General features: G+C 37.9%; 3 protein-coding genes across 5 annotated transcripts; 1 reads left to right on the top strand and 2 right to left on the bottom strand.

Moving 5' to 3' along the window:
* Positions 1-77,043: 77,043 nt before the first annotated feature.
* Positions 77,044-126,887, bottom strand: FRK (fyn related Src family tyrosine kinase). The gene is made up of 8 exons (XM_050315901.1): positions 126,060-126,887; positions 104,164-104,285; positions 97,432-97,595; positions 96,647-96,815; positions 87,439-87,597; positions 81,900-82,081; positions 79,557-79,722; positions 77,044-77,666 (listed from the first exon to the last, which is right to left on the bottom strand). Exons 1-8 carry the CDS (start codon positions 126,488-126,490, stop codon positions 77,473-77,475), a joined length of 1,587 nt encoding a protein of 528 aa, XP_050171858.1. The 5' UTR covers positions 126,491-126,887; the 3' UTR covers positions 77,044-77,472.
* Positions 126,888-143,450: 16,563 nt separating this feature from the next.
* NT5DC1 (5'-nucleotidase domain containing 1) lies at positions 143,451-281,729 on the top strand. Of its 2 annotated transcripts, XM_050315020.1 has the most exons (12): positions 143,451-143,667; positions 145,064-145,155; positions 146,794-146,865; positions 148,437-148,543; positions 150,198-150,277; positions 154,364-154,445; positions 232,559-232,733; positions 237,708-237,805; positions 261,900-262,018; positions 262,825-262,983; positions 269,074-269,242; positions 281,486-281,729. In XM_050315020.1, exons 1-12 carry the CDS (start codon positions 143,575-143,577, stop codon positions 281,602-281,604), a joined length of 1,365 nt encoding a protein of 454 aa, XP_050170977.1. In that variant the 5' UTR covers positions 143,451-143,574; the 3' UTR covers positions 281,605-281,729. The 2 variants fall into 2 exon arrangements, with proteins under 2 accessions (XP_050170977.1, XP_050170978.1); XM_050315021.1 differs by lacking the exon at positions 146,794-146,865.
* COL10A1 (collagen type X alpha 1 chain) lies at positions 160,733-197,442 on the bottom strand. 2 transcript variants are annotated; one of them, XM_050315018.1, is made up of 3 exons: positions 197,289-197,442; positions 167,255-167,408; positions 160,733-162,884 (listed from the first exon to the last, which is right to left on the bottom strand). In XM_050315018.1, the coding sequence occupies exons 2-3, from the start codon at positions 167,391-167,393 to the stop codon at positions 160,990-160,992; spliced, it is 2,034 nt and encodes a 677-aa protein (XP_050170975.1). In that variant the 5' UTR covers positions 167,394-167,408; positions 197,289-197,442; the 3' UTR covers positions 160,733-160,989. The 2 variants fall into 2 exon arrangements, with proteins under 2 accessions (XP_050170975.1, XP_050170976.1); XM_050315019.1 differs by having other exon boundaries at positions 167,255-167,403.
* Positions 281,730-288,358: the final 6,629 nt, after the last annotated feature.

The following is a 288,358-nucleotide window of genomic DNA, read 5'->3' as shown; positions in this document are numbered from 1 at the left end:
TTGAAGTTGAGTTCCATCTTTATGGTCCAGGCAGTTGTTTCTCCTTGTGAAGAGCTCAGTAAGAGTTTTACTTGTGAAATAAAATTAGATCCAAAATGTCTAATAGTGTATAAAAATGGGAAAGGAACCTTAACTCAAACTTTACAAATAGAGGAGACCAGAGGAGAAAATGGAGTATTTGAATGTGGAACAGAACTGTATTGTAAGGAGAGGGCAAACTATATATATATATCTCTATATGTGTATATATAGAGAGATATATATATAGCTAGCACTTTATATCTTTCATGAACTATTCAGTCCAAAATCAAAACCCTTGCTGTAGCTTTTATATTAAATGCCATGCTATTATCTAGATTAGTACTGCTCATTTACATTTGAGAAGAACACAGGAAAGGCAAATTGAGAATGCACATGGTACAGAAAGTTGGTTGGTGGTCCTTTATCAGCTGAGAAGTGAGTCTAAGCTTCTGCAACAATTAACTGTTCAATCAAGTGAAACCCCTTTCATGTGGTAAAATCCTTATAAATGCAAATCCTAATCATAAAATCAGATAGTAGGAGTGACTGTCCCACAGAGAACTTTAAATACAGCTTTTAATAAATGCTACATCCAAATTTCTAAAACCATAAGTCATCATGGTCTCCCCCTGGTCTGACAAAAAGAAATGGTCAATATCATGAATATTGAAATAGAGATTTATTTCTAAATCTTCACACTCTTGCTCACTTTCTCTCTCCAAAGACTCACAAACAATACAACAAACAATTTTCGTGCTGAAATATTTTTTTAGCTGCTCTAAGTAAAGGAAATTTCTTAAGGCTAAAGGATTCATATATAAACCAAAAAGATGATGTCATACAAGGATTTGAAAAGGAGAGGCTTTCCATTGTCACTGACTGGTACTGGGATCAGGTCTGTGAGTGTGTGGTCCAGTCTTTAGTTACTTTTGGTTATTCTGATAACTAAGCTTCTGACAACTAACCTGTTACAGGGGCTATGAAAACTATTAGTCTTTCTTACGGGTGAGGTCTCAAAGACTTCTCACATCTTGGAGGGATTCCCATCAAGCTATAAAGAATATTTCCATGGCAGATTGGCTCAAATGCCTTGAAGTTAGAAACTACTCAAAGGTAAACAGTGAAAATATATAATTGCTATAGAATTAGAATGTATTTTTAAAAATTTGTTACACACATTTTAAAATAAATCTATTTAAATCTGAGTTTGTGTACAAAACCTTATTTATTTGTTTTTAGACAGCAGTTTAGAAGTGCACCTAGGACTTCATATGTAAACATATGAAGTATGTAAACATATGAAGTAGACTTAGTTTACAGCCTGGAGATCTGTTGGTGTAAATGTCACTTGAAAAATCTAAGAACATAAAAATGGAACAAGGGGAAAGAGTACGAATGGTTTGGAGAAAAAAACAAAAGAAAACAAAAAAAAACCAAAACAAAACACAACAAAACACAAACAAAAAGAAAACCCCAAAACAAAAATGTGGGTTCTTGGATATCAAAGGCATGGGTCCAATATGGGGTTTTTTAGTAACTAGTGATACTTTAAAAAATGACTGCTACTTTATTTCCCTCAGAAGATATTCTCTTCCACACTGCAAATCTGATTAGATTTGGATCAAAGCCTTGAAATTCACCTGCATGCTGTTTCCCAGCCCATCAGCTGCAGACTGCTGGTGGAAGGTTCGACGATCAAACAGCAAAGCCGAGCGCTCATCTCAGAGACACGCAGATTCGTGCGGAGGACACAGGGACACACACGCGGAGGGCACTGACAAACTGCTAGACCTAGACAAGGTTCTGCCTTCAGCAGGTACAAGGCTCACATAAAACACTAAAACATGAGCACAGCCAGCCAAGTCTCCCCCCTCCCTCAGCTGCCAGAGGCTGGAGGTCGGTAGCGCAGGCACAGGTACAGCGCTCATCAGCTGCACGGACACCACTGTCAGACTCCACTGCCCCTGTGCCCCCCGGCACACCTAACCTGATGCTAGCCCCTCTTATCAGCCCGGCAGCTGAACCAGTTCAGCGCTCTCTGCAAACGAGTCCCCCTGTCACAGACACCCACAAATAATCCAAATTCTCAGGTCACTCTCCTTTCCCCTTTACAACAGGGAAATTTGCAGTTGCAAATTTCAGCGTGGCCATCTCCGAAGCTGTGCCTGGAGCTTCTTAACGACCCATCAGCTAGTGTCTGGAGACTTTTGATCTTTGGCATTGCCTCTGTTAACCCTTGCCTACCAGTTTGTGTCACTGTACATTTTTATCATTTGCCCCTTTACTTATTATTTCCTTTAAAATTAATTGGTTTTCCTTGGCCAGATAACCTTAATGAATCAGATGCTCACACTCTCCATGTATTCTTATAGGACCCCCAGCTTCTCGTCCCCAGGGTAACTCGTGAGTTCTGGGATGGGGAGTAGTCCAACAGAGCTCAGTAGAGCCACCTGCCCAGGTCTCCTCTTTTTCTTAGGCTGGACAGAGCTCTGATCATGATACAGTCTCCTTTGGCAGCTTTGGTGTTTGACCCTCGAGACTGGTAATGATCACTGCACCAAAAGACACAGGGCATGATCCCTTAGGCATGGTTACCAATTTTCCTGCCTCTCTTCCTTCTTCCTGTCCCTCTCCGATCACTCTGCCTGAAATTATAAAGCTGGATGCACGAAACCGCATGACACAGCTAAGCATACATCACTGTGAGAGGGATCTGACCAGGGAAAGAATTTTCAGTTCATAAGCAAAGACAGTAGGTTCATTAGTTAAGAGCACTATTACTGTTGTAAGTAAAATAGAATTATCACAATTTCTTATTTTTCTTTTATATTTTGAATAATGATACTGGATTTAAAAATTGGCTGTAATGAAACAGAGTCTAAGATTAGTAGAGTTATCAAAAGAGGTTTGCAGGTCCTGTTTGATTTCAGCTTTTCAGAAATGATAAATTTCAACTGCTAGCAAGTGGTGGCACTTCCTGTGTAGCACCATTTCATTAATAAAGGCTAGTATTTTGGAGTCAGACTTGTCAGAAATCCTGAAGACAAATCTCAGCTCTATTACAGCCATTACTGTTGCATTGAGCAACCCTCTGAGATGGGTTTTAATAAAATCTTTAGATGACACTACAGACTTTTAGGACTCCTCATAGCTGCCAATTTTCAAGGTTAAAGGAACTTTATTTTAATGTTAAGATGTTCAACAAAGGTTTCATTTTTACTCACTGCTTTAATTTAAAACAGCAGTCTTCGTTCATCACTCATTACAGATGATTCTGTTAATATTTTATGACACTTGAAGAATGATGCAGATACTGATTTTTCTTTTTTTTTAAGATTAGTTATATTCCTTTGTCACTTATTACATTTCAATACTGATTTTGTAAGCTTTTTTTTTTTTTTTAAAAAAAATCCATCTTGGCCATCATCTTTCTTTTCTGTCTTCTTTTGTTCAACTGCTATGTTTATTTGCTTTTTCTGAAACAAAACACACGCTTCAAGCTGCTGCCCTGAAAGATAGAGGAAGCAAACCGTATTCCACTTCGTTAGCACTGTAAGTCAAAATCATTTTAACTTCTGTTGAGTTTCCACCTGTGATCCTGGGTGCTGCACCTTATCCTTCCAGGTCCCAGGTCCCTGCAACCTGTATACACCCAGCATTCACAAGTCCCTGTGACCTGATCCCTTTCCAGTGGCTGCACTCAGACCCCCCTACACAAGCACACACACAGGCACACACACAGAGTCCCTCATCCAAGAAAACTGTTAGAAATGGAGTTGAATGAGAAGCCAGCACCAACAGCAGGCACCAGGCACAAGGCATGGCTGGACAAGTGTACCCCTCTGTTAGCTGTTTCCACTAAACAAACCCCTATTACGTCCTGTTCTCTCTATTTTCCCTCATTTTTTCCTTGTGAGTCAACCCTGATCCCTGCTTTCCCTTGCCTTCGGTACCTGCCTGAACATATCATAATTTTTTCCTCAAATGCTTTTTCCCCCACAATGGGCCCATAGTGCCAGTAGTTACATCCACCCTGGTCTGTAGGTAATCTCAGGACAGCCTCTTCTACTGGCTCACAGTGGTGGATGCCACTCCAGACTCACAGGGCTGATGCCTTCCTGTGATACCCTGGAGGGCCAGGGTGTGGGCTTGTGTCTCTGACTGGGTTATTGAGGTTTCCCTGCTTGGCTCCATGCCATTCCTTTATGCATGGAGAGACTGGATTGAGTGTTACCTATGTCTTCAAGACATGCAAGAAAAAAACATGGGAAACTGTGGGGTGGTCAGCCTCACCTCAGTTCCTGTGAATATGGTGCAAATAACTCTGGAAACTAGAGCACATGAAGGATAAGGTAGCAATCAGGAGTAGTCAACACGGACTTATGAAAGGGAAAACTTGCTTAACCTACTTAACAACCTTCTACAATGACGTGAAGAGCTTGGTGGATATGGGGGGAGCAGTTGACGCTGCTTACCTCTATTTTAGTAAGGCTTCCAACACTACATCCTCTAACATCCTCACAGATAAACTAATTAAATATGTCTAAATGGTAGACAGTGTGGTGGACTGAAAACTGAATGGCTGGGCCCAGAAGGTGGTGATCAGAGGCAAAAAGTGTACGTAAATCAGATCTCTATGTAGTGCTATTTAAACACTTCATTAATTATTTATATTGGAGTCAAAAATGTTAGAGGTCCTTTCCAACCTTAACGATTCTGTGGTTGTATGATTTAGATTATGGGGCAGATCACAATGACAGCAAAGCTTACATGTGATACAAAACTGGGAGTTGTGACTGATATGCCGGAGGGTTGTGATGGCATTCAGTAGGACCTCCACAGGCTGGAATATTGGGTAGACAGGAACTTCCTTTCATCAAAGGGAAATGCAAAACACTTGCCTGAGAAGCCAAAATCCCAGGCAACAGTACATATTTAGGGCTGACCAGATAGAAAGCAACTCTTCAGAAAAGGACCTTAGTATCCTGGTGGACACCAAGTCAACCATAAGCCAGCAGTGCAGCCTTATGTCAAAGAAAGCCAAAATCATCCTGGGCTACTTTGGGAAGAGTGTTCTTGCCAGCTGGTTAAGGGAAGGTGGTCCTTCACTTCTGCTGAGCTCTGGTGGATCACACCTGGAGAGCTGGGTTGAGTTGTGTACTCCCCTGGGTTGAGTTGTGTACAAGAAAGACATGGACATACTGAAGTGAGTCCAGCAGAAGGCCACAAAAATGATTAAGGGGCTGGAGCAACTCTTATAGAACAGGAAAGACTGAGAGAACTGGGACTGATCAACCTGGAGGTGCAGAAATTCAGGGTGGACCTTATCGATCTGTATAAACACTTGCTGGGAGGGAAGGAAGAGGAGCCAGACTGTTCTCTGCAGTGTCTGTTGACAGCACAAGAGGAATCGGACACAGACTGCATCTGCACACAAGAAAACTCCTTTATACTGTGAGGGTGGTCAAACACTGGAATCAGTTTCCCAGAGAGACTGCAGATTCTCTCTCCATGGAGATATTCAAAACCCAACTGGGCATGGTTGTCTCTTGAGCAGGGATTAAACTGGATCTCAAGAAGTCCCTTTCAACCTGAAAAACTCTGTGATTCTGTGGGATGAATCTAAGAAAATTGCTACACATCTCAAAATTCCATTTTCATAATCCAGGGGACATACCAGTAATTTTAAATATAGTGATACTTACACAACACATATACAGTACCACCACATTTGGGTGCATTTACAGTACTACTTCAGTGTATTTTAGACTTTCAGTCACTACATATTTCTCTTGTAATCTTCATTATGTGTGTGGATTTGGAGTTGTATATTGGTACAACTTTTAGGAAAAGAATACATGGTTGAAGTGGAGCAAAAACTAAGGAAAGATGACAGATTACTTTTGAGAATTGTAACTTTACCTGACATCCATCCAGAACCACCAAAGCAGGAAAGAAAGAAGCAATCAGGGACACAAAGGAATGAGGAAGGGGGAATACTTACCTAACTGCATCATTCCAGAAACATCCAAAAAATACTCCAAGCTACCACTCTTGATTAAAAAAAAAAAGTCTGGAACAATTAGAGCTTTCATTATGTCATTAGCTAATTTCAACTGATTTTTAAGGATTGATGAGTTCTTTTTTGTAAATCAGTCTGAGTCAGTATGAACTCTGCACCATATGCTGCTTGGTGGAATCATGATAAATGCATGACCACAATATATTAGCAGAAATGTTTCAGCCTAATGGATCTATAATCCATGAACCAGATATCTTTGAGGTATCATGATCTTGGAGAAGTTAGATATTAATGGTACCAAGGGAACTATTATGATCCAGTTTGCTAAAAAGAGCATTCAGTTTAATCAGATTCAGGGCCATTGTACTGTAAAGAGTGACTTACACTTGAGCTAATATGACAGTCAAGCTCTCTTCACGTAAAGTTGACTTGGAAGATTGTGGAGATATATTAAAGGAGACTTTAGGTCTCCTTTATATAGCATGATGTTACACGTATGTATTTTTTAGTTAAAATCACATGTGACAGGAAGATAAAATCTGAGTATCAGCCACTTATAATTTAATTCAATTACTGTTTTGACTTATTTTATTCCATTTCTTACTGCTTTAAGACATGGTTTGGGAAGTACCAACATTTTAGTGAGGCAACATCTTATAAAAACTACTTTAGATTAAAAAAATCATTTAATAACTGATTAGCAAACAGTCTAAGACATGCTTTGTATAAAACCCCTTGCATTACTTCAATAAGAGGCTGATATATGGAAAAGGGCTACAAAACCCAGCAATTATAATCAGGTTAAGAATGATGTTCTCATTTAATTACAAATCTTGATTAGGGTCTTCTATGATAGGTTCTCTTTAATATTAAGATTAAATAATGAGCTCCATAAAAGCTATCCAGTTTGTCTGACCTTTATATAACACTGGGTCAGATACCAGCGTACTGTAAAAGTGCCTTTTATGAGTCTGTTAGCTCAATCTATGTATCGACTATATTTGAATTCCATTAATGCATCTGCTGTCAGAATGAAGTCTAATAAAATAAAAGATGGGTAGAGAATGGTAAAAAGCCAATTTTCTCAGTCTCATGACCTAGAAAAGTATCCTAAGGGAAGTTAGGGAATTTTCAGATATATGCCTATGTCTAGTCAGAGTCCGAGATGCTTGAATTTAACACCAAGTATGGAGATAATGCAGAGAAGTATAATTATTCATCTATAACAGTGCTCTTTATAATTAAAGCCTATTTTTAATCTTCTTAAACTCATCAGTTTAATTTTAAGATTCATAAATTTATACATTTTATGAAACAAAAAAGTTAATACTGTAGTCTGTCCACCGAAAAAAATATCATTGAGTGTTTTATGAGCATTCACAAAATAATATAAAGGAGGGGGAAAGCACTGGAAAAAGACATGCTCTAGTTCTGATGATTTGCACAATCATTTAAATGATGAAGCTTAGCTTGCAAAAAATGAATTTTCAGGTCTCCAGTTTGTAAATACTGGCAACAAAGTTTAAAACAAGTTCACATGAAATTTGCCTGAGAACTGGTAATATTTCGTAACACAGAAATATCAATAACACTGAATTCCAGACATAATTCTGCAGCAAACGCAATGTTTTTAAGTTCAAAATATACTGCAATATTATAATATTATTTTAAACTAAATCTCAAGTTGTTCTTTTCAAATTCTCCTACCGGATTTTCTGGGGATTGAGATTAAGATTGTTCTTGCTCAGTTTCTTAAGATTTTCTGGTCTTGGCTTCTTTCTTCATCAGAAAGAAGCAGTAATTAAAAAGCATATATGAAAATTCTGGCCAGCAAAGGGGAAGGGCAACACAAGTCACTGAGGTGCATTTTCCGTTAAGTATTACTCTGTTCAAAGATGCAATCTGTTCAAAGATGCAATGGTTCTTTTTTCCCCTGATAATTTTCAGCAGAATTTCAAATATTGATTTTAAAGGTGTTCAATGTTTTCTAGTAAAAAATTAGAATTATGAGGCTTTTTCCCTGATAATTATAATTTTAAAAAGAAAAACGTAAATAAGATCATTTTGTTAAGAGATATAAGTCAACTGTAGCAGTAAAAACCTGACATTAAAAGAATGGGATTGAGGAGGTCCTATTGTAGAAAATGAGATAAACCAAGTAATTCTTTTGTTGTACCTAGGACTAAACAGAAAATGACATAAAACACAAACCCAACACTTATGATAACAAGACTGGTGGTAGAAAACAAAAAAATGTTTTTCCCATCAATTTAATATTGGTTCAAAATTACTAAAATATGAAAAATTAAAGTGTTTACATGATGACAACCTGTGCCAGACCTTTGCTTCAGCACACAGTATTCACTGTAACTAAACCTTTTATTTCAAAGCATATTTGTGGTTGTAAAAGTTTGCAGTGCCTATTGCAATTTTAGCCTGTAGTTCTCAATTTTTATGGTCATATTTTATATTTTAGTAGAGATGTGTGCTGGAAATCTGGTTCTACTGTAGAATCCAGGAGGACTTAAAAAAAAAAAAAAATAAAAGATTGTGTAAACATACCTCATACCTGTCTGAATAGTAATGTTGTTCAGGAGTTAAGTAACGTCTTCTGACTTTTGAGTCAGTCCTATTTCAAACTATTCTCTGTCATATTCCCTCAATAGCAATTTTGTTTCATTAAAGAATTTTGATTTTGTCTTGTATAATATTATACCTGGGTATGCATAATCTTACTTCTTCTGTTGAAACTAGTGAGGTTCCCTTCAGGTCTTTCTAATATTTTTGTCCGGCTGAAACCTACGGGACTAATCAAATCAGTAAAGTAGCTCACTCTGGAACCCATGTCAAGCTGAAGATTCAGAGGGAATACTGGGATTGAGTGCCATTTTGAAGACTCTGAACATGAAATTCAAGTTGAGACAAACCTGCCTTTGGAACTTGTTTTCTTCCTCCATAGATTGCGCTCTGAAAAACAAGACTACAAGACTAGCTGCCTATCTTCTAAATGTCTATCATTAGGTGAGATGATGACTCCTTCTAAACGATGAACTGCTTCTCTCCAACCCCTTTCTCTTAAGCCAGGTAACATCTCCTCCACCGAGAGTGCTGACTGCAGTGACTTTCATTTAACTCTCACCAAATCCTTTCCACCAGTCTTGGTTCTGGCCAGGACGAGGTTAAGTTTTGCAGTAGCCAGGAGGGAGCATTGCCAAGACCCAGATGTTCTTCTATAACACCTCATTGCCAGGGGTTGGGGGAAGGGTGTTTCTCCTTGGGAGAAGGGGTTCCTTCTGGTCAAGTAATCGTGTGGAGGGAATGGTAGGGTAATACCAGTTCCAAGCAAGCACTTGTGAATCATTTGCCTATCTTGCACACTTTGTTATTAATATTGTTGCTTTCTTATATCATTCCTGTTTCCAGTAAATTGTTCTTATCTCAACCCATGATTTTCAACTTTTGTGCCTTGAATTCTCCACTTTAGCCCACCACAGGTGTGGGGATGGGGTAGACAGGGGACTGAGTGAATGGCACATGGTTTGGAAATTCTCAGTGCAAGCACTAAAGTGAGGGGTACCATTCCTAAACCACGACACCACTCTGTTCTCCCTAGGAAACTATGTGCCAGCTCAAGACCCATATTCAAGGACTCCAACTTCTAAGTCCTTTTGTGAGACTAGGTTGTAAGCTAGTTCTCTTATAATCATATTTGAAAACTTGGAGTATAATTAGTTCAGAAAAATCCTGGTTTGGGTTTATATTCTTAAAATTTATAACAGTTTTTAAGACTTTTTGACACTCTAGCTGCTTCAGAAAAGCTTAGGCAAGCTTACAGATACTCAACAGTTTAAGAAATTATGCAGATGGATTTAGTGCTACCATGATCCTATTCACAATTTCCAGCTTCAGGACCACTAATTTCATAGGAAAAAGCAATGGCAAAGATGCTACTATACACAAGAGGTCTACTCATATCATGAAGACCCTTTCTGGCTCTCAGCACTACTCTAATTCTATATAGAATTAGTCTTGCACCCTTGTGGCCTGTGTTCAAGACAGTGAAAAGGGACAGTAAAGCTGCATTGTAATTTACCTGGCTCTGATGTATGTGTTCAGATGAAACCTATTTGCCAGAAGTAAACCCAAAGAAAAATGCTACTGTAAAGGAACAATGTATTCAGGATGTTTTTTTCCTAATTTTCGTCCTCTCATTGCTTTGGATTTTCTGTTTGCTTCTATACAATTTACCTATCACAGAGCCAGTATGCATATCATGAAGAATTACTTTTAACACAGATTAGTTCCCATCCCTGTCTTGTACAGTAACTCAGAGGTATGAACTTCTTCCCAGAAAAGATAGGAAGCAGGGAGATACACCCTTGTATTCAGGTGACAGCCTTCAAACTATCTCCTTATGACAAGTGAAGATGACAATGAGTAAGACCTCCTGTGGATCACAATATTATCATAACATCTTACTAGATGACTGAAAGTACAAAGAGATCCTTGAAACTCTGAAGGGGTCAATATTCTCTGTGAGTGAATTGATGAAGTAGGTGCCTTACTGTGACAAAAACATGGGGTGAGCTTTGAGCACAAACTGAATTAGATATCTAGATAATCTGAGAAAAGCCAAATGCTATGATGTTGAAACTCTTATATGTTTTCAAGATTGCAAATAAGATGCAACAGACTCTTTATAATTAGCAATCATAGTGGCACCAGAATCAAGTGCAAAAACTGGAGAATAACTATTTGTTTTAAAACAACCTTGCTTAATCATCCTGTGGTCGCTCAAAGAATGATGAGACCTTTTAGAAAATCATTAGCAGGGCTGTCTTGGCCAGCACCTTAATTAGACTTTCTACGAACTTGGGAATTTTGGTAAAGGTGACATTTGCATCAAAGAATTTTCCCTTTTGTTTTTCAATGTATGATCATTTAAGAGAATACAGATCATTTATGTTGGCATTAAGAGCTTTTCATTCTTCTCCAGGTTCCAGGTATCATTCATGCAAATTAATTCACACAGCGATTAAAAAGCCTATTAATCTCTTTAATATCCAAGAGCCTAGTGACTTAATCATTTTTACCTTTTGTTATGTTATAAGAACTTGCCAGTTTTTTTGCTATTAACCTCCCAATTTTATGGTTTCATCGAGTTAAAGCCATTTTTTCCAGTGAGAAAGAAAAGGGTGACACAGGTAAGTTAAATGATTTCCTTCTTAAGTTATTGATCCTTGAGACCTACTTAAGTTACAACATTCTTTTTTCCTAATTGCTGTAAATTACATTTCTGTCATTACATTTCTAAGAGAGGATCTTCATATAACATAGTAGTTTTATATGAAAATAGTTTATTTTTAAAAATAAATTTCAGGTATTTGAATAGAATGGAAACACATTTCCTTCTTCATATGTTTTTTATGAAAATAAATTATTTTCTTGAAAATTATCAGGGGGAAAAGGAAAAAAAATATATTAGGCATAGATAACATACAGAAAGAAAAAGAAAAGACACAGAAAACACCAGAAAGAAAAATTTCAAAGATCTTTGTCTTCATAGATTTTCTTCTCTGCCTTGTCTTTGTCTATTGCTTTAATACATATGTGAACAGCACAGCTGTGATGCATAGAATAGGTTGTTATAGTCTCTGTAAACAAGGCCTCATTTGTTATAGGGTTTAAATACAGATTTCAGGACTGAATACAGAAATCGAGCACAGATTTTTAAAAATATTGATTCAAACAAAACTTTGTTCTGTCATGGTAGGTGACTGGCTACATTCTCTGAGATATTTTGCAAACATTCTGATCATGAATTCCTAATACTGAAAAAGTTTTCTTTGGTACAGAGAAAGTATTACCTGAAATACATAAAGAAAGGTATAACGGGTCATACATATATTAACTAGTGACATACATATATTAACTAGTGACGTACTGCTTCAATCTAATATAATCTGAGCTTGAAATAACTACCTTTATTGTCACAGGAAGAGTCATTTAAAACTCCATCCCCTGCCCTGTAGTAAGTTTTGACAGATGAAGACTGTTTCTCAAAAATGTTCTTTATAAAAAGTATAGAAAATAAATTTGATATGATGATAAACCTCCTGTCAGTGACCTATAATGCAGCATGCTTTTTCTGTCCTTAGGGCTGCTTAACAGGATTGTTGAACACCTATGATTTCCAGGAAGAGGTTCATTCAACATATCTGGACATTCCAGTTTAACAAAGAAATGATGAGTGATTCATAGCAGTACAGGACATCTCACTTAAATTAAATATCAGGAAAACATAGGGAGGATAGAGCCGAAATTTTTAGCTAGGTTTTTAACTAGGTTTTCTCTGAAGTCATGAAGTTATGGTATCTAAAACAGACTAAGAATTAATATTTGTTCTTTTATACTCCCTTCACAGATATGATATTCTTTTTTCTCTCCCTCTCTCTCTATATATATGTATATATATATATATATAAACAGAGTGATGGTATTTTATTCAGTTACACTAGCACCACTATCTGTACAAGGAAATCAACAGTAGAATATTGGCCTGCAAAAATAGCAGCCCAGATAATTTTGCATAGATTATTGTTTTCTTTTTTTATGTATTTGTTTTGATTGGCTTTTTTTTTTTTTTTTTGAGTGGGGGGATGGTCTTGCATTATCCCATTATTGCCATGTTTGAGTGTTTAACCTCAAGACTTTCCTCATTTCTCCTATTTTCTGCCTACCCTGCCCCCTCTCAAGAGAGATAAACACACATCCTCAGTCATTTGGCAGCTTGAAGAATGGAGACACAGAGGTATAGCAATTTGCCAAGGGTCAAATAAGATACCTGTGGTGGAGCAAAGAATCATATCCAGGTCTCCTTGGAGCCAGATTAATGAGATAAACATTGAACTAGACACCCTCTCTACACATTATCTATTTTCCACTGAGAAGTTTCAAGCAACTTATTTTCAGTGCCAGAATAGTTCTAACATAAAAATAGAAAATCATTCAGCATCAGCAGTATCACTAGGATGCCTAATAATAATACAGAGAAGACAATGTGGATAAGTGCCTTATTTATATAGCTATACATACGTATATACACACACGTATACACACAGAAGAAGAAAAAGAAGACGTGTTCATTCAAAGAAAAAAGGCTTTAGAGAAGTAACTAATGCTTTTGAGACACTAATCCTAATAAAAGTACACATAAAATAAGATTTAGCCCCACGAGTCCAAGAAATATTAATAGATTCCATGTATGTAAATTGAAAAAGAATGCTTGGGGTTTGTTTTGTTTTGTAGGTTTTTTTGACTGCTGAATTCATTTATTCATGTGAGCAAATTCTCTCTCAATCCAATAGCATAAAAAAACCCCAACCAATTTTAGTTTCTGAATTCCAGAGTATATCAAGCTTTCAACAACAATTGCTTTCTCACCCTCCAACAACAATCAGAAGTTTTATGAGGTAAGTGAATGTGGCAGAGGCAAACATTTTGATTTACAGTAATTTCAGTGTTGTTAACCTGTGAAGAATAAGAAAAGAGATTGTTCAAATAAAAAAAAAATTTAAAAATAAAAATAAAAATTAAAATAATTAAAAAAAAAAAGAAAGGTGAGGGGGAAATAAATCAGAAAAGACACTAAAGAAATAAAGGTAAAATTCTATATGTTGTAAAGTCTTCCTAAATCACTAAAGCAAGTGTCATGTTTGATTAAATTAATGGACCATGGTTTTTAAGGTTTCTTTTCCACATGACCCTAAGATTGCAGTGAGATCGTGACCTAAGTCCTCTAGGTTTCTTTAATCATAGACTAAAAAACTGATTCTGAGTCCCTTGAAACTGTTAAAAAGAAGAAAGCTGATTTCTTTGAGCTATAGATCTAGATCAGGATTGTAATGCTAACAGTGATTCTAGTCCACTGTTCGTGATTCCTTACTATTGATAATTTCCATATATGTTGACACAAACATTCTCAAATTTTTCATAACCCATTGAAATATCTGTGACATGATACATATCCCTCTGAAGAAATTAGAGGTGAATGTTAACTTTTTGGTTGTCACCATGGCACTGACATTAAGCCCTTAAGAGACACAGTGAAACAAAAGGAAAGTCGAACTTTCTCATCACCTTTTTTCCTGGAACAATTCAAGAGAGAAAAATGTCACCACAGTTAATAGTGTAAAGCCTCTGAGTGGCCTGAAGCAAAAGCACCTGTCAAAACTGCAATCACAAAAAGAAAGGGTCACCAGAAGGACAAATGTTGTATGTATATAGTTGTACAGCGGTTCTTTGAAAACCAAGTTTGAATATAGTGTACTTCCACTTGCAAATAAATCCAAGGATTTTTTTTTTTTTTTTTTTTAATATGGAACTAAAGAATATCACTATGGATATGAAGTCAGTGGGACTTACACAGTAGGCAAGTTACATTACTGAATGCCCTGCTGTAGTATTGATTTTGTGATCAAACTTGAGTTGAAATTAAGAAAATTTGTTCATGACATTTTAAACTCCAATGGCAAGGAATTAGATTTTTTTTTCCTGCATTTTAATGCCACCCTACCTGATGGATTTACAGTCTTCTATTGTAAAATTGGAAGAACCAAGAAGGCAGTATGCCTTTAGCAATAAGAGAATGTAGAAGACAAAGCTTTCCATTCACAAAACTTCCAAATTCCACTTTGAGTGTTTGTGAATAAAGCAACTCACAAAACGGAAAATGCTGGTTTATCATAGCACTGGAAGGAAACTACACAATGTTTGTTTCTTTCCCTTATCCAGGACTCAGCACTCACACAAACAGCACCAACAGCTTCATCCTGGTTGATCAGGATTAGTGTGACTTATACATCTATTCTTAGTGAGAGATGAAGAACTGAAAAAAGAAGTCATTGCGTAAACTAAGTACTCCTGTTGCTTTGTTTTTTCTCTCCCAGGGAAAGATATATTTGGTTGAAGTGGTGGGTCGATCAGAAACCAACTGCTGTGACAATATTTTTTAAAGACTCGCAGGACCTCAACTGGTTAAGGACTAATGTGAAGTTTTTTCTTTTTTTCTGGGTTTTATAGGCATAAATTGAGAAAGTTTTCACAAGTATTTAATGCAACCATTAGTCCACATTCAAAGTATTGAAATATCCACTTCAGTTGTTGACTAAAATAAATTTATTTTATGGTAAATACTATTTCATGGAAAAGAAATTAATATCTGGATCAGTTCAATACAAGATAAACAAAACAACAACCATAAAATAAAATGATAGAAAATTACATGACATCAAGAATTTACATATGAAACAAACTCAATAGAGAATTTTTTCAGTAAAGGCTAAATCTGCCTTGCCATTTAACCCAGAGCCCAAAACACCTAAGAGGCTGCTGCTACCTTTCCCCAGTGAAGGGCTGCCTGCACTCAGATCCAGCTCTGCTGCTGTGAGGTCTAAACACCAGAACAGACCCGGGACAGATCTAGCAGTGGCCCCAGTCAATATCTACCATCCTGCTCTGCTTCCCCACCTTGGTTACTCACCTCCTTTGACTACTGTCGCATCAGTGAAACCACTGAACTGCTGACCTTGTAAACCCAACCTTCCTATAGCGCTGAGCCTTGTGCCCACGATGTAAACTTAATTAGTGTAACAAAACACTTAGGTGTTAAGAAAATTAAAATGATGGTCTCAGAATTTTCTTTTGCTTTGAGTTTATGTGCAACCTTAACAAAAACCACTTTCTTATGTAATAATATGTGATTGTATTAAATTCACAATTGCTCCTTTTCATTACATTCTTCTTTGCCTAGATACTGTACTGAATTATTCTTCTCCCCTGTAATATGAGATAAAATAATTTTATTCTTGCATCATGCAAACTCTCTTCATAGCATAATTCATTTGAGATAAACTTGTTACTGGAAATTCTTAGAAGCTTTCTTTTCCTAATTAATCTATTTATTTCAAACTTCCCTCTTGCATAGACAATGCATGGAATAAATTTCTTTGCCCAAAAGCTGCCAAGCTGAAATAGCTGACTGTTCTCACGGTTCAGTGCTTTAATCTTAAATTCCATCTGAGAATCTATTACTAGATTATTCAGAAGAAGGTATAAAAAGGTGCAAGGGTTGTAATATATTGTAATATATGCTCCATTTTGTTTTCTGGAAGTCAACAGAATTGTTCTCAGTCTCCAAATTTCAAAATATGTTGAAATTTTATGTCAGAATTTAATTCATATATACGTATATTTAAATTCAAGCACAAAGATAGGTCTTTTCATGATTATTTGGTGGGTCGGTAGTACATAGCTGACTACAAAAATGGATGGAGGAGATCAAGCCATATGAAATAAAAATTGTTTCCATCAAAATTTTTCCATCCATATACTTCAATCATAATGTGGCACATTATATGTATTACAAGCACTTTATGATATTAAAATTAATATATTTAGTTTCACAATTCATTTATCCTCAGTCATGCGATGATAAACTTCACCACTATCCAGATTAACAAATCAGTGCTAATAAGAACAGAGGTCTCAATCCAGTTTACTGGCCTCAACCTCAACATCTGCAGAAAGTTACCACATCTAATTTAATAGGAAAGTGCTTTCTAAAAGGGTAGTATCCAGAGGTTACTTGACACCACTGCTAAATATTCTGTAAATGATAGATGTGTTAATTATACAAAACATCAGTTGTGAAGATTAGGTTTCTTTAGAAACAGCCTGACTATGCAGCCCATAGAGAAGAAATGTGAATGACCTAACAGTGAAATTCCCTGATCTCAGTGGTGGAGTCCAAGTGTAACATCAACCTCTTCTGACCAAATGTACCAGGCACTCCTGGCCGTAGTTGATACTACCAGCGCCAGGAAGTCTGTGATCTAATTATGCCCAGTCGTTGCATTGTGTCACATTTGGCAATCACATCATTCAGTTACAGGTATCAGTCCTGATTGTTTTGTCTGGTCTCTGGCATCAAAGCAAGATTAACTATAGTTTCTTTGTATTGCAGAGAAATTAAATAAACTTCCAGAGAAATTAAATACTTCAGAAGACAGAGAAAGGGACACTAACAATCAGAAATCTCCTTCTTTATTTAAACATTTACATAATTATTTATAAATAATATTTATATATTTATACATTTAAAAGTCTATATTCATCTGGTAGAATCTATGAATAACAACAGACTGAAATAAATAAATAAATGAAAGTAGTTTATTAGCATTTATTAACAAGAGACAGACAATGATTTCTGTGGGAACAGTGAGTTTTCTGTTCCATGGGTACATCTAAAATCTGAGAGGACAGAGTCAAAAAGTGATACGGATTGCACAAAACATCACAGTCTTATAGTCCTCTACCAATATTTGAGGTCAAAATACACATTGTATTTGCATCAGATACCAGGAGGAATTTCAGAAGGGAGATTCCTATCTCCCTATAGTGAGGCAATGACAAATATCCAATGCTATTTCCAGAGCATTCCTGCATCTCTCCTGCCAGTAGGGGTAGAGAAAACCTTTATTAATTACAGCATATAGACAGTTCCCATGCTGACAGCATGCAGATACCTTCTTTCAGAGTTATGGGTGAAGAAGGTAGTTCAGTCCCAGAGATGTGAGAGCCCTGATCTTTAGCCATTCTTTTAAAGTTGAGCATCACAGACTGGGTGCACAAGGACTAGATCCCCAGAAGGCAGCTCCCTGGTGCCTGGAAATCTGTCTGCAATTCTTAATCTAACTAACCCCTTTCCTCCCTTGCCACTGTGAACACCGGCTGATTGAAAGTGAGCAAAAGCAACCACTTCAGAGCAAAGTGCTTTGTAGCAATTTACCCAAAAACGTGTAGAATCCACAGAAAACCAAGTAAAACATAAGCCATTTGTGTATCTTCCTTCTCCTAAAGCTCACTCCTGCTTTGTGTGTTCAGTAATTCCCATTCAGCCCAATTACATACAACTTTTGGCTGAGAATGCTCTGCTGCTACTTCCAAACACTCCCTTCCAGATGCTCCTGTTAGTCACTCCATTGTGACCTCCCTTCTACTGGGAACTTTCTGGAGCAAGAGTTGGTCTTTTCTTCTCTGTATATTCAGCCTCAACTAAGTAAATGTGTAACTCTGCCCTACACCTGAAAAATAGCCTTTTCCAAATTAACTGTCTAGCTGCTAAAGTCTGCCTCAAAATTTTGTGCCTTGGTTTCTTATCTCATTGTAATTTCATTTTCTGCTTATTATCCCTTTAACAGTGTCCTCTGAATTCAATGCCAGTTGGAAGTATTAAATGTGTAAACTATTTTGCCTTTAATAACAATTTAAAAGAAAATAGCCTAATTTTACAATTACTTCTATTACCTCTACATATTTATATAGAGATTATTTCCCTCTTTGTGTAAGGCTGGTTTTCAATTATGCAAGTCTTCCTTATGAAGACTATTTATTATGGAATAATACTATGGAATACAATGGTGAGCTAAAACTAATACATATATGATTTCTTATTTTCTATTCTCAAGGACTGCTTTATGTCCAGTAAGTCACACTGTCAACAAGTATGATCCCAACTAGGAACAAGATGTTCTCCAGGGGGTGAATCAGTCTTATGGATTTTCTTGAATTAATCTTTGTGTTATGGTTTCCAGTTTCTGTTTCAGAACTCAAGGGAACATTTTTTCTTGTTAGGTATTTTTTTCCCACGACAGCCCAGTGGGCAAGGCACTCTTCTATCAATTTAGACTTCTCCATTCAACTGTTGTAGCCTCTAATCTTCAATCCATGTTGAGCTACTGCATTTCTAACAGGAAAGAGGACACATGCAGAGACAAGACAGTCCTTGACATGCCTAACCTGGAATGAAGAGCCCCAGATTCCCATTTCTCCTTCCTCAGATCTGCTGTTTTTCCCAGTCAGAATAGGCACCCCTGGTCTACTATAAAACTCCCAGTCATTTCACCCGGTGAACTGTATCTCTTATTCGCACCAGCTCCATAGATCCATTACATCTCCAGTGTATAATAAGCCCTTGATTCATACCTTTACATTAAAAGTATCCCAAATTTTATGACTCACAATATTAAAATGAGAGGATTATTAAATATTTTAAAATTATATTAAAAATATATATGTATCTTGAACTTCCTCCTTCTTCTTTCTGTTAGTTTGTTCAGGTTCAGCTCTCAGCAATTCCCTTCTAACCTCCTGCTCACCATATTCCCCAGGATCCCGATGTTTGATGCCAAGGATCAGTGACAGCTGAAGCCAAGCCAAAAGTCTTCTGTGACTCTTCTTGCAGAAACCAAATGTTTCTAGCAGGAATATCAAATAGAAACTTCTCACAAGGAACACACACAGCCAGGACTCCAGGAATTGAATAATATAATGTGTCCAAAAAAACCCACAAATTGATCTATAGTAATTTTAAACTTATGCAAATTTAGAATATCTTAAAGGTCTCCAGATGTAACTGTACTTCATCTTACATTAAAAACTCATATAATCATGCACTTTAAAACATATTTCTTTGAAAATAGTCTGTGTTTTTTAGAAAACCCATAGGTCTAATTGCTGTTTCTTTGAGGTATTTTGTGTCAGTACTAGAAGACGTGTATGAGGAATATTACTGGCTACATCTATGCGGTTATAAATTCTTCTGAGATCTTTGTCAATAACAACTAACACAGTTAGCTCTGCAAATTTTTTCTACACCATAAAATAACCCCATTCCCTTCCTCCTCTGGCATTTTTGATTATAAAACTCAATTTCTGTTTAACAGACACTATTAAGTCAGGAAGATTAGTCCAAAGGGGAAAAAAAAAAAAAAAAACACAATAAATATTTTGTCCAAATCCATAGGCTTTTTAAGTGATTATACACAGAGTGGATTAGTGACTTGTAAATATAGTGACTCAGCTGCCTTTCCTATTTCTCCACCACTCTGCATTGTTGTCACATTCCACTGTGACTGAGTCTCATCAGGCACATTGGGTTTAGTAACTGATCTTGTCAAGTAAGCTTCAGTCACGCCTAAGGCTCAGAAGCTTGTTGCAGTCAGCATTCCTTTGGGCTGCTCTGTCAGCAGAAACTGGAAGTAAAGCTCTCACTTAGGTTTTGAATCTGGGGATCTGACTACCTTGAAACACCAACCTGATGCTCAAATGCTGCCAACTCAGAAAATGTTAGTTTTGCTAGTTTGGCTTTCACCTTACACGTATCACTTTTGCTGTGACACCTCTTCTCAGAGGCACTTGAAAGGAAAACTATCACTAAGATACATGTCATTCCCTGAACTGTTGAAGTAAGAAAACAAAAAGAGTAGTATCTGTTTCATTGTGCTAAATTACTTGCAGATCGACTTCAACAGGGAACTGTTTACTGCTGCATTTGACTAGACATTTCAGTAGAGGGATTATGCATTTCTCTTAAAGTGAATGTACAGCTAGCAGTGATCTTGGCAGCTAAATATATGCAAGAAGTGCTTGAAGAGTTTGAAAAATATTTTTAAAAAAGTTAAACATAAAAAGTACTTAATGGACCGTCTTCTCTAATTGGACTTGCAGCCTTTATATTATTCAGCAGGCAGGAGTACCTTCTGGACCAGGTTCTTAATTTCTGAAATGACAGAAGCTACACTGCACATATTGAGGTAAGGGAGGAGTCCCAGAAAAGGGAAGATTCAATCCTTTCCTTTCTGCCTGTTCTCCAGTGATTTATGTGCCTCGAAGCAAGCAGCAAAAGGACCTGATCCTACATAAAAATAGCTTCTGGAAAACTTCAATTCCATTTCTGTGTGTAGATCTATGACACCAAACAGAGTATGTCTCTGCATATTTACTCTTTTGTTTCTTGTCCTTTTGTGTAAATAAATTCATTTGCTTAAAAAATAATTTAATACTATCCTACTGCATGTACCTTGCTGAAATGCTCTTCTTCAAATATGATAAGTGTATGACAATATAAACAGAAGACCAGCTTATTGACAGATAGGCAAGGATTACTAATTGAAAAAACTCTTGTCAATTAGATTCTGTGTTGCAATTTTACTGCTCTAATCCATGTTTACACCCCCGTTAACTGAATTAGGACCAAATTTCAAGAGGTGGCACTAACACAAGAAAAAACATCAGAAGCAGATAACCTCTGAAATGTCAAATAAGATCTTTGTAACACAACTTTATTTCTAACTGAATAAAATAGAGTAGCTGCAGAGAGTAAATTATAAATTAATAATCACAAGTCTTCACAGCACAAACCTGATTCTCTCTGAGATTTGTGTGAACAGAAAAAGCAACATGGCCTACTTTGCCAGTCAAAACATTTTGAATAACAAATACTCCCACATAACTCTTTGGAGATACCATATACTCTATGTGTAAGTTTATTGCCAGGCAGAATCTGAAAAATTAATAATTATTTGCCTTTCTTGAAAGCAAACAAATACAACACATACATACTCACATACACATATGTACTCGAACATGTGTGCATATAAATATATATTAATATCTTACTGAATTATAATTTAGTAATGAGAAAACCTAGACTTCACTGTCTGCTTCTCTGTATTGAGAAACTAATGGGAAATGGACTTGGCAGAGTGTGGGTGAAGGCATTCAAGCACAAGATCATTTAATTCACTCCTTGCAGACAGTCCCACTGTGCTAGGAAAGTTTGGGCTGATTCAGCTGAAACCATGGCAAGTGTCCAAATGACCTGGCACAAATTTTATTCAACCCTCTCATATCCCTACCCATGTTGTCCCTTCTCCGTGGAAGTCAAACTATTTACAGGTGCCTTTTCCCTTTAATGTCTCCTCTGTTGACCTCAGTCTCATGTAGCCCTTGAAGAACTTAGCAGGAAGCTTTCTCCCCTTCATTCTTTCTTTCTTTCTTTCTTTTGTTAGGTTTGGATGAGGAAAGCCCTGCCCACTTCCTTTCACTGATCAAGTCGTGTTTTCATGGGCCTTGGTTGCACCCTCAGACTGGAAGCTATAAAGCATTGAAATTCTCCCAGGCATCAGAAATTAATTCAGGTGGCATTTTTGAGAATACTACACTAAAAGGTTGGCAAATATTTTTCTGAAGAATGGTCTTAGCCACACAGGAAAACAAGCTTCTGCAAAACAGTTAAAATTATTTCACTTAAATATAAAATTATATTAAGCACTTGTAGTTACACTACTGATTATGTAAGGAAATATTTCTAATTTTTTTAAATAATCAGTCAAGGTTTACTGTTTTCCAGGAGGAGCATTCATTTGAATCCAAACATATCGAAAAATCAACTAGTGATTACAAGGTTTTTTAGTTCAGGAAATGTATAACATTATACTAATGATATGAAATTAATACTCATATATTTAGGATTTTTCCTCATGTTTTTAAGTATTCAGAACAAATAATATGTAGGAAAATTAGGATACAGTTGCTAACACATTTGACTGTTACAGTCACTGTCATATCTGTGTGCCAGTCTTTTCAATGTGAGCCCAGGCTCAGCTCCAGACAATCTTATTTATAGCTGTAACTGATCTTTCGTAACACTGTGCACAGAATCATTTTTAGATGCAGTAATATAGCTGAAATGAGAAAAAAATATAGTATTTCAGGTATTTTGGAAATAGTACCAACATACGAATATAGTGGCATTCTCTGACATTTAAGCCTCATGCCTTAGAGATGACCAAGATAAATAACCAGCACCAAAAAGAACTTGTTCTTCATGTCATGAAAAATTCTTTCGTTCAAGTGATGGAGTTTACCCTGTAAATTAAATCTCTAAAGTAATGGAAGAAATAACCCATGACACTGGTGGGGGAAATCAAATTAGAGTCACTAATAACAGGTCAGCACAGTCCAAGCAGAGGTAATAGAAGTGACCACATGAATGATAAGCAGGCCTTCACTAGGCTGTGACATCTGTCTCCCAGAGACTGTGACGAACATTCATCTATGGTGCAAGACATTCATAATTCAGGTACTAGCATGTTTATAGTGCAGTCTGACACTGGTGATGCCAGAGGACACCAGTCATTCTCAACAGAATGCTCTGATTCCCTAATGAAGACCATTAAGACAAGTAAAAATCTCCAAACCAGGTCTTTTTGCTAAATCAATCTGCCAGTGCTCCAGATTATCTTTTTACTTTATTTATTTATTTGTTCAAAAGCATGGAAGATGTTTTCTGAACTAATATAGTCCCCATTCCTCCCAACATTGCAAAGGTAATGTAATTCTACCCTGAAGCAGTAAAATACAAGGAAAGAAAAAGATGGGAAAATGTAAAGAAGAGGTTCTGGTTTGAATTGTAAAACTCCAGTGTATGCTTTCTCTAAAGATGTTAAGATCACTGCAATAGTGATTGGCAAAACAGCAGGGTGAGAAGTTAAGGTAAAATGGAATCTTGAATGTCATACAAAGCACCTCTGAAGTTCACAGCCTTATTTATTTACTAACACTTGAGCATGATTACTGATTTTCTGATGTAAACCTAATAGTGTAACAAATAAAATATGTCCAGAGAAAATACAGGTTTCTATAAAATACAGAGTTAAAGGGTAAAATCATATTCTACAACCTCTTTTCTTTGCATTAAAACAACTTATTAACACACAACACCATTATTAGCAAATATTTTCAGCAGGAATTAAGAATACAGACAGTAGAAGGAAGGAAAGTAGGATGACAGATATCAAAGTGCTTGGCAAAGTAAGCATGTAAGTGAGTAAATATATAAATTAACTTTACAGAATATGAGTCTTTGTTCAGAAAATAAAAGAGGTTGAAATAAATGCTTGTTTACATTATCTACAGGATATATGTGATCTTAACCTTTTAGTCATTATGTTGAAACAAACAGCATATTAAAATGGAAATTTCCCTGGAGTTACTGATTTGCAAAGTGAAATAATGAACTTCATATCTCTCGTTTACTCACACTACTTGTTTCCATTTAAATGGTGATTAGGCTTACTAATGATCATCTGGCAGTATTATTACGTGGCTTAAAAATCCAGAGGTACAACAAGGATAAAATGCTACTAAAAAGGGGAGTCAACATTTTCTGGTGTTGCTATAGAGTTTGACATTTCTAAATAGCATCCAAAAGCACACAAAAGTACCCCTTGTTCCAAGGCTCAGGCAGTCTTCAAGAGAGGAGCGTTGGTCGCTCCATCTCTGCAATACCATTCCTCACTGCTGAAAACCTCCTCCTGTGGACACACTGCATCCCCCTGTGTGCACTGACATCAGTCCAGAAGACATTATAGACTGGTACTGATCAGGTTATACTCCACCAGTGACAACAGGAGTCCTGAAGAAGTGAGGAGCTGAAGACTCACAAAGAAAATGAAAATAAAGCATAGTGTGGAGGGTCAGCAATACACACAAAACCCCCACATTTGCATAAATGATTTCATTAATTAAAGTCCTCTCAAAGCCCAGCTTTTGTATTTACCATAGGCTGGATTTCAGAGCTTGCTAACACACAGATTCCCTTAATTTAATTTTTAAAAAGTTTTAATAATCAATCTAGAAACCGTACATACTTCTTATGTAGTAATATCACTCTCTCAAATAAATATTCTGCCAGAAGTACTGGACTTGCCTTCCAAGAAGGCTAAAGAAAACGTGCATCCCAGATCTCCACAGCTCCTCAGAAATAACTCTTCAGAAGTACAGAACTAATTAAAATAGAGCCCTACTCTGCCTCCAGAGCAAAAGAAAAAGACTGTCTACACATCTGTTTGAAAAAGAAAGTTAGTAAGGCAACTTTCCAGACTTCTACTTGCCCACTACTTCAAGTAAGGAAAATTTCAGGGATGACCAGCTGGAGACTGAGAAGACATAAAGCCAGTTTCTTTTGGAAAGTTCTGGACACCAGAAGAGAAACAGCATCTGTATAAACTGAGGAAAAACTGAGGACCCCATATCTTCTCAAATCTTTTAGGACTCAATTTTCTAAAAGTAACCTTGTAAAAGTGTAATGTAAAAGTAACCCTGTATGGATTTTAACCATAAGAATTGTCCTTGTTAGACAGTCCTTTCCTAGGTCTGAGAAGTAGTGCTCTGCTGCTTCCCAGGAGTTCCAACTTTGCTTCACACTTCACCACCTTTATCAGAGAAATTAAGACCAACCCTTCTGTGAGCTTAAAAGAGAAAAATGGGCAAGATCAGCCCCTCATTCTCCCCTGGGAAGCCTATAGTAGAAGGCAGAAAGAATTTTCATCACAGAAAGATTTCTTTAAGAAAAACAGTAACAGAATTAATTTTTTTTTTTTTTTAACTGAATGAACATTCAGCACTTGAAATTGTCCTGGGAAAAGGTTCCTTAGTACTGTAGCCATTTTACAGTACTTCAAGTCATCATCCTCACCTGACAAGAAACTGAGTGATAGTTATCTAGGAGGACAGACTATGTACTTTGAATCCCTCACACTTAGCTGTCCTTATTATTGAACAGAAATAATCACAGGAGACAAACATTTCATCTCATTTATATTTACTTTCTAATGTTAGCTTAATACCAAGTAAAGAAAAGGAGATAAACAAAAGAGGTGCTCTTGTGAGCTCCTGGTTCACTTGGGGTATGGAGTCAAAGCAGGCATGGTACTAGTCCATAGTCAAGTAGAGATTTGCATGGAAGTCCTGTGGCTGAGCAGAGAAAACTATGTTATAAGGATAGTGTCCCTTCTTGCCTTCACTTCAGAGAAGTGTTTGGCATGCAGATGTCAAATTACCCTAAAATACCAAGTCCTGTTCATTTTTTGAAAATAAAAACCTTGATCACCAATTGACCTTCCGGGAGATGGTAAAGAAAAAAAATACATTATACAAATTAAAAATAGTTGAAAATATCTTCCTCATGTCTCTTTTCCCCCTTACATTCAAACCTAAACCTAAAAACTGAGTAAAAAAGGAAAAGATTCTGGCATCATGTCTAGTTGAGTGTACTTAACTTACACAGGCTTGAGATCAGAATCATTTTTAGTGAAACTTAGCTAATGATTTAATTTAAAAGTCAACCTAATTCAGTTCCCTATTCTTGAAATTGTGAGAAAGAAGCATGCAAAATGTGAGACTTAAGGGACAGAACCTTGATTTATTTCATTAAGGTTTAAATGATGCACAGGGCAAAGAGACAAAGTGACTTGGCAAAAGGGGTCATAAAGTCCTGGAAGAAAATCCCATACTTAAGTAGTGTGGCATATACACAGATGATACCCATACTTTGGACCTTAAAATTTTACAGAAAGTTTTATCTGATCTGACTGTGAGCTAGAGAGCAAAGAAATTACCTGGTTTATTTGTTCATCTTTAGGCACATCTTCTCACTCCTCATGCTGGGCTGCCTCTGGATAGTGATACATCCTTTGGGATGCATTCAGTAAATTCAGTTTAATGTAAAAGGATTTTTAGTATTTTTTTCAGATCAGGAAGGACTCTGAATTACACAATGACAAGCACCATAAAGACTCATCCTTGACTCAAAAAATGGAAGTATGTGGCTAGGAACACCTGAGTCAGGATTCCACTTGTCATATGGAAATAGTTTTAGTTCAGTATGTGTCAGACCATGAAAGTATTCTCTGTGCCCTGTGCCCTTTGCACAGCTCTGATGGATTTCCAGGACTCCCTCAAAGACAGATCCTCATCGCAGAGCAGAAGGTAATAGTGTTGCTGGCTAACTTAGAATTAGGCCATATGCATGACCATGTTGAGGTGTGTGTATATATTTCTGTAAATCTTCATGAAATAACACAAAAGTTTGCCTGTGTAGGTTTATAAAGGTTTATAGAGGTTTACAAAATATACCTATACAAATATATACAGATCAGATACAAGATATACACAGACATTACACTCTTGAAAGCCTGCTCTCCTGCACTAACAGACTACTTCCAATATTACTTTGAATTGCAACACTTCTCTCACCTTCTAAAGACAATTAAGGAGGGAAAAGTTGCACATTAAGTGGCATCATTATGAATTCATTTGCTTGGGGTTTTTTATTAGCACAGAGGATGATGAATTAATTTTGTATTCAAGTAATGCTCATTTCAGTCTCCAATAAGAATTCCATCATAACGCACCATTAGTTAAATGCACCAATGCACCATCACAATAAAAATCTAACAAAAAAAGCATTTATGTGCTTTAAGTAATGTTCTTAAAAAAAAAAAAAAGAACACGCACCCTTTATGTTACTTTAAATAATGAGTCCTTAGAGAAGCTGAATTAGCACTATAAATTAAGAAATGTAGCATTTTAGTAAGAATATATTCTTTAGGTAGCATCAGCTCACAACAGCAACATCCAAGCTCAGTAGTTCTGTCTCCCAATTTAATTGCACAAACAGAGACGAAAAGAAAAGGTGAAAAAAAAAAAAAAAAAAGAAAATCTTTCTCTAGGGCCCACATATATTCCCCCTTGTTCCCAAGAGGGATAAAATGAAAATCATTTATTCTACCTTTACTATTAAAAGAATAAATGACAGCCATCCACCCATGAGTCATTATCAAATTTCATTAGTACACACCTACTTGTGTGCCAAAGCTTTTAATAGAAATATTACATAAGATAACATTGAAGAAAATTTGCAGTCTCTCCAGACGTGAGTTCTCTTTCCAACATAGCCAGCTGGATAACTGTCCTTCAGCTTGTTTCCTGATTATCTGACAATATGTATACAAATCACCCTCTTACCCTTTTAGCTGGTACCTTCTTGTGAAAGAGTTTTAATTCACAGAATTCAATTTTTGTACATAAACATTCTCTAATATATATGAAATGTCACCTACAGTTCCTACTGTTTGTGACAGTGGCACAGGCAAAATGCTGTAGAAATTCATATATATTTATCTTATACATTAATCACACTCGACAGTATTGTGAAGGATATTTTTTATTATTTTCTTGATACTTCACTGTTTTCCCTAAAATTTTGGTCATCAACACCAAAATTTTTGCTCCATTTCAGACTGCACCAGATTAGACAGATAGAAACAATGAATACTTCTCCTGATCCACAATGATTTTGATGGAATTTTGTCAACAAAAAAAGAATCAAGTTTAGCTAAGAGATTCAATGAGCATGAGATTTTTAATTTGACACACATTTTGCTCGCCTACGCACTGATGTAAAATATAACCCTATAACCAACACTGGCAGCACTGAGCACAGAACAGGACCCAGGCTATACACACAGGCTACTTCATGAACTGAAAACACAAGTGAGTTCCATCCTGTAGTTTTCCATACTGTTAAATGAACAGTGTAATTTTAGCCTGAGTCAACCAGTACTATCCTTAAGAATATGCCCAGGGTATTTCTAGAGTTGATCAGACTGGGAACCATTGCTAACAAACCTGTTCACTGTGGAGAGGGACAGGACAGTTCAGCCATATGAATTAAAATTCTGCCATGGTAGGCAGCCTCAGGGCCAGAGAACTATCTGTGATTTATTTGGTCTGTTTAGCTGAGTGTAAATGTAACTACATCATTGCAGCAGTAGCACATACCTTCTAATAAATAGAATTGGTCAGGAATTTCCAGTGAAATTATTCTGTTTTTTTTAATTTAGAAAGTTCTAGTTCATTAAAACTAAGACCTTTTGCAGGAATGATCATATCACTTTCAGCAAAGATAGAACCAAAATTAGAGACAAGAATGAATTAGCAACCAGAAAGGTCAATGCTGATAGGATATTTACTTGGCATGTGAGATAATGAAGTTGAAGTCCCCATTTTGCACTGGCTAGAACAAAGACATGTGTTCTCTTCTTATTTAGCCTGTACATATATTTTGGGCTAACAGCTACTCTGAGACAAAGTATAGGTATTTTTCCATTCTCTATTTTTTAACCTGATAAAGTTTAGGTTTCAGTCCATGGGGAAGACATTTTTTAATTATTTCCCACAAAGTTTTAAATTTAAATTATATCTTCCTTTCTACACATTATCTTCTTTGATATTCACTAAACACCAACTCAATCACCTGTAAGTTTTTCTATAAAAAGCAGGGGTTAGGTACATAATTTTGATATTTAATTTGATCCTGCAATAGGATTTAAGTATAGGTCATAATCAGAAATGATTGACAAGAATGGCAGAATGATATATATGAAAAAATTACACTAAAGGAAATGTAAGCTATATCCAGTTTCTTAAGGACATCAGTCAATATATTTTACCTTAGAAAAGGTGCACGACAAAGGGTATGGTTCTGATCACAGGAGTTACACGATGAGTCTATGGGACATCATTGGCAAAATCTATGAGATACAGACATGGCTACTCTCCTACAATAAAACACCATTTCTGCTGTCTTGGGAGCCATGGAACAGGATGACTTTGGCAGTTCAGGAGTAGCCAATATTGTAACACTGAGCAGACACAAAAATAGATAGCACAATTGAAATGATGCACATGACTCAGTGAGGTTGTACAATGATTTGTGCTACAATGCAGGTAACTTTCCTAAATTTATGATATAGCAAACTGTGGTGGAAAGGTGAAATGTACAGGACAGTCTATATTGCAAAATTAACATGTTAGATTGCTTACTGTATTCTGTTAGGCCCTGTTTATTACCAGAATTTATAGTCACCTAGTTTTTTCTTGATTAGATATAGAATTTATATTTATGCTGACTCAGTTGAATTGCACTGTCAACAGAGATCATGCTATATCTTTGTCCCAAAAAGCTGATGAATTCAAACTCATTCTGATCAGATATGTTGATACTCACAATATCTCTTAGTTGTACATCTACAATTTCCTCATCCTTCTGGAGTACAGGAGATTTAAGTGGTTTCTTCAAAGCAGGTCACAGGTTTACGATACCTCAGCCACCTCCATTTGTCCTGGACAAAGTGTCAGAAGGTTCCTGCTCCACTTGCTGGTATATGAAGGTATGAGATGTGAAAGGAGGTAGTTCTCTTTTTTCCTTTGCATTTACATGTATCTTTATCCTACATCCTTTTTTTCCCCTTTGTTATGTTCTTTTTTTTCTTTTTACTTTTTTTCTGATTTTGGCACACACAAAAGAAAAAAAAAAGAAGCTTGTATCTGTTCTTTTTGTTCTCAGTTTCATGCTCTCAAAATAAAAAAAAGAGGCTGGATTTAATGCTTCTGTATTAGAAGATTTAGCCTGCTTTTCAGCCTGTCACTGAACTGATGAAAGGCAGCACAACTGTACACTTTTCCCCACTGAGCTCAGACAGGTTTTTCACTAGAGTTCAAATCTCCTACCAACAACTCACCACAGTTCCAAAGTATTCTCCTTACATATTCAATCTCTATGTGTGGATCAGCCCATGCCCCTTCTTCCAGGCCATAAATTTGGCAGTTTTAAAGATTTAATAGCAGGGTTGCTGCAGTGACAGCTCTATTTGTGGCATACCTCCCCACCCAGAGTTGATAGAGGTCTGCTGATCAGCCATAAAGTTCAATTCTCCAACTCCTTATCAATCAGCTTTCCTGTGTGACCCACTCCAGGAAAGATTTAAACGAGGTAGTACAGATTCTTCACAATGAATATAATAAGTGGAAGGAAGAGTAAACCTTACATTGTTCTTCTAATACACCATCTCTTTCAGTGGATTGTTTGGCTTTGATATTAGTTCAAAGATGGTACAGAATTTGGAATCTGTGGAAAGGTGCAACAAAATTCTTAAATAAATTTAAACAAGTTCTTTTTTGATAATTCCAATGGCTTCTTTGTCATGGTTTAGGAATAGTACACCCCAGTTCAATACCCACAGCAAGACTCTCCAAACCACATGCCATTTGCTCGCTTCGCTGTTTTTCACTGTCCCAGCCCTTCTGCAGAAGGGTTGGAGAGAAGAATTGAAGGCACAAAAGTTAAGATCACAGTCTGAGGTAAGAACGATTTACTGGAAACAGAAATGAGATAAGAAAACAAACAGTAACAGCAACAACACTGATGACAGAGGGTAAAAAAGGAATGATTCACATGTAAACACCTTGACAATAGACAATACTTGACAACTCCCTCAGCCACACTTAGTCTACCAGAGGGAAACCTTTCTGCGTGAAAGAGACCCCCTTCCCCCAGCCCCAGCAATGATGTGAGGTGGTATAGAATAAACTTTGGGTCCTGGCCATGCCCCCTCCTGGTTACTGCAAATATAACTCTGTTCTGGCCAGAACCAGGACATCTCCCAGTCTTAAAAATGTTCCTGTTCATGCCATGCAGCAAACAACATTCTCTGTCCCTTTCACTTCAAATTAGCCCATAATGGTTTCCACTGTGAAATTCAAAATCATGGGGCTTCTTTCCCAGTCTTGGTTTATGTCTGCTATTTCAGAAAACATGATTTGGAACAGATAGGGAAAGACTTCAGTCTTGCTGAGAAGTGGTTTTCTTTCTCAAGAGCAAAAGAAGTTACCTGGCTTAACCAATATAGATTTTCTTTCTCTCTGTATTAGTACAGACAGGGCATGTTTAATGTAACTTACTGGGCAGGGCTGGCTGGGATCTGTTCTGAAATAACTTCCTGAATAAATGAAATTCCAGAGTCAGAGACTAGTGGAGAAGGACAATCAGTTTCCCAAAAAGAGGCAAGGGACAGTGCAAGAACAAGCTGCAAATCTCTCATCACCTTCATGATAAAGACTGTACCAAACTCTTTGGAAAAGGAAGCAAAGTTGCCTTCCATAGTAGCTACTTCCAGACCTGCCAACCACTGAGCAGTTACAACTGCTAAAGAATACATGGCCATCTATCACAACAAAGATAGATGAGCTGTCAGTGCTAGGAAACACTCACAAACCAAGTTGTATCCAGAAAAAACACGAAGAATTTCAATCAAAACTACTGCATTGCTGACTGTTCTACCTATACTTGCATCTTTCACAACACTTACTGTGAAAATCCTTACACTTAAGAGTATCTCATTCCAGTTTTAAGTGTAATAAAACAATATATTTTGCTGATAAAATTACTGAGAGGAAGCAGAAAGTCAGAGAAGAAAAGTAGAAAATAAAGCAAACTGGAGAATAAACCAAAAGATTCTTATATAACACACTAAATTCAGGTAATTTACCTCTTCATCTTGCCCATTTCACATTCTTGTTTAACTGACTCTGTAACAGTTACAACCTTTGGTCAAGTTCCTGTACACTGTCATGCACTCTTCTCCAAATCAGTCAACAGGTCAAAACTTGGTTTTAGATACAGTTTCTTTAATACCATTAACAATGGCATTTAATACCATTCTGCTCTTGTGAATAAATCTCCACTTTGGAAACAGAAAGGGGCAGAAACTCAAGTCCCAGCTGCTTTCAAAACAGGTCACTCATTTCCCAGGTATTTAAACCAACTGCTGTGCTCTAGCAGTAGTGTTTCTCCAGTTTTCAGTGGGAAACAAAGAAGTGACTTTGAACAATAAACTATAGAATACGAAAGACTAAAGATCCTAGACACTGCGAGACCCCAAAGGCAAATCCTTGGTACATTTTGTTCAGTAGATTGGGCATGTTGATAAATCCCTTTTTCTGGGAATATCAGCCCAACAAATCTCATTAATTTGGGCTCACCAATGATTATTTTATGCATGTTTTTAATTTTATTTATACAATAACAGGTAGATGACTTGTGATTTGCATACATGTTCATGTAAACATTTCCAGCACTGTAGGGCTGTGGTGCAGAAAGATATATGACCTATATGATGTAATGTTAGTTGCATCTTCCTTGCTAACCTGTTCCTCAAAGAAATTTAACACATTAGCCCATGCATCTGAAATTTTAAATCTGCTTTGATTTTTGTGTAGAAGAGAAAAATATGTAAATTAATGTGAGAATGATAGAACAGCAAATTTTTTTATAGGAAGAAACAAAGTGAACTTTGACATAATAATTAGTGTCAATGAACTAACCACAAAATCAATTAGGTTGGAAAAGACCTCTGAGATTGAGTCCAACCCATGACCAAACACCACCATGTCAACTAGACCTTGACACTAAGTGCCATGTCCAGTCATTCCTTAAACACCCCCAGGGACAGTGACTCTATCAACTCCCTGGGCAGCCCATTCCAATATCTAATCATGCTTTCTGTGAAGAATTTTTTCCTCACGTCCAACCTAAACCTCCCCTGGCACAGCTTAACACTTGTATCCTCTTGTCCTATTTGCTAGTTCCCTGGAAGAAGAAGGCCCTTTGAAGAGAGGGTCACTAGAAATGAGCAATTAACCAGTGTTCTCCTCATTGTCATGCACTTTGGTTAATGAACTGTTAAGTACTGTGTCAACTTAGAGGAGATCTTGATTTTATTAATAATCAATCTTTGGAAGTCCCTCATCTCTGTAGTTCTCCTTGAACACAACCTGACACCAATCTTATTTTCCTGACTTCATGAATCATTTCTGGCAGCAGTCCTCAGGTCTTGACCAAGTGATGTGACTGCTCGAGGAGCTGAACAGAATGGAAAAGGAATGCTTAGCAGAAATTGAGACAAATTGAGAATGATCACACTGGAAGGTTTGGGTTTTATCAAAAGGAATGAAAAGTCAAAATAAAGCAGAGCTGTTCTAACTACTTTCCAAACAGAAGAATTCTACATAAGACACTCAGTTCTTTCTGGTAGGACCACAGAGAAGAAATAAGTTTCTGGAAGAAAAAATGCATTCCATGGAGCTTAAAGTATATTTTCATTAATCCAGCAGCATTAATAAAAAAGAAATCATAAAAAATAAACACTTAGTTAAACACCTTCTCCAAGCTTAATTTAAGCCAATTACCCTTTCTTGCACCTTCCTAGTCTTGAGAGCCATGGTTTTGGCCACCCTTTCTAGACAGTCTACTGCTGACTGCTTCGATAAGGTGACTGAAGATTGAAGTGGAGTGTATTGGTTTCTTTCTGCTGCTTTTAATTTCCTAGTGGCTTTGTCCTGTTCCTTCATGCTCCCTACTGTGTTTCCTCCACTCCTCTGTGCATTTTAGTATCACTTCACAGGCAACAGGTCTACAGCAGCGTACTTGCCCCAGTTTGGGTCCACCAACAGGCCAAAGTCCCTTCAAATTGGCAGGCCTCCTTCCAAGTGTGCAGCCTTGTCTGCATATTTCCTCTCTCTTTCTCTCCCTATCTCCTCACATCTCTCCCAATGCATCTCATCACATATCTCCTCATCTGCCTCCTCCCTGTTGGCTGCTGCCCCCTTCTTAAGCATGGTTGAGCAGATGCCCCATGTGCTTTCCTGGTTGGCTGAGTTTCTGGCACATGATGAGGCATATGATTGCTTTATTTCTAAAATAAACAAAATCTTGACAGTCTTTGCATTCGTTTTCTAAAATTTGCTGAGATTTAAAAATGCAGAAAGACTCCAATAATATTAAAATAATCCTATGGGTTAGCCATCAGAATTTGCTCAAAGAATTATGGTGAACATATTCTTTCATTTGGAAATTATAGATAATAACATTAATTTCAGGGATGTCTTAGTTCCCTGCCTGCCTATGAAGTCTACATTTAGATCACTCCTATGAATCAACCTTTTCTATGAGGATAACATAATGTTTTGGTGTGAATAAGTGTTTCCTTAGTTCTGTGCATGTTTAAGCTTTACTACTTTAAACTTATCACATGCAAAAAAAAATTACAGGAAAAAACCCCACCTAAAATAGATATCCTAATGGAAATCAAATAAAATATGTATGGAAAAAAATTAGGTACAGATGAAATTTATGTTCCAAACTCTGCCTCTAATAGTGACCGTCACCTTTTTTTCATAAAAACTTCTCAGATTTAAACCCAAATCCCATCACATTGTACTGGCTCTTAGAACAGCAAGTCAGCTATTTATCACTCTAGCACCCAGAGCTGTAAACCCAGGAATGAGCATCAGCTTGTCAAATTCTCACAAAATATGTCCAGCATTTCTCATCAGTCATAGACACTGAAGGACAAATGCAACAAGAACCACCTGGTCAAAGTGGTTGAGAAGCAGTCAAATTAGTTCAGTTTCCTACATTTCACCTTCTCAGTTAGAAGAGATTTGCATGTTGGCAAGATGAGCTCTCTGTATTGCAGAGGGATCTCTGAGTTGCAGAAGGATCAAAGACATCTTCATATTCAAATATCCTTTACTCTTTTGCTTATAACATCTTCAAGGGAAAGGAAGGAGGAGGCAAATCAGTTCCTTCTCCTAATCTCTCTAACTACATAGAAATCCACACTGAGAAAATCCATGGACAAATGCAATTTTACATGAGTAAAAGTACTATTAATCTGTCATCCATTATCATACTTGGATGATCATTAAGCCAAGCAAGCAAGCTGTTGATGTTTACAATAACTGATACTTCCCAATAATATACACAAACTAATAGGAGCAAAACAACTCTAATCCTGCCTTATTGCCAATGGGGATTAATTTCATCCAAATAAACATGTTTATGAAAATAAAGAAAAATTCCTTCTTCAAACAGCTGGTTAAATTTGCCTTTTTTTTTTTTTAATTCATCCAAAAAGACCAATTAGACTGGGTGCACTAACTGTTCTTCTCCCCCTACTGATGCTTTACTAATTGCTAATGTTGGTGTGTGTAAATACTAATTAAATCTGTTCCGATTTACTCTTTTCAACTGGCATTGAAACTTTAAAGGGAAAAATAGCTTTTTAAATTTATATAGACGGTGTGTGTCCTTTGTGATTTTCACAGCCTGTTCCAGTTAGAAACAAATGAAGATAAATATCAAGAAAAATCTGTTTGGTGCTTCTATAGAACAAATAGCCCCATTTACAAGGTGTTACTGAATACCTTTATCCTTTATTTATTTATATTTTGTCCATTAAATTCTAATCTTTTAGCTCATTTGGTCACTTGCTTATGATTTCCAATGTATCAACCACAGAATAATGACAATGTCATGGTAAATGTTATCTCACCAATCTACCTCAGTGTTAATTGCTAGACATTTGTCGGTGAAGGGTGACAGTAATGACAAGGGAGGTGACAAAGAGAAATGCAATTCAAGTGGAGCTAAAGAAAGTATGAAAATACTTCCTTGGGTTTTATGTCTTTTACTTGACTCAAGTAAGCATTGCTCCTTTAAATCATCATTTTAGACTGCTTTCTTCTGACATTCAGAGGATAATTTAGCAAGCTTGTTTGGTAAGGATGATGACTACAGATGTAATAGTGGGTAGATCAAAACAGAGGGGAAATGAAAGGAACAAGAAGGAGGGGAAAAAACAGCGTTATGCCGTTAAGTTCACAGGGATTAAAGACTAGATTACAAATAAAAACTATGTGATTCATTTTTACTTAGCTGCAATTAAGTGGTGAAAACAGGAAGGAAATTGAAAATGAAGTTTTCTCTGCAGGTTGTTTTATTAGGTTTAAAGCAGTGAAGCTGCATCCCAGAGTTTCTGTGTTCAGCTGTCCCATCACTGCACCTGATCTGTGAGGTTCAGCCTACAGCTAAGAGTGCTGGGAGCTACACAGAGATTGTAGATTCGGCCAGCTCTGAGACAACCTGCTGCTGGGGGCAACACTGGGAATTGATGGGCAGCAACACAGTGAAGTAATGAAATCAAAGGGACTTGTTTTTCACCAGATTCCTCACAGTTATCTGACCTTTTTTCTTCTTTTGGCTTCTTAGATCAGTGTCTGTTTTCAATCTGCAGTCAATCATCAGCATTGTAACTGCAAACTGGGTCTGTGATTGGAGCCGTGCTCCTTGCACCTGTTTAAACCAGAACAGAAGATGGAGACAGCAAAAAGATACATTAACAACTTCTGCTCACAAAAAGTAGAGCAGAATTCTCTTGTTTCTGTCAGGGACTAAGAAAAAATCTCAAACAATTAACAACTATATGGCTTGTTATACAGTTGAGAGTAGTGTGAAGCACTGAAGTGGTTTATAGCTTAAACATTGTTAAAATCACTGAAGGGCTTCTGTTCACTGTAGCAAGTCGAGCAAAGAAGCACCTGCTCACTGAAGCCTGCCCCTCCCTGAATATTCCTACTAATTTGAACTGTGGCAGTAACTTGAGATGATATAAGGGTAGTATTATTGTCCAGTTGCCCTAGGAGAAGAATGTAACCACAAGTGAGAAAGAATGGAATGCTGATGGCTCAGACAATCAAGGTGTAAGCTGATGATGTGCAAAGTAAGCAGCCAGGACCCCACGTCCGGAGCCACAAGCTCAACCAGGAGTTTTACTTTTAAAATATACAAGCTCCAAAAATTCACCCACCAAATGTTTTGAGAGCCTTCTTTTCTTTACTACTTTGAGGAAGCCTAAGGAGAGAACACTACACATGTTTTCTTAGGAGATACGTTCCCTGATAATAAGGGAGAAAATAAGGATCTTGGAAAAAGTTTAAAAGGGTAACATACCACCAAATAAAGCATTTCACAAAGCTATGACTTAGCATATGCTAACCCACACAACCTAGCAAAATGTAATGCACCACTTTTAAGTTACCCAAAAATATTAAGAAAGGAGAAAAGACAGAGGAGAGAACAAGGAGAAATCTAGAGAGAAGAATGAGAGAAAAAAATAGCTACCACCTGAGAGTCCTGTGGAAGTCCAGCTTTCATAAGGTAAGTGGCAGGTCCCAAGAGCAAGATGGAGGTCACATTTTTATGTTGTTATATATGCTGGTTTTATGTGCTCTGGCCCTCTATGGTCAGCCTTCCAAGGCAGGACTTCCAGCTCACTAGCCATTCTGAGGCTCCAGGCCAGAGTGAGGGTGGCACAGGCAAGTAGAAGCTGGGTTAGGACCCCATAGGGTATGGTGTAGGCAGCTCCCAGGCTGCCCTTTTGATTGCCAGCTGCTTCGGGGCTGCCCAATGTGGGCTTCTCTCAGCCTTTCCACACACCCACATCCCCAATCCCCCCCCACGCACAGACTGGAGTTGGTTCCTACCCAATAATATAAATCCAGTGCCTCACACACACACACTGTCTTGAGCTGCAAGCTGGGTGTAGCATTTCCTTGTCCTTACACAAATAACTCTGTTGTGATAACTTCCCTCTGGGGAAGCATCAGGACAATTCCTATGTAGCCTGAAGATATTCATTGCTGCTGATGGGCCATAATGGATTCACCTGTGCTGATGTAACAGGCAGCTGTAACGTCTTAGAAGGTGTCAAAGAGTCATGAAATGTCCCATGATCCAGTATTACACCACCCATTGTAAAACTCCCTTCCCCAGAGGAGGTACCAGAGGTGTTCCCATCTAGCCTAAGCCCAATAAAAGATGGCACAGACTTCACTCAAGATACAGGACTTTCCTTACCATTCTGGGCTACAAAGAGTCGCTTGGACTTCCCCTACCACAGCCTCCTTCCCTCACCATACAGGACCTTGATGAACACAGTCTTCTATCACCACACTGGGTTTCTCTCAATATATTCAGACTGAAACCATCACTTCGATAAGACTGGGAATCTCATCACTGAGAAGACCACCAGACAAGGATCAATAAGATGCCACTGGAATCCACAGAGTGGTGATTTTTTTTACTTAATCTATCTGTCACTCTCTTTCTCTCTTCTGATACTATCTTTCCTACTTCTTTCTATCTCTCTCTACCTCACTTTTACCATTAAATAAAAATGTGCCGTTGACTTTGGCAGATGGAATCATTTGTACCTTCATTCAGGCAGAGGTATCTCTCCAGTACTTTAAAGAACCTGATCATAACAACTAGTTTCTGGTAAGCAGAGCGTTTACTCCAACTCTTTGTTTTAGTGTACTTCCAAAGCAACCCTCTTAAATCACCTTTTCTAACATTAGAAATCAAAATTAAACCAACTAAAGTCCTCATTTTCTGATTGATTATCCCTGTACAGTATTATTAGTGGAATGGAGGTCTTTGATAGTGTTCTTACAGCTACAGATAGTAGGATTGCTTTTTCTATTATATTCAATGAACACTTCAGAGGATTTAGAGGATACCTTTTAGACCAGAACCTGAGATCCCTTTTTCATGTCTTGGATAAAATAAAAAGTTGTTAATATCCAAACTAGGATCCCCATAATAATAATAATAATAATATCTCTATAGTATCACAAGTTTATGTAGTAATTCCCAACCTAGGTCAAAATGCATGCTTGTTCCTGTGGTGGGAGATTGCAACACTTTTCTCAGGGATTAGGCTATATTATACTGCAGTTTTTCCTGTTATTTCGTCAAATCCTAGGTTAGCAGCACATAACATCATGGAATAACAGAATGGTCAGGATTGGAAGGGACCTCTGGAGGCCTGTTAACACAGGCTCATCAAGAGCGAGTTGAAAAATTGGTTTTGAACACCTTCAGCACCCACAACCTCTCTGGACAGCCTGTTCCAGTACTCAGTCAGCCTCAAATTAAATAAGTTTTTCCTTGCATACAGACATAACTTCCAGTGTTTGACTGTCTTGGTCATGACCTCATTTTATGTTTCACCTTGACAAATGCAGCAGAGAGCATTGTGTGGACACAATCACAACCCAGAATTGTCTTGGTTCAAATGTCATATGTAGCACTTGGCAAAACATGCAAGAACAAATAAAAGTGTTAGTGATTTAAAGGAGCAGCATGAGTGATAATGGGTATTATGTCAGTTGTCACAAGTGTTGTTCCCCAGGGTACTGTATTGAGTCCTATTCTGTTATCAATGATCTGGTTGAGGGTATTGAGTGCTCCCTCAGTCAGTTTGCAGAGAACACCAAACTGAGTGGGAGAGTTGATCTGCAGGAGGGCTCTAGAGAGGATTTTGGCAGGCTGGAGTGATGGGCTGAGGGTAGTTGTATGAGTTTCAGGAAGGCAAAGTGCTGGGTCCTACACTCTGGTCACAACAATCCCATGCATTGCTACAGGCTTGTGGAAGAGTGGCTGGAAAGATGCCCAGCAGAAAAGGAGTTAGGGTTGCTGTTCAGCACAAGGCTGGACACGAGCCAGTAGTGTGTCCAGGTGGCCAAGAAAGCCAATGGCATCCTGGCTTCTATCAGAAATAGCGTGACCAGCAGGACCAGGGCAGTGATTGTCCTCCTGTACTTGGCACTGCTGAGGCTGTACCTTGAGTCCTGTGCCCAGTTTTGGGCCCCTCACTACAAGAAAGACACTGAATTCTGGAGTGTGCCCATAGAAGGGCAATGGAGTAGGGGAAGTGTCTGGAGCCCAGGTTTGATGAGGAGTAGCTGAAGGAACTGAGGCTGTTTAATCTGGAGAAAAGGAGTTTCAGGAGAGACCTTATCACTGCCTGCAAGTACCTGAAAAGGAGGTGGGACCAAGGCTGGGGGTTGGTCTTTTCTCCAAAGTGGCAAACAATAGGAACAGCCTCAAGGTGCACCAGAAGAGGTTTAAATTGAATATTAGGAGAAATTTTTTCTCCAAAACGGTAGTCAAGCATTGCAACAGGATGCCTAGGGAAGCACTTGTTTCACCATCCTTAGAGGAATTTAAAAGATGTGTACATGTGTCACTTGGTGGACTTGGCACTGTAGGGTTAATGGTTGGACTCAAAGATCTTAAAGGTTATTTCCAACCTGAAGTATTCTATGATTCTATGATTTTTTAACCATGACCCTTGGCTTATGAATTTAATCCCAACTGGTAGAAAAGGTTCAATTTATTTCTCACTCATCCCTCCAGTAATCCTGAAGTCCATGTTTACTAGGTAATAACTTGCAGAAGCTGTATATGAAATAACATTTTAAATAAGGGAAATCAACTTCACATCATATTCCTGTTTTTTCATTTCCATTTTCACCATCTTCTTCACTCACTGATGAGGAAACTTAATATTAAACATTCTGTTAATGGTTGTCAAATGAATCATGGTTTTCACTGCTAGAGTTATGCTAGAAAGAAGCAACACACTTTAGAGGTAATCAGAGAAGGGCTGAATGAGATAATGTAAAATCACTTATACAGACACTCTGGAGATGGAACTCCGTTTAATATTTAATGTAGTCATTAACCTGAGAGTGGAAGGAAGAGGGTAATGGATGGCCTATTGCTTTTACCTATAGGACAAGTTTCTGAAGCGAACTGTCTCCCCTGGGGCAAGGATCACACATGCCAAAAATCTATAAAGAGAGTCACAGATGAAAGGAGATTGAGCAGGTTCAAAATTCCCATGTGAGCATGGTGAAAACTGCAGGCAGACCAGGTGGTGAAACTTGCCATACTACACACAGCCATGGGCTATCGCCATCCAAATGCTCAATTAATTTATTATGGCAACAGACACACCATGCTGGTCAAGTAACCAACACATCTGCAGAAACTACAGAAAATAATCAATTATTGAAGAAAGCCATCTACAAGTAACATTACTCTGACACTTTCTTATTCTTCTCTTTTTTCTTTCTTTTTTTTTTTTTTAAATTCTGCTTAGATGCCCAGCTGTTAAAGATCACCCCAGAGAGCCAGAAATCTGTTAACTAAATTTAGCTATGAGAAACATGGAGGGAAGGGGAGGAGGGGAGGCAGTGGGGAGTGGGGGAAGTGTTTAGTTTGGTTGGTGGTCTGATTGGGTTTGGATTTTTTTTGTTCTGTTTTAAGAAAAAGACTAAAAAAATGCATTAAACATTTCCAGGTGACCTTCATAATCCTGTAAATATTTTCTGTGTGGCAACAGAACAGCATACAGTATGTTTTTAGGCAGTATAGCCAACTTACATGGTAATCATTGCAATTACAGGGCATGTGACCCATTGTCACAAGGACACCTTGCAGGTATGAATTTACTCCAAAGGCTCAATGGGTTGTAGTGCAATGGATCCTCTCTAGCACCACTTGACATGGCACCGATCCTCCCAAGCATATGGACCACCAAACCCCTTCGCTTAAGAAGAACTGGACAGCATCCAGTATTGAACTGCATTTCCCTGCCTCCATGCTCGTCCACAGAAGCTATCAAGTTCTCTGGAAAAGAGATACTTGGCATGATACTCCATCTATTTCCACAGCTACAGAGATCATTGCCTGTTCTTCTATGTCTCTGAGATGCTCTCGTACATGAATGGTCTCCCTCTTCAAAGGGAGTTTGGGGGATGTTGTTCTTCAGTGTTGCTCTGACTGATAGTCATGCAGTTGGCATATCTGTAGGTCAATATGGACAAGGCATACATCTGACCTAGAGGAGACTGAAACTTCTCAGGAGTGTCAAATCTTTAAAAAAAACAACAACAACAACAAAACCCACAGAAATAGAGGTTTAGGGTGCTAACATTTTATTAACTTTTGCCACAATACCTTATATTGTGCTAAACGCTATGTAATAAAGCTGATTTCTTCCCTAAGGAACTTACTGCTATACAGAACAAATACACAAAATTCAAGATCATCCTTGGTTTCTGCTTATTCGCTATTTTTTGACAAACTGAATTAGTTTGGTAAACATTTTTAAAAACAGAGGCTAGTTTTCTTAAGAACAGTCTCTTCCTAAAGAAGTTTCTCTTCCACAGAATCAAAGACCAAGGTCCCATATTTTGAAATCTCATTTTTTAAGAAATCTAGTTTAAAGAAAATTTATATCCAGAAGTGTGAAGAATGTTAATGAAAGCTTTTGGGAGAAGTAGTAAAACAATTTCTGATATGCCTGAGAATCTGCACAAAGGAAAATGCTAAGGTGGATCTACCCATGCTTTCACGTCTGAATTCTAGCCTGTAGGCAACTCTGAAATGTTCCTATGGCCTTGCTTCACAAAGATTCTGGTACAGCTGGTCATCCACAATTTACTGTTCTTTCAGTTTTTGTGGTTTCCAGACCACAGTGTTTACTGTATTGGGTAATAAGAACAGCATGTTGAGCCATAGTAACAGAAAAACTATAAATCATTTGATAACCTTAAGAAATTTTAGATGAACTCAGACATTTTTATAATGGTTTAGTGAGTCTAAAGTGGAAAATAGCTATATTTCTGTACCTGTAATTTCTGTCCACATATGAAAAATGCTGAAAGGCAGAGTTCAGAGCCAGAGGGAAAGTGGCCTTTACAATGGAAGAATTTTGTATAATAATAATTAAAAATAAATTTAATCACTAAAACGGGCTGTAAGGTCAGCTGCGTTATCCATAATTATGGTAAGCATCAGGGTTATTAAGATGAAATATTGAACTCTTGGTAGCTGGGGGAAGGGTAAGAAGGATATTTTAAAGCATGACAATCAAAGCATATTGCTATGTCTTTTTTTTTTTCTTTTTGAAGTTCCACTTGAAAATGATATTAGCTTTTAATGCTGATAAAGCTGCAAAACTTTACAGCTTACACTGCTCTCGCTATGTTTCTCAATTCATGGTGTGGGTCAAGATACAGTATTGTGTCAGGGAGCTTTTATGGTTTTGGGATAGAGAATAACATGGATGTTTAAAATAAAACAGCAATACAGCATGGTTAACTCTATATTTCATTTTAAAACTAGAAGGAGATTATATACAGACAGATAGGTAGATAATGTTTGCATTTTCTTTTAAGAAACGTTTTAAGAAACTTTTAAGAACCCTGGATTCTACGAAGTGCCATGGGCCTTGATAGGATGCACCCACAAGTGCTGAGGTAGATGTCTGATGACACTGCCTTGATAATCTTTGATCTATCACTGCAACTGGGAGAGGTACCCAAGAACCAAGGGAAAGCAAATGTCACTCCTATCATCAAGAAGGTAAAGAAGAAGGACTCAGGGAAGTACAGGCTAGTCAACCTCACTTCTAGTTGGAGGCCACTAGCAAGCCATGCACCCCAGGTGTCAATCCTGGGTTTAGTACCATTCAGCATCTTCATTCACAGTTTGGATGACAGGCCAGAGTGTACCCTCAGCAAGTCTGATGATGATACAAAACCAGGAGAAGAGGTTATATGCCAGAGGGTCATGCTGCCACCCAGAAGGACCTCAACAGTCTGAAGAAAGGGGTTGACAGGAATCTCATGCAGGAGAATTAAAAAGGCCTGTACCAGGGGACGAACAGCCACAGACTTCAGTACATACTTGGCATAAGCCCGCTGGAAAGCAGCTTGGCAGAAAAGGACCTGGGGATCCTTGGCTGACACCAAGCTGACTATGAGCTGGCAAAGTGTCCTTGCTGCAAAAAGAGATAATAGTGCTGTGGTTTGCATTAGACAAACTATTAGCAATAGGTCAAGAGAGGTGATCCTTCCCTTCTATTCAGTGCTGGTGAGTCCACACCTGGAGTGCTGGGTCCAGTTGTGGGATTCCCAGTACAAGAGGGAAACAGAGCTACTGAAGACTGTCCAGAGAGTGACCATGAAGATAGTGAAAGAACTTCACATATGAGAAAGGTTGAAAGAATTGGGAGTGTTCAGCCTGGAGAAGAGGAGGCTCAGAGAGAACCTTAATAATGTATGGAAAGAGGGTGGAGCCAGGGCATTTCTGTGGTGGTCAGTGACAGAACCAGAGCCAATGGGCACAAACTGAAACAAACATTTTTTTATTATGAGGGTGACTGAGTATTGGCACAGGTTTCCTGTAGAAGTTGTGGCCATACTTGAGGTATGCAAAAGCCATCTGGACACAGTCCTGGGCAACCAGCAGTAAGTGGCCATACTTGAGTGGTTGGACGAGACAGCCTCCAGAGGTCCCTCCCAACCTAAACCATTCTGTGATTCTGATAACAACCACTTTTGGTCCCTATCAGAAAAGGATGCAGGATGCTTTGCTGTCTCTAAAATCACGTTTATGTCCTTTGAATGGATAACATCTTACCCAGTTATGTAAAATACATGCTGGATTTGGTTCTTTATCAGGAATACAAAGTGAGTATGAGGAGGTGAGTATTATTATTTACCTCCAATACTATCAACATGGAATGAAATACCCCTGGCATTACCCTCATACCAACAAAGGAGCCCAGTCACTTCAGGGAGGAGGACTAGCTGCACAAATGCTGAAAATCATGTCTGCAGTGAGTCATCTATGTCAGTGGACATGACAGCAGAGGTTGCTTCAGTGTTCGGTCACCAGTAGCTAGTCTAAGAATGTGTTCTGTAAAATAACCTTTATAATTTTTCATAGCCAAGAGCAGTTGAGTATAGCTGCCTTTAAAAAGCCTAAGTATAATCAGTAACTTATTTGCCTCGAAAATGATTTAGTTTTCTTACCATACTTTTCAAGTCTAGGAGTCCCAGTGCTTAAAATCCAACACTACAAATGTATTTCCTTTCTTCTTACAGTGAAGTTCATGACATGGTATTGATGAAACTTTCATTATTGACATTTATTTACAAAATTTTCAGAGATGTTGGAATGTCTTAATGTCATGAATTGCAGCTCATGTTGCATATCCCAAAAATAAAAGCAGCAACAGAAATTAAAGTATAAAGCTTAAGTAAGGATTATGTTAATAGTAATTATTTTCTTTTGTTTATAATTGAGACAATATAATACAACCAATATTTTATCCAGAAAAGCAAATAATTTCATTAAAATTAATATCTATTTTATCATCAAAAAATTAATAAAGATTGATAACTTTTAATAAATGCAAAGATTCACTCATATTGTTTTTATCGACAGCAACATATGCCATTATTACTCTTACTTACTAGCAAAGGATGAGTCTGATGATCTTATATTAAGATATGAATATTAACAATTAAATTCCTTGCATTCCACAGCAATAGGTTTTCCACAGTATTTCAAGTAAATAACAACACATTCTTCTTCCCAAATAAAACTTGACATTTAGACAAAAAATATTGCATCCTTCTTTTGGCCACTCTTAAACTAAGACATGATGCCTTCAATATAGAAAACAAAAGTATTGGTAGAGAGGATGTTAAATCACCTACATGTGCAAACATAACAACTATGAAAAAAACCCATATAAGCCTTCCACTATTACCTGATCTTTATTTTCCAAGAGCCAATATTAACTCTATAATGTAAATAAGCATGACATATATCATATATAAAAGCATGTCAAAAATAAATACTTTTTTTTTTAATAAAGCATCTCTGAATGGGTGTACATGGCCTAAATAAATTGTGAATAAGCACAAGAAAAACATAATTAAAATATCTTTAATGATGCTCAAAAAAAAAAAAAATCCAGTGGTGCAATCAAAAGACACAAGAAAGAAGAATATTAGATAATGAGCTAAGGATAATCTTAGTAAATTCACTTTTGAAATCACATTTTATATGTGATAGGAAAGAACTTAATGTTCTAATTCTGCTAAGCGCTTAAGTACCTGTGTAATTACTTTGAAGCCAATGGGAGTTGAACATGTGCTTCCTGAAGGCAGCTTTGACAACTTAGAGCCTGTGTGGACACATTCCTGTTGATCTTCTAGAGCACTGCTGAGACAGCAGTTTGATGGAGACTCAGCCTGGAGCAGTTGTCTGGATTTACAGTTTAGCTCTATGGGGAGCACAACCCATGCATGCTTCCTTTATGGGATTTTCCTACACAGATGAGAGATTTTAGGGATAACACTAGACCTCCAAGCCCAGGTATATGACAGACATCTAAGTCCTTATGGTAATTACATACATCTGGGCTTTTCTGTATCTTGCTGTACTTTGCAAATTCCTTCATCATAATAAGAAGTCCAGTGCACACTGTTGTCCACTCCTGACACTGATGCACCAGGAGGCTTAGCCTAGCAATATTAGCAACACAGGGTAAAGATATGAGACAGAGTAGGAGAAAAAAGCAAGAACTAGTTCCTGCACAACCACATGGTGCTGTGCAGATACTCACTTAATCATCTGATCACTTTATCTCTTAAGTGCAAGCACCAGCCTTGCACCTTGTCCTGGGCACACCAGACTATATTCCTGCACAATGGCACTGCTGTGGGAAATCACATCATCTCAACCTTTTGTATCTTGACAACTTCAGACTCATGGCTGCAGCAGGCTACAAATGCCCAAAATCAAAAAGTCAATTTCTTTGCCTTCTGAAACAAAGGGAGACTGCAACAGTCCTAATTCTACAACTAAACTCAATCTTGAATTGATCAGCTGTTAGCCTTTGGAAGACATCTATACCAGATGTGAACAGAACCTGTAGAGCACTAAGTGTATCAGCAAGTCCACTGCTGTGGGGTGTGCAAAACCATCTCCTGCTTGATCTCCTTCTGTGTGTCATCTGGGACATCCTAAACATCAACACAGCCCTAAAGCAGGAAAGCCAATTGCACCAGAGTTCTGATAAAATATTCTGATCCAGTATCTGCTAGGGAGGTTTGAAAGTATTCCTTTATTGTATTCCAAATAAAAAATCACATTACAAGTCTTTTGTGCACAGATAGATTGGTTTTAGAGGGCTAGGGCAAAGGCAAAACCTCTTCATATTTCAGAGTCTGGGTATGTCTTTTCCTGTACTACACTTGCAATGTACTTCATGGATACTGATAGTGTGAGGAAGACTGCATGTTTCATCATGTTGACTAGAGGAAAAGTTTGCTTGACCATGAAAGATAATTGCTTTCGCCTGGTACCCACACAATGAACACTTGTAACCACGACATACAAAGCAGTATTATGCACCCAGAAGACTTGAGGATCCAACAACTGTACCAAACAAACAAAAGACATTTTTATTTCGCATTCTACCTTCACCTTTCTGCTTCACCCTGATGGAAGCTGATTCTGTTCACAATGGGAAGAAGAAAAGACCTTTCCAAGGTCCTAATAAGACTTCTGCCCTATGTTTGCCATTCTGCTATTACTTCATAGCATGTAAAATAATTGGGCCATGACCAGTGCCTGTCTAGAGAATTTTCATATATCACTTCAGTTTCTATTCCCTGATGAGTCAGATGCTGCTGCCTTATCTTAAATCCTTCTTCCATTCTCTTCCAGAATGTGAACCTTACCATCTAGGTGCTGTGGCAGAATTTCCTTTCTGCAGGTTTTCACAGGTATCGATTTAAGCTAACAGATAAATATTATCCACTGTAAAAGAAAATTACTGTTTTCATTACTAAGAAAACACTTTTCTGTTGTCAAAAGAAAGCAGACATTATGTCCTTGCATTAAAAAGCTTTTAGGAAGGAATAGGCATTGAACTCCTGCTTGCAGTCTATTTCTTATGAGACTTTTTGTTCTTTTGAGAATGAAAAAAGCTATACTTTCTTCATACCTACTGAGATTAAATGGAGCCTGTATCTCGAGAATATATTCACATAGGCTGCCTTATTTTAACAAGGCAAACTCAATTTAGCCACAATGCTTTTAAAGGCATGAGATGGGCCTCCATTCCTGGAACCATTTAAAATCATATACACATAGGCTTTCTTGTGGCTTCTCTGGAAGGTGAAGTCAAGAAATACAAAAACAGGGATTGCTCTCCCTTAGCCCTTAGAATAGAAGAGAGTTGTGATTATACCAGTATAGTAAAGAAGAATCTGCCATCATTATCATATAGGTGGGGTTTTTTGTTTGTTTGGGTTTTTTTGGGTTTTTTTTTGAGGGACATTGACAAATTGCTTCTGTCATCTTCATGTTCAAAGTAAGTACTGACATCTAGGCCTTGTTCCTGAATTATGCACTTAAATTCAAGTCTCAGGGAAAATAGGATATTAAGATGACCTTGGGGATGAGACTTGGCCCTAAGAGTGTGTCACATTTTTCCCTCTTCCCTTGCCTCCCTTCACCTAGGAAGTAATTGAGAGCTGCAGTGCATTGTGAACTCTTCCAAGCTTTGCTCCCAGCATCTGCAGAATGGGACAGCCATCTCAGGAGGTGAGGAAGAAGTTCCAGCAATTATATATGATGTTGTCTTGAAGGTTAAGAGGTGGTAAATATTCCTCAGGTTCCACTCTTCTAGGAGATGTGCCTGTAAGTCAAGTTTCTACCATTGAGTAGCTGAAAGCTTTCTTCAGTCTTTTTCACCTTCTTTCAACTTTTCCCCAGATCCAAAGGTAATCCTGTCGATCTTCCAGTGCAACCCTTTAGATGTAAGGTTGTGCCTGTGCTAAGAAAACAGAAAAATAAAAATAAAATTAAGCAAAACACATAAACACCACCACCCCCCAAATTGTATCTACGGCAAAAATTACATGGAAGAAAAGCTGTGTGTTCCCCAGTACCAGATTATTTTGCACAGTCAAGGCACAGCTACAAGTTCCCTCTTAATCATTGTACTGTGAGAGGTGGAAACAGTGGCATTAGGTTAAGATTATCTATTATCATCCTGACCCCCAGATTTATCCCATTCAGCATAGCTGATTTTACATTACAAGCCAAACCTAAGTTAGGTGTCCAGGATGCCTCAGAAACCAGTGTTCAAAGTCCTTCTTCTGGGTTATTCATCTCTGGCAACGAACCTGGAGTAGACTCTAACCTTTAGTTACTGAAAGTTAAAGATGAAGAAAACTCTCCATGCTCTGTTCAAAATTTTCTGATAAAATTCTTATTAACTGAAACAGAGGTCTTGTACTACTTTAATATTATATAGAGTACTCTGGAGCATTAGATCGGTGTACCCAAACTAGAATAAAACCTGCAGTCAAATAAAAGGACAAGGGATCCTTCAAACCCACTTCAATTTGAAGTGAACTATTAACTTCCATTCCTTCTGGGGCCTGATCTGAATTGCCCCAGTTCTTCCATTTACCTCTCTTCCATTTACCAACCTCTGCTGGGATTTTATCACTCATTGACAGTGCTGTATCTGCTTAGACATATGGTTTAAGGATATCACAAAATATGTAGTAATATTCCTTACATCCTTGCAGGACAGTGAGTGGTAGCAGCCTCAAAGAACCAATTCTAATGTAAATCTCCAGAAGAATGTTCCTCAACAGAGTAAAATACAGAATGCAGGCCACATTCAAATGCATTATGGAAAATAACAGAGCAATAGGGTGTGTCAATAAAAACACTTTGGACATTAAAAATTCTGCCATTTCAACAATATTTTGTCATTACACCAAAAGGGGTCAATCTGGTTACTAAGAGCTTGGAAAAAAATCTATTCTCTTTAGTATAATCTTTTGTTAGAGAAGTTAATTAAGATAAAGAATTGCAAACTAACATTTAAGACTAAATTTAAGCCTAGTCTGACAAATTTCACATCATGTGGAAGTTCAGCAAAAATAAGTAGGGAGGACATTGCAGGCACACCACTAATGCTGTTCAGAATGGATATGCAGACCATGCTAAATAGCAAATCAATTTAACATGTTAGAACAGCAGGATAATTAACTACAAATTAATGGCCAGTAAAGAATTAGGCACCCAATAAGCCAACTTCTCAGCTATGCAAATTGGCACAAGTGTAGGACCTGGTCTGCTCTATGCCTCATAAATCATTGCAATTATAGACAGTAAGACTAGAAAGCAGCATCCAAAGGTTGTTCCATTTGACCCCTGCCCAAAGGTGGGACCAGCTGCACTGGTGTCATTCCTTACAAATGCTTGTCCAGCCTGTTTCAAAAACATTCAGGAATATGAAATTCCTACGTTGTCAGCAGCCTGCTTGTATCTTAACCATGAGAATATTTTTTTTCCTTAATGTCTAATATAAGTCTTCCCTGATGTAATGAAGCCCTCCTTGTCCTACAAACATGAATCAAGAAAGAGACTATTGCCTTCCAAGTCATATCCTGTCTTTTCATCTCTTGACTAAACCATCCCAGGTATTCCTGTCTTTCTGCATCAGCCATGATTTATCTGTTTGTTTTTTTTCTCTGTCCTCTGATTTCTCTCACTAAATTCTTAACCACAGAGAAGGATTACTACAATTAGGGATACACAAACCCCACTTCATACCTAAGTCTGAGTTCTGTGAAGGTACTGGCCATTGATTTGCCAGATCAAGCCCTTTGATTCAGAAGGTTGTCTTACATTCTGAACAGAAATAAGTGGATAGATAAATCTGAGGATCTGGACTTCAGCATCTGGTGATAGCTAAGTATTCTTGAACCTCATCCTTCTGTGTTTGAAGATTGAAATTTATCCAATAAGGCCAACTCAATCTGTCAAGGAGAGTGAGCTTAAAAACAGGAATACACATAAAAAGACATAATTCTATTTTTGTCACAAATAAGATAGAAATACTTTTGTGCTCATACTATATTCTGATCTGGTTTGATACTCTTGTTTTTGTGAAGGTGATAGTTTCCTTATTATAAACCTTAAAACTCTTTCAAATAATATGTCATTGCTTGCTGACCCTGATAATGAATTTGAACAGGGTGAATTTAATTTTCCAAAAAGAGACATTTGAATTCTGATCCTTGATATGTGATAGGAATGTATGATCTCTCATAATTGTAATCTGTCATAATGTAATAGAAAGGAAATTAAGATAACTTGTTAATTATACTTATTCAGTAGGACAGTGCTAAACCATTGCCTTTGCAGCATCACTGCAATCACTACTTTCCCTTAAAAATTTATTTATTGGAATTTATTAATTGATCAGCTGAATTCTCTTGTTGCTGGACATAATGAATTTTTCCATGTGTTTTTGCAGTAGATTTTTCTGCACTTCGTACTGATGAAGCAATTCCTTCCTGCTTTAAATAAAGTGATCTACAAAAGAACTACTCTGTTCACATCATTGATCTCAGCAATATATCTTGATAATAAAGTTCCTTCCTTGATATCCAGGCCACTGTGGATTTTTGGGGGGTTAAGAGAGGAAGGAATTGAATGGTACAGCAGTGAATCCCCTGAAAACTTTTCTTCACAAACACCATTTATTGGCTAAGTTTGTTGATCTGATCCTTTTGCTCTACCTCCTTGTTATTGTCCATTTTATTTTAACTTTTCACTCAGTTATCACACAGTTGTACATATATTAAAACACCTTTAATAACTCCCAGCAATCCCCCTGTACTGACTTAAGTAACTTAATATATTGTCCTAACCTTCAGCAATTAAAGCCAAGGTGAATACTTCAAAAGCAACATGTTTCTCCTGGTCCTTAAGCTCAGTCTGACTGTGTTAATCTTTCAACAGAGCGCAGCAGAGTGCCACGTCCCAGCAGTATTAGCTCAGACCATGAAAACAGTGAACATTTACTCAGATTTAGTGCTGTGCTTATTCAGTTCACAGTTCAGAGTGAGATTGTGCAGTACTGGCTCTGTGGAGCATCATTAGGTCATGTATATGTGCTTTGGTTTATTTCTCTTTAGCCAGAGGAGTATCCTCCAGCTCCAGATTCTGTTAATGTATCCCTATACATCTAAACTGTCTTTTTGCAGTTGCCAGGTTCTGATGAAACAAAATTCCTATGTTCATACCCTGGTTCTTTTGGGAAAGAGAACTGGGAGTGTTCCAACTGGGTAAGAAATTGCCCAAGTTAGAAGTTGTCCTCTACATATTTATAGGTTTTCCAGACTGAACAGTGAAGTACTAGGACTGCAGGAGAAATTCTCTCATAAGCATAATTTATTCCTGTGTTCTTTTGACACCAGTCCTAGCTGCACTTTTCATGTTGTTCTCCATTAAGAATGTCCCTCATTGCAAACACCTCAGCACTATCTGTATATACCAGTGTTTTCTTCTGCTATCTTTGCTTGACACACTCTTTGTATATATATCTTATCAAGAATAGCTGTTGCAGCCACATACCCACACACCAAAAAAGAGAGGAAAAACCCCCATTGCCAAGGTTCCTGGGCTTCTGTGTTTGTCTTTTTTTTTTTTTTTTTTTTCTATTTCTTTTTCCCTTATTTTCCTAGGTTTAAGGCAGAAGGAACTGGAGTAATGGAGTTGTCTGAACTGCCATTTGGGGTTCTGACAGTTGGATATCCGTGGCATCCCACTCATATCTTTATTTAAAATTTAATATTTAGTTCCAAATACATGTTCTTAATTTGGAGACTACAAAAAGAGAGAGCCATTGTCTTCCTAATTCATTCAAAATGGTTTTGAACCATCCAATTCTGAATGTTTCAGATCAGTCACTGTACGTGAAGGCTGCAGTATTAATTTGCCTTACTGGTTAGAGTAAAATCTGTTCCTATGATAAAATTTGGCTAATGGACCAATAGAAATAAAAAGAACCAGTTCACTTTCTCTGAATCATCTTGCACCTGTGAATACATTCTGGGGAAAAATAAGATTTTTTTAGAGTGGAAATTCAGAAATTCCTCTGAACATACCCAGACAGACCTTGAGCATAGACAGGTATTTCAGAAACACTTTTAAGATTCAGTGATATTTAACTTGTCAGATCAAGGTTAAAGTTAAAAACTGAAGCTTCTACAGAAGAATGATAAAATTCCAAAGATTATAGGTGAAAAAAAGTGTGTGAAGACAACTTGTTACTATTTCTACCAAGGTAGAAATGTTTTCTGCAAAGCACTGCTGGCTGCAGTAGCCCATCTTCTTTCCAAACCATTTGTGTGTATTTCCACTACTCTGAAGACTGGAGGTTGAGGAGAAAGGGAGAGTGGATGTTTTATTCTATTGCTCTACAAGGGGCATTTTTGGTGTAAATGTATTTAAACTTTTTTGTTTGTTTGTTTGTTTTTTCTTGACTTGTCATGGTAAATACAGAATGCTATTCTGGATTCACTAACTGTAAACTTGAAAAAGAAGTTTACACACAAGTCTCTGTAAAGGTGAGAATTGACCCAGGCAAACACAGTGATGCTTAACTGCTTGTGCCGATTGTGTAAGCCAGTAGCTCACCCATAAGCATGAGGGGGGCAGAGGCAAGGGTTAAAGATCTGTTTCCATACCCAGCTGGTTTGCTTCCACATCTGCTATTCAGGTTGCTTCCAGTATCTAACCAAGCCCAAGGGCCACAAAGGAGAGGAGAAAAGTTTCTTAACTTCTCCAGGACATTCTTACAACTACAGGCTTGTGAACAATCCAAGTTTTCATGTCCTCCCTTGACAACTCCTAGTTTACCCAGCATCACTACATCTTCTTCAAATCCTTTTCGTGAAGAATCTCATGAAGAAAGTATTTCAAAGCTTCAAAACAAACAGAACTCTGAGAACATAGGTTCAAATCCACCTTACTTGAAACTGGGTCTCCACAAGGTAGGAAGAATGCAAGAACCAGGGAAGGGCTGGGATCTTGCAAGAAAAAATCTTCTGGCAGACATCTGAACAATTCTGTCACCTTCCCCAGTGTAGGTATTTCTGCCAAAGAAATGTACTGAAGCACTGAACTATGCCTGGTACTTTTCAGGTGAGAGTTGTTTTTGTTTGCTGTGTGAGCTAGTGGAGATTCATGAATGGCACTGGTGACGAAGCATCTTGTCACCTCTGTTCCCGGACACATTTCAGAGAAGCCAGCATGTATTATCTGGTTTTCATTGCAGAAGCTCTGCAGAAAGAAATAAACATTTGTGAACTTGTTGGCTCCATCATGCGTCCTCCACAGAACACTGCAAGGGGAAAACACTCCTCAGATTGTTCACATCTCTAAGCTTATAAATGAACGCACTTCTATTTTAGAACAAACACTTTGAGTTACAAAAGACTCTGCAATGCCTCTGATAAATACACCTGCACTGCCTGGCTGAGAATGAGAAGACACACCTGTTCTTCATTATAAGAAAATCAATGAGAGTAAACAGACTATCTTTTGGTTTTGTGTTCTACTGTCAAAGCTGAACTAGATTTTTTTTTTAACTTGCCAGTATTTTAGAATAATGATAATTCTAGTTAGCAGATTGAGACGTGGTTGTTACCTTGAGTATCAAGCTTGACTCTGATTCTTTTTCATTACCTTGCTATATTTTTTTCAGGTAAGTCACATAATTTTCTGTCTCAGTTTATCTGCTGTTAGCACATTGTTACAGAGGAATCTAGTTTGAAGATATATGTGGGCAGGTCATGATAGAGATTTAGAAGTTTTGGAAGGAAATCACTGTATGTTTTGTCACAATGTTTCCCAATAAAACCTCTGAATAATTTCAATAATAAATAGACAATATTATTAAAAATATCATGTACTCAATTAAACATTAAATAAATACTTCTTGCAGATTTCTTAAAAAAAGAAGTAGAATCACAGATTCTTTTTGTGAGACATCCTTCAACATTATGTACTTTGATGAAAGAGAAAGTACAGGAGGCCATTATGATACTTGGGAAATGTTGTTTAGAAGGTATATTAGCTGCCATTTCTGCTTTGCATAATATGGTTAACATAGCATCCTAGAGGCAGAACAGTTATTAATTAATGTGTAGATGTAATTAATTAAGTGTGGGATTCATCTAAATAAATGCAAGGTGTCAACAAATGTAGATGTATACATCCAAGTTAGTTCTCCTAGACTCTCTTTATAGTCACAGGAAAGAAAGCATCTTTAGGAAGCAGTCTATCCTAGTCTGAGACAACAAACCAAAGTATATGACATGAAGTACAGTCTAAAACTTCCTTCCCATTTCTCTCCAATAACTATAGAAGGAGCTGCAATGACTAGTCAAAACTCAAACATTGAGACTGTAGTTATGTAAAGACAGGTGAACCGAAATCTTCATCAGAAGTTGGGGCATACATATAGGAACTTGATTCACAGTTCTACCAGAAAACTATCAGGTGATCTTTAATAATTTGCTCCCGTTTCTTCATTTGCATGAAGGTGATAATGAGATGTATTCATTGAGAAGACCATTGTAGTGCCTAAGTGAGGAGAAATGTTTAATCTCAACTAATAATATGATGACTCACCAAGGGGATTGCCATTTTTGTTTGTCTTCTAAAAATCTCTGCTTTAGTTTCAACCAGATGCCAAAGATTAATTACTCATTGCAGTGACTTCTTATCAGGTTACCTCTTCTCACTGGACATTTTCAGTCCAATCATGCCAAATAAACTACCTCTGAATATATTAAAAATTGTTACCCACATAAAAACTACTTATTTTATTTGTGCTTCATAGTATTTCTGTACCAGGTAAGCACTGCTTTTACACAGCATGGCTCCTTTAAGCGTTAACACAGGCATGACAAATAAAGGGCTGGATCTCAAGACAATCTGTAAATGCCAATGGAGGTATAGCATCATTTTTAGCCCCTTCCAACAAAACCCTCACAATTTTATGTTCACTGAGTAACACAATGAGATACAATAAGAGTGGTAGAAGAGGAAAGTAAGAGCCTCTTATATTGCCTTGAGCTAGGCCTGCAGGTGTCTCGTGATCTGAGTGCAAAAATCAAAGCATGGACTTCAGAATATGAATTAATTGGAGCACTAACAGAAATTAAGTTTGCCTCTGCTTAACTACAAGAAAATACTTGAATAAGTATAATTGAGTTTTACTTTATAGACATTTTATGTAGCTCTATTAAAAGTATTATTGTACCAGTAAAACATACTACTGATTCTGATAATACCCTTTCTAAGACAGTCTCGCGGTAAACAGCACCACTCATTTCCGGAGGTAAAAGCTGCCATCCAAAATCTAGAACTGTCTGTATCTGAAAGTGCAAGGCTCCAGAATATTTTGTGTTTTGGCCAAGGGACTGGCTCAGAAAACACATTATACAAACATTGCACTAAAGAGCAATAGTGTCATTCTTAAGCCATCACAAAGGTTTGACTGCTAATAAACCACATAACACTGGAGCAGCCAAGTATCACTCCCAAACTTGAATAGAAGATTGACTGGTTTTCACCTAAGGGAAGTTGCAATGGCTTGAGGAGATAGATTAGTGTTCAAGGAAGAAAAGAAATCATGCTGAGCTGAGATGTGATCCAGCTGAAACCTACACCAAAGCACAAAAGTTCAGGAAACTCTCCAATTTTCATGGGCGGGGGGGGGGGGGGCTTGGGCTTTTTTACTTGGAAAATATCTAGTTTGGAATTAAAAGCTTCTGATAGAAATATACCACTTTTAATTTAGTTCTTGATGGGAAAGTTTTTTGCATTATGTAATTCTGGTCAAAAACAGAGTGGAAGGAAGAACAGAATGCAAATCTACCAGACAGTCACGACTGAACTAGGGCACTCCTCTTAAATATGGTGCTGATTGCTTGACTTTTGATTACATTGTGGACTGAGGGGAAGGTAGCTGGGAAAAACAGAAAAAGTCTCAGTAATCTGGAGTAAAAGCATTTCAGACTCAAGTTTTGCCAGGGAACAATTATTGTATCATGATAAGACAGCAGGATAAAGTTTTCACTGAGTCTGCTGTGCATGCAAACTTCTATCAATAAGTCAAAACCTTTGCTCATTCACACATGAGGACTACCAGCACACTCACTATTTTGGCTAACAGATTTTAATCCTGATAGATGTAGGGACATGGGGGCATTGCACTCTGATGGGGAATGTGCACGTGTATCTCTTGTAGACTCAGATCATCCCACCAGTATGACCTTCTGTAATAGACTGTTTAGTCTTGGGGTAATAATAATGGCCAGTCTTCGCGAGCGAAGATCCGGGGAAGGTCTTTACACCTTCCAGCCTGCGCATTGGATTTTTTAGGTGAGACACAGTGTGCGCGGAACTGAGCCCACCCTTTAATCCTAAGGTTCATCTGCCGGGGCCAAGCGAGCTTGGACGGTGGCAGCGAGGTCCTTAGGACGTAGGTGGGTTGCCTTTAAGGGCTAACGAGCCCCACCTGCCCGGGAGTGGCCCTGACCGGGAATCGAACCCGGGTCTCGGCGGTGACAGCGCCACGCCTTTACCACTAGACCACCAGGGGCTCCAGTCTTGGGGTAATCTTCAACATTTACCCAGAGACAAAGAACAGTTAAAGAACTGCAATCTTTTTGCCTCCTACAGGATGCCCAACATCACAAGGTTTTGACTGTTATACGGGTGCAATTGAAATAATTTTGATAGACATCATATAATTAAATTTTGCTGCATCTTGACCCAAAAAAAATTAGTTTAAGCCTCTTAATGCAGTTTGATTTTTAACAGACCTCACTGTAATTAATTTATTGCCTTTAGTAATTGAGTGCAATTCTTCCTTTTTGCATAGAACTGAAAATATATGTTGAGAAATTTGTGAAAAAGAAAATTGTAACAGATGAAAACCATTTCTTCCGTCTTTATGTGTCATAATGAGCAAATCTTTTGGGGGATGTACCAGCCCGACTTCATTAGACTAAATAGTAAGTCTGTCACACATTTCTCTGTTTCCACAGTTACATTTTAAAATGTACTTGAAGAGATGCTAAATAATAAAAAAACTCATGCAAATACGTGTGGTTTTATTATTATTCTTACTATTGCTGAATAGATTTTATCTGTGCTTACAGTAGAAATAAAATTAGAGCTCCCCTGCCAAGGGAAAAATACAGAAGAATGAAGCAGGAAAACAGCTGCATTTTACTCAGGCATGCAAACAGTAAACTGCACTCCATTTTCACAATACACTCCTCTGAGAGCCCTTTATCATGTTTGTGCTTACATATGCTTGTTTCCATTAGATGTTTCTGGAGATGTGCGATGCTTAACATCCATACATAAAAGGCCATGAAAGCATTAAGAGCAATAAGAGGTTAGTCAGGCAGTTGCAAAACACAAATATCACAGCTTGTGTATCACAGAAATGAAATGGTGAGCACAGTCTAAGTATATGCACTGGGAGTTCAGAATTTGGTTTTTATGCCTTTTACAGATTTTGTGACTTTTAAATGTTAAGACCACACCGAATAGTTCACTTGGTAATGAGAGCTGTGCAGTGGCTGTGGAACAATCTGCAGGAGTTCACATTTCTTTCACAAAAAGCAGTTCTGTGCCTCATTGTCAAAGATGTATTAAGAGATAAGTCAGTCCCCAAAGAAGGCAGTGACATTTTTCCTACATCTTTTAAGGCAATTTGGACAGTTTTCAACATACAGACAGTAAAAATATTGCCACTGACTTCAGCCTGGACAGGGTCCCTTCGGAAAGGGGGATACAAGCCTCTTTATGTCTGGCCTCTTTACCACCTTCTTTTCATACCTTGACCTTGGTAGGAAAACTTCAACTGAATATGAATTCACTGTGTGTTCAGCCAGAATCTGAACTCCATGCTTGGGTCTTTTGGGACCACAGGTGTGCAGCCCAGCTTGCAAAGGGTGGCTCGAGTGCACAGCTGTGGTTTGGGGCTAACATCAGCTCTGTGTTCTGTGTTCATGTCTGCTCTGGGATCAACTGACCAAATAGCTGGCCAAATCTGAGCTCCTTTATACTGGTCCAAAAGGGACCAAGAGATGAGAAAGCCTAGGAAAGGTTAAAAATAAGTAAACAAGAAGCTATCTAACATTGCATATATGATTTAAGCCCAGATGTGCCAGGCAATGTAAATGCAGCTATAATGTTGTGTGTTGTAAGACTTTGGGTTATTTAGTGCTAATCCAGATGTAGTGTATTTTGACACCAACAGTGTTTCTACATATGCAAATGAAGGTTTATTGATGGAGTAATTAGAAATACTACAACTGTAGAAAAACAAAGAAAGCACAAAAGCCCTTTCTCCAGCCATTACAAGGTCACTTTGTCTATCTTTTCCTAGTATATTAGCTGGCATAATAAAAAGCATTGTCTGCATCCACAGACTTTATCTCATTTTGCACATGCACTTTAATCTTCATCTAACAGTAAAATCCTAAAACCAAATTGTACATGAACCTTTATATCCTTGTAAAACAACTTCAAAAGGTTCCCATGTACTTCAAAGCCAAAAAGTTAAAGAGGTACCAAATTCACTACTTTGAGTCCGTTATTGACAAAATACTTACAGAGTCTGGACAAAATAATTTTAAGTTTCCAACATGATAAATCAAAAATTGACTACAAAAAACTCACAAACAGTGAATTCTCCTTCCAAACTAGATAACTGAATGAAGATGTGATTAAGTACAAATGATATCTTAGTTTGTTCATAAGTATTCATGGTTAAAAAGTAAAGAGCAAAATATAAACATAGACTCAGCAACATATTTTCAAAATGTGTGCCCATTTCATTTAATTGTTTAACTTTGTGTTGGTTTGCTTATTTGGGTTTTTAATAGAAAACAAATCATGGTAGAAAATCAGCATATTTCACACTTTCTGTCAAAAAAATCACATCTTTTTTTATATTGCACAATACTTTGTTTCAACATTGATTTCAGTATTTTTCTATTACAGCCTTTAAAAGTTGACAAATGAGACATATCTTGTTAAGGGATAAGTGAAACACTACACTCAGTTTCTTTTTTGTTTTACTTAAACGACCATTTCAGAAGGGTTTTGCTGCATTTTAATGTGGAATTTATTGGTTATTGTTGCTGCATCTTCATGTTAAACTATCCAGATTTGTTGGACAATTTCTAAATCTTTAGTAGTAGTCCTAAAGGTGTTACTTTTTAAAACCAGATTTAATCATATTTCCCAGGGTTTATTGATGGATCTAAAGTAATATAACATTTCATAGTTCAGAGGTTGTATAGGTTAGAGATAATTAATTTGACCACAATATCAGTCTTGGGCTTCCAGTAACATAAAAATATGATTTTTAGGTGTCTAAATATTCTATTCACTGCTTTAACTTTTTTAGGGAAGTTGGAAAATGTCTTACAGACTGCGTGTGTGAATTAAGTTGTTTAAAGGAAGATGGCATTTTATTTCTATAGAGATATTAAGATTTTTCCAGTAGGCCTATAAAATTAAAAGCAGAAGTACTCTCTTTGTTCAGAGAAAATTCCAAAACCACTGGCATAAAAAGAAGTGAAAGATGTTTCTATTTTTAGTGAAATAAAACATTTTAACATCTGAAGAGAATTTATTGTTTCACTTTATTGTTAACAAATTGTATTGACACTGTAAGACAAAATATTTTTATTTAGATGCACTTTTTTAAAAGTCCTCTAAACAGATTAATAAAAAATAGAAAAATAGAAAAATAGAAACACTGAAATTTTTCTAATGTCCTTTTTCATAGTAATATATATTTCAGATTTGTGTCTGTGTGAGGAGAAATTTTGAGTAGTTCTGTTACCTAACTTTCAGGAACAAACAGCAACTAACATCATCTTTTTACAGTGGACAAGGACAAGCAGCACCAAACAGCACTTTGCATAGACAGCCTTTTCAATGTGATAGCTTTTCTACCTTTAACCATTTGGAGCAGAAGGATGTTTAGACTTCCCCTTTACCCTAATAGACCTTGCACAGTATCTTCTTCAGATTATACAAAAAATGTCTTCAAAGTTTGACACAGAGTAATTAAAATATTTTAAATCCTATTGTTACAGGTTGGCCAGACCACTAGCTACAAGTGGAGAAAGAAAGAAGTTACTTGAGAGATGCTCAACTTGAGGAACCTAATAAACTCTTCAGGTTTAACTACAACCTGCTCAGCAAACCTGTGCCTATCAGCAACGAGAAAATGTCATTTTCAAGGGCAGAAGGAAGGACAGCATACTGCAGAGCCGGTTGAGGAATTCCAACAACATTAAAGAGACAAGAAATGGGCAGCAATCATTTCCCTCAGCATGTTTCTTCTCTGTATGCTAGGCACTTCGCTTTGAATGCAAAAGAGCTTAGAGGTGGGACTTCTGGATAGATACCAAGGGTTATAAATAGATAGATATCAAGTCTTAAGATTAGAAGAGTTTTCAGTTAAGCACTTCCTTTGCCTCCAATATATAGCCTTTCATTTATTTTTATTTTTAAGAACCATTCCACTCTATGAAATGAAAATTAGTAACAGCACGAGTGTTGTGGTTTTTCTCAGTAGGATATCTTTATTTATTTTTTTTCACAAAAATAAATATTACAGAGAAAATTAGATACAATAGAATTAAATGTGCATTTATCTGAACAGCTACATACAATTGTATATTTAAACCATATTCTAGATTATAGATAAAAATAAAAATATTAGGAAGTAAAATGAGAGTTTGAAATTAAATATTGAGTTAAAAACAGAAATAATTAAAGATTTATAGACAATTAGACAAGGGAAATTTTTTTCCACCATTATGTAGTTATCTATTGGACTCACTGAACAGTAAAAGCAAATAAATTACAGAAAGTGAATTTTTTTAACATATAGAAAACATTGTGAAAATTGTTCTCTTGCAGCAATTTGCTTTTAGGTTACAAAGTTTAAAAAAACCTAAACCCCCACCCCAAAAAACAAACCCAAAAACCTCAACCCCACAAAAAAACCAAAATCTTTGGCTAAAATAACCAAACCCAGGCATTAATATACTTTTTTCATTTCATATTATATGGATTAATAATTTGCTCAAAACTGAAGCAGCTGAATAGCTACTATAACCTAAACTCCCATCCCCAGCAGTCTGTATGTGGGGATTTGTTTCTCTGAATACAGTTAAAAGACTCTTCTCTGCTCTCTCAGAACTAGAGCAGAAATTCTGTACATAAACCGGTTTCAGTACATTTTAAGCATAAAGGTGCCACACTCTGGGCAAACCTCCTAGGACTTTCTTCTGTTTTATTATTTGGAAACATTTTTTTCCCTCAGTATTGTTAGAAAGCCATATAAACTGAATGGTGTTTTCCAAATACTTTGCAACATACGTATTCACCACAGATATCACACCTCAGTTGTGATTCCTGACGTGCGATATCCCTTTTCATTGTGCCATACAGCACAATTTGTGTTTATGCTTTCTGTTCTCCTGGATTCTCTTGAGAGCTTTGTGTTTTTCCTGGGCTTCCAATATCAAGGAGAGGTATTCATATTACACCTGCTACAGATGAAGAAATACTACATTATACCCATTAATGAACACTGTTTGAAGAATCCCATGTTTAGACAGCAGTACATCTCCCTTTGCCTTAAACATTGTTTTGCAATGAGCCAGAACCTTATGGAAAGTCTCAGGCACAGAAGGACACTGGGCTCAAGGAAAGACAAGCATCTCTGTAATTTAAACTCCAGCAGCTAGTACCACCTTACATGCCAAAGTAAAGCACTTTACAGTGATCAATCAGATCCAAGGCCAGGATCTGGCCCTGAGGAAGGAATAGTTCTGAGAGATGGCAGATGCCATCTGCAATAGTTTCCTTGCCTTAAAAACAGAGAGACACTGCTTTCCCAGCACTTCATGTTTTCATGAAAGCCATCAGCATTAGATACATCAAACTGTATTCACTCCAATCACCCCTGGATAACTTGCTTATTTCCACAGCTTCCAGACTACTTGTCGGAGAAGGTCTGCCAGCCCAGCCTGTTCAATAGCCATCTCTGTGAGTCATAACACAGCAGCTCCAGATGGAAGACAGGGCAAACATCTCCCTCGAGAGATATCACCAACTCAGTTCCCATCAATCAACCAGCAGCTGGGAGCAAAGAATCATTTGTTGCTTTGCCTGGCTTGTTCATGCCAAAGACTCAGCACGTTAGAGCTGTGCCTTTTCTCACATCCAGTCCTTAGGGATGAAAAAGCCTGAAGACTCTCAGACTTCCCACATGGCTACTCAGCCTACCACCTCCAAGCTTCACGCTAAACTTACGAAAGTAAGTTTATTTTGTCTTAGCCCTTCGACTTGGTGTTTTTAATTCAGAGAAGGAAGCTTTCTGGTTTGTCAAGCCAAGCGTGTGGTTTACAGGTGAGATTTTGTCAGTCTCACCTCTGTCCAAGAGAAAGAGGAGCATTACATGTATTATTCTAATGGTAAAGGAGCAAATAATTGGCAAGCCGAAGGCACTTCTGGGTTAACATGTGGGAAGCATGCACACTGAGTAAATGTGACTGACTGCTCATGCCTGTTCTGTGGTTGACAGAAGCAGTAGGGGTTGGCTGGTGAACTGCGATAATGGTGGGAATCCAGCTTTTGCTCTGTAGTAGCAGACGTGGCAGGAGGTGGCTGTTCCTTGAGCCAAGACAAAAATGGAGAGTGAACAGTTGGAGCACTCTAGCAGCAGAGTTTTGGCACGAAGCTGCACAGCAAATGCTACCTCGTGCCAGGGTGACCTGATGCGCGGTGCTCTCAGCCATCACCTGCATGTGTGAACGGCTGCAGAGGCTGATACCTTGGAGGGTATGGAAGAAACAAAACTTCATGGAAAGCCCGAATAGTATCTTCTAATCTGTTACAAACACAAGCAACAAGCACCAGAGAATATTTCTCTGCTCAAAATTTCACAGGCTGGCAGATGCAGCCCTTGGTTTTCTGGGAATTAATATTGCCCCCAATTCCCAAACAAGGGTGTTTGCCTTTACAGGAGATCATGGGCCTGCCTAAGTGGGAACAGCGACCTGGTCTGCAGGGGAATGCCTGACTGCTGTTGTCAGGAAGGACATTCAGTGCCCCAAATTTGCCCCTCCATGCTGTAAACGGGCCTAAAAGTCAGAAATCTCCTTTTAGGGGATTTTTTAAGACATTCATCCATGCACTCAGTAGCACGAGGAAGCTAAAACAGATCTACAGCACACAGCGTATTTCCATTTTCGGGGCCTCTATTTGATGAAAACTTAATGAAAGATACAGTTCTGTTTCTTAATTTTGGCTAACTATGCAAAGGTGTTATTTTCCTGTGCTGCCTTGGCAAAGTGGGCAGGATAACTTTGCATCATTTTAAATGTATTCATCCGTTAAAAATATGCCTGAACTATTATTGGCATTGTATGTCTGGGGAAAATGAATGGTGAGCAGATAAAAAGAAAATCATACACTGCAGGACGGAAAGGAGAAAAAAGTCAATGCAAGAGGGACAAAAACAGTAAAGAAAAAAATTCATCTGGGAAATGAAATCGTACTATATACAAATTATATATAGAAAGAAAGAGAGAAGGAAGTCTGCTTCTGTAGGCTAGCCTTTTGTGAGCATCACTTTTATGCCTAGCTTCTGTAGAGGTAGCAGACCTTGCTTTTGCAGAAAACTGCATTAGGAACAGAAAATTTGAATCACCTATGGAGGAAAAGAGAAAGGCCATGGGGCTAAATCATAGGAGTCAAAGATTTAGAACATTGAACTAAAGGTACAAAGCCAAAAAAATGCAGTGATGAATTCATGAATTCTACATAGTTGCTCCATTCAATATAAGACATTGTTCGCTGCCTCTAGTCCTGGGAGATATTTTATTCACTTGGAAACTTGTCTTTAGTCTGTCCAAAATAGTATTTTAGTTCTAAGATACAGGGATGTCATTAAATAGAGGGCATCTGACATTGCCATAGGGCTTCCCAACTGAAAAAATTCTTTATCAGATGAGGGATTTTGGCATCATTGTATTGTTGCTATCTATCTACTGAAGCTAAATAAAAAAATTATACCACCTTTGCACCTTCTACACTATGGAGTCTCCAGGGAAATCAGGCAGATCACAATCGAGTTAAGATTCCAAACTGTCAGTTAGAAGCAAAAGGAGTTTTCAACATTTTAAGTAGGGCAAGTGGATCACTTCCCAGTTTTAGCCAAAGAAGTGGAATTGCAAAGAAACCCAAACAGACTCTGACTGCGACTCTTTTTCTGATTACCCACAGAAACACTAAGCAGGTCTTTTGTAACCTATTGACAAGACTCTGTAAGATTTTAATATGCCCTCTTCCACTCCCATTTCCCTTTTTCCTGAACTCATAACCACTGGAAACTTGTGTGCAATTCAGTGATAAAGTAGGCTTGTTTGTAGTTTAATAAAAACTCTCTGTTTCCTCAGAGCAGTGTTCTACTTATTCTTAAGCTTTATTCTCCCAACTCACCCATCACAATTCAAAAATGTCATGTTAATATTTTATAGGCAGACTCCTCCCGGCTTCTTCTTAGAAACAGCAGCATCCTTGAATAATTTATACTAGTCTGTTTCTGCTCTACTTTTTTCCTGGACTTCAGTAAGCTTCCATGAAGGAATAGGAGGAGGAATCAAATAAGCAACTGCTAGCATCTGCCTCTGCATCCAGCATTTGTCTTCCATCATCCCCATCCCCCCCCATCAGGAAAGACAGGAAAGGAAATTCTTCTCTCAGAAATGTTAAAGGTTGAATTCAAGTTCAAGCCTAGCAAGGCTTTCCACAGCTATGAGGATCATAGCAGGTAAAGTCTGGTTGAGTACATACCTGCATGTCAATATTGTCTGTAGCATCATAACTGAAAGATGTTTTAGTGAAATTTTGGGGTAAAGAGGGAGTTCAACCATGCAGGGGTCTCCACACAAGGTTTTACATTGCCTCCCAAACTGTTCGGTAATGTAAATTGTTTCTGCCTTTGTGAAACAAGTTCAAAAACAAAGCAAGGCAAAACCCAGCCACATGCATACAAAACTTACAATCACATACCCACCATCTTAAAAAAAAAAAAAAAAAAAAACCACAAAAATTATTAAATATAACCTGCAAAGACTGCAGGGCTCCTGGAGTGTTCCTTCTTTAAGCTGAAACACAGGAGAACAGAAAAGAGCAGAGAAAGTACCAGGGTGAGGGTCAGGCTGGAAACCTCCTACTCTGAAGGAATGAGCTTCTTGGTCACATTTTCCATAAGTACAAAAACTAGAACTATACTATTATTTTGTAGCTTCCTATTCATTGCAGTAGAAACCAGTTGGTAAGTTGCTAGGTGCCAAGAGATGTGGGTCTGCTCCAGCTCTGCCCTGTGACAAATACCCTGGAGATAGAAGTGGCTGTTCCTAGTGCCACGCAGCACGTTGCTGCACTCCCTACAGAGACTGGGTACTGAAGGCTTGCTGATGTCATGCACTGTGTAAACCTCGAAAAAAAGCCTTTTGTAAAGTTTATACCAGTGCTACTACTTACTATGCCAACACAAGGAAAGGCAGTCAAACTGCCTAAGGAACTTGTGCCTTTGAAAAAAATTTGATGGGTTTCTTAGAATTTTTTTCTGGCCAAAATCAACAGAGGATATTTAAATCCCACTAAACTCAAAGAGTGTCACAAGGAGACCAAGTCTCTTAGCCTCATTATCTTGGAAACATCCAACAGAGGACTCCAGGTATTTAACTGTCATACATTCTTGACTGCAGTGCTGGTCTTTAGACAGGAACACTTAATCCCCATAGGCATTCTCTCTCTTTGCTTGTCTTTTAATCTCACCTTCATCCACTTCAGGCAGATAAATTGTTTTCAGTGTTTTACGCTGTAAATCAAAAGTAAGTCTGTGGTTTGTACAAGCCATTCCCAATCCATTAACTGAACCTAGGAGCAGCTCATCTGCAGTAACACAGGGTAATAAACAGCATTGAGCTGAACACCTGCGAGGCACTGAGCTCCGAGTTAGTTGTGATGGGTAAGCTAGCTCAAAATGCCAAGTTATCTTGTGTTGTAAAGTTTTCTCTGTTATAACCGTGCAGAATGAAGTTACACCTTTGCCTGCAAGAGGGAAATACCACAGAGAAGCTTGTTATTTCCGAATTTCAAAAAGCCTCTTTGAAGTACCAGAAGTTTTCTAAGCTGCTTACTTAGCCACAGAAATGTATTCATGTTGAGATTATGCAACTGCAAATTGTAATTTTAGAAGGACAGAAGTTTAATTTTGCTAATATAAAATATAGTAAAGTAAGGGGTCAGAAACAGCATCATTATGATTTAGATATCAGTCACAGGTTAACTCCAAATCAATATTTGACACTTGCACTGTATTTAAATTATATTGTTCTAAATTACCTTAAGAATTCACTGTTGAGAATCTGTGCAATGAGTTATTGCACAGATCAGACTAAAGAAGGACCAAGATAATAATTCATAACTCTAAGTATGTTTTCGACAATGATATTCCAAAATCCATCCTAAATAAATCTTCAGTAATATCTCATTATAACTCATAATTTAGTTATATCAAGAACTAAGGAAATAAAATAGGGTTATTCTCTAATACTCTGGATGTTTTATCTCTGCCCTTAAGAATAATTTCACATGGTAATTGATTGCTGTAGCCACATTTCTTACAGCAAGGGTGATTAAGAAAAACTTCACAAAATTATCTTAGAGTTTTGGGACCTGTAGGAAGATGGGATATGCACTTATCAGACCTCCAGAAACCACAGGTATGTGAAATCTCTTATCATTGTATGAGGCAGAGTTTAGCAAACACACTTCCTTTATGAACATGACAATTGATTACAGGAAAATAACAACCACACTGCATGTTCCTGAAATGGAGCAAATGTGTGCTTTCAGAAGGCAAACGTGCAGTGATACAGCCATGGAGCCCCTGGTGGTCTAGTGGTAAAGGCGCGGCGCTATCACTGGCGAGACCCGGGTTCGATTCCCGGTCAGGGCCACTCCTGGGCAGGTGGGGCTCGTTAGCCCTTAAAGGCAACCCACCTATGTCCTGAGGACCTCGCTGCCACCGTCCAAGCTCGCTTGGCCCCGGCAGATGAACTTTAGGATTAAAGGGTGGGCTCAGTTCCGCGCACACTGTGTCTCACCTAAAAAATCCAATGCGCAGGCTGGAAGGTGGAAAGACCTTCCCCGGATCTTCGCTCGCGAAGACTGGCCATTATTATTACTGCGGTGCCAAGATGAGGAGAGCTGTTGGAAGCTGTTTCATCTTACCAGTGACCCTACCCAGCAATCTGTGGCATTACTGGGCTGTACAGGGCTAATGCTACGAGCAGGATGGGAAATGAGTTTGGCATAGGAGTGCTTCTAGCTTTTATCTAATTTGGTCAGTTTGACATTAAAAAGTTACACTTGCCAAGGTAAATTAAACTTAGCTAGAATTTCTGGGCATTAGTAATGGCTCTTTTAGGACTAGATTTTCTTAAGAGGCAACAAAAATAGCTTTATAAACTTCAAAATGGAAAGGGTAAAATGAAATATCCATACAAACCTGAAGATGTAAATGGATAACTGATCCAAAACCCTATTCATTTATTGCTCTGAATTATCTGCTTCCTTATTCATCTCTTTTATTTACACTCCCTTGAGAAAATCTGCTAACTTACTTAGTCCATTATCTACTTCTGCTGATACAGAAAGTCAACAGCAGTAGGAATGGGTCTTCTGCTACTGCAATCTGAGGATTTACTAAAGATCATGGGAAAGCAGCTGAGTTGGATATGTACACTTTCTAAAACAAAAGGCTTTCTAAAGCCTTTCTCTGCAGAATTTCTGAGACAAGAATATTGGCTTGGTTGTGTGTGAGCTCCAACAGGCACCAGTGGCATTTCAGAAATCAGATGTCTCATTCACACCAAAAGTCAGAATGATCCAAATCAGGAACAGCTGTTTTCACACGCTATAGCCAGATGACAGCAGCTACCGCAGATAGACTGCTGAAGCTGGTTGGGGTATTCCTACACACATCCTCAGCATACGAACAAATACTTTGTCTGTTATTGACAGTGATGAAATTTCCTCTCAGTTTCGTTCTCCAATGTGTTTGCCTTTTAAGGCAAACTGCTCAGGAGCCAGATCCTCCTGTAGTCACAGCACAAATAGAAAAAGAGCTTAACAACCTTCCCTCTGACTCAGCCATTTTTCAGATTTTTGCCTTACTAGCACTTTATATTAGAGTCACACCCTATATCACTGATTTTTCCTCCACTAAAAGTCTAGTCCATTTTCTATTTCTAGTTGCACAGGAAAATGCCAGACAATATTAAGACCCTAACACTGGAAATTTAGGGAGCCATCACAGTCTCTTGTGCCTTACCATCAATGAATTTCTCTTCCCATCATGCCTTTGCTACAGAAAAAGGCCTGTGTTTCTATTTCAGGAAAGGCCATTGTGAAGTCTGTGAAGTAGCAGCTCTCATACCTCATTTCTTCCAAATTTCAGTATCTTATTAATCTGACTATTGTTATATTATTCATTCATAGTTGAGGGTTCCCAAAGATTTGCATTGAGTCATTTCTCATCAGCTCCAAAAGCAGTCTGTCAACTGTAATAGGAGTCTGTATTATTATCATAATCCAATGTGTGTGTGGCAGGAGGACAGTTAAACAAATCAGAGAAGACCTCTGGGCTTATAACTTGTTACTGCACGTCTCTTTTTCCATAAATGATCTGGCAGAGACGATAGAGTGGATGAAAGCCAGCCTGCTAAGGAGACAGCCAATGTTGATGGTACAATGGGAAGAGGAGACAATTATTATCAAAGAGTTGTGATAAGAGTGTGGTTTCAGGTGACATTGTTGACTTTGGAGAATTGGTGACCACATTTGGAAGAGGAGGTAAAAGGAACAATGAAATGCACATTTTTCAGACTTTTGATTTTGATGCAAAGTAACCCAGAGCCAAGGAGTTCTAGTAAAACATGCAAGTTCAGTTTGCATTCTTCTGGCTTCTGAGATGAACGTGGAACTGAGATGCTGGTGATGGCACAGATCAGAGAGGTATTTCTTATAAGAAGCTGCCTCAGAGAAAAAAAACAATCCATCAAATTCATCATGTTCTATTTTTTATCATTTTAAACATTTGGCAGAGTAATGGAGCCCTTTGGAATACGAAAGAGTTTTTCTGTTTGCATATGTAAATAAATAGAGCATAGCCCAAAAACATCCAAGTAAATGTTTTTAAATACCAAGAATGGAAAAAATTAGTGTGAGATAAAAATAATGTTGAAAAACATGAAAACCATCATGACCAAGAACAGAAACCTTCAACATGTTTAGACAGTCTTTTAAGCAGAGAGATATAACTGTCCAGCTAGAGACAGGAAATAAAACTGTTTTGTTATTGCTGCCTATATATTTGAATTCTCTAGTCTATTAAAACACAGAAGTCCAATCAGTATACTCAGATATTTACATCAAAGTAATTAAAGAACAAGAATTCAGAGCAATATGCATTTCTTTCTTGTAATTGTATAAATAGCATAATCAGCTTATTCAGTGCTTTTTTATAAATTCAGCAGCAGCTTTCTGAAATAATTTCTTTGCTCTGAAAGGCTTACCATTTTCTTTGCTAAATACATGAACTTTTGTGAAAGTATGAAAAACTGTTCCTACCTCTTTTATCTTTTTTTTTTTTTTTAGGGTTGTTTCATGAATAATTTTTAAGGCTAATTTTTTTTATTTATTTATTTATTTTATTTTTTTACTTCAGAAAAAAAGCTCTACCTCCCAGCATAAGGTGCAATCACACAGCATCTACAGGATGGACAAGGGTTCAGATCCAGCCAGCACGGGTTTAGGAAGGGCAGGTCCTGTCTGACCAATCTGATCTCCTTTTATGAACAGTTGACCCACCTGGTGGATGAGGGGAAGGCTGTGGATGTGTCTATCTGGACTTCAGCAAAGCCTTTGACACTGTCTCCCATAATATACTCCTGGAAAAGCTGGCAGCCCATGGCTTGGACAGGGCCGGGCCCAGAGAGTGCTGGTGAACGGGGCTGCATCCAGCTCGTGGCCGGTCACCAGTGGTGTCCCCCAGGGATCAGTGTTGAGTCCAGTTCTGTTTAACATCTTTACTGATGATTTAGATGAGGGGATTGAGTCCACCATTAGCAAATTTGCAGATAACACTAAGTTGGGAGGGAGTGTTGATTAGCTGGAAGGCAGGAGGGCTCTGCAGAGGGACCTGGATAGGCTGGAGAGTTGAGCTGATTCCAACGGGATGAGATTCAACAAGGCCAAGTGCCGGGTCCTGCACTTTGGCCACAACAACCCCCTGCAGCACTACAGGCTGGGTACAGAGTGGCTGGAGAGCAGCCAGGCAGAAAGGGACTTCGGGAGAAAGGGACTGGGAGTTTGGATTGACAGCAGGCTGAACATGAGCCAGCAGTGTGCCCAGGTGGCCAAGAAGGCCAATGGCATCCTGGCCTGGATCAAGAACAGTGTGGCCAGCAGGAGCAGGGAAGTGATCCTTCCTCTGTACTCAGCACTGGTGAGGCCACACCTGGAGTGCTGTGTCCAGCTCTGGGCCCCTCAGTTCAGGAAAGACATTGAGGTGCAGAGAAGAGCTACCAGGCTGGTGAAGGGACTTGAACACAAGTCCTGTGAGGAAAGACTGAGGGAGCTGGGGTTGTTTAGCCTGGAGAAGAGAAGGCTCAGTGGAGACCTCATCACTGTCTACAACTACCTGAGAGGAGGTTGTAGCCAGATGGGGATTGGTCTCTTCTCCCAGGCAGCTATCAGTAAGACAAGAGGGCACAGTCTCAAGCTCTGCCAGGGGAGGTTTAGGTTGGATATTAGGAAGAAACTCCTTATAGACAGGGTAATCAGGCATTGAGATGGGCTGCTCAGGGAGATGGTGGATTCTCTACCCCTGGAGGTATTTAAGATGAGATTGGATGTGACACTTAGTGCCATGGTCTAGTAACTGTGGTGGTAGTGGAGCAAGGGTTGGACTTGATGATCTCAGAAGTCCTTTCCAACCTATCTGATTCTATGATTCTATGACAACTAAAGAGTCTTTTAACTCTTTGAGAGGTCTAATACCCCTATAATAATACTGGTAAAGAAATGGGGGAAGGGGGAAGAAATGAAGAAGTTGTGTATCTATCTTAGTTGAAAGATTTTGTTGAAAACAGTGGTGGAAACCAAGCTACCAAGCTACAATCATGTTTTTTAATTCTAGTGATATTTAGATCCAGAAATTGGCTAAAATTCATTTCTAGGATACTGAATGCTTCAAATGTACATTTTCATTTCCTCTACACCAAAACAAGGTCAGACTGAATTCTTCAGTACAATAGAGCTGTGAAGAATAAAATGCCAAAGTATTTTTCAGTGATGTCCCCAGCTTGCTCATACATGTCATCAATTTTTCTCTTTTGCACTAGTCTTTCTTGAGAAGCCTGTAACTGAAAAAATAAATTAAATGGACCTGCTAATAGTAAGCTTGGATAGAACGAGTCTTTTCATAGACCCCAGCTCAGTATTTTGTTTAAGCATACCTAGAGGTCTTCTCGGCAAACTTTTACAGCAGGTGACTGAGACACACACTGGCCCAGATGTTGCTGGAACAGAATGGAAGCCACACAGCTTTCCATGAAAATATACGACACATCTACATCCCTTTGAGCACAGTGGTACAGTTCAAACATGCAGCATTTTTATCTTCTCCAAGATCCATACAGTACAAATATATGACCAGTCGCAATGGCCATAGGGGCACTGAGTGGACATGTTGCTACAGCACTTTTTAAAGGAGTGAAACAGAAGCACATAGGAGAGAGAGCATAAGGTGCAATTGCTCAAATGAGTCACGTGATCCATTTCTACATGCTGATAATTCATTGAGTCTCAACCACAATAGAATAATGCACTCAGGTGGTTCAGTTCCTCATATGCTCTAAGTTACGAATCTTCACAAAGAAAATTGCTGCTCATAGTCAAGTAATTCAGAAAGCAAGTATGAGATACAATGGAGAAAAAAAAAATAAGCAGTACAAGAGATAAAAGGTTCCCTGTTGCCCTATCACATTTAGCATCCCTGCATATGTTCTTGAATGCAGATTAGGTGAGCAAAGTTCTCTAATAGAAGTCAACATATAAACACTTGGGACTCTCTAATACTTACTGTTCAATTACATTGCTCCATAACTTCCTGAAGAATAGAGGGTTTAAGAAAAATAGAGGTTCTTTCTTTCTGGTTGGACATTTTTAAGTTATCATTTGTTAAGACCTCATAAAATGATTTAGTTGTCAAAGAATAACTGAACTACATAAATAAAACATTATATAAAAGACATCTCAGTACAATTTATGTGAAGTGAATTTCACAAGGACCAGTCTATTGTAGAAAATTCAACTTATCTCTTCCTGATTCTTTTATTCTATCTAAACATAGAAATTTATGTCAGTTCAAAAAAAAACTATTACTGTTTCTCATAACTGAATCCATTATTTTCCCTCCATGATCCATCAGGCAAAAACAAGTGCAATAGATAGTACTAGCAGAACCTTGAACATAAAAGGCCTCAAGAATAGAATGAGATATGTTAAACCTATCTCACTGTGCACTTTAACTGGAAATGATAACCTTGAGGTTTAATTTAAATCAAGTCATAGCAAATAATTCTGACTGTAATTGCTATCTGCCATATAAATAAAATTATTGTGAAATGGAATTGGGTTTGGAAAGTATAGTTTTGCTTGTTGCATTGCCTGTCAGCAAATTGGACTCTGGGAAGGTTTATCACTCTTTGCAGCCTTCCCCCACCAGTCTTTGTTAATAATGGATCCATTTTACTGCAAAAAATGTGGATAGAAAGAGCTGAAAACAAATGATTCATTTTCCACATTACTTTTTATTTCCAGAGCTTTACTGGTTCCATTGCATTGGTGATTTTTGTTTCCTTTGTTCCCCTACTAGCCCAAGGAAAAACAAAGACCCAAAATAAGAGCTCATATTAGAGTGGCAGCATTTCCCTTGTATAACAACAGTTTACAGACAAGCAAAATAAGGGAGCAAGTGCAAGTGCATGGATTTAAGCCAGAACAAGGAACCAATGGATCTCAGATCAACATTTGCGGTTTCCAAATTTGGCCTCAACTGGATTGTTGATCATGTCAAAGGTGTTATAGCAGACACCAGACTTTGTCAACGCAACCCAGAGCAAGAGAAAAATGAACAACCTACTATCCTGCCTTTCCTTGCTTTCCACTTTTGCTAAGAAAAGAGAGAGCACTAGTCTCAGGACACACATCAGTGGGGTGGAAATGGTGCTCAGGCTTAGAAGACAAAGAGTGACTACACCTTTTCACCCACAGTACATCTTGGGGAGGCCAAATATGCATAGGCTGTCTCAAAGATGAACACAAAATTAATTTATTTGATGTAGTATTTATAATGAGACACACCAAAGTGAACTTACCTGCTGCTTTCAGGCAGTGCTGCTGCTTGTCTCCCACCCTGGGCCAGCACATAGGAGAGGCAGCTGACAGACCCAAACTCCATTAACCAGCTGTGTCTGTGCAAGCAGGCAAAGAGAAAGCAAAGGGGATGAAGTGGCAGGATGCAGCAGCAGGGGAACAAGCCTGCCAGCAGCAGCCCAGCATGCCAAGCTTTATCACCTGGAGGCCATCACATGCAGGTGCCAGCTCCTCACATGGCTCATCAGGGTGCAGCTCACTGCAGCTTCTGCTCCTTTTAGCCTAAGGTGGCTCGTGAGGCCACACTTGGTAGATGGAGCTTGAAACAGCTAATTTCAGTTTACAACATGTGGGTTATTACACACACCCTTCAGCAAAGGGTCTCACCTCTGCCAGATATCTTTACAGCAGCAAACACAAAGAAGACCACCAAGGGTGCTTCAGAGGAGAAATTAAGGTTTTGGACACTGATTTATCATCTCAAGGATCTCTCTCCTTTGACTATAGAAGAAATTATGGAGACAAAGAATTCAATTTACCTGGGCAAGTAGAATTTTTACTTCCTATATGTTGGTTTAGGAATATACATATTGTGCAGGTGGAATTTCTTCAGAATTACTGGTGTCACTTCAGTGGAGTCCTGCAAAATGCCCTAAGCCTCCACTTGAGGGCAGAGGCCAGCACAGAGCATCTTGGACCAGCTGGTGTAATTTGGCATTCTGAAAACTTTGCTATTTCCCTGTTGTTGAAGTTTGGGTTTTTTTCCTGGCAACAGGTCTCCTGTGAACTGAACATGTCTGTGCTTTTTAAGATTATACCTTTCATCAGCAGTTTTGGGGTTTTTTCATTGGGGAAAGTCTGCTTTTAGTTGCAACATTCTTAATGTTTTAAGTCTGGAAAATCATGTTAGAAATGCTGCTTAAACATCCAGATGCCAGCTTTGACACAGAGATTCTTCCAAATAACAGCATTCCTATTCTTATTAGATAAACCTACTCTGTGGGATTTGCTAACCTTGTACTGTAACAGAATTAAACACAGCTCCCAGCTAGATGAGATACACATGGATTGATGGAGGTTTGACAATCATAAATAACATCTTGTTGAGGCTATGAGCCAGTAGCTAGCATGAGTCTCAAAACAAACATGGACAGAGGACAGCTGGAGACTTTGCCTGAGAATCTCCCATGTCCCTCCATGCCAATTCTTATCAGGATGGGTTTGGCAAAGCCAAATTTCCACTTTTTTCTGAGTGGGTGATTACTTTCCAAACTCACATGGATGCTATGACAGTTAATCAATTATAGCTGTATTATGCTGTACAAATTTGATTACTATAAAGAGGGTTAGCAGGAAGAAACACTGCACAGAAAATGAACAGAGACACAATGCTATAAAGACACTGTAGTGAGATAGAAAGAGGAGAAAAACAATAAATAAGGAAAGGGGATTTGAATAATGAGTACATACGAGATGTGCATGAAAGAAACAAGCAGTGTGCTGCCTTCCAAAACTAGAGGAGGGGAAAAGGAAATTAAAAATTAGAAGCAAGGCAAGCTAGCAAGATGAATAGATCTGAAGTATAAAGAGAAGACAAGAATTTGAAAAAGGTGTAATAAAAGCCACCTGGCCTTTAAAGTAATGAATGTTTTAATTTTTTTATATCCTTTTTGGATATTAGAGGGAAATGGTAGCACACTTATACTGACCTCGCACTATGCTAACACAGTACAGTTTTTAATTCCTGAATTATTTTGTTAAATAATTAACTGATGAATCACAACTAAATAATTATTTCTTGGTTCTGGAAGCCTCAAAACTGAGAACACAAAACTGTCACAGTGTTATCCAATTTTAGCAGAACTGATGTTGTTAATCTGAAAAAGGACCAAAAAAATTTAACGTCTATAACCTTAAAGACAACTAGAAGAAGAACCTGGGCTCCATTTTCCTGTGGAAGAAAATAAAATGGTTAATCTGTTATTTAAATCAACTACATTAAAGTTACATCTGGAGAAGGTAGAAGAATGGATTGCTAGTTCCTCTGCAAATTACCTAGACCTGCCCTGGGCCTTGTCCTGTTGGAGACGGTGTGTGATTTGGTGGAGCAGGACTGGAAAGAGTGTCACTCTAAAAGGCTAAGGCAGTCTTAAGTTCATATTAAAATACCTCTTCCTCCCATACCCCTAAAATGAAGAGCTATAAAATAAATCCTTAGAGTTCAAAGAACAATAGTTTATCAGTTCCATGATACTATTTAACAACCTTAAGAACAAACAGCTTTAGGAATCTAATGTTTATTCTTGTAATAGAGGAACAGTAGACAAACTAAAAAAGATCAGTCTTTACATCCACAAAACAAAATAATTCCTTTTCTCCAGTGAACACCTGTTTATTTTCTGATACAGCAAAAGCATGTGTACCTCAAGTCTAAGCAAGGCAATTAATTTGGATTCTGACATCATCACAGTCACAGGATTACTTTTATTATTTTTTACAGTGAGAAGACTCTGGCAGCACAGATCCTGCTGTGCGGAGCCATCACACTACTTCATGAGAACAACCTGGTAGGAATGAAAAATTTAAGCAAAAGTAAATAATTATTCCAATGAAGAAATGAAAAAAATTACAATAGTTATCGAGCTAGACTCATTTCATTTGTTCATTCTTGCAATCTGTTATTTAAAAATAAATAGAAGACACTTTATTTTTTAAAAAAATTTAAGAGTCTCTGAGGATCAGCGTGGGAATGAAAACATACCAGAACTCCTCAGCACCTCCAAGTAACCTCAAAGCCTGAGATTAGGCTGATTCCACAGCCCCCTGTCATGTATGTTGGCTAGCACCTATCCTTCAGGGCCCACCGAGGGGTTCCTTTCACCGTGGCCTGTGCCTAGGCATAGGAATAGGACTCAGCATCAAAGTAGTCCTCCAGCTGCTTGCTGAGGGCATCGAAGGTGGGTCGCCCATCCACATCCGCGCTCCAGCACCGCAGCATCATCTCGTAGAGCGGCGCTGGGCAGGTCTCTGGCTGAGGAAGCCTGTACCCATCATCCAGCAGCTGGATCACCTGGTGTCCTGGCATACCTGCAAGCCAAAATAAGTTCATCAGACTACTAGGGGTCTACTTAGTGATGCCACATATCTCTGTCTCTTCATCACTAGAATCACCGTAGAATGTTTTGGGTTGGAAGGGACCTTAAAGACCATCTTGTTCCAACCACCCTGCCATGGACAGGGAAACCTTCCACTAGACCAGGTTGCTCACAGCCCCTTCCAGCCTGGCCTTGAAGACTTCCAGGGATGGAGCCTCATCTCTTACTGTTTACCAGCAGTTAAAAACCAGCTCAAATGATTCCCAACCACCTCACCCTGACTACACCATCTGCGAGGAAAATGGGTTTGTCTGGGTGTGAGGCATTTCTTCCACCAGCCAGGTTTGCCAAAATTTTTCTGACATCTATTTCACTTAAACTGTTGCTAAATCTCTCTAGTCTCAATGACTTCAAAATCTCTCAAGAAAACCTGTCCTGCTACTGAATTTTCCTCACATTTAGAAACTTTTTAGTAAAGTCAGCCCTAAGTTTCTTTGAGGGCAGATGTGCCATGACATCCTGTCTGCTCTGCCACCACCAGTAATGGAGAAGAAACCGTTACCCTACCTTTAGATACTAAGACTATTTTTCTGCTCACTTTTAATTTTTTACTCTTTAAATTAAATCTTGAATTGTGTAATCTTTACTTCTTTTCCCTAGGCCTCTGAATAGTGTTTCCTCTGCACATTGTCCACTGCCGTCACAAATCAACACAACCTTTTCTCCTAACTGATTACTGAGAACAAACTGCTGGAAGTAATACCAAGTAAGCAAACTGCCACAGCAAAAGGACATTTTCTACTGTCAAGATATAGGTAAACTATGTCTTTGCAAAGGGATAGCACTGAATGTATTTTCAGACAATACTCAGAACCATGGTGTTACATGTTTATACTAAAATCTTTTATTTGTGTGTGTCTGTCTGTGGATATGCACACACCTGTAGTTTATGTAAGACCTCAGGATTTTTTGCTTTGCTTTTCTTTTTTTATCTTTTCTTCAGAACACTTTCGCAGGAGGTGAGGGTAGGAATCAAAGAGTAAAATCAATTTTGCCTTTTACAGGAAATATCAGTTTGGGACCCTGTGAAGTGTAGTTTATGGTGAACATACCACCCCTCAGGCCTGTTCAGGTGCAACATAACTTTTTTTTGCTTTAGTTCTTCCCTTGTGTTCTTCTCACCAGCACTAAATGAGCCACAGTCAATCATCTCACTAATATCGTATGTTATTGGAGCCACAGTTCCTTGAGCATTTTTCACAGTGCTAGGAACAGTAGCTGCTCTCAGACCATTATATCTACTTTTGATGTTGGTGACATTTTTTTTATTATTTATTTAATTCTTGTGATCCTTTTCTTTATAAAGAATTTTCACCACAATAGTAAAATATGAGCTTGGGGGGAAAACCTCCCTGATTCATTTCTCAGACAGTGTCTTCCTGAAGTGCCTGTTGCCATGCTTTACATACAGCCTATTCTTTCATAAGATATACTAAAATAAAAAATGTAAAAAAGGACAGTATAGAAAATAAAAAAACCTTCTTTTTTTCTTCCCTTTTTCCATATTCCAAGAATTGGCATCTTTGATCTGATGCTGGAGGAAAATAGCCAGCTGGCTTAGGTGCCTGTGCAGTGCAGGTTGACTCCAGCAAGAAGAAGCTTAAACGTATGCTAATCACAGCCCTTGGAAAGCTTCCAGGGAGCCTGGGGAAGCCAAAAGGTCTGACCCACTAAATGGACCTCATCTGAGCAGCTTTCTTTCTCTATTTACAGTTTTAACACTTTAACATTCCCATAGTACAGGCATTCAACCTTTTTTTGTGTGTGTCATTCTGAAAGCAAGAAAAAATTAGACATCATTCTTTAGGTTTAAAGGACTTACCAGCGTAAGGCATCTTTCCATAGGTGATTATTTCAAACAGAAGTATTCCAAATGACCAGACATCTGATTTAATACTGAATCTGTTGTAGCGGATTGCCTCCGGGGCTGTCCATTTTACTGGGAGTTTTGTTTCAGTCCTAGCCTCATATACATTTTCATTTTCTACCTGTCATGGATAAAATGAAGCAAGCCTGATTTCAGATCTGCTTCAGCAAAGCACTTAAGCACCTGACTAAGCTCAGCATGTGCTTAATCTTATCATCTTTTAGCCAAGAACTTGTCTTTCATGGCATTGCAGTACACATTTTCTGAAGTTTCCATCACTGAGTTTGGCTTTGCGTTTGAGAAACGCAGAGGCTTCATCAGAGGCTTTTCTAAAGCATTTATCATTTCAAGCAAGCACACAGCATTGGAGTGGCTCCTGATTAATTACGACTTGCTACTGTGAATTTTGGACCTGGCATGCAAGATTTCAGGAATGCATAGTCTGTCAGGAATGGCAGTGTAAGCATCCTGCTGACACTAGAGACCAAATGGCTTCACGTCATGTCTTCAGTAGACAGAGAAGGCAAGAGCAAGAGCTAACGAATTTCAGAACCTTTCTTCTGTGATTTATTGTGGTGTTGAAGGGCCATTGACTATGATAACAATCACTTAAGCAGATTTCTGGGACCAAAGAATAAACTCTGACTGATTCAAATTAACATATTAGCTTACAGAGAGTCAAATTAATTAATGTAAAGTGAAGATGAAAGACACATAGAAAAACTGTTGACTTGCAAATTTGTAGAATAATGTTCTTCATGGTTTATTGCACAGACATCTAAATTTTGGGAACATTTATTCTCTCTTTAATTCCTACATGTAATTTAGTGTACTTGAGTCACATCCAGGTCTTGGTCAAGTTTTTCAGATGCAAATCCTGGCAAATGTGTACCAGATTTTCCTTGTTTTAATACAAAATCTGTTTCCCAGCTTCAATGCCATATAGTTTTGAAAATACTGGTTGTAGTGATTTTTATCTATATATTAATACAGCATCTTGACCATAATACTAATCTCTAGGAGCAAGAAATTATTTCATTATACTAATTAATGCATATGGAAATACTGATTTCATTTCTCACACCTAATCCTTTGTGATCTTTTTATGTGACCATGTCAGTGCTTTGGCTTAGGAGACAAAATATTCCTAGAAAAATATGCCAAAATGACTCTGTGACTGAGTATTTTAGTAACGTTCAGTTTCAACAAGAAATGTCAACAACTGTAAATTATTACCCTTTCTAGTGGGGACAAAGGAGAAATATCCATTGTGAGCATTGATCATTTAAAAATATGTAATTTTTTCATGTTAAAGAATGTGCAATCCGAACTTATGCATATCTGGAAGGATCAAAATTAAGCAAAAAGCACTTTCAAAGTCCCTTGATGCCATTGTCAAGCCATTATTCTATACTTCAGTATCTAATAAATCCAACTCTGTAACAAACTCCAATTTCAGCTGCTTGAATGGAAAAAAACAAATGAGAAGCAGAGGACTTTTTTTTCTGTTTTTCCTTCTCAGGGTAAGAACATAAATCAATTAGGGAAAGCAAACAAACAAACAAACAAAAAAACACAAGCAAAGACCTCAGAAATTATGGATTACGTACCGAAATCCATAAAATATGGCAAATAAAATCTTTCCAACTCTGATCAAATCATTTTCAGAGGTAGGAAATCTCATTTCTAAACCACAGCTCTTTCCTAGGGAGATATTGGCCAGGGATACTTGTCATTCCCTGCCCCCAAGGGCTAGAGAGAAAAAAAACCCAACACGTTGCAGTGGCAAAGAACTTGAAACTGGATCAGATTTAAAGCTCTGAGAGCTCACTTTATGAACTTTGCTGTTAGCTGTGGAGAGGAATAAGGTACTTTTATGATTACTACCTGCACTTGCAAGCATCATGGAGGCAGTGGAGCAGTGAACAAGGAGAGAATAGCTGCCAATACATTTTTATATGCCTTCCCTTACAGGCTCAGGAATATTATTTTTTCATCATTCTCATGATCTCTCTCCATGTGGCAGACACTAGCATTGTGGATAAAGGTTGTCCTGCAAAGGCTATTGCCTAGGCTTCTTCCTTGGTGACTGAGTGGGAAGCAGACACCAGAATGCTTTCTGTAGACTGGTAAAAAGGTACAGGCCACCTTCTAACTTTGCATAGAATAATGCAGGTAGAGGATACAAGTGAACACTTTAGGGATCCTTTTCTCCCCGGGCTTGCCTTCTGCCTCAACACAGCAATTCAGAGACTGCAGTCAATCCTTTAGTTGGCCTCTTCCACCTTGTTCTCCTACCTTAAAAACTCTTGCAAGTCCAAAGTCTGCCACTTTGTAAACATTGTGTTCACCAACAAGAACGTTCCTGGCTGCCAGATCCCGATGGATATAATTCTGAGATTCAAGGTATGCCATCCCAGAAGCCACCTGAGCAGCCATGTCTACTTGATGCGTCAGGAAGATTTGAGAGCCTCCATCTTCTGTTTAAAAAGAAGATTACAAGAAGAACATAATATTTACAGATACAAATAATTGGAAAACCAACTGGGTCAAATAGCCAATACAAATGAACAAAACTATGCAATACAATGAAGTAATAGCCCATTCAAATGACAGAGGTCAGTGAATGACGCTATTTATTTCACAATAATTGAGTAACAGTGCCTGCCTGCCCCATCTTCTCTAAAAGAGTGGATACGAAATGCAAGAGTTGATCTAGGCCTGGAAGGAGCTTCTGACACAGTCCAAAGAGAAAGCTATTTATCTACTGATAGTAACATAGTATGCACCTTCGTGACAGGTGCATAAAACTGTTCCAAACTGTGAGTAAAAGTTAATGTCAGTACCCACTGGCTGTAACCAAAGCTGACTAAGGATGGAAAAGCACAAAGTTACCGTTGTTCCCTGTTCTCCAATGATTCTTACTAGGAAATATACCATCTGCTGTCAAGTCTAACTCTCATTTTCACTTTCCGGTTCACTTGATGCTTCATGCTGTTATCTCTGTCGTTGCTATTCAACAGTAGGACTCCTTGAGCTGTTTTCAAGCTGCCTGTTTCTCTAGTAGGACTTTCTGAAACGTATCATTCCTACCACTTTAAAATCAGCAAATCTCAGAAATTGAGATTTGCCAATCAAAGATCAGCTGTTCAAAGTAAGTAGTAGCAGAACTTCGAGCAAGAGCAACTTGCCTCCACAAAGGAAGGGAAGAGTCTTGGGCCATGAAAAACTGTGGCCAAAAATTTTAAGACAGGTAACCAAAAAAAGTCATTGGGGTATAACACATGAGAATACAAATTCAGGGCCTTTGTGGAATTTTGGGGACAGTTGACTTCCTCATAGCAAAGAATTTATACCCCAAAGTAATCTAGATAAGCCATAACAGTGTTACATTCAAGCACCACTGTCACCCAAACCCAAATGCTGCAGCACTGAAGCATGAGTGCCTACCTCTGTATCTTCTAATACTCAAAACAGTTTTGACTTTCTGTTTCAGAATCTTAACAATATCAGAAGCTGAATGTTTGCTGCTAGGCTTATTGGCAGTTCTCCTTTCTCATCAGGATGGTGACTTTTACTTGCTGTCTCTGTGTTAGAGAAACAAAATATTCGTAGCTGGCAGTTTTCTGTTGTTTATTTTTAATTAATTTGTAGTGATAGTGTGTCTTAGCATTGTTTTGCATATCCTCCTCCAGTTCTGGCATTTTATCTGACATAACCTTGCAATCCCACTTTATGTAAAGTTAAATATAGTGTGGAATTCCATTGTTTACTAATCTGTTCTGCAATCTCCAGGCTTTGAATTTCCTGCTCATCTCAATGTTCTGAGATGAATAGGTAGGAAAAAAAAATTAAATTATTAAATTTGTCCTGTATATGTATTACCCTACTTCCTTTTTGAGGCTAAACTCATTGTCATGATAATCCAGCACTAAGATTATTTACTTCTATTGTTGACTCAGAACATCTTTTCCTCTCCTACACATATGTTTCATAGTTGCATTAACCTTTAAAAGAAAGAGGGAGAAAAATCAGCGGATGTGAAAATCCATTCAAGCCACAGACTAATATAATGGTCTGAAATTTTGCAAGTCTGATAACTGGCAGGCATCAACATTTACTATTTGCCTTGCTACACAAAGATATAAATCCACAAATCATGCTCGTATTGTATTTAATCAGAAAATACCTAAATATGTTCAGGTAGCTTGCATGAGTAACTGGGGTTTGAAAGCTATCTTATGTGGGCCAGTTTTAAATGTTCCCTTTATGGGAACATGGCTTCTTTATCTGCACGTGTTGTGAACTACCTCCTGGTGAGAGCAGACAAGAATGCAGACAAACTTGAGCACGTTGGTCTGCCGATGCTGCAGGATAGCCTGACACAAGCTTGCTCCAACAGGCAGGGCACAGACATCACTGAAAAAGGGATGACTCATAAGCCTGCTGTTTAATGAGCTGCCTCAGTGCAGAATAGGAGTTAAGAGCTGCTAAACCCTCCCTGTCTTATTCCTTGCAGGACACCCTGGTGCACCATGTTGAAGGACAAAGACAAGATCCACCTCTAAGAGTGGAGTTGCACTTGAAAGACTTTTTCTTCTACTGGGGCCTTTTTTGGGGGTTGCAGACCAGACTGAGCTGACCTGCTGCCTTTATCCTGTGGGCTGAGGGAAAGGAAGAGTCCCTGGCCTCTGCAGTATTTCTTGGATGCTTTATCTCTGTGAGCTGGTTCTGCACTGCAGCTGTTCCGGAGGGAAAGCTTTAGGGAGGAGCCTCAGCTGATCAGGAGCTGCAAACTGTGCACAAAAGTAGAGGATGAAAGCACATATCTCTTTGGGATCTGATGTGTAAATCATGTATAGAGGTCTCATAAAGATTTCTGACTGTACCTCCAAAATGCCAGGCTGGACCAGCCAAAGCACACAACTTCAAGCACAGCACTGTGTTAGTACAACTGTAGAAGGTTCCAAACCAGAGCGAGCTCCTATTTCATTCAGAGCACTGCAGAAGAGATTACAGCTGTATTCATATGGGTATACGTGTGCTTTAGTTCGGTTTTGTTGTTTTTATAGTTCTTCCTCCCTTTAAAAGCACTTTAAAACAAAGTTTAATATAGACTCATAGAATGGTTTGAGTTGGAAGGGACCTTAAAAATCCTCTAGTTCCAATCTCTCTGACATGGGAAGGGATGCCATTCACTAGATCAGGTTGCTCAGGGCCCTGTCCAACCTTGAACACTTCCAGGGATGGGGCACCCACAACTCTGGCCAACCTGTCCCAGTTCCTCACCACTCTCATAGTGAAGAATTTCTAAGAATTGCCTAAACTAAATACAGCCTTTCTCCATGTGGAACCATTCCCCCTTGTCCTATCACTGCACGCCCTTGTAAAAAGTCCCTCTCTCCATCTCTCTTGTAGGTCCCCTTTAGTACTGGAAGGCTGCTAAGTCTTATACATATGTATATGTGTATATAACTTCCACACTCGAAATCAGGCACTACTGCTGAATTTATAAAATCTTCCCATGGACCAGTAAAGAAAATGTAGCGCTTCCATGTCCTTTTTTACTAATATTTTTTGACAAAACTATCACCCTTATATGAAAAAATTATTAGACAAAATAATAAAGAAGTCTTGGGGTCTGCACCCTGTTCTAAGCAATCAATCACAACATCTCACATAGAAAAGACAGAAAAATATTCTCACTGACATATATCTGACAATAAAAATAAATAAATAAATGAATAAATGAATGGAAGATAAATAAATAAATAAATTAATAAAGCAGCATTTTCTCCAGTGAGGGCATTGCCTCCATAATATTTTACAGAACTTCAAGACTGTGTCCCTGACAGAACAAGCTCCAGCTCTATCAGATTTCATAAAAGCACTCATATATTTATGACAATTTCATTCACATCCAATTACAAAGAAAAGTTTTCAGTTGCATTTTTCTCATATTGGTGGCAGCTCAATAACTCTGCATAGCAGTGTTCATCAGGAACTATCCCAAAGTACATTTGCTGGATGCACAGGGAATTCACATGCCTATCATTATTAAGCAGCTGTCATCATGGTGGAATGGGATAGTAACTGTGAATAAAATGTTAGGGATTTTTAAAGTTGGAAAAGCATATCATGCAGTTCTAGGAGGGAAAACTTAACCAGAGAATATCTTTGGACTTTCCTCTGCTCTAGTTTGCCATATTTACCCATACCACTCACAAGACAGAAGCTTTCTGGAAATATTTTCCTGTTCCCTGCAGTGGTTGAGTCTCAAGGGCTGTCCACTCATCAGGAGCTGTCCACTCCATGCCAGCTGATACGGATTACTTCCAGTCACAGAGCTCTATGCAAGCTTCAAATCTCTTTCCTTAATGCTCTCACTAACAGCAGACTTTTCTCTGACCAATACCTATCAAAGCACGTGGATCTCTGCCTCCACCTCTTAGTTCTATATAACTCCCTGTGCATAGACCATCAGAGAAGGAGAGATACCACTAGGCTGGGTTTCATCTGGACATTTTTACTGTTATCCTGAAATGGCAGCTGCCCGAAAACCAACTGACTTTTCACAGTCTCTGATGCAGGGCTACAGAAGTGAGCACTTAGGCAAGGAGCAGGCTGCATACATGTGCTGCACACAGCAAGGGAAGCTGCTGTGCATATGCTGGCAACTGATCCACACACAGGCTGCAGTGTTGATGTGCCCTGGACATGTTGTACTCTGTGCACAAACAGGCCAATTTTCACCTCTGCAATAGCTGTAGCTCATCCTGGCTTTCTCAGAGCTATTTCTCCAGTGCAATAAGTGTTTTCATGCACAGCAATCATTTCCTGATGTGCCAGGCTCTTTCAACCAGGTAAGTGGCAATCTGCACACAAAGGCACCAAAGATGAGAATTGAAAGAAAATTTGTGCCTTGCTACCTCTGGAAAGTAAATGCCTACATAACTGCAGATGATCTGGCCCAAGCTCATGGCAGACCCTCTCTGTGCAGTTCCTGGTGTGGTTGTGTCTCTAGCAGGGATTTCTTTAGCTTTAATTGTCTGTGGACTGAGCCTCATTTAAAAAAACAGTTCTGCAGAGAAGATGGGGGAAGGCATATGTCATGGTAAATACTTTCTGTGGTATTTCACAGGGCTTTGCTTTATGGGCTGGAAACAGAGAAGAAACTAAGCATGACAATCGCAGCAAACATTTTGTCTTCAAGAGATCATTACATTTAGCATCTCACAGACATCTGTTAAACTGAAAATGGGTAACACTAGAATCAAGTATTTCTCAGTAACAGGCGTGAACTTAAAGTGCAATCATTATGCCAGTCTGTTCCAGGCTGTACTGTTTTATTTTTAATTATTATTTGCCTTCAAAAGAGTACTTTGAAGTACTGCTGAGATAAAAACCCTAATGCGATAGTCAAGGGACAAATTCATAGTGAAAAGCTATCCCTGACTAGTAGTAGTTTTCAAAGCTGTTAAGTACATTTTGTGGAAGTGCTTCTATTTCACGTCAAATATGACGACCTATCCTTCTGGATGCTTGTATTTTTATTCCATTAGTGTATGTTCTCATCTACTCATAGAACTGGGTGAAAAAATATGGGTCATTACAAGGCAAGAATCAAACTGTGAATGTGATTCTTTCCTACTTCTCAAATATTTTGGCACACCAAAAATTCATAAACCTCTCTTTCCATTTTTCTCACACCCACACATGATAAATAATGCAGCTTTTACATTAAACTAGGGTGTTGTACTTCTATTTTCTATGTTAGTGTATTTACTAAACTGAAAGCTGTGGCATCCCTAAAATGAATTTATAGTCATTTGCTTACTTTGAAGGTATTCTAGAAGACTTCCAAATCTCATCAGCTCAGTAATAATATAAATTGGGTCCTCCAAGGTACAGACAGCATAAAGCTGTATAAGCTTTGGATGTCTCAAGTTCTTCATTATTTGTGCTTCCCTCAGAAAGTCTTTTGGATCCATTGAACCTGAAACAACAGCATATAACAAAACATAAGCTGAGGTTATTAAAGGCCTTCCTACCAGCCTGGCAGTCTTAAGGGAATAACTGAGATTGTTTTCTGCCTTTGAAAGTACATTAGCATCTCAAATCTTCACAGTTCCCACAGAAAACAGACAGTGCAGCTCAAACAAACAGTTAATGAGTGAAACATGCCAGTTGCGTGGGGACAGAGAACATATGTGTTCCAGACACCAGAAATATAAAGGCTAAAATCAGCTGCCCCTGGGACCTCCCCCAGACAGGAAAAAAAATTGATGCTAGAATGTTAGCGGATATAATTTAAGCAAACAAGAGGTTAATGAAAGGACCAGAAACTGAGGTGAGAGTGTCTAGGGAATGAACATAAAATTTCTGAGAGAAAACTAGTGCTGCAATAAGAATTTGTTGCACCAATCAAAGCCTGAAAGCACTGGAATCACTTTAGCATATACTGAGTAGATGTGTGCATTTATATCTATAAAAATAAATATTTAAAATGTTCATGTAATAACAATCTTACTAGAAATACCAACGTATGCACAGATGTAACATTAATTTTACAATTCCTTAACTTCTGAAGTGTCTTAACAGCAAATTATGCCAACCTTTTACACATTAAATAAGGTCATAACATCTCTAGTTCTATTCACATACACAGTGAGCCAATGTATAAACTATGTCGAAGAAACAATCAGAAATGGCACAGGGAGTCATGGCAAAATTAGCATTAAAGCTCATATGTCCTGAATAAGGGATTTATTAGAAAAACATGCATAAATAAAGAACCAAAGCTTTCTCTATGAATGATTCAGTAGTGATCAGATACAGTCAGATGTCTGAGGAAGTTGGTAAATAATATCCACTTCAAAATGCTTGTACAAACAAATATGAAATTATTCGATTACTCAAATGTCTCTTCCCTCCCAAATCAAAATACTTTAATTAAGAAAATATTACAGTCAAATTGGGGAGGAAAAAATCTATCCAAGTTATTCTGCTCTATGATATGTTTAAAAACAAACTCTTCTTCTGGTGTAAGCAGACTGAGTCATTTAAGAAGCCAAGGCTGCAAGAATAAGTTTTTATTTTTTTTTAACATTAGGTAACCAATAAGGTTCATTTGAGAGTTTGTCTCTGTTCCAAACACAGATGTTTAAGTTAAGTGAAATTCTGGGAGTATGTTAAATAGCTCAGCAATAAAATTTCAACAGAAAATCTGTTCTACAAAAAGAATTGACAAATCAGCCTGGGCCACTTTCACTCAGTAGCTACCTTGAGTGCCACCTCCTGAAAAATGCTCCAACTATTTCCCAAAACATACTAATGATGTGTGATTTCATATCCTTGCATTAATGCAAGAGGAATGACTCAGAAATCCTTCTGACACAGACTCTATGAAAAAAGAGCCACTTGACATTGCAACTTGGGAGAGCAAAGATTACTTCAAGGGACAGGTGCTCCTCTCCTCTGTGTCCTCATACTTCCCTTGGCAATCCCATAGGGTCCAATTTGGCAATACTTAATAGGATGTCATTAGGAGGGATGGTGAAACTTAATGGATTTCATTGCCATCAATAAATGGAGAGCAGCCAATAATATATCTCCTCAACAGGTACAGGCTATACTCATTTCCCTTTGTCACTGTCAGAGGAAAGTCAAGGCCTGCATGAAAAGTAAATGATCTTACTTGGTCTGGATAAAGTAGAAACTATGACAGTCAGAGAGAAAAAAACCAATATCTGTAATGCTTACTCTACGCCTTTTTCCTGTGTTGAGTAGCACACTCTTCACAGATTTATTTGAGCTTTTCACCAATTCTAGATTTTTTTTAAAAAATATCTAAGGTGTTCTTTATAGGGTTTGGACTCACTTTGATACTGATTTAAAACTGTGCCCCATTTGCTTACTCTTTTCAAGATATATGCATTGTCATGGAAATCAACCTAAAATCTACAGAAAACTGCACGGTGTGAAGCATTCTGCCTCCAAAAGCAAATGAATAAGCATGACTAATGATTTAGCATCAGTGCCAAAATTTGACAAGTTGATCCTAAACAGGATAAAGTATTTGCTCACTTAGGGTCTCCCAAGTCATGCAGCCTCTATGGATCATCATACAGGATTTCTTCACACCATAGAATATGACAATCTGATTTGTTCCCATCATCAAAGTTTGACTACAAGGAATTTCTCAGTTTAATCATGCTATAAACTTCTTCTAACAAAGCAACCAAGCAACATGTTTTTCACCTATGACAACTCTCAATAAATTGATCAGGAAAGAAGTATTCTATTAGTTGAATAGCTGCAAATTTTTCTTTACACTGTAAAAGAAAATAATAATAATGATAACAAACTAGTGACAAAGATCCATAAGTATTTCCCACATATTTTAAAGAGCATATGTAACCTTCTGTTTTAGTCAGTTTATATCGTTAAATAGTACAAGTAGCAGACAGTCCCCCAAGCTCCACAGAGCCCTATAGATCCTATACTGTAGTTAATAAAAGGATTGGATGCAAATGAAAAAAATTTAGAAGTGTCTTTATGAGTGTTTTGCCTAAGATTAAGTTTTAGCAGCTGGATAAGAAAGTAAAAACTGCCCCCAAAAGCAAGCAAACGTGTGTTTCAAATTATTTGGATAAAGCCTGTCACAACAGCAGTAAAGATGTTACAATACACCCCTTTGAGGAAGGAAATACATGCCACACAGAGTTTCAAAAAACTGAGGTTTTTTTTGTTTGTAGTTGAATATGTGTGTTTTTAATGAAGCATACGTTTTCAGCTGTAAGTAGTTAACACAGTATGAACAGCAGGTTACTGTAAGTAGAAACCACTTGATCATAAAATAATTAGTTAACAGAAGCCTTTACTGAAACAACTGAAGGCTTCTTTTGTGTAAGACACCAGTTTGGGTGTAGGTTTATAAGTATCTGGAGGAAATACAGCATGGGTAATTTGTTTTTTGAATGAAACATGTTTTTTTAAATGTCAAAGCCATTCTTAAGACCAAAATGTTGGAATCTATTTCTTTGATATGTCCTATGATGACGTGCTGCTTTGACAGGAATCACCTCTAATTTAAGCCTACTTAAAACACGTATATCAGTTCTGATTACCTTCTTCTTGAAAATATTTTGTTCTAGATTTGAAGAAGCTTCACATTATATGATACACATTGATAAGCTGGAAATGAGTTAGAGAGGAAGTCATTTATTTTCCAGATTCCACTGGCCTAAACATAAGTGGCCCTTACATATTCGATAAGCCCCTCAAAAGACACTTTGTTTGCAAACCTTCCCAAATTACTTCAAAGTAACCTTGTACTTCAGGAGAGCCTAGTCTTCTGAATTAGTTTATACAATGAACTTATGTGGAGACTACGTTAAGTGTATAACTGTGATCTGCTGAACAAATTTATGAGTAATAAAGAAATAAAATTAAAAAGAACATGTATTTGGCAACACAAGAGACTAAAAAATCCTATGCACATTAACAGGTGAGTGATACAGGTATCTGGCAGTTCTCAAGCAGCTTTGTCACTATACAGAAGTAAACTTACAGGTTAGAGTGAGGCCATATAGTGAATTAAATGGAATAAAAGAATCTCTTTTTTTTTCCTGGAAAATCGGGGGACTTTCCTGAGTGCAAAGATTTTTAGACTGCATATGCACTAAAGAGATGACATATTGAAGAACTGAAAATAGTATTAAAAACTCTGCTGATGGTACTAGCCCAGGCACTATTTGGGGAAAGCCTCCTGAAAAATAAAAATCATGCTTGGGCAGCTTCCATGCAGAGAGAAGCTTGGGAGATGCTTTACAAGATGATAATGACAAATGTATCTGTCAACTTGAACAGGCGTAAGGAACTTTATCAGATACAATTAATTGGTGATGATAGATGTCTGCTTCACATGCTGACAGTTAGAGAAGCAAGATAGCCCAAACAATAGGTTCTTGGATATCCATCACACTCAGCATAGGATGAAGTGCAAATCCCTGCTGCAATGATTTCCACTTAAATAGAAAAAACAATGTCTCACAGAGGAAATAAAAACAGAAATGTGAAATGATGTGTTCAGGGATCTGCATCAGGCCTGTGCTATGCAGAGCCAAGAACAGAAATAGCACCTGCTGGCTTCCAGACTATTTTCTTATCTATTGATCCCTACACCTCTTTGATAACTTTGAGAACTCAAAAGTCAGAGATGCTCCTTAAGACAAAGATGTTCTTGTGTTTTGTTTTTTCATTCACAAATCCATCACTACGGTTTTGGCTCGTAAAATGTCACAGATGTCTCCAAAACAGAGTCAAACACCAGTGAACAAATAAGAGAATTATCTGAATGAAGGGATCACATTACTAATGCTTTTTGTTTATAGTCACAGTGATCAACAGATTGCAATAAATATAAGGAGAGGTAACGGGAAAGACATGGACTGAACGACATTTGACAGCAAAGGGTGAAATGATCATGTGGAATGTCAGTTGCTGTAATTGTGATGAAGGGACAAAGGGTGGACTGTGTGTAAACTGTTCACTTTTCTTTGATGTTATGATTATGGTATTTTGATTTTGATGTGGAGAACTCTTTTTCTTCATGTGAGTGAAGCTTGTGAAGTTTGTGTGATGAATGTGGACTTGAATGATAATTCTTAAATATGTTATACACAGAGATGAGGTGTAGAATATATTGGGTTTATGTGGCAAGGTTTGGCAGTGAGGGGCTACAGGGATGGCTTCTGTGAGAAGCTGCCAGAAACTTCTCCCATGTTGACAGATCCAATTCCAATTGGCTTCTAGATAGACCTGCTCCTGGTCAAGGCCAAACTCATGAGGTATGGTAGTAGCATCTCTGAGATAACAGATTTAAGATGGGGAAAGGAAACTTGTGGAACACTAGCAACAGCCAGAGAAGAGAGGAGTGTAATACGTGACCCACACTGGAACAATCTATTCCTGAAGGACTGTGCCCTGTGGAAGGGACCCATGCTGGAGCAGTTTGTGAAGAACTGTGGCCCATGGGTAGGACTCAAGTTGGAGAAGGTTGTGGAGAACTCTCTGCTGTGGGAAGGCCCCCATGTTGGAGAAAAAGAGTGTGAGGAGCCCTTCCTCTGAGGAGGAAGGAGAGGTAGAGACTGACCACAACCTCCATTCCCTGTCCTCCTGTACCACTGAGAGGGAGGAGGTAGAGAATTCAAGAGTGAAGTTAAGCCTGGGAAGAAGAGGGGTAGGGGGAAGGTGTTTTGAGATTTTTGGCTTCCTGGTATCCAGACTTTACAATCAATGGAAAGAAAAGGGCTTTTATTGTATGTTATTTACTCATTGTAATGTGCATTTTTAATTTATAATATGATTTATCTGGTATATGTTTATTTCTTCCCACTAATTATTAAAAAAGCTGATACATAGATGCCTAAAACTAGGAAAAATGTAGCTACTATGTTGCACATCAATATTTCTGAAAGAAACAGTTGTGAAGTTTCCAGTTTGTGTGCAATATTTGAAAAATAGGGTCTTGCTCCAAATTGGAATAGAAACAGGTTTCTGAATACCTTAATTACTCTCAAGTCAGGAATCACACATTTGCATCAAGAGAGAACTGGCTCTGGGAAAACCCATCACTGCCATCTCATCAGAATTCTGGGAGATTAGTTTTTCCTAAAAAAACTAATTGGAAGGTTGGAAGGTCATAGAGTCACAAAATCATAGAATTGTTAAGGTTGGAAAAGATCTCTAAGATCATCAAGTCCAATCATTAACCCAACACTGTGATGTTCACCACCAAACCTTGACCCCGAGCACCACACCCACATATCTTTTGAGCACTTCCAGGCATAGTGAGTCCACCAGTTCACCAGACAGCTTGTTCCAATGCTTAACAACCCTTTCCATGAAAAAAATTTTCCCAATATCCAATCTAAACCTCCCCTGGCATGATTGTCCTGTCACTTGTTACCTGGGAGAAGAGACTCCCACCTCACTAAAACCTCCTTTCAGGTAGTTGTAGAGACCAATAAGGTCTCCCCTGAGCCTCCTCTTCTCCAGGCTAAACAACCCCAGCTCTCTCAGCAGCTCCTCGTACAACTTGCTCTCTAGACTCTTCACCAGCTTCATTGCCCTTCTCTGGACACACTCCGGTACCTCTCTTGTAGTGAGAGGCCCAGAACTGAACACAGGATTCAAGGTGCAGCCTCACCAGTGCTGAGTACAGGGGTAAAATCACTTTCCTAGTCCTTCTGGCCACACTATTTCTCATGCAGGGCAGGATGCCGTTGGCAGCCTTAGTTTTAAGCCTTTTAGCAGCAATAACTAGAAACTATTTTAAGTCCAGAAAAAAATGTTTGAGAAATGAGGAAAATACTGTATAACAAGAAACTCTATTTAGCCTTTCTAAAGACAATTGAAAATTGGTTTAACTCACTCTGTATGTACCTGTAAAATGGAAAGAAAAACTAATGTATACAAAGAGGCTTTTATTTTATTACAAGAATACATAACGAGAGTTAGAGAGAAGACATCAGGAAAATTCCGACATGAAATTAGACCCATATTCACAGTGCCTTCATCTTGGGACGAGAACATTCCTAGTTATTATCTAGTCAAGAACAAGCTGTTTTTTGATTACATATAAATACTAATCTCGGCAGAGGAATGATGTGCAATGGTATATAAGAGCAAAGTATTCAGATTATATATGATCTAAAACAAATGTAAAAAACAATGTTTAACAGAAAAACTCAAAGTAACAGAAATCCTTTCTGCCTTTCAGGCCTATAAATCTATGAAATACTGATTGCATTATGCTCTTCTACACTGTTCACTATGTGATTACCCTACTTGATCAACATGTTCCTGCTTAGTAATGAGAGCATTGCTCCGTGTCACAATTTCTCTGGTGGTAAAGCCTTTTTTTACAAACCCTCTCTATGTCAGCCCCCTATCACTTTGAGTGTAACACACTCCTCTTTTTCTGATGAATTCCTTTTCCAGAGGGTCTACACTGCAAAACAGTTTAGTGAAAAGTCTGCAGTTTAAAATATGCCCCCTCCTGCCCCAGCATAAAGACAACCTATTTAGATATTTGAACCAAACAACAGCAGAGGATCATTTTACAGTGTGTAAAATTATGTGAATATTGGAAGCTTCGAACATCAACATATAACACAATGTATTTCTTGATTACTCACGAACCAATATGTTTTCCACATTAATTTATCTTCTTTATATTATAGTGAATGAAATTACCAGACCTACCCTTTGCTGAAATTTTATTAGTACCAAGGTAGACATTTATTACTCAGATTAAGGTGAGGGTATTGGTATTTTTCTTTAATTAGTGAAGTGTTGTTCCTCATGAGGAACAATGAGGACGAGCTGTGGAGAACCAGTGTGCTAACTGATTACAGTAAGGCACTCCAAATGGTGAAAAACACTGTATTAGAAGAAAATAATTCCCTAGAGAAGTACACTACAAGGTTATATGCTTACATTTCACACTGTTTGAACTGTTTTCGTAGAACGAGATAGTTCAGAAAGTACAGTGATAAGAAATTCATTATTAACTATATAATTTATCAAGATGGTTTTGAGAATAAAAGCCTTCATTCTGAGCAACACTATATGCAAAGTACAACTTCCTCATCAGAGCATTAGATCACAAACTCTCTGCTATCCAAGCACCGCATCCAGGTAGGGTTTGTGTCTGCTCTAACTCAATATAACCTACCATGAAATCAATGAGACTACTACTGTTGACCTGAACAGGAGTCAGACTACAGTGAAAAAAACAGAGATAGAAAAGTATTGATTAACTGAGCCCTTTTTCCCAGATGAACTATGATACTATAAAAAGAATCACTGTTGAAGGAGTTTCTTCCACTATACTGTGCTAGTCTGCATGTAATAATGAGTTTGCAGTGAGTCTTATGTTTATTCCACTGAGAAAGAGATTTCAAGATAGTTTCTGTGTTTACTGGGTCACTAGGAAGATGCACCTGTTCACTGAAAAAAGTACTGTCTTTCATATAAATAGCAGAAGGTCTTTAGTCTGAGCAGTTTTTATATTTCCAGTAAGCAGAGAAAAAAAAAAAAAACAAACCAGCTTATTTTCTTTCAGTTTGCAAGCCTCAAAACACGAAGAATATCCTGATACAAGAGAGCTTTAAAACACAGGCTTAAATTCCTCCCTGTTCAGGGAACTATTCAAGCAGGGCTCAAGCATATTACTGTTATTCTGAATCAAAGATCTGAATCTGTTCTGCTTCCTGAACCATGTTCATTAGTGCCCAACACAAGCTTTTTCAATTAACCACAACTCGTGTTATCTCTTTTTAAAAAACACGTATGTCATCCAGGCTAAATTTCTTATCTATGTGGTTCTTGCCATCTACTGGCAGATATTTTATGTTGTCAATTTAAAATGCACAAATTACTTGACATTAATAAAACATAATTAAGAAAAATGCTAAAAGCTGTATTAGTCACAATCTTACACTACATGCAAATATTGGATATTAACGTTGTGTATCAAAAAGTTTGAGAAATTTTATTCAGTCAATACTAAGATTAAAGCACTTCTTAAGTACAAACTTATCATAGTACATATTCTATACTACCAAAGAAATAATATAGCATCTAATCACTAGAAAAATTCTCCAGGTTACAAATCAGTAGTCAATCAGTTACTTCACCTCTAGATAAAATGTAGTTATTCAATTGTAAAATTATCAAATTGTACAATAATTGGGTAATTATCAAATTGTACAAGCAACATTGTACAAGTAGAGGTACAACACTTGTTGGGGTTGCCTTTTTATGCAGTCATCTAGAAACTGAAAACTGTATAAAATTCTAATTCAAAATACCAAATAATATCTGGACCTTGAGCATTACTAATCTTCATGTTTACGTGTGTGGATTTAAGAATGATTGCATATATAGATAGGCTTTCTTTTCAGTAGCATTTAAAAAGTAAAGGAGCACCCTTGCTAGCATTTCACATTATTAGCATTTAAGAGTAATTCACATACCTGGTTTTAATGTTTTGATTGCCACAGGGATGTTGTTATTCCACCGTCCTTCCCATACCTCACCAAACTGACCAGATCCTAATTTTTTCACCAACTTCAGAGATTGTCTGTCTATCTCCCACTGATCAACAGTTTTATATGACAAATCAAAAGTAGCAGGAATTTGAACCTGGTAAAAGAAAATAAATAATACAATAATTGAGACTTTTAATATTTTTTCAAGAGCTCATACAAATAATTTTTAACTATGTCATGTAAATTTGTAACAGAATATAAATCATGTTTCCTTAGAGTACACATACATAATAAAGGGAGCTGAGAACATAAAATATAACTCATATACTGAGTACTATTTTTAGAAATAAGAAATACAATAAAGAAAATATCCTTTCATTAAAAGTAAAAATTCGAACTCATTCCTCTAGCAAGCTTTTTGAACAGTGACGTATTGCTTGCCTGAACCTTGTGGTTTTGTCTCAGTAATTACTTATGGACAGCTAGAGTTATGAAGTTGAAGATTTCATCTCCATATATATTTACAAAAAGGCATTCATAAATCATGATTTGGCATGTTTTCTCCCCCTGCCACTTGATGATTTGTTAAAAATGGCATAGTATTTTATTATTAACTTGTCAGCCTCAAGAATGAAACTGTTACAGTACCCAGAACTTACTGAAAACAAGCAGATCATAAACATTTTGAAATTATAGAAGCAGATATGGAGTCAACACTTTCTGACAGATACCTGATGAGTTAGCTTACAATAAATATTTTCCACCCTTACCTTTAGGCATGGCTTTTTGAGCAACACACAGAGGCCATCACTGTTCTTGCTATAATAGTCAACCAAGTCATTCAGAGTTTTGAAAGTTTTCCTTCTGCTTAGAAAAAAGCCTCCTTCATCCAGCTTTCTGATCCTGTAGTGCTTCACAGATGCACCATCAAAAACTAAAAAGATTTAAATATATTAAGTTTCTGGGAATTATTGCAGTGGTACAATATCATTTATGACCAAATCATCATAAGGTTCCAAAATATATTTATGAGGACTTTAAAATAAATTATTTTAGTTTTGAATAGGACAGTATAAAAAGCCTTTTTCAAGCCAAAGCCCACTGTTTAGATATCTTAATACTATCTATCAGTCTTCAGCCATTCAGGCTGGGAGATTCTTGCTTGCACCCTAAAAACTGAAGTAGAAGTACCTAAATACATCTTCTGTGAGGCAGCTCATGTTTTCCATCTCTGAAGACACCAAAACTAGAAGCATCTTACTCACAGTAATCATTTAATCGATTTTAGTCTTTCCTTTATCAGGGTCAACATTCTGAATAGTAGCTGCTGGGCTGGTAGGCATTGGAAAGGAAACAGATATACTCTTCACACGGCCACAATTCCCCAAAAATCACTCACATCTTCCAAAGGGTTTTTTGAGTTTTGTATGTGTTTGGAATATGTAAAAATCAGGTGAATAATGCTCTGTTTCATGTAGTTGATTAACCTCTTTCCATTGAAATGTGTTTTATTCTGATCTGTTGATTCTTAATCAACAAGACTTTACTCTCCTCACCTCCTGTAGGTTATTTATCTGCATATGATGACACCCAAAATGTCCTTCTGTCTGCCTATTGGAGCACTCTTTAGATGTGTCAGAAAGAAGGTTGGGTCACTGCATGCTGAGGCTAGACCTGGACCAACACCGTATCAGACAGGGACAAAAAATGCAGTCACTCATCTAGTGTGCTATTCAAGGAATGTTAGGCCCACAATTGTCATTTCTGAAGTCTCTGTTATACACAGGCTAGAGCAAAAGCAGTGTATGCAACCCAGGGAGTACATAAGACAATTTATTGTGGCAAGGGCAAAAAAAGTATTTTTGTACCATTGATAAATAAAATAAATATTTTTAAGTACTGCTTATTTCATCTTTGTCTCATCCTTTTTAAATTTTTTGTGTATGTTCTATAACATACAAAATCTATCAGTACAGTAATACACGTATAAAATTTACCAAAAAAAAAAAAAAAAGATATATATAGGGTGAATGCTCAAAAATCTTTTTAGGCTCAGAGGGCAGTTCAGAAGAGCTGAAAAGGTATTTAGTTACTTACATGGGTGTCTTTTAGCAAGACACTCCATTAGTTAGGCAACACTGTCCATTTTCAATGGGCAATTGAGGGTTTATATTGCATACAGAAGGGTAACTGATTTAGCTCCTAACAATGCTACAGCTGTTAGATCTAACATTACCAGTGTTCCACAATAAGTCTAGCTGGTAATGAGGAATCCTGATAAATATAAATCCTATATAAAGCATAACTTAACAAGAAAGATGTTTGAGTAGTAGGGCAAATTTGCTGTGTCTTAAACAAAAGATACATGCATTCACTGCACAGAGATTTACTGATCCTAGGAATTTCAGAGCTCAATGAATGCTACCAAGCTGTAAGATTAAGTGACAGACCAGGATTTGAAAGTGTGGACTGATTTTTTGCTGTGTGTTAGAGCTGGTGTGGGTTCAAGGTGAAGGGACAGAGCCTGCCCAGTTAGGGTTGGGGCCAGTGAGATGGTAAATCAAGCCAAATAGGAGAATGGGATCATCTGATGTGTCTGAGGATCGGCCAGAAGAAGAAACAATGGAGAAGGACTAAATAAGAAGCACTACCTTTTGGAAAAAAAGCAAGAAGCAATAGCTAAATGAAAAAATTGCTATTACTTCTCTCTGGAATTATTATTATAGCTGATATATCCTTGATACTGTAACACTGCATGGATTTTGGCAAACACGTTGGTTATAATAACAGAATAATGCTTATTCGCACAGTTGTATGTAGAAAATTACTGGTTGCATGCAATTAACAAAGCTGATATAAAGAGTAATTTCTCTCACAATTTAAGTGATCAAGTTAAAAAGGAAAAGCTCTTCTTCCTTAAGAACTATCGTGGATAATCAAATATTTTTTGTATTGTACTGTGCGATGTCGTCACAGACCACCAGAGGGCAGAGAGGAGCTGTTCAAAATACTCCACCCTAGGCAGCACTTTTAGGGACCTGAGAATTTACAATCATGAGGACCGGGAACAAGAATATTTGCAAATAAAATCTAGATAATAAAGATAAATACATCACACTTTTCAAATGCCATTTCCTGTTAAATTAACACTCACAAGTAGTATTTTTAATTATAAAATACATGCATATTTTTGTGATGTATCATTTGGAAACTGGGCAGAATGAAGTAAGGAGTAATTTGGTAACAAAAGACTGAAAGATTGCTGACTTCTCTCAAGTTCACAGGAAAATTGATCTGCGCAAATTAATAAATCTTTATGATGCACTGAATAAAAGAACAACAGGATGACTGTTAATTCAGTCTCAGTTGTACATCACAAGTAATCGCAGTTTGACTGCCTGCTTTGTTTATTAGAAGTATTATAAATGTTACTTGTGAAGCACCTAACATTAATAATGCAGGAGTTGTTTTGAAAGATGTGCTCTAATTTCTTAAATGAGATTTCTAAGAAGCCTTTTGATTGACAGCATCCAGGTCAGGCAGTGATGTGTGTGGAGAAGCTGGAGAAAATTTCTGAACTGATAACCATCTCTTCTTGTGATAAGTAGCTGAGATTAGTGCAGTATTCGACAGAACATTGTTTACTTGTATCCCAGGGATAAGTCCAGCCGAGTGTGGCTGCACCACACACTTGCAGCTCTGTGACATGGTGTGGCTCCACTGCCAAGAGGAGAGCACGTCATCCAGGGAAGAGCTAGGCATAACTCCTTCCAGTCATCCCTACATCCATGCCAGACTGCTTATCAGAACAGGATTGTGACTTCAGCTTCACACAGCTTGACAGTAGCTAGGGTTGAAAACTGCAATGGTTTTTTCCTCAACTTGCCCTTTCCAGAAGAACCACAGTTCCCCACTAGATTTCTACATGGTTTCAGTTTAATAGAAGGATTCTCCTCTCCCTGCAATCCATCTTAATATGATGGGACTAAGTAGAAGTAGGCTTTGACACCTAAAGAATGAGAATAAAATAATGTACTACTCTTTCCCCAGGGCAGAAAAATGTATGGTGGCGTCCACAGAGTCGACATCTTCACCCCATGAATCATGGAGACACCAAGGCATCATTACCACCAGCAACAATGTGTCCCCACATCACTCCTGTCAGCAGTGCTGCCCCAGCAGTGGCCATGCACAAGCACAACCTTTGCTCAGTCTCCATGCCCAGGGTGGAAGTGGGGGGAAAGTGACCCCTGAGATCACCCTCATCAGCACAGAACAGGTGCAGAGGCAGATCCAATATCTTTTCCTTACTGTGGCCATGATTTTGCAAGTCCTATGAGTCTGCTGCTTTAAACAATTACCTGCTTTTTCTTATGCTGAAACCCAGTCTGGCTTAGAGGAAACCAAACAATATTTTTTTAGAGCATGGAAAAAAATTTTGAAGAAAACACGAACCATTTACATTGTTATTTAATGCAATAAGTCTTTCAGATACCATTATTCAGTGACGGGCTAAGTAGAGAGCTTCCTGCTATCATTGGCAATGACACTCAATTAAGCTGAGCACATCTAAATTATGGCTTTTAATTAAAAAGAGGCAATGTCTAAGATGGCACCAACGTGTTTAAAATTTAATACATTTCACACCAGATGCTGGAGTCATCAACATAAAAATCAGTTGACAACATGTGCATTTTTAAAATGGGAAAACCTATTTTTAAAATGTCAAACACTTTAAATTTATAGCAACACATCTCAGTGGCCTATCTGGTTTGATGAGCTTTCCATTTAACCATTCACAGATGAGAAAAACCTTTCTGAATGTGACTTTTTATTTTTAATTTAAATAGTTACTTAGTATCTACATCTTACAAATTGAGACTTTTCCCAAGTTAGAGGTGAAAAGTACCATTTTCATGAGAGGTAGGGTTTTTTTCTTTTTTCTTCCTAAGGAGATAATTTGTTTCTCTAATTAATATTAAGTCTCTTATACATTGCCCGTATGAGTATGAAATCAAGCATGAAAGTCATAAAAGCAGTTTATGGGTTCTTGGGTAAAAATCTCTCTTTCTTTTCAATTTCCCTTATTTTTTCAACTTTATTACACTTAAATGTTAGGTTGTATAAAGAATTAAGACATTTAAAGACCTTAATTCTGAAAGCCAAGTTATCACTCTTTTAGCCATTTTAATCTACTCTGAAATGAAACCAAAACAGCAATAGAAGGGAGAGTAAAACCAACCATATCCACAGAGGATGGGACTTTGGGAGTCTATTCCTTCTGCACTGAAAAAACTGGAAACAGAAATTAGGCATATTCCAAAATACCAGGTTTTGACTTCTCCCCTGTCAGTGTATCAGCTACCATGGAGACAGAAGCTATCATTCTGCTTCAACTTGAGTGTCTCATAATTCCTTCTGATGGCACAAAGAGGAGAGATGCAGGAAAACTGCCTTCTCTATAGTATCTGGTGAACTAAACAACCTTCTTTCCAATTAATGCTTTCCACAGCACAAACCTCTTCATCATTGGCTTTAGAATGCGGGAAAGAAATTCACACTGATGGTTTCATATCTTGCTGCTATCAGTCATCATCAAATCTCCTGTTCCTGAATAAGCTTATACAGAAACCTGAAAAATGTCTACCACAGGCTTTTATAATTGAATCAAATATACTAAATCAGATAGAATAAACTTTCTGTCCAAAATTTGTAAGGAAAAAATTAAACAGCAGCATCAAAGGATAATCTCATTCTATCACAAATTCTGGCCTAATATTTATTTTCCTTGTCTTGGATCTTTCTCTGGAGTATCTCATAGTTTAACTAAAGTACTGCTTCCTTCCTGTTAGAGAAGTGGTTAGGATGCAGTATAAATAATTAAGGTTTTGAATCATTCCTAGAAGCCTGTAGTTGGAGAATAATAAAAAGAAATTGCATGTTCACTCCTAGTTGCATAAACAGAAGATATTTCATTGATTTTTAGTAAAAGGTGTCATATAGTCAAGTGCTAGCATTAAAAACATAATACACCCCTATTTGTCCTTCCCTGCATTACACCACACTGTTATTGGTCTAGCCCAGCCCTTGGATGAAGAATGCTTGAAAGAAACTGAAACCATGTAATACATCTGTAACCTGGCACATGAAAAGAAAGCATTTTGCAAGATCTTTGGCTATAATGCAATCCTTGGATGAAAGTGTGCATGCACAGGGGTCAGTTCTGTCACATCTGAGGAGCAATCTGATTCCTCGCTGATGGTAGTTTTCCTTTCAGCACTTTATGTCAAGAACCAACTTCCTTGAGGGCAAACTGAAAATTATGGCGTGAACTCCCCCAGAACTGTAAATACCACATTTATTTCATAAAATTCCCTGTCTTTCACTCCATATTTCTTTGTCTTGGCAATGAAAAGCAATCCTTCCATTACTGCAAGATGTTGCAGGTATATCCCCTTTCCTTATAATTGGGAAAGAGAAACCAAGAATGTGTCAAAAGTTCATTAAGCTGTGTTTCTGCATAACTTTCAGAACATTTGAATGACACAAGTATTCCGGCAAAAGTGGAGTCATTATGAAAGAATCTGGTTATGCACAGGGTGCCTCTCCTTTTACTGACATAATTCTGCATATGAATACTTATGGTTTATTCACAAACATCAAGAGTCTTTGCTGGTGTCTGGAATTAACACAGATAGAGCACATTAGGTAGCTTAGGTGTAGAGCCCTGTCATCTCAGGGACAACATTATTCCCTTGGACTCATAGTTGTATGTCAAGTTTGATTGGAAATGTTCACAGAAAACAACTAATGAACAACAACATTTACTATTTAAAATGGCAAATATCTACAGCATGAAAAAGATGATGTACCTATATGTGCGTGAGTATAATTATTAACAAGTAAGTTAACAGTCCTTATCAGATAATATCTTAGATTCAAATAAAGAACTTAAATAAGTTTCAAAATGCATCATCATCATAAATCTAATTTTTTACTGATGTTTACAACTCATTTCTCCATGAAACATTATTGATTCTAAAGTACAGCTTTGAAGATTTATCATTTTACCCCTGAAAACAAATAAATATAAACCTAAGTGTGAGCTCTAGGAGAAATCTCTTTTTCTTAAACTGCAGATATCTGCCAACATGCTTTTACTTTTATTTTGTGTGCTAATCAGAACAGTAGGGTACAACTGCAATGTAAGTTTTTGTGCTTTGATTGTGAAAATACCATCTATTTTAAGGCAGCTGGCACACTAGAAGTACTAAACATAAAAAAGTTAATTTCTGTTCTGAGCATATTGATAAACAAAGCCTATAAAATATAAACTCAAATTACTCTTGCCAAATTTTCTTTATATATCTCCCAGGAAATAAATATTGTTATAAACTTAATTTCATTTTCATGCCCGCAGTTTATTGTTCTCAAAAATGAAAAAGCCCAGATCACCTGAGAAATTTTTAAAACATTGCTTCAGATGAAAAACTAGAATATACCTGAGAGTGAGTATTCCCCTTTTAGACTTTCGCTTTCTCGGATTAGGAAGGTTCCTGCCTGGTTTCCAGGGTATGACAGTTGTCTCTCGGCATCTGCTCGTTTGGTTTGGCCAAAGAACCATCTGAACAAACAAAAACCATTAATTTTAGCATTCAGTGAAACATACCAGGAAGACAATTTAGTTTTTATAAACATGTTGCATATTTACTATGAGATAATCTGTGCTATGCTAATTAAATATCAATAGTGTGTGTGGGGGTGAAACCAGTCAGAACTACACAACAAATTTATTGCTAGAAAGTATTGCTTACACATTTGAGTGAAATCTGGATTTTACTGCTAATGAAAGATCTTACTGATTTCAAGGCAACAAGCATTCAGAAGTGACAGACTGGTTTTGTCCCAGAAAAAAAATAACAAAGAAATTTTGCCAAGGCCACAGTAGTGGAAACTGATACCAGGTCCATAGATGCCACTTGAACTATGTAGAGGTGTAGGTAGGTGCTAAAATCCTGCATCTTAAAAGCCAGAAGATCTCTGAAACTGCAAAATGCCTCTCAGGTTCCAAGGTGTAAATCACCCTGCAGCCTTCCCCATTCCACTGTCACAAATAAGTTACTGGTAATTTTTCAGCTCTGCTACTGTTTGACAAACAAAACCAGCATGTCCCTCACGTCACTGCAAACATCTGAACACCCATGTTTTGTGAAAATCTACTCCTATTTATGCCTTTTAAAACATATTTTTCCTCTCTCACTAAAACCTGTAGTTTACAAAGGCTTGTTCAAGCAATAGTTTTAGTTTCCTCGTCTGAAGGTAGTAGTTTTGCACTGAGTTTAAATTATATGTAAATAAGACAGAGATGAGTCAGCATTTTCAACTGGGACGGCATTCAGCTTCCTTCCAACAAACATGCAAAGCTTTTTCCAAGATTAGCTCCACCCCTTATTTGAAGCAAATGGTGATAAATAGCTATCATAGCTAAACCTATTATGCAAACTTTAAATATAAATCAGTGTATCACACCACGAGTGAGCTGACTATTCAGTTAACTACTTGCTTTGTCATCAACAGACTACTTTAGTACCTGCAAGGCTTGTAATCATCAAGAGGAATGGTGGAAATGAATGGATGGCACCTTGGCTGAGCAAGCAAGAGAACTGATAAATGGTTTTGTATTAATAAATAGGAATAGGAAGAGGGAAATACAGATGACACTAACCCACACTGAATATGCCTTGTTAATAAAACAAAATGAAAGACAGATATTCTGGACCTTATTCTTGTCCTCTGACTTGAAGATGATTTGGACATATTTGGCAGGAAAGTAATCTCATTAGAAAGCTGGAATGTGTTAGTGGTAATTTTAATTAGTCAAATGTGTTCATTAACTTAACCAATTAATTTAATTAATTCATTATTTAGACTGTAGAAAACTAAGTAATCAATAAATATTCAAATCCTTGACTGAGGTTCTTGTCAAAGGAATAAGAGGACAGAGTACAAGTTCAACTCTATTCCAGTCCTAGAGAAAACCTGTCTGCCCTAAAAGCTGAATTAGAATCTCTCTGAAATTTCTAAATATACCTGCTCTGGCAGTAGCATCTGAAAACTAACAAACTATATGATCTGAAAAAAAAAAAAAAAAAAAATTTTTCTCCTTGAACTGTAAGATATTGCTTAGTAGTGTTCAAAGTGACTGATTCTCACAAGAATGTATAAGAAGAGGTTTCATGGGGTAGGAAGAGAGCATCTTTTCAAAAGAATTTAATTTTGTACCAAACCCAAAAGACCTTCTAATCTATTATTAGCAAAGTTGAATTTTATGGACAGTCAAAATATAGTCTTTACATGATCCAGCATTTGAACATACACTGTAAGTAACTCAAAGTACTAGCTGAAAACATGAGTAAAAAACACGATGTATGCAAGAAGAAGAAATGGTTGGTTTATTTTGGAAATACAAATTAAAATAGTATTATGCTGTGTATGTAAAGTCATGTCTATGATATAAATCATGATTTTAGAAAGTAATACATAAGTACATCGTATTTAGGCACAAGTATCTGTTTCTTTGACTTCAAAACATTTCAAATTACATGCTTATTTTTATTTGGTTGGAAAAACTTCATTAAATCATTATGAAATTGCCATTAAAGTTCATATGGAGGATATATAATATGTAGGTTCTGACTCCACATAAATTAGCAGTTTAAAAAGATCCTAACTTGTAAAATGAGATAATTAGAGAACAGTACTTGAGAAGGTAAGAGTAACTGAAGCAATTATTAGGGAGAGTGAAAAGTGGACATATATTGTGTATTGCCTCATTTGCCTGACTTTATATGATCTGATTACAATATTTCAGAAAAAATAAGGAAAATTACTTTTAATAGCACTTGAATATCTGATTCTTAGTTCAAAGTCATTGAAATAAGTTAACAATAATAATAATACAGTACCAAAAGTAATATTATTGTGAAAAAACAACCCCTTAACTTCAAAGCAAATAATTTAGTTATTCACTTTTTATTTTAACAAAAGCACATCTGAATTTAAAGTACTATTTTCAGCATAATGGAAGTTTAAAATCCCTTCATAAAGTGTGAAGAGCTTATTTCAATTTCTAGCAACTGAACTTATGCTTCAAAAGGCTTAATATTTTACTTCATCCAAAAGTGTGTATCTTAGAGGGAAAAGTGCTCTAAAAATAATAATGAATCAAAGTAATTGCTCACCATGAGTTATTGCTCTGCAGGATAAGAAGGTCAGACCAAAACAACACCCAATCCTTAGGAAATCTATTTGTGTTTTATAGCTCAAAGACAGATGAAGGTTTTGAAACAGAGCATTTGGAAAAACAGAACTAAATATGAAGCACTATCCATTGCAGAAGTTAAGTAACCAGCACTTCAGTGCCTTCCATTGGCACCAGACAGTCCCAGAGAAGTCTGAATTAGCACTTCATACACAGCATCACTGGGAACTTCAGCCTGCAGCCAGATCACTGGGTCACAAATGTCAGTGCAGGATCAGTTGATTACCAGGTGTGGCACAAATGAGTGCATTCAGAATTAGGCATAATTTTCTATTTGTAGCAGGAACTGCTACACTACAGCAATAGTGCTCTTCTGTCAGTGAGATCCAGGAACATGTTTTCTTGGACAACACCCTAACTCCTTTTCCAATATACCATGACGATCTGCTTTTTAGGGATTGTTTCTAGCAGCTTCCTCAAAATCTCTTGTTTCCACCATCATCCATAGCTATCAGAAATTCCTTCATTAAAAACTTCAGGGTAGTTCCAGGTCACATCTCTGCCACCATGTATAGGAGGACAGAAAAGATGACCTTCGTGTTGGTCACAAACACAGTCCTTGTTGCAGGCGATGCTCAGTATTGGAATATCAGTGAGGTTGATTGTGGTTATTGAGAGCATAGGAATCACATCTCTCTTGGCCATCAATTCCACTAGCAGTTTTTGATCACAGGATTATCATCATGGATCACAGCAGGCTTTGTCATGGGATGTTCCCTAACTGTGACAGTCCCACTGCTGAGACCTTCTTCCAGCAAAGGGAAAGATATATCTTCATCTAGCTGAATACTGTTGGTTATACTAGATGGGTGTTGGAAGTCCTCTGCAAGAGATATATTCTTGGTGGAGAAAAGTCACTGAAGAAAAGGAGAACTGAAGAAAAGACCGCTTTGGAATGAAGCTAAACTACTGGACAACAGATAACTTCCTACCTCAGAGACTGTTTTTCATGTTATATAAGTGTTCTGTTTATTCAATTTAGTAACAATGTTATTAGAAAAAAATCCTGCTTTGTATGTAATCTGCAGTTTCAATTATTGTTAGCCCTGTCCCTATTGGGTGATTGTAAACCCTATGCTTATTGGCCCCCAATAGTTAAAATTTATAGCTTTTCCCTGTTTTTCTATCTCCTCTCACCCATATTTGGATGTGTTTAGCTTAACTTCTCCATTTATAGACATCCCCTTGCATGAAACTCCCTAAAATCCTCCCAAATTCCACACATTCCATGCTCTACCACATATAAGCTAGCTCACCCTCTGAAATAAAGAATTGTCCATTTTGTCTTCACTCTGTGTGATTTATGTGCAAAGTGGATTTTTCACAGTCTAATATTAGGAGGTGTTACAGCTCTCACCTCCCATAGATGGGAAATTTTTTTAAGAAACTGAAAGAATAGAATCACAGCATCACAGAATATGCTGAGTTAGAAGTGACCCACAGGGATCATCGAGTTCAGCCCTTAGCCCTGCACAGGACAATTCGTAAGAGTCACAACCATGCCACCTTATGCTCACTCCTGCCTACTCATTCAGTCCAGTTTCAATTGATAGTGTTACCTGGCCCCATCACCACCTTTGCTCAGAAGCCCTCTGTCCTCCAGGGCACAATGCACTGCTGATCTCCATCTCTGTGTCAAAGCCACATTTACCTGCCTCTGCTTTGTGTCTCCCTGAGCTTTGCTACATAAAAATCCACTAAAAATAGTCACTTCTACTTTTGTACTTTTATTCTTATAGTAGGAAGATATGGCAGAAACTTTTAAACTGGAAAGTAAAAGAGAGAGAGAGTAATATGGGCCAAGGGCTATCACATGCCACATAGCAACTGACTTACTAAAGCCAATTACTAAAGCAAAGAAAGAGTTGAAGGAAAAGTTCTCCAATGCTGTACCACTGATAATATTTCCAGTGCCTGGCAACATGCCTGTAAGAGGACAAATGTCCCAGTGGAAAAACCAAAACCCACCAATATCCCCATCCCAGAAAAAAGGAGCTAAACACCAGCTCTGAAGTAACAGCTACAATCCTTGACTTTCTTGGAAATTTCAGCAGATCCCTCACTGCTCTTTTGTTTTCCACACTGAAGACCAACAGAGAAAATTATGTGGAAGTTCTGACTATTTCACCGATTTCCATTAGGGCTCACCAGAGCACAGCTTCCCATTTTATCCTCTACCATTACTTAGATTCAATATTTACAGGAGTAAAATCAGAACTCCACAATGTCATATCTGAAGTTACTGAATTGCATTAATAACTAGCTGTAAATGGGATAACGGGGGATTATTTCAGTTTCTCATTCAAGCTGCAGGACACTGGAGGTAAGATAAGGCTAGAAGCAGAGGTCTGTGACATATTCTCAATTTTGTGAATGTTCAATTAAAAGGGAAAATCCTGAGGGCTGAGTCAGCAGTAAGGTACAGCCAGATATAGAAGTCGTGATCATTACAATAGGAATGAAGAGGGAGGAAAGGGGAGAAAAAATGCTGAGAAACATCTTGGAGCCATAAAAGAATAAATACCAGAAAATCAGTCACATGAAATTTATTTTCAAAAATGAGTGAAGATATTAAATAAGACAGCATGATCCTATCCCTGGATCAGCACTTTGTGGCATTACAGACATCTTGCGTCTTGTTTTTCATAAGTGCTTTCAAATGGGATTTACCTTCTCATGTTAGGGTACATCTCGAGACTGCTAAATGTCAGCAGCTGAGAGGGTTTGTTGAGTTTCCTGTGGTTCTCAACAAGAAGTCTCCATTATAGAACAAATGTCAATGACAAAGAGGTTAGCTGGCCCTCCAGGAGATTCACTGGAGTGTGTTAACTGTGTCTGTAGTACTAGGCTGAGGAGAAGAAGAGGTTTCTTAAGGCTGAGAAGAGCAGAAAATGACTGCAATTAGAGCAAAAGACTTGGGTGAGGACAAAAAAACCCAACACTATATGCTGAAACAACCTATATCCCACTTTCTTCTGAAATGCAAAAAGCTGGTGTAATAGCTAAAACAAATAAAGAAAAGCACAGCAGTACATGAAGTTTACATTTTAAATGTCTCAAAATCTACTGTCATAGAAAGCTGTAACTGCAAAATCAAGAACTCCAAAGTTAGGAGATGACAATATTAATATTGTTTTCAAGGCATCCACTCAACCTTTTTCAGGAAAATCCAGTATGATACCATCTTTAATTACATGGTCATATCCAGTGCTCCTTACAGTGTTAATATGAATGCTGCTCAGTGAATACCCTCTATTTCCTTTTGTCATTGTGTAGATAGAATTTATTTACTGTGCATTGTTTAGCCTCTGGTCTCAATGCCAGTTACAAAATTACATGAATGGTTTATTTCATAACATCCTCTATTATAGTGCTCATGACTGTAATATCCCAATGCTTTACAAACATTCGTTAAATTCTTCTGATTATAAAGTTTTTCTGAAGTGGAGAAACAGCCCAGGCAATAAGAAACTATTACAAACATTTCCAACAAATTTTGGATGTCCAGCTTGAAAACTTCAGGGCCTATCTTTCAGGGAATTTAATAATGTACAGTATGTAGTAATTTATTCAGACAGCAATAGGCACCTACTTCTGTACCACAAGGAGAGATACATGGAAAGCCAAAGAGACAGAGATCCTCCAGGGTCTTATTCAATTACTTTCATCATATGACCATACTGTGCCCTTACTCAGCACATGGAAACCTGAACAGACTTGTGTGCACTGCTCTTCGCTACTGTCATCCGTGCAGGACAAAGGGCTGCTGAAGCAGCTTTTAATACGTGACAGGTTTGCAGTCTGCTGTGGGTAGAAGAGTGCAGCAATAGGGGCAGAAGTTACCAAGGGAACCACCAGTAAGTCCTCTCTATGCTGAGAGGAAAGCTCCAAGAACTTGCTCGGTTTTCGCAAAATATCAAAAGTATAGAATGCAGCTGTCAAATTCTAATGAATATGTTTGGTATCACATATCAAGTGTAACGGTATTTCCAAAGCCTTCATTTGTTTGAAGCAAAGTTTTCTTAGATGGCTAAAAAGCACACACTTTTAGTACAGCAATCTCCCTTTCTAAATATCAGTCTCTCCTACTTCTCCAAAGTACATGCACAGAGGATTTCTTGTATTGTTCTGAGCCATGTTTTTTGCTTTCAGGGAGAGAAAGAGGTAGCCTGTGCCTGGTATGTCCCTGGAAAATTCACACCCAATCAGGTAAAGCCTGGAAAAGGCAACTAAACAAGCTCTTCTGATAGAAAATATTAGGCTGTCTTAATTATAAGACTAATGAAGTAATAGCATTTCTTCAAGACCTGATATTTCAAGAAATTAGGAAACATTACTGCAGAGATGAAAGCCTTCAAGACATAACATAGTTAAGAAACAGATGTGCTTTACAAATGATGAGCTGTGTGCATGAAGGAGGGCGTGGGAGAGGAGTGTTGGATGCTTCACTTTTCCCTTTATAGTCTACAGTGAACCTGATGACAACTTTTGAAAGAAGAAAAAAAAAAGAAACAAAATCTGTAGTCAGGCTTAACCATGAAGATGAACACTTGCAAGTAAGATTCCTTTCAAGAGCATTTTCAAAAGCACAAGCCTTCTAAGATACAGCACAAGAATCTACATAGTGGAAAGTTAGGGATTACTCTAGGGCTTGTAGATTTTCATTGTGTAGAGGCTAGAAAACCTAAGATTGGGTTTCAGGTCCTTTGGAAACAGAGCCCTTCCTACTTACTTCCTTCTACAGGCAAACCTGGAATCATTTTGAATGCTGTCTGTCTCTCATTGTCATTTTTTTATCAGATACTGAACAAGGACAAAATTTAAGAGGAAGGACTTTAAAGCTAATGATAAAGCAATGGATAGGACACACAGGGAGGAAAGGAGAAAACAGGACAGTAAAAATTCAAAGCTGAGAGGACCATACGATATGCATGTGGATGGATGGAGCAAAGAGAGAAAACCAGAAGTAATAGGCAACCATGAGAAAATAAAGACAAGACCAAGCTGAGGACTGCATTGAGTGCTTAAGAGCTATAACCTGATCCTGCCTGAGCTGCTACACTGCTCAGAAAATGATGGGTTTTGTCTTACCCTGCTCCCACAGGGCATGTGCTTTTGGTAGCAATTTCAGCCCTTCTTGGGGAAAGAATTTCACAGAATATCTCTCTTAAACCAGTTTCATAGACTAACTCTCACAGTGAGGATTATGCTATACAGTTCTTTTTCCTTGCCCTTTCTTAGTTCATTACACACTTATTTTGTACTTGTCAAGAGAATACTTTAATATTAATTTTCATCACATATTTATTGTCCAGATATTACCATTTTAAACCTCATTCAACAAAGTACCATCAGCAAAAAGTGAGTCAGGGGAAGTTGTTAAATGTTTGGGTAACAATACCCTTCTCTATCTGCATAAGTAAATTATCTGAAATCCTAACACACTGCAGAAAGTAACTGACTTGGACTTGAAATAAAAAATCATTTTAATTGTATAGTGACACAGCTCAGTCCTGATTACTTATTTACCACAATCAAAATCTAGTTTCCTCCAAGTGAAACTAGAAATTCAGGTTTTCAGGAATGATTAAGTCAGGCAGCACACTTAATCTGTGGCAACTACAATAACTTTGCTTCATATGTAAAGATCTGAGTCATGTATATTACTCAGCTCCTTGTTGTTGAATAACTTATCACAAACTAAAATGAAGACTATCTTGTGTGCATCGTGTGCTGGACTTGGAGCTTCTCAGTCTTTTCACAATGACAGTGGGTAAAATAAGTTTGTTTTTCTTTCCACAGAGGAAAACACAAAACATGTGAATAGTTATGAAAAATTAAAAGTCTCATTTCTATGCTATGTTAGCAGCAGAAATCTACCAAAGCAATGGAGCAGCACTGGTTTATGTTATATACGTTTCTTAAAAATCTGTCTGTATGTTTGAAAGTGGCTGTCTACAGTTTCACCGTATTTTCCATTCTTTGAGATCAACAGTGTGATTTTTCTTTGAATAACCATTATAGTGTGAAATATACAGCTTTGGAAAATAGCACATCCCATTTTGATCTTGGCTTTTGGATAATATTTTGCTAATGTTCTTGTCAGTAGATTACAGCTGACTGGTTGGTGTTTTTCCATATACACTAAATTTATGTTAGACTTGAGAGAAGTTTTACTGGTGAGATGACAGAATTTAAAAGGAGATAAGAGACACAGAAGCAAAAAAAGGGAAAGAAAATTGTTATATTTCTCCATATATTTTCTAAAAAAATATTATGGCTTAATTTTTGAAAGCACTCAATTTTTCAAATTTAAAGATTTTTTTTGTTTCTATTTTCAAATGGAGGTTTCATCAAAACATAAGCCTTTTTTTTCTTTTAATTTTGTTCAGAAATTATTAAGTTATCTGAAAGCAAGATACATCAACCAGTAAGCCTCACCTATTTCAGGGCACATTTTAATTTCATACTAAGCTAAAAGGAAGGGCTCTTGAGAAACCTTGCTGCTCCTTTCTTCCAAGAGAAGGGAGACGCTTTTCCTTTCTCTTTTCCCATTCTAATTTGATAATGAATGTGAGCACCAGAATACAAGTGATACATTCATCCATGTAAAGGGGGATCTTAAGTTAAAATCAGAGAATTTAAATCTATGTTTCTAATATATTATAGTCACTATCTTGCTGCAATATACAGTGTGTATAGATGCTGAAATACAGAGAACATACCACTGTCAAAACAGAGGTAATATCTTGGAAACTGAAGGTCCGTGAGCTACCACCAAAATTAGACAGAGTCTTTGTTACCATTTCTTTTCATCAAGATGGGAAATTGCAGGTTACTGCCAGAAAAAAATCTTTATACTTCCAGACTGAGAAACCAGATTCACCACACTTATACTGCCTAGTGACTACAAAAAAAGACGGTTTCAATGTTACTACTCACTGACAATTCAACTGTAACAATGAATAGTAGCTTACTCCACACTATCCCAATGACTGCAATGTATCCGTAGCAAATGTGAAACACCCACCTACCCTGGAAAACTGACCTGGTGTGTATCTGAGACCCATTTACAAATCACTGGGGGAACCCAGTTGAAGAGACTGAAGATTACTATCTCATGAGAAGAGGACAACAGGTGTCAGAAAGGACTCTGAACCTACAAAGTCTGTTTTAGTCTAAAAAATATCTTTGTTTTGTGTTAGCCCATTGTTTTTGTTAGAAATAATAAGCTGTGTCAAAAAGAAAGGGCTGCCAGGGCTTCATGGCCTTTTACAGTAAATAACTGCTTGGGATTGTTTAGATAAGGGAAAATTCAATAGTGAGTAAGTTGGTTTAAACCCACCACAAAGGTAGGAATTTCCTCTTTCAGTCCAGAACAAATTTACTGTCTCGTAAACGTAAACACAAATATTACTTGCGCATTAGTCTAAAAATCTGTGACATATTGTGTATAAACTTTTCCAGTAATGACTTCAGTAGGTCATAACCGTACTGTCATCTGATTCTGTTGTAAGGGATTACGCATAATACTCCATTAATTTTTCAGTAGTTGATAATAGTTGTAGCTGACTGTGCTGCAAACATGGCAATTGATTTGCTCTGAGTCTGCTGCAGGATGAGAAACCATTGCTCCTTTGGCTACTCTTGCACTCTGCGATGACTGGAAGTGAATATTTCTCCATAGTATTACAAAGCCAACTGCATGGGCTCTGTAAATTAACACAGCCCACCCAATACTAGGTTCACTGCACAATAGGAACAAAAGATAATAAAGCAGCAACCAAATCACAGTCTGATAGATTTAATTTGTGGAAATATCCATAAATTGATCTCATCTTGTGAGTCCCTGCTTCGCTATTGTGTAATTGATTTCAATATTTATATTAATTTTCCACAATATTGGTCATATGCATGCTATATTATTTAATCTGCTCTGAAGTTCCTCTATATGAGAAAATAAACAGTAGATGAAAGTGATAACATATTACTTTTTTGTGGTGTTTTATTTATACAACTCCCTGGTATTTCTCCAATTTAAAAGCCTGAAGTCAATCATCAAAGTTTGTTTCCTCTGGTGATTTTGGTACCTGGATAAGGGTTCCATTGCGTTTAAAGCTTATTATAAAACAACAGCTTGTATTTGGAGTCAGTGAAAGGTTACCATTGTCTTCGGGACTTTAGGTATGAAATACAGCCACATAATCACATCTTTAAAAAATCCAAGCTTAATATGTGTTCTGGAGACCCTATTTCTGCTGCAAATAGTCTTCCAAATAGCATAGTAACATCTTGCATCAATGGTAGTAGTACCTGTATGCATTTGTTAACACAAACATGAAAAAAAATACTGAAATACTGACATAATATACTATAAAAGTGGTAATAACTCTGCTACTCCTAACAATTGAGGAACAAAGTGGAAACCTTGAGGTAGCCTTATTGCTCACACAGTACAGAGAACACAAATAACACAAATTGATTTAACATTAAAGGAAACTCAAATAGACAAGAAAATTTTCAATCATACATTCACTTAAACCATTACAGCTTCCAAAAGTGCTCAATTGATTTTCCTGAGAAAATCATTCCAGAGAAATTATTTTCTTTTCTCATGGGGAAACTCACCTCAGTACAGAAATAATACAGAAACACTCAGGAGCAAAAAAACCCCTTTGCCTGCCCAGGACACTGGTAGCAGAGCAGATCTCTTCATAAGCCAGGCACCTCCTCGTCACTGGCACAGGCAGAAGATCACTAGTGATGATGTGCACACACGCACACATACACACACTCACTCTCTAGATTCACAAGAACATGCACATTTGCAGATCTTCCCTCGAACAAGCAGCACAGCCCATCTCTTCATCCAAACCCCATGCCCTGATCCCAGCACCTCTTACCCACACGCACCTCACACACACCAGCCTCCCCAGCATCTTTTTTCAAGACAAGACCCAGTGGCTGGTTTATGACCCCTACTCACCCTCAGCATCTGGCACCAAGACCCTACCCGCTCCAGCAGCTGACACCACAGGCCAGGGACACCTACACCCCAGCTCTGACTCCAGTTGCTGTTCTAGTAGTCTCACCAGTCCCCCCAGTAGCTGGCACTCAGTCCTTGCAGGTCTCCACATGGGGCAGAGAGCCTACCCCTCACTTTGATCCTTCCTTATCCCTTTTCCCTAAACCTTGCTTCATCACTCAACAGAGCCACATAGACCCTCTGCAACATCCTGAACCCCCAGGTTTACATCCTTATTTGTTGCGTAGTCTGATTTGCCTATCTTTTCTTGATAGCTCACCAGCTAGTGTGATTGAATTTATTTTTGATTATTGTCTTTGTCAACATTAACTGGTCAGGTTTGGTGCCTGTGTGTTTTTCTCCCTCCCTTTCCTTATTGGCAAGGTGCTCAGATAATCCTGAAAAAGAAACATTCCCACACTACACACCCTTCTCTGTCAGTGCAACTAAGCAGGCTTGTCCTCATCACCACTTCCCTCTTCACGTGCCCCATAGGTTTCTCCCTGCATGTTCTGTGTATGATTCCTTTCACTACACACCCTTAGAGGAGCAAAGACTCCTTCTGTATTTCTTTACAGAGACTTCCATTAACTGAAAAGATCAGTACTTTCAAAAGGAAAATTGAGGTTGGTGATTTCTTATAATTTCTGAAATTCGTGTTACGTATTCATTCCCACATGGGAGTCTCAGATTTCTTTTTTATCTTCTTTTGCAGTGAGGTTTGAAAAAGTGTGCTGCAAAATTGTTTGTGCTATAAATACAGAAGAATATTATTAATTAAAACTGAAATATATCTGTATCAGTGAGAGAGCTAGGAAAAAATCCTTACCAATATTACTGCAGATAAATTTATAAGGTAAAATATAATAAAATATTCTGCACAGAAGTAATGAAAATGTCAATTAGTGCAATCCTTTATGGAGTCACCACTCATTTAATTCACTGCTTTGCTCTTCCAGTTTTCATTGTGCCAACATGGAAAAAAAGTATGTATTTCTATGTGGTTTAATAATAATGGCCAGTCTTCGCGAGCGAAGATCCGGGGAAGGTCTTTACACCTTCCAGCCTGCGCATTGGATTTTTTAGGTGAGACACAGTGTGCGCGGAACTGAGCCCACCCTTTAATCCTAAGGTTCATCTGCCGGGGCCAAGCGAGCTTGGACGGTGGCAGTGAGGTCCTCAGGACGTAGGTGGGTTGCCTTTAAGGGCTAACGAGCCCCACCTGCCTGGGAGTGGCCCTGACCGGGAATCGAACCCGGGTCTCCGCGGTGATAGCGCCGCGCCTTTACCACTAGACCACCAGGGGCTCCTTATGTGGTTTAAGTGACAAAGAAAAGGAATACCTTCATGATCAATATTTTGTTTGCTCTTCGTTTGGAGAACTGAAAACTGCAAAGATGTAGATTTCCATCCTAATTTCTTATAACGCAGTTTCTTTACAAAGTTATAATGTGAAAACGTGAATGTCAACAGTTAAGAAAATTCTGATGAAGGATAAAAGTACTAACTAAAGGATTTTAATTTCCTAAAGTTCTAACACAAGAAGGGCCTTCACATAGTACTATTTAAAAATAACTGAAAATTGGTTTTTCCTCTTACATTGAGTAGCAAAATAACATTTTGTCTTTCTTTTAAATATCACCCAGTAAATTATATTATTTCTCCACTATGCATACTTTGCTTACATAATTTGTAAAAACCCAAAACATTGTACAACGGAAAAACATCTAAATCCGGTTAATCATGTTGTCTCTACTAAACTGTTTTAAAATTAAAGTGCAGGTGAATTTTGTTTTGTCTAAACTACGCTACTGGAAGGCTGTTCAATATCATAGTGTTTACAAGATCTGCTGTGGCCTCAGGTTGGAACATAATAGGATATATTATAATATCCTGTAGGGTAGTAACAATTCACACCCCAGGTTTAGTACTGCATCTTTGGTAGGAAACAAAATTAACTGATGGGTAAACCTGTGAGGGTAAAGGCACTGATGCCTGCAGCCCAGCTGACTCTGGTGCATTAGTGCAGATGGGGTAGATAGGTGTGGTCTGTAAAGGACCAGTCCCTGAATGTCATGGGGACCTATGCAGTGCTACCATTTCTTTTTGTGACTATTTATTTTAAGTGTGTCCTTTTTTGCATCACTTGTGACTAAGCAATCCACAACCTAGGAAAAAAAAAATCCAAACACTTGTTTAGGAATATAAAACTTTCTGCAGAGAGGAGAGAGTTTTTTGAGGGATTTGGTTTTTGGTTTTTTTGTCCTAATAGTTTGGTCTTTACCCAGCAATAGAAACAGAGAATTGTGCAGTGTCAGCACTGATGGTTTTGCTAAACAGACTTGAGAATAGGTCTGTAATTAGATACGACGGTTATGTACCCTCTGATACTGCTTATACAACAGTTCCAGCCTATGGTGAAGTACAAAGGTAAGAGACCAAAGAAGGTAGATGGGCTTCTACACTTTTCACAAAATCCTTTCTGAAACACAGAAATGGAGCTAGAGGGGGCTATTGGATTGACCTTGTAGGGCACCTCTTGTGTTTTTATGACTTAATCTCTTCAGTACAGATAGGATCCTATACAAAGAAAGTCTTCTATAACCAACAGTGCTTTTCACATGTTACAAAATAATTCTTCACATAGATACCTGACCTAGATTGTTTAAAATCAGCCCAGCTTTAGGACTTTTTAGCCTGGCTGAACTGTTGGTAACTATTTCTCAGTTCTAAACCTGCTCAGAGATCACTCAGCTCTGCACAGCTCAGTATTGTCCTGTACAAAGTGACATCAAAGACAACTATTGAGGAAACTTTATACAATAGCTGGTGAATGTTTTTGCCAACAACATTGCTCAAAACCAACTAATCTATGCTAGCATGCATCATACTTATTCCTACTGGGTCTGGAAAAAACCAACCAAACAAAAAAACCCCACACACATAAAAAAACCAACACGACCCAACAAAACAAAACAAAACACTAAACAGGACACAGGACTATTGAGTTATTAGGACCAGTATACAGTCTTTCTCTATTTTTATTTTTTTTTCCCTAAAAGGCATTGCAAAGGCCTCTGGGATTTTACCAAGCTGTGGGAAATGCTAACTGGCTATGCTTGCAGCATATGTTTTAAGGATATTATTTCTAGTCTTCACATGATTCATTGCCAAATCTTTCAAAACAGGGTAATAGAAACTAGTATTTAATGATCATAACATATAATGTTTACACTAATTTCAAATAAAGACAAGGTAGGAGGGAATTTCTTAATTTCTCAGAATTTGAATAGATAAAGTTGTATACTTTAGAAAACCACATTGCCAGATAATAGGTGACCTAAATTAGACAAGTTTGCATGAACTGTTCATCTACAATGCCATAATTCCTTCCACCTTTCTGAGCAGAGACACACATTTTCTGAACATGGGTATACACATGGATGTTTAAATACTGTCGGCACTTGACAAAAACTGACATTTCACAGTTCTGTAAACTATGTCCTTTTGTGCTCAGTGTACTCTTTGAATATTTAAGAAAGGAGTAGAAATTAAGTCAAAGTTTGAGATGTGCTTGAAGACAGCACTGGAGTGCTCAACTACAACTGAAGAAGTGATTAAATTCATGGTCTTTTTGCAGTATTCAATTTTTTAAATTCAAAAGAGACACTCTGCCACACCTAGGGTAATTTCAAATATTGAGTTTGGATGCTGTGAACACAAGGTCAAAAAACATCAAAAATATGATCTAGCTTTGCAATACATATCTCATCGAGCAGGGCTGTGCTGCATGATCTTAAAAATATTGCTCTTATAAACTTTATGTTGTGTGTGTACACAAGTATGAACACATAAAAAAACACACATAAAGTATATCAATTGAAAGAAAAGATGCAATTTCACATATAGCCTTTCCAATGTTTTATAATAAATATGTATTTTGGCAATAAAGAGACCTTTTCTACCACAAAATATATATAAGAATAACTTTTGTTCTTAACAGGTTCCAGGAATATGTGAACAACCTACTAGTACTTGTTAGTCTGTTAGCAATGAACAGTTTTTACAAGTTTATTTCAGTACAAAGGTTAATGCTAATTCTGTTGGTGTCCTCAGGAGCTTGTACTGTAACAGAGAGGGGAACTATGAGAGCAAGAGAGAAAGAGCACACAGAAACCACAGTGGATTACATTCAGTTTTCTGAGATATTCAATAGAATCGAAGATTTCACTTTTTAAAAGCCTCCAAACATTTTGACTGTAAATATCACTTTGAAAAATGACCCACATGAACAAACGAAACCTCATAAGCCTGACTGCAAAAAATTTGAAATGAGTCAGCCCAGGGAAGACTTTAATGTTCACATACAGTAGCTTGGATTCAGTTAATGTATGAAATAGTTAAAGCTGAGTCAGTTCACAGAGATGAAGGAATTATGGAAATTGACAAAAATAACCTACAAATCACTTGTGCTTTCAAAGGGTTGTTTAAAAAGCTCATTGAAGAATTGACTGGTGAGGTTTCATTGATTAGGTCTGGGGCTCAGTTTCCACCAGCTGGGAAATACCTACATAAGAAATCTTATAAAAAATCTTATAAGACATAAGAAATGTTTCTAAAACTGATAAAAGTTAAAAGTAATTGCTGTGATCTTATTTGACCTAATCTACTAGGAATTTGTATGGATTTACTTCCCTCACCACAGTAATCTTAATAATGTTGGCATGAACATATGGAATGGGTGATGGTCAATGCATCCTGGCTTGTATCAGAAATACTGTGGCCAGAATGACTAGGACAGTGACTGTCCCCCTGTACGCAGCACCAGTGAGGCCACACCTCTATTCCTTCCGCACCTCTGTTCCTGTGTTCGGTTCTGGGCCCCTCACTACAAATTGGAGCATGTCCAGAGAAGGTCAGTGTAGATGGGGAAGGGTCTGGAGCACAAGGAAGAGAAGTGGTTGAGGGAGCTGGAGTTATTTAGTCTGGAGAAAAGGAGGCTCAAGGGGGACCTTATTTCACTCTACAACTACCTGAAAGGAGGCTGTAGTGGGGTGGGGCTTGGTCTCTTCCAGATAACAAGTGACAGGACAAGAGGATAAGTTGAGCCATGGAAGGCTTAGATTGGATGTTAGAAAAAATTTCTTCAGGGAAAGGGTTGTCAAACATTGGAACAAGCTGTCTGAGGAACTGGTGGACTCACCATGCCTGGAAGTGTTCAAAAGGCGTGCGGATGTGGCACTTGGTGATTAGTGGTGAACACAGCAGTGCTGGATTAACAGTTGAACTCAATGATTTTACAGGTCTCCTTCAACATCAATGATTCATTTTATGGCTGTAAGCTCACTTTCAATAAACAGCCAACAGGTCCATCAGGATGGCAGGCAAGAGTCCCCTCTAAGTACATTCTACCCCTCCTCTAGAAAAAAAGAATTCATGTCACTGCAACAGCGAGGTGTTTTCTTTTATTTTTGCTTCATCGAAATTAACTGTACAGCTGGGGCTTTTTTTTTTTTTGGTCCATAACAATTTGTACTATGTAATTTTCTTGTTTAGTTTAAACAATTGGCAGTAATAAAACAAGGGCAGGTGAATGTGTTACTATGGTTTCTGTTTGTAGTGCAGAACAACAGGCACAGAAAGAGCACAGAGACAGGAAGGTCACATTCTTTGCCAAGGAAATTTATCCTTTGATTTTGATTTTAGTGTTGGTCAAATTGTTCTTTCTGATCATCCTTTGCTGGATGTGCAAGTTAAATTATGTGATTGTATCTCCAATTGTGGTTTTTGTTTTCCTTTTTCTAAATCTTATGTATCTAGAAACAGAAAGAAGAGTATTCCAGATTCATGGGATGCAGCAGATACAACCTCCCTCGAACTACCTTAGAAATGAAAAATCTATCTGGCTCGTGGTTTTGACTGCTACCTGTGATGCAGAGAGAAGAAAACACCAAGTGCTCTTACAGTTGCTAATTTATCATAGCATGGTTTGTGTCTGCTTTTGGTCAGATATTATTTAAAATAATGTTTTTGTGGTACCAGATTTATTTTCTTATGAAGAGAAAGTTCAGTATGTGATTACGGTTGAATGCTTCCACTCCCCGACTGCCTCGTCCCACCTACTGCAGGTGGGACCTGGAGAACGCACCTGTCTCAAGAGGCACTAGGCACAGTTCCTTCACAATCTCCCCACCTGACAGGTTGTTGTTGGTGTAAGGAGTACTGCAGGTGCTAGAAGAGATCAGCAATAAAAAAAATGCTCTACTGGTAAATATAAAAATGAAGGGCCTCGTTTCCCCAGTCGGTCCAACACGGACTTCATGGTAGCAGGTGTGCTCTTTTTGGATGTAATTACTCTTATGTAGCACGTTTGGACTGCAATGCTGTAGCAGGCAGGATCCAAGCCATGGATTTTACCTTACCTATTCACACAGATTGTTACTGATTTCATCCAAGTCATTCACCCAGCAAGGGATAGCTCAAGCCAAAGGAAGGAAGCAAAATGAACTTTTTTTAACAAGATATCATGCACAAATAAGAAGTGTCTGACTTTTGCCATGTCAGTTTTATTATACAATATCAATATATCAGCAAAATTTAATATAAAAAAGTGACCCTGCAATTTTAGCATACAACTTCTACCAGTAACTGTTGATCTAAGAAGAGCAACACAGTAAAGAAATCTCATTCTTCCTCAGTTCAGCTTGAACATTCTGATAGCCATGGATACTTGAAAATTCCCTTTGATATGAATAGTGTTTATGTTTTGTTTTCCCCAGACTGGAGATTTTGCACATCATTTTTGCCCTTTCATCCAGTTATTGATCCACCTTATCAGCACTACCTCAGTCACATTGGGCAGAGTCAAAGACTTCCAGGAAGAAAACCTGTTATCTAAAGAAGTTTCTCACTTTCTTTCTTGCTTTACTTCGTTCTCTTTCTTACCAAGGAAAAATTAAGAAAAAGCTTTTCTCCCTGATAAAAACTCACAGACACTTCAGCAAGGAGACAAACTGGTCTGCTGCAGTGCTTGCTGAGAACAAGCAATGACTTAGCATTATTCTCTGCCAGAATGGACAACACAGATCCAGATGGACTATCTGATCTCTGATTTCTTTATAATAAAGACCATGTCAAAACGTTGATAAAAAGAGAGCCAAAGGATATTTTTTTGTTAAAAATCTTGAAGGTCACAGGCAAAACTGAAATGATTAGTGACTGCTAATTGTGACTGCTCTGCATGCAGCTTTCAAGTATGTATTGGCTAAACTGAGAGTGGTCCTATTGTCTCTCAGTCACTATAGAATATTTCATTCCTTCATCCCTTTTTTCAAGTGAATTTATGGAGAAGCCATTCATGCATTAGAATGTAATTTTGTTAATAGTTTCTACACACACATGCTGAAATCAGCTGCTAAAAAATATGGTCAGTTTGATTTTCTTCACAAGCTTCCTAAGAATTACACCATGAATCAAGTCTGTTTCTCAGAAGAGTATAGCCACTTTGTCTTGGTGAAGATGAAGATGCAGTCTAGAAAAAAAATAAAATTCATATTGTCTCTGCAGATATACAGTAGCTGTCTGGTGCTACAAAATGTGCATTTTATTAGGTCAAGATTGTTGATTTGCCAGCTGTGCCTGGCAAATATTGCAAAGCATAAGCAATACACTGCAAGTATATGGTAAATATGCATCATGCAGGTAAACATGAGATTGTAACTCTTCCATTCTTTGTCAGTTGTGTGCTGGGACCATAAAGGACTGTTATACAGGATGAAAGGGTGCATTAGGAACTTTGTCTGTTTCCACAAATGTCTATATCATGTCCATGAACAACTGGCAAACACCAATGGGAATTAAAATCAAAATGAAAAGATGAAAGAAGATAAACTTTAGTTTGGGTAGAGAATATGATTAAAGCATTGAATTTTAATTAAAGAGACACTAGAACAACTTCTTTTGCTACTTCCAATCTTTACTTTAGGGAAAACAAGGGTTAGTTCTTTAAACCATTATTGCTCTTGCTCTTACTATTTCATTAGGATAACAGAGGTGTGAAATACAGAGGGTGGGTGAAAGGGAATTCTTGGAGAAAACCGTGGCAAGGCAAAAAAATACAAAGCAAAAAAATCCTCACCATGAGGATGAAAAGCTTGACTAGAAATGCTCGACAAAGCAAACACTCTATATTTATTTTGGCCATGTATGAGTTGGGATGACTGGTTCAAATATCCTTTGGAGGCCCTTCCTAACCTGAGTAAGTCTATGGCTGTATGTGTGTGGGCTGACAGCAAACGGTCTTGTATATATATGAAGATTGCTAAAGCCAACTGACTTAGAAAGAAATCTGAGAAAAGACAATATGATTAGCCAGATTAGTCTTGCTGTGAAATTAAAAACTCATTTTTGAGAAATTACTCTGAGCACTGTAAAAGCTCTCCATTTCTTCCTCTCCATTATTGTAACAATCGATAAAGCAGAATGTTTTGCTGTAACTTAGTCTTTATTATTAAAGAGAGAAAAGTATATAACAAGAGTAAAAAAAATTTTTTTTCAGTAACAAGTGAAAAAATAGAGGTTACACAACAATGCACTTTGGAAACTTAACTTTGTATTTGAAGCTATAGGTATAGAAATATAAGAAGGACCTTAAGAGCTGAGGCACTGTTTTATAACTGAGCAAAATTACTTTCTAAGTGTTAACAGCATGAAGAAATCTTAGATGACTTCCAATAAAGCTAGCTCTTGAAAGGGAGCAAAGGCCAAACTGAGCTGAATTAGAGCCTACCACCATTTCTCCAGGATTCAGAAAATGCCTTCCCTGCAGATTAATTTCTGCAATTGGAAGAATTTTTTTGAGCATGACCATTGAAAGTGCTTTCTGTCTGAATACAGAAATATAGAAAGCTGGTCAGACTCTCAAAATTAAAGTCTTCATGTTAGAGATGAATCCTAGAGCTGCCCTAAAATGCCTCTAGCACAAATCCTACAGATGATAAAAGACTAGCATAATCATATCTGAGCCAATTTTCCTAGCCCTTGGCAATACAGTGGGTTGATTAGGTCAGAGATGAAGTTTCAGGTCCAAATGAAATTTAACTGAAAAGCTGCAACATCATCCCTCTAAAGTCAACATTAATTCTGAGACTAATAATGAATGCCTTTTCTGCTTTTTCTTTACCCACTGACAATTTTTACCAAAACATACCTCTGGAACTAAAGTCAGAAGTATTTCAGCAAATTCTGCCTCTGACTGCAACACACAGAAGTAACTGTGAAGCCCAGGCTGACTCAGACCTTACTCATCCTCACTAGGGAGCCAAGTAACTAATTCCTTGTGAGTTCTGCTCTATACCAGATTAAATAAGATTAGGCATGTTTTGAAAGGGCAGAAAAACATGGGATGCATAATTAAACTGTGAAAGTCTAACAACTTCCATTTGTACTCTGTTGCTATATCTACTCTTTTGCCCCTTGCAGTACTTCCTCCAATTAAATTTATCCTGAGGGTAGAGATTTGCATAGAAAGAAGAAGCAAGTAATGTAGAAGACACCATAAGAATCTTATCTGTTAAGAGACTCACCCACCATTTGTAAGAAGACTGAAAGGTGTAAAGGTAGCTAGCTTCCTGTAACTCTGATTAATTGGTAACTTCGCAGCTTGTTAGGCTGTTCAGGTCAGGGGTCAAACAGTTTCACCCTCTGCGTAGCATCTGACACACACTTACTGTTACACGAATAAAAATAATGAACCACCAGAGTAGCACTGATCTTCCCAGATGGTTCTTAAACAAGTGATTAGGGTATATCAGAGAGGGAAATTATTTTAACCAAAATAAAACCCCTCCACGTTCTGCCTTTTGTAATTCATTTTCTTGTTACCACACTGACTTTTCCTTGCACACGCCAACTAGCGCTACCACCACTGGGATCACCGGAGGTTGAGTGGGGCAGGGCACTACTCAGCAAGGGAAAAGGCTGTAACTTCCCATCCCAAACCTATTCAACATAACAGAAAACAGTCTGCAGTGCACATTACGTGGGTTACTCACGGCTCAGCTTCAATGCTCTGGTCAGCAGCTATGTAGTTAGCAGGGATGTAGCCCTCGAGCTTGCGTCCGGGACACACTGACCCCGTTGGCAGGAGGAGCCTGGCATACCACCAGCCCTCGTGGGATGCATTCAGCACTTCCAGCTTATCCCCAACTCGAAAGCTCAAGTCCTCCTCAGTGCGAGCGTCGTAGTCAAACAGTGCCACAAAGGTGCAAATGTTCGCTAGATGCTGGCCAGGTAGTGGAGGTAAAGGTTTCTCTTTTATCTTATTCTCTAGGTCTTTCTGTCCTGCTTGGAAGTCAGGCCTTACCACACCAAGGTTGGCGAAGACTTGTCCCACTTTGTCATCCTGCTCATCTTTTGTCCCCAGGAACAAGCAGGGGATGTAAGGCTCCAAACAGGGGCAGTGCTTCTGGCAAAAGTTTCCCATCCTGGTTCCTTGTTCCTTCCTCTGCTTCTGCTTTTCTTTTGCTTTTCCCAACTGCAAGACCCTTAGACCAGTTTTCGCACCATCAACATTTCACCTTTTCGCAGATTTCTTCTCCCCCTCCTCCTCTGGCACAAAATGAAACAACTCTTGGCACAGCTGGAAGCTTCTCTCCAAATCCCACTGAGTGCTCATTACAGGCAGCTCCCGGTTAGGGAGTGAAACCTGAGCATTCAAGGGCCGGCACACATGTGGAGGAAATTTCTCACTTCCCTTTTGGAACAGGAAAGCAACACAACAGCTGTGCTGGGCTTAGCTCTGAGAACAATGGGAAAGTGTGGAGCCTCTTCTCATGCAGCAAAACAGTAATGTCAGAACACCTAAGCAAGGGAGGCTTCTCTACTCCTGCTGCTTGGGATGGGCGTGTTCTTAGCTCAGGTGGGGTCCGGTCATATGATCAGCAGTGAACATAGGCAAAGTCTGCCTTGGTAATGATTAGCCAAGCTGACCTGCCTGTTTCCTCAGCAGTCTCTGACGTGGACAGCTTGACTAAATATTTCTTTTCGTTTCCTGGTTTCTGCTGGTTTCGGCTCACAGCGGGAAGCCTTTGCTCACCTGAGAGTGGCAGACGCCCTCACCTGGAGTGCACCTGTGGCTCCTGCCTTTGCTCGCACCCGGGTGCATTCCCTGCCAAGTGCCTGCCCTTTACACCAACCCTCTGTTTGTTTTTTTTTACTCAGCTGGATTTGGCACTTCTTTCAAAGAAAAACAAATATACAGTAATAAAGCAGTACAATTAATGCATTCCTTATTCTGCATTTTAAGAAAACAAAGGCACCAGCTAAAAAAAAAATAGCTCTAGGTGGTTGTCTAATTATATCAACCCCATACAGAAATAATGGCTGTCTTCCAGTCACCATGTAAACCAACGAAACTGCATTGACCAGTATACTTCCATTTCTAAAACACCTATAACCTGCCATACAGACCAAGCATGGGTGTCTAGATACCGGTGTGGCAAAGCAGGCTGAAGAGCTGGCTGTCATATCACAGCAGTGCAACCCAAGCTTTACAGCTGCTGGAAATCACCAGAGCCTGCGGAACGTGCGATGCTTGGAGCAGGAGCAAGAAGCACAGGAAATAAGCAGATAGCCTGTCTGCATTTTATAGTGGCATTTCAGTAAGAGGTAAACTCTTACAGATGAGAGTCTATTTACTGCAGTCAATCAAAATTCACACATGGGCCCACGGTATCCTGGTGATTAAAGAAACCTGACTCCCGTAATTTTCTTTTTTTTTTTTTTTTTTAATCAGAATTATAGTGCTATTTTCCTAAACCATTTACACATCTCTGTTTCATTTAGAGTTGCTGACTTCTGTTGCTTTACTTTACTAGAAAGAAAACAACTAAATAATAGAAAAAGAAGTCACTTGCTTTCATCACATCTCTCATTCATTTGAATAAGGAGACCAGCGGCAGAGGCAAAATCCTACTGATGAACTAGGGACTGTGGGATGACTGCAAGAAGTCTCCACTGCAAATGTATTACTATCAGGTGCATCTCCACTGGAGAAGGATGGGGAACTGCTTATATACTCCTCTTCTGGAATGCTGTAAAAGAAATTAAATAAAGGAGGAAGTACCCTACACATTAAGTGATCACTAAATCTCATCATCTGTAGTGAAGTCTTTGGGTCTGATAAAAAATTGGCATGCTGATTTTGCAGGAAAATCATATTTAGTTTCTGAAGCACCACTGGAGAAGATTTTTTTCACCACAGCAATTATTAGTTACACCATAATAAGAACACATATATCCAAGAGATATTTACTTTTCTTATGTGTAATAGACAATATCCAATGGCAGGAAAGTCATATGTTGATAAAAAAGCTATCTTCATTAGTCTTGTTTAAAGAATTATCTACATTTACTGAAAACAGAGAATATTAGAAACTACTGTAAGTAATCTGGGGGTTTTCAGTTTGCATATTTGATTGACTTTCTCTGTAATGTTTTGTGGTTCTGGCAATTTGGGCATTAATCTGGCAAAGATTTGCATACACATTTACTGAACAGAATAGATTGATCATGACAACAGAGCCACTTGCATCATACAGAATCAATCTTCTGCAAAGCTCTGTAAGGATCAAGGCCCACATTTACACTGAGGTACTAAAATACAAACTCATTAGAAATCACACTATATTCTCTGAGACCATTCAGGTAAGTATTTATGACTGTAGAACTGGGCTTAAGCCTACAAATATTTGTATATATGACTACCTTATTTCAAAGAGCTCCAGGAATTAAATTCATCTTCTCTCTAAATTTATGCCGCTGCTCAGCTTTACAAGAGCAGAAAGACTTTTGCTAGAAGTGATAAACAACTATAAACCAGATTGGCTTCACACAGATCTTCAGGACCAGTTCTGTGCATTAAAGAAGTAGACTTTAACAAACACCCACTAAATTCACTAGTCGGATTTAAAACTCTCCTCAAAAAGAGAAAGAAGTGGGGTTACTGAGAACTGATGAGCAGATTCCCTAGCCTGTGTGGGACGGGCCAGTAGGTGGGCTATGGTGGCCACACTGCAGCAGTGCCTCTGCAAGGGTCTTTCTTCCCACCCCGGTGACTTTATTGAAGATTCGCTGCATATCTGAAAATAAAGCAGTACTCTTTATGGTTTAGAGACTATATAATTTTATCACAGGCAAGAAAAAAAAATAGCATGTAATAAAAATGTTCTCACTGGTTTTACTGAAAAAAAAAATAAAGTCTGATAAATCCCATAATCCTGATTTTCATATTCACTGTTTGGAACAAATTAAGGTAATCATGTATATTCAGGGGCTTTTCAATATAAACTATTGTCCAGGTTCTCTGCATTGGTATTACATGTAATTTAATAGGATAATCTTTGCAGCACCTATTTCTTGGCTTAATTTAGTTCTTTTGCCTTGCATCCCACTATATTTTCCTTTTTTTTGCAAAAGGAGGCCAAACAGTTCTGTGTTGCTTATTGGCCTTCTACATCTTTACTTAATTTGCTTGGGGGACTGAGTACCAAAGCAGAAATTATTCAGATAAATAAGCTACTGTGGGTAAAGTGACTGTAAAGACTTAATTAGATATATTGATGAATTTTATTAGTAAAAATGCTTTGAGAAGGACACAAGAGTCTCACCTCATTCTTACAGCCAGCACTAGCTAGTGAGAATGATTAATTTATTATAAGCAAAATGGCACATTTACAGTATGGATACTAAAATTCAGTATTCTGGTTTCTGTGTTGTAAAAAACCACCCATTAATATTGCAAGTAGTTTCTTGCAACACCTTAAAACAAAGATGGATCATTTAAAAGCTGTGTCTGTCAGGACCATATAAACTTAGATTACAGAAAAGGGAACAAATCTATTCAATCAAGCAGTACGTTCCCCCTTAAACTAGGTAATTCCCCACTGCTTTTAATGTATACTTCCTTGTTCCATAAAGAAAAAAAATGCACACTAATGCTATAGTTTTGAGGATGACAGATATCTGAAGTTCCTTTTTATATTCTACACATTGCTTACAAAGTCCAGTAAGCAAAACTCTTGCAAGGAGCCTTATGCCTGCTTAAAGGATTAATTTGCACTTCTCTAAATCCATTAAATCTGATTCTAATTAACTTAGAGTCAATATTCTTTAGGTCTTGTTTATTCTACAGAACAATCATGTTTAAACACGGTAATGAAACATATTTCTCTTAGTAGCCTGAATGGAGAGTGTTAATATTGTTAATAATATGTGTTAATATTATATGTTTTAGTAAGCTTAGTACAAACCTAATCTACAATACTGATATTAATTGAAGGGCTCTTGGAATGAGGTCCTGCTCTGAATGAAGTAAGGTATCAGACTGAGTTGTATTAAATAAGAACAGATAAGATTTGAATCTGTAATATTTCAAAAGTCTTGTTTTGATATATTTTTTTGTGCTCCATGCTTTCAAAAATGTTTTTATATGACTTTTAATTACAGATATTTCTTATGAGTATTGACCTGTATGTGCTCTGTATGTAACTCTTTGTATAAATACATAAAACCTTAGAGTTTTAGAAAAAAAAATTAACCTTTCTTTAACACATAAATAAGCTCATCCATATTTCAGAGACAAGGAATGAACATCACTGAGCATCAGTCTTTGGTACTGATGATACACAATGTTCGGAACAATTCCCTTATGCCATGCAGAGAAGAATTACAGTCTGAACAGTGCTCCGCTGGGGAAAAAAGAATATTGCAAGGCAATATCCACCAACAGTTTTGTAAAGAAATATGGGTCCATTCAAACTGGAAATTGAAAAAGAGAATGTTTTTTCTTAATAAGATGAGATCAAAACAGAAACAAACATTTTCCTTCACAATTGCTTTGAATCTGTAAACAGTAAAAAACTTCATGAAGGAAAATGATAAATAAGGATATAAAATACAAGAATTGTAATTAAGTAATGTATGAGACTGCTGTCTATATCATAACTTTCTGTATTGCATAACCTTTTTCAAGTTAGGAACTATACTGTTGCATTAATGTATGCAAGTTTAAATATTTGGCATTATATACCTCACTTAGAAGAACTTCTTAATATGTTATGATAAAGCAAGTCAAATGTTCTAGCAAAGTAAAATATTCATATAATAGGATCTTTAAAGAAATTAGAAGAAAACTAAAAGCATATTGCTTTGAATCTGTGCTTGGGAAAAAATTTAAACGATTCAAGATTTTAAAGTCATGTAGGTTTTTTTAAGGTAACAAAGTGAAATAAAGCACAGTGAGATTTTTTTATTACAGCTGTCTTTTCAGCTATATCTCTTTTCATTTGCACACTAAAATGGAACACAATACCACCAATTTGTAGCTTTTTTTGTAATCCTTTTAATCAACACTTCCATTTTGTTTCTGTAATTTGCAAATTGTTATTCTTTTCAGTGAAAATAAATTATGTGTGTAATTTTACTCTTGACAAAATTGTTTACTCTTATTGATTAATCACTTTCCTGGTTTTGTCTATTATCTTGAACCATAAATCCACAAAGACACAGAGTTATATTTGATTCTGCATTTTCCAACTTTTGCATTTGTAATGAGAAAACTCTGGCTATTTATTTCCATAAAGCTAATCTAGTAATCCATCTCTACTCTAGAAAGCATTAAAAGTACACTTTCAAGTACTTTGGTGATGAGGGCTGCTTATTTATTAAGGGAATTCAGGGTTGAAACAGGGCTACATCTGACAACAAAATAACAGAGAGGAATAAGGCTCTGTCAAGGACTGACAGAATAGAGACTTTTGCTATTTGTTCAAACAAACGAATCTCACTCTGCTCAAATTTAATGCAAGTTTTGCCATTATTGGCAATGGGACCAGACCTCAGCCATTATTTTTCATTCCCTTATTCTAAGTGATATACAGCCCACACTGTTAAAAATTGCAAGTTAATTTGCTATCTATGAAGCAGCCTCTGAATAAAACCAGAGAGCTATAGCTCTCCAAGGCATGAAAAATTCTTCTAATCAAATCTATCCCTGTGTGGGAAAAAATATGGCAGAAGGATAACAAAGATGGCATGTTATCAGCAAACATGACCTTGCCATTCTTTTAAGAAAATATATTCCAAACCTGACCCTATTATAAATAGTTTTTAAATTTAGAAAGTGTGTGTATTTATGAAGATTTTATGATGGGTCAGGATTATTTCTCACATAACACTATCAAAGTCTGCATGCTATGCCGTGGATGACTTGTGAACATGATTTACCATTATCTTAAGCTGGAATTGCATCAAAAGGAGAAGTCCAAAGAGAGATAGATGGAAAGGGATAGTGTATCAAACAACTGTACTCACTGTTTCAAATGTGAGTGAAAGAGTGGATTTTTTAAAAAAAAATAAAATCATCACTCTCTCTTGACCTTCACTCTGCCTGGGAAAGGCAGTATCTCACAGGAAGCTAAAATTCACAATTAAAATATACTGATACACCATATAAATGAACACATCTTTTTAATTACTTTAAATTGCTAAAATATTACATGCAAAACCAGTAGAAAAAGTCTAGCTATTAATTAGAGAAGAGAAGAGAAGAGAAGAGAAGAGAAGAGAAGAGAAGAGAAGAGAAGAGAAGAGAACAGAACAGAACAGAACAGAACAGAACAGAACAGAACAGAACAGAACAGAACAGTTCAGCTGGAAGTGACCTAAAATTATCATCTGAATGACCACTTCAGGAGTGACCAAAAGTTAAAGCATGTTATAAAGGGCATTGCCCAAATGCCTCTTAAACACTGACAGGCTTGGGACACAGCTACTCTAGGAAGGCCATTCCAGTGTTCGATCACCCTCTCAGTAAAGAAATGCTTCCTAGCATCCAGCTGGATCCTCCCCTGATGCAACTTTGAACCATTCCTACATGCCTTGTTAATAGATCTCAGGGACAAGACATCAGCCCCTCTCCCTCTACTCCATTTTATCTTTATTCTTCCTGCTATATAGATCATATTTAAACAAACCAAACAAACCACATTGCTGGAAATTCCACATACCTAGGATTTTATACGCTAAATCTCTGTAAAGGGGAAGAAAAGGAAAAGGACTGGGTCTATGATCAGTTTGCATGACTATATGAAACCTGTACGCTGTTCATCCACCTTCCTTATTAGGTATCCTTCTCTCCTTGTATATTTTCTAGTTTTCCAACACCTGTTTTCTTTCTGCAGTATCTACCTTTCACAGTGAGGTACTGTACAAAGAACATTACTCAAAATGTAAGATTGTCTTTATAGGCCAGAGAAAAGGGGATTGCAAGTACCCTACAGCAACCTCAGGACGTGCACTTGCATATTCTCCATATGAAAAGGAAAGGATAGGCAGAAAAGGAAACTACAAAACTGGGATTACTTCAGAATTATGTTGGGAAAGAGCAGCCATGTATGTGTTAAACTCTAGAAACTAAAATCTTAAACACCATAGTTTAACCATGGCCAAGGGTATAGCTGTTTTAAAAACCATTATCTTACCTACCCATCTTCAAACACATAGGTATAATCTGAGGGTCAACAAATACCAACCCTTAAATGACTAATTTCTGTATTTGATCCAGTTTAAAAGGTCTTAAAATCACGTTTGGCTTACTCTGAAGTCAGTGACAATATACTCATTGGTTTAACTGAAAACAAGATCACCTTTTTACTCTTAGTTCATGTATCTTTTCTTTTTATCAGATTTTGACTTATATTTGGAATAGTATTAATGTAAAAGTAAAGATGCACTATGTGAAGTTATTTCTTTACTGTGTTTCAGCATCAGTCTGATCCATTTCTGTGTGTGCAAAATCCAAAGTTTCACACATGAAACTGATGCAACTTGTCCTGAAAACATGTATACTCATAATCTTCTTTGTTTCTTTTTGTTTCTGTATTTTTCTCTCCCTCTAGAGATATAGCAAATTTATAGAACATTACCCAACATGCAAGAAACTATCTTTATAAAGATAGGGAAAGGGGATAGGAAGCCAGCAGCTTTAGTGATACTCACTTACAATGGGCACTTATGATACAGATTTCAGTTAATGTAGACAAAATAACTTAATTCTTTATCTGACAAAATTTTTTCAAATTTGTATTCCACAACTTTAAAAGCTCTTAGAATTCCCTCTCTCCCTGTCAGGAGCATGAGGTTCAACACAACATAGGTTAACGCAAACATACTGTTTTCCTAAAAGTAGAAGAGGTGGCTCTGATCTTCTTTGCAGACTTACATAGAAACAGAATTGAGATCTTTAAACAGTTACATCAGCATGATGGAATCTTATTGAGGCTTAGTATATACTTACAGTTTTAGGATCCTCTAGATCACTTCTTTCATATCAAAATCCAGCATACTTTTTTTTTTATCCTTTCATCAGATCACTACTAGGCATCCCTAAGAGGCAGAAGCAGAACAGCAAATATCAAATGCAATTTATATTCAAAATAAGCTCTTACATTGTAGATTTATAAGCATTAATATTAGCTTTTTATTATTGCAGCTACAAGGAATATCACTCTTATTGTCCTTTATATTCAGCAATGAACACATATGGACGAAAGTATTTCTCGAATAGAAGATCAAATGCTTCTTAAGAAAGATGGCTTATTGCTAAAGAAGAAAAAAATTGAGCTCTCTACTCATCATAGTGATAGGATAGAATTTGATCTTGAAAATCCTAACATGGTAATGATTGTAATTAATTAAGTAACTTGTATGTTGCATTAAAAGCAGATTTCTATGTTACATTACAGTGCATAAATTATTTCTGTACTCAGTTCTAGTAAGACCAAAACCAGAGCGATGTGCCCAGTTTTTGATTCTGTATTCCAGAAAATTTGATTATGACCAATTTGATAATGAAAGAGTGATGAATGAATATCATCCAGATCGAGAATGAAAGGTAAGCAGGCTCAAAACCCTTCGGCCTTTAAGGAAGGACCTTAAATAATTAAACAAAAAGAGTACATGGGAAAACATAGTAGCAGCCTTCAAATAGATAGAAGTCTGGTGCATAGTGATGAAGTTCTCACATGTGCTAGGAATAGGACACATCATAAGAAAAAAAGATGCATTAGAGCAACAGAGACTGTTTAGAAATGGAGGGAGGAAAAAAGCTCCATGTTCTGCATGTAAGGACTGCTAGAAGCGGCCTCAGTGTCTCTGTGGTACATTTTTAGAAGTTAGACAATTGACTTTTAAGAAATGTTTGTAGTTGGACTGATCCTGCCCCAGGGCAGCAGATGACCGTCTTTGGTCTTTCCCAGTTCTGATATCTTCAAGTCTGCAGTTTCATAACTGTGGTATTTCCCATCAGCTGTTCAATACCTCTGTTCTTTTGTGCAGACCGTGTGTTGAAATACATCAGATTTTTTTTATTTTTTTTATGCAGTGACTAGCAAGTGTCAGGCTTGAAGTGCAAGCCTGCAACCTACTTGAAAAACTCAGAAATCCTTAGAATGTCTGAATTAGACACATTCAAGTTTTGCTCATGAAGAAATTAAAGCCACAAGCAATTTAAGTTATCTGTCCATGAATATGCCATGAATGAATGGAAATGAGAACCAAGAAATGAGTAGTTCTCCTCTGGATTTTATGTTTAACACTGTAAACATAAAGAAACATATGTCCAAAAGAACAAAAAACACAAACAAACAAAAACAAAAACCAAACAAAAACAACAACAAAAACCCCACTAAACATAGGAGAAATAAGACAATGTCCCATAGATCACAGAAACTGCACAATTTTCTCACTTTAAAATACAAAATGGTCTAGTTTGGAAGTATAACTTCCCCAGAAGTCCATATTTCTAGTACAATTTCTTTTGACTAAATGTAACATCCATCCAGCTCAAAAAGAAAAATCTTTCAAAGTGTCTTTGAACAACTATGAAGAGCTTCAAAATATATATTCACTAAGGGTCCAGCAATAAGTCTTGGCTATTAATCATTCTGACAAAATAATTGATTTTCATTTCCTGCTTTCATGTTGCATGGGAACAGCCTGAGGTAGATTACAAGATCTGAGAGAGATGATAAGGACAATAAGCAGGCTTTTGAGAGATTCTGAGCACCTAGTGGATTACTGTCTGTTTAACCTTTTGATGAACTATTGGGTTTAGTTTTGGGAATCTTGTCTCTTTAACAGCCTGAGTCTCATTTCTATGCTGGTGAGAGAGAATGTAAGGAATATGAGGTGCCAGATGTAATCAGATATCCGACTTCCAGCAAGATTCTATAAATTTTACGTTTGTGATTCCACTGAAAAAGTTGATGTGTCCATATTTTTTACCATATAAAAAGGCTACTAAACAACCCAATAAACAGTAAAGCTTCTGAAATTGCTAGAATTTAATCAAATCAATTTAATCAAATTGCTAGAATCAAATCAAATCAAATCTTAAATCCTGGTCAATAGTTAAGTATATTCATCAGGCTTCTGTACCTAGTAACAAGGTACCCTGTCTGTCACGGAGGGGTGCATCAAAGATTATGTAGTATTTTGCTCAACTTTTAATGGTCTACTAAGGAAAGAGGGAGCGCTAGTGACAGTTCTTCAAAGAAAATATATTCCTGACAGCTTTCATTCTCTCACAGAGAACCAGGTTACCCTTAAAATGAATTATTATTGACAGATCTATGCCTACTAAAGCAACAGTCTTTAATAAGTCATAGGCCTGCTTCTGTATATTCTGAGCTTATTCCTCTGATGGTTCCTAAACAAATGTGTTTCCTTCTTAATGCCCTAAACTTAAAATCAAGGAACTCAATCCATAAATCCTGTTTAAACATGCAAAGAATTCCACTGAAAGTACAATTTCAAGCCAAAACCTAGAAACGTGTTGTACCTGTTTGACTGCCACCTACTACTACTGAGTTTTTCTTTCAAGCTGTGATTGTGGGGTCAGAGATGAAGCTAGCTTTATGCTCCTTAGGCTCTTTCAGTGTAAATAGGCATGGCGTCATTACGCCAAATCAACTGCCTTGTGTTTGAATCTGGTTATCGATCCAGCATTAAGAGAGGAAGCAGAATGGTTGTGGTGCATTGTTAATAAGTGTCTGTATTGTGGGACCTGTGTTGTGGCTTTTCAGGAGTTGTCAAGGGTGGTTGTCTGCTGTGGCAGCACCAAAAGGTTATACATGGGTCTGCCTGAGACAGGAGAAAAGTTAGAGCAACAGCAATATTTGTCTGGGGGCTACCCCAATCTGGGGGGAGCTCTCAGGAGACGTGTACAGAGCTCACTGAGCTGGGCTGACTGGGTGAGCCTGAGATGTGGGCTCTGTCCTCCTGTCAGTCTGGGATGAAAGTAACAGTTTTCAGATGGGGAGTTTGTGCTGTGAAGAGCAAAGATTTATCCCAGCACGGAGAGTGGGCATCAAGTCTCAGTGGGGTTGGAGGTACTCTGTTGGTATAGGATGGGAATGCTGGGTTGTGAGGCATTCTTCTACCTCTGCACTGAACAATTTCACAGGTCAAAAGCTAAATCAAGTGCAAACCTGAGATTTATCTTTTACCAGTGTACTAAAATAAAATATAAAAAAACCCAACCCAACACTTTTTGGTTTGACTAATGCAATTCCATAAGTATTATCATATGTTTTTAAAAACAAACAGGGAAAAATGTTCTGACCTTACTTCTCTGTATGAAGGTGTTCCTTGTCTAAAATGAAAACACTCCATGTTTGTTCAAATTCTTGTCTTATTTTTAGCATACTCTGCCATAGCAATATGAGGGCCTTTTCCCGTCTTTTAACTAAGCTCATAACCTTTGCCAAAATAGACAAATGGCTACAACTGCATAGCTGGGTCAAAACCAACAAAGCCAACTTACACCGTCTCAGGACAATACACACAAAGTTTAAGGAAAGTAAAATAGACTGATGTGCACACAATTCAAAGCTAACTGGGAGGGAAGCTCCAATGTGTTGTACTGCTGCCCTCTTAAGGACAAAAAAAACAAGGAACTGGAATAACTGTCTCACTCAGAGGCCTACAACTTCGGTGTGACAGCTAGGGTGAGGTATTCTGACACAGTTCTCATGTCTTTGTGTGTGTTACTGCACTCTGTTATGCTTCTTTTGCTCTCCTGGGTGTGTTACTGCACTCCTGTGCCGAAAAACTACGTGGTGTTAGGAGCCTGTTCTGCGTGGAAAGCAGGCATCAGGCATGATGTTCTGGGCCCCTCAGTTCAGGAAGGATGTCGAAGTGCTGGAGCAGGTCCAGAGAAGAGCAAACAGGGTGGTGAAGGAACTCAAACACAAGTCCTGTGAGGAGAGGCTGAGGGAGCTGGGGTTGTTTAGCCTGGAGAAGAGGAGGCTCAGGGGAGACCTCATCTCTCTCTCCAACTACCTGAGAGGAGGTTGTAGCCAGGTGGGGGTTGGTCTCTTCTCCCAGGTAACTATCAGTAAGACAAGAGGGCATGGTCCATGCCAGGGGAAGCTTAACTTAGATATTAGGATGAAATTCCTTACAGAGACAGTAATCAGACATTGGAATGGGCTGCTCAGGAAGGTGATGGATTCTCTGTCCCTGGAGGTTTTTAAGATGAGACTGGATGTGGCACTGAGTGCCATGGTCTAGTAACCACGGTGGTATTGGATCAAGGATTGGACTTGATGATCTCAGAGGTCTTTTCCAACCCGGTTGATTCTATAACAGAAACAAAAAGGCCCCTTTGCATGTCCATAAAAGGGTTTTACACATCAGATCTCCAACTTCACATGTGTTTCCTGTAGATTGCTAAACTGTGAAGGCACTGAGGGAGGGCAGCAGCTGCTGTCCACCAGTGTCTGTGCTTCAGGTCCTGTGGGCTGAAGCAGGAATCTCTCTTGGGGAAACCTTGCAGCCCCAGCCTGAGGGATGCTGCAGCTGCAGATGAGCCACACCACAAGCAACTCTACCAATTAGAAATTTCCCCTACTAGGACAGGATTTATGATTTTTTTCCCAATTACCACGTATTTACAACATAAAAGTAATTACTTTGGTGCATAAATTAACCACAGGGAAACCTAAAATAATCTTAGTAAGGACCTGATAGCCCAACAGTTCAACCTCAGTTATGTGGATATCTCTGAGTGGCCCATGGTGCCATCAAACTTGAACAACAGAGCTGAAAGGGTGCTGTTAACACATAAAGGTGGTTCAGTTGTTGCAGATAATTTCTATTAAAGGCAGCTCCTTTCTGAGAAAGGCCCTAGAATGGGATGTCAGTATGTTTAAAAGATTCATCTGAAAGGAAGAACCTGAAAGACAAAACACTTCTAAGACAAAAGAAAAATAAATGAAATGGGGGGGTTGTGTGCTGAAAGAAAACTGCCTAGACTTTCCTGTTACCAGGTTTGTACTACAAATACTGAAGATAAAGGTTATTCTTTCATTTATCTTCTCTTTCTCCAGAACTGAAAACCAATTCTCTTCATCAGTATTTTCTCTATTTCTTGTTGTCAAACTTCTAATTTAATCTTCAGCTTCATGTACCTGAAATTTAACTTGCTGAATCTCTCCCTAGGGGAATATTGTTTCCTACACAAAGTGGTTAAAGATTAAATACGATTAGTACTTTTGTGGTGTAAATTCTATGATAGGTTGTCATTACTGTCAATATAATACAGCATTCACAAAATCTGGATTTTCAAGATTACCTTCAGTTGACAGTGAACACAGTGACCAGAGGGTTTGACCAGATGATCTTCTAACCCAAACCATCCCATGACTCTATCAATGAATGTATGATTTTCAATATCTGTCCAGATATTTATGTGAGGGTAGTGTGAAACACCAGCTGTGGGTGACCTCTAGGACCTACTGAAGTCAATCAAAATTGTGGCCATTGCCTTCAGTGGTGCAGGAATTTGCTCTCTGTTTTCTAAAGTGAGCAGCTTTAGGAAGGTAAATTTTCTTGTGCTCTGCATTCCCAGGCTGCTGCCTCATCTTGATAGTAATGATCCCTGTTGTGTGTGATGTCCCAGATTTATCATTTGGTATGTTCAGATTTCACACATATTAATTTTTATGTATTTAGGCATATATTTCTTTCTTTAACATATATCTAAAACATATATATGTATAATTATGTTTACATAATTTAGGATGGGCATACATATATAATCCCGGGCAGGTGGGGCTCGTTAGCCCTTAAAGGCAACCCATCTACGTCCTAAGGACCTCGCTGCCACCGTCCAAGCTCGCTTGGCCCCGGCAGATGAACCTTAGGATTAAAGGGTGGGCTCAGTTCCGCGCACACTGTGTCTCACCTAAAAAATCCAATGCGCAGGCTGGAAGGTGGAAAGACCTTCCCCGGATCTTCGCTTGCGAAGACTGGCCATTATTATTAGTCTCCTTGACAACGAAGGGGGAAGAGTTGAGGGGGAGCTGGTGTGTGGGGCTGGAAGGAGGTGGGGAAGGGAGGTGTGGCTGGTGTGTGTGGGCCAGTGAGGCGAGGACCGGCGATAAGCTGCAGAGCTGCCTAGTTTGCTTCTTTTCTTCCTGTCGGAGTGGAGTTTGTTGCTGTTCTCTTCTCAGCTGTTGCTGGCTGCAGGCCCTGCTTAACACTAATCCTAATCAGCTGAAGTTCGTGAGTTTTCTTCCATTGGGAGAACTTTCTGTTTTATTGCTGGTTTTTTTTTCTTTCCCTTCCCCCCCCCCCTCCAGTCCCTCTCTCTCTCTCCTTCCCCAGTGTGGGAAGGGAAGGGGAACTGAGTTTTTTTTTGGTTTTTGGTTTGTACCTGGAGAGTACTGTTTTGGGTTTTTTTCCCCATCCCACAGGGCAGTGACTAGGGATTCCATAGCGCCGCCTGGTGATGGGCACTGGACAGTACAAGTTCTGCTTTCTCCAGTGATCCAACAGCGCCACCTGGTGACTACAATAAGACACTACAAGTTTTTGCACCTTCAGTGACCCAACAGCGCCACCTGGTGAATGATACAGGACATTACAAATTTTGCATCTCCAGTGACCCGACGGTGTCCCCTGCTGACGGTGGTTGGAACTGCACCAAAAGGTGCAAAAAAATTGAACTGTTTGATTTTCTTCTTGCCGGTTTATCGGGTTTGTTCTTAAAGGGGATTATTGGTGGGTATAGGAGTATTGCTTAGTTATTTTACTTGTGGTTTTTTTTCCGTGTTCCTGTTAATACACACATACCTTTAATAAAGGGCTGTTATTTTCCCTTTTCCATAATTTGTTTTCCTTCAATCGAAGCCTCTTAATTTTGGATTTATAATTGCTTGGAAAGAGAAGTTTGGGTCTTTTCCTCCTAATCCATCCTCAGCAAAAGACCCTTGTCTCATTTAAACTGGGACAAGTGGGCTAACACAAAACTATGCAATCCATTTCTTTCTTACTGTTAAGTGCCCATCCTGTCCTACTATTAGCATGTGCGAATTTTATTCCAAATTTCCATGTATTTTACTGTGTTACCCACTTTCTAATCTGACACTGAATTTCTCTGTACAATTTTTAAATGCATGTAATAGGTCATGTTATTTAAATTTCTTTCCTCTGTGTCTACCTGAACTTATATAAGTATTTTTTATCTCATTAAACTATTTGAATGTATTTCCAAAAGCATTTCACTCTGTAATACCAAATTATCATTGAGTCACCCAGAAAAAAATCAAAGCATAATTTTATATAATCAAAACTGCTGCTGCAGACTGCCGGTATGGTTATGCACCCCAAAGCAGACACTTACAGCTGTGTATAGGTAAGCAACATGGAAAGATAACTTGTATTAAAAGTTTTAGAACAATTGTTCTCAATTCAAATATGTTTTATATTATTCTATTTATAGCTATAAAAGAATTTTAAAAGAAAATATATTTATTTGATTATATTCAACTAGAGTTTTTTTCATATTTTGCGAATCAAACCAAAGTGTTGATGGTGTCATTGGTCAACAAAGAGAAAAGAATAAGAGAAGAATAAGGAGGTCCTGTCAAGCCCAACTGTTTTAGCATCCTGAGTCCAGCCTTAACAGTACACTATATTCAAGTTCAACCACAGAGAGCAGGACTACATCAATGTAACTCTCATTTATTTGCTTTTCTCCAAACATAGTACTTTCTTTCAGACAGCACTTTCTTACTAATTGCACTATGGCACTACTTACTGAGCAGGTATCTATCAAAAATTCATTTGATTATGTATTCTGAACACAGACTGTACTGTTCTTAGCGTTATTCTTTTTTTGATTACCAAAGCTGTCAATAAATAAAAAAGTAGCTGGTTACTTGTGGGTTTTTGGGTTTTCCACAGCTAAATGTACAACAAAGCATGTTTGCTGTATAGAGTTGCAGGGACTTTGATAATCACAGAATCATAAAATGGTTTGGATTGGAAGGGACCTTAAAGATCATCTGGTTCCAACCACAATGCCATGAGCAGGGATACTACATGCCCTTGTGAAAAGTCCCTCTACAGCTCTTTCATAAGTTCCTTTTAGGTACTGGAAGGCTTCTGTAAGGTCTCTCTGAAGCCTTCTCTTCTCCAGGCCTAACATCCCCATCTTTCTCAGCCTGTCTTCATAGGAGAGGTGCTCCAGCCCTCCAGTCATCTTCATGGCCCTGCACTGGACTTTCTCCAGCAGCTTCACATCCTTCTTTTGTTGAGGGCCCTAGAACTGGACACAGCAAGAGCAGCATAAAAGGGGCAGAATCACCTCCCTCGACCTGCTGGCCACACTTCTTTTGATGCATCCCAAGGCATGGTTGTCTTTCTGGGCTGCCAGCACACATTGCTGGGTCATGTTGAGCTTCTCATCCACCAACACCCCCAAGTCCTTCTCCTCAGGGCTGCCCTCTATCCATTGTTTACCCAGTCTGCTTTTGTTCCCACGATTGCCCCGAAGCAGATGCAGGACCTTGCACTTGGCCTTGTTGAATTTCAAGAGGTTTACACAGTCCTGCCTTCTCACGTATGTCAAAGTCCGTCTGGATGGCATCCCTTCCCTCCACAGTGTCGACGGCACCACTCACCTTGATGCCGTCGCGAACGTGCTGAGGGTGTATAATGAAGTAGTAGTATTGTTTGTCCACTTAAATAAGATAACTGTCTCCGGTGGGGCCCTTGCAGTGGGGCACTGGCCGTCCTGTCATTAACCAAGGCTGACTCCTGCTTTCCGCCTGCGCCCTGCAAAAGCCCTCCCGATGACCCGCGTTCGCGAGGCAGCCGCCCGAAGTCAGAAGAGCGGGAGCCCTCCGTTCCCACGCCCGCTCCCCAGCACACAAAGCCTCGGCGGGAAGCGTGTTTTTCGAATCGGAGTGCTTGGGCACGCCTCCGGCCGCCCGCCCTCTGCGCCCGCCCCTTGCAAACGCCGTGTTCGCGGACGGGCTGCGCCGCAGGTGAGGGCGGCCCCGCCGGGGCGGGGCGAGGGTGTTGTGCGGGCACCGCTCCGCTCAGCCCCGCACCGTCCGTGCCGCAGGAAGCGCCGCCCGAGCTCCTTCCTCCTCTTTCTCCTCCTCCTCCTCCTTCGTCTCCTCCGCCCGCCTGCGGCGGCGCGGCGGCGGCTCGGCGATGCAGCAGTACTTTTCCCTGGCTGACTGCGACGTGGTGGGCTTCGACCTGGACCACACGCTCTGCCGGTACCACCTCCCGCAGAGCGCACGGGTGAGTGCGGGCCGGCGGCACGGCCCGGCCGGGGGGGGAGCCGCGGGAGGGGGACCCCGCTCCGCTCCCCGCCGCCTGCCCAAGCGAAAGGGAAAGTGCCGGTTCCAAGGGCTGCGGGGCCGGGACCCCCGGGGCGGGAGCAGCGAGCCTTGGGCGAGCTGTCTCAAATATCCACGGAGAAACCCAGGGCGATGAGAGAAACCCAAGTGCATCTCTCGCCGGGCCCTTCCTCAGCAGGCCTGTGCCCGAGCGAAGGGGACAGCCATATCTTCCTCCTTGAAAAAGGTGCTTCTTTCCCAGCTGTAGCGGCGCTGAGAATAAAGACAGTACCCGCACCTCCCCGCCACATCCAGAGATGCTGCAGAGTGAGGAGTCCGCAGCACTTTAAACAGGCGATCTTTGAAAACTTTCTGGTGCTTATAATAAAATGCCGAGCTCAGAGGAACTCAGCACCCCTGACTCAACTCTGTTGTCCTTTTCGGAGAGGAACTGTTGTCATGTGCTGTGCCTTCCCGCCCTTGGCACTTCTTTTTTTTTAAACTCCCTAGCGGTACTCTTTCATTGACTCGTCTTCTTTGTTGATGTCAGGACTCTGCCCCGGAGCTACCTTGTGTAATGTATGCTCATGGTAATTTGCCTCCATTCACCTACAGTACATTTTGCACTGCACAGGACTCCTACACGAATTGCAAGATATTTCAGAATTCTATATAGGAACAAATGTTTATGAGCTGCCCCATTTGTTAATAGGCATTGTGCAGTGTATCCTGTGTTGAAAAAGTGCATTGCTTCTCCTTTAGCTCTGAGTGAAATTCCATGGAAAAGCATCTTCCTTACAATAGAAGCAGGAAAATGTATAAGCCTATTTCTAGCTGGGAACTGTACAATTCTAGGCTTACCTTCCATATTCTTTCTGTTATGCCACACAACACCACATCATGTCTTACACAGGCATGTTCTTGATGGTGTATATTCCTTCAAATACTTTTTAAATGTCCCCTAAGGTTAAATATTTATTATTTTGGAAGCTGCTTATTGAATCTCAGTAAGCATGACATTTAAAATTGAAACACAAAAAATATTGGGGAGGGGAAAATAGTGACTAGTCTTTAAGTATTTACCCTCTTGGTTTCCCAACAGTCTTGAAGCACAGGAACCTCAGGGTAGAATATTGCAAACTTAATTGTGCTGGACAAGGTACACCAGACATATACCTTTTCCAGCCATGACAGAAATAATCTCAGGCACTATTTCCCAGTGGAGGCAGTAGGCCAGGACCCCTGGTTTGATTTCACTTAGGAGACGCTAACACGTGTATCTTGCCACTTTCCAAGGAAGCAGTATATTTGATCTCACTTAATCAATATAATTAATGTATGTATTTTTTCATTTGTAGCTAATATATGATAGTTTTGCCCAGTATCTGGTAACGGAGAAGGGGTATGATGAAGACTTGCTGATTCTAGCTCCAGACAGCTTAGACTTCTGGTGAGTACGCTGAAGATAACAGAAACTTTTTTCATAACTTCCTTTATGCTATAACTTTTACAAAGCTTGGAAAACAGCTTCTCTTACTAGGCAGTTGCTGTTAGGAGTGTCAAACCCAACTGATAGATCCAGAATTACAGTTTTAAATACTTGTTCTAACAAGAATTTGTCATGAGATACTTCTAACATGGTGTTTTGAAGAGAGAACTGAGCATCCGAGCTTGCTTTGTCTGTGCTTCTAGCTGTCTGGACACAAACTTTTTAGTCTGACTTACTCTCTTATTTATGTAACTTCTTTGTCTTCTACCTTCTATTTAACTGGTAAATCCAGTAACCATCAGAATTTAGTAATTTTTATCTTGACAGATGTGGTTTTGTTTGTGTAAGGCATAATAATCCCAACAGCCTTCTGAGAAACCAAGGACAGGTGCGCAAATGGGTAGCTCTTTGGTGGCACGTCAGTCACAAAGCTGTGATGCAAAAGACTGAAATGCAGGCTCCTGCTCTGAACTCAGCGGTCTCTGAGCAGGATCTTGAACTCAAATCTTTGGTCTTCAGACTTTCATGGGTTATTGTCTAGGCCATGGTGGTGGGGACTTTACAGCCAGGTAATCACTGGATGTTTTTTAGGAAAAACAGATTTCTTAACTAAATAACACATGTATTCTTGTGTAATGGTTTTTATAATATTTGACTGGACAGTTTCCACTGGGATTGATTACAACTTCCACGAGACAAGCAGTGTATCTATTTCTCACATTTTGAGGCCTGATGCAAGAGATCCTTTGTTAAGATCTAGATATCTTGGTCTCAATTTCTTACTGAAGCAGGAGGTTCATTAATGTGGACCTAAAAGCCCACAGTGCTGGTAGCTGTGTGTCAGTGCTACTTGTCCAGGTGTCATTCACGAAAGGTTGGGATCTTCTTGCTGCCTTCATGTCATATATTCTTTTTTTTTGGGTGTGTTATAACAGAGGATGAAGGTGTAATTACTTTCTCAGTCTCGTTTATTCAATTGTATTCTAACCATTGAACTCTGAACTAATTTTCTAAACAACCTAAGTAAATGTAGATTCAATTATCTGGAATATACAAATTGATTAGGAAGAGTTAGAAACTCTTGATGAGTGTCTCTCCTATGTGTCAACTCTTGCCCTTGTTAGTGCTGGCTAGCATGGCAATGCTTCTTTGGTTATTCAGTTGCCTCATTTAGAGCAATGTTCTACCTCTCCTTCCCACAATAATTGGTGTTATCAGTCTAGTAATACTAACTAGAGGAGTTGCCACCAAAAAAATATTTCTTTAATAGAAGTGACTTAGTTGTATATGTTTGGATCTTAATCCTTGAACCAATCTCTATGAACAGTCACTGAACAGTCACCGAACATGGAATTGGATTTATTCAGTAGAATTTTGCTATGTAAGTGAAATCCAGTCCTCATTGTAATAGTATGTTTATGCTTATATGGAGCATTGTTCAAATATGAAAGTATTTGAAAGGTTGTGACTTGCACAGTTTTGTGTAGCATCATTGCTACAGAAGCACCATAGCTTCTGTAACTGCGTATCACTGATAGATAAGAGGGCATTCCTCTGAAAACATTAATTGTTTCTTCCTTGAAATCAAATTATTCTTAGTTGCAAAGGTTTGGTGTTGGACATTGAAGAAGGAAACTTCCTGAAACTTGCAGAAGATGGAACAGTTTTAAGGTAGTATTTACAGTAAGGTCTATATTACTAAATATAAGTTGTATTGTTAAATTTGCCAAAATATTATCCCTTTTCTAAACACCGTCTTCAATTTTATAAGTGTATATATATGTTTATAAATATTTAAAATACTAATTTCAACATGCATCCATTTATTAGATGTAGAAGTTGAAATAATCTTTGGTAATGTAGTACTCAGTTTCTCTTAATGTTACATATCCAGTCTTTTTGTAATGTTTCCATGCTAGCTAGTAGTAAATAATATCTCATTTTTAAAAAACATCAGAGACTCTGAGGGCACACTTCTTGAAAGTAAATTCACTTTTTTGATGGCTACCAATGTACTCTTTGTCCAGTTCTGGTAAAATCTGGAATAAGGTTTTTCTTTGGATTGTGAGTAACCTCACCTGGAGGCAGTGCTAATGACTAATGCTAATGATAGGAACACTATTATCTTTCTACCATATACATTCAAAATTCTGCAGGCTTACAACGTATAATTTAAATAGCTTGAGATAAATTAAACACAGAAACTGATACATTCACTTTCAGAATTCTGGGGGTTTTCCTCTTTAAAGCTATATTTTGCTTTCAGTTGTCATTTTGGTACATCCTTAGCTCCTCTTTCACTCCTTATTGTTTTGTTCTTAAACACAGTAGACTGCTATTTTGAATCAAATATCTGAAAAGTAAATATACCTAAAGAATATCAGTCCTAGCCCCATTTCTCTGTTATTTTGTTCTAGAATAAAAAAATGTGTAATTTAGTATGCAAGACAGACTCTACTTTTTATTTTTTCTGATAGCATGTGGGAGAAGGAACTTGAAGATGCTAGGGAAAATCAGAGCTCATTAAAAGAAGAAAGAAATACCTTTGAGTCATTGCTGTGTATCCCAAAATTCATTTAATAGCATGAATTTTGGAGTACTAAATGCAGAATTCAAGATTAAACTGTGTACCTTGTTAAAGGCAAGAGTGGTACAGGATTACTTGGCCTGGCATTGCCTGCATTTACTTCAAAATGGGGCCAAATTTGATGGTCAAACTCATTGATTTATAATTCCTAAAAAGGTTTGTGTGTACTTCTATGTTAAAGAGCTGCTTGCAGGGCTCAAACTAGCACTTTTCCATAGTTCTGCCCTGCATTCTCTGAATGTTACAGGGCTTCAGAATGATGTATAGGCTTTCTGCACTGTGCCTTTTTGTGCAGTGTATATTGATAGCTCAGGTATAGAGAGTGTCCTCACACAATTGAAAACATTCGAGCAATACAGAGTGATTGTGTTAGCAGGTGAGGCACAGTAGCTGTGCCCCCAGCCAACCAAACCTTTGTGTAGTAAGGCTTTTATCAAAAACTGTAATGTATATGGTAAAAGCTTAGGTCCTGGGAAATTTCTGAGCTATAAAGAGAGTCAGTTTTGATCAACTTGCAGGCATTGCAGTATTCTGTTGCAGTTACTTTGCAGAGTGTTACTTTGCAGAAGTAGTAATTTAGGTGTTTTCAAACATTTCCTTTTTTTTTTCCTTTTTTTTTCCTTTGGTTTTTTGAACAACTTAATGCATCAAATAGGGCAAGCCATGGTACAAAGAGCATGACATTCGAAGAGATCCTGGAGATATATGGAAGGAGGGAGTGGAAACATTTTAATACAGTCAGTGGAATGGTTTCACGCACAGGTAGGTATACTTTAGCATGTCCTCTTCCTTGAAATTGCTCTGGGCCCTTCAGTGCATCATACTTAGTAGTTACCACAAAACTGTAAAAGTACTAGAGCTGAGAATTAATGGAATATAAATGTAAAGGTAAATATATTAGGGGAAACTTGATTTTTGTGTATTTTTAACTTCTAATTCTAAAGTTCACCTTAAATTTATTTCACCAATGACAAGACAACTTTGCTGATAGTGGAGGCATGTTCTAGTTATAGTAATGGGCGCATTGTCCCGTGTTGAAGTAGACTGACGCTACCAGTATCACAATTTAACCCCAGCCAGCAACTAAGTAACATACAGCTGCTCGCTCACTCCTTCCCTGCCCAGGCCCAGTGGCCAGGAGAATCAGAAAGAATGGTAAACCTTGTCGGTTGAGATAAGAACAGTTTAATAATTCAAATGAAATGTTATAATAATAAATATGCAAATAATACTGCTAATAATTATTGTAATGATAGGGAGAGAGAGAGCAACAGAGCCCAAGGGAGACGAGTGATGTTCAGTACAATTGCTCACCACCTGCTGACTGATATCCTATCTTATTTAGAACACATTTGGCAAATACTAAATTTCTGTTAACTGTTGACTTATCAGTGCTGTTACTGGAGGCCTAGGTGCAGGTGCAAAGAAAAGAGTGGGTCTGGAACCAAAATTTCTCCCCTTACAGTTGAAGTTTCTTGATTTTGAGATAGCAGTCACTTTGAAGGCACTGTGGCTATGATTGCATTTTTACTCTATGTTTCCTCTCTGTTTTACTTTGGTCTTGGCAGTTGTGAGTAGCACACAGGAAGTGCTCAGTTAAGTTGCCTTTTGTTATGTAATGGAGATACTTTCCTTGAGATTTTGCTGACATGATTATTCTAACCTTCAGGTAATCTTTTGCAAAAGGGAGGAAGAGAAAGGTTTCCTTTGGTCATATGGGATATCTGCCTTTCTTTTTCCTTGAAGCACGCACTCAGTCTCTCTCGTGAATGCTAATCCCCATTTTGCTGGCTCATTCATTAATGCACCTCAGAGACAGCACAGACAAGTTCATGAAAAAAAAAAATCACTGGTTAAGTCATTTCACTCCTAGGAGAGAGTTGTTGAACATGACCTTAGTCTGGGGAGACATTTACACTCTCCTTGTATAGTTCTGTTTTGGGTACTCATGTAATAATGTGAACATGGCTCCCGTTGGGCTAAGGTGTTGTCTGCAGCATGTGTGTGCAAAGGACATCACCATCATATGTGAGACCTGTCCAGTTGTCTCTTAAACAACTTCTCAGATGCTTTCTCTGTGTTTCCACTGCTAGGGAAACAGATATTTTGGAAGAGTTGAATGATTATGTCCTGAATCTTAAAACTCAAGGTTCTCCCCTTTTCTTTCAGAAAAGTTCTTTTAGAACCTTAAAATGTATTTTTAAAATCTCAGTGCCTTGATATAGGTAAACAACACTTAGTTGCCAATTTTGAGATTCAGAAGTGATAATAAAGGCTAAAAAAGATTGAGAAACAGATAATGCTCATTACCAGTAAGATCAAAATAGGACCTTATATTATTGTTTAAATGTAGTTGTTATCTGTGATTAAAGCATACAATTTTTAAAAAGTTTTTTTTTAAATTATTTTTTTCCAGCCAAATACTATTTGTATGATAATTATTTTGACCTGCCAGGAGCTCTGTTGTGTGCAAGGGTTGTGGACAGCTTAGATCAGGTAAGAACTGGATTGTTTGAAAATCAAGTATTGCATTATCTTTTTCTCCTACCACCAAACTTCTTGCATGCATTATTAAATGCATACAAATAAGGTATTGAACAACATCAAGGTCTTTAGCTTTTTTCTCATTTCTCTTAGTGTATTAAAGTTGTCTCTGAAGATAATTGTGAGTTATATGGCATGTTCAAAGTAAAAGTACTTCCACCAGAGGGCACAAATAACTAGGATACTAATAGAATACTAGGATACTAATAGTTTCCTCAAGTTTGCCCTGTGACATGCCGAATATAGTTCTTAAAGTCTCCTTTAATTATACTTGATGATACTCAAATTAAATATAATGTAAGTCTTCTGAATGACCCAATTTGCTAATTTGCAAGTTGTTAATAAGCTGAAAACTTCCATTATTTTTAAGCTTGTTTTTGTTCTAAATATATTGATATGTGTACACGGATGTAATTATACCTCTTTGATAGTGTCTTTTTATTTTTTTTCCTCTGCTAAACAATAAGTTAAATTCTCAAGGTGGAAAGTACAATTACTTGAACTTTTTTCAATGCTTTTTAGATAGAGAATGTCCTAAATTCTACCTTTGAAGTTTAATGATTATTGGTTTTTTATGTAAAAGAAGGTTTGAATCTTTAACTTGCAGCCGGAGGTAGGAGAGGGCTCTTCTCACGTAGTAACAACTATATAGGACTGATGTAATCTTCTGGCTAGAGGTACCAACATGCTGCAGGCCTGAAAATTTTCAACACTAAACTTTGTATGCAGAATGAAAGTCAGAGCTGTGAGATGAGTAGCTGGGGTCCCTTTGGATATTAACTGATTTGATGCTTTAACCTTCACTCCAAAATAGCCTGCTGATAGATTGCTGCCTGTGTGCTGCATGAAGAGTTAGCTAAAACTACCTTACCAGGGAAACATGGAGGACAGATGCTCCATAAGACTTAATTTTCTCGCTGATTAGTCTCTTTCCTCTAAGCTGTTCACAGCTTAGAACCCTGTCTCAGTTGTAACATCTGTACTGAATTTATTTTATATTTGATTTAGACTCAGCACAAATCATCTGCTTATTGAGAGAGAAAGTAGGTCTTAGCATGTGTGTTCACATCCAGTTACTAGTTTGCAAGCTGGAGCAGTGACCCGGGGCCAGTGCCATCTTCAACCAGAGAGAATTAAACCTGTGCCATTTCTCCAGAAGGATACCAGAAGTGGATCATGCACCCTCTTTATCAGCTAGGAGTTCTTGAGTATTTTACTGGATGTTGGCCGAGTTTCAACAGGAGGGCTACAGTAATTCCCTGGAAGGTTAGCATCAGCCAGATGAGAGAAATGCAAGGCAGGAGGTGTTCAACCTCTCCAGCCCAGTACTCGTGCCTGCAAAATGCTGCATCCTAAGGGTTTGAAACCATCATATTTTCCTCTTCCACATTTCTAAAAGAAAGCAGGGTCTTCTATCACGGGTGGGGTTCGGCCCCGCGATAGACCCTAGCGCGCATCTTGTATAGGGAAGAGCCCCCAGATAGGTGACTCACAAAATGGCTCTTTATTAACACAAGGTTTCAGTTTATATAGAGGGTACATAGAAGGGTCTCGAACAAGGGTGGGATTCTTGCCAGGGGCACGAATCCGAAGGGTCAGAGATAAGGGAAAATGGAGGGATTGGCCGCAGGGATATGTCCAGCCATATAGGGAGATTTGGGAGTTAGGGAAGGAGGGGTAGGAATGGTGAGGGGGGCACAGATAGGGGAATTCTGCAGGAGTCTGTGGAAGCGGCGTCTTATCGCTGGATCTCAGGCGCTTCCTGCAGTTGCAGCTGTCAGAGCACCTCTAGATCGATTTCTTCCTCCGAGGTTTCTTCGTAGCCTTTCTGTATCTGTCTCCATTCTCTGTAGGCCTCTGCTGGTCCACTCCTGACAGTCTTCTGCTTCCTGTTCTCTGAGACTCTTTAATAAGTGCTATTTCCTTACCTTTCCCAGACAACATTGTAGGATCGGGAAAGCTTTCTACTGGAAGCAGATGAGAGAAATACTAGGTTTGGATAAAGGATGGGTTTAGACATGAGTTGGATACTGGACTGCCCTGCACTGTTTAAAATGTACCTGCTTTTGCTGTTTCCAGAGCCAGAACTCATGTATTTTCAGAAAAAGCAGGGGAGCTTCTTGATGTTTTTGATCTTCACACTGAAAAGCTACACAAAATATTGCTTTGTCTTGATAGTTCAACTAGTGAAATCACATTTGGTAATCACATGAAAATCATGGTGGACTACATGGGCATGCTTACAGTTTCCTCTCTGCTTTTTGGGGAATCAGTCAGTTTTCCTTTGTCTTGTATGCATCGGCTGAAGATTTGCAAGGAATTAGTTTGACAGTTATTTTAGTCTTCTCTGAATTCAAATGTTTTGAAGGAAGTATACCCTCTTTTAAACTAGTATCCATCTGTCCTCAAAACAGCACTCCGAGGAACTGATTTTTTTAAGAGAAACAAGCAAAAAGACAAACACCCAAACTAATGAGTAGGTCAGCTACATGGAGTATGAGGGAAGTAGACAGGTGAATCCATCTGTTTTAAGGTTAGTGATACCATAGGCTAGTTCCGTTGCCACCAGAGAGATGATCCCCAATACCTCCTGTTCACAACTTTGAATAATAAACCTTGGTTAGCAGCTAACTGAAGTCTGATGTATGAAACCTTTTCTCTTTATTAGTTCTCTAATGTATTTCTGTGGCAGTTTTCTATAGGAATGGATTTTAAAAAGTCTGAAAGCCACAGCACTGTATCATTCCTGCTTTTAACCTATAGAACTGGTGATGATAAGCAGACTGCCATAGTGCTTGTTAGTTGTGCTTAAAAGACCTTGTTTGTGTGACTTGCTGGTTGTAAAATTAAGGACAGACTGTTTCTCTGGAAGCCTCCATGGCAGATTAGGCCTGAAATAGCAGTTTACTTCAGTATATATAAACTACATCTTTTTTTTCGGTGATGTTAAGGGTTTATTTGTTGGTTGGTTGTTGTCTGGTTTTTTTTCAGTTTCTGAATGTTTCCCTCTCTAGAAAACGCTTTATTCTTACAAAATGGGTCATTATTCAGGCATCAGTGAGGTCAATACAGAGAGGGCAGCCATGCCCTGAAGTCTAGTAACAGTTGCTTTGAAATTTATTCCAATGCAGGTGTGGAAATCCTGTAATGGCAATGCAGAGTAACTTTCCGTGACGTATAAACTCAAAGAGGATACTACTACTGCTGGGCTACTTTGTAACTCTGAGCACCTCTTAGAGGCTCTGTAGCTAATCCTCTGTAATACTGGATGGCTGTGCAATTCCATCTGTTTAATTCATCACTCTTAAAATTTGTGGAGTTTGATAGTGCTGTGGGGCTTAGCTGGTTGAGAAGCTTTTTCTCTCTCCTGTGAGATGCTGAAGGGGCAGCTGCTCCCTGCTCTGCCTGGAAAGCTTTCTAGGAACAGTGAGAGGCTGTTCTTAAGCACAGATCACCTTCCCATGTCCTTCTGCCAGAGCTGGGGTTTGGCAGTCTTCTGAGTAAAATGCAATGAAGTGCTGCTCAGCCAGGCTTCTGGATGAGTATTTCATATGATGTTTGGGCTGGGGTTGTTGGCAGGAGGGCATTACCTCTAAATTACAGTGAAGGGATTTGCCAGTTCTGAGGGTGGAAGGTGATTTGAGTGCCAAGCTGTAGACAAAGTCAGCTGGCTAATTAAGTTCAGTATAGGCACTTCTTTTTCCCAAATGTCAGTGGCATTGCTCATTTTGTAAGTTGCTGTTCTATCTAATGCCCCCCTTTGCTGTAGTGTTTTAGAGTTCCTCACAAGTATAAATCGTTTCTCCTTTTCCCTTCCTCTCCCCACTATAAGTCTCTTAAGTAGGGAGATAACTTGTCTGCAGTTACCCAGAGTTAAGCTGGGTACTACTGAGTCCTGATGTCCTGAATCCTACTGTCTTAAGACTGTTTTACTCCCTGTAATTTTGTTTATTCATGGCATTCCTGTCACTGTTTCAGTATGAGTGCTTGTAATAGCTGATACTTGATATAATGACTAGGTTCCTTTGACACTTACAGCATGATGGTCAGAAAAAATATGACTTCTGGAAGGACATGGTGGCAGCTATCCAACATAATTATAAAATATCAGCTTTTAAAGGTAAGTGAGTTTGCTGAAGACTCACTGTAATTGCTGGAAATATCACATGTGCTTGCCAGAGCAAAGACATTTGCAAGTAAGCTATGGGCTACTCAACACAGCGTTTACTTTTCAAGTTTACCAGTAGTTGTATAGTAGACACATTTTCCTGGAATAGAGAATCTTTATCATTACTATTTCTATTACATTTAGCTGAAAGTGTTTTGCCATCTTTAATAACATTTGTGATGTGCTATTTCACTCAATTTAGAGGAAAAATGGTTTCTTATCATGATTAATATGGTAATGTGGACATCTTTGAACTGTATTTTGAATCTATTCCTTAATGATCTTGTAATCATGTCTAAAATTAGAAATACAATCAGAAATACATTGGGAAAATTGGGAAAATTCAAGTACTAACTAGTATTTTATGATTTTTCTGTAGCACTCTAGTTTTGACTAGAATTCCTAACATAGTATTCACACAATAGTGAGGTTTTTATTTTGTTATAAATTTCCTAACAGTTACAGAGAACTTTTTTTTTATAATAGCCTTCCTCCACCTAAAGCCAACCTTATAATACTGTAATATAAATTAGAATTGGAAAACATCTTGGATGCCCATCAGCTAGAAATTATTTTCCTTCTTTCACAGACATAACTTCAGAGTTTCTATTAGGCATATACAATACTAAGTCGATAATAAAGGCTAACCATTGAGTGTGCACAGAATTAATTAAAATTATATTTTACAAATTTTTTTTCTGTAAAACGATTTTATGGTCAATTCTGAATTCTGAACTACTATTAGAATTACCTTGGTTGATGCAACATTCATCAGGTATGAATGTAATTTTAGTTCCTTAAATTACTTTTTGCTCACCTAAGGTGTCCTGCTTGCTGTATTCCTTTCAAATGTAATTGACAAAAATGTTTCAGAGACATTTCAAACAAAAATAGTAGTTGATGTCAGGATGGATATTGTAAAAGACAGCAAGATATTCTTAAAGTGTTTTGTTTGTTGTTACTGTGTTTCCATTGAAGCATAGACTGGGATTGGTAGTTACAAATTTGCCTAGGACCTCATTCATACAGGAAATAAATGTGTCCTTTGTTTTCTGCTGTTACGAAGCTAACTGTAATTAGCTCTACATTTTTTTTAACATTTTTGTTAATTCTTTTTTCAAAACATGACTGCCCTTTGTTTTAAATGGTGTGAATCGTGCAGCATTTGGCAAAAAGAATAATTTTTTTAAGTGTTCTTTGGAAACTAATGAGATCCAAAAAAAGTTAAAAGTCTGATCTTTGAAATCACACAAATAACAGCTCGGTTTTATTTATGTGAAAGTATCTACTTGTGTGTACATATGAATGTTTATGCTTGTATCTACCTATCAGGTACCTATTTGTCTATGTAAGCCTGGAATCTGCAAACAGATGTGTGATATGATGCAATCCTTTGTAGCTCCTATCAGAGGCACATGCATAAGCATGTTAAAAATATGGGAAAGTATAGTGACTTACAGGCATGAGTTTTATTGGATAAAGCTCTATAAAGAAATGAAACTGTGCAGATTATATTCACTACTCAAATATTGAAAAATAAGAAAGTGATACATTCTGTCATGCATCGCTTTGAAAGGCTTCATAGTGGTTTTGTTTTCCTTTTAATAGCATGGTCCAGTAGATAAAGCACTGAACAAGGAGTCAGAAGAACCAGAGATAATTTCTTCCTGTATCACTTAGCACTGATATTCTCATGGAGCATTTCTTTTTGCTTCAGGACTCTCTGTGAAATGAGAATAAGCATCTTCTATCACAAGCTTCTGCCAAAGAGATTTTACTTTTCTCAATTGCATGTGTAACATAACTTCTTGAGGAAATACCTAAACCTGGCTCCAAGATCTACATACCAGGAAGCCCCACTGTCTTTCATAGTCCAGACTCTGGCCTGAAAATCACAGGCTTTTAACTTAACTCCACATTTTGTAGAGGGTTTAACCCTTGGGAGAAAAGCAGTGCTCATTAACACTTAGTCAAAGTAAAATTTCAAAAGCAAACTTATTAAGTGGTCAGATGAGGAGACGCAAAGTTCCCAACTTGAAATGGCGTCTTAGTGGTGCCATTGTCAGTGTCAGAGCAGAACGACTGACCATTTTATTTTTTGAAATCTACCAAGTGTTTGCAGTTCACTTTGATTTGTTGTCAGTATGCCCTTGTTTCTCTATGTCCCTTCTCTTTTTCACATGATTTTTTTTGATCATAATCAGGTGTCTGATAGATTTTGCTTTTCATTGTCTTAGCTATGGTAATTGCCTTAGATAATTACCCTATGATATTTTTTTTGGATGGCTCTTTCAGATAGGCATGACTGTGCTGACTCAGCTTGGTGAAATGTATTAACCCACTCTTGTACTTGTAAAGAAGTGAAGAACTGAGGCTTGCAAAAGGAAACTAAGAGGGTTCCAAAATAGTCTTGTGTAATTCAGACATTCCTTTTTGAAAAATAATTTAAAAAATAATAAAAATCTATGAAACAATACTGTCAGAAATGCATGATGTCAGGTAGCAATGAACACAGATATTCATATTTGCAGTGTGGTCATTTCTTACCTAATAATACCTGCAAGAATGCCCTCTGCAATTAATACTCCAAGTTGATTTGAGAATCTGTTTCTTAAATCTTTAATTTATTACTGGAATATTTTGCAACTCTAAGGTGGTTACTGTTATCTTGTATGTGTTGCATTTAGAGCATGTTCCAAAGACATTAGTAAAGAGCAATTTAAAGGAAACTTCTTGAGGCAATGTGTTTTATACTAGTAAGATACGTGGACAGAGGTCCTCAGCATGTTATGGAGACAAAGTTTGCTCTTCAGAGGACTAATGAAAACTTGAAGTACTGTAGAATTGTTTCCTTTTGAAAAGTTTCAGATTTGATGACTTTTTTTGTCAGAAAAGTCAATTGCTTTTTTTAGGCAAATGTTGCCTCATATAACTTCTTAAAGTAGATTCTTTTAAATTTCTTATCTTAAAGGCTACTTTTTCTCTCCTGCATAGTTGTCTTTCCCTATAATTTTCCTGACACTTCTGAAAACTGTAGCATCTGTGGTTATATAGTTAAAATTATGTATTTGTAATATTTTCAATCAGTTCATAAGATTACATTTCATTTGGGAAGTAAAAAGATCATGACTGATATGGCAGCCGACTTCATAAATTGTGCGTAAGAAGGCTTGATGAAATACACACATTTTTGATCACAAATTTATGGTCTTGGCAGAAAGTAATGAATCTAGATGTCTATGATACGTGTGTTTTATCTTTTACACACAACTTCAAATATGAAAAACAAAAAGCAAAGGTGCCCTTCTGGCCAGAAAGAAAGAATCCTCAAAAATTTCTGCAAAACATTAGTAATTCCTAATGTTAATGTAACAGTGATGAGATATCCTTATTTGTCTTAATTGTGAAAACTGCAACAAAGAAGTAAGTAAACTTCTTGCATTTCTCTGCTGTGTTTTCCAGCTAAATACAGAAGTGGTTGTTTGGTTGCTTCATGGTTTTGACAACTTAAGACTTCAGGAATTTCAGTACCTCTTTGGAAGTGATTTTTGTACTATTACAGGCTCTTATGTTTTTATTTTAATCTCATGTTGGATTTTCTTTCCTCTACTGCCCATGATCCAGAAAAGATGAGGCTTCTGGAAGGGCTTTATCTTTAGGTAGATTGCTGATCTTCATGTGGAGAAAATATTAAACTCAAACTGAAAAGTCTTCACAGAATCTACCAAGTTGGAAGGGACCCACAAGGATCATTGAGTCCAACTCCTGGCTCTGCATAGGACCATCCCCAAGAGTCACACCATGTGCCTGAGAAAATGCTTCTTGAACACTGTGAGGCTTGGTACTGTGACCACTTCCCTGGGGAGCTTGTTTCCAGTGCCCAAACACCCTCTGGGTAAAGAACACTTTTCTGATATTCAACCTAAACCTCCCCTAGCATGACTTCAGGCCATGCCCTTTGGTCCTGTCACTGATCACCCCAGAAAAGAGATCTTACAGACCTGAACCCTCTAAACTGAGAATCCAAATCTAAAATCGAAGCATAAGTTGTGCTTGTGCCACAATTTGCTGTATAGTCTCTAGCTTTTCAGTTTTAAGAGTTATTTTCTTAATGATGCAACATCTGAGCGATGATGAAAAGACTTAAAAAAAAAAAATGGGCATATGGTACCAACCTGTAGACTTATTTGAAATCCTACATGTTCAAGGAACAAAGATGTTAAAGGACAAACTCTGATTTGCAGTGGATGGATGATAAGGGTTAGTGAACTGTGCTTTTAAGAATATTGTTTAGGCCCAGTTTCTTGTTAATTAATTGCAGTCACAGTACAGTAATGTAATCACGAGCACCAAACACCTCCCAATAATTTTAAACATGTTCTTTGGTGTGGGTTTCATATGTAAAGTAATTAACCAGAAACCTCACAACTACTAAGTCGTATTTTCCAGCTCCTGTACCTAGTCCCTCTATTTGTTTCTGAAACAAAAGTTCCACATTGGTTGAATGTATGGGCGGCAGCACATGCTCTGTTAAAATACTGGAAAGGGCTGTTGAACTAATGTGAGTGGCTGCACAGGAAAACATTTTTAGTGCAAAAAAGAGATTGTTGTTAAGATATCTGTAATTAATATTTGACCTAAAATATTAAGCTAGAAAAGTGGGAATAGACAATTCAGACTCAAGTGTCTGGAGCTTTATTTTGGCTTGAAAGATAAGTGCTGTGTGGTCGCTATTTATAAATTGTGATACTGTTCTTTGTATTGTTTCCATACAAACATTTGTATGTAGTGTTTATAATAATAGGACGAATTTGCTTGCGTATGTCCCCTTGACTGCTTAAATAAGTAGATGTCATGTTACATTCTTTATTTAAACATTTATTATTTTACTGAAGTATAGCCTAAAACACAGTCTTCCTTATCCAGCAGCACTTAATAAGAGGAGAAAAAAAATTCTTCAAGTTACTTTCTTGGTAGGTCTTTCCAAAGTTTCCAAAACATTATATAGCTTTGCTAATGATGGATCAAGCAAAAGGTATCTTAGCCTTTTTTATTAATCCCATCATATTGTCAAGTACTTATGAAATTGCTGATTTCAAATGTACACAACATAACAAGCTTCAAGTTCTTCTTTCATGGAGAAATAGTAATATCACAAAATTTTTAAACATAGGCCTACATACTGTTAGTGCGGGTGATTAAAAGCTTCTGTTTAAAAAAACAAAGCTAACTAAGCTAACTGTAGTTTTAGGAGTTCATAAGGTTTTGATGTATATGATACTTTTGAAGCACATGAATGGTAACTGGTAATTGGAAGAAATGTGCGACCAAATTATTATGGTTTCATAATTTATAAGCTAAGTTACTTAATGCCATACACTCTTTATGAAGTACCACAACACATTAATGAACTGTGTAATGTTTATGAGACATGAGTGTATGTAGATATGGTAAATATGGTTATGTCTGCTGACTAATTATTGCCATTGTCTGATAAATTTACCAAATAAGTAAAATATATATATTATATTATATATCTATCTATATATAACATATATAGATAGATAGATAGATATATTCCCCACACTTGTTTATTAAAGGAATTAACAGTTCAGGGAATATCAGGGCAAGAGTTATCTCCAATTTTGGAGTGGTAAATCTGTTCTGGTTTTGTAATGTGTTTGCATGCTTGTGAGAATATGTTCTTAATATTTGGATTTTGTGAGAGTTATTTTATAGTACTCTGAATATTCTATTTTTACAGAATATTAGGAGATATAAAAATATTGAACTAGTTTGTTGCAGCAGTGTGCATCAAAGAAAGCTAAGTGGATTTCAAGGTTTCAGTCTGGTTGCTTTTTCGTATTGCAGAAGTCTTATATCTTCCGTAACATGTAATAATTCGTAAATCTGCTTTTCCCCAAGGTACTTATTCATTAATAAGAACAGTGTAACTAAATGAAAACTGTGACATGATGTGCACTGTATTAGAGTTGTTATTCTTAAGTCCTGTTTGATAGCTTAAAGATGAAGCTGGCCACAGAATGTTCCTGAATTATATTATCCAGCTGTTATGATGACTGTGGTGTATTTGAGACCATTTACTTTGAATAAAATACCTTCAGTTAATTCAACTATAGTGAAGTATGATCTAGAATCCTTTATGTGTTATGAGAAGTGATAGTTACAAATTCTGATTTTCCTTTTTAAAACAAAAGAAAAAAAGAGAGGCTAGTGCATTATATTAATTCATAGAATTTTAATGTTGCATTTAGTCAGACAATTGATCATCATTTAAAACAAATTTTTTGTGTCAAATCTCTAAAAACATACAATATTATTCTACTAGGTTTGAACCACTCTCCACCTCCTCACTCCCTCCTCTATTACTGTTGCAATATTGCAGTTGCAACAAAATACTAATGATGAATCAAATCAGCACCCAGTTACAATGGTCTGAAGGAGAGTGTGTCAGGACAGGGTAAATGGGATGTTGTTAGATATGAGCAAACAGGAAACCTGAGAAAGAAGAGTGAACGTAGTCAGAGGAATAGAGACCATTGGATTCTGAATTGGGCAGTTGGAGCCATACTTGGTCGTTCTCCATGAGATCAATGACAGCACTGCCAGAAGCTTGGTCGAGGTATCCTTTCTGGTACTCATCGTAGGTGTACATGATGGGGGAACCATTTTTGTAGAGTGCGACCCAAACATTTGTTCCCTTTGCATGTACATGGTAGGAGAAATAGTACAGTCCAGGGGTCCTGCAGGTGAAGATTCCTGTTCTGGGGTCATAGTGTTGCTGCCTATTGTACAAGATTTTATCAAATTTGATGGGGACTGTTGCCGCAGGGTAAGCTTTTGAGAGGATGACACTGAAAGCAGACACCGGCATCCTGGTAAGAGCTTGGTTTACTCCTCCCTTTATGAAAGATATTCCTGATAACTCCCGAGACTCTCCTGCTTTAACGTAGCCTTCAGGCATCTGTGGGATTACAGCTTGGCCAGGGGGACCAGGAGGCCCTGGGGGGCCTGGCATGCCAGGCTCGCCAGTGCTGCCTTTAGGCCCAGGGGGTCCAGGTGGTCCCATGGGTCCGCTTAAGCCTTTCGTGGAAATACCTGCTGGGCCTGGCAGTCCTGGTGCTCCCGGCTCACCCTTTGCACCCTGGGCTCCTGGCAGACCAGGGGGGCCAATGGGACCTCTGATCCCAGGTATTCCTGACGGCCCTCTGGGGCCTGGCTCTCCATTGATCCCTGGCACTCCCTTGGCTCCTTGTGGACCCATTGGACCAGGCAATCCAGGCAGCCCAGCATGGCCGGTGTCACCTTTTGGACCTGGGAGACCTGGTTGTCCCTTAGGACCAGCAAGACCCTGCTCACCTGGATATCCTGGTTTTCCCTCTGCTCCTGGTAAGCCTCGTTCCCCCTTGGCCCCTGGGAATCCTGGGAGGCCTGCGGGGCCCATGTCACCTTTGGGCCCAGGGAAGCCATTCTCACCAGGCAAACCTTTGAGTCCAGGAGGGCCCATGTTCCCTGGTGGCCCAACCAGCCCTGGTTCTCCTGGCACACCAGCTGGGCCTTGGTCTCCTTTAGGACCTGGAAGGCCAGGAGGACCTTCAGGCCCTCTGTGTCCCTTCATCCCTGGCAATCCTGGCTTTCCAAAACCTGGAAGACCTGGGGATCCAGGCAAGCCTGCAGGTCCAGGATGTCCCTTGGCTCCAGGGATGCCTGCTGCTCCTGGTGGTCCCATTGGCCCAGGCTTGCCAATGCCAGCTTCTCCAGGTTCGCCTGGGAGACCCTGGGGACCAGGGAGACCAGCCGCCCCGGGTGCACCTGGAAAACCTCGGTCACCTTTCAGACCTGGCTGACCTGGAAGACCATTTTCACCAGGTTTCCCTACTCCCATAGGACCAGGGGGGCCCCGGGGTCCCTGTGGGCCTGGAAGACCCCTACTACCCGGGCGGCCTGGAATGCCAAATCCACTTTCTCCCTTTTGTCCGTTTATACCAGGGATACCTGGCTCTCCCTTCTCACCAGGGAGGCCCCTCGGCCCCTGAGCGCCTGGAGGGCCTTGTGGTCCTGGCTTGCCAGGGACAGACAGTCCTGCAGGGCCAGGAGTGCCGGGAGGTCCTTGTGGCCCTCTTGGTCCTGGGAGTCCAACAGGTCCAGGTTCTCCTTTCTCACCATTTAGTCCTCTGTCTCCTCGCTTTCCTGGCAGACCTGGCACACCTGGCTTTCCGACTGCAGAGAATCCAGGTGGTCCTGGGGGGCCAGGGGGGCCTTGGGGACCCGGACTTCCAAACCCTGGCTTTCCTGCAGGACCTGCTTGTCCTCTTGGTCCAGGAGGGCCTGGGGGGCCAGGGGGTCCTTGTTCCCCCCTTACCTGCACACCTGTGAGAGAGAAGAAACCAGATCAAGCAGGGCATCTATAACATATTTGAAGGCATGGAGCACTGTGGTGAAATGCATGAAGGGTTAACTTAACTTGAACTTTGTAGAAGTCAAGTTTCAACTACTGTGTTGGTCACTGAGAACCTGACATTCAGAGCAAAAGTGTTTCAGAGCTCTTACTAGTAACAACTGCAAATGTGTTGGAAATATGAGCTACAAGGCCTCTAAAATTTTTTATTTTTATTTCTTAAATACATTTAGGGTAAATAGAGAGCTTAAAAAATGATGTGCAAGTAGATGCAAACTATTAAATAAGGGGAAAAAAAACCCCCAGGGAACAGGTGTAGCAGGGCACCAGACATTTATCTTCATGAATGAAACCACAGGAAGCTTTCTGTACAGGTGTAGCAGCTTTTCTGAAACTTCTTACTGGTACATTTAGGTAGTGAGATTTTTGTCCCTCCCTGCCCCCTACTTCCAAAAGTGGGCTATGTCTCTGGTTCTTTTGTAAACATGTGAATGTTGTATTTTCAAATACTGTGTGAAAGACTGTCATAAAAATTTCACACAATGGCAAGGTCGCAACTGATAATTTCTTTTACTGCTGTCAGAATTCTGGTACTGGTTTGTTTTTTAATAATACGTCATTTTCTTAGTTATCAAAACAGCAGGTGGAGCCACTTAACCAAATGTCACAAATAGCGAAATAAACAAACGAGCTCAATGCTTAGTTTTCTGTGCGTTTTGGATGAGTCTGCACCTTCACGTTGGCATTAGGATGTTGATTTGTGGGACATTACACACAAGTTTAACATGGGTATTGTAAGACTGCTTTAGAAGTTTGCAGCAACTGGCAGCACTATAGAACAAAATGATGTACATATGATGAACCTTAATTTAACAAGTAATTTTAAAGTAAAAACTGAAGGATACAAAAAGAGCCTGGATTCTGGTTTTTTTATAATGGCAACATATTCTGTTTAATGCTTATTTAGAAAAGATTGATAATTGATCAGCAGTTTTATCAGCTATAATTTGCTTTTCAGTCTCTCACAAAAAGAGCAATGTTTGTGTGTGTATGTATATATTACATGTGTATATATATATGAAAGTTTATCCGATGGCTGTTTGGCTGTCTCTTAGATAATAAATTACATTTTATAATCTGTGGCTAGTCTTGAAACAAAAAGGAGGTGAGGAGGAAACTATTCTTTTACATATTGTATTTTAAAAATAATAGTTGTATGCATATGAAATACATTTGATTTTGGTTTGTTATTAGATCTACAAGGTTACCTTCTTCCTCCATTGTCAGGGAAATTGTTCTTATCAAGAAAGTGCAGAGAGTGCATTTTCTTTTTTGCTGATGCATAAAATCAGCACAAATGCATATCACCTTATTTTGCAAACCTTCCTATCTCATCCTTCTCAAGCCAATAAAAAGCAAGATAGCTGTTAAAATGCTACACACAGAAAGCAAAAAAGGTGCTTTTTTTTTTTTTTTGGTGGCAAATTGCTTCAGATTTTAGCTTCAGGGTGCATCTCTTTCTTGCAATTTACCATGTTTTGTATGAGTTGATATCAGTCCTAGGTTCACAGAGTGGTGGGTACTACCTTTTTCGCATAGGATGCCAAAGGCTTTGTCAGCATTCATGTTGTTATAGAAATTTTCTATCAGGAACTATATTGTTTAAATCTGTACTACATTTAGATTAATATTGTAATTTTAATTGTACTGTCTAAAGACAATGATAATTCTTCTGAGGAAAGGACTGATGAGGACATTAATGAAATGGGATTTTTACCAAGAAAGTTGAAGTATTGGTTGGCTTCTCTTTTATATGTCTCAGCACATACCTAGATGCAAAATTGTTATGCATTCTGTAAGTGCAGTCAAACACTATAAATGTATTGAATTAATTATGTAAACTTTAAAATAACCTGCAATAATGGTTTATTTAAACACTGCTGAATAGTCAGACCTAATTCAGCTATTGTTTTCAGCTTGGACTTTTCAAATATTTCAAGCCAAAGAACTACTGGTTAAAAAATTATGTTCTGGTAATTTTAAAAAATGGTAACACTAAATGCCTAAAGAAAATGGAAGTGTATTCTGACTGACTGGAGAGCTGTCAAGAACAAGAGTTTTAAAACTGTTAAAATAATTTCATCAATTTAAATGAAGATTTAATAGGCTTTGGTTGCCAACAGAAATCTTACAATCTATTAAATGTTGTCCTGAGTCACCAGTTTTGGCCTGTACTAAGATTTCAGTTCCATGATTAGTTGTGATGATCTCTGACAGTCTTCCCTTTTTGAATTCTTCTAAAAACTCTATATAGGATGCTTGTTTTCTTGACTCAAGGATAGCAGTCCTCCGTTTTGATGTTTGTTCACTAAATGAAAATTTGTCAAGTACTTTTGAATGACTGGACTCCCATATCTGTAAATCTGTGGGCTGTTCCTACTTTTGAAGTCTAGTACATAGTCTTTATTACCTTTCCTAAATAGACAGCACTGTACACTTCTCAGATGTTGATATAATTGTTCTCATTCTAAATATGAATTTTGACTCACATTAGATTCTTTGTTAGTATATAAAGTGGAGACTTAGTTCAGGACAATTCCTTTCCCCCTTTTACCCTGTTTCCTGTCTACCCTGATTCTTCCTTAATTTGTTGCTGGTTTCCCCCTTTCCAAATGTTTTCTATAGAGGGGGAAGAAAACCTTTATGAGGAGAAGTAAATGAAGTATGATAGAGGATAACCAAGTAAATGTTGTACTTCACTTAAAAATAGTATAAATATGTAAGTTATTCTGAATAAAGTCATGGAAAAACACTATGAAAAGTTAATGAGGGGAGAGGGAGGAAATGCAGCTTTTAACTCAATGAGAATTCTAGTTAATAAATCCTCAGAGTAACTGTTTATGTACATATACCTAAATTTGATCTGGGACTACTGTTAGGATTCCAGAAAGTCCTTGTGCTGAAAGCAGTGGATGAAACTGTGGCAGTATTTTGGTGCAGCCCAGAAGAAAATGGTGGGGGGGGTGGGGGGGAAAGTTTCCCAGCCATGCTGTTTTCACTTGATTCTTACTGCAGAGATTCTTGAAGCTTAGGGGCTGGAGCTGGTTGGTATGAGACCAGAATCTCTTTGGACTCAGTGTGTGCTGCACATGAGCAGTCAGTCCATAGGATCAAACTAGAGCTATTCTTAAAAGAAGGCAATGTGAATGCAATGCCCTGAGCAGCAACTGTTCTGCTCTCCAGAATTGTTCTGTGTCCTTTCTCTGATGAAGAGAAGCTTATTTGCAAATGGTATTTTCCAAGTCCATCATTCAATTTCCTCATTTCTGCCCAAGTGTGATTATTACAACTAAAGTAGATGGGATACAGCAAATATTATATCTATTCTGAATAGCCTATGCTGTCTATAATAAAATAATGCTGTTCTCAGGGGAGGGGGTAAAGCAGGATGTTTACAAGGAAGATTTAGTTCTCTTAATTTTAGTGATGACGATTCTGAATAGATAGTACTGGTCAGAAGCTTTGATTTCAAGTTTTTAAAAAAGAATTTGACCTAAGCATGGAAAAATAAAACAGAACTCAGTAGTTTCAAACACTAGGTGTAGACACCTATTTAACTTAAAAGGATGGAGAGGATAACCAGAAATAAGATGGCACAATGTATAGCATTGCAGTAATGTATTATCATAACCTGCCACAGGACTGTCTTTGCAATGAAGAGATGTTTTTTTATAATAAAGCTAGAATTGTTATATTGCTATGAGATTATTCTGATCATTATAATATAAGCTTAAATCACTCATTAAAAAAATATGTAGAGATTTGTGTCACATTTTTACTACTATGTATCATTTTATTTTGCCTTTCTAGGCTTCAAACTGGTCTTCATTTGCCCATGTGTATCATATATATATTTAAATTCACACCTAAGGTATGTTTTAAGTAGAAATAACCGGACTAATTATGTAAAAGTTCTTCCTGAATATTGTAGGTGACAGGTCTGTTGCTAGAAACCTGAGTGTTGAATCAAGAAATCTGGAGATGATTAGCCTGTTATATATAATTATGTACGCAATCATGTCATATTACTCTGACTACTGAAGATGAGATCTGGAGCTATTATTTTGTTTCTGCTCTGTATGCCTTTAGTTATTAGATGTGCATCTTTGTCAATAGGAGGCAACTCCAGAGCCACTGCAAATTCCTTCTTCAGTGATAACATTATTTTAATAAACCTAAACTGTTAGTGAAAGTTGAATAGTATAAACAAAGAGCTTTTGTTCAGGTATTGACCCTCTAGGAATAATCGTGATAGTTTATTATGAAAAAATAGTAAACTTACCTTGACTCTTTACATTGAATGGTAGAAACTGTGGCCCCTTGACGCTGGATTGTTTCTGGTATCGCTCAGAAAAATATCCATCACTACCATGGACAATGTTCAGACAAAACAGCAGCAGTAAAGATATTTGTAAATGCATGTCTCCAAATCTGTGCTGTGTTAGAAAGGGTAGAAAAGGTTTGTTGTAAAGAAAAGCTGTTCACTTCTGTTTCTTGTGCATGAATAAATGAGGGGTTTTTAAGTATTAGTATTGAAAGTAACATTATTTTGTGGTTACTTCCATCTGCTCTCACTAGTTGTGAAAAATCCTCTAAGAAAAAAGGAATCAATATTGCTATCACTTTGAATGATAGAGCACTTGTATAGATAGCTTACAGGCAGTAGTCTCACTCTTAGGAAAAGAATAATTTTACATGAATACCTGTCTATTCAAGACAACTATCTGCAGAAATAGTGATAATTTAAACTAGAGCTCCAGAAGTCCAGGAGTTGCATATATCAAAAACTCCTGAAATAAAGAAAGTTTTCAGTGACAATACACAGACACTCTACCATGACCTTACTACCTCTGTCTGATGCTATTGCAAATGCAGGATTAAGTTTTGGGTCCTTCAGCAGCAGTGGTAAAAATCTCACAATGTCTTGCTTGAAACCAGGGTTTTATCTGTAGCCTTCCAAATAGCCCCAGTGGCAGTGAAGATGCTGTCACTGGCCCTTAATTAACAATCCTCTTCACTCCCCAGGCTCAAAGCAGGTATCCTGTAGAAGTTACCTTTCAAACCAAAGAGAATGAAATGAATTCATAACATACCAAAGTGCTGTGGAGCTCCAATGCAAAGTGGTAAGGGAGAGCAGTCAATCCTCCTCTTTTGAGGGTTCTTCTGCCACTGGTGAGTGAGCAGAAGCTGATGATTTCAAGTGTCACCCTTGAGTATTTATATGGTTTTCCCCTTAGTTGGGTGACTGCTGGGCATAAGCTCCTCCCCAAAAATCAGAAAGCAGTAATTATCTGTGTGTGTATAAGTGTGTTTTTTAGGGGTTGGGGGGAGCTATTTTGGGCAGTCATCCTAGATTCTGTAAAGGGTTTTGGTTTTTTTGTTAGATTTTTTCCTTTTTCTTCTTTCCTTGGATTTCTTATTGTTTATGATACTGTATTGCTCATAGCTTTCTTTTTTTTAAAAATCATATGGCCTCTCTGTTTTTAGAATTGATAAAGGTAATTTGGAAAAGGTAATTGGGAAAAGTCATGAACTAGTAAGTATGGTTGGTAATTTGAAGTGTGTCATTTAAATTTCTCTGTAAATGTTTTAAGGGAAGACCTATACATTTTGAACTTCGGTGAGCTGTTACTTTCAGGAGTAACCCTACTAAAGTCTGTGGAGATTACTTATGTGAATAATTGTTCACTGGGATACAAGCAGAGAACTCAAAATCAGTTAAGATGTTACTAAGGGAGTTGTGTGAGAACATGACTACTTTTAAGCAGTTTTTATTTTAGAAGATTTTTATCTTCACACTGTATTTCTAGACTTCTGTTTCGGTGCTGGAGGTACAGTACTACATAGATAATGCATGTAATGTTTTTCTATTATGAAATCTTGAAACGTAAACTTACTTTACACAATGAGATCTTCATTGTTTCCAGTTGTGGTGAATGTACTGAAATCCATACTGCTTAAATTTGCAAGTGTCATATAGGCTGATGTTTGGGAGTTTCAGTGTAGCAAATTTAAACTACTGCTGTTTTTACTGTTGGAGGTTCAAACTTGATAATGGTTTTAGCTGTCAAGAGATTTTGTTAAACCAGTCTTGCTTAAATGGACTGTATCCACAGACTGTGACTTCTTCTTTTGAATAAATCTCACAGATTTTAAATGAATCTTACAGTGTTTCTGCATCACTTTATTAATGTTCAGTACTAAATAGGTAGTAACTTTCAGTCTTTGAATTGTTTGTGACTCTGAAATGTCATTTAAAATTGAAGGACAAAGTAAGAGACAAGAAACAAACTTTTTTGATTTAGGATGAAACTATAGAATTAAATATATAGTGCACTTTGCTTTCAGTAAATATACTTTTATATGAATTATCTGTGTATTAAAACTCCTTTGCCAATTGCAGACTTCTTTTATGTTTATAGATGATATTCAGGCTTGTAGGAGTTATAGGAATGCTAATAAATAACATGTACTACTGTCAGTTCTCATGCAAGGTAGGTGCAGAAAGGGACACCAGTTACCATTCCAACCAAAAGACTGATCTGGTGGCCCTGAACTGTGCGGCTACCCTGTGGAATGGCAGGTTAACATGGGCTGATTTTTACCTGCTTTGTGTCTTTGTTTAATTCCACACTCCTCAACTTTTTTGGCTTTTATGTATTATGGCAAATATCCTAGAACACAAGTTACTGTACTGAAAGAGACCAATGGACCATCAAGTCTGTTCTGCTTACAATTGTGCTAATACCTTTGCTTACTAGAGGACTGGATTAATGTTTTAACTTAGACTGTTGCGATCATTTATTTAATGTATTGTTGAACGGTTCTTTTCTTCTATTCTTCTTCTAGCCATCCTCTAAACAACATTATGTTCTATTTTTGTAATTATACCCTTTTTACTGCAGGGGTCTTCCAACTGAAGCCTGGTTTCTCCCATAACCTTGCATGCCTGATCTGGTCAGTGATTTTCAGGGAATGTGTGCATGTGTCTGAGGTGGCATTTCTACTCCCCATATGTGCATTCAGTTTCTTTTGGTCTTTGGGACAAGGAAGCTCTGTCCTCAAGTTTTTTGTGTAACTTCTCAAGTTGCTTTATTTAAAAAATTAGTCTCTATAAACTCAAATGAGAGTCCAGTGATGACTGGATTGCTATCTTTTGACAGAGGTAGCAAATATATGGGCATAAAGTTTATTTCCTCCTTGAAGAAAAGCAACTACAGACCCTTTTTTGGTTCATATAAATCCAAAAATAGCTTTTGATTTTTTTAAAGCATTTAAATATACAACCCTCAGTGGGAAGTGTGGTCATTGCTAATTTGACAATATTTGGTTAAGAAAGTTAAGAACAGCAGGCAACAGTTTTATGCACACACAGTTTCATGCTAATTTGTCACCTAATTCATAAATACCCCCAAAGTAGGCACACTTATGTTACAAAAGCATCAATAATGTGCACTGATATTTGACCAGCAGCCTCGCTTCCTGCTTGGCTCCTTCTGGGCAGGAAGGTGAATAATGTCTGTGTATCCCTGCATAAATAGGGATGATTGTGGGGTCAAAAGGTATATACAGGCAAACCCGTTGTCCTTGTGATTAACCTGAGCTCCACCCTATTGTGCTATCTTATGCCACTTCTTTGGTTTGAGGTTTTGTTTTTTGTGGGTACAGGAAACTGAGACAGAATTGGAGTTCACTGCTTTTGTGTGTTTTCCTTATTGCTGTGGATATTTCCTATTGGCAGAGCACTAACATGCATTTAGCTCTAAGTGTGCATATGAAAGGTGTGCTTCAGTATATATTTGCACATGCAAAAATACCTGCAATAGATGTACTTGTGTATATCTATTTACAGTAACAGCACATTTCAAACAAGGTTATTTGCAAACCTGTTTTCAAAATACAAACCTTCAGATGCTTTTGTTTTATAGCTATGCATTTAGAAAGTTGTCTTTGCTTACAAATGGAGGTGTCTTTTGCTCCCTCCTCTCCCACCACCATAATAGTCAGGAATAAACTTTAATCCATTCCACTACTGCAGAACTTGCTTTTTAGTTGTGTATTCACTACATCTTTCTATGTGAAGGTAGTCATAGTACATGTTATAGCGATGAGATATAACTGAAGCTGAAGATTAACTGCAATAAAATGATCTATTTTAAATCTCTCTGGATCATATGAATTAGGTACTGAAGTTAAAGCCTCTAATGCCATTGGCAGCAGTCTGCAGTGTTTCATCTTATTTGATGACTGGATATTCAAATTGTTGTTGAATGTTGTTGAAAGCATGCACTTACACATGCTTTCCAAAACTCCTTGTTCCTTTGGTGTCTTACTCCCACAGTGTCAGTGAAAACACATGTAACATGGAAGTGACACCATGACTTGGGAAATGGGAACTGACTTTCACCACAGTCCTGCAAGTTATGCAAAAAGTCACTTGAATGAGTCCCACAATAAGCAACTGCTTATGAGGGAGAAGTGAGGAACATCTTAATTAAACATAAATTATAATATAACAAGCAACCAGTCCTTCTCATGCGCCCCTCAGAAAAAAAAGAAAGCTGAGAAACATAACTCCATAAAAGGTTAGGCTAGGTCCTTGCAGTAGTTGCTTCTAGCACCATCTCTGGTGAATGAATTATCCAGTCTCCAATTTTAAGCTTTCAAAGAAAGGTGCTTAAGAATTTCCACAAGAAGTTTGAAAGCCTGCCATGAAATTAAAGGAATAATGGGGTTTCCTAGTTTGTGGTGTGCTTTATGACACTCTGGAAACTCCTAAATCATTTCAACTCCACGGTTTAAAACTGTCCTCTCTCCTTTTCTGTCACACTACAGTGAAAACTCTTTTTATGCTCCCATGATGGCAGCCAGGTAAGCCCTCAACGGGAGTACAGAGGTGTTCCACTGTACCTGATGGGGAAAACTAATACAGAGAGGTTTCAGCTGCTTACTGCTCTCAGTCAAATGAACCCAAAGGAATTGAAAGAGGGAAAATTTGTTAACTCAGTAGCTGTGGGAAATCTGGGTGGTTGCTTGTTTGTTTGTTTTTCTTGTTTATTTGTTTTGTATATATTATAACATTGTATTTGCATGGAGGGTGCTTTCTGTTCCAACACTAGCTGCTTGGACTGCACAGGACTAGAAAACATCTTGGTGAAGAAAATATTTACCTTGCTAATTGAAAAATAAATAAAATTTCTTTTGAGTTTCAGAATGTATGTCGTCTTTTGTAATTAAGAGGCTTGTTGAGGTAATCTGCAGGGCTGTGCAGTCCTACATATTTTGAGATATAATGAAGAATTCTCTTTAAACAAACAAAGCAAAACAAACTTTGTTACTCCTGCAGTCCTGTGCTAGTCTTTTTATAGATTTAAAGTCCTTATACTTTTAACACTTGTAATTGTGGTTGAATAAATGTCCTCCTTTAAAGTAGCAATGGAAAGATGGTCTGTATTTATTCTGGCACTGCAAAACTGACTGCTGACCAGTTTGTTCTGTTCAGCTCAGGTAACTTGATCACAAGAGCTCTATTTAGTATAGCAGTATATTTAAATAGATGACACCCAGTTAAATATTTGTAGTTGTATTCTGGCTGAGTTAATTTGCAGAGACACAGAATAACCATGCTGAAACCTCAAAAGGAGATGTGTTCCACATAGTTTATAGAGAAAGCTTTGACACTGACATGAATTTCTGGTGATACAATCCTCAAAGTCAGATAGTATTATTGATGAATGCTTTCTATCAACATTGTGTTGTTTATGGCCGCATTCATTATGCTTGTATAAAGCTAGGATAAGCTTTACCCATCTTAGGGAATTTCTGGTAATAGGGTAAAAGATACCAAACAAGTACTGGTGTTAAAAAAGATGTTTTCCAGTACCTTGGGTATGCTGCTGGCCTAGCCTTATTTCTCCCTTGTTTTTATTCCTCCCTCCCTTGCTCCTGAAAGTAAAACCAACAAGTAATGTTCAAATGAATGCATTACTTTGAAACTCATGTCAGATGTGTGGCTTTAACTGAAAGCTGATCAGTTTCAAGACAGTGAAAACACAAAGCTGGTTTTATATAATCACCTTTTCTCCTGCAAATGCTTTTTTGATTAAGTAGTGTGTTTAAATATATAAAGTTTTGTATTTTCACTAGTTCTATATAAAAGTTTAAACATGCAGGTGATTGCAGGACCTGCATCTGGTAGGACTTGCATGGGGAGGAAAAGCAGAAGTATTTAGTTAACTTTCTGCAGAATTTAGGAAAATAAAATTTTAAGGGGCGTTAAACTAGCTGGAGTTGCTAATTTTCAGCCTTTTGACTGAAACTGACTGTACTCCCAGTTGTGTCAATACAATGGTTTATGAAGCTTTTCTGTAAGGATTTGATTTGGATTAAAATGCAGCCAGACATTCCTGGGATTGATGGAAAAAGGGAGGCGTATTTTCTGTGGGTCCATGTAATTTCACTGGTTGTGTTAAATGATTTTTAAACACGTAAAATAGATCATTTGTCTTTAAAAGTTACTGAAAGTGTTCTCTTTATTTTAATAACTTTTTGATGTTCTTGTTTAAAAAGAACATTCAATAAAAACATAAAAATGCTAAATAGTCATATTTTCCCACGGTGAACTATTTTTATGTGTGTTTGGGTTTTTTTTAATTCCTGTTTCTTTTTTTCTCTGATTTTTATTAGATTATTTAATATCTTGTTTTACCTCTGTGCTTGCTGGACTCAAGGTTTCTGTTAGACTTCCCTGGACCACAGTGAATAATGTAGAAACTATGGTAAAATAAGGGTGGGAACCACTCCTACTTTCCCAAAGGTGAAAAAGTTCATGCAGCTTCCTTCAGTATCCCATAATTAGGGGAATCTTCCAAACAGTTGGTGAAAAAATAGGTGTAACTGAGCTGCTTTTTCAAGTGTGCCCACTGGAGCATGTAGTCAGTCTACTGAATAGTCTCATTCATCGGCTGTGCTACCTGCTGTGGTTTGGACAATTGGCACAGAGTTGTTTTTGAAGGACTGTGTTTAAAAACAGGTGCCAACGGTAGAGGGAGGAAAATCCAGACTTTTACAACCAGAACAAATAAAAGTTGTCTGAGTTCACTTTAAAAAGAAGGTATTTGTTTGTTTTATTAAATCTGGCATTTTAAATATTGCTGTTTTGTTTTAATATATTTAAATTGAAAATTAGGAAAATTCTTTTGGTGGGTGCATGTGCATGTGGTGAGTGCAAGTCCTATGGGGAGTAGCTGAGGAAACTGGAGTTGTTTAGCCTGGAGAAAAGGAGGCTCAGGAGGACCTAATACCTCCCTACAACTACCTGAAAAAAAGTTACACTGAAGCAGGTTCCAGTGTCTTCCCAAGTAAAAAGTGATACGAGGAGGAAATGGCCTCAAGTTGAACCAAAGGAGGTTTCAATCAGATATTAGGAAATATTTCTTCACCGAAAGAGTTGTCAAGCATTGGAACAGGCTGCCCAGGGAAGGGGTTGAGTCACCACTCCTGGAGGTATTAAAAAGCTGTATGGACATGGTGCTTAGAGACAGTTTAACAGTGGACTTGGTAGAGCTGAGTTAATGGTTGGACTTGATGATCTTAGAAGTCTTTTGAAACCTAAACAATTCTACGAGTCTGTATAGATTTTTATACTCTCTCACTTATGCAGGATAAGCTTGAGTCATGGAGCCTAGTTGTTCCTGAGGATTATTAACAGGATTAGTTTTCATTTCAATTAGCTGAAATTGATTTTTTTCAAGCATTATAGTATCATAAAGGAGAGTCATAATTACTTGCTTTTAATTAAGTGCTAATGCTGTGGCAGCTTTTATTGTTACAGAAAATGCATCTGGGATACAAAGTTTTATAGGTGACACTTGCCATATTACCTGACTCAAAACACAAGCCTCAACGCCTCCTGCATTTTGTAGGAGAAAAATCACATGGATGTGAAGCGTGATCTTTTTTTATGTACTTTAACTATTAAGCTTTCACGTTCAAAGCTTTGAAAATCGAAAGATAGTTTTATAAAAGTGGCTCATGTGGAGTGGAGCAGATAGATTACTTCCCAAACTACTGATACAAAAAAATATGCAGATACCTTTAAGGATAGGGACTCCTAAACTCATGATACATGACCTGGCCAAACTTCATTCTGTTTCCAATGAGAATGCTTGCTGACCCTGATGTTACTGCAGTAAATGGTGAAAAAAACAAAACTGAAAATTGAACTCCTGCTGGAGGTGATGTTAGTTACTTCTGCACCCATTGATGGTGAGAGATAAGCAAGAATCTACACAGAGTTAATGGATAAGAGCCCAATGTATTTCTACATTATTCTGTATTGCTGCATACAAAAGTGAGATAAGAAATGGGATAAGGAGGGAAAGTAATTTTCTGTGTTACATAGTCCAAATTGTGGTGTGGAGTCTGAATTATATGGTATCATTATGCAACCTCTCCCATGAGGAATTCTTGTAGAACCTCTAGGTTGTCCACCAACAAGCTGTAGATTACAGTTTGAGAGCTAGTATAACTATTTGTCTGCAGAGGAAAAAAATATCATATGAGGATGACTAGGGGAGGGCATTTTAACATCGTAGAATAAGGGTTGCTCTAAATCAGTTTTCAAACAGAAAAAAAGTGCAGAATCTGGGAAGCTATGGCTAAAATGAGTGCTGTTACTTGATATGGTATTTATGCTAGTTTTGTCACGTCATTCAACATTAAATCTGGTAGAGTCAATTCAGTTACTCTATTGCTTTTGCATGGCTTATCCAGTTAGTATCTGGTTATCTACTTCTGCACTGTAAACAAGGCAAAAATCTATATTTTCAATCTCATTCTGCATACTAGCTTTTTTTTATTTTTTAGAGGCATTTCATGTTTTTGCAAAGAGTGAGAAATAAACTTCAGTACTAGATTCAAATGTAGTAGAATCAAAAAGAAGCCTTATATACAGAAGATCTTATCTGCAAATTCAGTAGAAGTTAGAGAGATGAGATTTGAAATTTTATTTTTTTTATTTAATTCCTTTCATTTACCAGGTTGAACTATTTTTATATAAAGCTGAGCATCTTTAAACACTCTCCTTTTTTCAGAACATAAACATAACACTATTTGTCTGTTGAAATATTAGGTCGCCAAGAATTCATGTTAGGTCATTCAGAGAGAGCTTATTGTTTCAGAAAATAGACCTCCTGTGTCTATAGACCTGTGGTGGGATGTATTTGCTTACCTTCGTATTAGTAAGTGAAAGTAAAATTAACATACTGGAATATTTTCCTCCTGGTTCCTTTTTATACCTGTCTAAATCCAGATCTTTTCTGGTATGTTCTGTGTACATAATTTGTATTGGGTTTCAGAATTGGATTCCACCTTTGGCTGTGCTGATGACCGCAGGATGTTTATGTGAACTATGCTAAGTTTATGGCAGACTTCTCCTTCTGAGGCCTTCATACAGTTCTATATCCTTGAGACAATCCTGTTGTTTAGAACAGGGGTCTTTGTTTGGTTGTGGCCCAATAGCTTGCAGGTACTTTAAGGGAAAATTTATTTAGGCTAGTCACATAGGAATTGTCAACACTGCTGGAAAACAAACCTGGCAGGAGCATGAACAGAATTTATTTGACATGTGAAATAATCTCTGGTCAACCTTAAAAACTATTTAGTAATGGTATAGGATAATTTTAATACCTTTAGTAGTTTCTAAAGATCAAAAATGCCAAATAAAGATAAGACAAACTTGCATTGAAGAAGATCTATTTTACAAGCTTAATGGGGATAATGGACATGGTTTTGACATGTTCTTTCTAAAACTGCTTTGGAATATTTAAACTTCTACTGTATCATCTTTCAGTAGCATAGAAAGACTTCACTGTGAAGATTCATTTACTCTAAGAAAACAATCTGAAGTTTCTAGAGAATTTGATTAGAAGCTGTCACAGTGATAGTACCTATGAATCTTCCAGTTAGGGCTCAGTGGTCTCATGGGAACTCAGGATCTTGGTCTTTGTGAATGAAAAGTCAAAAACAATCATAGAGGTAAAGATTCTGTTTCTGTTGAGACTTGGAAAATTCATGAGTAGAGAGCAAGGTAAAATTCCAATATTTTTAAACAATTCTTCTCCAGAAAAGACAGTGCAGGACGCACTACCATCCAGCAGTTCTAATGGAAAAGTGCCTCACACTGTTTGTTCAAAGTCCTGGGAGAAGCCTCTCTCCTAAGTTGTTAAAATGGTGTCCTTAGAGTCCTTCATTCCGAGATTACCTGAAGGACTAATATGACACCTCAGATGTACAGTTGCACATGCTTTTTTGTGTCTAGTAGTTGTGGGAAGTTAGTTTGAATACTTTCGTGCATACAACTGCAAAAAAAGGTGATGATTAAAAAAACTACATTTGGAGTTTGGAGTTATGTTGTAGCCTATATCTGAAATGTCTACTGAAAGGAAACATGTTTTGTCCACAGTTACACTAATGTTTGGTAAAGAACTTCAGTGCTGTCCAAGTCTCAGCAAACAGTTTATGCTCAAGGACTGATAGCACCTAGTTACATTTAGGATGACTGCACAGTGGCCTGTGAGGTAAAATATTTTTGGCAGAGACCTGCACTGGCTTATGCCATTTTTCAAGGATGTATATGCCCCCAAATCTGTATTTAACAGAATATGAATCTATAAACAGGGTCTGAGAATCAGGTTCTGTGGTTTTGCAGTCAAGCTGATGGCTCATCAAAGCTTAACCAGCTCCCTTGCACCTCTAAAGCACAGCACTTTTCTTCTACCTCTACATTTATGTCATATACCTGGAAGGCACATAAGAAGCATCTTAAGTTTCTGTTCTTGTGTTTGGAGGGCAAAGCAGACGTGGTTATATTCTGCTACTGCCTCTTCCAAGAGAAACACAACCTATTTCTTTTGGAGAGTGGTCTGTTAAGCAGCTAAGTAAGTGTAAGATCCTGGGGCTGAAGGTATAGATAAGCTTTTTTGGAGTGTTTAGCTGCCAAACTCTAGTAAGCCTTTATTGTGCAAATGCAATCAGAAATTTGTAATAATTGTATAAAAGTTCATGGCAGTGGCAGATTGGATATTTTGTACATTGCACCATTCCAAACCTATGGAAAGAATGAATGACTGGAAGCTGCTTTGCAAGATGGATGTACAGAACTACTGTAGAGACCTTCTTCCCTAATATTTTTATTAAATAAATATACTAATTAACTAACTAGCTAAAATTGAAAATATCTTTCTGAAGTATAAGAAATTGCAGTTGAAATGATGAAAATTGGGCAACATTTTGTTAGAAAACCTCATCGTGATAAAACCTCACACTTTTCACTAAAGATGAAGCAAACATTCTAACATCAAGTAATTATTTTAATGGTTAAGCTCTTCTCTCTTGTGCTTTTACAATTCAGGGTGTGTTTTGTTTTAAGGAAAACTAATTTCACAGTCTTCACTTTTTATTATTAAAAATGTAGTATTTAATTTCTTGAAAGCCAATTGATCTACAAAAACTGATGTTGAAAGTGCTCTGTATTAACGCTCAATTACTATGAATTAAAATGAAATCTTCACAAGAAAAAAAAAGCCAGGTATACAGATGTTTCATGTGTATACTTTATAGTACTGTAATTTAAAGCATGATCACTTATCATCTCTGTGTTCTCTCTCTCCTTACTGGTAACTGCATTCCTCTGACATCCTCTTGCCAAATAGTTTCTAAGAGTAAGAAACTAGTGTTTTGGAAAAGTTTAAACTCACAACTAAACTAGCTTCAGGTTTTCCATCTCTTCCCAGTGGGATTTCTCCTCTTCTTCATCTCATTCATTCATGAAGTTTGCATTTGGAGAACCTTTTAAAAATGAGTATTGCAACGTTCCTGGCTCTTTTTGAAGAACAGTGTTTTTTCCTTTTGAAGTATAAAAAACAGCAACAAAGTTCACAAAAACTGGTTTTTTTTTTTTTTTTAATTCTGTTTTCCCAAGCTCTGGCATTTGTTTTTGCTAGTCTAGTACAGAATGTTTATTCTGAATTTCAGTTACTGTCATATTAAATACGACTTAGAAATGTTTTCTGTATTCTCTATGTTTTTAAGCTGATTGGACTGTTAGTTTTGTATTCTCCTGTATATATATATATATCTCAAAATAATCTGTAGAGGACTACAAAAATGGTTAGGAATATCAATACACCATTTGGAGGTCATCCCTTGGGGATGCTTTCTGACAGTGGTTGGTCATTACAACATGTAAGTACAGAGAGATGATTCAAGTGTTAAAGCACTGCATATGTGTGTAGGTGATCCCTCTTTGGCTTCACCTCTCAAAGTAATCAGAATATAACTATTAGATAGCACTTTTTTGGTTATTTTGGTGGCTTTTTGGGTTTTTTATCCCCTGCTCTTTTTTATCTCCTGGATATTGTGGCAGGTAGTACGGATTTTCATGATTACACAGACCTTCAGCTTTTCCAGTGCTATCCAAAGAGGTTTGGGCTTGCTGCCTGCCTACAGTGCACAGTGAACTCATGGTGCTCGTGCAATAAACACGACACTCAGTGCAGATCCTTTCTTACAGGCCTTGACATTACTGTGTGCTACAGTCATCTGGAAGTCTGATTTGTCAGACAGGATCTGTAATTCAGAAGATTAGGGATATGTTTTACCTCCCCTTCCAGCCATGAAGGAGCCAGTGTCAAGGGTCACAGTACAGCAGAATGGGTGTCACTCCATGGGCAGGAGTCTTGGCTACTCAGCAATAAATGGTAGAAGCAGAAGTGAAATGAAAAAGAAAATTGACTCTGTTTTGATCAGGTTATGAGAAGGTAAGAAAAGAGAATTTTTAGCTCAATATTCATAAAAATAAACCAACTATATAGATGTTATTAATTTTCTCCAGGCACTGAAGTTCTTAATTCTGAAAAAAAAAAGAGGATTACTTTCTAGTGGAAAATATAACACTGAAAGGTCATTGCAAAGAGTGATGTCTCACATCAGTAAAACTGATTCCTTTAAAAGCTGCTGCCTTGTTAGGCACTACACTCTTTGACTTAAGTTTTGTAGGTGCTTGAAGTACTCACAAAATTACATCCATTTAGGCAGTGAGACACTGAAGCCCATGACCCAGATAGCCTCAATCCTAAGTGATGGAGTCAGCTTCATGCTCTGCATGCCACTCTATAGAGGCAATAAACTGTTGTCCTTAGATGAGGCTGGAGATAAGATTTCAGATGCCTTTCTCCAGTAACTGACTGATGTATTCTGGCACTAAATATACTGTCACTCAGAAATCCATTCTGTCTCATTGTGTCCATTATTTATGTACTTATTGTACGTATTGAGGACTGAATGCTCTGTAACGCCTGCATTTCTCTTTGCATCTGGACATTAGTGTCTGCTGAATATAAATGGCATCCACTTCCTGTAGGTAGAACCAGCCAAAAGGACTAAATCATGCCAGGTGCTGTCCACACTTTGGTCAAACTTTCCTAAAAAGCAGTTGTTAAGTATATTCATTGATGGAGGATAACAAGATCATACAGCTGACCACATTTGTATTATAGTTCATATTTAGAACAGTTAGGCAGGGAATGATAGAGGGGCTAATATTATTCTTTTGGACCTCAACATTATGTTGGGTAGCAGTTTTGTAGTTTTGGCATTTTTTTGGTAGAATATAATTAATATTAAAATAATACATTTTAAGAAAACCCCCTCTTTCCCTTTACTCCTAACATAGCTAACTTTTTTCTCAGCCTGTCAGTTCTTGAAAGTTGCTTTCCAAAGTTTGCAAATGGCAAACCATAAGGAAACAACAAAGGAAACATGTTTTGCTTCCAGGCTATCCTCTTTCCGAGAGCACATCAGGAAGCATTTTCGCTCTTTTTAGAGCTGCAGGATTTCTTCTCCTGAAGACTCTCTGGGCTGGTGAAAGTGGGTATAAAGGGAGAAAATAGTTAGCTTTTAACTAGAAATGTGAATACTGCACATTTCACACATAAAACATGCAAGCAAGGCATTTAGAGTTGAAGGCTTATCTCTGTCTTTCAGTGATTTGTTCTATGCATTTCTTTCTAATTTCATTGAATCATAGAATCAGCCGGGTTGGAAAAGACCTCTTGGATCATCAAGTCCAACCCTTGATCCACTACCACTGCCATTACTAGACCATGGCACTAAGTGCCACATCCAGTCTCATCCTTTAGCTCTGCTGTCTGCTTCTGTGTGTATTTGATGCTTCCTCATAGTATTTACTGTGTTGTATCTATACCATTCAACATGACATGGGTGGGAGAATTTGTTGCTGCTCTTTATATCATCTCTTAGGACTCATGCATTATCAAGCAGGGGTTCCATGGAGCCAAGCAACATAAATAGGATGAGAGTCCTTTTTTGAAAAATGAGGCCCAGACAGCAAAGAAAATACATCTTTGAAACTGGCTAGAACAGAGGCGTTAGGGAGCAAAATACTGCTGCATTCTACAGTATATTCTTACTGCAAAGTGTCTGACAATGTTCACATAGAATCACTGCTTTCAAATGGAAAAATTTCACTAGAACATAATTTGAGTCATAATTTACATCTTTTCAAAAGCACTACATACAAAACTTGATATTTAGTATTAGACCACCAAAGATGCTGATCTGTCCATTGACTCACTTTAAAATGTATTCCTCTAAAAATGCAACCTGAGTCAACAATCCTGAAACTTCTGACAATCACCCCCTACTCTTGGTGAAGACTTTGGATTTTCTAATTTTGTTCTTATAATTTCTGTCATGCTGTCCAAGAGCAGAATTTTCAATCTGCCCCATCATAAATGGCATATTTTTCATTCAGCAGAACTGGAGATCATCTGAGTTTGAGTGCTATCCTGGATATACTGAATCAAAAGTAAGTTTTAAATTTCCCATTCATTTTGCATGTATGCATGCAAAATGAAAAATCTGCATATTGGCTCTTAGCTACGAGAAGCTGCAGAGTGAGTCAGTCTGGTGATGAAAGGTTTCTGCTGTGCTGACAGCCCAAGAATGCTGTCTGCTCAATCAGGTCAGCTTTGGAATTCAGGGTACTTCTCTTTGTTTATGTCTGTGAACTTGAAAGGAACTTCTTCTAGAAGGAAACAAATATGGATATTTTTCTGATATGCCACTTGTTTCAAGTTTCTTCATGTAGTTGCTCAGTCACTTGTTTTTTTCAAATTTATTTGAACTCTGTGAGACTGAAGAGTCTTCTTTCTGTCTCAGAAATCACTAGCAGGTGCTCTCTGGAGCCTTGACATGTGTCTACAGCTTATTCTCCCTTGAGCAAAACATAATTTTAAATATTTTTGGTGACTAAAGCCAAACTGGGTCATTACAATAATTCATTCCGACTGTCATAATACAGTCCAAAGAAGTTTACCCAGTAGCTTCTGTTTCTGCCCAAAGCATATCTTTAATGACATACCATCGTAGCCTTTATTTAGCTGTGGGTTACTATGGTTGCTTCACAAACTGCTCCTGATCCTCAGGAGCAGAATTCCTACTTCACACCACATCGGAGCAGCTCCCTTTGTTATCACATCTTTCAAATATTGGAGTTTCTCTTCTTTTTTCTTTTTTCCTTATTTTTTTTTCTGCATTGGAATATTGTGCAGTACCATTTTAATATGCAGGGACCTGTATGAACTTGTTTTGATTTGAGAGAATCTGAGCACTAGGAACTATCATAGATGGCTACTTCAGACACACGATCTCTCCAATATCTCCAAAGGAGCTTGATTTTTCTTAGTTTCATATTTTGAGAACACTTTCTTTCTTTCTCTCTCTCTCGCTCTGTCATGCTGCTTTAAAAATTAGTTCAGTGGTTCTATTTTCATCTTTTTTTTGTCTAGATCAATTTCATATCCTGTCATCTTCCTGCTTGTTTGGATGTGATATGTATTCTGCCTTTTGTATACAACACGTATGTTCCTATGAATATGTATTTAAGAAGACTAACTGGATAACAGACTTGCACAAATAAAGTTTAAAAATATGCTTTTTTATATAAGACATCTTTTCACAGAATCATAAAATTAACTGGGTTGGAAGAGACCTCCGAGATCATCAAGTCCAACCCTTGATCCAACCCCACTGTGATCACCAGATCATGGCACTCAGTGCCACATCCAGCCTCGTCTTAAAAACCTCTAGGGACAGTGAATCCACCACCTCTCTGGGCAGGCCATTCCAATGCCTGATTGCTCTCTCTGTAAAGAACTTCTTTCTAATATCCAACCTAAACCTCCTCTGGCAGAGCTTAAGCCTGTGCCCTCTTGTCCTACTTATTGCCTGGGAGATTGTGTATATGGAGATGAAAAGTTACCTAGCATCAACTTAATTTCAGTATTTGATTCCAACACCATTTTCAGACCATACATAAAATTGTAAATTAAGTTTTAATTACAAAATATTAATTTGTTTTGGAAAGTAATGGAAAAATTAAAAGTAGTGGAAAAATTAATCCAGATAAAACGATGAAATTGCGTAGAAACTGTATAAGCATTTCTAATCTCTTAATTAAGCTAGTTCCTGACTTAAAAATTTAACTTTTATGCTAATTGACATATATAGAGCTATATATAGTTATAGCAAAGCTGTGTAAAAATTCTATTTAATATGTTTCTCTGCAAATTTGAAAGAAAGAGAAGTATTTTTTCCTTATCAAAGGAGGAACATTCCTTGAACTATTCTCAATACTTTACCCTAAGTGCATCAAAATCTTTGCTTTTTCAAGTGTCTTTCATTTCCTATTTTCCAAAATAGTTTTAAATACTGTAATCATCTTTTGAAAAATATTAATTAATGCTTGTCTAGAGCTCAGTTAACTTGTATGCTATGCATCATAACAACATCCATCTCCTTTGGAAATGATGGGAAGCTGAATGACAGACTGTACTGTTCACCAGAGCAAATGTCTAGACTGGTCCCCTGCATCTGTTGGATCCTAACTTCATCTTTATTGACAAAAGTCCTGCTCTTGACAAAGGTTTTTTTTTTAGGATAGTCTGTTAAATTAGTCTAAAGTGTATCTTTCAAGCTGGAAAATGAATTTAAACAGGAAAGGCTAAAGTAGAAACAAGGTTGTGACAGCAAATATGAATCAACAAAGGAATGCTGTCAAGCTTGGCAGGCCCAGAGCCTGCATGACCTACGTGAAGCACTTCAGAGTGTTTCTGTTGACAGATGCATGACTGAACTTGCATCTGGCAAGTCCTGCTGAGAGACAGCAAAGCAGCTCCTTTCTTTTGACCAGAAGAGTGGATATAAAACCCTTTCCATGTCTTGCCAAATGTACACAAATAAATTTGAGATGCCAGTTTCTATTTGAGTCTGTGGTAGCAGGTTGTACTTTTCCTCTGTCTGTCATTTATTAATTCTTCACGAGTGCTACATTACATCTTCCATTGCTAATGTCTAGTTGACCTGTTAATTTTCTTGTACTTCCATTTGAGTTCTTGGGAGGTTGTCTTTTCTCTGGCAGCTGCAGCTTTACAGAAAGATGCTCATCAGCATATTTCATGCCTCTGGCCAGCTACACAAAGCAAATTCTGCTTTTTTATATTTGATCCTCTGAGCACATTGGACATATCTATACATCTGGCACCAGACTCTTGCAATCCTGCAGAAGCCAGCTGGGCAGGAAGCAGGCCTTGACTGGAAGCTATGTGATTGCCCTAGAGTGGTGCAGCACAATACGTGTATTAGCGAGGGGACATCCATGCTAATGCAGCCTCGTGTGCAGCCAGCCCAGGGTGTGAGCAGAGTCTGTTTTCACCTGCTGTGTCCAACAGATTGTGTAGAACTGCCAGTTCTGGTCACCTAAAAATAAATTTTCAAATTACAGCAAAAAGAAATAGTTATACCATTGCAGAATACAAGGAGAGTGGAAAAAGAATGCTGCTGGAAAGGGAAAAGAAGTTTTTCTTTTACACCAAAGTATTCCATCAAAATGCCAGAGCACACAAAACTGGGATTTGGCAGGAACCTCTTCCACGCAGCAGTTCTCTTTTGGATGCTATGGGGAAAGTGGCTTTGGAGCTGGATGAGTGAGGAGGCTGGAAATCCTATTGTGTGTGCTTATGATTTTGTACAGAGGTTCTTCCTTCTGAACTGCAAAATCTGGTAGTTGGTATGTGGTCAGGTTTGTAACAAATATGCATAACCAGTTATGGTGTATACTGTGAAGCAGTGGATCCAGAGGGAACAGCTTTGGTATCTGTTACAGTGTGTTCCTAGAACTTCACTTGGTATTGAGTGATTTTAAAGAAAGCGAAAGATAAATCCTTCCACACCCATTGGAAAAGCAGATATTTTTCCTTTTTAGCAGGGAACATCTGTTGTAGTTAAACTTATGTATTAAATTCTTCTTTTCTGAGAAATGAGAGCTACTGCAGTTTTTACAAACTGTAAAGACTGAAGAGATGATGAGTCCTTATGTAATAAAGGTCCCCTTCTATATAGCAAATAAATGCATCCTTTGTATTAAGAGAGATTTTACCTTAACCCCATATGTTAAGGTAACATGAAATTGCTGTATCCTTAATCTCTGGTTCACTTAAATTTAAAGGAAAAAAAAATGGGAGAAAAAAGCCCATAACAACAACAACAACAAAAGACCCCACAACCTCATTCCCACAAAGACCTCTAGAGCTGTTGTCTTTCCCCATTTTAAACAGATGTAGTTTGAGTTAGTATTCTGGAAATGTAGATATATCAAAAGCCCAGCTTTACACAGTAGACAGTGTGAAAAGCTCAATATTTGTGTGACATTAGGTAGTATTAGTCTTTGTCTCCTAAAAAGGCTAGTCCAGATAATAGTATAAGAGCCACCTCCTTTAGCTCCAGTGCTGATGCATGCTTTTAATTACTGATTCAGCTGAACAAGTTCTGCTTACAGCACACAAACAACCCCATAGAATTGCACAAACTGCTCACATGGTTCAGAAAACAATTATCTTTGTGGCTAATATGATGGTGCGCTTTTTTTCCCTCAATAAAGAAGGTCAAGAGTCTCAAAAGACAGTTTGATTTATCTTCAGAAGACGTTTGGTGATCTACTGATACAACAAATAATTGGGGGCTGATTTATGGCAGGAGACATGGGCTAGAAGTAGTGTCTGCTATACCAAACAGAGATATTTTAAAAGACAAAATTTGGGACTCAGAACTGAATTTTATGAAAATTATTTTAAAAATAAATCTAAGCTGATTGATCCTGAAGGCTTTTTTACTTTTTCTAGCTGTTGCAGTTAGATACAAAGGTGTAGTTATGTATCAAAAAAAGTGGAGGATCAGAAAACACTTTAAATGTGCCTTGTTTGAGGATCAGTCACAGCTTTGATACTTTTGATGTTTACTACAGCTAGGTGTTTTATACTAGCTCAGCTTAATTGAGCAGATTATAGATTTGCTGTCATTTGCCCAAAGTCAGTATTGATTAAAAAAGAAAAAAAAAAAAAAAAGGAAGCATCCAAATTGTTTAGTACTGCTACAACTAAATATTTAGTTCAGTCTGTAAATTTCTGTTTCATCTAAGCATAATTTTCACCCTGTCATGGCTTAGTTAAAGCTTCCAAATTAGCCTAAGGGAAATGTAAAACACTGATTTACAGTGCTTCTGATGCAATGGTAGAAATGAGCTGTTGTACCTTGAAAAAGCAATGGAAGTAGTTATATGCAAGATTTTCGTTTTGTGTGAATGGAGATAAAATTGATATAGTTGATGAAGTGAACTGTTGAAAAATGTCATTATATTCCTCAGTAATTAAATTCCCTCTGTCCCCCAAAAATGGAAAGAAGTCTCAATAATACTCCATAATGTTTTAAAAATCTGGGTTTCTTTTTAAAAAGCACTTTTCATTCAATAATACTTTTGTTGGAAAAAATTCAGTATGTTTTTCCATTAAACCCTTTTTCTTCTAAATACTGTTGTGAAAGGCTGTGAATTTTGTAGCTTAGTTTCATATTCTCCATTTTCTTTTAGTAAAGCCAAATTAAATTTTGCATGTATGTCTGCATGTGTATGTGTATTTATAGTGAGAGAGAAAAGAGGGCAACGTTCAACCTGTAAAAAGGGGTCAGAAGACTAAGAAATATTTTCCCATCACTAATTTAGCCATTCCTACTTATGGTCAACTAGTAAATTTTTCTTTCCAAACTGGCCTTTGCTGGTTAAACACAACATATTTAGTTTGGCTGCAGGACCTTTGGGCAGACATGTATGAGAGGCAGACAGTGCCAAGTTAGTTGAAAGGTCTACTAAAACATTTGAAAGTGGCCACAGAGGAACAATACTACTTATTTATTTGAACTTTAAGTATTAAAATATGGAAGTACGTTCTGCGGTAGTAGAGAAAGGATACTTTTTCCTAGTTGATAATGCAATATAACATTGGCAGATGGCTGTTGAATACTTGTAGACCTAGAAGAAATCATTATCTTCTTCTCCTCTTCTATAGATTTATTTTGTTTATTTTGCAGTTAAAGAAAGAGTAAAATTCATATTACCACAGAGGATGGAGAAAATGTTGACATTATTAACAGTGGTTTGAGTTTGGCCTAGGAGGATACTGATTTTTCTGAAGCTGGAATGCAGTTGTTTTTATTTTGTTTGCCTGAGGACTGAGTCCAAAAATTATTGCAGGTCAACTGATCTGCAAATAGCTTTTAATGTATAATGCTTAATGCATAAATTGGTGGTTTTTTCATTGCATTTTGAGTTTCAACTTAAATGTTAAAAAATTATGAGATGAAATACAGAAAAGTATGATTTCCAGAAGGCACCTCATAAAAAGAAACAAGGCATTGTGTCTAAAACTGAGTAGCAAGGTTGCCCTCTTTATCCTTCCTTTGCACATCTTTGTCACTGTTATGTACCTTTCACCTCTTGTTAATCTTTTTTCCTTCTGGTTTTCCTAATTTTGTTCAGATTATAGAATTTATTATAGCCTTTTCTTAAAGTCTACATTTGCTTTTCTCATTTCCTATATAATATATATAACATATATAATATTTCTATATGATATCACATAATTATATATGTAATTACTGCATTGTCTGTTTGTGTATGCTGAAGTTAGAAATGGAAACAAAGCCTATCTCCTGTAGTCTATTTGACTACATAGAGCTAAATAAAAATAGCACCTTGTGGGATTTTTTTGTTGAGCACTTTTATGTTTACCCCTACCTTCCATTGGTTTTAATTGTCAAAGGTTTATGTGTAGTGGACAAGAGACATTATATTTTGATGAAAGCAGAAGCATTAACCCTTCTACAGAACTGAAAGAGAAATGTGGTTGTGAGAGATAATAACTGATATAAAATTTTGCTTTAAGTTGGTTCATCATAACAATAAAATGTCTCTGCTTGACTTTTTGGACACCTTATATCTAGTTCCCTATTTTAATAGGACAAAGAAGCTGCACAAAGTATATAGTGAACCAAGATCTCCATGGTTAGTAAGGGCTTTTGCTTATGGCAGCACACCCTAGGCATCATATCAAAGTAGCTTCAGCAGTGTCCAGTAACATTCATATATTCATATTCAACATACAAATTATTCCCTATATTCCTTCACGTTATGCTTCCTCATAGTAAGAGAAACGAGCTACTCATACACAGGTCAGCACAGGAGACAAACACAGGGTTTATCTTCCTGTCTCCAGACTAGAAATTTCTCTTAAAGGAAAAACTTTTTGTAAAGAACAAAAATAATATGTACCTGAGTGCTAAAAGTATTCTAATATTCCTATGTAAAACCAACGGTGTCTCTGAGCAATTCCCACAGAGATGACATTATGGTTACCTTTAATAACTCAACCTACAATTTCATATGTGTTTTACTACAAGAGCTTAAGTGTTCAGTCCAGCACAGAAAAGGTCATCTACATGGGACAGGAGAGACTGTATATAGAAGATTTATTTTTATTTTTAATTATGCCTATTTTTTTGAGCTGTACTAGCCTAGCCCCTAGCAAAGGGGGCTCACAGTTTAAATTGTAGTAGTATAATTTCTTTCACAAAAAAAAAAGAAAAAAAAAAAAATGAATAAGAAAGAAACAGAAGCCAAAGGAGGTAATATCTTCAGCATATGTGGCATTTGCAAGTTACTTTCCACATTTTAAAAGTGTTCCATCTCTTTTTCTTTGTAATATAATGCTGCTTCCTAATTTAATAAGTTTCAAGATAATCTTTGGCCTAGAAATTACTGGAATAAACCTAAGAAAATGGTAACACTAAGACATTTTTGAAAAAGGTAACATCTAAAATACCAAGAGGAGAATTTTCTTCCAGTTTTGACATCTGTGTCTTATTTTTTAAGCAATGGCTTTAAGTAATTTCACAGCTGTTACACAATATTTTTATCAAATCCCTGTTTTTATACCTCCTAAATTGTATCCCCACCATTTCTGCAAGATATGTTCTTCTTTCTTACTTGATAACCCTACTTTTTTCACCCCAAAAGTCTCATAACCATTGGAATCGTTTATATGTGTTTCCATGAACTTGGACGTTTATGTTTTATGTGTAATATGTGCTACTGTAGTATGTTAATTCAAAGTAATTTGGAGGCAGAAGGATGAGCCAGCAGCGTGTGGATAAAGTCCAAATCACAACAATGATTGTCATGCACCTGTTTCTGCGCTTTAACTCTGGGACATGCCATGTTTTGATTACCTTGCATCAAAACAGAAGTATGTGTTTATGTGCTTAGTAGTCTACGGTAAATGTGAAATTATGAGCATAATTATTTAGAGTCTTTGTCTGTATGGGCTAAGTCAGAGTGTTATAGCTGAGCCCATTTAGTGCCCTGCTTGGCCCAAAAGGTCAGATTCTCTACCCTAGCTCTGTCCTCTGCTCACCCTCCTGTGCTCGCCTTATTTCCTTCCACCATATGTGGCTATTGGCAGGTTTTTCTGGGACCTGCTTTAGCTGAGATAGCTAAAACTAATCAAATCTATTTACTGGTTTAGTTTTCTTCCATTAGGGGGTTGTTTCATCAGCACTGGGTTGAAAGAGTGAGCAGGGGAGAAGCAGGTCCATAAATCACTTAGTATGTTCCATAGCCCATGTTTTTAGTTCAGGTCTTTGGCTCTAGCCATGAAGGCTTTTTTACTTTAAACCTGCACCCTGCATACAAAACAGAGCCATTTGTTTCCTTATGTGGTTAGAAGTAAACTGAACTCCTGAAAATGAGTGGTGTTGCAATTTATCTTTTGTAACTTTAAAAGGTTGTTTATATCAGTGCACTCTAGATATTTGAGATCCTTTTGGATTGCCTAATAGTTTGAGGCATCTTGAGTTAAAATGTGATGTTCTGCATGAAATCAAACCAGTCTGGGTTCAGATTTATGATGGCCAATTAGCTTCAAGCAGTTTCATACTGGAAAACAAGACTGGAAAGAAGCATATGTTGTAGGAAGGGCTCCGGTGCCTGGCCGGTCCAGTTTCTCTTTTCCCCTGTACATCCTGGACTACATACAACCACCACAGTAACATCTGAGCAAAGCAGACAGCAGTGTAGACGGGCAGGAGTCTGGGATGTGATCATGTTCCCCCCCCATGCCTACAGGTTCATCAGAAGTACTTGCAGGCAGCTGCAGGTGGACCACACTGGTGGTTTCCACTGAATGCAGCCACAGAGCAGCCGAGCAGCACTGAGGCTGAATTTCTCATGTGTGGCTCCTGCCTCAGCAGGGCAGTAGGACAAGCTGTACCCTTATCCTGCGCTAACGACTACTAACAAAGATGGTCTGTGCTGTTCCAAGGGAAATGGAACATTTGTCATATAATAAACTTTATAGAAGGAGGGTAAAAGAAGAGCATAAAAGTTACAGAAAGAAAATTGTTAGATATTAGCAATAGCTGACAGTAGAAGGAAGCATGTGGCATCAGGAAAGTGTGCAACAGGAAAAGAGGGCAAAGGGGAAAGCTGAAAATGAGTTCCCATTGTTCAAACAGGATAACACCGTACCCCAGCAGCAGGGGAAGGTCAACATCTGTGTATTCACTGGTTTAGTCTGTATTTAAGACAATGATGGCTGTAGATGGTCCTACAAAGAACCTGTCAGAATGCAGTGAGGTACTTTGTCAAGCAAATGTCCCAGCAGCCCGGTGTACTGACCTACAGTAGCCCTGAGAAGATGCCTGGGGAAGAGGAGGAACAGGGTAGACATCCTAAAAGATGAAAAGGTCAAAAGGCAGTTCAATTTGGTTTTAATTTCCTATTTGAATGCTTAAAGATGACAGTACTTCTGTGTCTAAGTACACCTATCACCTTTTTATTTCCTTATAAAAATTTAGTTTCTTACTATGTCTTGATTTTGTTAGGAAGAAAAGCGTTAAAGATAATTTTTAGATAATAAATATTATCTCCCCTGAGCATTTTTCATGTCTTAGATTTTGAACATAAGGACACTTCTTCTACAAGAAAAGCAATCCAGCTTAACTTCAGTATTGTATCTTTTCTGTGGCACCTTTTTGAAAGGAATCTGATACTTGGGAAACTGAAGTGCTAATATACTAATAAGAATTTAATAATCTTATTTTAGTTATGTACATTATACTTAGACAACCTTGACCCAGTGGCTTGTTGCTTCCTTCTTGTTTCTTAAAATGGGTTCTGATTCCTATGTACTGTTCATTTTGAGACCAGAATAAGCTATTGATTTCTGTATTCATCCAGACCCCCATGTAAAAGCACCTGCCAATTGCTATGTGTTATATTTGCACATATACTGCCATCTGCAGAGTGGCCTAGCAGAGGATTATGATGCTCCTTAATACCACCCAGCTGGGTGGCTGTCCTAAAAATAACCAGATAATGCTACTCAAGGTAATGCCTCAAGCACATTGACTGCAACCCTTCCTACTGTACTTCCTTATAAACACCAGCCTATTATCTAAAATACAAATGAGTTACATGATGCTCATTTTGGTTCTGACTGTTTAAAGTTGATCATGGCATGCAGTTGTGCTCTCCGTGACCTATTCTGTCATTAAAGGAGTCCAATATGTACAGTCTTTTTCTTTTCACCTATTTGCCTCATTATGGGGGATGACAGCTTCTATTGTTCAGAGCTTTGATGCTGGGGTAGGGAGCTGTGAGCAGTAGCACTTGTGAAACATCACCCTCCCCAACCACCATCACCCCAGACACCACTGCCACAATCTACATGGCTGATTTTTCCCTGAAAGACCTTAAGTGTGATTTCATATTTATTCTTGACCAGATTCTGTTCACTGATTGATTTCTTTCTTTGATGTAAAGTTAAATTTCATAACATCACCATTGCTGGGCCAGTATGTGTATGTGGTACCTGTGGTGATACAGTCCAGAGACAAGAGTGGAGGACTGTATCATGGCTGATGTGGACCAGCCATGCCACCCAGACTGCAAGAGAGCAGACAATACTGCAAGTTGTAAAATATAAGGTACCACTGTAGTATTTGCTACTGGAATTATTTTTGCAATTTTCCAGGCTATGGTCAGTTTTTCGATAATGTCACTTCTCCTACCCCTCAGTCAAAGCAGGCAAAATGTACTCCAGTGAAAGGAATGTTTAAAATTACATTTTGTCGTTCAAGGGGAATAGTATTTATAAAAGGTTGGAAAGTAACCTTTCCCAGAATTGTGTAGTGAATGAACATTAGTGGACTATTTCAAATGAAAATGAAACGTTAGGGAAGAGTAATTAAGCTTTTGCAAGCTATGGGGAGACAGCAAGGCAGTGAGTGCTTTAAGATTAATAAAAGTTGAGGAAAAATCACTGATCAATCAGTGAGGAAAGCAATCACAGAATCATTTAGATTATCTAAATTGCTTTAGTAAGCATATCCTCTTCCAAATAATTAACAATTAATTGCATTCTTAATCTAGTTTAGATTTGGCACAGTAAGACAAATTTCTCAAACTTTTCATAATCTTGGGGCAGAATCATGAAATACACTTATGCTTTGAACTTGACCCAGAGAATTACTTAATGAAAAAATAAATAGCTCTAATGCTGTTTCTTGGAAAGTACTAAAAATTAAAATTCATCACTTAGAACTGCTGATGTGATTGGTAATAAATTATAAACTTAACTGTGAAGAATTGAATGTGGGACGTTGATATGTGATTTAGAACTTAAAGATATGACCAAGGCCACTGGAAAATGATAGAAACAAGGAAAAGGCTTGAGATCTGCTATTTCCCGTATGCTTGCAGAAAGTCACAAAGTTTGAAAAGAAGCTATAAAAAAATACATGGGCACCAGATAGGAAGCATTTTAAAGAAAAAGTTTGTCATGTAAAAATGATGTCCAAAACCAAAGAATATTTGATAAAATTATGTTAATTTGGTGATTCCTAAATGCAGTTACATATAAGGTTAATTTTATTATGTCAATCCATTCCCTAAATGTATTAGTAAACTCTACTCATTATATCCTCATATAATAGCTTGAAATAAATTGAGAGCATAGCTTGAAGTTGTAATGCACTGTAAATAAGTCAAGGCCTGGCAGAATAGAAAGATAAGTGAAAATCTGAAGTTTTGACTCGTGTGCGCTCATACACATTGGAGATCCTTTAGGCTACAAATGGAAAATATGCTGATTCTTTAAAAATTGTTTTCAGTAACTAACTGAAAAATAAAGGGGAAAATAAATCTCCATCAGCAATGTCTGTGTTTAGGAGAAACAATCTTGTCTAGTACATTTCTCTCTCACTCCATTTTATATTATTAAGGATATTTTCTTTTGATTTGTAATTTAGGCCACAGTTTTTAAAATGCATACTTTTTTTCCTCCAAGCTGCTTTTAAATGGCAGAATTATCAATTTTCATGGCAAGACATGCTAAACTCTTTTACCAACCACAGTATTGAGCCTTTGATTTTAGGAAGTCTGTGTGCTGAATCATGGAGGGATTTCTGGCACATCCATTTTAAAATGAAGAGTGGTCTCTTTGTAATAGCAGCTTAGGTCTTCTGCCCGAATAAAAATTTTCATGTTACATTTGAAAATGTGTTTGGCTGCTTTATATGCAAAAATGTGTTAAAATGTGTTAAAAAGTAAGTGCTTTTGAATTCTTAATGTATTGGAAGACATGCTGTTGAAAGACAATACCAACTTAGGCATAAAGCAAGGACATTTTCTATGGAGTGCTGTCCAGCTTTCTCTGTTTTTAATACTGCTCCAGCCTGGATAAGCATGGGATAAGCATGGGAGCAGGTTTCACAGTCAGTGCACAGATCTTTGCAGGTGATGACTACCTTCAGCAGAGCTCTTGGATACTCTACCTCACAGTTGAGGAGTTCCTAAGAACATGCTGGGATGCAGGATGACTTGATTGAGCGGATCTCCTTAAAGAGATCCGCTACAGAACTTGTATTGTCAGTATGACTGGAAATGCTTGGATAAAAAACTGTTAATTGGCTTTTCTGAAGCACCAATGTTAATATTCAGTCTTGAGCCCTGAATCAGCCCCAGTAAGGTAAGGGACATGCCTGACTTCAGAAGTGCTGTTCATTTTCTTAAAGTGTCTTCAGTGTTTTTATATTGTTATACAGAAGTAGAAACACAAAAAGCAGTGAACATACTGAGCAACACTGAATAATTCCAGTGTCACAAGCTACAAGACTGACCTGGTGAAAGGTGGGGTTTGATATGTGCAGATTTCAGGTGCAGTGTGGAGTTGGAAGGAGTGGATCAGGAAAAGAATTATTTTGGGAGGGAACTTGGATGCCACAAGCTTCCGTGGGAGAGAGTTTGACAGTAGCACCTCGGGGTAGGTGTAGACTTGACATAAAGAAACATTTCTTTACCAAGAATTTAGTCAAGTACTGGAATGAGCTTCTAAAGAGGTGGTCAGTGTCCCAAATCAGTCAGTTTTTAAGAGGCATGTGGACAATGCCCTTAATAACACGCTTTAATTTCTGTTCAGATCTGAAACTATAAAGCAGTTGGACTGGATGATCAATGTAAGTCCCTTCCAGCTGAACTAGTGTAGTGTAGTCTAGTTTATTCTCTTTTTTCCAAAAGGATTGTAAACTGGATGTAGAGGGGGGAAAAGCAAGAGGTTTTGGGAGAACATTAGGAGGGTGGAACTTTCAGAGGCAAAGTATTGGCACTCTGGGATAGGGAAGATTAGATGTGTGAGGAACCGGGACAAAAGAAGTGAAGACAGAGGTTTTAGAGGAGAGGAGTTTGGAGGAGGAAGACTGGAGAGATGGGAGGTTCTGCAGCAAAATGGACCCTGAGTCAACATCAGCTTCTATTGCAAGCATCCATTTCCCTCTCCTAGACATATGCATGGATTTGAAATATATTTGCCCTGACCTCTTGCCTTCATAAAGCCCTATGTTTCAAATTTCAGGGACTTCATTTCTTTAAACAAACACAAAACAGCATTAAGATTTTAATTTTCCTTAAATTTCAAAGTTAACAAACAAACCTAGCATTTGTATTCTGTCCTTGATTGTCTGCCTTCCCTGCTCCTTCTATATAGAAAGTCTGCAGAGCATAATTGAGACTTGTGGCTGTGACAGCTTTTATGTTTTGACAGATGGGTTTTGGGGCATGCTGAGTTATCTGTGTCCTGCTGTGTAAGTTCCTGCACAAGGTTGAGATACCTCCGAGAATCTCTGATAACAAAAGCTGTAGTACAACTGAGTCAAATGTGTTTAAGTAAATACACTAAGAGATATAGTATCTATAGGATACATATATATAATATATAATATATAATATATAATATATAATATATAATATATAATATATAATATATAATATATAATATGTATATATATATACTGTAAAAAATATAGTCATCTGCCAGGCAGTTAGGTGTGAAGTATACTTGTTAATACTGAGCAAGCTAATGAGTTATCACCATGAATTACTTAATTTCAAGTGTGAAGAAGGTGTTTGGCAGATAAGCTCACACTTGCACTTTAAAATATGAGATAAAATATGAACTGTAAGAAGTGGTATTGGTGGCTTCCTATGCCAAACCTGGGCTCTTCCTTATTAATGTATAACAAAGTAACTCTCTGATAAGAGGATTTTTCACTTTATTGAGATGAGTACTCTGAAAATGTTTCAGCTGATTCTAGCTGTGTTCATTGTGTGCAGCTGTAATAGTTGGCATGATGGGAGTCATCTGGAATCTGCATTCAAAGTTAACTTTTGTCCCTTCAAAAGACAGTTTTCAAATCTTAAACTTTTAAGTAAAATAAGGTAAGCACCACAACTGGCTGCTGAGGAGCCTAAGTTCAAAGTAGGATTATGGAGTAAAAATTATTAATTAAATGTTACTGTGTGGACTGTGAAAAATACCTGAAGCATTTCCTCCCCTTTTGCCTAAAAATAGATAAATCCTTTAAAAGGAAATCTTGGAAGGTAGGAAAAAAACACTTTTAAGCAAGGTATCTTTTCAAATCTTGTTTAAAGGAAAAAAAAATTAGAGACAGTTTTCAATGCAGCCTCAGTCTTAAAGATGCTTCCTCCTCAAAAAATGATAATTTTTATAACCCTATTTTTGCACTTTTTTTTATGTAGATACATTTCCAACAAATTAAAACAAGAAGAGCAGACATCAAAACAGATTAAAGAAAATTAAGTATTTGTTTTCAGTCTAATTTTTCAGTGCTTTTGTGCAACTCCCACATTTTTGTAAAGCTCAAGCAATTTTACCTATTGCTATTGTGTTATAAGGCTACTCTGGAATAATTTAAACTGAAGTCTTTTGAACATATAGGAGATATTCATTGTTAGTAATTTGTTAAGTGATCAGGCTAGTAAAAATCTAACATATGATAAATATGGGAGCCAAGTAGTATTTCTTTCAATTGACTTAACAAGTAGGACAAAACCCCTATTCAAAATGCATCCTCTTGGAAATGCGAGTGAATTACGGCAGCAATAGTTTTCTGATTGTGTACATTGCATGAAGGAGTATTGAAAACATTTGAAGGCACAACTAAATCATTCTGCAATTCAAGCACTGAATTTAACATGAGTGGAATATTTAGTGCTGTTTTAGCATTTTGAATGGAATGTCTTTTTCCAGCTAGTGTTTATTACTCAATTATTCAGCACTTGCTAGTATAATCATAAAATATAAGCATATAAGCAAAAATTAGCATATCTTATGAGGCATCTATAATCAACTTTTTTTTTTTTTTTAGAAAACACTGTTGGATTTTTTCCTTTAAAAACACTAATGTTGAGGGAGAGTTGTAGTTCTATGTATTTTAATCATCAATCTAGATCCTTTTCAGTGTCCTTCTAGAGGAATTGGTGTTTGTCCTACCTTTTAGTTGAATGAAAGCTGTCCCTCAACAGAGGGAGTGTCTGCTTGCCAGCTGTCACCAAAAATCCCTGCTTTCTTAACTCAGATGTGCTCCTCTTGCAGCAGGCATGATTCACAGAAGTGTTCAGCAGGCATTTCAAAAGAGTTAGAAAGAGGCAGCCCTCTCATTCAAAAACCCTTTTTTGGTGGCTTTTGGAATTTTTGTAACTTATTGAAAAGCTGAGCTGAATCATATGTTGGCTACTGACTGACGGGTCTGCCTTCTCATTCAGTTCCAGGAGAGAATAATTTTTTGTTTCCCAGTAGAAAATGACTCCATATGAGAGGTGGAAGGGGACTGGGGATTCTACTTGTTTGACCTCTGTGTTCTTATTTTTCTCAGTTAAAGTGGAGCGTGAAATTCATTTGACATGTCTGTCTAATGGGATGGGCTTTTTTGGAGAGTAGAGGACAAATTCCTTGAAGTTCTGTAACCAATAAAAATTGATTCTTAGGAGAAAAAGTTACAGAATTTTCCTATGTTTGTTGCTCTATTCATTTTCTTATAGCAAAACTCAGATTTCAGAAGGGGGAGACAAGCTTCCTGGAAGATCTTACACAAATACCTTCATGTCTTTCATCCATTTTTCTACTTCTTAATGTAAAGGTCAGACAGAAATACCTCTGATTTTTTTCCATATTAAGGAATGAGAGGTGAGTCTAAAGTATCAGTGTTTCCTGGAATCCAAGAGAGCAATCTCAAATCAGTATCTTTTCCTCATTTTCATTACTGCTTCTGAATCTATTAATCCAAGTACTGGAACTGGAAATGCCAGTGTTAGGACATTGCTGCTCTGTAGGCAGTGATCCCATTCATTTCTATGGAATTTTTGGCTATGACTTCAGGAGAGACAAGCTTTTTCCTAAACTGTGGAACTTCTCTGCATTTAAAGCCACAAGGCTGTCACAAGTCACATCTCTTTCCAGATGATCATTAATTTTTTGTCATCATTTGGGGACTGAGTGCTTGACATGCAGAAGGGCAGAACAAAAAATCGTAGTACAAGTGATTGGGATTTCTGTTTATAAATAAGTTTGCAAAAACCAAACAATGTCAAGGAAAGGGGCACTCAGAATTAGTAGGTACATGTGCCACAGAATCTCCCTGCTTCAGGCAACGGGGGGTTCTTGTTGGATGGGGCTAGCAACGGGGGGTTCTTGTTGGATGGGGCTAACAAAATACCAGTATCTTATAGGAATCTGATGGAAGTTCATAAATGTTTATAAAACTCTGGGATACCCTGAGGGGAAGTAGTGCTGACAGTCGTAAGAAAGCCAGTATTAATACATTTGTGTGCAAAGTATATGCAAGTGTGTAAAAAAAAACATATAAAAATACAGTAGTGAGTGAGCCTGATGTATTAAGAGGAAAAAAATGAAACTACATGTTTATGAAGTACAAAGAATATAAGATTGTTTTTCCAGAACTGTAGCCTCAGCTGTTTGCTTCATTTAATTCATGCAGGCCTTTATGATAGATCTTATAATGAGAGTGACATTTCCAGTCCTGTTTTTATTTGGCAGGTCCTTTAACATGTATCTGAACTTTGTTAATGCATTCCCTTTAAATTCACAATTTAGGACTGCAGTATCTATAGTCCAGAGTGGTAAGTGCTGCAGGAGTATTAAGAAAAATAGGAATTAGCATCAGGTCAACTCTTGACTTCCATAAGATGGTTTCTGTATATATGGTCCTGAAGTCAGTCTTTGTTCATTCTGATTTGAGTTGAATGGACTTTTACTTGGTCTTTCACCCAGCACTGCTGGGTAGTTAATATGGCTTGGATAAGGACAGGATAAACCATCATTCCTTTGCAGTAAATCATTGCTTCTTTCCCTCTCCCTTCATGTTTTCCTAGTCCCACTGTCTTATACCAGTTTCTTAGAAATTCCCACCCCTCTTCTACGCAAGATTTGTCATTTCTTGGGAGACTCTTCTATTCCTCTCCAGAATACCAAGGTAGCTGAGAACTGAGAAGCTCGTTGCTTTCAGCTGTTACTGCTTCTCTCCTGGAGGAAGAAGCTGCAGACGAGATCCTCTTCATGCTAAGGAGACTTGGAATAGGTTGCATTGAGTTTCTAGGCAAGCATAATGAATTATGTAATCCTACTGGCACAGCAGCATTATGTGGGAATAGAAAATGCATAGGAAGGATGGAATCTTTGAAGAATTTTATTACCTAAATCTATAATGCAAATTTCAGAAGCATATATTTTAGATTGTTGCTGAAATGTAAAACCAGAGCTCTTTAACACCAGGACATAGTTTGTGCCATTATATAAATTTCAAGGACTTATATTATAAAATGATTTTTAGCTGCTGGTGATTGTTATTGCTGCTCATATTATTTTGTGGGAGTAAGACAACTTGTTCTTTACATTCATGGCAGTAGCCAAACTATTTTCCTGAAACTCTGTACAAATAAATTTTTTTTCAAAAGATAAAGGCATTGATCGTGATGCAGCCATCTGGTGTGGAAAGTCCTGACTCACTGGTAGAAGTTTAGCAGTCACTCAGTTTAGGAGTGGAAATGCTCAACCACCCTAGCTTGTAGGAATGGTGCTTTATCTGCAGATTCATTGTTTTGATGCATTTTGCACAACAAACAAAATCCTTGAACAAATATTTTGAGTTTACAAATCTTATTCTGAATAGAAACCAGACCTGGGTTCTTGTCTTAAATTACTTGTCGTTGTAATACCTGTAATACTAGAGAAGGCTTCCAAAATCAAATCATTGATACAAGCTGACTTTATTGCACTAAATCCTGCACACAGCAAAATGTATTTTAACAATCACAGATACATAACTTCTTAATAAGCTTTTATTTATCGTAAGTCAAATCATGTTTGATTTATGATAATGTCATGAGCATTGTAGTAGTAGCATATTTTGTTTCTCAGCCCACACTCTACTTGACATTTAACCACACATTTTCTTTTTTGTTTTTTTTTTTTATGTGTCACTAGACCTTTTGATCAACATGAAATAGTGCCATAAAACAAACACACACACCCCCTGCCATGTGAATTCAGTGGCATAAAACACACACACAGAGTCACAGTTCAGTTCTAATAGAACATTCTTTCTTTATTCTCAATACCTAATTACTACCCCTATTATAATGAATTTAATGGCTGTTAGCTTTTTTTCTGCAAGAAATATAAAAAGTTGGATTCTGTTCCTCACTGTGAAGTTCTGTGTGTTGTCTGAGTCATACTGGTCTACTTTGGACCTTTGAACTTTACATTCAAAGTGATATGACTGTCAGGGACAAAACAGACTCAATTTGGAGGAAATTAGTTTAATTTGTTACCAGTCAAATTAGAGTAGGATAACAGGAAATAAAACCAAATCTGAGAAGCACATTCCCCCACTCCTCTTCTTCCTGGGCTCAGTTTCACTCACAAATTCTCTACCTCCTCTCCACCGGTGGCACAGAGGGACTGGGAATCTGTGATCAGTTCATCACACATTCTCTGCCACTCCTTCCTCCTCAGAGGGAAGACTCCTCACATTCTTCACCTGCTCCATTGTGAGGTCCCTCCCATGGTAGGCAGTCCTCTATGAACTCCAGTGTGATTCCTTCCTATGGGCTGCAGTTCTTCCTGAACTGCTCCAACGTGGGTCCCTTCCACGAGGTGCAGTCTTTCAAGAACAGGCTGCTCTGGTGTTAGTCCTCCGTGGATACACAAGTCCTGTCAGCAAACTTGCTCCAGCATGGGCTTCTCTCTCCACAGGGCAACAGGAGGAGGCCTGGAGCAGGCCAGGAACGTGCTCTAACATGGGCTTTCCATGGGGTCACAACCTCCTTCAGGCATCCACTTGCTCCAATGTGGGTGTCCTCCAGGGGCTCAGGTGGATATCTGCTCCAGAGTGGACCTCCATGGGCTGCAGAGGGACAGCCTGCTTCACCATGGTCTCACCTTGGGGTGCAGGGGAATCTCTGCTCCAGTGCCTGGAGCACCTCTTAGCCCTCCGTCTTCAATGACCTTGGGATCTTCAGAGCTGTTGCTCTCACATATTCTCACTCCTCTTCTCTGGCTGCAATTTCTGTTGCACAGCAATTTTGCCCTTTCTTAAGTCTGTTATCCCAGAGGCACTGTCACCGTCACTGATGAGCTCAGTCTTGGCCAACAGCGGGTCCGTGCTGGAGCCGGCTGGCATTGGCTCTGTCAGACTCAGGGAAAGCTTCTGGCAGCATCTCAGAGAAGCCACCCCTGTAACACCCGGCTACCAAAACCTCGCTGCTCAAACCAGATAGACACTATAAAATACTTGAGTTGACTTTTGACATGTTTTGTTCTTAGGTAGATTGTTTATTATTCTTTGTTAATTGCACTAAATTGCATGTGACAGCATCCCAGTTTTCAATAACATTAGTATATTTAGAGCTGGGGTGGAGTTTTTCTCCAGCTAAGCATGAGTACATAGGATCCAATTCTACTGTAGTGGAACAAGTAAATAATCACAATGCTTTGGATTTTTAGTTGCTAAGGAGGAGGAACCTGAGGTCAGATGCTTAACTGAAGTAGAAATTTTTCATTGCTTTGTCTTCCTTTTGCCACTGAGCGTGTAAATCTAATGGAGGCAGAGAAGTGATCACTGAAGATGTTACTCTGTTTAAACAGTGTCTTTTTCGTTCAGTCTCACATATTTTCTGTGAATTTTTCTGCATCGTTTTCTGGAGGCAGCAAAATTTCTGTTAAAATTAAATCATCATGGAAAACAAACAGATAGTGGACAAAAAACACTAAGGCTGTATACAATTGATCTAAAATATGTTTTATTTTAAATGGATAGACATTGCCTTCGTAAGAAGGCGTTTTTTCACTTTTTCTGAGTTAGAGTTTATGTGGGGTTTCTTTCCTGTCTTCAAAAGCCTTCTCAATGTTCTCCTTTTTAATGCAACTGTTAATTTTAGGGATGAATACATTTAATCTAAAATATGTTCCTTTGGGAAATTTGAATATGTTCAAATTCTCTTTCATAATTTAGGTTTCATCTTTCCTTAGAGATCATTCTGTTTGCCTTAAGATCTGCCTAAGGAAAAAAAAGCTTTGAATACAATTATATTTGGAAAGGTGAAACTGATAGTATTTCAGTTTTTGCTTTTAGTTTTCCCTAGCCTGGACTGCCAATAAATATTACAGAAACTAAGAATTAAAAACCAGGAAATAAAAACAGGTGCTGGCAAAGTTCCTTACAGTTTTGGCATACAGACTTTGACCTATCTCTTTTGTTTAGAAAGGCATTTGATCATTTCAATTTGCTTTTAAAAAATATTTAAATACAAATTTCAACAGATGTCTAGATGAGATTTAGGGGGTTTTTAACACTGAAAATGAAAAGTGAGCTCAAGCAAAGAATGAAAATCATATTCCACAATTTCTGACAAACAGAATGGTTTATGAGTCTGGTTGTGAACTAAAATCCAAGGATTATAATTTCTACTTTGAATTGCCCTATCAGATAGTCATGAAAACATGTATCATTGGATAATGAAAGCTTTTCATTAATCTGTGAGTCTTATTTCAAGTTATAGGAAGTCTTGACTTTATAATAGGTACAATCTGAGAGAGGGAAGCATTTTCTGGATGATCTTTGAAGTCCCTTCCCACCTAAGCCACTCTTATTTTACTGTGTTGCTATCAATGTGTATTAAGGAGAGTTTCCATTTTTCAGTTGTTGTTCTGAATATTATTCAAGTTGAAGGGCTTTTAAAAAATAAATTAGACAAAGATTTGTTGTTTTCTGAATTTTATGGTTTTTAAAAGCTCATTTTGTTTACTAGATATTGAACTTAAGAATTATCTAATATGTTATAAGTCTAGGAAAATACTGTTTCTTGCAAACATGTGCCTAAATCATCAGCATTGTGCAATCCAAATCATGTTATGTTACTGTGCTTGAATCTGCCACAGCCTCATATGAGCTCTATTTGAAAATGATTTGTCAATGAAAGGTATGCTTAATAGATAATATATCAAGTTACAAATAAAGACCCAGCAATGAAGACTGACTGTCTAAAACAGTGCAAATAGCAGTGTTTGGTTTCTAGGTATATTTTAATCTAGGTTGAGGGGAGGGTTAGTTTCTTTGGCCATATTTAATTTTTTCATGGTGCAAAATCCTGAACTTTCCTACTGAGAGTCTATGATCTGAAAGTTATCAAAGTTTCCTTGAGTCTTAAAACAGTACAGTAAGGGTATATTTTTAATGCTAACTGCAATTTAGGTATTTTGCTTTGTTAGAACTACGTTTGTGGAATTTTATGAATAAATTTCTGTCCTATGTGCAACGTATTGCCATAAGTATTCTTCCTGCAACCAAAGCAAGTGAAAAGCCTTTATGTAATTTATCAATCCACTTTAAATATTTTATTGCTTTCTCAGTTGTTGATTATTGTGGTTTTGATGCTGGTTCTCCCTCATATCTCATCTTACAGACCTACATTTAACTTAAACTATTCATGAGTTTTCTATTAATGTCTGTCACTCATAGTGTCTAAGGGATTCCCAGGGAAACTAGAATGAAACAAAACAAGACATTCAAAGTCATGACTTGATGATCTTAGAGATCTTTCCCAATCTTTATGATCCCATGTCTTCTAAAGATACCAGAACTTTTTATTCTTCTCCTTCCTTGGTTACATTGCTCTTGCTTAAGAACTTATTTTATTTCGAGTTTGCTTTATTAGGTAGATTTTGCATCATGCCTATATACCCCATCAAATGATAGATTAGCCAGACTACCTCTAGAATATTTTTCACAAATTAATGTCCTTGAGGTTTATGGTTTTGTCTTTCACTCATGCCATCACCTGTATTTATTTTAGCTTGGTGTGGTACTCATAGTATTCACTGATAGCCTATTCCTTTGTCATAGTTTATTTTCTTTATTCTATTCAGAAAGGCAACAGAAGTCATGTTGAACCCAGATGAGGTACAGATGCCACGTAATATCAATTATGTCATGTAGTTTTCCTTAATATCTGTTTTATTCCACGGAGCCCAAGTAGGGACTCTGATGTTCATTTTTTGGAATATCACCCTTGATTAATGATGTAAAATACTATTAATATATAAACTGTATACTATTTTCTGTGTACATCTGTGTGACTTTCTTGGTGTTACCTCTGGTAGTACTTAACTACGGATGATTCATATCTAATCAGTTACAAATGCCCTGTTCTATGTCAGAACATGCAAAGAGAAGCCTTGCACTGTAGCAAAAGCCAAGTAGACAGGGTTATATCTTCAGCCTTTTTGTACAGGCCAGATCTCTAAGCAGCTTCCAAACATCTCAGATTACTGCTGCAGATTCCCACTTGCTTGCTTTCCTTTCTTCAGCACTTTCTTCATCTAAACGGAAGATAAATTCAGTACCATTGTACCAAATCTTAGTAGATTTTTACTGGTGGTCCATATGGTAGTTCTTCTGTTAAACAAAGTAACTCACTATTACAATTTTATTCATTCAATTTTTATTGCAATATACAAGACAAAATATGTTTTCATTCCAAAAAGTGTGATCATTTTACTGTTGCCAAACTTGTAACTGGAAAAAAATCTGATCTCCAAAATCTTAGCTCAACTTTAGGTAATTATTTCAAGTAGATGGTATTTCATTCAAATACTTAAATATTTTTCTGTATAGTAACTTCAATGGACATTTGATCTTTCTTAGAAATGACATTATTTGTAATTTCAAGAACATGTGTCTTCTGGATCTCCTTCAATTAAATAAAGAGAAAAATCTATATGTATAAAACCATCAGATAATTAGGTCTTTGTCCCATGTTTTATTCAGTAAGTCATTCAGACTCTTTTATAATTAGTCTGAAAAAATAATATTTAAAACTTCTTACTGTTTACAAAAAAATTAGTTCTTTATCTGTTTTGCACTAACCTTATCCAGAAGTTAACATCTATTTCTAACATCTCAGAAAGACATGAGACCAAAACCATATTGATTTACTAAATTTTTGAATCACAATACAAATATTTTTGAGTTTGTATATTCTTTGTTTCAGTGGAAAAATTCTTTATTTTTGCACAAAAGTTAAAATGACATCTTAATAAAGAAGATATTATTTAATGTCCTGTTCTGTGGGAAAGAGAAACAGGTGTTTCTTCAACAGTGGAAAAACTTGTGGTGTCTCTAAAGCTCTGGCTGCAATTTTGTCCTCATCTTCACATTTCTATACTTAATGGACACCTCTTTCATCCATATACTCAAAGACTTCAATCCCATTCATCCATCAGATATAGTCCTCCCTTATAACGTGTTCTTATTTCCTGTGCATACAGCCATCTCTTCACAAAAGCACCAAGCTATAAATGCATAATAAATTACAGCTTGCAAAAATATTTTAGGTCCTTAGACAGTCCTAGATCTTAAAATTATTTAGCCTGATCCCAAGCTTTAGTCAGGCCTATGCAGCTTTTCAATTCTTTGTGTCATGTAAAAATGCAAAGTAATTCTCTAAAAAGAAACAGAGCTGGGGGCAGACAAAGTATTGTATTTAGGAATGAAGGAATATACAACACATACCCGAAATGAGCAAAATAAAAGAAATACACAGAGCATTAGTCTTCATCTTTTCTAGTTGCATAATGATAAAAACTGCATGAAGCAGAGTTTGCAAAGAGGGAATGATACTGCAAAATGTTTCCGACTTTCATTGGAAGCACTTAGATAAGTAAATATTGGACTGGAACTTGTAAGTTTGATAAGCTTTTAAGACATGTTCCAGACAAATATACAAAAGCTGGATGAGCAAGATTGTAATCTCAGTGAGACTCTCCATGGATACACACAGATAGATAAGCAGGAGAAAGTAAAAGCATTGAAGATTGAAACTGAATTTGTAAATGGCAAAGAGATTTTAAGCTAAGGCTTAAAGTAGGTCCATTAAGCTACCACATGATATGGATGCATTCTGAAATTAATTAGATAAAATATAGGCAGATAGACAGGACTGAGATAGTAATGGTATATATAGTCTAGTCCCTTATTTTCTCTATATATTTTTATTAAAAGTATGTAAACTTTTTTTTTTCTGAATGTGTATGAAATATGAAGACACTGACACTTGCAGTGATTTTCTGCTCTCCAAGGACATGTATAGCTTTTTTAAAAAATTAACTATAAAACTATATTCACTTGGCGTGTTACAACTAGGCTTTGGCAAACATCATTAGTTCTGACACAGCCTCACATGGGCTCTATTTTCAAGTACTTTGTCTATGGAAGATAAACTTAATATATCTAGTTACAAATAGAGACCCAGCAGTGAAGAATGACTGTCTAAATAGTTTTGTTTCTTTGGATAAGATTATCCCTAATATAGTATGTTTGTGTCTCCAACATAAAAAAATGACGCTGTAGCTTCACGTAAAGGAACACAGCAAGTTCATTCTAAAATCAGTCATTACCTCCTCAGTCATTACCATGTTCATGTGATACATTTTTGTTATTTTTATATAATAACCCTGAGTTTGTTGGACTTTTTTTGTTTGTTAGGACAGCACAGAAAAGTCAAGAGGTGTCTTGATTGTACCTGTATTTTTGGTTTTGCAGAAGGGTTATTTGGATAAGCCACTTAAACTTTGCATTTTCCCATTTCCCTTGGAAATTCAACATAATGTATGTTTGCTTCAAATGACTTTTCAAAGATGCATGAAAGAATAGGTAATATATACTTATTATTGATATCTTTTTATTAACTGTTTGCTTTTTCTTGGGTGAGGTAAAGTTGGAATTAAAGACTAACAATTTTCTTTTTTATCTTACATTTATTTTACAGTTCCAATATTTATGTCATTAAGTGCTTGTTTCAGCATGTGCTTCTCCAAATCTGTATTACAAGAAGATACATATATAAGAGAAGAGTAGATTCAGTCCATAACCATTTGATACTACTACAATTGGGACGGACATATGGCAAAATGATAAAGTGAAATTTGAATTCCTAGGGGAAGAAATAAAATCTGATTATTCACAGTTGTTAACTTCTTACTTACACTGTGAAGATTTAAACTGGGCATGCTACAAAACCATCAGGTGTCTATGTAGTAGGCTTTTTTAATAATTGTTTTTATTAAACTCTTCAAACTCTCTTTCAAATTTGGATAAGGATATCAGAAATTAGGTTGTTTTGTCTCATAATGTATTTCTATTGAACCTTCTATTTCATGTGAAATTGCACAAAGACAGTTACTGAAACAAAATAGTTTTAAAATTTATTTTAATTATGATATATTATTTCACTAGTTATATAATTTGATTAAGAATGTGGATATACTACAGAAACTCAGGGAAAAAAGTGAAAAAAAGTTCTTTAATAAAAAGTCGATGTGCTTGTCCGAATTAAAAAGAAAAACTTGTAAAGAAATAGTGCATTTGAAAATATTTCAATGGAAGGCTCATTTATGTTTGTGTCTGTCTTAAAAAATTAACTTACTAAATAAATCAAACCAATACCAAATATTTTATATGATTAGATTAACATACCCCCGCAAAGAAAAATGTTAGGTTTGAATTCAGGCATTTGGTTCTGTTACTATCATCAGAATTGACAAATCTGTTATTTCCTTTTGAAAGTCTGTATAAATATACTGAGGTACACTGGAAAAATATTTTAAGAGCTTGGAAGGTGTCTTTTTGGTACTGTTAAAGTATAAAATAAAGGTTTTCCAGGGCATTTCATCCCATTTCCAAATTATAGTTCGGAATTTAGCCTTTTGAGTCTTCTTTCAAGCAAACATAAAGCTAACAAGATTCTCCCAGCACACCTCTTCTCAGGCCCTGCATCATATAATCTATTTCATGAAACTGTCCAGCTCACTTAAAATCCTTCAGGTTTCTGGGCTTCAGTAGCTTTTCTGGAAGGCAGTCCCATAACCTCACTGTTCTCATGGTTTAGAAAATTCCGAGGCTAAATCTGTTCATGGCAAGTTTCTAGCCTGTTGCTCTTGTGCTTTTTAAGATCAAATTGTCCTCCCTTGCAGGGCAGGGTCTAATGATATGATGTATTTAATATTCATACAGTTCTTGCTCTTGCAGTGTTTTCTTTCAAGACAAGCTGTGTTCTGAAAGACTCTTGGAGAATATGGACAGATGTTGACTCAGATTGAGATCTCACTGGTGTTTTTACACTTGCAGTAACTCTTTGCTGCTTCAATTGAATTTACCTTGTGTAGTATGTCTGAAGAAGTTATTTGCGTTTTTACAGAGTCCTGTGTCAGAAAAAAAGGCATGTTTACCTCTCTACCTGATTTCTGGCTGATGAGCTACTGAAAAGTAGTTTTGCAGTAGTCCCTGGGGAGATTCTTCACATCAAATTAAAGAAGTTTAAAAGTTAGGCACCTAAGGAAGTCTTCCAAATATCCTTTACGGAAGACTATAGAAAGATGGAAGGATCTCCTGAGAATCTCCGTTTATCCCATTTAGACACGTGTCTAAAGTAAATAATATAAAATTACCAGTGGATTTGTTCACATCTTTCTAGTGATTATACAAGGAGATTCAACAGCTGTGAAGATACAAAGTTTTTAGATTAATTGGTTGACACGAATCCCATCTTAACTGGGGGACACTGTACTTTGTACTTTTATCCCCTGTTTACTATTCCAGTCCATTTTTTCCTTTGCATGGTGTTCCTCTCCTTTGTGCTGGCTTTTTGAACATCTTGTATTTATTCCTATTTTAGGGGTGAAATGACGAAAGTAAAATTGTACATAAAATGAATGCCAAAACTGCTTTAGGAGAAGCCCTACTGGAGTAATCTGTTTTAGCCCAGAAGTTCCTCTTTCAGCACACTTCACTGGCATTTCCTCTGCAACAGTCACTTTAGTCAGCACCTTCATAGCCTTCTTTTTTACCAGTTTATCAGATAATCTCCATTGTGACACCTTACCAAATGTTCTGCTGAGGTTCAGATAAAATCTAATCTCTCTGTGCAGTTCTTTTGTCTGAATAAAGGTATCCTATCAGGCTAGTCTGACATGACCTACCTCTACTAAAGCCATGTTACATTTTATTCTATTGTCCATTTACCTTCAAGCCAATAATTATTCTTTCCTTCAAATTTTATCATAAGATTAACATAGAGTCTGAGGTGTAAAAGGATAAGAATTTAAAGTCATTTTTTATTCTCTAATGTTGGCACAAATCCTGTTATGATTTGAGCATATTTTGCAGCTCTACCTAAGTAACGTCCTCATTAAAAATCTTGCTATTGGATCTGGTAATACATAGCCATTTTTCAGGGTTCTCAGATGAAAGTGGGCTTGTGAGTAGACTTGAGTGCAATAACCTCTTTAAGCTTTGCTTTTCCCTTGACTATGATTATGGGCATATATTTGCCTCACCCCACTGACTTCACTGAAGACTTCCATTTTATTTGGGGATCACATATTGATTTCTACTATGATATTTCATCTTCTTTGATAGAACCACTTTTTTTTCCCCAGTAGATGAAAAATTTTTTGGCATTTCCCTGAATGTCTTTTTTTTCAAGGAGGAAATAGTTTTGCCATTTAAAATTTTAGGGTGTTTTTTTATCCTGTCCTTTTAGGCTTTCTGCTTTTTCAAATATTATTAATTTTTCATTTAGATCTGGAGACATGATGTATAGGGATTTCCCTTTCCTTGACGTGTAAGTTCTAATTAATATTTAAATATTTGATATAAAGAAATTCAGGTGCCCATTTTTATTTTTTGTCTGAGAGGACTAATATTTTCAAGTAAATCTCAAGGGAGCTCTTGAAAAGGTGTTTAAAAGTATGTCCTCTGCAAAGTAGTTTATTTGACTGGTAATATAAGTAGCTTTAGACTTTTAATAGTAAAATTAAGCTTATATTACTTGCACACTTTTAAGAGAGTTTCTGATTAATTAAAGCTTGTTTTCAGTGACTGTGTCATTGCTTAAGTAGAAAGAAAAAGGTCTTGATATTAGTGATCAAGCAGCTTTTCAAAACACTATTTTAAGTCATTAACAGTAGTTGACTAAAAGGCATTTTGCAAAGGAAATATAAGAAAATACTGCAGTGGCATCACTTTACTCAGCAACAATTACAGAATTATTGTTCTCTAAAGAACAAATGCCTGTAGACACGTTCCCCACAAGAGTGGATGTGGCTGTCCCATAAGAAACACTTTTGCTGTCTACATTTAGAAAATTGCTAATGAAGTAGAGAAGCCAATGTTCCCTTTTGCAAATGCGAAAAGAGGCTGTTATATGCCCCACTGGAAATATGATGCACCATTTGCTGAATGCAAAAGGCTTTGCATGCCAGTCAGAGGTCACCAGTTTCTTAATCAAGATTATGGAATGAAACAGAAACAGCTGTTACCTGCTGAGCTATCCTGATGTTTAGGACTGGGATCAGCTGGTTACCCAGGGTTTTGTGGTTTTTTTCATTCAGTTTAACATAATCTAAAAGAGATTTTTATTTTATCTAAAAGATAATTATTTGCAGAATTTGAAATAAAGGGCAGAGTTGCAATGGTTAATGAGAAAAACAAATGCTAGCAAAAGGAGTAAGCCCACCTAATTTTGCGTAGCATAAATATTAGTTCAAACCTTTCTTTTGTCTCCATGATCTCTCCCACTGGCTGTATTCAGGCTAAGACTGAATTTTTCCCAAATTATGGGTATTTACAGAAGACAGTCAAGATCTGGGGCATGCCCTTTTTATCTGCATAGTCAGTGTTCATCTCTCCTGAAAAAGAGGAGGAAGAGGACAGAAAAGAAAATCATTCATATTCAGACAGTCTGATGCCTCTAGTTCTTTAGTATTCATCAATCCAATTCATTTCTGCCTAGTAATTGTTTGCTATGTCCTGTTTTAGAGATATTCATGTTTAATTAGCCCAGCTGAACAAATGGCATCCTTCCAGCCAGACTGGCTTTCATGCATCTAAACATTGGACATCAACAGTTAGGCATCTGTTGTCTAGATTCCTTTTTTGAACCAAAGGAAAGAAACAGGCATTTGTAGCGTGTGACTCACATGGTCTATTTTAGACATCTGTGTACATGAGGGTGGGAGGAGTGGCATGCTAGAGACACCCGTTTGTCTCCACCGACTATAAAAGAAGCCTTGCCATCCTGCACAGATTTGGGGATTGTCAGCCTTAGGTGGGGTGATTCCCATCCTTAAGGACAGTTCTTTTACTAGGCTAGGTTTTTACCAAAGCAGTGACTCATGAGTGAGCCCTCTCCTCATCTTGCAGAGCTGGGAAATTTCCATGTCCCAGAGAAAACCTTCTCCTTTTCGCTCTTCGCTTACCCGGCAATTACAGTTTAACCAGGACTGTTTATGTAACTCAGGAGAGAGCTCTTGTTTAGGACCAATCCCAGAAGTGACCTGTCAGTGGTATTAACTGCCTTACGGGGTTCTGATTCTTCTTCATGACAGTGGGATGAAGACAATGAAAACCTACCCTGGAAGATCTGGGTGACAGACAGGAGTTCCTGGCATTGCTCTTCTCTGTGATCTCTTATAGTTACAGGACTTTAGCAGCGTTCTGTTTGCACCTGCAAATGTTCCCTTGGTAAAGAGAAAGAAATTGGGATAATCAGTATGTAAATTCAAAAGCAAAGCTTTCACAGAAACAGTGTTTGCAGTCAATAAAAACCCTTGTAGATGTTCCAAAACTGAAGTAATTGTGAACAACCGTAGACAGGAGCATTTAGAAACATCCGTAGTGTCTGAGTATAAACATTTTCAAGTGCTTTCTTTTAAGTCAAACCTAAATGCTTGTGCTGTCATGTTCAATGATGAACTGATGCTGACTTATGGCTCCTCGTGCCTAATCCAGAACATCAGACTGAATATAAGATTTCTCTCCAGAAATATCATCAGGTTAGCTTTGTCCCAGCAGAGTTTCTTTAAGGCTTCCATCACTTCAGCTTTATAAAGTATCAGGTATTTGATCTGCATTTAGCATAAAACCAGCACAAAATCATAATTTCACCATAAAGAGATTATTATAGCGTGCTTTGTGAAACGTGAAAGTAATGTAATTATGTCCACACCTGATCTGGTGCAAAATTGAGTTATATTGGGTGATCTGCCAGAGGCCAGATCTGATATAACTGTCTGTGAAGCTTAGATTTTATCCTGTTACACTTATGTGAACTTACCTGCCTATTCTAAGGAGAATGAAGAGATAGTGATGATAGAGAAAGCACCTAGTGAAGGTATTAGGATGACAAAAGTGCTTGTATTGCAACCTGTGTTGCAGTAGTATTCTCTTCCCCTAAGGAAAAGTAAGTAATATTCTGGTTCCTGGGAGGAATGACAACAAGTGGACATTTTCATTGTAATTAAAAAAAAAAAAAATTTTTGTTGTAATAAAACAACAGTGTTAGTGTTTGATTTATTAATTTTTTATTTCTAGATTTCCTAGTAGGAAAAGAATAATGGAGAAGTAGAGATGCTGAGCTTTGCAGCTCAAATAATATTCTATTTTTTTGCTGGTGTAGATTTCATTAATTAAAAACAGTAGTAGTCTCAACATCCTAGCTATTTGTCTACATTACAAAGCACACTAAGGCTTTGGTTTTGAAAGCTAAAGTATAGCAAGCTGTTAATGGAATTTATATTTGTTCTCCCAAGAGAAATGAAGTCTTGAGGGTAGCCACAATCCCTGGCGAGAATTTTCTTTCCTATCAAAATTGACTTGGACAGGACTTGCTTCATGCCACATTGAAATTGTCTGGAGAAAAGAATCTCTGTGGGAGACAAAACACTTTTTATTCCTGTCTCCCTGCCTCTGACCATCCTAGCAGAGCCACTATATCTTAGGCATTAGCAGAGGAGAGAAGGAAACCAATACTTCCCAGTTCTGGAAAAGAAAACCACTCAAAAAAATATACTTACTAGATCCCACAGACTAATAGTGAAAAGTCTGTTTGATCGCTAACAACTTACTCTTGACCTCATGAACTGGAAAATATTTTCTGTTGTCTTTGGACAAGTCTTGTCAGTGAATTGTTTCAGGATTTCTTGGGTTGTATGAAGTAACTTAAAAGGTGACTTGATTAGATTTTAAAACATTTATTTATTCAGTGTACTTCCGTTTGCTAATTATATAGCCCAAGCAGAAGCAATTAGCTGTCAGTAGAACATTAGTAGTAATCTTTCTGTGATATTCCCTCTACAGAGTTAGCACCTGCATTAAGTTTTTGTTCTAAATCACCCACCTGTTTCTGCCTCAGTTTCTGCATTAATAAAGTAGGAAACCTGGTTTGGAAAAGTTAGATGATATAAACAAGTCCCCTCATAAAACAAAACAATAAAATAATATGTTATTTGCATACATTTTTTTTCTATCAAATAGATGCTTTGAGATACATTTATTTTTGCATTTACCTAGCTTGAAGTTGCTAAAACTGCTTCGTAAGTCCGAAGCAGAGATTTACTAAATAAAAACTTGCCTGCTAAATATAAACCTGAATTCTTACAGTCAAATGTATAAAGTTATTTGAAATTGGATATATAATGTTGTTATTGTATTACTTTTTAAAGAGGATAAAAACAGAAGAAAGAAAAGCTGATGGGATACCATATCTAGTACGGGATTTGACTCTCTGCAATGCCAGCTACTTTGTAACTGCTATCAAACTTTAGGAAAAAGAAATCAACTTCTTATTAAAAAGAAGTTGAAAAAAAATCAAAATATTTAGAAAAGCATTGGAAAGGAAAAAGAACCATACGTTATGTGTGCAGTTTAGGTAGGCTGAAGACAGGTTTTAAATCATTTTCTGTTTAAAGCAGGTAAGTGTCTGCTAAATATTGATCGTGGTGGAAACTGATTTTCTGACAAAACAAAAAAAAGCAAACAACAAGTTAATGATCGTGTGCTGGTTTTGGAGAATTGTAAGTGTCAACTAAATCTGTCAGGAAGCCAAATAACTACCACAAAATTTACATCAATCTTAGAAGGTGATTTGAACTATCTTGCTGGTAGATTTGAAAGTGTGATATACATCCAATCACTGGGCACATGGCATGAATCCACCTTCCAGCCTGAGAGCCATTTAGCCATTTTGTGGCATTAATGTGTATTTCAGAGGCAAACTAACCTCCAAACAGCTGAAGGATACCAGTCAACTGCCTGCATGGAGAGAGAGAAACCAAAACCCAAGGAGACACCACCACTGCTGAAATCCTTTTAAATCTCCTGCGCCTTTGCACCAACTATGCCTTATAGAGCTCTGAGCAAAACCAAACAGGAAAGATCTTAGACCTGTTGCACTGCCAAATATTTTGTGGTCTCTGGGAGCTTGAGAGTTGAACTACGAGACCTGTGTGGTATGTGAAAGTGCTGGAAAGGATTGTTTTAAGTCGGGAGGTGGTGACAGTGCTGCTGGATCTCAGTAGCCTGCTGAGGTGCCAGACAGCTTCTTCCTTGGAGTTTAAAAAGTACAAGTGAAGTGATCCAACAGCTAGTAAGTTTATCCATTAGGGTCAGGTGAAGTACAAATTTCCTAATTACAGTGACCTCTCTGCTTACCACAAGGAGGGGAATACACTCTGTAGAGTTTGTGGAATCAGAGTTACATTTCTTTCTTTTGAATCTACCCTCCAATCTTTAAAAGCTCACTGTTCTTCCATAGAGCTGGTATACCAATGTTGTGATGGAGTTGTACAAGTTGCAAACTATAGTTACAATAGCATTTCTCTGAGGAAAAGATGCACTAGAAAAAGTTGTTGTGCAAGGCTGTCCCACCCAGAGGTGGCTGTCATGGTATCAGTGGCCATTCTTTGGGTGAGGGCTGCTAACAGTGCTGGCCTGGAGACCTCTCACCACAACTTGCCTCTGCATCAGATCCATCAGTGAACATAAGAGCTCCAGTCAGACTAGGTAAACATCAGTGGCTTCTCATAGAAACCACTTAAACTCGCATAACTTCACTGAATCTCTGAGTTTGGCACAAAAAGGTACATCCAGAATGAAGGGCTTCCGTGCTGTTTGTCAGAGCTGAAATAATGCAGTGGTCACTGGGCTACAAAGCACTATATCCTTTTTGTATGCTGTGAAGTAAAGCTCAGTACTTCAAACTAGTTATGAAGGCAAGTCTGAGAAGTTCAACACAGTGTTTCACAACTTATAATTACGTCAACAACAGGCCTTCAAGTCACAAAATAATGGGAAGGAGATACAAGGATGTAGCTTGTGAACAGAGTCCAAGCAGCCATGGGTTGTGTTCACTTTGGATTCCTTAAATCTTATTTCATGACCTCCCTGATTTCTAAAGAGCCATGTGGGTGGTGTAGGGGTGATGTACCCTGAACAGAGAAATTATGCAGTGAGACATGGAGGATGACCTTCTGAAAATCTATTACAGAGGGCAGGCCTGGCAGTGTGTGACCTTCTCCACGCATGCGTCTGTCTCCTATACTGCCCCAGTCACAAGGCTGTGCTTGTACCCCAGCAGCCCTCATGTTGACAGACACTGTGACAGTTTTCCTTTTTTCAGCCTGTGCTTTGGAAGCAGAAAAGTGCTTTGTGTGTCTAGGCATTAGAAATCCTCCTAATGCTGCCTAAAGGTGGCCAGGGGCAATAAAGCATTCTCTGTTACTTTTTTTGTTAGGCAGACTTTTAACTGACTTACATACAGCTACAGGGCATGTTGCAAAGTACTGTCTTTTAGGCATTCTTTTTGCTTGCTCCTGCACCCACATCTTTACTTCTTGTAATAATTGTGGTGATCAATCCCTGGGATGCTTTTCTCCCATGGCATCATAATGCATATTGAATGAAAGACATATGAGTTGGTTTGCTACTACAGTACCAATCAGACCAGCTCCAAAAGTACCTGTTGTGATTTCTGCCTTCTGCTGCTGTTGCTGCTCCCTGACCAGAAACCTTACTCGCTCAAAAGGCAGCTTTTTCCCTTCTCCCTCCCCTTCCCTGACTTACCCCTATGACTTTCTCCTTGCCTCCTCCTCCCCCTTTTCTGAAACTTATTGTTCTTAGATTGAAAGCAGACTCTGAAAAACGACAAACTGTTTTCTCTGTTTTGAAACAGCCCTTCCTGTGCATACTGTGTATACAGAGTGACTAGCTGATAATTTGGATCAAGCACCATTCACTGGAGAGAGCAGGAAGTAAAAAGATGATGTGAATGATGAAAAATTCTTTATGAGGAGAAATTGCACTAATGGTAGTGTAAAGAGAAATTGCACTAATGGTAGTGTAAAGACTGCCCCTGACTTTAGAGGTCTCTCCTGCAGCAGGGCACCAGCAACAACAGGGCAGCATCTGGGATGAGAATCCCTTGGAATCTCACCATGTAATGGGTGGCAGTGTCTTTTAACCAAATCTGGGCCCAGTGTAATGACATAGGAGGATTTTTATCATTGCTAAATTTTAAACTGTATTAACAGTGCAGGCTTACATTTTCACTTTGTCAGTCCTTAAGAGCAGCTGAAAAGTTTCAGTTCCCAATTAAAACTCAGCAGCAAAGTCATTTTTGAGTCAGGTCTAGGATTTTCAGATGTGAATCATCATAGAGACAACTGATTTTATGGGTCTTTTTCTTTGAGCCTTGCCTAGATTTTGTCCCTAATGAAGAAACAAAGAGAATGTGGTTTGTCTAAGTAATTGAGTTCATTGCATGGGTGGGCTTGACTTTGGTCATACCGATGGTTCTATTTTTAGTCTTCTTTCAGAGGAGTTGTTACTTCACAACTGAGTCTGTGTCTTTGTGCTGTAAACAAGGAGTGTGAGTCAATTTTTAAAAAACCAGCCAGTACTAAAATAGTCTGCATTAGGCAAAGATGTCAAGGCTGTTAAATTTTCATCCCATAGTCAGTAACAGAAGATTTTTCAGCTTTGTGAATAAAATCCTGCAGTTGTCCAAATGATGCACATCCTCACTTTTTCTGCTCTTTAGTGGTGCCTTGTTTCATCACAGGTTGAAGAGCTTTGCATCAGGGGTGTATTCCCAACCATTCCAGGTAATCTGACTACATTCTTTTCTTCCTACTAAATGATAAAACAGGGTTAGTAGCCCAGAAAGTTTTCAATATAAGTCTTCACTCCTCTGTGAAACATGCTCCCTCTGGTGTTTCAACAGAGACAGTGCTTAGTGACATTTAAATCCAGAGTTATAATTTAATTACATCACAATAATGAGAAAAATTTTTCTTTATAAGATCTGTAAGAATATTACAAAAAATTCCTGTATATTACTGTAAAAAAAAAGAAAGAAATTTCTTTCAGTTAGTGTTTTCACAGACACACTAAGGTGTCATTGCAGCGAATGCAAAGAACCACAAACATACCTTCCTATATTGGTCTGAATGCCATCTTCACTATATATAATCCTTCCATCTGCATTCCCAAGTTTTATGCTTAGGGCATTAAAGAAAAATAATTTGTCTGTCTAATTTTGGAACCTTCATGTATAAACCACTTGTTACTTGTTTTTGTTTATATTGTAAAGCTGTTTGTATTTGTGACACTAGAAAAAAATGGCATGTAAGCATGTTTCTAAGTTAAATCAGTCCCAGTTCTGCTACATCAGAGTTTGGACACATTCTTACAACTCAAATTAGATTGACTGGATAAAATCATGTATCATGTAGACAAAATTTGTACGTAGCAATTGAAGTGGTTTTTGCATGCCTGAGATGGTAAGTCACTCAGACAAGCTCCTTACTGCACTGTGGGGAAATACTGTCACCTATTTGTTTTAGTTCTCTGTGCTTTATAAGCCAGAGTACTTTTGCCAGTCTTTCACTGCTGCAGTCATTTTGTTTGGCTGAAGCGAAGGATATTTTAAACAACCTGGAAAGGAAGAGTTTAAACTTTCCAGGTGAGCATTGTGAAAGGTGTTTTTAGATTGGCATGTTACATGGGGCGTGTTGCTGCACTTGCAAATGGCATAAAAAGTTATTGCCTGTCAGGTGACATGGAGTGACTGGTTGTATATGTGTACATTAAACCTGTCCCCACAGTGAAATAAAACGTTTGCCCAAATGAGGGAGTAAAGAAAACATTTACAAGTTCTCATCTGCCAGATGGCAACTGCTTAGGTTTGCTTATTTGATCTCTTGTAATCATCTGCAACACAGAAATCAAAACAAGAGCAGGAGTAGGAGCAAAATCAGCTTGTGTCTTTTGAGTGTATAATATTTTCTTAACTGATGCTCAATCTCTTATATTGAGGAGAATAAAATGCTTGAAGACCCTTATGCCATTGAAGTCAGTGTGAATTTTGTCATGGGACTGTGAACAAATCCTTAAGAGGCATACTTCTATCAGTCTTCAGAATATCTTAGTGTAGTGCACAGTCAGCTATGATCCAACAGCTACACACATATCAAAGTGCATAATGCCAGAAAGAATCAAATAGAAATTGTTTAGACAACCTATGGGATGATGCCTTTGGTTTCTATACAGCACTCAAATTCTTTGGGCAAAAACATTAATGGAAGAATGCAACCACTGATCCTGGATAAACCAAGGTAGACCTTTATTATCACAATGTTTCTGGTGGGTTAATCATGAAAGAGCATGAGGTTAAATAAAAATTCTAAGAAAAATTTTATTATAACCCTTCTATACTCTTCTGTTCATAACAGCTTGTGATGCTGTCCTCATACTTTCTAACAATGCATTTCTGTAGATGAATGATTCTACAATGTGGAAAAGCCATAAGTAATTCAAATGCCTAACAATTGAATGAGCACATAAGAACGTATTGTCCTTTCTCTAAAGATTCTTGAAGTCTTTATGTATAACTTAAAATTTCTTTAAGTATAGTTAGTTTTATTCTATCCACTACCCCATAAACTTGTAATTATAATGGTAATAATGGCATTTTCCATGGAAGTATATTTATCTTTCTGTACAAATACATCTTACACTTGTGTATGTAATATGTGCAAATATGGATTTTGTTTTATAGCAACTTTTAGTGGTGAATACAGATGGTTAAATTCTTGAAAGAACTGCATATATCTAGTATACTATTTTCAGATAGTTATGTCTTTGATACTCAAATGGTTTCTGATGCCTGAAAATTTCCATTTAAAAAGGAGAAAGAAAATATTATTTTTACTTTTGTTTCTTTTTGCTTGAGTCCTTATATATCAGAGAAATTCCTTTTAAAAAGCAGTTGTGATTAACTACAATTGCTGATATAATTAAATATTGGTCCTGAAAGGAGTGTTTTAATGATAAAAACAGAGCTCTACTTTGTGTCCTATATTACTATAAACATTTTAAAACTAGCATTAATGATAGATACATTTTCCATACTCAATTAATTTCTTCTAGTAGAAAGGAGGTAATAAAATAAAGCCCATACAACACATGATATTAACACAAGAATCTGACAATAATGTTCAGATGTCAGTCCAAAAATATAAGTGAATGAGGATTAAAATGTCTCATTATCACAGATATGAGTTGCTGAATGTAAACATGCTGTGCATATATCATTGCCTTTGACACAAATGGTAATTTTAAGCCTTAAGTAGAAGGGCAACTCCTTACAAATCTGTTTTCTTGGAACTTCATAACCAGCCCTGCAGTCTGGAAAACAAAAGAGTTGTTTGTGTGTCATCTGGTTTCTTCATAAATATTCAGGGAAGACTTTTGTTGATCTGTGGAAGCTGCCTCTACAGACATTTTAAATATATAAATATGCATTGTTCATGCAGTCTTTGCTCTCATAAATACTCCATCCTGTTTGGCTAATCCCCATGTAAATTAGATTTGAGTGGCAGGACTTCCTTGCAGCCTAACAAGGGTTCGAGTGGTAACCAGGCTCTTGCTTTCTGCTTTTGGTCTTCGAAATGTGTAACTGAGGTTGTAGTGAGAGGGGTAGAACATTGGAGCAGGGCTGTTGGTGGTCGAAATACTCCTGCTCCACAGCCCACCCTCCAAGCAGAACATCCTGAGGGTGGCCAGGAGTGCCCACTGCTGCAGTGAGCAGTGTGGATTCCCAGCCACCCACTGCCAGGTCTGCCAGCCACTGCAAGAAACCTGAGAGACTGAGCCCTGTAAAGTTTGTATTAATAGAAACAGTAACAGCCTTTTACCTTTAGGAGATATTCTGTCAATACACTGTAAATGTAAGAGATATTCTGTAGTCACTTAACTTTTTGGGGGGAGATTTGGAAGTAGATGATCTTTAAGGTCCCTTCTAACCCAAACCATTCTATGATTCTATGATTTTGTATCACATATACAGATTGCCTTTAATTTCCAGAATTTCCTGCTAGTAACTTCAAAGATCAATACAAAAATGGCCCCATAAAGGCAAGAGTTCTCACTTTAACAGAGCATATAGATGACCCGAAAAGGCAAAGTGCTCTGTCCAAATACATACAAACCCTCTAGAGTACCCTCTGCTTGCTCTTTTAAAGCTAGGGCTCTCTTAGATGTATATCCAAATTTATCTTCAAAAAAGTTTTCCTCAAAAAAGAGGACTCCCCTCTCCTAATGGTAAATGTGGCTTCTTTAGCATGCAAGTTTTCTTCAACCACGTATGAAAGATTGTGATCACCTTGAACTACCCCTGCTAGCATCTTTCTGCAACTCTGGCATAGAAACAAAAATGAAAATAACAGTGGAATGGCTGTGAGGGTACATGATCTTAGATTAACAGTTAATTAATTTCCAATCAGAATGAGAACAAAAAAAAAAAAAAAAAAAAAAAAAAAAAAAAGAAGAAGAGATCAAGCATATCAGGTATCCTTAGTCAGATATTCATGTGATATGTAAGAGGACCAGTGTTCACATCATCCCTTTTTTGGCAAATTTAGTTTGCAGTTTCAGACTAAGAGACATTTCCAAAGGATGAGTTTAAAATACAGAGGCAGAGACTAGTTCCAGGTTTGATCATTAGGACACTCACATGTAGAAAGGTATTGTAAAGTTTGAGTCCCTATTGCCATATGAAGTGGAGAGGGTCAGACAAGTGAGATTAAAGCACAAAACCAAAATCATGCCAGCAGTAGGATTCATCAGACTGCCTTGCAAAATTCATTCATTCTGCCTGCATTGCAAAATGGACTTGTGCACAGTAAACAAGTGCCAGTCCATGTGCATGTGTTTCTCCCTTATTTCTTTTTCTTTTTTTAAGGGCTTCAGTTTAATCCTGTTGCAGGATGGGAGAAAAATCTAGAATCCCAGAGAAATTTGTGAGCTAAAAAATAATTGTTTCTTGCACAATTATGCTTACAGAAACTCTTTTTCCTTCTCATGCTCACTCCTGGAATTATTTTGGGTTAGTCACTGTTCATTTGGGTTCTGTTTTACACTGAGTTTACTTTTCATCTGTTTGCCCTTGTTTGGATAATGTTAAAACAGATGAAGAATCAAACCAGAAGAGAAAAGAATACAGAATCACAAATGAGCACTCAGAAAAATTTTCTTCATAATTTTAAAATAGATCTCTCTGGACTCTAAACTCAGATTTTCTTGTTGACAGATAGACCAGCAAGGACCTTTCCAACAGTGTTTTACATGTAATTTTAACTAATTTCTTCCTTTCCATTCTCCGTAAGAGAGTGGTGAACTCGACACACAGGCTTTGCACAATTTTTGCGATTTTTTGAACATTCTTAATGGAGACTGTGCATCTTGTTAAACTTCTGGAAAGCAGCTTTTTTTCTTTGTTCTCAAGCTGATCACTCTTCTATAAAATAAACAGGTCTTTATGCTTGTAAGAACAGCATTAGAAATTGAATGTTCCTCTCTCAGCCTTCCTATGGCAAATGAGCTGGTACAAATGGGAGAGGGATGGTCTGCAATGAGAGCAGCATGAAGCAGTCAGCAGTCACTTTGTCTGGATGAAGTTTCAGACCTCGTGTTTGTGTATTGATCAGACTGGCAAAAAATGTGTTATTAACAAAGCTGTCCTGCTGCTTCTGGCTGAATGCATTCCTTTTACTACCTACTAGGAAATTGTTCTGATATGACCATAGGCATCATTATCCATAGGTGATGCTGATAAATATGAACACTAGCATCACTCATTAAAGCAATGGATGGAGATGGAAGTGCATATCCATCAGTAATACGTAATCACAGTACATTAAGGAATGATAGAAGATGTCTTGCATTTAGCACACCACTGCCAAAGGAGTGGGTTAGGTGTTCCTAACAGATAATTTTCTGGCCTCTTTTTGAAGATCTACCCCTCAAAGATTATACAACCTCCTTGGAAGCTTTTCCAGTGCATCAGTGCCATTAAAATCAGAAACTTTCATATAGTTTCTAATCTAGGTTTACAGAAGTGTAAGCTTACTGCTTCTTGCCTCACTGACCTTGGTCTCAGAGGACAGATTACTCCTTTTTTCTTTTTTGCCAGAAGCAGGAACTTTCTACATGTTTGAAGACTGTTGTTATTTTTTCTCGCTTATGGAAATAAACTTTAAGCTGTCAAGTCAGCCAGTCTTTTCCATCAAGCCTTCTCCCACATCCACACCTGACTGCTGATGCTTGCTGTTTGAGGATCACTGCCATTTGAGGTCATTTCTGTGGAACTGCATTTCGGTTCTGTTCTGTTTAAAAGTTTCGTCTAGAAATTTAAAAAGGTTTCCCAAGTCCCATCTGCCTTCATGAAGGCCAATAAATAGAGAAAACAAAAACAATGAACAGGGAGGGGGAACCAAAACACCAAAAAAACAACCAAACCACAAAAAGGAACAGACCAGGAAATATCAGGGATTTGTACTCCTTACACCCATGCTTTGATGGTTCCTGATGACAGGGAGGCTGAGATGCGTCGAGCTGAGGGTGAAGACCCCACCGAGGGCATCCCCCTCCGGGCGCTGGCAATGCCGGTGTCGGCCGGGCCGTGGTCCCCTCCCTCTCACTAGATGGCACCACCCGCCCGATGGACCGGAGAGAGAAACAGCGCCTGGAAGGATGAGCTCCTGCTCAGGGAAGCTGATCTCTCTCTTTCCAGTGCCATATGGCTGAACTGTCCGTATGGCAAACAAATTCACACACATGGAAGCCTTGTTTCCTCCAGCTGTGCTGGCTTCTTAGAGATCAGGGAATGCCTTTTGTACTGCGTCTCACTGCAGAGTCTGAATTGTACCCCGAGTCTTTGTCATTTAAGCTCTTTGAATCTTATCCTGATAGCCCTTCTTGGTACCTCTTCCTGTTGATATTTCTTAAATACACGGGGACTGGAAATGAACACTTCTGCAGTCTCAGGAAGATTTATGAAGCTCTGCGTACCAGAACCATGAAAAATACTATGGTATATGTGTGATTTGAGAGCTGTATTAATAGGACAGCTAACGTGAGATCCCAGGCAAGAAGAGCAAAGCTTTCATTGTATATATTCAAGTGTGGTGGTAAATGTAACAGACAGTGATACATCACCTACAGTAGGAATAGCTATTATTGAACACTACTTGTAAATTACAAAAATAATGGGATTACAGAAAGCACATGACTTGTAACTTTCTGTATATACAGGCTAATCATAAATATCTGCCTGTTGCAGAGCTCCTCTATTGTCACACTCGTAGGCGTTGTCTTTTATTTTCTGATATGTGTTTCTGATACAATTTAAAATGCCTCCTTTTAAACATAGTTCTTTCCTCCTACCCGATCTTGTGGTGCTTGTTGCTTGCAGTTTCCCATTGCCCACCAGATAGTTCTTAAAGTGTTGATGTGGCATCGGAGGGGTGGTGGGGGGTAGTGGGGAATGTTGCATAGCAAGTAAAACTGTAGACCCAGAGGCTGGAGTTAACACCATTTATTCTTGTCCATGAACAGTTCCTAGGGAGACAGAAAAAGATTATTTCTGGTTTTAAGAAAAAATAGGGGTTTTCTTTACTACATGTACACACACCTCTGTGTGTATTAGTATGTACATGTGAATATATGAGGTATAGGATGCTGCTGCTTCCAGGAAAAATATTTCTGAGAACTTGAACTTCATGCTTACTGCAACAAGTTCCTCAAAGCAGCTGGTACATTCAAAACTGCAAAAAGAGTCAAAGCTTTAAATAGCTCTTCCCCAGAGGTATTTTAATTCAAGATCTCAGAAGCAGGGATTACCTGTAATATCTTCTTGGTTGAGCAGTACAGCCGAGTAGGATTTTTAGTTTATCAGCAAAAAGTGTAGTCTGGGTGTTATAAAATATCTATGGACTGCATTTTATTTCTTCATTATGTATTTATTTCCACACCAAACATAACAGCACATTTCCTACAAGCAAATGGGTTCAAGTAACCCTCATCAGATGTATAAATAAAAAGGTACTCTAATATTTTACTTCCTGTCAAATTAGGTGTAATCATTTCTATTAAATTGCAGCAGCATCCTGAACAGATCCCATTTCCCACCTACTTAGCTGTATTCAGTTGAACAAAACAATTTCCTCCTTCTGTCCTAAATTGTTTTACAGGGATTTTAAGATGTGTTTACAAGGGGATGTATTTTAAGGCTATGTGAATTAACCACAGGTAGAGTTTAACAGGCATGTAGATATGGAAAGTTTGTTGGGGAAAATAGGTGTTCGGTGCAATTAGTTGTGTTTAGAAGAATAATCTCAAATACACTTCTATGGCAAGCATGTATGACAAATGTATGCAGTCTGAGTATAGGTGAAGATGAAGATTTGCAGAATAGTTATGGTAATTTCCCACTGATAGGTTATCTTCCTATAAATATTAACACCCTGGTAATACTGGTATAACAAAGGATCCATGTAAGTCTTTAACATGAGTTAAAAATGTGGATTGTGTTGCTTTGAGTAATCACTGTATCACCTCTCAGTTTTTACTTCCAAGCATAGGTAAGCATGCTGCATGAATCCTATTAGAAGACATTCTTGATAGTGGAACAAGCCAGATTTTTCCACCTGCAGATTATTCATTTTAATTGTTCACACAGTGCAGTAGGGAAGATCTGAAGATCTGGAGAAAATCAGAATAATTTAACTTAATGTCTGTCCAGTAAAGAGTAGTTACCTCTGCATGGGTTTAATGCTCAGCCCATGGGCTGCAAGAGTATTATCACAAATTGATTGGTCTCATACAGTTTGATAAATCTGTTACACTGCAAACTAGCAGGTAATGTAAAGCAAGGAAGTGAATTCTTTTGAGAAATAAATCATTTCCTCTAAAATGTAGCAACAGATCCTGTCCTACCTCTAAGTACATCCTTCCTGCTTTGTAGTGCACTGGGAAAACATTGCTATGTTGGTATAAATATTAACAAAAACAGAAGAAGAAATAAAAATAAGGAAAGAAATAAATTCTGTTTCTAGGTTTTGTGTATACAAAACTATGGTAGATCATTTAAACTACCTATATCAAGAAACCTTCCTTACACCTTCCTTACAAGTGTCATGTGTTAGCAGTCATCCTGAAGTCAGGCTGCAGACTTTGCCACATACCATGTGCTTCTCACTACATTGTTCAATTTGTGTTGTTACCTTTTACTAAAGGAAGGGATCTGCAAGCTTGGGATAAGATGAGGCAAGGACTCCAGAGTGGGGCATACTGTAGCAGTGGGAGCAGTTCTACCAGCAAGGTGGAAGTGGTCTGAGCTACTCTCAGCCACTTGGGAATGCCAGTAAGAATGCCGAGAACTGAAAACATGAAAATAGCCTGGCTTTCTCTTTCACTGTCCATGGGCCCCAATAAAAAATAACAATAAGACTACATGCAAAAGTCATGCAAGCATCTCTCTGTGGCATTGTGCTGCTAGTCAAGTCTTGACTGTTCTGCAGCCAGGAAATTGCTGATGTGATGGGAGATGAGGTGGGACTAGGAAGCAAGAGGGTAAAGATTAGAGGCAGATTGAATGGGGTTCTTCTTTCAGATATGAAGTGGAGGGTTGTATCAGGTAACGGTACTTTTAAAGCTTGCTTGAAAAGCATTTGGGAAAAAGTTGTTAGCAAGCTATGTTTTCAAGAAAAGATAGAGCCTCACATTGAAGCTGTTTTTGGTTATGGCCAGCCTTGAAGTTCTGGACTGGCCATCACAGATCTTTGGTCACACCCTCTGATACATAGGAGGTGGAGGTGGATGACGTTCAGCTAAGAGATGTCAGAGCAGCAATAGCTTCTAATTTAAATATTATGACTTCCATTTAAATATAGCTAAAGGTCCTGTTCTGTTCCTGACGGCTTTTGTCATGGGAATCTCACCTTGGAATCACAAGGATGGGAGGGAGAGTGGTGGTTCCTGCCTTGTAATAACAAACCAGAAGAAACAACATCTGCTTTTGGCTTCCTTAGAAGAATTGCTAGTCATTCAGCCCTTTTTAGTTCAAGGCCTATCTTTAGTTACCAAATTTTGCAGTAAATTTCTCGTAGGCCACAGGAGTAGAAAACAAGTAGAATAGGAAGTGACCCATGAAATATTAGTGGAGGTCATGTTCTGTGTGTGTTCTGCTGAAGTGTTTCCTTCAGTATATTAAATGTTTATATAGCCCTGCAGTCACTATTAATCCAAGTAGTCATGTTTTTCCTAGCCCACCACAGACCTTTACCTTATGGTGACCCCCTTGAAATTAATCAAGGTGACAATATATTTGTCATCGCTGGAAAGTAATTTATTATTTTAGAAAACACAGTCTGTTTCTGCCCAACCAGAGCTGGATGTTACTAAAAATATTGAGAAGGTTAATGTTACATGAGTGGTAAACATCTTCTTTAACAGATGCACAGGCAAAAGGGGCGAATGCTTCTCTTTTTTCAGGTGAGAATGAGAGTACTGTAATTGGTATTGTAATACTAAAATCTTCTTTGTCTACAAACTTGGTATCCTCTTTTCATGTCTGCTTCTACTTAACAAAAAGTTGCAAATAGCTGGTATTCTTACAACCTGAACTGCACTAGGATCCTGAACCCCTTGGTCAGTAAGAAACTGTACAGTATTGAGGCAATTACAGAAAACAGAAAAGTACAGAATTTTTGACATCCATCACATTACAGTTTTTGCTCTTATGGCATTTGCCTCTTCCTAACCTCTTATCTTCCTGAACTGTCATCCCTTTATTCTGTTTTTAAACGTTTATCTCCTGGGGGAAGGAGAGGGATGATTTATCTCTTCCTGCTGCTCCCTGTTCCTGGTATCTGCCTCATACCAGGCCTCCACAATGTAACCATATTTTGTCCAGTCATCCCTGCTTCATACTTCACTCTGTTTTCTTATCTTATGTTAACATTTCCTTCCCTCTGTCTCTCATTTCACTTCTGCTGCTCCTACTAGAATACACACTGAGCTTAAATGAAAGGAAAAGAAAGGCTACTTGTTTAATGTAATTTTAACCATCACCCTCTTTCTCCTCTGCTTGCCTTCATTAGATGAAATTTGAATTCTTTTGCAAAACCTTCTGTGATGAAGGTGTTTTTCTTGTGTTTTTGTTGAATGCTCATGATACTTGTTAGATTTATTAGGACTAGAGAAAAAGACGTAGTCAAAGAGGTGTCTCTGTTCACTGTAAAAACCTGAAGTACAGTAAGATGGGGAGTATAGCAATGTACAGTGAATATAATTGTCTCTATCATTGCTGATTGTAACACATTATTGCAGTTTTACTCTGTTAGTCAAATCAATAACTGTTACCTACAAGCCTGCATTCAGATTAAAATTAGGGAAGAACTCCCTACTGGTGTCAGAGCTGCAGAGAATCTGGCTATGGGTATTGGTGGCTAAGCTATCATATTGCCTTTGAATTTAAAAGAAAGAAAGTCACATTCTCAAATAATACTTTCATTGTAAGAGATTGTTAAAACCACTAAATACAAGCTACTAATTGGCAGCTGAAAGTTTGTTTTTCTTGGCTGAATTCTAGGGACTTTTTTTTAGCCTCATACCTCTCTGCTTAGCTAAATCGTATAAATAGCAGATAAATTACTTTTAATTCAATCAAGTAGGTACCCCTTAGAAGCAGTGACAATATTAAAAAAATCACTGTGTTTCTGTGTTTTAGTTCTGGACTGAAATCTTGCCAGAAATGTGCCTCTTGAATGTTTGCCCATTTTATAATCCAGGTAATAGTTAAGGGATGAAAACTACAGTGTCCTGGCAGTGTGGATTTACAGACATTGAGTCCAAAGGAGTCCAGAGCCAGTAGGTGTAAACTGATCCTGCCAAGGAGAAGTGGTGTAATACAGAGCACAAGAGAAATCCACAATTATTTTTTTCTACAAATACAGGTATTATATGAAAACATCGAACTGCATACTTCAATAAAGTAATTTTGCAACTGTAGTAGAGTAGGGCAGTTGGATTAAGGACTGGATTATTGTCTGTGCTGGAAGTCATGACAAGCATTGTACAGGCTTTTTCTGAGTTTGGTCTGGAGGTTCTGCATTTCCAGCTATGTAAATCCCCATCACACTTACCATCACAACTGTATTAGGTGCAATTAAACTACAAGGCAAGACTATGCAAAGAACATCCCGATTAAATTATAATGTCAGATGATACAAGAAGAAATAAACTCCAAACTGGACACAAAGGAACCCTCTGATAATATACATAGAAGAAATAAATTATATTGCTTTGAAAATACAACAGGATGTCAACCTGATTAGAGGTTCTGGCAGGGCTGTAATATGTAGCAGTTCTAGACACTCATTTTAATTGCTTATATTTCTATCTTCTGCTTAAATGGGAAATATATTTTTCTGAAAGGATACTTGATGGACTGCAAAGGCAATTATTATTTTTGAAAGTGTATTTGGAAGATGTTTATAAATGCCTATGGAGGCTAGTTGCTAATTTGCTATCCTAGGCTGCATTTCAGAGATTTCAGATAAACTCCAAGTTGTTTAGTGATAAGAATAGAAATTAAACAAAACTGCGTTTGCTCCATGGCAACATATATAAATTCCAAAGCTGTGCATAAAATACTTAGATTTTGCTTTCCTGCTCCACGTCATTGAATTTTCTCATAAAATCACAGGGGGTAAATATGTTGATTGTTATGTTGATTTTCATGGTCTTCTTGTTTCAATTTTTTTTATTAAATACTTTCTCGTATTTTGAGTAAGTGTTCACACTACCAAAGAGTTAGAGGTTACTCGTGTAGGCTTTGACATGCTTGAACGTAACTGCAAATAACAGAGACTTTGAGGTGAAAGTTGGGACAGTTGTTTTGTTACTGTTTTGTTTTCACTGATTTGTGGGTATGCATTAATACATGTCAATGTCCCTAAAGCTGTATGTTAAGTGATATTTGCAAAACAGAGAGATAAAAATGTAATGATTTTATTTTAGGCACTGAACTGATAGGAAACTGTCAGTTGTAGATCTAGTGCTGACCACAAGTCCCTCATTTTCACACAGTGAATTGGTGGGCCAACAAAACTTCTAAAGTGTGCCTATAGTTTCATTTTTGAGAGTATTTTGCCATTTGGATGGCTCATAAGCATTACCAGGAAAGTATTGCAAGCTAGAGAAATTTCTTATTTCTCAAGAATGGTGTTTTTCTGAAGAATTCCTGTTTTGTTTTTCAAGAGTGGAAGTTGCGTAGAAGTCACTCCTATTACTGTTAACTCGCTTTTGTCTTTCCTCTGTTGGCTCTGCTAATTAATTCTTTTCTGATTTCTCACTGATGCTTTGCTTGATAGTGTTTTCTTCTGATTTTTATGGTTTGCCTGCTGTAGCAAAACAAAGTGCAGCATATGGCATAGTGGGAAAACAATGCTTAATTTGTCATTAGCAAATCATTCCATTTATTGAGAAGTCTTGACATGATGCTATTTGTCCATCCCATGTTAAAACTTCCACAACTTTTTTTTGGCAACAAGGTGCCTGTGGCACTTCTGTACTCCTCAAAACAAGCAAGTTTTTCAGCTTTTATTTTATTTGACTTTCAATCAAATCTTGCAGGTTTTGGTGGTTAAACTCATTTACAGATGTGAGTATGTATTCCACCAAACTTTCTTCACCAGATGCAATAGTATGTTAGGAATTAAGACAAACTCTGCTTTCCTGGGCCATGCTTGCCTAATTACAATAGAGTATGCTTTAATGAGGGTTCTTCTGATCTACCTCTGCCTGATATGGCAAACAGCCCAGAGGCAAACTTCAGATCCCAGTGTCAAGAACTGATTCATTGCTTGTCTTCAATTAACAGCTGGGCTTCAGGGCCTGGATAAAAAGGCAGAATAAGACTCTCATTCAGCTCACATGTTGAATCCAGAGTTGTTGGCCTTTTCCAGTGCAGATGTTACTCAAAGGCCAAATATAATAGATTTATCACATAGAAGGTATTGCACAGATTTTGGACAAAGAGGACAGTGTTGATTAAATTAACTAAGTCTTTAAATTTGGCATCAAATGGAGGGTGGAAGGCATTTCATAAGGAAAGAAAAAGAGTGTCCAAGTGTCAAGTCCATATAAAACAGATCTTTTTGTTTGAGAGTAAAGAGAGTGTTAGGTCACTGGTTATATAAATGAACTTTGCCATCTTTCTTTTAATTGTTTGAACCTGTCAGAGTTAATGCCAAACCTGCTTTGTTTGTACCCCTTCATTCTCATCTAATGTTATGTGCTTTCCAAAACACCAAAGAAGAAAAATTGTCATAGCATAGCATATGAAATATAATTACTAATGATAATGCTGAAAAAAATGTGGTTTCTGCTCCTAGAAACTCTATTGCTCATCCCAAACAATATTCATGCCCCAGGAAAGAAGGAGGGAAAGCACAACAGGAAACCTTCCTTCGTCAATCTGCTTTGTTTAATCAAAAAAATCGTTGTTGTTGGCTAGCTCCCAAGGCAAATGTCATGGCATCCCATAATGCCGGCTGCAGGAACAGGCTCCTATTCCACTGGTACACGCTGCTTCACAGCCTGACCTAAATACAATGAAGAACTGGAATAGTGACCTGGTTGTGAGTTGGAAGATTTTGTTTGAGACACTTTCCTCAGATATAGTAGTCCACGTTTTTGGAAGAAATCTGTCAAGTCGAAGTACAGAATAATACATTTTTGCTTCCGTCTAGTTGCAGGGATAACAGCCAGTTTGAAGCTTCTTTTGGACGGCTTTTGTTCCCTGCCATCTGTAGATGTATGAATGTGTAATGTATGAAACAGTGTTATGTTTAGCACCCAGCATCTTTCAGTCTCTCTTTGATACTACTGGTTCAAACATACATGTTCTCTTTCATTAAATAGCTAAAGTTCAAGTGGTTTAAATCTTATTTTTTCAAACTAGAGAACAGCATTACTCACATACCAGAAGGCTAAGTAATGTCTGGGATTTATTAAATCATTCAGCAAAGTTGACCACAGACAGTTGCATATAGAACAAGTGCTGGAACTAAAATAATCTATGATAATGTTCATTATACTACAACACACATAGACTGAGCGCCAAATACTTGGTGTCATTTCTATCTTTACAATTACTATATTTCTTTTTAAACCTTTAACTAGTTTGACAGTTTTGGTTATAGAGGGTTTGAACACAGAGGAAATACTTAGGTAAGTTTAATTTGAAATCTTGGTAAAGCAACTATGTGCTATAACAAGATAAATATTTATTGATGACTTAAATGAATAGGTAACTTCTACTGCCAAGTTAGTGTTGTTTTAAACTTGTAGAAATCTTGCATTCCAAGTGTATTTGCAAAATTCTGTTGCAGCTTTATTTGGCAAAAAGAACATTATTGAAGCTGGAATTGGAACTGAGGGGGATTTCGCATCTGTTCCTAGTATTCAAAATACTTATGAATCTTTGCCAGTTTTATCAACCTTTCATAGATAACGTGCTCTTGGTGAAACATGCAAAAATGAATGTTACTGATCAGACTGTTAAGTTAAAGTGTCAGAAGTAACTGAAAGGTGTTCTTGGGATTTTCAGGTCCTTACTATTGTCTAAACATTAAACTCATTTTACAATCACAAATCGAGGATCCAAAAATTGAGCAAAGACAACAAGAAATAATTATTTCCTGCATAAAACTATAATATGTAAATTCTATATTATTAACTGTTATGAGCAAAAGAACATCAAACAAAATAACTATGACAGTTCCATAACAAAAGAGGGAAGTCCTGCAAATTTATTTCTGCTACAGTGTATCCTCTTGGTTTGATTAGATTTTTTGGTTAATACTGAGTTACAGCCGAGGGAAAATTTTAAACTTTTCTTTGCCTTTTTTAAATTTGTTGTCTGCACATCAAAGGATATTTGTTTTGTGGATTAAGTGGTTTGTGAGCAGGATTGGATAACATTATTATGTTTTAATTTTTTTAGAAGACTGTGGGACATATTTCCCAGAAGTGAAAAATCATCCAGACAAATATTTACAGAGATGTCCAGAGTCTGTAAAAAAGTGGTTGAAACAACTGAAAAATGCTGGGAAGATTCTGCTATTAATTACGAGTTCTCACAGCGACTATTGCAGGCTCCTGTGTGAACATGTTCTTGGGTAAGTGCACAGTCTATTTCAAATTGTATCTGCCAGACAGCAACTGTAGATAAGCCTGAGCTATTGGGAAGCTAATTTCAGTTTCTTAATGGATTTTGAATTATTTGGTTCTGAGATTTCTGGTGGGCCCCTCTCTGGTAGAGTGTGACAGGGTAGCTGAGACAAAATAGTGCGTCTATGGGCCTGTGAGCTGTATCTGACCCACAGCACACTTATATCCTGCATTTTTTTGAGGGCATCACTTTGGGATTGACTATGTCAGGCCAACACCCAGTACATCATCTGAATCCCAGTTTTATCATAAACTTTTGCTAGACTGTCTTATTTAAGCCACTTCCTTTCTGTGCTTCTCCACCAGTAAGTGCAGCTAGTAGTACTATTTCATTTCCTTGTACTAAATCTGCAGGAAAAGATTACAAATACTTCTTCCATTGGTGGTTTCCAAAAGATGGCTGTGCGTGAGAAATGTGCATTTAAAGATCACAGCAGAAAAGATAAAACAGGCAGTTCATTGCACTTGGCAACTAGTTGAAATTGTAGTTGCTGATCATAACAGCTGTTTTTAGTGTAAGGTAAAGAACATGATTGGTAAAGTCAGTGAAATTCAGTAGAACCATCACTTACACACCTAGCAAAAAATTAATCAGTGATGCAAATAGTTAGGTGGGTGACAGGGTGAGACTATTAATTTATTATTAATCTAAGAAACAAAGTATTTTAATGTAAGCCAACATTGGCTATCAGGATATGCCAGGGAACAGCAGAGTGAATACAGCAACCCAGTAAGAAAAGAGGTGGTAAGGTAAAAAACAGAGCTATCCTCCAAAACCAGTCCTACCAGTATCACTTCCCTTTTGTACTCTCTAGGCTAAATGCTAAATGAAGCATCAGCTGTGCCAATTCTCACTGCCTCACATGAACATTATACTTGTTCATTTGAGGGGCAAATCTACCTCCTCACAAAAAAACAGTTCTCCTTATGAGGAAGATGCCTGTGAATTAACTCTTTTGTGTAGACTAGTCTAGCTGTTTTCTAAATGAAAATTTGGTATAAGAGTAACTTCTTAGCCTCGTATACTGATTTTGACTTTCTTTTCCTTGGTGAATAGTGTTTCAGCTGTTTCAGGCAGCTGTAGAAATCCTCCTGGAACACAGTAAGTAAGGTACCAGAGCCAATCAATTGCCTTTCAAAAGACAGAAAAAGATGTTCTGCTAGAAGGATATTGCCTCACTCTCTCTTTCCACATAAGTGTAGGACGTTCTGTGGTATTTATTACAATCGTGTTTTCCAATGACTCATGCAGTGTGGCTTCCAAGTGTTTTCTGGAGTACTCCACTATCCGTTAGACATTACTGAAGTGGGTTTTTTTCCTAAAAATCTAAGCTTTTATTGGTTTTGTTTCTTCCATGCCTCTTGTATTGGACAAAAAGACTCTACTTGCCTGTGCTACTTTTGCTGTACTGGAATATACTTTAAGTTGACGCTTATTATCTCTGCCCTTAACTTTAATTTGATCAGGCTAACTGCATTTTATTCATCACATCAGCCCTTACTAATTGCATCTACATAGTCCTTTATTAATTTCTATCCCTAGTTCTTTCAGTTAATCAGTATGATACTGAGAAGTCCAAAACTGTATAGTAACAAATAAAAACCCCTAATAATAAACAGAGATGCATGTAAAATTTTAGCCTCCTTCTCCTCTTATCCTTACCTTGTAACTGTTTACTTTTTTGCACTTTTTTAAGAAGTTCCTTTTTGGCTGAGAAATTATTGTCTTCATAAAATCTGTGCTGGGAAATTCATGCTTAAGTGTATCATTTACCATTTAATAATCAAAATATCCCAGTTGTATTCATCTGGCCAAATTGTCCTTAGCTAAAAGACATTTTGGTAAGGAAATGTAAGAGAAAATTTCATTTTGAAATAAAATGAGAACTGTTTCCTAGCCAGAGTACACACGTACTGCTGGGACCAGTGTATGAGGCATCTAAACCTGCAGAAGCAAGTACCAGTTCATTCACACAAGCATCATCATGGTGCGACTTTTCATTATCTACCACGAGAATGCTTGTCTGCTTAACTGAATGTTTAAGTGTTGGCAGGAGCACACCTAAAGACAAGTCAATCGTCACATAGTCACTAAAGTCAGGAGTCATTTCACCTTTTCAGGAATGTTAGCCATCTAAAAGCTGAAAATGTTTTGAAGCTGGTCATTTTGTTTCCCTCTGTGGTAACTGGAGAGAAAACACTGAGCATTATCCTTGGCAATTCATTATGTATTGTAGAATTATGTCTGAAATGAGTGGGATGAATTACCTTTTAAGAATGTGGATGTTTCTCCATTGGCTCTGTCTATGGTGTCAATCACTATCTGTGAATTCAGCGTGCAATTTTTAGATGGTCAAAGTTATGTGAGATACATCCTACCCTTTGTCTTAGCTATTTCCTGTAACCACAGGCCACTCTACCAAGTAGTAACTGGAACAGATTTGATTTATGTGTATTGTTACATAGTAATGTAACACAATGTCTCTCGTAAAACCTGTAGCTTTGTACATAAGATTTATTATGTTTTAAAAAGGCCACAGATAACACATTTCCTCACAAAAAACATAGTTTTTTCTACAACAGAGCAATAACAAGTTAAGAAATCTTTTGAAAACTCTGTTTGTTCTGTTTCAATTTTATTTTAATACAAAGCACTTGTGACCATTCCGACAAATCATAGAATCATAGAGTCATTTAAATTGGAAAAGGCCTATAAGATCATCAAGTCCAAGTGTTAACCAAGCACTTTGCTGTCCACAGCTAAGCCATATCACCAAGTGCCACATCCACACATAATCTGAACACTTCCAGGGATGGTGGTTCCATCACTTCACTGGGCAGCCTGTTTCAGTGTCTGACTACCCTTTCTGTGAAGAAATTTTTCCTAATATCTAATCTAAACCTCCCCTGGTGCAACCTGAGTCCATTTCCTCTCATCTTCTCACTTGCTACTTGTTTTCCATTGTACTCCTGAAGTGCTTGCTTTATTTTACAAGTTCAAGCTTAACTTTCCCATGGAAGCATTATTTGCACTGTGTGGTAATTTGAGAAGTTTATCTCTCACAATACTTTTCACCTAAGGACAGAAAAGCCATGCCTGTTTGCTCAGCTTCTGGAATCTTCCACGCAGAAGCACATTTTTAAAACACACCATTGTCGTATTTGATGTTGCTTCTTTTAGAAAGGTAAAGGTTTGTAGATGGTCACAAATGGAGAAGCTAAAATTTAATCAGAGGAAGGAAATTTAAAGGACTTTTATTTTAAGGCTGGAATGTAATTTTGAGCACAAAACAAAAGCTTGAAGATAAGCTTATAGGGAGAGCATTCAGTTTTTGAGTTAAGATGTCTCAGTCACCTGTAGGATTGTGGATTTTTTGAAAGTGATACAGTTAGCTAGATTACTTCCAGCAAACTTCCTCTACTACTGATAGCATGTGTTGGGGGTTGACCTTGGCTGGAAGCCAGGTGCCTGTCCAGCCGCTCTATCACTCCCCTTCCCAACTGGACAGAGGAGAGAGTAAGATGGAAAACAACTTGTGCGTTGGGATAAGGCAGTTTATTTAAAGCAAAAGTAAAGCAAAGGATAACACTGTTTATACTCTACTTCCCATGAGCAGCGATGGTCGGCCACCTCCAAGAAGCAGGGCTTCAGGATGGGTAACAGTTCCTCAGCAGGCAGACATGGGAGATGATGAATGTCCACCTTCCTGCTCTTTGCCTTAGCTTTTATTTCTGAGCTGACATTATATGGTCTGGAATATCCCTTTGGCTAGTTTGTGTCAGCAGTTTCTTGTGTCCCCTCCCAGAATCTTGCCCTCAGTTGAGAAAGGAACGTTACAGTGCTGATGTTGTGCTCAGCAGTAGCCAAAACACCAGTGTGTGATCAACACCCTTCTAGCTACCAGTGCAAAGCACAGCACTGTGAGGGCTACTGTGGGGAAATGAACTCCAGTTCAGCCAGACCCAATAGAGCATGTCAGTGCCTATGGCCATCCTGGACTTGACGTCTGTGATTTCTTTGTTCCATGCAAGAGTATCCATCATTTTTGTATGTTATAGGCAATAAAATCACCTAAGCAATGAAACAATTCTAATAAAATAAAACACATCATAGAGGAGGAATGTTTACATTTTCTTTTATACCATGCTGAAACATTCAATGCCATTTAAATTGATGGGATTTTCACAGTTCAGATACCAATCTGTATATAAGGATCTAATGAGCTTTGAAAAACCTGAGTTTAGTAGTGGGATTCAGCTGGCAGATTAAGACTCGAAGTTGGCAGGTGCTTATTTGTAACACCTAACACATCTAACCTCCCTGTAACCAGCAGGGATTTAGTGAGAGCAGCCAGTGGAGTCTGAAGAAGGAGTTCAGCTATCAAAATTTCAACTTTAGGGCATGTGAGAGCACACTTCATTGACTTCATTGACTCGATTAATTAGATCTATGTTGTCTGCCAGTGGCATCTTAGATACCCATTAGACCTGTGCATACCTGCATTATGGATACCAGCCATATAAGCACCTGTGTTTAAGTGACTTCAGTTACTTCCTATCCCATCACTTCATATATTCTCCTTTGTGAAGAAAATCCCTCATTTATATCTTTCTGTGTGTATTTATGCATATGTTGTCATCTGAAATTAAAATATGTCATCTATTACATGTTCTCCTGAGATCGAGGAACATGTTTTTGCTAATAATGAGTGATCTCAAAGATACAGCACTGTGGATTTGACTCCCTTTTGACAATCTCAGGAAAAGAAGGGCAATAGTGACACGAAACAAGCATTGGGAAAAAAAATGTGACAGAAGCAAGTGCCTTAAAGAAGTGCTATGATATTTTCTTGAGTCTTAAAGAGTACTTACTATTCGGCTAATTCATTAGTTTAACTAATCAAATTTCCTGTACTTTTTAGGAACGATTTTGAAGATTATTTTGACATTTTGATCACAAATGCTTTGAAACCTGGTTTCTTCTCCCATACACCAAACCAAAGACCTTTCCGAACTCTTGGTAAGTTCAGCCATGACCCTCTTCTCATCTGCTTACCTTTATGAGAAAAAAAAAAAAAAAGAGAAATAAGGCAATGGAACAGCTGATGTGGAGGTGGAAAATGGACTCTACACTCTTAAAATTCTATTAAGACTGAAGAGCACTGAGAAATTAAGAATTACAGTGCTGAAGACATTTAAAAGGCAGAGCTGTGACAGTAATTAAAATTACATTGGGGCTCAGATATTGCATCATTAATGAAAAATAATCATTTTCTTTATTGTGCTGACAAAGTCATGCACATAAAATTAGATTTTGTTCTTGGAAAAAATATAGCAGAAATATTTAAAGAATTGAAAGGAAATTCAGAGAATGGTACAAATAAAATTGCAAAACTGAAGGAAAGGATTTACGATGAAAATGTGACAGTATTAAATGTGTTTTCTTTGGCTAAATAATGACAGAGTAGGTGAAAAGGAAGTACCCCTGTATTCAATTTAATTAAAACAATCTGACAAACTTGGTAATGTTGTCCATTAGGTAATTAAGGTTGTAACACAAGAGTTTTATAAGAGCAGTGTTCATTGAACTACAAATAACAGTAACAATGTGGCTGAGGATAGTTAATTTTTCCGTATTTTGGTAAATACCTTTATGATTAAGAGACCTGAGAACTGACCTTATATCCAAAATAGCATAAGGCAGCATATATTGAACCATTTTTTATCATTTTATGACAGGAAAGTCAGCATTCCAGCCCAAAAGAAATTCTCCTTGTGGAACTTCTACAGTAAAACTAAAACAAGCCATAGAAATATATATTGAAACTACATTTTAATGTTTCACACATTTATGTATAGGAAAATAAGTAAGAAATATGTAAAGTGTGATTTTTAAAGAATTAGTTCAAATGGTTGCTGAGCTGACCATCTGAGAAAATATAATCTTAGAAGGGAAATTGAAACTATTTATATGAAAGGAGGGACGGGAGTAAAATCATAAAGGGTGGAAAAGAGTCAGTTCTGCAACCATTTTATTTAGTTTCATACGATGCAAATTGAAAATTAAAATGTAATCCATTTTTTATTTTTTTAAACAGTCTGATTAGCCTGACTTCCTAAGGAAATCCTGCTGTGTCCCTCTGTCAGTAATCCAGCCAGCAACCCGTTGGCTAGTTTCAATAAATTTAATAGAGAGCCAAAAAGTTCCAAAATACATTGGGGGTTTTGTGCAAATAAGGGCAGAATAGAGGAAGGAGACCAAGTTACTGTCTCCATTTTGTGTAGCATTGGCTTAATCACCGTATTAGATTGTAAGGGCCAGTTTTCATGAAGCTATCTCTTTCTTATGCTTTTAAACAGGAATAGCATTCCCTGGAGTCCTCATATTAACTTAGTGCTCTTCATTCACTTTATATCTTGGCATTGCAGAGAGGCTCACGTGGCAGTGGATCACTCATTACATGAGTACCTTATAAATGCAAAATAAAATGTAGTTCTGGACACCTCACTATCTAAATAGATAAGGGACACAAACATAACTAAAGCAATCATCAGATAAATAATTTGTTGAAACAACTAGCCTGAGAGTGAATATTTTGTAATATAATTATATTTAATTGACAGTAAGTAGTTTCTTCTGAAAGACCAACCAGAACATTCAAAGCAAAGAATTATGCACATAGGACAGACTTTTAGAGACATGTTTTGAAGTAATGAAGAGCTTGTTTGTATGTGAACTTTAAATGACAAAAATAGGAGCATTTATATGAGAAAATGCATGCAATAATGTATATTTTGCTGCCCTCCCTCTGCGTTCCTCACAACAACTTCAGAATAGTCACTGATAGTTTCACTCAGTCACCCCAGATAGCTAGGAACACATTTAATTTCTGAAACAGGATACAGTGAAGCTTTAATACATTAAGAAGGAGCAGTTTTCCAGTTTCCAGAATTTTTTTAATGCTTTCTTTCATATCAGAACCACTGAAAATTCAGAATTTCATTTTCTAGTTTCTGTCTTCCTTTTGCCATTATGGATTTCCAGCAGAAGAGTTTGGCTGCTGTGCTTCACATCAGGGAGACAAAATTTCTTTATATTTGCTTTGAAAAAAGAAAGATCTAGAGGTGAACATCATAGTAAATATTTTTTTTAGGCTAGTGTAATTTAGGGGAAAAAAGCTCCAATAGGTGAAAGAAAGCTTGTTCCATGAAGAAATGTGTTGCGGAAAATGAACTGAAGTAACTGCTTATCATTGCTATCCATTTCTCCAGGTCTGAGTTTCAGTCATGTTCTTCAATCCATCAGTAGGTCTGAGCTGCAGTAAATTCCTAATGATACCATAATTCCTTCTGTTCCTAGGGTACTGTGTTATAAATGGGCTTAAGGATAAGGCATAAAATATGGAATGTGTTCTTAATTTTAAACACCCCAAGTGTTTCAATGTGTACTGGAGTTAAATGGTATATATCTATAATGGGAATTCTGTTGCAGATTTGCTAAAGGAAAGGTTTTGAAGAGTACTAAGCAGACATATAAATTCTTTTCAGTAAATAAGTTCAAAAGGCAACTGTGTTCTGTAAACATTTGAGGCAGAACGAGAAACAGGACAAGATGACAAAGGAGGCATTGTCTGGAAATGTGATATCGGGTAACTGCTGTGCAGAAGTGTTTTTTCAGTAGACAAGTAATTTTAGAGCTAATCCATTTAGAAACCATGAAAAATTATTTTAATTGCTCAATTAAAATTGCATCACTGCTTCATTTGAATTTCAAGATATACATCATTTAAAGCAACCAAAACACTGCTTGAAATCCTGAAAGATTTGTGTAACTGCTTTTTGTTGAACTGGGGCACTGAAAAGCACAATAGTTAATTATTTAAATTTTCATATTGTCTTTCAAAGTAACATTCTGTTAAGTGGAGGAATAGTTTATGTGCATTTTACAGATTTTAGAACAGCTGCACATATTTTTACCTGGAAAAAACGTTTTTAGAAGTAGGGGAAACTTAAGTAGCAAAGCACACAGTTTGTGAGAACAGTGCTATACATAAAAAAAACCCAGACTTTGCTACCATAATACAAATATCCCATAATTTACTTGTTATTCGCAAGGGTACATTTTCTTTTACATAGGGAAATTCTTCACATGATTCTTGAAAGTACTAATAATATCTTGAGCTACAGGATCTAAGGATCAAGTTGAAAATGTTTGTGTAAATCCTTTGTTGACAATGAAGGATTTTCTTTGCTTTCAACAGCTACATCCAGCTTAACTTATCATTCCATGATAAAGGGAAGGACTTGAAGGAATATAAATAGAAAATACAATTGTGACTTACATGATAATCTGCAACACATGAAGATTTCTGTAAAATTTTACAGCAGAGCTTTCCCTTTAACACATCACTTGTTAATGTATATCAAATTACTAGCTTGACTGCCAGCTATGATCATTGTCAAATACATTTTTTTACAATCCAAAATAATAATCAAAATGCCAAAGGCAACCCTTAATTCCCTGAAAGCCTTCTATAAGTCTGTATGCACAGGGAATTCTGCTTGGTCTTTAATAAGACTTATATATATTTTATTTCCAGCTCAGGCACAGTTACTGTCTTCTCTGATCTGGGGTTTGTTTAATAAATTGAAAATGTGTTGCTGATTGTTCAGTGTCTGAATTTACAACACATATTTAAAAACACATGTATATCCTCGTGTATAGGTATGTATATACGTACAGGCTGAAAACAATCCTATAGATGGAATGTCAGTGGATGCCACATTTCTGTGAGATTGTGTGCCTTTATCCTATGCCCAGAGAAACAAACCCACTCTCCTTCTTCTGCAGAGAGTCTCGCGCTTTCAAAGCCTGCTTTCAGCTGCACCCCCAGGCTGTCTGCCTTATTCCTGAACTTGAATTTGTGTCCGGCTTATGATGCCTCTGCTGCAGCATGTAGCTTTCAATTTCAGAAACTCTTTCAGTCCTCCAATTTTTTATGATTTTCTGGTAACTGACATTTCTGGCATTTTAACAGTTTGCTGCAGAAGCTTTTTACCTCCTTCAGTCATTCTTCTCTAGCCTTCCAAAAATACAGGAAAATTCTGTAAGCTGAAAGGAGCAATTAGAAAAGAAAACAAGGGGACAGAATATAAAACAATATACTTCTAGACCGAAGACCATCTTTGATTATTAGGGACTGCAAGACTTTAGAAAGTGGTGATCCCATGTCTGTTCTCTCTGAGATTTCTTCTGCCATCTTTTGTGACATCTGGGCTTGACTATTGCTGCAGAAGTGAGTGGAGAATGAGGGCTGATCCCATATAACTAATTTTTTGAATTTATATTCTAAGGCTTTTTAGGCCTGAGGAGTAGTATCAGGAAAACAGTGCCTTCCTTCATGTGTAAGGCATATAACTTCTTTTTAGATCATTCTTTTTATTTGAGATTTCTGTCTTTACCACTGGAAAAATACCAAAATACTACCCAGTTTTATATTTTATAATAATATTTTATTTATATATTTTATAATACCTTTAGTAAAACTGTAGAATATATATTAAAAATGTGGAAACAGATTGAAACAGATTGTATGGCACTATTGTATATATATAATTTAAATAGTCTTGCCTCATTCACTCAATTGAAAGACATAAATGCCACCTCTAGAAAATTCTGATTAAATTTTTGACCAAAACACATTGAATTCAATCTACAATATAGCTCAGTGACTATAAGTGCTGTATAATAGGTATTTCAGTTACTACCTCTCCCAGTAAAGGCTACCTTGATAAGAAAAGAATTACTTTTTTTTACATCAAACTGATGTTAAAACATGAAAGCATAGCTACTCTTTTTGGCTATGTTAATTGTTCCCATCATGTCTTCTTACCAATCCTGCCTTGCATTATGTCATCAGATCTTCATATTTAAATGTAGATTCAAATTTAAGTTTAGTATAGTTTTAGGTTTATCCTTTAGCTCACAACAGCACAGTTGTTGGCATTTTCATGCACAGACTTGATATCTGGTGAAGAGCTCACTCTGCCAAGAGGAACCTGGTCTTTTGCTGCACCTGTTAATCCTTACTCAAATAGATGGTTTGTGCTCCTTTATCTGCAAAAGCTGTCATATTTTCCACAGATTTGATCTGTGCTGAACTCCTCCAGCCACAGGTCATTGCAGGGATTAGATAAGACTTTTCCTTTTGTTGTCTATTGTAGATTCACAGTACATCTTTATCCCTAAACACTGAAGATCAGATACCCACAGCTCCTTCCAGGAGCAGCAGAGAAGATGAGGGGAAGGAAAATCTCATGACCTAAATGTAGAGGTGCACAAGAACAGGTGTGTGAGACAAAGAAGAATCAGAGAGCGTCTAGGAGAGCCAGGGGATGGGAAAGGAGAGCATGGAAGGAGATAGAGTAAGAGTAAAGCAGCACATGGAAACATACAGAGGAGAGGGATTTCACTCTAATGGAGTTTTCTGAATTTCAGGTCTTTGCTTTTTGTCTTCTTCTCTTGCCTCAAGGAGGGCTTTTGAAATAAGGCTAATATGTCAAACACATATCTTAGAATTATGTACCTGTGTGCTATGTGAACGGGACCTTCCAGCCACAGCAGGGGAGGAAGCACTGTCTTTACAGAGGGCTCAGGAAGCCTTTTCTGGGGAAGCCCACAATGGGCCTCCTTCTCACAGCTCTCAGGAGGTGCAAGCAGAATAACAACACCACCAGCAAAGGACAATCTGTGTAATCTTTTCCTCCAGTGAGTCGAGGTGTTCCTTTATGTAATGCAGGTGTGCTTTTTGCCATTATTCTAGAGATGGTGACTCTTCATATCAGTCTGCCTGAAAATATTCTATAACATGAGGCCACAGAATAATGCATTTTTGCTGAGAGCTTATGACAGAGTGGCATGTAAAGATTGCGCTGGCTGCAGACTGCATTATGCAAGAGGTATAAAGTCTGTAACCATTTCCCATATGTCTTCTAAAATGACTGCCCTTATGTTGTTGTAATATCCCACATATATATAGCCTTGAAAAGCAATGCTATTCTTTTTAAGGGAAATGTTTCAACAATTCTGTAAAGTGTATTGGCACTGTTTTCCATGTGTTTTCTGGCTATTTAGGAAAGAAAAAGATATATAACTAATAAACAGTGGTATTTTGTATACTCTAGCTTTCAAAACTAGAACTTTTGTACCTCCAAGGATCATGACATTAATATTAGGAGTCTCTTAATGCTTTAATATCAGAAACAGGTTCTGTATTAAGCTGGCAGTAGGAGGTCCACTGTTTAAAGGGGTAAAGTACCTTGTTCTATACCCAAGTCACCACTGAGAAATAATTCCCTATTCTTACCTTAGCCAGGGATTTTCATTTTATCCATAATTTCTGGAGGAAGAGGAGTTTCTTTATAAGCAAATATTCGGTATGGATGATTATATAGAAAGATCTTCATGATACATATAGAGGGGATTCCTTCATCTGACACCCTCTTTGGCAGCATGATCAATGTCTGACTCACTTTATGAAAAGCAGGCCAGGTAGGCCAGTAGGGCTGACAGTGGGAAACACTTAAAAGAAATTTCATCTCATGTAGCAGGGTTTGTTTTCATACAAGTATTCATCATCCAGTGGTTTTTATGTGTTCAGTAAATTGATCTGTGTGAAAGCATTTAAAAAAAGGTATAAAAAGCAAAATAAAGTTGGGCCAGCACATACTCACATCCTTTCGCAGAGCAGACTGTTAAAGTCACAGGGAGACACAAAACATTTTTAACAGATGATTGCAAAATGTTGACATAAAGCTTCATTTTTTCTGATAGTTTTCAAAGACCTTGACTACCATATTTGATGGTGATTACCTCATTAAAAAACAAATGATTTGTACATTTATGTTCTCTTACACAGGTAATGAATTAGAAATTGAGGATGTGTGTTTGATTACTAATTGGCAGTGTATCATTTTGTAAAATAGTGCAAGGAGACACTCTGCAGTTTGCCCTGATAGTATGTGTATCCAGTGGCACAGTTAAACTGGTATAATTTCTCCAAGTTGTGACTCTGTAGTAATTAGACCATGTGGTAGTCAAAGGACAACTTTCCCTTACAGTACATCCCTCTTTGCAAACTGAGCAGGGAAGCCATTCCTTTCTCCTAGGAGGAGGAATGGAGTGAGTGTGTTTTGTTCTGTTTATCTGGATTTTATTTTTCTGTTAATGTGCTTTACTGGTATTTACTTCAGAAGTGCTGTGAAGCCACATTGTCATCACATCATTTATACAAATTCTTACCAGAGATGGGTTTCACTCAGGCATTTTACAAGACATCAGAAGCTAGAAGTCAAGCAGCCAAGCTGGGTCTCTGTTTCTATCAGGAGGGCACAATGTTGGCCTGACTATGGCAATTCACTGGAAACCTGGAGCATGAGTCAAGTGCTGGGATTTCAACTGATGGCCCCTCCTAACTGGTATAGGAGGTACCTGGTTATCAGACAAGTCAACCATTGGAAATTGAGTTGGGTGGTCCTTCTTGAGCTCCTCTGGTGTATGCCCTAACCGTATTAGCCAGAGGAGCTACCAGGACCCAGGGATAATTCTTTAACATTTAGTCTGTTTACCTAAGCATTGAGGCTTATGCAATCACATGGCATATGTGAGTAGGAATTTCTGTCCATCCCCTACTGCAAGCCTCTATCAATAACGCAATTTCAACCACATTTGAGTGTGGCCCAGTATTCTCAGAGATACTGCAGCCTCAGCAGGCTGGAGAGGAAAAAAGATGGTGCTGTCACTGCCAATGCAGAGAAAGGCTGAAGTATAAACTTACCCTTGATTAGATACTGGAGTATCGGTCTGGGAGAGCCACAAATGACCCACTACTGGAAAAGCACCCATGAGACTTTGTACCCTATTAGACACTCAGTGAATTCAGTGAAACTGCAGGACACAACTTCATAGGAAGATGGGCCCCATTATTTCCACTGTTGTTCATAAACAATTCCTTGTCTATTTAATTTTTTTTAATTAAATTAATTTTTTAAAAAGAAAAGGAGAAAGACTATCTTTGAAGTATGGCATCTCTTTGTTGCTGAGTATTGAGATGAATGCTGAGCTGCGGATGCATTTTCCAAAGCCCATCCTTCTTTAAAAGAAAAAATTATAGTAAATATGTCAGGCCAAGGTCTTTATATGTTTGCATAGTATTCAAAGTACCTCAGCGGATAAAAGGAATAAGAAGTTATTCATCCTAAAATCAAAACAGTGAAAAACTGTAACTTGCTTCTGCATAAAGACAGCAGGGGTTGCTTCAGCTGATTACCTTTGATATTAAATAGCATGTTTGGCACAAAGCTGATAAGAAAGCTGGTTCAAAGAAAGCTAAAAATGCTGTTTTCAAAAGCATGGTAACAACAATATTCCTTTTGTTAAAACTGGAAAACATGTTTAGCATAATTGCTAAGTACTCCAAAACCAGAATTCTTTGTGTATGGAGAGTTCATTCTAATTTTCAGAAGGAGTTACAGTAACCACTGCAGTAACACTACTGCAAAGTTACTGATTATATCAGGTTATATTGGAAGCCTGGATAAAGCTCAAACCCCAGTTCTTTAAGGTATTGTGCAAGGACATGATAAGAGTCAGTCTCTGTCTCCAAGGAACCCACAGGCACACCAGATTAAAAAATGGTAGAAAAACAAAAGGACTGGCTTTTCTTTTAAGGCCAAGGAACTGAGATAATGGGTGACTTACCTATAATCGTATCTCTGGCAGATCAGCATATTTACCTAAGATATCTAATGTCCTAATCCCAAAGCAATGAAGAAGTGTAAACTGAGTTTGCATAAGGACTCCATCAGTCTTGATTGTGAAAATCCTTTTAGCCCTTTTCAAAGATTTAGCATAATGGGAAAATTAAGATAACGTAATTGGAATTAATTCTGCTGGATTTACTTTTTATGGTTCAGTGACATATCATGTATAAGTTCAAGGAACTGGACCTATGAGCTTGATGTCTTCTATACTGAAATCATTCAAATTATTCAATGGTTATTCAATAATTATTTCAAAATATAGAAAGTAATAAACTAAATTAGTTGTTTGTTTTGGAAGACAGTTGCATACCAATGATTCAGGTCATGTTTATGTTTCATTTTAATGAAAGAAACTTCTTCATAGAGAAGCATGTCAAATGCCTTTAAGGCATATGCCATGTGATTGCAAGGTCATTAAAAGTCAACATGTACAAAAAATCCTCAATCATAGTTTTGTGATCACCTTCTGGTGTTGCTACTTTATTGTCTTTTATTTCAGGATATTAGCAGAGAATGGAACTGTGATACAGTCTGATCAGAATTGTATCAGAGAGATAAGGCAGAAAAGCTCCACATTTAGGAAGCCAAATTAATCAAAATATGCAGCTCCTTTCTACAGCACAATAAGCTGTTAAGGGCCTGTCAACCCCATCCTCTCTCTGCAGTAAGTCCCTGCGGAACATGAATTGCCATATCTTAGTCTGTGTTTTCAAAACCAAAGCTAAAATGCCTAAACGACTACTTTGTATTCCAGACAAGACTGTGTTCATCAAACACATTGTCTGACTTAAGGAAATTCTCCTCCAACACATGATAATATTATTAAGAGGAGATGATTTTTTCCTCAATATTCTCTGAGAGAAGACAGAATTTAGAAGCAGAGCAGTCAGCACTCAACATAGACCATGTTTATAGTGTGACAATAATGTATGATGCATAAAAATACTTGGGATTTATGGAAGATTTCACACTGAGCATGGAGACCCATTTCTGTATGGAAGACAAAGGCAAATGCACATCTTCCATACATGAGCAAGACTCACCAAGCTGACTCTTGTTGGAGCATTAGTAGCACCCATTCTGAAATTATACCTCCAGTTCCTATGTTTGTACTTCCATGGAAATGCTGAAAGTTTGAAAAAGTTGCCTTAGCATTTACATCTGAGGGACATGTAGCTCAAAAAATTTAACTTACTGAAGTGATGTTAAGATGTCTTAATGATCAAGTAGTTTGTGGCTTCTTCGCATTGGATACATGGTAGCTCACACTAGTATAATAACTGAAGAATGTGTAGCAATTATTTATACAGATAATTTGATTCATTATCCAGAATTCTAGACTAGAAGGGTGTAGGGTTTTTAATATTGCTTCTGCTTATGAATGTTATTTCACCTTCATTTTATTTCCCAGGACACATAAGAATATCCATCAAGAGTGTCCATGACTGGGAGGGAAGAAATAAACTGGAAATTTCAAAAGTTTGAAAAGAACACTAGGGAACCAAACTGTGCACAACTCAACAGCTGTTCTGTCATTAGGAGAATACAGACTTCATTTTGATTTGTTTTGTGTATTTTTACTATTAGATTGTTAAACAGATACATGTTATTTTGTCCATCAAATAATAAAGACCCCCCCAGAAAACTTAAACATTCATGTAGATCATTACATGACTCTACTGCTGTTTCTAAGTAGATGTTACACCCTGGGTAGATTTTTCCAAAACCTGGCTTTTCTTCTTGCTAAAACTGTATCAGAGAAATTGGTAGTTTTCAGGAGCTATTTTTTTACATGGAGTTACAAGCCTCTCCCTGCTGTGATTTCACCCCAGCCAGCAACCAAGCCCCACACAGCCACTTGTTCACTCCCCACCGTTGGGACTGTGGACAGAGTCAGAAGGGTAAAAGCCAGAAAACTCGTGGGTTGAGATAAAGACAGTTTAATAGGGAAAGCAAAAGCTGCACACTCAAGAAAAGCAGGGAATTAATTCACTGCTTCCCATGCTCAGGCAGATGTTCAGCCACCTCCAGAAGAGCAGAGCCCCACCATGCATAGTGGTTACGTGGTAAAAGAAACACTATCACTCCAAATGTCACCTGCTTCCTCCTCCTTTCTCCCGCTTTATATACTGAATGTGATGCCATACGGTATGGAATATCCCTTTGGTCATTTTGGGTCACCTGTCCCAGCTGTGCCTCCTCCCAAATTCACATGCACCTCCAACTTCCTTGCCAGCGTGGCTGTATGAAAAGCAGAAAAGGCCTTGGCTCCATGCAAGCCCTGCTCAGCAAGCCCTGCTCAGCAAAAAAACATTTCTATTATCCATGCTGTGATCAGCACAAATCCGAAACACAGCCCCATAGTAGCCTGGGAAGAAAATTAACTCTATTCCAGCCAAAACCATCACGCTCCCTCAAACAAAAATTGATTCAGAATTACACTGTAAGTGTGATGCCATATGTCAAAAATCACAGAGGTCTGTTTTGAAACAAAGAAGTACCAGGAATAGATACAGAAACCACATTGAATAGAAGCTACTCTGGCTATTGATCATTTATCTTCAGCCAACTCCCACTGCAGGCAGTGGAGAGCTAGCAGACACAGTACAGTGCCCAAACAGCAGTGCCTATACTGCACAGAAACATTGTCCCCACTGACTCAGTGCTGCGCTCTACAGTGGTTGTGCTTCCTACTGTAGAACCTTCTGTGTTTCTATCACCTGGGTCTGACTCCCAGACATGTTGCACTCCTTGGCTAGTTACAGACCTCCAGTGCTAATCAAGAGCCCCAAGGAACTCCAACACAGGTCTTGCAGAAGTGGCATAGGACCTATGGAAGCTAGGATGCCTGGCGGATGGGTCAATACAAGTTTGTAAACTTCACTGGTCCACTAAGATTCGGTGCAAACCTGTGAGAAATAACTTCACGTTGTAGGTCTTAAACAGCTGTCAAAATCCAAAGGGAATTTCTGGAAGAAAGAAAGATTACCTATGTCATGGGGGACTTACCATTACGACTTTGCAGGGAAAAAACATTCTTTGACATACATCACATGTTCATAAATAATACATGATAGATGTTGGGGGTTGTGTTCATCTCTGTTCGCCAGGTAATTGTTTTCATCTGTAGAATTCAAAAAGAAGTAGACGATTAGAAAGAGAACTTCATAAGGAGTTACCTTGTGATTTGATTTGTAATTTATTTGGAAATTGGAATTGAGACAGTTTGTAGTAGAGCAAAAATAGAGTTGTGTATGGTACATTCCTAGCAAAGCAAGAGCTGGCAACCAGTGCAGAAAGCTCCCCTTCAGCATAGTTTCCATGAGTCTGTATGTGCTGGTTTTCATTAAGGAGCTTTATTCTCTTGTTCGTTCTTCCAAAATGTCAAGCTTGTATTAAGGTTAGCCTGTAGAATTGTTTTTTGCAGAAAGCACATTTTGATCTTTGTACTGCAGGCATCAGATTGCTATTGGAAGCAAGTAGTGAAAGGAGCTGGTTAGTAAGCCCTAGAAATGAGCTGAGAACATGAGGAAGAATCCTGACCAAAGCTGAGGCTGAGATCTGCTTGAGTTTTATATGACACCTAATCTCTGCTTCAGTTTCCCAGTTTCTAAATACTACAGCTTACCCAATGTTCGTGAACCACCCAAGAGAACTGCAAAGTTATCAGTGGCAGAGGAGAATGGCAACAAATAGTAGGTGTGGATTTATTGCATATGGGGGAATTCTCAGGTGTGTAGAGTATTACCTTGTTCAGAAGCAGCTCTGCCTCCTCCAGCTAGTACAAGGAAATTAAAGGTCAGAGAATACAAAAATGGATATTTACTGGAACACTGCAGTGTTTAGGTAAGTATATAGTCCTCTGCAGCTAATGTTCAGAAGGGAATTAGTTCTTGCAAACTGAAAGCTCCAAAAAAGGTAGAAATTATATACCACCTTCTTCCTTACTGTCTTTGTTCTTCAGTCTTTCTTTATTATTCATATTTGGTTCCAGATGTCTTAAACTTCAATATGTATCTTGCATGTTTTTCTAGGCAGAGTTAGCAACCCCAGGACTTTTTCTCTTCATTAGTAAACATATTGATTCTAATTTGATTCTTATCTACTGTAAAACCACTTTATATATTATTGCTGTCCACAGATTCCAGGTGCCTCTGTGATACTGCCAGACTAACTCTGAACGCTCCAAGATTATTATTTTTCTGGAATAATAGTAGCAAAAGATTTTATCTATGAAATTCCTGAATAGGGAGATCTGGCACAAAGCTCTTTGTTCTAAGAAATAAGGTAAAGCACATTTTCATGTAGATACTGAGTGGTTTTGCAAATCCTACAAAAATCACAGATAAAAAATGGGAAAGATATTCATAGAATCTTAGAAGCATAGAATGGTTTGGGTTGGAAGGGGACCTTGAAGATCATGTGTTTCCAATCCCCCTGCTGGGGGCAGGGACCAGGATGCTCAGAGCCCCATCCAGCCTGGCCTTGAACACCTCCAGGGATGGGGTATCCACAGTTTCCCTGGGCTGTTCCAGTGCCTCACCACCCTCACAGTAAAGAATTTTTTCCTAATATCTAATCTAAGCCTACTCTCTTTCAATTTAAACCTGTTCTCCCTTGTCCTGTCAATACATGCCCTTGTAAATAGTCTTTCCCTATCTTTCCTGTAAGTTCCTTTCAGATACTGGAAAGCTGCAATTACATCACCCCAAAACCTTCTCTTTTCCAGGCCAAAAAATCCCAATTCTTTCTGCCTTTCCTCATAGCAGAGTTACTCCATTCCTCTAATCAACTTTGGGGCCCTCCTATAGAGTTGCTCCAACAGGTTGATGTTCTTCCTGCGCTGAGGAGCCCAGAACTGGATGCAGTACTCAAGGTGAAGTCTCACCAGAGCTGAACAGAGGGGCAGAATCACCTCTCTTGACCTGCTGAGCACTCTACTTTTGATGCAGCCCGGGATACCATTGGCTTTGTGGGCTATGAGTGCACATTGCCGGGTCATGTCCAGCTTCTCATCCAGCAGCACCCTCAATTCCTTATTGGCAGGACTGTTCTTGATCTGTTCACCCTGCAGCCTGTACTGTTACTGAAGCTTGCCCTGACCCAAGCGCAGCACCTTGCACTTGGTCTTGTTAAACCACATGAGATTCCCATGGGCCCAATTCTTGAGCCTGTAGAGGTCCCTCTGGATGGCATCCCATCCTCCAGGTGTATAAACCACACCACTCGTCTTGGTGTTATCTGCAAATTTGCAGAGGGTGCATTTGATCCCTTCATCTATGTCATTAATGAAGATACTAAATAATACAGGTCCGAATATAGACCCATGAGGGACCCACTGGTCCCTGATGTCCAGTGGGACTCTGAGTCATTGACCACTAGCCTCTGTATGTGACCATCCAACCAATTCCTAATCCACCTAACAGTCTACCTATTGAATCCATCACTCTCCTATTTAAAGAGAAGGATGTTGTGGGGTACTGTGTCAAAGGCTTTACAGGAATCCAGATAAATGACATTTGTAGCCCTCCCCTTACCCAGTGATATAATCACTACATCCTATAAAGCCACTATGTTGATCAGACAGGATTTTTCCTTGGTGAAGCTGTGCTGGCTATCTTGAATCACCTCCTTGTCTTCCACGTGCCTTAGGAATTATTACAGGAAGTGTCATAGGGACCATTTTTCTTGTTCAGAAAACTCATTACTACAAAACTTTCATGTTGGTCTTCCCATCTAAGAATAACTAAACATATTTTGCTGGAAAGGAGAGTTTCCATTTTTCCTTGCCATCTCCAGCCCAGTTACATTGTAGTGAGATTTACAGTGACTGTTTCTCACATAGAAACTCTTCCTCTTTGTTAGAACATTAATTTCCTAACATTTTTCATTTTGTTTATTGAGTACAAACAGAAAGAGTTTCTTCATGATTTTCGTTCTGCTTTTCCCTGATACACCTGGGTCCACAGAAGATCTTAAACAGCATCTGAAGTCTCTGCTTGTAACCCTGTCATACTCTTTGTCCCTCCTTTGAATTCATCCATGACTGTGATCCACAGGGCCATGAAATTTTCCCCAGACCTCAAGAAAGAAGACAGACATGACAGCAAGTGCTATATCACATGCACAAACTTTCTCCTTCTCTCCTGCTTCCCATCCATCACAGGTTTCAATGTGGAGCTCAATGTGCACACCCTACATAGACAGGGGCAGAAGTGGCACAAAAAGTTGGGAAGAAGAAGAAAATGTTTTAGTGTCTCTGGTCCCCAGGAGATGTTTTCCTGCTGTCTCTCATCTCCGCCTTCTTGGCCTGAGCAATGTCACAATGCAGTTATTTTTTCTTTTATCTGGTCTATATAAATCCAGTTCTGCCCTTCTCATCTTCATCTCACTTTGCCCCCCCTGACCACTGAAATGGCTGGTTTTGCCACTGTACCAAAATACTTCATGAACCTTAATGTATTTACTCATAAGACTTCTGATATATGGGACCTTTTACACTTCTATTTATGTACGTAGCATCCAAGGCCAGGTAAGAAATCTAGAGCTAGTAATTCCCTATACCAAAAACCAGATTAATCCAGACCAAACCATGGGTGCAGCAGCCTCCCAGCCATGCAGCCTACCACAGTCCCCCAAGCACTAGCTGCATCAGGATGCTTTTTCCCTTCTGTGTCTCCAAGGATGAGCACCCTTCCCAAGGACATCCTCAATCACGACCCCCACACGCCTCTCAGCAGGGCACGAGCTCGAGGCAGCAGCTGCAACATGGCCATCCTGCTCCCCAGCTGGACCACTCCAGCATACCCACCATCTGGGAAGATTTCCTTATTTGTGTACTCCTCTTTCTTCCTGTTTAGCTGAAACTTGTAGTGCCACCTAATTACTCAACAGCACAATTCCAAACTATTTTGTTTCTTTAGCGCTTTCTCTGATAGACCCTAATGTGCACATTGCTCATGGCAAGGGTACACTGCACAACCCCAAGTTTTGTAATGGTTTTTTTATCTAGAAGGAATAGTAATAATATAAAATGCATTAAATAATATGCATTTTAATAAATCATGTAAGAGTCATCCTTAATGCAAAAAATGGCAAAATCCTCATTGGGATTTATTGATGATACATAAACAGAGATATGATTCCAGGGGGAGAGTCTCTGAAGCTAAAATCTGAGTTAGGTCCCAAAATGTCTTTTGGTGCTCCTTGAACATATTCATCAGCAAATGGAAACAGAATATAAGGCAAAAAATGTATCAGGAAAAAAAAAAGTCTATTTGCTTCTGAAGAAGACCACCCACTGTGATTGTGGGTATGTTTGATATTCTGTCATATCTATAATTTTAAACTATTAGTGGCAGTTTCTATATTTTATAGAAATAGAAAGTGGTCCATTGCTATTTAATGCCATTATATTCTAATCAAATGGGGTTTATTTTATTGTTACCTGAAGTATTATTAACAAACAACCTATAAAAATGCTCACAATTTAGTACATATAGGAGGCAATGCCGAGGTAGTCTCCTCCCTGACAAACATATTCAAGTGGTTTTAAAATCAGTATGACTTTTAAATGTGTAATGTAATGCTTCTCTGCTACCATGTGATAAAAAGAAGCCTTAGGTCAACAGGAGTCAGAACCCCTCTCTCAGCAGTCTCAGATGTTAGCTTTTATTTCCAGAAAAAAAAAAAAAAAAGAACAGTTTTCCTTATAAATACTGAGTTGGTTTGAGGTTCTATTTAATCACTAAGGCTGAGCAATGTTTTAATAACCAATAACTGCAGCTATGGAATACTTGTACAGTAATCAACAGACAAAAAGCTGTGTGGGCTTATTTATTTTTTTATTTTTAATTCCAAAATTTCTTTCTTTGTGGAATTGTACATCTTAAGTTAGTCTTTTAAGGTTGATGTAAACCTCTCCCACTTCAGCGGCAGCCAATATTTGGAGATGGAACTTCAGACAGAGTAAATCAATAAAAATAAAGTAGGCATTTGAGATAGTGTAATAAATCAGGAAAAAAGAATGGAACTACTTATAAATCATAAATCAACTTGGTTGTATAAATAGTTTTCATATAAAACTTAATGAAAATGTCCATTGTGCATTTCAGGCAAATGAGTATGTGCAATAGCTATGCATGCTCATGTCTCCCCTGCAATTATTCCCTTGGAAATAACATATTTTAGGGAATTAAAAAAATAAAAAGCAAAGACCCCTTGCAGCAGGGTCCATATATTGCTTTATGGGGATACATTTTTTCAGAATCAAATTGTCTATTCCAGTTTACATAAATATTTTATATCTGAAGTATTAAGATGTAGGGGGAAAAATATTAGCCTTTCAGTAACTGAGAATTAAAGAACTTTTGCTCTTTTTATTTTTTTTTAGAATTTTTTTTTTTTTTTAATGTCTGAGGCCAAAGTAAATGATGGCAGTAAGTTTTTCCCCATTACATTTCAGTGTCAATTTTCAGTGGGGAAGTGGATGGACCAAGAGCAATTTTCAATATGCCTTATTTCAGTAGGTATTACTAGAGGGACTTAGAGGCTTCGGATAAACTGAAAGATCACAGACTACACAGCACAAAGAATATGCTTTGTGTGTCTCAACTTGAATTCAGAAATTGAGACATTTTTCTGAAGTGACAGGTTAGGTCAGAACTGATTGGGCCTTCATCTCATCTTCTGTGCTTCCTTCCATCTTCTTCCATCCACTCTTCAAATTTTTGTACAGCAGTGAACTACACCCTAGTAAGAGAGGCTATATACAGATGCTTGAACTGACTTTTATATTTCTGGAATGTTTATGTCAGGTTGTTTTCCTCAATTACCTTACCCTTCCTAACTTATTTGAAATGAAAATGCTTTTTGGGAAGGGCTGTGTATGGGGATCTCTAGGACGACAATGATATTAATATTTACACAGTTATTTATCTGAATATTGGAAGTTCCTCATTTATAAGGAACTTCCTACAAAACTAATGAGGTCCAGAATAAAACTGTTCTAGAGAGGGAATTTCCTTTATTGCCATTTTGTACCTCTCCAAGATCCCAAAAAAACAAAGCAAAACAAAAATACCCATACAAAATACATGCAATGAAGAAGTGAAATCATGTATGTATGTCCCTCTTACACTTTTAAACTAGAAGTTTTCTGATTTATAAAATACAGTTAAATAAAAATATGGAAAAAAAACCTAACAAAATTTGCACATGAATCACAGTTAAAAATGAACTTGTAGATTAGTTGTTTTCCAAAAAGTTCTCCTTTTCCAAGAAGAAATGACCTAGCTTGTATTTCATCATATCAGTGTTTTACATAGAAATACTTTGTTAGCTAAACTGTTTGGGGAAGGTATAAAGTTAGTGGTTTGACAGATTTGAAAGCAAATTGCTAAATCTGTAGTGAGCTATTATTTTCAGTTCCTATAACACAACAGTCAAAACCTCCTAAAGAAACTTACTTGCTGACTTCTCTAAAGGAACTACTGATTTTCTTACAAACAATAAAACTTCAGTCTTGTCTCTACATATCCTGTTACTTGGCACAATTATGCAGTAAGGCAGATTTTAGTAAAAATTAACAAGTTGTAATAAAACTAAGAATGTAAAAACTATTTCTTTCTATTTCTACTTAAAGGATTCTGTCGATTTTTTGTATGCCCAGAGCAATTTGAAAATGCCCTATCTTGTACTTTGGTTTTATCAGGGCTTATAAAATAGCAAAAGAACAGAAGTCCTTCCTGACAAAAGGAATTGTTAGTAATTGGATAAGCAGTTACTATGAAATAGTTTATTTTTTAACAGGATAGTATCTATATTTTTCTCTCAGCTTTATCTGTGGTGTTCCTTTGGAGTATTGCCAGCTTTAAGTAGAACTGTTATTTAGTCCTCCATATGAGTAAGCACATATATGTTGGGATTGCTAAGAATAAGAAAGATGTATCACTGCCTATGTAAATTTAAAAAACATGTTACAGTCTTTAGAACTGAATTTTTACTTTGAGAATTTCAGCCTCTATCTCACCAACCATAAGCCAGCCCAAAAAATGCAAAACGATGCAAAGGCAGGAAGAGGAAGTGAACTTCAGGCTTTTTTTGGGACAGGGGTGGGGGGAACACACACAAAAAAATAGAATAATTACAACAAACCAAACAAAACAACAACAACAACAAAACAAAAAAGAAAAACAAAACTAAACAAAAACCTCCAAAGCCAAAAAAAACCAAACCAACCAACCAACCAAACAAACAAACAAAACCAAAGACCCACCAGAGACTGAAGAGCCAAGAATAGAGATGGCCAAAATCACCAGTTACTTTGGGAAGCCTTAAGCTTTGTTTCAGGACATCACACTAAAGAAATAATTTGTTCCTTATCACTTCCCTGCAGTCATGCAGTCAGATAAGGGACTGGCAAGTGCTGATGCACATCAGGCAGATGGATTTCTTTCGCAGCTGCTTCTAGGGTACAGAAGCAATTCATGGATGGCAAAACACACAGTAATTGCCTGAGTGAATCCTGGAAACCACACAGCAAAGTTAGTTGGTTTATACACAGGAATTTTGGGTGGTACCCTAAGAAAGGTGCCCATAGGGTGTGAAGTTTTACCTCCAGGAAACTTGTAAGTACTTGCTTTCTTCATGGAGAATATGCCCACAGGGAAACTTTACAGCTTATATCATCCCATCCCTTTACTTTTACAAGTAGAAGAACCCATCAGAAGGATTTTACCTATGCAGGTCCCCCTTGGTCTTGTGCTTTCCTGCCCTGATTTCCCTTAAGGAGAGTTTGTTTTCTTTTCTTAAGTGAGCCCAAAATGCTATCCAGAATCAGACTGTGCTTGCAAGTGAGGCTGGAACGTAACCCAGCTTTTATATTAATGCCCTCAGGGGCTGAAATGGCATTATTTTAAATTGCAGAGAGGTATATCAGTATGATAGTTATGGCTTACAGAATGTACTTGTTTTACAATAACCCCCGTGGTGGTAACCAGAGCTTCAGTGTGCTGAACACATGAGCCCATCTGCACTAGGTGCCTGCAGGCAGTGGGAGCCCACCAGAGCTGCCCATGGGCAAGAAGAGGCAGGAGCAGGTACAAGCATGAGCAGGGACAGAGTTGACACATGTTGACCGTTCTACTGTGCAGCTCAAAGGAAAAAAAAATATCAGTAACCCTAGTAGCCTGTCTGACTAGGTCTGTATGGAAACGAGCTAAAGGCTGTCAAGAGAAAGGCAGAATGGCAGGAGGAGGGTCTCTTCGGGAGCTGTATGAACACTGTAGTCACACCTAGCACATCTTTGGCTGGCATGGCCTCTGAGCCACCTGGAATTTCTTTCCTACCCTGGTGTCTGCCCAGTCAAGTATATGCAAGGTATCCTCAGGCTCTCCAGTGAATCACCTGCAGGTCCTGGCCCCAGCATGTAACAAACACTCAGTGCAGGGCACCCAACCAGAGGAGCAGTGCAGGGTGGTGCCTCAGGGGTGGTGAGCTGATGAATATTAAATTGGGTGTAGGTATGGCTCAGCATATGTGAGTAACTGTTGAAGCACAAATTCACACTCATCTCTTAGCTTCTCTCTTAACCTTGGGCTTCTCAACTGAGAGCCCTGTCCCATGGGCTGGGGTTTAACAGTGTAAATGCTAGCCAAGTTAGGGGTGGATCCCCAGGTTTAGACCTTGGGCTGAACATGCTGTGTGGACACCACCTCAGCACTCAAACTGCTTGTGTTCAGGTTTCCACCTCAGCAGATATAACCCATAAACAGACAGCCAAGGAGGCGGCAATAAGCAAGCATGTGCAGAGTCTTTCCCAACCAGTGACTCTTTGCCAAAGCAAATTACTATCAGTTGTCATTTAAATGAGAATAAGCTTCACTGATTACTTTTTGCATAATCGTTCAGAATGAAACCAGATGTTCCTCAGTTCTTGTTTAAAGCTGCAATGCACATTTAAAGGTAGGCAAGTTTTGTTAGTGAATTGGTTTAGCTGAAAAAACGTATCTGGTAATGGTGATGAGAGTATATTTCTGAATCAGAAACACCATTTTCCAAGCTGTTAGACACAGCTGTATGCAAATTGCCTTTCAGTAATATTAATTATGTCCCAGTATGAGTCAAGCTTTTGTTGTTGTTTTTAAAAAGCAACAGTAACTTCCCCTCAGGAAAACTGCTCTGGATCACTGTTAGGTTTAGGTGAGTGTTTTAATAGAACAATTTTCTGGCTTTAATTATTTTAATTTTACTTGCTTGCTACCTTTACATTACTTGTCGTGACACGTTTTCAATTTACAGCCAGGAATCTGGGTTGCAGTGATATATTAGTCCTCAGAAGGAAGCAAGTCACTTTATCTAAATCATCTGAGAAATTCTTTTTGGTTATCCAGTCTGTTTGAAATTGTCAGGACATCTCCTTTTCCTCCCAGCTTATAGACCTGAAGCATTAGCATCCCCACCTATACATGTTGCTTCCTGCTGAAAGAATATTTATAGCATTTCTGACCTTTGAATGAACTTCTACCAATCAATAACAGCAAAGTGGAAAGGTCAGCGGCAGTTTTCCTCTTGACCGAGTGTTGCCAGTGTTAGGCTTGGAATATCTAAGATATATTAGGAACTACCATAACCACATTTATGCAGCATTTTTGAAGGAAATTTTCAAATTTCTTCAGCGTTGTCGTGTAGTTGCCATCTCAAAGATACAAGGTCAGAGCCAATGGTGTCATTGATGGGTTTCTAAGTTGTTGTGTATCAATTTTTACATGGCAGAACTTCTACAAGAAACCTTAAGAGACAGCTTAATAATTTTCTTAATTATAATTTTGCCACAGGGCAAATTTAAGTGAATTAGAAACTGTTCTCATTAATGGCTTACTGCAACTGAAACACCATTCATTTCCTCCCACCTCAGATTGCAGAAATAAAATTGACACAGTCACACCTAGATGTGTGAGCACAAGCAGCCATGTGAGATGCTTCAAGGCAAGGATTGCCCATTCACAGTTTTCTCCCTATGACACTACAACTCAAATATTTTAAAGGACCTATCCTAATTCCTCAAATTTCTGAAGCTCCTTCCAAAACTGAAGTGTTCCCATAATGAACTAGACATCTCAATGCTGTTAGCTGCCTCCTTCTTAAGGGGAAATTAATTTCTCTTCATTTCACTGCCTAAAAGCAAAGTTCCTAACTTAATTAAATCCTTTCCTTCTCCAAAGCTGGCACCTCTAGAAAGTGCTTCTTGCGCTCTCTTTTGCCTACCATGGGATCCTGGCCCATTAGTTCAGATTGTAACCATAAATTAGAAGCATAAATTCCGGATGCATTGGGTTAAGTGAGATGAATCCCATTGCTAGGGTTGACAGTAATAGCTCTCACAGAGTGAGAGATCTTTTACCTTGTAATTAGAGTGAATTGTTTCAGTCAGGACTGCCCTTTATGCCTTTCCATAGAAGTAGCAAAGCAGGGTCTTGCTCTTTGCTGGAGCCTTCTGGTGTTGCTGTAATACATAGGGCTCCTGTTTGCAATGCAACGTTTTTATTCTGAAAATACCTCTTATAATAGCTCCATTTTTCTCCATTATTTTCCTGATTGAATTGTTTCCCAGTAGAGAGACAATGATGACTACAATAACCTTCACAAATTTCAAGAAACTTTTGGTAGCAGCTCAAAAGAGTTTTCATAAGTTTCTTTTTCTATGTCTCTGTCATTTGAAGGCTGTGTCTACTCATTCAGCCAGCCATGCAAATATGTCTAAAAATACAGAGAAAATAAAACAAATTTACTGAAGTTTGACAACTTTTGTTTGATCAGAAGTTGTTTGGTCAAAGATATTTTAAAAGTCAGGAAATAAAGATATTTTTAATGGATGCTATCATATTTATTATTGTTATTATTATTGTTAGGTTCCTGAAAGAAGAACAAAGGAAAAGACATTGCCACACAAGTTCTACATGAATTGTTAATGTCAACTTTGATTTCCTTGTTTTTTCCTAAGTTATAAAACACCCTTAATATAGAATTGTTTTGTCTGAGAATAAATCCTGTGTTTATTCAAATTCTTAGATTCATAATATTAAAGAATTATTTACTTCCTCTCTCCACATACCTATTTCCCCCTTTTTGCTTCCTTTTTTAATTTCTTTCAGGGACCAGTGTACTGCTTCATATACATCTTCAATGCTGTTAAACAAAAAGCTGTCTTATTATTTCACTGTTCTCCAGAATTTTCATTCCAACTTCCAGCACTCTCTAATCAAGTGAATTTTCCTCTGTCTTACTCTTATTCCTAACACATTTTGAGTACTTTGAATAATTCTATAAAGCAGAAGAAAAATTGTAGTCCTGATCTTACACCTAAGTCAGATCTCAGCACTGTATTGGCTTCTAACCCCTCTGTCTCTAGTATAAAATTAAGACGTGTTTGATTGAGACAGACTAACAAAATCAACCTTTTGTTGCACCAATTCAGTAGACAAAAGACGTTAATAGTAATATTTCTGATGAAATTCTAGTTTATTGGTTCACTAAGACTCCAGCAAGAAGCTAATAAGTGTTCATCTCTCAATAGCACATGGATCTGAAAAAGCAATAAGGTTACATGGACAGCAGGATAGATCCATCTGCTTTGGGACCAGCTAGAAACAAAGCCTATGGCACAGCTGGGCAATGACCAGGGAGTTTCAGTTTCTGCTGATACTGCCAGTGTGAATGTTTGTCAGTGTGATTACACCACCAGCAGCAATGTTGTCCACTCATCATTTCTTCAAAACTGTATGACAGCTGGAACTGCTCTTTATTTTTGCTGATCTAAGGCTGGTGAATGCCCTCAAGAGCTACTTCAGTCTGTTTTGTTGTTTTCATGTCAGTGTTTAAAAACCGTAGGTCATTTGTCTGTGTGACAAGGTACATGTTATCTCTTACAGTCTTCTGTTTTCTCTCGTGGTTTCACCTTACATTTTGAGCAGCTCCTCCATTTGTATGGTCCATGTGGCTTCCTGCCTTCACTGCTGCAGTGTTTGTGAGGCCAAGCCCATTACTTTGATTTCCTAGCTCTTCTATAGTCCGTGCAGACAAGGCTCAGCTGCTTCTTTTCTCACAAATCTCTGCCTACTCCCAGCTACCAAACACCTTGACTGAATCTGCAGTCAGTACCAGAACTTAAGCCAGATACTGGAGCCGGTTTAACATCAAAAAAGATCAGTCCTGCACAGGCAACTTCTCACACATGTCACACATGCAGGAGGATGGGCTGCTGTCACTAACAGCATGCAATTTGGTGATTTCAGAGAATGATGAGGAGCAGGAGGCTCTGCTGTCACTGGACAAGCCTGGCTGGTATTCTCAAGGTAATGCTACCCAGCTCTTTGATCTGCTGAAGAAGATGACTGGCAAGCTGGATCCCAAGGTATGTTTAGAGTGAATCTTTCTGAAAATACAGTTTCAGTCAAGAATTCACCAGGCAAGCTTTCATTAAGGTTTTTGATGTGATTGGTCACAAACTTTTGTTCTAGTTAAGCTTGCTGCTGTCTAGCAGACTGCAGCCCAGAACTGGAAGTAGCATATTATAGTCTTCTTATCGGTAGAATGTGTAAACTTTCTGGATGTTTTATTCTGTATGAATGATCATGTATTTTGGCTTCTTTGGGAAGAATTGTATTATAATCTCCTTGGGGAAACAGATTAAACAGATTAAAATGTGAAAACTAGAATTATGTTATTTTAAGTACAGGTCTAGATGGGTGAAAATGCCACTGAAGACGATGTGGTGAAGATAACACAGAAGAGTTCTGTGTCACCAAGAGATGCTCCATGTTCTCTCTTGTTTCCAGTGTAGTCCAAAACTTGTTCCTGCTTAGTGTATTTTCTTGTTAGTCATTTAGCTGCTTCCTAATAGCCTGTCAGGCTATTTCTGTCAGTCAAAACACTCAGTGATGTCCCTTGTGCTGGTCCCAATCAGGCATCCCTGTTCAGTACCCCTGGAGGGCAAGAGTGAGGAGGGTGTTGTGAGGCCAGCCTTTCCCTTATGGAGCTGATAGAAGATAAACCCCAAACTTGATATTAATAAAATCTCTTTTTGTCATGACCAACTGTAAACGTGGAGGAATTTTTATTAGGTTGTTTGAAACCTCTTTTTCTCTCTCTCTGTGAAATACAGTTTGCTTGTGTTTTCCTCATATACAATGAACTTTTAATTTGCTTCTTCCCTTGTAGGTTGTTTATTTTGGTGACAGCATGCACTCAGATATTTTCCCAGCTCGTCACTATAGCAACTGGGAAACTGTCTTCATCCTAGAGGAGCTTCTAGGGGACAAGGTTACAGTGCCTGTGAAGGCTGAATCTGAGCCCTTGGAGAAGAAAGGAAAATATGAGGTAAGGGTTCCTTGCAGATGTTTCCTGGAACAGAATAAAGTAAGTTACAAAAAAGCCTCATGCCACCTGCACTGAGAATGAACCTGCATATCTCACCATGCTGGCAGCATCAGCATCCCCCAAAGACATATTCTGCTTGTCTTACCAGGAGGATGCTGTTCTGCCGCAGCTTAGGCCTTGCATGAGTGACACAGAGCTTCTGTCTGGAGCTAAGTCATGGATCTCAGAAAAAGAGCTGTGTGTGCTCTCCCTTAGCAACAACCCATAGTCTTCTCCTTTTTAGTAACAAGAACCTGCCCTCCATCCTACAAGGAGAAATTTCATGGACACTTATCCCAAGTCCAGCAACTGAACTCTGCTGAGTTCGTGACATTTCCCTGTGTGTTGTGGCCAATTGTAAACACAGGAGAATTTTTATTAGATTGTTTTAAAGCTCGCTTTCTTTCTCTGTGAAATACAGCTTGCTTGTGCTTTCCTTATATGCAAAGAACTTCTAATTTGCAGCTTACCTCATAGGTTGGTTATTTTGGTGACAGCTGCACTCAGATAAGAGGGACTGTTTGAAACCTGTTCCAGTGCAAACTGCTGATAGTTACTTCAGATAAATGGACTTTGAGGTTGATCACAGCTGGGAAGCAGGGCCTTAGCACTACTGCCAGCCTTTAATTCTCCCACAGAACTTGAAAAGTTATTATGGTGTGTCCATCCCTCTACTGGCAAAGAACAAAGCAGATAGGGAACAGCGCTCATATGGATGATGTGGCAGCAATGTACCTCCAGCATGTCCACTATAGGTAAGAACTGCAGTGTAGCTTCACTCTCTGTTTCGAGTATTTTAATTTCATATGCTGCTAAATAAATAGGTCATTTTCTTCTAATTGCAGAGAGATGTATGTGCTTTTTGCACTTTGCTTTGTAAAGCACTAAGCTTGATTTTTCTGTTAAAATAATTACTCTTTATGATTAAAAAGTTAACTTACTGATAGAATAAAAATGGGGAGGTAGTTTTATACTAAGTATGTTTTTAATCTGACAGAAGTGTTGTAAAAGCCAGTTTTCAATGGAGAAAAGGATATCTTCAATGGGACTAAAACAATATAGATGTGACATCTATTGCTCTACTTTTAATAGACATATCTTATATTTTCACCCATTATCCTGATTTCTAAACTAAGGTCAGACAAGGATAGTTCAGTCACTGAAATAAGGAAATGTAATCATTGATGTTTAGGCTTTTTCCTAGGTTGCAGAAAAACAAAAATTAAGACAAAGAAACTCTCTCCTGTCAAGAAAAATGTGTTTCTTGGTAAGAAAGGTGGGATGCAGGTCAGGGGAAGGAAGAGTTATTAGTAGCACTACATGGGTAATGTAATTTGATTTGAGGAATTAATGCTTTAAAAATAACTCATTCTCCTCCATAAATTTGTACATTCTCTGACTGGAGATTCTGCTATGTTGCTGCATCTCTGTAAGGTTTGTGGGATTTTATTCAACCATGGTTTCTTAAGCATGTTCCAGGTATGCTTTTGAAGCACACATTTTTAAATGGACAGCCAGAAAATGTTTCTTTTCCTGGAAGTACAAAGAAAGAGAAATTGAGCAATGTGTTTCTAAGCCCATGATGATGATTTGTTTTTTTCTTATTGAAACACCTCTGGTCAACTGCTCACAAGATCCATCTTCTCTATCACATCAGTTATCAAGCAGGAAATTGAGATTTTTAGACATGTGCTTGACATTTCAGTGACGCTGTAGTATTCCTGTCTCGGGGAGACACCACCCCTGCCACACACAACCCCTGTTCAGTTTACATCCGCTACCAGTGACAGCAAGCAAGCAAGGGAGAAATGAATTGTGTTGATTAAAGGAACCTGAACCAGGGGGGCCATGGTAGGTCAGTGGTGTTATTTCATTACCACGCTGCTCACTGGAGTCTGAACAACAGGTCACATCCATATCTCTGCAGTTGACTGGACACCACTAACTTAACAGGACTAGTTCAAAGGGTCTCCCTTTACAGTCCTGTGGAAGTTTTATTTTCATTCCCCCAAGCAACTTCTCCCATTAACCCTTTGGTTAGGAAGGGAGAAAAGCCAATTCAAATGAGTGTACAAAGTCAGGTGTTTTTGGAAAAGTAGTCACAAACAGATTAGTTTTCATCTGGTTCATCAGCCTTAACATTCATTGGCAATTAAAAAAAATACACTGCTCTGTGTGTGCAGAGAGGGACTGAAAACTTAATACATGATGCAATACTCAATTCTATCCCTCTTTACAAAATACTATTAAAGAAATAAAGTATTATTTTAATTTGCGATTGCATCTTTCAAAAGGAAATTATAAAAATCTGTTTTCAGTTGTTTGACTGGAGTTTCATCACTAAAAGAGGGAGGGGAAGAAAACAACCTTCTCACACACAAACTGTGACTTGTAATTTCCATTTTCATTGGCAGCTTTTGTCTTTTCCCTTCAGTTAAATTCGTGATATAAGCCAGATACACATAGCTGTGAAATTATGGTAACAACTACAGTTCTTTTAAGTATATGAGTCATAACCAAATAAGCTAGAGAATAGCAAATTAAAAACTATTCATGCAGTTACTTGACTACTAAGTGAATTGCAGCATGCAGGGGGAAAAAAAAATATGAAGCATTTTGTTGAAACAAGATTTTCCCCCCCTCCCAGAATTGGGGGTTTGTTTGCTTGGCTGGAGGCTTTGGTTTTGCCTTCTGTTCTTTAGATGTGTGATCAATTCCATCAATGAAAACTCAAAAAAAAAAAGCTGAAATTTGTCCCAGGATTTCGAGGGAAATTGTTGCAGAGGAGCTGTAAAAACCTTAGGCTATAGGAATTAATGGAGCAGGAATCAAAGAATTTTTTGGTGGATATAGATGACATTTTTGCAGTTAGAAGGGAGAACTTAAATTTTACAGTATTGCCTAGTGGCTGATTGGTTTTAGGGGTCAGGGCCCTTATTTCCCTGAATTTCCATGACTCCCTTGCTGTGAGCATGGACAATTTACTTTGTGCCTTTTGGCTCTGTTTGTTTCTTTATTCCTGTTTATCTTTAACACAAATCCAACAGTACTTTCAGGAACAACCTGATGGGCTGTTTTGGAGCCTGGTGAGTTAAAGCAAAGTCCTTAAGGCAATATGCTGAAGTGCAATGCATTTTATTTTAAGTCTGCTTATAGTGATCCATGTGGTAGTTTAGGTACAATATCATTGGTGAAATGTTTTATATTTGCACATGACTTGTAAGGGGGCAGGTTCTGTGCAACAGAAGTTAGACCAGTGGCTGACTTGTCCATTTGCACACCCAGCATAGATGTGTTATTCAGGAACATCTGGTTGTTGTGACCAGCACAGCTGTGCTGGCAGCAGCATCTCACGTGCTTACCGTTATACCAGCAAAACTGTATTTTGAGCACTGATTTTTTTTGGCATCAGGAGTCAGTGATGGTATTACTTCCTTGGCACAAAGCATACAGCCAGCAGTACCATCCATCATATTGGATGCCGTAAAGTATTCCTCATGCTCTGTGCTTGGCACAAAGATGATGGCATAGATGGCAAATCTCCACCTAAATAAAGCCTTTAAAAAATCCTAACAGCTTGACCTGTCACCCCTGTCTCCCTTACTTTTTTTTTTATCTCTTTACCAAATGTTGAAAAACTTCAGAGCTCAGCTCCCTGCCTACTTGTATTTTAGAAAGGTCATTTGTAAGTTGACAAATTAGTGTTACCCAAGGGTCCTATTAACAGATTCTGTCTGCTCTGTTAGCAGGCCGTTTGTCTGCAGTTAGTAAAGCAAAGGTGACAGTAAGCATTCCAGGTGCTTTGATTTCCAGGAAGACCCTAGTACTTGGGGAAGCCTAGTACCATCCTTATTTCCCTGAAGTCTAGACGTTTTCCTTAAGGCTTTGTACCCTCAATTGATACAATCTATGTTTGACCTACTACTGTCTGACCAATATGCCTGAGAGCACATCCATGTGCCTGGGGGATTTACATGAGAAAGAGGGTTTCCTCAGCACTTCCCAGGATCTGCTGTCCTGCTGTGAGAGAAAATCCCATGTCTGGGGGCTGCAGGAGTGCCTGGGGCATCTTCCAGAGATGCTCAGCCCCACTGTTGAGCATGTGCCTCCAGGCATGTGAGGAATAGCCATGTTAAGAGCAGACTTTTGCCTCATTTCACAGATGTACAGAGTCATAGTACGTGGTCTGTCCTTGTTGCAGGCTATGTGTGCTGCCTGTGAGGTATGGACACCTTCTAGGCATCAGGTAGGGAAGGCAGCAGGAGCGATGTCTGATGCTTCCCAAAGGTGTGGGCAAGGTTTTGACAGCTCTTTTCAGATTTGAAATAAAGATTTAACCTGCCAAACATGCCCTGTAATGTGGGCACAAGCCAATAGCAATGGCTTATGATGATGGGAGCTCTCTACCAGCTGACTTGATAACAAGTCTCATATCTAATTGGATTTGGTTTTACTAAGGGCTTGGGTTGTAAATCCAAGGCATAACTTCCCCCTTCTTAGTAAGGAAGAAATTCCCATGCTGAGATTCAAACCTCTGAAAAAATCAGTTCATGTCCTAAGGTTGCATTTTTAATTGTCTGTTGAACCAACCATGCATTTCAAAAAGTGGGACCCTCACATTTTTTCTCTTGTCAATAAACAAGGCCCTGTCTTTTGTGCAAAGGCTTATATGGGCCAGCGCTGGGATTGCTGTTTTGATTAATCACCTGAACAGCTGAAGAGTTTTCTGCATATGTCATCCAGCTCGCAAATGAATTTTAAGTCAGCACAACATCTACATTTAATTATAACTGATGTAGAGAACTGGGACTTGCACGGAAAGACAAAATTTGGCAAACTAAAAAAAAAAAAAGTGAGATATCCCTTTGTGTAAGGGCGGGGGTGGGAACAAAATCACAAAAAGCTCAGGACTTAAATTCTTACTTTGAAACAAAAGATAGGAGTTTTTTTCAACTTATTTACATCAGAAGACAGAAACTGGTATCTATATTTGTTGAAATCAATGCTTCCTCCCCACCCCCAGCTATGCTCAGAGGAAAAACTGTTACACAGACTCACAAAAGAATGGTTCTGTATTGGCTGACGTGGTCTGTTTGGCTGGATCAACAGCTTTCTTGTGATCAAAAGATACAGGCCTCTGTTATAAACACAAATGATTCCAGCAGATTCTCGAAACTATTAAGAAAGGGGTTAAATGGGAAATAAAGTACAAAAGTTCGCAAATCTGGAGGCATGCACTACGATATCTTTTCTCCTATGATTTGAAGGTCTGAGAAGTTACTTTGCACACAAATGACTTTAACAGATTTTCTGTAGTGTAGTTCAGAGGGTGTTTTTCCAGTTTTTCATCTTTCTGTAGATGTCTCCTGGAGTTTTTCTCTGATTCCTCATGACAGTATGTAACAGGTTGCAAGAGGAGCTGGTAAAAAATCAGTTTTCCCAATGATCTGTTAATGCTTTCTTTAAAACATAATTAGTCTAGATGTTGTGGTATGAAAATATACATGAAAAAAATCAATTTTTCAGAATTTGCTAGACAACTGAGAGGCTCTCCATGGATTCTGTGGCTCTGTTTTCACTCTTTCCTCAGCTCAGAAACAGATAACACAGGTGCCATTCATCACAGTTATTCCATCCAGCACCAGGAAGCTCCTTTTCCCCGAGGAGGACATCCAGGATATGTTACGATCTGTGCCACAGCTATCCAGCCTCTCCAACAGAGAAGGGCAGCAGGCAGTTCACACTATCAAAAAGAGAAAAATGGGGGAAAAGGAAGTTTGGGTTTTTTTTAAAGGGAAAAATATTTAAAGTTAACTTTTTATGTCCTAAGAAATCCATTAATTGCATAAAAAGAAACTTGGGGACTTTTGAGAGGAAGACTGTTACTGTCTGTCTTTATATTTTAAAGTCACATTGCCCCTGAGGTACAATACAAGTTTCCCAGAATCTAGAGTAGTTCCTTAAACTAAAGCTTGTAGATGGATAAAGAAGATTTTTTTTCCTTTTTTTTTTTTTTTTTTGAGCTTACATATTTATTTATTTTTCTTTCAGGGAGATCAGCTCAAAGCTCCTTACTTTGTATCTAAACAGTGGGGCTCTTTCTTCATGGACAGAGTACCAGGCTTGGAAAACGCAGAGGAAACCTTTGTTCATACGTGGTCCTGTAAATGTATTAGCACTTACAGCACTATTGCAATCCCTAGTCTTGAAGCAATAGCAGGTAAGGAAGATGGCTTTTTTATTTTTTGCTAGTGAACATGTAGTATTCATGATAAATTGGTAATGCTGTAGATCTGGTTTTGAGATTACATGTATCTCAAATACATTGGAAATACTTTGTTCATATCTTGCAACAGTGCAAGTGGCCAATTGATTACTGTGATGTTTGTGTTTTTAATTGTTGTCCAATACACCCAGTTTTTTTGTTTGTCTCTGTGAATACTAGAAGTTTAATTTATACCCTGTTAGAAATACTGTGCGACATTTAAAAGATGGTAAACAAGTTCCTGAACTTGGTCAGGACTTCCTCTGACCAAGTACCTTGCTGTTTCTACTTTCAGTGGAGAATTAGATTAGGAAACAAACACATACAAAGTCACTTGAGGTTTTTATACTTCCAAATATGTTTCCCTCTAATCTATCTTGTTATACTTCCCCTGTCAGCACACTATAACTTTGCAACTGCCATACAGGTCAGTGGATCATGGGATGGTGAAGACCCTCTATCTATATATCCTCAGTCTGTCATTTTGCATTACTGAATTTTGTCAATACCTGTACCTAAAGAAATAAACAAAATCTTAAATGAATGAGGTGCTTAGCTGTATGAAGAACACAGCAAGCATTTAGTTTACTAACCCCTCTGTTCAGCATCTGTTGCCTACTTCATGCATAAGACCAAGGAATAAAAGGTTTGTTGCAAGAGAGCATTTCAGACTTGCCCAGCAGTTATTTCTACAACAGGACATATGATAGACCTATTCTTTGTGACCACATTTTACACATGCACTTACACTGTAAGGATATCTCAAAACACAGCAGCCATACCAGTGCCACAATTTATTTATTCTTCTGATAATTTGCCATTTGGCAGTCTGTATTTCAGCCTAAAGGTGCAAAGCCAAAATATACCTAGGGAAATTGCCAACAGAGGCATAACTTCTGTAAAACTCCCATCTAATACTTTTCCATGGTCATTCTGTGGCTTGCTTTGGAAGTGCTGGCCAAGACAAAACACATTGATCAGTCACACTCTGCCTCCCAGACCTGCCCAACCCTGTAACCACAGCTCAGTTTGCAGGACTAGCAAGGACTCTCAACCACAAATGTGCCACCAGCTTTCCAGCTACAGATGAAGGGGTGAGAACCAGAAAGGCATATCTGGGTAGTTAGTGGGTAGGATAGCTGCCTCTCATCGGCAGCAGAGCTCTTGCAAAGCCTGTTCCTCCATTGGGAGGGACACTACGTGCTGTCTGTTTCTGCGCTGAACCACTGCTGGGGCAGGGGCTGATGTCTGTAAAACTTAAACCCCAGTCTAAAGGACAGGGGAGAAATAACGTTTTTAACTTGCAACTGTGCTCGAAAGCAGACTCAAAGCTTCAGGTACAAGAACATCACTGCTTTCTTACAGAGAGAGGTATTTCGTGTTTGTTTGTGTGGAAGAGCAGATGTTCATTATTATGGATGTTGAGGAATTCCTGACTCCTCTTGAATACCTTGTCTGACTCCTGTCACAGCAAGCTGTGAAAGACCCTGCTTTGCCAAGCCCTGAAGTTTTTGGCTGCAGTTGTAAGTCATAGCTTAGCTGAAGCTATTTGAGAATAGCTAGCTAGAAGAGGTTGAAACAGGTTATGTGAGTTTGATGTGCTCCAGCTTTCCCTTTTCTACTCATCTGCTTTAATTACCAGCAGAGGACTTTCCACTGCCAAGCTGCAAAAACACAGGCCTTTCCTTAAGATCCCCTCAGCCCAAATGTGCAGCCAGACTGCTGGCATCCTGTCCATGCAAGTCCAGCTCCCAGTTATCTGCATGCTGGCCATATGAGCCCAGCTCCCAACCAGTGGTGCGCTGACGGCAAGCTCAGCTCCAGGCCACCGGCTGGCTCAGCCTTGGCAGCACCTGGCTCAACCTGACCCCGCCAAACAAGCTGCCACCGCACTGGAGGTGTGCTGCAGCCTCCCATGAGCTGGGGGTTGACCAGAGCTTCTCTATCAACAATGTCTGACCTGGCTTTTGTACACCTACGTGAGCAAGGGTAAGCGCCACGTACAAGTAAGTATCCCAACAGCTTGCCATCTGCAAAAATATTTGGTGAAATGCAGACAATTGCTGCAATGCTAACTTCAAAATTGGTTCTTGTTGTTTGGGTGCAACACATATCTTGTCCATAAAGAACAGCTGAGTTTACTTCTCAAGGCACATTTTTCATTGAAAAAGATTATTCCAAAAAGTATTCAATGTTATTGAATACTAGCAATGTTTTACAAAAATAAGTCACTTTTCATCAAAATTCAAATGAGAATTCAGAGAGTTATCAGAAATTAATTTTGGGTAATCAAGCCTTTCAAGCCTGCTTCCATCTTTTTTAAAGAGAGGAAATACAGAAAAAAAATAAAAATAAGCTATAGATCTGAATTGAGAAATTGGAACAGAAATAACTTTGACCATCCAGTTTTTTAAGCAGCATGTTGTAAGTTCGATGCAGGTGGCTGCTGATAGTTTCACCTGAAGAATTTATGCATGTAACTAAAGGGTACAATCTCAGTGTTACCAAAGAGCATTGCAGAAAAGAGTATTATAAGGAATGCTGCTGCTGGAGTTCTTGTCCATTCAAAGTGTAAAATAACAAAGCATGTACACAAACTGGGAATTCAGTATCTGACTAAAAAGGGGGTTGCATTCAAAGATGCATCAGAAATGCTGAACTTATTCTCACCTCTGGCAAGGAAGGTATTAGTGGGATTGCAGATTACTGCATCACAGTTGGTCATCTAAGCTCCCTGAGAGCCCCTGAAGAGAAAGAAATTGACATTTTTCTTGTGCGTGAGAAAGTATATTTTACTTATTGCTAAAATTGCCCAAAGGAGATCTTCTGTGTGTATTCCTCAGTTCAGAGTCCCAATCAGATACTGGCTATATTGACAGTACCTGGTTAATAAAATAGTAGAAACCAATGCCCCTATCCTATTCTACATGTCTCATTCACGAATCCATCTGTTTCTCTACTTTTCTGCTATTGAATCTCTCCTCATTTACAGCTCTCTTACAGATTTTGGCCATTTTCAAGCACAATGATATCATAAGACAGATTTTCCAAACCAGGATCCATTACTGTGGGAATGTTACATTAAAGCTCCCACGGGAAAATTAAAAGGTGTAGGGGTCTCTATGAAAAACAGCATTTTGCATAAACCACAGTTTCTGAGACATCCTTCTCCACTTAGGTGGAGTTAGGTATGAGCCAAGTAGAGGTGGATTGTTCTTGTTTATCCCATCTCAGTAATCTGAACTTTAACTCCAAGGAAGGTGTCCACTACTCTTTGACAGTTTGATCAAATTTCCAGATACCCATAATAATAATCCAACAATAATTTCAATCATTTCAAAAATACCATTTCAGATGGTAATTTGATTAACAGTTCTTTGATCTCCAAAATTATATGCATTTTTCAAGTTAATGCTTTTCCTTTTGATCTCATTATTGGTAGTTTTATGAAAGTCCCACTTCTAAAAATTCCAGGAGGAGTTTTAGAGCTTAGAGGGAATTTTGGAAGGATTTTTTGTTCTTCATTGCAAAGAAAAGCTAAAGAAAGTGTGCTCTAAATCCTAATAAAGAGAACACAAAAGCTTATTTTTTTTTTAATTTCATGATTGTTAACCTAATCTCCTGAACTTGTCTCGTAACCACTGAATGATGAGGTTTGTTATAGGATTAAAAATTACCGCAAGCAACAGTAGGAGATTGAGTGATGCTGCAGCTCAAGAGAGTTTCGTTTCAGATAAGAATTAGTGCAAATAAAATGTAAAATGTTTTATGGAGGCAGAGTTCATTTCACACTTTGGAGGTTTGATAATCAAGCTTGTGTCATGCATGAGGATAATACATTTTTTTAAATCTTGCATGCCATATGAAATCTTATCAGGGTTTGCCCATATGGCTGCATAAGTTTTTCTTCATGCATGATTGTTATTTCAGTTGCTGGAACAAGAGAAAAATCTCCATTATAATTTATCAAATCTGTCTCTTTAAAGATGTCTACGGATCTGCACCCTGCCACTTTCTGCAGTAGTTTGAGTCATCATCCTGCTTGCTGTATAAATATAATGATAAAATTGCCAGTGAACCATGACAAAGAAGTTCATGTTTCTGCTTAGAGTTGCAAATTATCTGCACAACGGAAAGCCCAAGGCAGACGTGGCTGGGGCTCCAGAACTGGCAGTGTGTGGGTTGCAGATACACAGGTCTGCCCACTATGAACTGCAAACTTACACACCATCTTCTATACGTATTTTAAAGGTGAATGCCCTTAAGGAATCAGCTATTACCACAGAAGTCATGAACTTCACTAAGCATGTAGCCATATGCTCATTTCTATATCCTGAACAGCATCTTTCATAATCGTTGCTGCAGTAAAACAAAAAAATCCCCCATATTTTAACATGGTTTTTTCATTGACATTACATCATTAAAAGTCAAATCCAGCTCCTATTAAAATTAAATTAGTCTGTCCTGTAACTAGATTGATAATTATGTGCTCTTGTTCAAATAATACAATCATTTCTTTAAACATATAGAACAATATTATGCATTGTTAATTAGCAGTAACCTTTTACGTTTAATGCCTTATCTTACAACCGTGCTTCTACTTACCAGTGTAAGAATGTATCTGGACAATAACATCTAAAGACTAAGTTTATCAAAATGCTTTGGGAATTTAAACTGCTTTGGGTCCTAGTTGCTACTAAAAAGCCAAAGAGGTAATTTCTATAATTAAATCTTTTATGCAAAAAACATATTTTTATGTCTGGTGAAAAATTGGTGTACATACACAACAGCAATGTTTCTGGGGTTTTCTGGTTCTGAGGTTTCATGTAAGGAAAAAACAGATAATAAAGATAACTGACTAGGGAGAAGATACATGTTCTATATATATGAACAGAATCTTGCTTGATATGTCAGCTGAAAGGCATCAGATAATGTAAATCAGATTCATCTGTTCCAGGAAACTAGATTCAATGTTCTGCTTTTAAGAGTAAGAAAAACATGTCCAACACAACCAGCAAATATAATGAATTTCTTTTTCAGCTGAAAAATACAACTGAAACCAACAACCTGCATTTTAACAATAACAAATTACTGTTCAATAAATCAGAATTATCTTCTAAAAAGTCTTCACGACCCAGTTATTGCCCAAAGGGTTTGAGACCCCAACTTTACTACAGGATTTGACTACTTGATAGTAATTTTTTGTGTAGAAAGAACAGTATTCAGTGTATTACAATTTGTTCAGCCTTTCCTTCTTCCAGAAAGGTGTATTGACTTGTGCCCCTCAAGGCCATGTCAAATCATGCAGAACCCAAAAGATTACTTCCTTGCCAATAGCTGACAGAAATGTTCCTGACATCGTTATCCTGCTCTGTGAGATGTCAAAGTACAGCCACCTCTAAAAGATTAAAGGGAGAACTCATGAGCAACTCATTAAGAAAGGGAGAACCACTCAGTCATTTCTGCTTTAAAGTTATCCTTCAACTCAGGCAGCATAATTTCATTTGCAGGCTGTAATTAAAGCTATAATTGGGTTTTGACTGGATCGCAGGCTTATGGGGTGGGTTTAGATTGCTGCTTTAAAAACCCTGGTTGTAGTACAGAGTTTGATAATTTTTGAGTGTGAAAAACAGTGAAAATAGGTAAGTCAGAAAGTATTGGAAATAAAACATTTGACCAGGTTGAAATTTTACGTAATCTGCAACCTCACATCTGTGAGAAAAAGCGTGTATTTACTCTGGATTGGTGCCTAATATATTCCCTCTGGATTAAGATGGTAATACACATACAAGAAAACAGTGTAGCCCTTGTCTTCATGTGTGACTGTTTGTGGATTTTTACTGTAAGGTAAAAAATGTTTGTCACCCAACCAGAGGAAAAATCATGGAAAGGGAAAGAAAACATTTGTTTTACAGGAACACGATGAGGTTAACCCAAGTTTGGAGAGGAAAGTTGATCTCAGTGAGTTAACCTCAAAATGAAAGTAAAAGGGTGTATCATCTCTGCATTTGTCTTAATAAAGCTCCTTCACAGTCTCAAAATGCAACTTATTTCTTTTCTTATCAATCAGAAATGCCTGTCAGCTCAAACAATTGCTTGTTTCCAGGCTAAGTTCTTAACTTACCTCAGAAGCCCTTTCTACTACCCTAAGATCCAGAAGGAGTCATTCACATAGAAATTAATTAACAGATCCCTGAAAGAGTAACATTTCCTAGTAGAATCTTCACATTCTCTTAGGATTTTTTTAGACTAAGTCTTCATCTAAATATTTAAAAATATCATAGTCCAGTATTTTCTTTTGCTCAGTTCCAGATCAAGCAAAGAACCACAAAGGGCTATTTTCTTCAAAGATCTCTAAAATTCACCATTTAAATGAAAACAAAAATGAGAGAAATTTTTGTCCCATACAAATAATGAGTTTTCTCATTTAACCCCAAATAGCAAAGGAATTTCTAAGGCTTTCCTTCATTGCAGACTCTTATCAGGCTCAGCTGTGAGTTCAGTGCACGCCTTGTGCACAGCTGTTTTGTTCAAGAAGGGGTCAGCAATCCCTTGGACATAGGCTAGACCCAAAATAATGTGAATTGTTATTCCCAGGATAATGGCAAGCAAACACAACAGACAACGATGGGATGTCATTCCATCACCCTAGGCACTCATGCCTCTGCAAAACTCTGGTAGCAAAGCTGCTGGCGCTGCACATCTCCGTGCAGTTTGCCTCTTGGGTTTTCTCCGATGTCACTGTCTTCTGTGTAAGATACCACAGAAGAGTAACCAGCGATAAACCCCAGTGGCAGTGAAGCTCTTGCTTAGGCCAAGCTCACAGAACAAATGTCTGCTGGCAGTGCCACGGGCGTGATCTCTGACCAATACACCTGTGTTGGCAAAAGCTCTTATTTAAGTGCAATTAAAGCAGCAAACCCGCCCTTTGACTGAGACTAGTTTCAGGAGCTTTGCTTTGGTACAACAAACATCTGACCTCCTGTTTAGGAAAATCAGCCTTAGAAATTTTTCTAAAAATAACTGCTATCAGATAAATCTACTTGTAACCTTGGTTTTTTTTCTTTTTTGCCACTAGTATGCTCCCTCACATCCTGAGCTCTTAGTGCAAGCACTGCTTTGCCTGTTATAAAACAGAAATGGCTCAGGAGATAAAAACATTTAGTATTTAAGATAAAAACTTTTAGTATTTAAGAAAAAATAATGCCTGTTACAGTTTGCCTGCAGACTGGCAAGTCAGATCACTTGATGGCACATCCAAACTGGTGGATTCCCCTGCAGAAGTTGTGCTTACTCCATTGTTTAAAAATTTTTATTAGAAGTTGTTAACATTAAGAAATTAATATTTCCTTTCAACAGCACCTTTGAAATACAGTGAAAGATTTGTGATAAAGCTTCTAGGCCAGTGTAAATTATGGAAAATCCTGTAAAAGCAAAAGAATTTATACTGACTGATGGTCTGCCCCTACAATTTACACTATCTGAATGATGAGATATATGTAAGACAGAGCTTAGACTATGGGTTTTTGAGATTTGACACAATTAAGCAGTTTAAACATTTTTTTCAAACTTAGGTATCACTAACAAAGGTTTTGTTTTCCTCCGTGGGTCTCTTCCTTGTTGATAATCAGGAGGATATATTTGGATTCACTTAAGAACACAACCCTGCTGTTTATTAGGCGGCTTTTGCAGCATCTGGCTCCAGCCCTGCCGACTGGCAGGGAACAGACCTCAGAGAGGGGAGGGGAGTTCAGCTTTCTGTAGAGCTTCTCACTCGTCATGGAGATGCTGCCGTGGTGTCATGATGAAAAAATGTTGGCTTTGCTTTTGTTGGTCAATACTGAAAAATGATTCCTGACATTTCTACTGTGTATTTTGGGAGAAATCTGTTTCAGTCTTGGACTGTGCTTTTAGTTGAAAAAAAAATGCCTTCCATCTAAAGCACTTAGTAAAGATTTTGTTTGTTTAGTGTATTGGTTGATTAAAAAAAACCCAAACAAATCCCAAACAAAACAAAAAAACCCACCACCATACTGATTACCCAAGAGCATTAAGTTTATTGACCAGGCCTGTGTCTGGATTAGATTATAATTGTCTACCATGCAGTTACTCAAATATTTTCCTGATTGCTCATTGAGAATATTATGTTTTTCCTTCTTCTTGTGGTTTCTTTTCCTTCCTTGTGGGTGGAACTCCAAGTCTTCCTCTGATAAAAGCTTGTGGCTTTCATTTAGTTGGCTTACACTAATTGCACAGCACACAGAAACTCAGCTTTGTAACTATAATATAAATCCATCTGTAACACCTAAGTATTTGCAAGGATATGAGTATATATAAGAATCAGAACATAATGTTGTACATAATGTGACTGAACACCTGGTTCTGGATAACTGCAACACAGTAACTGACAGTGGTTACTGTTCAAATATCATCACTCTTATTTTGTTTACACCAGGGCTGCTGGAGTCCTATAAGGGAGGTAGGGCAGGGCAGGAGTTCTGCTTCTGGGCCGAGGCTAAGGCATATAACCCAGGAGAGTTGCCCAAGCCATTGGGAAATGCTAGTAACACTGAATGGTCACCATAAAGGAAACCAGTTTTCATCACTTGCACTCAGGCTGATGCTGAAGCAAAGGAAGGAGTGGGACAGAAAGTCAGGGTGATGCAAATAATCAGTGACATTTCTGGGAGATCTAGAAAGATACCTTGAGACCCTCCATGTCCGACTTCTAGGAGTCTTTGGCTCTAAAAGTGAATATCCTATTTATCTTGGAAAAAAATATTAATTTGGGTGCAATTACCTAAGAATGATAGAAAAATTCTGGGGCTGTGATTCTGAAGCAATTGGGTACAGCCAATAGGCCATTCTTCCAGCCTCAAGCTGTTTAGTTTGTTCAAGTTAGTTTATTTGTTTGTTTTTATGATAGTGGCAATATTGGATGGATGCTGAATTCATTATCAGTGTAGGTTAAGACTGATTAGAGCCTCACTGTCAAATTATATCTCAGAGAAGACGAGGTGTCTGGCCCCTGCCTAATTTATGACTCTTCGTCAGGGTTAGATGAGAAGTGGATGCCAAGATGCAAAGGTCTGCCACAACAGTAGCAGCTGTGAGCATGCACAGCAGCAAAACCTGAAGAATTCATTGGCAAAAACACTAGGAAAGCAACAACTTGGAAATAAGCAACTATTTTTTTTCCTGAGACTGGCTTTATTATCAAATACCGTGTCTTATTTTGCACGCTTTTGCATCAAGCCGTGGTCTGTGCAAGCATTTCATTTCAGCAAAATGGAGCTCACAGACTCATAGAATATCCTGAGTTGGAAGGGATCCATTATGATCATCAAGTCCAGCTTCTGACCATGCACAGGACAGCTCCAAGAATCACAAAATATGCCTGAGAGCATTGTCCAAACAATTCTTGAGCTCTGTCAGGTTTGATGCAGTGATCACTTCCCTGAGGCCCTGTTCCAGTGCTCAACCACCCTCTGGGTGAAGTACCTCCTTCTAATATCCAGTCTAAACTTCTCTTGACACACCTTCACGCCATTCCATCAGGTCATATCTCTGGTCACAAGAGTGAAGAGATTGGTGCCTGGCCCTCCACTTATCCTCACAAGGAAGTTGTAGACTGCCATGAGGTCTCCCCTCAGTCTCCTCCAGGCTGAACAGACCAAGTGATATCAGACAGTCCTTGTACGGCTTCCCCTAAAGCTGCTTATTTCTCCACTCTATCATCAGTGATAACATGGGAAAAGAATAGACATGAAATTAATTGCTCCTGTGTCCAGGAGACAGACTCCAGACTTGTACTGTTCTTTGTTGATGAGCCAGTATTGCTGAACCTAGTGATACCACTGCATTTTTCATAAAGAGAAGCTGTATTGAGGTTTGGTGTACAACTCACATGATACTTCTGTGGTCCAGGGCAGCTGTGGTTTATTTTAAGTTGAAGAGTTTTCAAAGCACTTATTTTAAATTTTTCAATAAAAAAATCTATCTTTATTTCCCTGTATACTTGCCCTTCTTTCTCACTGTGTATTTATTTATAACCACTAAGATTCCAAGTATGCCTTTCTTGATCAGTCCAGAGCTTTCTCATAAATACATCAAACTGAAATCAAACACTAATATATAAAAGGTTGCGTAATCTGGGCAAAGTAGATGCAACAGATGCAGCACAAGAAATCACTGATGGAAACAAACCTGGAAATAAAGGAAGCTTTTTCCTATGTGATAAATAAAATCTGCTTCATAGGTGAAGAATAGTATCTGTCTCATGCTTCATGCAACTTTTAGGGATGCCTTGGGCAACATTTTTAAATATGGATATCTTCTGGTCACGTTTTAAAGTCAGCTTGCTGAGAAAAAAGCAATATTTAAATTAAGAGAATTGGGGGGTGAATATGTAAATATGTGATTATTCTCTTTTGGAGTCTTGTGCATTGTATATAGAATTGTTTTGGTGTTTAAGCTGATTGTGTGAAGCTAGTTTACCAGGAAATGTCAATAAAATTACAGTCTTGATTCAACTGGTTCATTTCTTCAGCAATAATCAGCTCTGCAGCAAGTCTACCCCATTTGTGCTGCTCTTTGATTAAATCAAACTACTCTTGGGAGACTCCAGAATGCTAGACTAAAAAGCTAGTAAAAGCTTTTATATAAAAGTAGCTGTATGGCATTTGATTTTTATAGCTCATAAAGGCATTCAGAAATATTTGCTTTCTTTTTTGTTATTATTTGTTATTTTCTAAACCTTTGTTTAAAACAGAGCTATCATAAATAGACTCAGCAGCCTGTAAATCCATTGGTCCCTCTGCGCGATAGAAAAACATCTGCCTGTTCTGCCATGCTGAGAATGAGCTCCAGAGATTTCCCTGACTCGGACAAAATGAGAAAATGCACTTCTTTGAGCTCAAGTAATGCACTTAATAAAGCATAATTCTCTTCCAATCAAGTTACCTCCTATTCCTGCTTTATTCCAGCCTCTGATTTTTCAGCTTGATATAAATCCTCATTTGCTTGCTTCAGTTATGTTTAATATGGTTTTAAAGCTCTGTACCTGTATGCTATACTGGTGCCCGCCTGGGAATCACTTGTGAAACAGAACTCGATTTCCTGTTGTTTGTGCTGAAACTGCTAAAATTATGTTTTTCTGTTTCATAAAACTTGCTGAGTGGAAAAAAAAAAAAAAAAAAAGTAACATATAGTGACAGGATATCATCTTTCCAAAGTTACTCCAAATTTAAAAAAAAAAAAAAAATAGTTGTAATTAGTAACTTACTGTACAGATGAGCTGAGTAATAGTTTTTGTGTTTTGCTTTGGTTCTAAGCAGATAACCTGGAAAGGACCTAACCCTTTTTTGTTGAGTTTTATCTGGGGTGTTTTTTTTCATTTGTTGTGAAGGTAATTGTTTCTTGAATTAAGATTTATTTATGTGGTTTTTTAAATTGGTTTCTTGAACTTTGAGAGGTGAGAACGGGAAGTATCAGTTTTCTGGCTGTGAGGGTGGGCGGATCACTGCTGGCAGCAAAGACTTTTTTTAAAAAGCTACAGAAAAGAAAGCTTTTACTGTTCTGAACTATTTTAATGCATTCAGTGTTCTTTACAGACTGGAAGTGATGAGTACACCAAGTTACAAGTGCAGATTTCTAAGAAGGCTTGATACAAAATGATGTTGTTAACACTGGACTGCAAGAAGGTCTAAGAGTGGGTGCCTTTGGAGTATCTTGCTATAATAGCCGTGAAAAACAAAACAAAAAAAAAAAAAAGGAAAAAAAAGGAACTGATTCTTTGTTTTAAAAATAGCCCTCTTATGAGTAGATTGCTGAGATAAAAGAGAAAGGTAACAAATGGAGGAATGGACTTGAAGGTGTACTTGGGGGAAATTCTATCTAGGCTCAATGAAGATTTTTGATTAGTATTTAAGCATTAGATTAAATTATTTTATCTGATTAGCATTATTTCAGCAATCAAGGAACTGAATATGCTTTACTGCAGTTGAGTAAACTCTGAAAGTCAATCCCTTGGACAGCTGAAGATGTCAAAAAAAGTGTAATCATGCAATCTGATTGAATTCTAATGCTGGGGAGCAAACAGCTCAAGGTTTTAAGAAGTACTGCTATTCACCACAGGCTTACTTTTTATGTGACACAGTCTGTGTTGCTAATCAGATGTGGTATGTTTCTGTCTTGCAGATTTACCGCTGGATTATAGATTTACACGATTTTCCTCAAATAGCTCTGCAACTGCCGGGTACTACCCAAGCCCTCCAAGAGCACTGCTGCCAAATGAGGAGTCAGTGACTATGAAATAGGTTTTTGGCTTTTTCCTTAAATAACCCTATGGCCCTTACTTAAACTGCTATCAAATGCTAATTGGTGAAAATGCTGTGTGATGCTTCATAAAATAGAGTGATGGATTAAAGCAGATTCCTGTGTAGACTTGTGTTTCACTTGTTTCTCTAGTCCAGCCGGAACAGATAAGCAATGCATTCTTCTCTGTAAATCTTCGAACCACCACTACGTTTCGCAAAGTGCTACTGGCTTTTTCCATGCACTTCCCACAGCCTTCAAGAGAAATGTAGTAGTACTAGCTCACGTGAAGTTACATTCTACATTTTTGAGGACATTTTAGGTACTATCCCTATGTAAGGTGATGTTGTTGCTACCATAAACCCCAGGAAAGACACAAACCAGACCCTCAGCCATATTTCATGAAGAGTTATCTTGTAAGTAATATGCAACATTTCCAAATTAGGGTTAAACATTGATTTACTGAAAGGGAAACAAAGCAAATCTGGACAAAATTGATAAAAACTTTCTTTAAAACAAGGTGGATGAGGAATGAAAATGAAAGTGCCATTCTCCTCCTCACAAACTATAGACTGAAAATATTTGACTTAAGATGGTAAGAGTTAGTGATACTAGACTTCAGCATCAGTGTCTTCAGCAGCAAATCTCACTCATGACAAGGATATGATTTGTATTAAGCAAAGAGATACCCAGATTAAAATCTCAGATCTCTGATTACAGCATCATTGAAATTCTAACCTAAATGAAGTAATCCTCCACAATAATTTCTAACTAGGTTATGGTGCAAACCCGTATTTTGTACCCTCACACTTCTGTTGTTCTGAATTTGGAACTGACTTTTCTAGGTTGGGGATTTTTGTTTGTTTGTTTGTTTGTTTTAAGAAAACTAATTGAATTGTTAAAGAAAATTAGAGAGAAAATCATCTAAATCAGTCCTTGGGTCCTGGTGTGTCAGTGGAGAACAGTATTTTTTTTAATGGAAAGGTTGAAGATTCTAAGGACAGAAAGAACACAAAACTCATCAGAAGAGTTACATATACCCATCTTTGACAAAGGCTGTCACCAACCATTTGCACTTACTGCCAGAAGGACATCACAGTAGCAGAGAAAGAAAAAGATAACAGAAAACTACTTTAAGCATTACTCCATGTGCGACCATAGTCTGTGGCTGCAGGAAGACTTGGGAAAAATAGCTGGTCACCCAAAAAATAAAGTTCCTCTTCCTGAAGACTCTTCTATTTAAAAATCGGAGAAAATTACACAGGTCTTATTACAAAGCAGAGATTGGCAATGGAGGAATGCAGAGGGCAGTTGGTGCTGTGGCAACAGGAGAGCTGTTGGAAATGGAAGTGGTGTGAAGAGCCAGGGAGAAGAAATGCACACGGCAGAAAATTGGTAAAGAGCTGTATATATTTAACATGACACTCTTAAGACACCATCTTTGCTTTTTCCTTATTTCTAATTTTTTTTGTTTTAACCCCTGTAAATCTCTGAAATTTCTTGGATTCTCTTATGAGAGGCTACTGACAGAAAGGTCGCTGAAGTGCCTGCAAAACTATCTTGAGCATCGGCAGGGAGACATAAAGTTGTAAAGATTCATTAAAATCACTGTGTCTGGTTAGACAGCCCTGAAAACCACAGTTTTGCTTAAAACCAGAGATGAATACCAAGTGTCTTTTGGTGTCTGTTTTGGTATAAAGCACATGTGTCTGAATTTTAAAATAAAGAGAATTTATTTCTGAAAAAAAATACATGTTCTCTGAATTTACTTTATAGCTGAGCAGCAAAAAGAAGAAAAGGTTGTCTCCAAGCAGTGCAAGGAGACGTTTGTGCTACAGCCTTGAACAAAGCAAAACTTGACCCACTCAGAATAAGATACATAAATCAACCCAAAACTTTAATAAATTAATACCTTTAATACCTATAGGGAAGTCATCTTTGATGCAAAGCAAAGTTCACTGCAAGTGTTTCCTGAATACGGCTACTTCTTGGAAACTGAAAGCTTCTTCATCACCAGTGAGTAGGAGTTAAATAAACAAACACAGGTAGATTATCCATGGCAGACACTGGGCACTGCTGGAGATGGGGTTTTCTGAGACTGCTGCTTCCCCAGCGTGATGGGGCTCTCCAGCTCCTCTGAGTCCCAGGTCTGCGATAGTGCAGAAGCACTGGAGCAATTCCTATGGGAATTCCTAGGAAAATTTGGTGACAGATACTGGGACTTAGCATTCCTCAAACTGATTTACATGTTTCTTTCTGAGTCCAAGTATACGTTAAATCATTCAAAGTTAAGCAACAGAAGAGCCTTAAGAATATGTAGATTAACAGAGATGCCAACAGCCGGAATGCAGCATCTGAGCTTCCATGTCAACTCTACTTTTCCACCACAGGGAACAAAAAATGCCATAAGTGTCAAACCTTGATGTTTTACTGTATGGTTGCTCAGAAAGTCAGGTTTAGAAATAAAGTCACTTTTGTGCAAGAAGGTAAAAGCCTCACACCCTGAACCATACAGTGAGGGATCGGATGGAAAGGTGTGGCTTCTGACTTCCCGGGAAGGGGGGCATGGCATGGGGCAGCCTGCTGCTCCTCAGCACCATGGAAGGAGCAAGACAAGTTTTCTGGTGCCTAAAAGTGACTGAATTTTAAAACAAAATATACCTCTTCCTATACACATGCTTGGAGGCAAATAGCATTTCAGCTGATGCATACCATCAGATTTAGGATGGAAAGCACATGGCTAAGCTAGGGGAACCTTACCTTTGCAGAGAGTGCCAGCTGTAATGGCATAATAACCACAATGGCATAGCCACAGACATCTATTGTTAACAGTTGTCCACAAAGCAGCCCTTCCAGCAAGCACATGGCCAATCCAGATCACCCCAGGGGAAAAACTCAATCCTATTATAAATCCAGTTGCCTGTAATTTTGTTTTCTTCAATTCTAAGTAAGTGGAACATCAAACCCCCTTGGTGAGTCACAGGAGAGAAAAAAAAAATAAAAAGAGGTTTTCTTCTGAATGTTTTGGTGCAAGAAACAAATCCTGTTTTTCCATAAGCATTATAAATAGAAATGCTTAACTGGAAAACAGAGCCTGGATTAGGGCCAAAATAAGATGGAATCCAGGAAGTTAAACAGACTCGGAGATTTCCAGCTCTAAAAGCCTGCTAGCGTATTTGAAGGGCAAACTGGGAATTCCTATCTACAGGTCAATGGACTAGTACTGTGGCCAGCATGACCAAACATTTTCTTGAATATGGGACAAAGGTGTAAGGCAAATCTTTTCAGCATGAAGTGGGTACCCACAGCAGTTCTCTGGCAAGCATGGCAAGACCACAGAGGTTTTGCAGCTGGCCAGATGTCACAGTTCACAGAAGGGCAAACATCTGAAGCACCGCATTTAACTTCTGCCCCGCTGCAGCTAAACTGATTTAATCAGAACTGTGCTAAAAATCCCTCACGCCTCCCACTCACACTGCCACAGCACATATGTAGTTCTCTTACACATGGCCATAACGACTTTTAAATGCTTGCATGGGGGTGAGAAACCATCGCAGCCACTTCAAAACCATGTTATGGCTTCCAACCCCTTCTGCAAATTAGAGGTTGCAAGACACAAAATGGCAGGAGCAGCAAATGGAATAGCAGTCAGCACAGCACACACCAGAGCTCCAACAGCCCAGACAGAGCAGATTCTGCCAGCTAGAAAGGTATTTCTATTTTCCATTGACTACTAAATGCTGAGTAAAAATACTTACACACTTCGTTTGATTCCCTCTTATAAGTTTGAAGACCTTACATACCTTTAAAGAGTGAAGAAAATCATAAACTATCTTACATTGTATATAGGAGGAAAAAATTAGATGTTCTTGTTCAATATTTATGAGAGACAGTAGTTTCAGGCTGTATTTTAGGAAAAGAAGTCCATTAACTTTCAATAGACCTTGTTCTGTCACAGCACTAAAGGAACTCTAAAAATTGTGACTCTGTGTGCCCAATAGCTTTACATTAAAAGATTAAATTTCTAAAGCCTCCACCATCTCTGAGGAATAAAAGTAAAGGTGAATATAGCAACTCTTCTCTTGCCTTATCTCAAAATAATACCAGAGAGTTGCAGTATTCTTACTACGTCTTCCCCTGTAACCTCAGCCTACACTGAGAAATTAAATGTGCACTGCCAGGTGCTAAGCAGCCTGCAAAGTATATTAATCCAAAGAAGATGCCCTTGTAAATTTTTTGAAAAGAAACGGGATGTTATGAAATTAACAGATAAAAAAATTATTTATCTTATACTGACAGAGGCCTCAAAAATATCGACTGAAGAGCTGCTGTTGAAGCAGGTGCAGCAGTGTTGGAGATGGTAGCAATGAACTTCTGTCCTTGTTTTCTCCCTCAGAGCTGTCCAGAAAAAAAGAGCATGCATGCCTATATATATATATATATATATATATACATGCACATAAACAAACATCAGTTAAAGGCTAAGATCCCATGACATGGAAACCCTGAGACTAAGGGAATGATGGAATTATCTGCATTTCATAGGAGGTGTGGAGTTTTAAGTCAATTAAATAAACTAAACACTCTCAGGCAGCAAGCAGGGAAATCTCTAGATCAGTAGTAGACAGGTGATGGAAAATTGAGTGTAGATGAAGTTCAAGGACAAAAAGGCCAAAGGTCAGTATGAGCTGACAATAGTAGTTCAACAGGGCAATAGATGACTAGAGGGTATCAGGGAATGGAGTTTATCATAGAATCAGAGCATATGCCAAGTTGGAAGGGACCCACAAGGATCATGAAGTCCAACTCCTAACCCTCCACAGGGCAATCCCCAAGAGTCACACAATGTGCCCATATATCACAGAAAACAGTAATTTTAAAAAATGCATTGTGGGGGGCTTTCCTCTTTCCCATGTTATTATGCATGACTTGGAGATATCTGGTATCTGAATACTGATACTAATCCATACCAAAAAAAAATGAGAAAAAAAAACGTAACCAAAAGACAATCACATGAATTTAAGAAAACAAACCTATTAACCATTAATATGACCATTGTTATATAGATATTCTAAACTGTAGCTGTAAAAGTATTCGTATGTACATATTGTATATATGTGTACACATTTAGAAACCACTGCCGTGCAGAGCACGCTGCCAGTGATTCAATGAGTTTGGATGTGTTACAGGAGTCCCTGAAATACTCAATAGAAGTGCCCCAAACACACACCAGCACAACACACCCAACAACCAGTTATTGATGTAGACTAGTGCAACAACCTCCTGAAGACCCTAAAACTAAGCTCAGTGATGGAGCTGGCTTTAGCGAGTATGTTCGACTACAACAAGAGCCACCAGTTGCTGAGCATCGTTGCTTCAGAATCAAGTGCAAAGAACTGATTGCTACAATACACTCTAGTGAAGCATAGGTAAGTATTGTGTGTAAGTGAAAATCAATTTTTGATGCCTTTGTGTTTGATCTAATATCCCACCCTGAGACTTGGCTGCAACAAAGATGCAGCAAATCAGGGGGAGAAGTTTACAAAGAGGAATGGGGAGTCAGAGACAAGTTCAAATACAATCTCTAAGACAAACCTTTTTCATTAAATGTCTCTACTGTAAGGAAGAGGAGAGAGACGACATGGGACTATGAAACAAAAGAACTGGGGTGGGGATAAGCATCTTGTAAAGATTTTCTTGAATTCCAGCAGTTGCTTAGTTGTCTGCTTGACGTTCCACATACCAAGTGACTCCATAAAATAGGTGGATTCTAGCCTTAAAACTGCCTTTCATTGAAAACAGCATGTTACAAGTGGGAAACATTATTGCAACGTATCTGGCATCCAAAAAGGGAGATTGTGGCAGTCAGCTCTAAGAGAGCACCGATGAAGTCTGGCTTTGGAAGATTCCTTCTGGTATGAGCATTAATGTTTTATGCTCCAAAGAGAATACTGCTTGGGTTTTAACACTGCAGAAGTTTGGAAGGAAAGAAGCTGACAAAGATCATACATGCTGAGAAAGGTCACGCATTTGAAAACATAAAGTAACAACCAATTCAACTGAGTGAAAAGCCACACGCTGCTGGAGAGGTTGCCCCTCTCCAACCTGTTCTGATCATCATCAGAGAAAAGAAGGGGTATCTGCTGAAGAAGGGGCAGGCCATTTAGGCAACTTGATAACCACTAGAAGATAAAGCTACGTCCAGTGTATGTCTGCAGCAATGTAAAAGCAGTAACGTGGATTCTGATGTTAAAAGGCACAGAACAGATGATGCAAGTAATTTTATATCAGATCCAGGTATTTTTTGTTATTTCACCGTTAAGTGCCTATGTACCTGCTTTATGCCTGGCATGTCTCAGGACCATGAATCTGTCTCCATTCACCAATGTTTTACCTCATTACTGATGCTGCAGCTTCCCATTTCTTAAGAAATCTGCAGGAATTCTTTTTTTCATCTGACTTTCTGTCTGCTGGCCTCAGGCTAAACCAGGCTGAACACATGGTGAGAGCAAGAAAAAGGGAAAGAAAGGAAATGTAAAGCAGAGAAAGATGTTCCATTTACATACAAAGAAGAGCTGTTTAGGAAACACATCTAGTGTTTTCCCCTTCCAGCTACCCTACTGATACTTTGGCTACCACAAAGTAGAAGAGTAAAAGCCTGCATTTGTGGGAAAAAGAGAAGCGTTTCCAATTTGTAGAGGTAGCAGCAGGCACAGGAATTTTCTGCGAGAGAAACTGCTTTGTGCCACACTGAAT

This window comes from Myiozetetes cayanensis, unplaced genomic scaffold (genome assembly GCF_022539395.1).
Source record: "Myiozetetes cayanensis isolate MyiCay16 unplaced genomic scaffold, myiCay2020 scf2-11, whole genome shotgun sequence".
In the NCBI taxonomy this organism is placed as follows: Eukaryota; Metazoa; Chordata; class Aves; order Passeriformes; family Tyrannidae; genus Myiozetetes; species Myiozetetes cayanensis.
The sequence above is the reverse complement of the archived record's forward strand: the minus strand, read 5'-3'. Positions and strand labels throughout refer to the sequence as shown.

Excerpts from the sequence above, each read along its gene's own strand:
- NT5DC1 (XM_050315020.1), top strand. The coding sequence starts at position 143,575 with ATGCAGCAGTACTTTTCCCTGGCTGACTGCGACGTGGTGGGCTTCGAC. Across the intron at positions 143,668-145,063 it reads ACCTCCCGCAGAGCGCACGG|CTAATATATGATAGTTTTGC; the intron begins GTGAGTGCGGGC and ends TTTCATTTGTAG. Across the intron at positions 146,866-148,436 it reads GAAGATGGAACAGTTTTAAG|GGCAAGCCATGGTACAAAGA; the intron begins GTAGTATTTACA and ends TGCATCAAATAG.
- FRK (XM_050315901.1), bottom strand. The coding sequence starts at position 126,490 with ATGGGAAACTTTTGCCAGAAGCACTGCCCCTGTTTGGAGCCTTACATC. Across the intron at positions 104,286-126,059 it reads CAGAGCATTGAAGCTGAGCC|ATGGTTCTTTGGCCAAACCA; the intron begins GTGAGTAACCCA and ends TTGTTTGTTCAG. Across the intron at positions 77,667-79,556 it reads TGGAAAGATGCCTTACGCTG|GTATGCCAGGACACCAGGTG; the intron begins GTAAGTCCTTTA and ends TTTGGCTTGCAG.
- COL10A1 (XM_050315018.1), bottom strand. The coding sequence starts at position 167,393 with ATGCATTTACAAATATCTTTACTGCTGCTGTTTTGTCTGAACATTGTC. Across the intron at positions 162,885-167,254 it reads ATTCAATGTAAAGAGTCAAG|GTGTGCAGGTAAGGGGGGAA; the intron begins GTAAGTTTACTA and ends TCTCTCTCACAG.